Source organism: Lepidochelys kempii, chromosome 1 (assembly GCF_965140265.1).
Source record: "Lepidochelys kempii isolate rLepKem1 chromosome 1, rLepKem1.hap2, whole genome shotgun sequence".
NCBI lineage: Eukaryota > Metazoa > Chordata > Testudines > Cheloniidae > Lepidochelys > Lepidochelys kempii.
In genome coordinates, this window is record NC_133256.1 from 119,870,747 (window position 1) to 120,159,104 (window position 288,358).

General features: G+C 42.4%; 1 protein-coding gene across 3 annotated transcripts; it reads right to left on the reverse strand.

The window, feature by feature from the left end:
• Nucleotides 1-10,617: 10,617 nt before the first annotated feature.
• Nucleotides 10,618-171,243, reverse strand: ATP10A (ATPase phospholipid transporting 10A (putative)). Of its 3 annotated transcripts, none has more exons than XM_073353100.1 (21): nucleotides 170,683-171,243; nucleotides 109,068-109,161; nucleotides 81,448-81,533; nucleotides 70,469-70,575; nucleotides 70,239-70,370; nucleotides 67,901-68,031; nucleotides 65,887-66,139; nucleotides 43,118-43,335; nucleotides 41,054-41,248; nucleotides 37,683-38,244; nucleotides 28,367-28,470; nucleotides 28,071-28,197; nucleotides 25,231-25,415; nucleotides 23,160-23,481; nucleotides 22,035-22,111; nucleotides 19,081-19,206; nucleotides 15,540-15,740; nucleotides 13,041-13,121; nucleotides 12,844-12,948; nucleotides 11,936-12,123; nucleotides 10,618-11,461 (listed from the first exon to the last, which is right to left on the reverse strand). In XM_073353100.1, exons 1-21 carry the CDS (start codon nucleotides 171,129-171,131, stop codon nucleotides 10,747-10,749), a joined length of 4,458 nt encoding a protein of 1,485 aa, XP_073209201.1. In that variant the 5' UTR covers nucleotides 171,132-171,243; the 3' UTR covers nucleotides 10,618-10,746. The 3 variants fall into 3 exon arrangements, with proteins under 3 accessions (XP_073209201.1, XP_073209185.1, XP_073209193.1); XM_073353084.1 differs by having other exon boundaries at nucleotides 109,068-109,272; XM_073353092.1 differs by lacking the exon at nucleotides 13,041-13,121 and having other exon boundaries at nucleotides 109,068-109,272.
• Nucleotides 171,244-288,358: the final 117,115 nt, after the last annotated feature.

The window sequence follows — 288,358 nt, forward strand, 5'->3', positions numbered from 1 at the left end:
TACCCCTTTGTCCAGATCATTTATGAATAAGTTGAATAGGATTGGTCCTAGGACTGACCCTTGGGGAACACCACTAGTTACCTTGTCAAAGGCTTTCTGGAAATCTAAGTACACTATGTCCACTGGATCCCAGTGGATATAGTGTACTTAGATTTCCAGAATCTAACAGTCTTCTATTAGCAAAATTACATTGGCCAGCTGCTTTGGAGAGGGTGGAAATGAATTCCTCCTGACATATAAACCGTTAATTGCCCCTCCCTGTATAAATAAGTGTTTCATGAGCAGCTTGGACTTTCTTGGTGAAGTCTTTGCCCTGGCCTCAGTACAGCTAACACAAAAGGAGGGCTCTTCAGATTTTGCATCATTCTAAAGGGCTGATCCTTCCTGGTTCTGAGTCAGCTCACACTAAAATCAACAAGAGTGGAAGATGCTCAGTACCTCACAGGATTGGGCCTGGAAGGTGCATTACAGCAATAATTTTACATGCAGCGCACTCTCATAACCCATTGACAGAAAACATCATTTAGCTTTGTTTTCATAAAGCTGGTGGGGATTAAAATGACACTGAGATGGAAAGATCACAGGACAAACAAACCAGTTCCAACGCTATTTCGAGGAGTGTTGGGCTTTAGCCAATGAGCTACTTGTAATGTGCAAAACCAACGATAAGGTAAAAGTATTAAAAATACCGTACGGTGGATCTCAAGAGAGATCAATTCTCATACACTGAATAAATAATGGGTCTGACTCTCCCCTGCCTTGTACCTTGTGCAGTCATGTAAAGTAGAGCAAAATACTGCTATGCTGATGTCACCCACTATGCAGAAGTGTAAATGACTGCATACAGGCTCAATATCAGCATAGTTCCTGCAGAGTAATAATTGTGCATTAGACACCCACATTCCTAACTGGGTATGAAACCTCTACACTGACTACCTGTGGACTGGTCCTTGCATCTATGCATATACTTGCATGCACAGAGTTTGTGGGGCTTGTTTCGTTACAGTTTACTAGGGTGTATTTTCCCATGTTTTGACTCAGACATAAGATTCTATTTTTTCTTATTGCATTATTACTGCTGGACGTTCAGTCCTAATACCAAATGTCAGGGCACAGATGTCTTCATAAAGGACATTTTGCAGAGGTGGCCTCTGATGTTGGGAGCCCAACTACAGATGGGGAGGTGCTGAGCAACAGGAGTTGTGCACTGGTGAAAATCAAGTTCACGTTATTTAGATAACTGGACACCCATAAAATAAGCCACTCAGAATCAGAGGCTGCATGGGACACTTTTGGCCTGGAAAGGTGTGAATTTGGGAGTGGAAGGAAGGAATTTAGAGTGAGCAGCGGAGTCAGTTCCAGCAGAAAAGTTTAAACTTGCAAAAAGCTGCATCAGGAAGCAGAAATAGAAAACAGAAGAAGACTGAAAGTATCTCTGAGGAAGTTATCTGCAGGTGCCGATGCAGCTGGCCTTATTCTTACTTTTTGTATTGTGTCAGTTATTGACTGGTGGGAGAGTTTTGAACGTTCACACTTTCCAAATAGCGCTTCACGGCACTCAAAAATCTGTTTCACATCACACCTTGCAACATAATTTAACACAGCACATGTTTCCATGCATAAAATGCTATTTCCCCTAAGCACTTAGTAGAAGCACAACAATAAAATAAAACAATAAAAGCACTTTGCTTGGTTCCTGCAAACACTTAGCCATATCCTTAGAGTCAAGTAGTCAAGTGCATGTATAGTACTTTTCATCTCAACAGCTCAGACATTAATCTTCACATTACCCGATCCCCATCCAATAAGGTAGGCAAGTACAAAATAATTTGACAGTCATTAGAGTAAGGGATCTCTGTGGTAAATAAAGGGGCAAATTGTGGAAATATCAAATACCATTGCTGATAACTGTTAGTAAATGTTCACATTTTAACAGCAAATCCTTTAAATTAAAATTTCCATTTAAGCAAAATAAATTTAGAAACCAACTTAATTTGGTGCTGTTGATTTTTTTTTTAACCTTGATTTCCTACTTACTGTAAGCTGTGGAGTTATGGACAGTGGTTGCCATTAAAGAGTCAACATTTATCAAAAGTGAAAGCTGAAAGATCTCCCAGGCTTTTCCTGTTCTAAGTAGAAGAAAATATTATGGCATTGCACTTACCAGTTCAGTAGTAAACGTTGGGAAATGACACTGCAATTGCGACTACTGTATTTCCATGGAAGAAAGCATGCTCTTAGGTATGGGCATAAGAGAGTGGGAAAGCATAAGTTATTCTCACTTGCAAAGTGACAAGCATCTGAAGAACCTTATAGGTGAAACATCTCTATAGTTACTCATGTGATGGCCTACACAAGCCCACTCTAATTTATAAAGCTGCTCATGTCAATACTGGGCATGAGAATTTTCTCTCCCTCCATTTAGCTATATCTATATGGTCTGCATCACCATGGTACCTGGGCCCCTCCCATGAGTTAAAATATAACAATGCTCTCTTTCTCCTTCCTTCCCTGCCACCAAAAAAGCAGTTACAGATTTAGATGCGTTTTGCTTTTAACGGCTTTGTAAGAACGAGGGGGCTATTGTGGAAATCTAGGGTGAAGAACTGGCATTTTTGGATGTAGCTCTGAAACCAGTGAGATTTGTGGGTGTTGTTTCTGCTAGCAGAGGGTTACATACACTTTGTGTGGTTCCTCTGAAGATTATGTCTCCTGTAGTCATGACCCTACCCCTAACCCTATTGGTTGACAGTAGCATTGCTCCCGTGGAACAGCTGCCATGGGAGGCCATTTTGAAGAAAAGCAGAATGCCTGGTGCTTTCATGTAGGTGGCAACACCCAGCATATTCTCGCATTTCACAAATATTTCATAAAACTGGTGGGGTCCAAGCTCTGGTGAGAACAAATGGGAAGATTTATGTGCACAATATACCCCAGCTTTGGCCCCTTCACACCAGGTAAAAGGGCCAGGGCAGCGTCGTGGTGCCCTAAAAGCTGTGCATCCCCTCTAGTGTTTACCTCAACCTGCTAACTTGTGTTAAAATTACCATTGCGTGGTCCATAGTAGCATGCTCTCATGTGCTAGCTAACACCAGTAAGAGCCCACCTTTTTTCCTAGTGCGGATGCACCCTCAGAGGCACAGCACATGCCATGCCTCTCTCACCCCAGGGTCTTTTCTCTAGAAAAAGCATGGAATGAATCAAAGTCTCTGTTATTCTCAGTACATTGATCTTCATAAACTATTCCAGCAACGGGTTTCTGATTGAAAATTCACAATTGTTTTCTTTTTAAAAAGTCGCTGACCTTGCTGCTAGCTCACACCCTTTAGGCACAGGAACATTCAATTTAACAGGGGGAAGGAGAAGGTGTTGGCTGCAGTGTGAGACCCTAAACAGGATAGAATCCTGTAAGCTGAACTTTATAGTGGTCTTGGTAGGTTACCAAGAAATAGAATCATATCCCCACTGAACTCGAGTTCAAATGGGTTAACTTTCATTAGGCTCAGAAATTTAGCGCAAAACCATGGTAACTTTAGGGTATATTCTTCCCTTGATATATGCAGTCAATTTACATTAGCATTAATGATTTTCATAATACACTGAGGGGAGAACCCTTTAGCCTTTAATTAGTGTCTTAATTTAAATTAAGAATCAGTGTAAGTATTTTGTCTTGTTTCCAGTGTTTTTATTTCAGTCATCTTTACATGGATTTGAAGATTAATTCCCTTTCAGCTATTGTAATAACTCTCTAGTTGTAGAACATAAACTAAATAAAAGTTAACCGTATCTACAAAAGCTAATGGTATAAAAAGACAGAAATCTCACAACCCCCCAGTCCATTCAGAAAAACTTGGTTCATGTGGAGATAAAAGTGCTAGCGATAATTAGGGCTGCTAGAAAATTTTCTGTTGAAAAAAACTGGTTTTCTGACTCTTACAGGGCTGTTACCTCCAGAGTGCTCCTTCATGGGCTGGGGAGGCTCTGCAGCAGATCTGCCTCAGTTTCCCCTTCTCAGCCTGCTTGAGCAGCTGCAGTGACTTGCTGTTGTAACTCAGTGCAGTAATTTGACTCTCTGGCCAAGTCATTAAATAAAAGTCCACCCCCTTCTGGAGTATCCAAGCCCAAAAATAAATTCAAAATAAAGGCTGTCTTACCCAGTTCCTCTCAAGCCCAAATGACTCTAGTGAGCATAAGCATGAGAATGACTGTGTAGCCTGTAGGCCCATGTAGTCTTTAGAGGGAAAGACCCAGGATCCAGTCCCCCTGCCAGGTGAGTATGCTACAGGCTACACTGATCAAGTTGGTAAGACCAAATGGGACAAATGCCCACTTTTGCCAAAAAAGTTGGGATAGCAAGCACAGGACTTAAAAAAAGAGACTGTCCAGGCCAAAACAGGATGTATGGTTCCCCTACTTAGAATACGCGCAGGAGAGGTGGCAGAGCCCTGTTGAAATCCCTTCCCCCACCAGGTAGAGGGGGAACTCGAATTGGGGATCCCACACAACCCAGTGCCCTAAGTGCTGGGCTAAAAGTTGTGAGGGAGGTCCTCCCCCCGCTGCGCTGTTTTGTGTGAGCTTGACTGAGGGGGCCTGATCTGATAGCTGGGCTCTGAGCACACCTACCAGATTGGCCCCCTCAAGTGTGTTAGATGGCTGAACATCTAACTTCCCCAGGTTTGTGAATCACTCTGGGGCTGAGATGGGAGCGAAGTGCCCCGTTTCCCACAGGGAGGCAGCAGTGTGCATGCCCAGAGGTACAACTTCTGCCAAGTGAGCTCACAGGAGTTCTGGGCATCTCAATGGGACTTAGGTGCCTAAACAAGGGACTTGGGCACCCCACTCCTTTTTGGACATTCAGGCCTTAGTGCCTTTTGTCTGTACGGCACCAGCTCTTTAATTGTTGTTTTAATTATCGTACACTCTAAAGGATTGTTTTGATTCTGACATTTTATAAACTGTAATAAAGACATGACTGATGTGGGACTGCAGTCTGAAGTCTTTGCTCAGTTCAGGCAAAACTCCTATCAGGCCAAGTTCTTAGGTATTCACTCAGTTTTATTGCAAGCAAACCCAATGTGTCACAGTTACTGGGCTAGCTGCGTAGCTGTCCCTTCTCGGAGTCTCACCGAGCACACCCACAGGTGCACCCCTTCAGGCCTTTGCCTCTTCTGGGTCAACCTAGGCCCACTCTTGACCACGACCTAGGTTACAGCCTCCTGGGTACGGACTATGACTGCTTCAGCGAGTACAAAAGCATCTGCAGCTGCGAGCCATTTGTTCTGCAGGAACCTGTGACAGCAGGTAGTTGCAGTGAGACAGAAACAAACCTCTTTAAAACCAAGCGGGATTTATTCATGTCTCAAAAGTCCCAAGCAGAGAGAGCAAAGGGTAAAACAATAAACGCCTCCTCACATTGGTAAGCTCCCCTCAGCCCGTGGAACTCCACCGCGGGCAGGGAGAAACAGCTTGCAGTGCAGCAGCACGCCCCAGGGCTCTGTCTCAGTCAGACTGTGAGCCTTTTTACTGACATAGCCTGGCCAGCCTCTCTGGGTATGTCTACACTGTGATTAAAAACCCACACCTGGCCCATGCCAGCTGACTCAGGCTTGTGGGACTCGGGCTGCGGGGCTGTTTAACTGGTGTGTAGATGTCCGGGCTCAGGCTGGAGCCCAGGCTTTAGGACACTGCAAGGTGGGAGGGTCCCAGAGCCCAGGCTCCAGCCCACGCTGGAATATCTACACTGCAATGAAACAGTCCCACAGTCTGAGCCCGATGCACTCCAGTCAGCTGGCATGGGCCAGAGGCAGGTGTCTAATTGCAGTGTAGACATGACATACCCTCTCAGCTCACCCAAACAATTTCCCTTTTGTAGGTCCTTGATCTTTTGGATCTCCTTTGATCCCAGGCTTTAGCCTTGGGAAGAGTAATCTAGTCTCACCTGAATGGATCCCTGCCATTTCTCCTCAAGGAGCCTTATCTTTGCTATAGCTCTGTTTCCTGTGGGTTTCTCCCTCAGCAGCGTCTTTTGATGTAACTCCTGGCAGTCTGACAGATTACTCTCAAACAGATAATCTGAGGATACTTGACATTTATACACATCCCAATTTATCACCTTAAAATTTGGCCTCATAAGAATTGTCACAGTGGCAAAATAAACTTCAAGAATTTGCCGCCTTTACCTTCCCTGGTACAATATGCTAAACCTTCTCATGGATGGCGATATGTGGTGGTGCACCTTAAATGTCAAAGGGAAATTACTGGACAGAGCAAACACCCCTAAAACCACTTGGAAGGCACTGTTCATGTTGGAGATAAGGCCAAAAGATCAACATATGCCCCAGAATTTAGTCTCTTAATGGGTTCTGCTTTCAATGTAACTTACGACCCTTGGAACCTGGCCCACATTTTCAAAAGTGGCCACTAATTTTGGGTTGCTCGGTTCTTGTGTTGCCAGTTTCAGACACCTGGGGCTTGATTCTCAGGTGTGCTGAGCAGGGCTGGCTCCAGGCCCCAGCGTTCCAAGCAGGTGCTTGGGGTGGCAGTCAGAAAGGCAGCAATTCGGCGGCAGCTCCTCTGTTCTGCCGGCTGCGGCAGCAATTCGGCAGCAGCTGCTCTCTCTTCTGCCGGCCGCGGCAGCAATTCGGCGGCGACAGGTTTTTTCACTGCTTGGGGCGGCAAAAACGGTAGAGCTGGCCCTGGTGCTGAGGCCTGGAACTCCATCTGAAATCAATTCTGCTCCAACTAAATTTCAACGGGGCCTTAGGTGCTCAGCACACCTGAAAAACAGGCCCCTATGCATCTAAAGCTGGGCATCCAAAATTAGAGGACATTTGAAAAGTTGGCCCTGCATGTACCTCTTATGTTACCAAAAAGGCTATTTTGCTGTAATTCCAATTTTATTTTTTAATTGAAGATACACAGGCTGGAACTGTTAAATGGCTTATTCATTAAGAAATCTTAATTAGTTTCACACATAAGCACTATCAGTTGTTGGAATTCTTTTCACTAATTAAGTATCCAAAATCCCCTCTGCAGCAATTTCTTAGCGTGGCATGTCTAAGGCAGCCAATAGCCAGCACAGCACATTTACAGTAGTGTCTTAAACTGCAGACAGTGCAGCCACCTACATAGATGTTTAGTATAAAGGATTGTTAGTGGAAAGTATGGGAGTAAAATTAGACCCTTCCATGATGTTTGAGGAGCCAGATTGTTTAGTGATTAGTAATGGAAGAGAGGGTATGTCTACACAGCATTTTGGAGCAGATGGAAGTGAACCTCCCAATCCGGTCTGACAGATTTGAACTAGAGCTCAGGCTCTGAAGCTTGGGGGGGTGGATGTGAGTATTTGCTACTATTCCACTACCGTACATATTTATCTGGACTGTCTGGCCTACTACGCCACCAATGTTTCCCAGAACTCCTACATGTGTCAGGATACAAAGTACTCTTCCAAATTTAATTGGAGGCAGAATAATGCCTCAGGGGCTGTACAATTTGAACTGAGAAATAGCTGTGGCAAAAGATGATGTTTTATTTGGTTTGGGTTTTTTAATATGGATTCCAGGACTAGGGCAGAAAATGCAATTCCCAGATGACTAAACCACTAAATGAAGTGACATCCAGGTTTGATGGAATTTATTTTAACCATACTTTAACATATCCACGTATTGCAATATAAACAATATACCAGTAAGTACAAAATATTTTGATATAGCACCTTTCATCAATAAAGATCTCAAAACGTTTCACACAGACTATCTGTCTGTTGATAATGATCACTTAACCCACAACCAAAATTCAGACAGTGAGAGAATGGAGTGAGCTTAGTGAAGCACAACACAGCTGCTTCGGACAGGAAGTGACAAAGTGGCACAACATCATAACCGAGTGAGTGGAGTCTGGGACATCAGTTGTGGAAAGAATGCCATCTTGAGTGGTCATGTAAAACCCAATCCTGTAAGATGTTGAGCCTTCTCACCATCCAACTCATAATGTTATATTAGGTGGATGGGACAGTTGCCCCTTGAAGCCTCGGGAGCTGCGTAACTAGGGAGGCCTGAGGAGCTTTCATTCCCTAGCAGCCATCAGGAATCAGCTATTTTCCTGAACAAAGCCCTTAAATCGATGTGGAATGTAATCCGAATTGGGCCAGGGTTCGCAGATCAACCATATCACCTCTGAACTTGTGAAAAGGACCAGAGGTCCATCAATAGTCACCAGTGGCCAGGGTCTTGGTTTTACATCTGCATCAAAAATAGAGGCATTATGATCTTGGCACATAAATACAAGTTAAATACAGCTGAACCAAGTAAATAATACTGGTGTACAATTTTGCTTCCATTTCAAGATTTTGTATGCCAGGTTTTGCCTCATAGTAAATATTTGCCAGAAATATAACATCTGAAATTGAGGCACTAAGATGTTAGAGTTTTTTGTTAATATTACTGTACTTATATGTAGTTATTTAAAATCAATGTACAGGTTGCCAGTATCTGTTTCTACAGTGCCTAGCACAATAGGGCTCCAGTTTCGGTTGGTGCCTCTAAATGCTATTACAATGCAGTAACAACGATAGGGAGAGAAGCGGAAGGGCCACAGGATCTGCATTTCCATGGATCCTGCCTTGGGGCATCTGGAGCTGTGCTGCAATAGCAGCCACAAGGGCCATACACAGCAGCCTCCTGCCCTGGTCACAGATATTGTTGGGCCAGGGAGTGGATGTGATGGCCCCAGCTTTTCCGAACTCCACCCACTTGGTGTCTGGCTTTATGTGGGTGGAGTGGATTTCACCCTGACATCCTGTTTTACAAGCGAGGAAATGTTTCTACCAGATGGAAATATTTTCACACTGTTATTGCTTTAAAAAGTTGAGCCATTACTTCCTTTGCCATTAAAAAAGAGATTGTAGCTCCACCTAGGAGAGTTCTTTGGGCTGGCACATGCTGCATAGTCTATGTTAAATGTCTGCAAGGTCAAGTGGACAAATGAATCCTCTCAACAGGATTCTATGGGCTGCATTTCGTGATCTGAGCATGTGTAGAAATCTACTGCCTGATTCCTAAGGTAACCATACAGAATGTAGAAGCATTACAACACTTTCAGCCACCAAGAGTCTATTAAAAAGAGAGATTTCCTCTGTTTTAGACCTAACACATTCTTTTTCGAGGTGAGGAAAAAATGATAAAGCCCTGCTTAAGTCATAAGTCCTTCCCCAAGTCAACCTCATGTTTAATGAAAAGCTAGAATATGTGAGACCTGTGGATACATTTAGCACATTCAATATTTACTTCATAATGAAGATAGAAATATTCTCATTCCAAAATGTAGTTTGGCTGTATAATTGTGTGTCACATTTTATCAGGGCAACACAAATGAAGGCTGATAGTAACCCTTTATTTATATTGCTTTTACTTCTTCCCTTTGTTCAAGTTTCACATTCTGATATGACCAATTCTGTCTGTGTTCGTGGGAAGAGGCCAACATGGAAACCCTTTTAAAAATACCCAGAGAGACTTAGAAACCAATGTATGGCAAATATTGGGGCTTAAGATTGAGGGACTCCATGGGAGCCAATATGGCTGGGGATTTCCTGTCAACAGACAGAGAACGAGGTGTGCAAGTTCTGAGCTTACACAACCAATAGTAAACAAAAATGGGATGTTCTGAAAACTCAGGCTGCAAAGACAATAAGTGACAACTATATCCTGTGTTAGTTCGTGTGTGGAGATGGCACACGCTATGTGATTATGTACACAAACCCAAAACAGCCTCCCAAGGTAAAGATGGTCACTAATGACTTGGGCTTCAAGTCACTGAACTAGAAGTGAAAGAGGTTGTAATCTATAACAAAGGGCTCTCCATGTATTCTTTATCAAACTGGACCTACATTCTTCAACAAGTCCTGTGGCATTTCAATGCTGAGTGTGCTCTCAGTTCCCACTGACTTATACCATACTGCACATACAGCATACAGTCACTTTCCCCCATAACACCTCTTTACAAAGCAAAAGCAGTTTTTCTTTTAAAAAGGAATAGACTGACCTGCCAAATGCAAACTATTTTTACTGACTGCAAGTGACGGACTGAACTCTTATTAATGTCAGGCTGGGCAACCACTTTGTATTATGGATGGTCATTTATTTATTGTTTTATCATGAGAAATAAAATGCTACTGAGGCGATACCAAAATATGGTGACATTTATAAGATGTATTTATACAGTAGTGAGATACTGTTAATATTTACAAAGAGGTAGGATATTTTCAGAGACCTGCCCAGCAGTTTTCCCCTTAAAAACTTGATTGTCAGACCTCACAGAGATTTTTTTATTTTAAATCAGATGACAAATTATCCAAACTGCTGGGATATAGTGCTACTATCATGTTTCCCCCCTCCATGATTGCTAACCCAACTATAATCATGTCTATAATTTCTCCTGAAATCCAGACCATTTGGACAAAGTAGGTAGGTCCATTGCTTGCAATACTTGCCAGAATGAAAGAGAAGCAACTGAAAAAGAAACAACCCTGCATTTTCTTATAAAATGAGATGAAAAAAATAAAGAGAGAGAACTGGAAAATTCAAGTGTATTTTCTTCTTTATATTTAAAGCTCTTATTTCAATATATAGCACTTAAACATTTTTTAAATAATTTTTTTGATTTCCTGTTTCATCTCTGGAAACAATTAGAGTAATTTCACTATACATTTGTGCAAATAGAAAATATATAAATGTACTCAAGCCCATGTCATAAGAAGGTGGTTTCAAGAGTTTCACTTTTACAGCAATTAGTTGGGGTCCCTTTAATTTGTTCCTGGAAGTCGTTTGAGTACTTCCCTGTTAAGCCTTTGAAGTCCTGATGCAAAGAAGATATGGAGCCAAGCACAGACACGTTGTCCTGTACTTCATTTCGTAAACGACGTGGTGACTGTTGTAAAACTCTCCCAAACCGACTGAACAGGGGAGTTGATGTGATCCAGTTCAATAAACTGAAGCCTGACTGGTCAATTGTTGTGTTCCATGGGAACATTTCTTCTACAGACATTGACTCCATCTCTGAAGTGTTGTAATTAATTTCATGAAATCCCAGGGATTGTTCTTGACTGTTTGCCACTGAGGAGTGTTTATTTCCCCCACATAATAGAGCTCCAGGAGAAGAAGCAGTAACCCTCAATCCTGCTGTGTGTTCTGCCTTTGTATTTGATGGGAAAGCTGGGTCATTTCCATGCTGAGATGGTTGCGAAGGCGGGGTTTGGTTGCAGGCCTTAAAACAATCACTAGCATTTGACTGAGGATTCTGTGGGGAATGTTCTGCACAGGGTGGTTTCTGGAGAATGGATTCCTTTTTGATATTCAACCTGTTCAGAATCTGGTTGCGAGTCTCTGGAGGTAATCTATTCAACTGGCGTCCAAGCTGAAGTTGAGTTGGGAAGACTGTCCCCTGAAAGGTTCTGTACAGAAATCTGAAGGAGGAAAAATGTACATATGAAAAGAAATCAAAGAAAGAGGAACTGCTTGAGATTTTATCAAGAGAAAAATGTCCACAGAACAGAATATAACAATTACTTTAACAGAATGAGAGTTTACACAGGCAAGTACCACAGTTAAATCATTTTCTTTAGATTTGACATTTAAAATAAAAAGATTACCCAAAGAGCTCTGAGTACCCTGACAATATGTGATCTACAATAACTACTCACCAGAGATAATAGTAATACACAAGTAATTTGACTCTGCTAACCAGCAGACTTAAAGAATCAAATGAAGATAATAATATACTTCAGCTGGCTGACAATAAAAAAGAAAAATTAGAAAAAAATTAGAAAAGCCCCTTACCCCCAAATCATATTCAGGCACATCCCTTCACCTTTTCTCCCATTCCACCACAAAGTATAAAAGCCACTAACATACACACACACAGGGGGAAGATACTATACCTGGGCAGTAATGCAACTACTGGTGATATAATACAAATCAAGTAAAACACAGGCTCGCCCATCAATTTTTCCATAGTCCAGTAGGGATTGGATGGAGGATAACATATTGGGCAAGAAACATTATAAACGAGAGCGACAATGAAAAATAAAAGGATACTGAAGATACAAGATGACCAGTGGAACAAAGTCTAGAAGAAACAGCAACAAAAACTGACTTTTAATTTTCTGGTACAAAATCCATGCACAGAATGTATTTACACCAGTCTCATTTCATAAATCCTTATTCATAGATTCATAGATATTAAGGTCAGAAGGGACCATTATGATCATCTAGTCTGACCTCCTGCACAATGCAGGCCACAGAATCTCACCCACCCACACCTGCGATAAACCTCTCACCTATGTCTGAGCTATTGAAGTCCTCAAATCATGGTTTAAAGACTTCAAGGTGCAGAGAATCCTCCAGCAAGTGACCCGTGCCTCATGCTACAGAGGAAGGCGAAAAACCCTTAGGGCCTCTTCCAATCTGCCCTGGAGGAAAATTCCTTCCCGACCCCAAATATTATGATCAGCTGAACCCTGAGCATATGGGCAAGATTCACCAGCCAGATACCCAGGAAAGAATTTTCTGTAGTAATTCAGATCCCATCCCATCACAGGCCGTTGGGCCTATTTACCATGAATATTTAAAGATCAATTAATTGCCAAAATCATGTTATCCCAGGATTACAAAGCTGCTCACTGCTCGCTGTTGCAAACCATTTTCATGTTTGGTTGAAATGCTTGATAAAAACAGACAGCGCTGAGAGAATAAAACACGCTTTTCTTGATTTTAAAGAGTGACACACTAAGGAAATAGGTAAAATATCCCAGAAGACTCCTCTATAATTTTCCTGTGGACGACTTACCCAAGTTTTGGTTTCAATAGCCAGATGTAATATGATGGTAAAAAGAGCTATTGTGGTGATGGGGGTTCCCCAGGAGAACAGATCCACCTCTGAGTCATAGTAAGTCTGAAAAGAAGGAAAGGGGCTTTACTCTAATCTGTATTTTCTAATCTGCTCCTCACATTGCATGAAATCGGATGTCTGAATGGATAACTTACGAAAAAAGGGATGAAAAAACAAACTAGACTTTGATAGAGTGCATCAATCATGTTCATCCAAAACATGTGTGGTTGGTACTCCTGTGACACAAAAACACATAATAAGAGTCTAATGAAGAAGCCATTTGTTAGTACCAGACAAAAATCTGAATTGAAATGTATTTCTTCCAGTGCTTGTGCAGAGAACCTCATCACTCTTTTCCCTTCCCAGGCCAACAAACCCCACCCTCCTGATGGAGTGATTAGTCGGGATTTCCATGACCTGAATTTCTGCCTCTAAAGCATCTTCTTCGGTGAGTTTTTCCACAAGAGGATATAATTTAGAACTAAGCGCCTGATCCACCACTGACTTGCATACGTGCCTAATTTTATCCATTATAATTAGTCCCATTGACTTCAGTGGAGTTACATACTTGTGTTATTCAAACTTCAACAGATGCTTACATCTTTGCAGGACTGGGGTTTAAGGGCCAGATTTTAAAATGTATTTTGGTGCCTGATTTCAGTGAGGAGTTAGGCACCTAAACACATTTAAAAATCTGGCCCTAAGTGTTCTACATATAAAATGAAAGACTATGTATTCAAGAAAGATTAAATATGAAAGTATACAGCTTACATTGAAAGGAAAATCCACAACAATATTAAATGTATATTTACACAGCAATATAATCACTCCTTAAGAAACAGTACTGAATTTTACTAACACATTAGTATAAACAATTTAACCATTTTTTACATTCACATGAATTATCATACAGACCAACTGGGTATAGAGGAAATCATTTTGTAAATATCAGATCTGCAAAATGCTCATTTATTTTACTAATGTTCTTATAGCGGGTTTACATTTCCTGTGATAATTTTGTTTAATGAATTCATTAAGCTCCTTTTTCCTTCTTTTTCCTCTAGCTCACAGTTTCCTAAGCCTAGAAATGAGACTCCCGTAAAACTCTTGTGTTCTTTGGTCTAATTAAACAACATGTAGACAGATTCAATTAAAATCTTTTCCAAAGAGAAGAGTGAGGATATTACTGGCTACCTACAAGCAGGAATAGTTTAGCAAAATGTTATTTGTAAGTCTTTTTAGACAGGTATTCAATAGCATTCAAAGAACCTCAGAATGGACAATGGACTCAGCTTTGAGAAAGAATTCTACTGTGAACATGAAATATTTCTCTTGTCAATCTGCTGACTGTTTTGCCAAACTAATCCATCTTTTACACTGGTTTGTCAATTAAGAAAACCAAATAAAACCTCAAAATTAGCTTAAACTAAATCATAACCTAACTATTTTTGTCATCTTTTAGTAGGGAAGTAAATAGGGGCATTTATTTTGTGGAACTTTAATTGCAATGTTTTGAGCAGCAGGCCAAAGGATGGAAATATAAAGCCCAGAAACAACAGCCGATAAAAAAAAGAGGATCAAGACAAACACACCGAAAATGAGCAGCTCTGAAATTCTCCACCTCTTCTTTCAAGTATAGCACCTAGCAATATTACTAGAAATGTAATGCACCAAGTACTGGGTGCACTGTTGGTTGAGAGAGTCAATGACTCCCTTCAGAGGCCAAGTTGTCTTTGAGGAACCTGTTGTAAGGCCTCTGATCAAGAAGACATCTCAGGTTTTGCTAACCTGAGAAGCCACCCTTCCCCCCTCATGATAAAACTGCAGTTGCAATCAGCAGAAATGGTCTAGCTTGATGGCCTTCTGCCCCTTTCCTTGCAGTTTACACAGAAATGGGCTGCAGACAACTTGTTTGCCATAAAGGGTTTTTGACTCTGTAACTCACTTCACCACTTGGGCCACCAGATCCCAGATTTGTTAACCCTCTGGGCACACTTCCAGGTTCATCCTTCCCCCCCTTGTGGAAGGGTGGGGACTGAACAAGTTCTTGGTTTTGGTGGGTAAACAGCATGATGTGATGGTAGGAATAGTCCATTTTACTCTATTACACAATATATAAAATGTCTTATTTTGTGTTTATATTTGAAATTTGTAACAGCCGCTAATTCCTCAAAGGGTAGGTGCTCAGTATAAATTGGGGAGAAAAACAAACCCACCAACAAACATAAATCCATATATTTTAAGATACTGTTTACAAAAAGGCTTTTTTCTGGCATATTTCGTTTCTGGCATTTAGATATTTTGGTTAGGATTATTATATGGTATGTCTATGCTGCAATGAGAACACTGAGTCTCAGAGCCCAGGTCAGCTGACTGGGGCTTCTGGGGCTCTGGCTGAAGGCTATAAAATTGCAGTGTAGATGTTTGGGCTTGGACTGGACACCAGGCTTTGAGGCCCTCCCTCCTCGTGGCCAGCTGTGGGTCTTTTATCCCAGTGTAGACATACACCTAGAAATGCTAACAAGAAAGAAAAACAGTTTCTCAGACTCCTATTCTTTAGCTTTATTTGGTGCATGTGTCCTTTGCCGCCAAGCTTGGTTTTCATTAAAATTCATGACCATCAGAAAAAATCTTCTGAAAGGCAAAGCTTTTACCTCCATTTTCTGGCCACTTTTGTAGAGGTGAGGTACACCAATTAGCACTTCAGCTGGTATATCCTTATCCAGCACCCCAGTGATCAGTTGTGGAAGAGAAGAGAATAATAAATTAAAGAAGATCAGGTACCACTGATCAATCATTGAAGAGCCAGAGAACCCACAATAGAACTGGTACCAGAAGAGAAGGGCCACAAACATCTGCAATCAAAACAGCAGGACATAAAGCATAATCAGTCTGGAATTTAAAACAAGTAGGGAAAAAACAGTGTAAATCATAGACTATCAGGGTTGGAAGGGACCTCAGGAGGTCATCTAGTCCAACCCCCTGCTCAAAGCAGGACCAATCCCCAATTTTTGCCCTAGATCCCTAAATGGCCCCCTCAAGGATTGAACTCACAACCCTGGGTTTATCAGGCCAATGCTCAAACCACTGAGCTATCCCTCCCCCTGCCAAAAAAAGAAGCCCTTGAGGAATTCCACCATGATTTCAACAATTCATAGAAGGTTAGGGTTGGAAGGGACCTCAGAAGGTCAACTAGTCCAACCCCCTGCTTGAAGCAGGACCAATCCCCAATTTTTGCCCCAGATCCCTAAATGGCCCCCTCAAGGATTGAACTCACAACCCTGGGTTTATCAGGCCAATGCTCAAACCACTGAGCTATTCCTCCCCCCAGTACATCTCAGTACATCATCTCTCCATGGCTCTGTGAAATCATGTTGACTTTGATTTTGCAAACACTTGCACAAGGGCTTAACCTAAAGTAATGAGTAGACCCCACTGAGGACACCTGACCTTCTATTATTTATTATTCCCATTCCCACTACTCATGCTTAAAGTTAAGCATGTGTATAAGTCTTAACAGGCTTGTGGTCTTAGATATGATTGGGGCTTTGCCTCATATGAAATTAATTTTCAATCCAATTATAACTCTCAAATACAAAATGCGGCTAAACATAAATGAGTAATGACACCATTTTTGTGTGGAGTTCCACGTATATTTCATGAATGTAGATCTCATTGTGTTGTTTATTACTGTTGTAAAAAGGATCATGTTTCTATTTCAATATCTTGTGTTGGTTTGAGAATTTTCTGGAGACTTAGCTAGCTCACAAAGGCTCTTTTCAAGACTGTAATGAGAAAACAAACCCACTAACAAACATAAGGAACAAACATAAATCCATATGAAATAAAGCTCCAAGCCTCGGTCCTGCTTACGGTCCTGTTCTCCAGATTTGTTGATTATCCACCAAACAATCACAAAAATTAAAAGCAAATCATCTGAAACTACTTGGCTGTAATTCCTCAAAGGCTTTCCCTGCTTTAACTAGCTAGGAGGGGAGAGGATGTGCCCTCTCCCTTAGCTCCCGTTTGACCCAGCTTTCTCTTCCTTTTATATGCTGCCCCAAGCAGCCATATGACCAGCTAGGACCTACCCTGCTGCACCTTTTTAAATCCTGCAGCGTGGTTTCTGCAGCAATCTGGGGCTTAAACTATGAGCTAGATAGGTTCTACTGCTGAATGGAAATTGGCACAATACAAGCAAATGTAAAAACCTGAGGAGATAGAGATCTAGCAGAATGTATGCAGCACAGTTATCTTGATTCCCTGTGGACAATTCATCAAGAGTGGTCTCCCTGTGAATGAATGCGGTACTTGCATCTTAGAGGAAGTTAGAATTCTCCTCCCCTGAGGGAAGCCAGTATATGTCTGACACATTCAGGTCTAGAAATTGGATTTCCCACTGTGGTTTCAGGGTCGGTAGCAACTAGGATTGCTCTTACAGGCTCTGAAGGCAGCAGAAGCAGAGCAACCACAAACACAGATTCTCAAGTTTCATTCAAGCCTGGGGGCAACAGCTTCAGAAAATGTCTGCAGTTGGATGTCTTACTGAATACAGCATGAAAAATAACACTTGTAATTGGGGTGGGAGGTGTAGAGGAATGTAAGATTTTACAAGGATTGAACAAAAATGCAAATGTATAAATTGAATCCTTGCATGCTGATCATTGGAATGTACTTACATATATTTCTTGAGAGTGTTTTGATTTAAAAATAAAATCGCTCTGAGTACATGTCTCTGAAAGTATAATATTCCACTTCATTGATGAGGTTAAGTATTACCATGGTGATGGGCACAATAGAAATACATAGATAGGAAGGTGCAGAGGCTCAACACATCTCAGGATTAAGCCTAGAAGAGCCTGTGTACACTAGCATTTTGTCACCTTACCAAAAAATGCTGGTAAGTTTCCTGCCATTGCATTACCACAGGTGCCACTCCACCAATGGTAGCAATGGTGGGAGCACTAGCGTAGGCCAACTATTCAAATTTAGCTTGCTTTTTAAGGCTTGGTGAGATCTTTGGAACTTCAGAATTTGGAAGTGTTTACTTTGATTAGTTTTTGAAAGCATGTAAGTATAACCTTCCTGATCAGAACATGCTTCGCAGATTTTATCGTGTCCATGTTAACTCAAAGATCCAGTTCAACCAATGATTATTTTTATTATTTACCTAGCATGCATGGTGTTCCTATTCTCGTCAGCAAGTTGAGCAAAAATACAGTCTTGTCCCAAAACAATTAAAAGTTACCCTTGGACTGACACCTGGCATGGAATCTTTAGACCAAAAGAAAATTACGAGCAGGGATTATACAGAAGTTGGAAATCAACCTTAATTAGACCAGGTGCTACTTGTTCTCTCAATTACACACATGAAGCTATATTCTCCCTTCCATTATGTCCTGGAGCATCAGGAGTGCTGTGTCTGGCCTGGCCGTACCCCATCCCACTCTTTCATGATCCCTACTCTCAACAGAGTGAGCAGGCGATGCACATCCACAATACCTTCATGCCCGTCAATGATTCTTCCGTGCTGAAGGAAGCCTCAGCTGCCTCTTCGAGTATTGTGTGAGTGATGCAAAGGGTCTCAGGCAGGGCTGAGGAGCTGGGTTTCTAATAGCCCAGTACCTAGTAATGGAGTTATTCATTATTGGCACTAGTGTAACTGGGAGGAGATTCAGGCCCATACTTCGATATGTATTGCAATGTGCTCCTTTCATGGTGTATTTATTTGGCTGAAGGACATAGGGGAAAACCAAAACACTTCCGATATGCTTGGCTGATAGACGGCCCAAATTAGCTTAGATCACTGGGGTCAATTTACAATTTGCACAAACAATTATAAAACAGGATTAGGAAGAGAAAACACACCTACTACTTCAGACCAGCACAGGGTGGACTTGGCATTAAAGGCTCCTATATCTAGCCAGCAAAATTTTTGCAAAAGGTACTGCTTGATAAAGAAACTTTTGTTAAGCAGCACGTCTTATTCATGTTACCTAATTTTCACATTCTGCAGCACACTGTCGCTGTCACATAGTGGGGCCTGCTATTCCTGTGAATGGCAGCCAGCTGTCTTTCAACTCTACAAGCTTGTTTGAAGCTTATTTATAAACCATTTGAAGGCTGACCTCATGCTCACACAAAATAAACCCTGGAAACATGAGGAGCCACAAAACTGTCAAGTCAAACACTTACTGCATTTTTGTAGAAGAAATACAGCACCATATTGGCGATCCGGGAATAACACCAGTGCCCGTGAACAAGCAAGAGCTTTTCCAAATGCCGAAACCTTGGGACTGCAAAGTCACTCGCCATCACTGCCTTCAATGAAAGAAGAGTTGAAATCACTATTGTAGAGTGTCACCTAAGACACACAGACGGTGCGCTGGAGTATCCTGCCAACATCCACAAACAGCCAGAGTAACTCCATTAAAGTCCAATGGAGTTGGATTAGTTCCACCCTGGTCTAAGTGAAAGAAGAGACTGGCCCATTGTGTCCTCAATGCTTTCACAAATAGTTATAATTTTACAGTGTCCAAAAGCAAACCAGGTGCTTCAGAGAACACACAAAAGGACAATGTGCTTGCTCCTAGAAGATTACTATCTCCACTACTACAGAGGGTGACATGAGTGACAAACCGTAGGAAGGAAGTGGGGTGAGGAAGGACCAAGGGTTATAGTCGTGTGATTGTACAGATGCTCATAGATGATGGCTGTGAGCATTTCTCTTTTTAAGAACTACAAAGAAGACAGCATTATTTTGTGCAGAAGAAGGGAGTTTTCAGGAGGGATTTAAATGAGTGAGATAATAATATGCTACATTACAATTAGTGGAGTTAAAAAAGCAAAACACCCAAATAATTTGTTTTAATTAATTATCATGATCTGGAATTGCAAATGTTTGCCCACCCACATTCCCCTGAGATCTCAGTATTCAGAGGAAATTTGTTTTAACTATATGCAAGTTCCCAAAATTGTGAGAGATCATTACAGAAGAGGTTCCCCTGAAGTTTTAGAACCTGCCAAATCACATCTATGGTATGAATACCACCATTTCTCTCTATAGCATAGCTACTTTTGACTGGCTAAATTTCAAGTTAAAGTACGATCAGGATTTAAGATCTCATCATGAACGGAGCAGTATATCAGTTGCGTTAGATCCTGCCAGGCCGTTGAGTTGGCCACAGATTCCACCAACAGTTGTATTGCTTTTTAAATTTACATTTTGTTTATTGTCTTATTCATCTGTTTCCTTCTCCCCTACCCATTTTCTAATTCCATTATGGAATCATGAGGTTAAATTGTTTACTTTTCTTTATTTTATGTTTCCACCAAATTATTCCAAACCACATTTTAAAAGTTTTTAAAGGTCTATTTTTGGTATGCAGGGAGGAATGGAAAGATAATTTTATCCAATTACACTTACATGTTTATTTTATCCCAAAATATCAGCTCGGATTTGATGTTTTCGTTCTCCTCCATCCGCCCCCCTCCCCCCAGGTTTTGCATAGGAAAGCATGGTTCGTGCTCCATGCTGCTCCTTCCATAGGATGTGAAAGAAAAATAAATCAGTCAGTTTGCTGTATGAGAGATCCCGATGCTTGACTCCTTTGAAGCACCTGCATGTATACAATTTTGACAGCTGCTTATTGTACAAAGCCATGCATGATTTCCTATGGAAGCCTGGGATCAAAGGCAGGGGATCCATAAGCCTTCCCACTACGTGTGAACATTCAATACAAAATAAACATAAAAAGAGAAATAATCTAGGTGGTTTAATGGAATAACAAACAAAATGACAAACTTTCAGAGCAGAATGCACTGAAATGGCTAGGGACACTGAAAGACCAGCTGTCTCAGAATTACTAGATCAACTGAAAAGAGGAATTGGAAGGAGGAAAAAGGAGAGACAGAGAGAGCGAGAGATGTGGAGTATTATATCTGTGAACTAAAATGATGTTCATGAGAAATCAGGGGTTTGAGTTCACACAGAGATGCTAGGAGCCGATTCAAAGTACAATGAAGTCAATGGAAAGACTCCCACTGACTTCAGTAGGCCTTGGAATGGGCCCTCCTACAACAGCCTGCTCAGGATTCCATGCTGCTTAGGCTCTATTCAACCCAAATGTCCTCCCATGCTTGTAAAGCCTGCAGAGGCTGTGTGAGGCGCCCAGGCTCAGCATCTTCTGAGTTTACTCCTTACTCTGATCCGGCTTACAGAAGAAAGCCCTGTTAAAAAAAAACCTATTTCAGTCTTAGCCCAAGCTTTCATCTTTTACTGCCCTGCCATATATAGCAATCAGGCTGTCGGGAATGATGGACAGAGACACGAGCATACTGAGTGAATTCCCAAACAATCTCAGCAGGGGCAGCTTCTTCCCAGTTGATTGACAGACCAACATGGAAAAGGTTTTACATGGACTGCATGACAATCAGGGGTGGGTCAGGCGCCCCTCCCCTCCCAAACGAGCAGTCCCTTAATTGTCACTGCAGCTACTCACATTCCAAGGGCTGTAGAGTAAAACTCATATCCCACCTGCATGTCCCAGCAGGGAGAGGAGAGCAGGCCTTGTGCACTACTCAGGTGTATTGTCTGAATAGGTTGGCTTGGAGCACAAGTGGCATATGCAGCCTTCTGAGGCTTATACACTTCAGTGACACCTATCTTAGCTGCATTAGGTAAATAGATTTGTCCAACCACACCACAGGATAATTTTACAGGACCAGTGCAGGACATATGAAGAATAAAAGACAGAGGAAGAAAATGCAAGGAGGGGAAGTCAATTTAATCTTTATTTATTATAGAAATAGGACATAGCTGAGGGTTTTTTAAAATTAATACCTGATTTCGTTAAAAAGTAAATGTGCCAAAAGACCTCTTGTAATTTGAGTTTTATGAGGTGAATGTAAAATGTGTAAGCTCACCACAGATTGGATAAGAAACATATGCTCGAACTCAAGCATAAGTGATTTTTACAAATCCCAACTGGTACACCTCAGGGCAGCTTGCAACTTGCTCATTTACTTTTGCTGCCTGTCAAGAGGTAACTTGCTCTCGTTGACTGGGAGGCAAGATGCAAGCAGACATACGGAAAACATTCAGTCCAACTTTTTCCTGGGGAAACTTTTCAATAAACAACCCGCATTACCTGCATGCCCTCAGGACCAGAGATCCCCACACCTACGTCTGCCACCTGGATCATACTGACATCGTTAGCTCCATCACCTAGTAACAATAGGATGCAACATGGTTTAATATTAATAAAACAGAGATGATTAATGTCAGAAAAACAAAGGAAAAAATAGGTGACTGTAGAGCATCAGTGAGCAAGGATGGCATAGGGATCTGGTTTGAAACACCTGTACTTCATGGAACTACAGTTTCAAAGCCTTAGAAGGGACCACCAAGCCCTTGACGTCTGTCTATCTAGGTTTTTGCTATACCATGCCAAGGAAACATAAACTGAGTACTTCTGTATGAGTGGGTCTCTTTAATGGGACCTGGAACACAGAGGTCATGTCTTTGTTGCATGGGTACTCAGAAGTCCATGTGCAGCAGGGAAACAAACTCCTGAAAACATTCCTGCTGCAAACTAACTGACTGGAAGTATTAAGGGACCATAAAATTGGGCATGAGGCTAGACATAATGAGATAAACTCTGTGACATTAGACTCAGAGTGGGGAAAGGAGGGTTGTGTGAGGAATAAGCAGAGCTTTCTCAATTTAAAGTGCGGGAACCTTGTGGGTGCTGCAGGATTCTGAACTGGATGACTTGACAAAGAGTCCCCACTATCAACCGTACAATGGAAAATGGTTGTGACGAACTATGTTAGCGTATATGACGTTAATCCCAACTTTGCAACCACTGTAGTGCTGGACAACTGGTGTTCAGCACTGTCACCTACTCATGATCAAAAATTGAGGGCCTTGGGTTTTAATCATGATTAGCTGAAATGACACTGAACACAGATTTGTCCTGATCTATACTGCAAAGTGATGGTCAGTGGTGTCAGCTCACTCAATTTACAAAACGTTGCTCTATTCAAGCACCATTGTGGAGTAGACCATCTCCATTTGACCAATTTCTGCAGGAAGTAATCCCAGATGCCACCTTAGAAACTCTATTTTTGTTTGGAATAAATGCTCTTAAGATCTCAGAAGCATTTTCAAACTAAAATTGAAGCTTTTAGGCTTCTAAAGTGTCCAGAAGAAAAGTGAAATTCCAAAGGGGTGTATGCATTAAATATAGGCTCATTTAAATGGAGACACTTGCCTATTGCCAAGGTCATTGCTTTGAGTTTATCTCTGACTAGTTTTACTACCATGCTTTTTTGCAGTGGGGTAGAGCGACAACACAGAACTGAGCGACATCTCCTGGCTAGTGAAAGAAATTTGTCTCCTAGTGTTTTATCCAGTGCATAAGCCAGAGTCTTTCCATCAATCACTAGGCCCAAGCTGGAATGCACTGAAGATGAAGGTGGAGAGAGAGGGCCAAACCCAACTGTCATTTTTCCAGCAGTCTCATCTATTGTGTTGTTTGAAAACTTAGACTCTATATACTGCAGACAGTGGTCCAGCAAAGCAGCACTTGTCTCCTGAAATACAATACAAAAATAAATATGCGTTAGTGAAAGTTGCTGCTGTGGGATCATGTAATCAACTTACTGTGCTTGTTATAAATTTAGAAATGGAGAACAATAGAGTCTTCAATATTGATTCCACTTTGACAATTTTTATTTCTATTATTCTTTCCTCCTTGTTTACTCCATCTAAAAACACTTAATTCTTGTTGCAAAAGATACTGCTAGCAATTGATAAAGGGCTTAAAAGCAATTCTGTTTACTTTTCAACCTGCAGTGCTGTCTTACACTAATTTCTTTTAGCTTGTCCTCAGAATAGCAGAATTGACATGTGATATGAGAATCCGTGCTGAGCTAACTATGGTGATGAGCATCACAGAATGCTTATTAATCAAATCATTAATCAGGTATTTGTAAATGCCAATTAAGGGTTATTTAACTTATTTTAAAATCTATATCCTAACCAAACTTAATTAATAGAATGTATTACTAACATCTGAACATTTAAGATAAAATGCTACCAGTCTTGTAGCAAAATATTTTTCAAGTGATCAGAAATAAAGAAGTGAGATCACAGGAAATCAATTTACCAGCTAACTCGCTACACTCAAGTTATCTTTTCTTTCCTTTAGAAAAGAATTGTAGTTGGATAGTGTTGGTCTACCTCCAATTCTGGATTTGAAAGCTGATTTGATCACCACATTAAATTACTTTGGTGCTATCAACCTGGTTCCTTTTATGTTTGACCATATCAGCAAACCCCTTGCTATTGTGTATTTAAGACAAACTGAGCAATGCCTGACCGTAGCTCGGGTTATCAGTCCATCATGACTATGAGCACTGAAATTCAAACATTTTCCTTATCATCAAATAAAAAGTCTATGTAGCAGAGTATGAATTACCTAGTATTACAGTCCATTGGCTTGAAAATAATTATTCTCAACAGGCAGTTCATTGTTTTCTCCTTCAAAAACATATAATAGATTGCTTTTGTATTTGCAGTGGGTGCCAATAAGAAACAAGTGAATACTATATCCTGGCATGTACCTTACGATGGTATGTCCTAGTGGCTCTCAACCAGGGGTCCAGGGCCCCTTGGGGGGCCGCGAGGAGTTTCAGGGGATCCGCCAAGCTGGGTCAGCATTAGACTTGCTGGGGCGCAGGGCAGAAAGCTGAATCCCCACCACATGGGGCTGAATCCTGGGGCCCCAAGCCCTGCCACCCGGGGCTGAAGCCAAAGCCTTAGCAACTTAGCTTTGTGGGCCCCCGGTGGCATGGGGCCCCACGGAACTTCCCTGCTTGCTACCCCCTAGTGCTGGCACCGGCTTTTATATGCAGCAAAACAATTGTTGTGGCACAGGTGGACTGTGGAGCTTTTATAGCCTGTTGGGGGAGGCGGTGCGGGAAGAGTACCTCAGAAAGAAAAAGGTTGAGAACCCCTGGTATGTCCTACATTAAAATGTATACCAAAGAAAGGCATTCATTCATATTATGTTGTGATATACATTGATGTGCAGTGGTGTATATAGTTTCAAGTTGTATCATGATATAAGGCACTAAAATCTGGGAGTATAAATAATTAATAAATATCCACCTACAAATCCTATCCCCTAAATATAGATTGAACAGGAAGAAGAAAGATAAAAGAAGAAGAAGAAGAAGAAAGCAATCAACCTTTTAACTGCAGCTGCCAAAATCAAAGCAAAACTAGTTCACCTTTGGACTTCAACCTAACATTTAACCATCTGACAAGGATCTGTTTACCAGTGAGTCAGCATTCAAGGTGATGATTTCCTCATCATGATCTAGTAGCTTGCATGCATAAGCTATATTAATGGCAGTTTCTTGCTTGTCTCCAGTGAGAACCCAAATCTGCAGCCCAGCTTTGCGTAAGTTTGCAATGGTTTCTGGGACACCATCTTGTAAACGGTCTTCAATACCAGTTGCACCTGAACACATGAATGAAGCAAATAAATCAATGTCAAATAAATACTTGGCTACTCAATCTGATACATCATGAGTTCGTCTTAAAATCTGATTTTGGAAACACCACCAGTCCCCTTCATTGGCAGATAACTCCTCTAACCTAACACATGTAAATGAAATTCTGACCACCATGATCAATAATGACTTCAGCTTTTTTTCAGGCAGCAGAGGGACTGTGAGGAGAGGGGAAGGATGAGGTTGGGGTAAACAACCAACCAGTCAACAGACATCATCATCCAGAGTTCAAATCCTAAAATTTTATACCAATATGATTCTGTTGAGTTCATCAGAGTTTAACTGATTTACACCAGTGTAAGCTCGAGGAAAATCAGGTTGATTGTGCCTCAGTTAGGCACAATGTCTCTGGGAGATGAGGGGGAGTTTTACTTCTGCAGCACCTGTTCATAGGGTACAGCACATCTGCTGGTTTGCTGGCTGGTGCTGAGGTCCTGCTGCCTCTCTGAGTACTCTGGAGAGACTAGTTCCAACAGAGGTGCTGGCCTGGAGCCATCCATGCAGTTACAAGGAATGCTATTGCCTATGCACAGCCACAAGGGGAGAGATGTATTTCGCCCCGCCTCACTTGTGCAATCCTGCAGTGCTTGCCATAGTGCACCGATATGTAATTAGACTCAAAGTCTCATCTTCCGACGTTTGAGGTTGTCAGAGGATAACTGGAAGAATAGATTGTTTATTTCTGGCTGGAGTCTGTTTGTATTTCTCCAGCTGTGGTTAACTATGTTTTAATTTAGTATTAAGATGTGTATGTACACCCAGCATCAATAGAAACAGCCGAGTCACATTTGCTTGAAATGATTAAAAACATTAGCACTATTCCAGTTATCTTTGCCAGAGAAAGAAACTAATTGCCTGAAGAAATAATGGATATTTATAATTTGTTGAGCTTTTGACATTTTAGTTAAGTAAATAAATAAAAATACTTAGCCCTTGTACAGTCCTTTACATTTACAAATTTTAACGACATCACAAAATCCCTAGGAAGTGAGTGTTATTATCCCTTTCTTCAGTGCATGCAGGCCCTAATCGTCCAAACATGCAAGTGCTTAACTTTATGAGGATGGTGTCAGGAATCAGGGCCTGCAGCAAAGCTAATCTCCAGGCAGCCTCATCAGTTTAGCTGGCTTGCAGCAGGCTGCCTGATTGGTCACACCACCTGATTGACTGGAGGGGCCAGTGGGCTGCTCTTAAGTCAGCAGCAACAGCAGCTAGCTGGATGCTCAATCTCATGCCCACCACTGTGCCTGTTCCAGTGTTAACTTGTTCCTGCTGCTCCTGTCCTGTCCCCAAGCATTGCCTCTGTCCTGCTCCTGCCCGATCCCCTCTTTGCCTGCTACCCTGCTTGCTCTAGTTCCAGACCACTGGCTTGACCTATGCTCTAGTTTCTGACTAATGGTTCAGGCTCTGACCCTAGACTTGGTTTCTGATGCTCAAGGCTTAAATTCAGCCAGAGCTGTCCAGAGCAGAGCTCTGGTAAATATTTTCAAACCCATGGGGCAGAAGCCCCAAGCTCCTGGCGGCCCTGCAAGGTGGAAGCTCTGAGTCCGAGGGCTCTGGGAAATACTCTTTGAGAATTTAAGCCCTGCTCTAATCACCGTTGCCTGATGCCCACTCTGATCACTAGGCTAGACAATCCTCGCCCCAGTTGCCTGACACATGGGCCATCTCAATGAAACCACTTGTGTAAAGCATATGCATAAATCTTTGCAGGTTGAGCACCACAGAGAGGTTACAACTTAGACCTTTCAAAGTACTCCGTACAGGACCCTGACTCTGCTCTCATTGAAATCAAGGGAAATTTTACTACAGACTTCAATGGGAACAGTTAGGCTGACACATAGTACTTTTTGATAATCCTACCCTAAGTGACTTGCCTGAGGCAACACAACAAGTCAACCAGAGAGCCCAGGATTAAATGAGTGCCTACTTCCCGGAGTTGTGCTCACCTCAGTCCACTAAACCATAAATACAGTGTTTATGCACATCATTTTGTCGAAGTGTTTGGTGCCCCAGAGGGATGAAAAATCTCAAGTATTTCAAGATGCACCATCACTGTAACAAAAATCTGCAGACAGATTGGGCCAAATCCTGCTTTTCTTACTCAGGTCAGCCAAGTTCATTGAAGATAATGGGTCAGGTTCATTCCCGGTTTTACACCACTGGTTTAATTCAAGGGTTCCCAAACTTGGTTCACGGCTTGTTCAGGGTAAGCCCCGCAGCTTCCAATGGCAGGGAACAGTGAACTGCAGCCACTGGGAGCTGCGAGCGGCCGTACCTGCGGACTCTCAGGTAAAAAAAGCGTCTTGCAGCCCGCCAGGGGCTTACCCTGAACAAGCCACGAACCAAATTTGGGAACCCCTGGTTTAATTGGTATTACATCTGGGATAAAATTGTTACCTAAGCAAGGCAAACAGGATGGGTCTTGTGTTAATTATTATCCCATTCTTTTGCAATGATGCAAGAGACACTCGTGAGAAAATCCAGTAATAACCAATTTCTGTATGCATAGAAATCATTGAAAAGATAGAGCAGAGTTTTAAAATCGAACTTTGAAAATGTTTAACACATTTTAATTTCATGTCCAGCTCTCATGTAGTTACCAAGTAGATGCAGATTTGTCTCTATACGAAGTGCAGATTGAAACAGCAGCTCTTCGCGGTTTTCAATAGACGATTCCGCCGCTAAATGACTTTTTAGCCAGTTAGCATATTCTTCTTTGCTTAGAACCTATTTAAAAGGAGAAGGTAAGCGTACATCCAAAAAGATGCAAAAGCATTCATGCATTACTGAGTAAAATGAAAAAATAAACCCTAATAAATGTTCTTGCTAATGGACTGCAACAAAAAGATTTGTCATTACGCTCCTTAAAAGCAAACTAAGAGCTTCATATACTTACTCTCTTGGCAATACACAAGGTCCGCAGCCCGTCTACAGCATACAGATTAAGGTAATTCTGAGTTTTGCTTTGGATTTTTTTTTGATGTTTGCCTCTAGGGTCATCTAGTTAAAAATAAAGGAGAAATTTATGAAAAATAATAGCAATTAAATGGCCTTAGAGAATATAATTGTTTATTCAGCACTTACTGTACAAAAGCTTAAGAGGCGATACTTTTAAAGAGCTCCTGACGTCTCAGGGGAAACTTTGAAAAGCTTTCTATTTAGAAACAATTCTCTTCACATACTATCTATTTTTTAAATTCCCTCTTTAAAAGTCACCAAGAACAACTGTATAACAATAAGATCTTTCCTTATTAAGCATTCATCTGCTCCTCAAGTATTTTGTGACATCATGATAATCTCCACAGCAACCAAGTAAGTCATGAACAGAGGTATGAATTCAAATTGGCAATAAACAGAAGCAGATGTGCTATATATCAAAAATCTTATGATTAACTAAATGTTTCCAAATAAATGTGGGTAGAAAAGATATTTAATTATATTTAGAAATAATACTATGTTCTCAAAATGCGGTTGTCAAGAGTTGGAAAGGGATGATATTTTCATCCTCCAGGATCAAGACAGACTCAAGTACAATGTACAATCACAGCAATAACCAATAATAAAAATTAATTGTAATAACAGTGATAATGCAAGGATCGGCAACCTTTGGCACGTGGCACGCCAGGGCTGGGCCGCTTTGTTTACCTGCTGTGTCCCCAGGTTCGGCCGACCGCAGCTCCTACTGGCTGCAGTTCGCTGCTCCAGGCCAATGGGGGCTGTGGGAAGCGGCGCGGGCCGAGGGATGTGCTGGCTGCCACTGCCTGCAGTCCCCATTGGCCTGGAACAGGAAACCGCGGCCAGTGGAAGCTGCGATTGGCCGAACCTGCAGACGCAGCAGGTAAACATACTGGCCCGGCCTGCCAGAGGGCTTACCCTGGCGGGCCACGTGCCAAAGGTTGCCGATCCCTGGTGATAAAGTGAACAGAGAAGCAGACAAGAGAAAGCATTTTAGGTTGAAACAATAGAGTGAGAATACTTGAGAAACCTTGATATCTTGAGGCAGCAATTTTTCTATAAACCAAAATAATTTCTGAAAGTCTACAAGTTTTCTAGGTTTATAAGACATAGGACTTCAGAGGGATAGGCCTATGCGGTGTTCCTCAAGCAATATTGGTGTTATTGGTACTTCTTGCTTTACATGGTTCACAGTTGTGATTGAAACTGGAGATAAGGGGTTAGGAAGGCACGATAGAGTGTAAGCACTTCTTGGTAAGTTTGCTCTCACCCAGCAAGGATATTAGCAGTGGGCCTGGAGAATAGGTAACTTTCTAATATCAGATCAAATGAGGATAGTGATGATTGTCATATTTATCCAGGGTATGTTATGTCTGTCTTACCTATCTTGGACTTTTATACTGGCACTCAACACCATAGTATCTGAGCACCTTCCAGAAAAAATCAACAGCAAAGTCCCTAGTGAACTTTATGGAGTTTCTGGCTCTTTTTCCTTTTCATAGTACAGTGGAGTCACATCTTACATGGGGGTTAGGTTCTAAAGTCAGCACGTAAGGCGAAAATCGCGTATTGTCAAAATTACCCTTGAAAATCCCTTACATCACCCATAAAGTACAGTATACTGCACATGATTTTGTGTATACAACCCTGTACAGTAATATGTATAAATGTATAATGTATAACCCTGTACATTAATGTACAGTATATAATAAAGAGTACATATGCAAAATATAATTTTACAGTACTGTATTTTTAATTACAGGGGGTAATTACAGGAGGGGATAATTACAGGGGGTCATCAGGGCTTGATGTCGACCCAGGAGATGGAGGAGATGGAGAGCCTGGGTGATGGAGAGTGAGTCTTAGATGAAGTGGTTGGCTCTGGTTCAGCTCGAGAAGTTGATTGCATAGGCTCATCTGCTGCTGGTTGTTTTTCCTTGAAAAACATGGTGATTGGCAACTGTCGCTGTTGTTTCTTGAGCTGCTCAAACATTTCTTGATACGGTCTCAAATTGTCCATAATACTAAATGTGATTTTGAGGCTTCGTTCCATAGAGGGATTGTATTCAGAAATTAAATCATTCAAGTGTTTCACTGCTTGGAACACTTCAGCAAATTTATGAAGATTCCAACTTGCTGGTTCTTCCTGTTCGTCGTCATCATCTTTGTCTTCTGTAGATGATTTTATCAGTTCCTCTAAATCTTCGTTAGTCAATGTTTCTCTATGGCTCTCAATTAATTCTTCAATTTCTTCCTCAAGGATGTCGACAAAGCCATCACCACCCACTGGCCTGGCCACCTGAATAATGCGTCTCACTTCTTTGTCAATGGTCGGGAAACCCTTAAAATCATTCACACATTCTTTCCATAGGTTTTGCCAACATGCATTGACTGTTTCAGGCTTGATTGCATCCATTGCCTGTTTAATATAAGTGATGCAATCGGCAATGTTGAAGGACTTCCAACACTCCATCACATTAAGATTGGGATCAGCATCCATAGCGCTACGTATCCGTGAGAACGTAAGCCTCATGTATGTGGCCTCGAAACAGCGAATCATGCCTTGGTTGAGAGGTTGGAGGATGAAGATGGTATTGGGGGGGAGAAAGACGACTTCAACGTTGTTATGTGCAAACTGGAGTGCCGCAGGGTGGCCAGGAGCATTGTCTACCATCAGCAGCACTTTAAAGTCAAGTCCTTTCTCTTCGAGGTACCGCTTGACCTCCGGAATGAAACACTTGTGGAACCAATCCAGAAATAATGCTGCCATCACCCAAGCCTTTTCCTTTGATTGCCAGAACACAGGCAGGAGATTTTTGTTCTTGCCTGTTAGGGCATGGGGATTTGCAGCCCTGGAGAGCAAGCCCGGCTTTATTAAATGCCTAGCCACATTGCCACAAAACAACAGTCACACGGTCTTTAGCTGCTTTGAAGCCAGGGGCTTGTCTTTCTGATTTCGAAGTGTAAGTGCGGTTGGGCATTTCTTTCCAGAAGAGCCCAGTTTCATCAGCATTAAAAACTTGTTCCACAAGATAGCCCTTTTCTTTTATGATTTTCTTTAATTGTTTGGGGTACGCTTTTGCTGCCTCTTCATTGGCAGATGCAGCTTCACCAGTAGTCTGCACGTTTTTGAGGTTGAAGTGGTTCCTAAAACTGTTAAGCCAACCTTGGCTGTCTTTGAATTCCTTCTCATCAGAAGGCTTTCCCTCTTCAGTGGGAGGTTTGAACAGCGCATAGGGGCTAAGAGCCTTTTCTCGCACTATGTTGCCATCGATAGGCACACGTTTACGGTTCATGTCTTCCAGCCATAAGTTTAATGCCTTTTCAGTCTTCAGTAAAGTCTTATCATGCACCTGGCTCGTCACCTTAGCAGTCATTGGAATACCTGATGCCACGGCTTGATGAATTTCTCTCTCTTGAATCTTGATGGCATGGATGCTAGATTTGTTGCGGTCATATTTACGCGCCATGTTGGAGACCGACATACCGTTTCTCAATAAGTCCAACACAGCCAGTTTTTCCTCCAGTGTTGGAACAGATCGATGTTTCTTCGGTTGAGCACCAGAGGAAGAAGTTGGCTTGCATTTAGGGGCCATGTTGTATGAAAAATACGTACATTATCTTTAAACACTAGAATCACAGTCAGTGCGGCTAGATGCTCACACTATGCGAGGCACGCGGGAACTGAGACCGACTGAGGGAACAGCAGATTCACATCTCCCATCTCACGCTCACTCTGGGGCACATGCTTATTGAACGGAATGGTGGGCGGAATCACCAGCACTATTTACAGGTATCTTGTTATTTTTCTTTTTTTTTTTGCCGAGCGCGTATAGTTGAATTTGCGTAATTTAAATGTGCGTATGATGCGACTCACCTATAAATAACTCTGCTTTTCTTTTTTATCTTTTTAATTTCCTTTTTTATTTTTAGGCAGTTGATTTTTTGGGGGTAGACAAAAGCATTATTTTCTTTCAGCATTTCTTTGTTTCAGGGCAGCAGGTCCCTGTCCTAAGCTTCCTGAGCAGTGGCAGTGCACATTATTAACAATGGCTTAGCAGACTTATAGTAGAAATGTTTTTTGTGATTCTTTGCCCAACCTTGCTTAAATCTGGTTTGGCTTCACAACTTCAAGTTTCATGTTTCTTTTAGGAAACAGTTTTGAGGGAATACATATGCATACCAACAACGGAGAAAGTAACTTATCAAAAGATATGTGCTGATACTCAAGTAACTTAAGACAGGTTTCTTTGCCAGTATTCTTGGATTTGGTGTGTATGCAACTCTTTTACAACAATTGGAAAGATAATTCTTTCAAGGATGTCCAGCCTTTAAATCTGGGGTCACTCTTCTGGTAGTGTTCCAGTTCTCTTATCTGAAAAATCTGTTATAATAATCTTCAACAATTATATAATCTAAGTTGTTGCACACAAACAGATGGTCTTGTTGGCATTTAAGTAGCATTCTTGTTTGGTTTTTTTCTTAATATGACTCATACACTGAACCTTTCAAGTTTTGCTGACATCATTAATGATACTGTTCAATTTGCTGACACATACACAGCCAAAAAAGAACATCTTGGGCTTTGTTTACATTTTCCTATGTCCATGAACCCACACAATATAATTGTATATTACCACAATGTATGTTCATGTTAGCTGTTATATATAAAACTATTTTCTCACCTTTAAAGATTGTGCCATCCAAAAGCACAACTCTGTAGTTCCATTAATCTATAATGTTTGGAGTACAACTTTTCCAATGTCTGGCCATTCATTCAGTATTACTGGATTCAAAACCTTTATTTGTTCATTTTCAGTACCATCTTCACTTTCTGTCATTTTCTGGAGTACCATATGTAGCTGCATGCCCATTCATCCACTAGTGTTATGTGGATATTTTCTTGACAGAGTACCTGCAATAGATTTTATCTTTTCCTGGAAGATGAGCAATATCAATATTGTATTTATGCAATTGGAAAGCCATTCCTGGGTGGTTTTGCCAGAGATAGAGATTGCTTCAGGAATTATTCAAAAAGTTCACAAGCTGATTCAGCTGTAACTCAGGGCTGGAGCACACATTTACTGAACTTGCAGCCAAATACAATTACATGTAGTTTCTTTTATACACATACATACTTATTCTCTGTGGTATGAGACTTGCAAAGACATGGCCTTCTGGGAGCAGTCCTGAAACAAGTCCATTTTTAGATGCATCTAGTTTTAGAGAGTCAGCATTTTTTAAAGGAACAAAACATGGAAGCACTGAACCTATTTCATTGTGATAAGGTCTTTTGTATTGTAGAAAGCAATGTTGTTTGCTTGCTTATTCCAGATGAAGTATCTCACTGTAGAAGCCATCACAGTGATGCAGTGATTTTGGATAAGTTTGGTGCAATCTTGGACAGGTGGTTAAAACACACCAAGAACTGTTTCTGTCACTATAAGCTTATGTGACATTAACTGGATCTGGTTTGATACCACCAGCATTAAGAACAGGTTCAAAATATCTTACTCTTTGGAACATAGAAAATGATTTTCTATGGATGAAGATACATACCTTTTTTATGTGATCTCTCATGTACAGAATGAAGGATTGCATCACATTCCTTATTTTATTGAACAAATAATAGGGAATCAACTATGATAGCTGCAATTCCTTTTAATCCTTCATATGCCTCTCATCAGTCTTGCACTGAAATTCACCTTCTGGTCAGATATAAGTAAGTAAATAAGTAAATAAAAAGGCAGAGAAAAGGAATCTGCTAAAGTTATCAAAAGATATGTGCTGATAAGCAAGTACCCTAAAACAGGTTTCTTTTGCCAGCATTCTTGGATTTGGTCTGTATGCAACTGTTTTACAACAATTGGCAATTATAATTCTTTCAAGGATGTCCAGCACATGTGGCCAAAGGAATCAGCCAAAATCTATGTTGAAAGTTGATAGCTATGATGTCTGTGCAGTTGTCCAATACCTTGACCTTGCATCCACCCACTCAAACAGTACAGACTCGTAAATTTATATGTGATGTCTTCAACAATTGGCAAAGGATGACATGTTTGTTTAATTACTCAGAACCAAAGAGAGAGTCAGGTTTATTGTTTGAACTTTTTCCATGACCACATATGAGTTAATCAAACCTGTCATTGCTTTAGTAATGAGAGCTATATGTAATCTAATTCCTGCTCAAGTTGATTACTCAGGTTAAATCAGGGGTTTCAAACTCAATTTACCTTAGGGCCAGTGCCAGTCCTCAAATCATCCCAGCGGGCCAATAATGTCACTGAAGAGGGTGATCAGAAAAGAAAATGTTTATATTGTATTTTTTATTTTGAATTTCTTCAAAATAATAAAACTGGCGTACAACTTTATACAATGCTTTGCCTGCCAGAGAGTTTTTAGTGTTTGCCAGACACCTGGCAACACTTCAGTTCTGTCAGTTTGTTGATGTTTGGCCTCAGTGACTGAGCAGTTGAAACCTTCAGGATTGCATCAGATAGTTGTGTTCAGCATCTTGACTTGTTTATATTCATTGTGAAAAAAAGTGATGATGACTCTATGGCGGACTCTGCCCGGTGACTAGTGATGGTATCTCTGTCCCTCTCCCCCAGCCAATGGGAGCTGCACCAGACATTGCTGGCAGCATGTCTGCCTGCGTCTCTCCTCCGCGGGCTGCAGTGAGGGGGGTTCTTGGGTTGCGGATGGCCCACGGGGAGTCTCAGGCTCAGGCTCAGGCACACGGGGAGTCTCAGGCTTGGAGGGAGGCCACGCTGTCTTGCTGCATCAGGCACCAAAGAACAGTCAAGTCGCCATTAATGGCTCTGGCCCTCTGGGCGGGACAGAGCAATAAGCAGTCTCTAGTCCCAGCTTCCTGGCTAGGGCAGACAACAATCACAGTCTAAGGCTCTCACTCTCTGTAAGGGCCAGAGCAATGAGCATCGTCACAGACCTTTGGGCCTAAGGGAGTATTGAAGATAAGGTCCGTGCAGGATGGATCCCTGAGTAAAATTCCATGAATGAAGCTGAACAACCAAGTTAGCATTTGTACCCATGGGCAGTTTAATTGATACTTAAGGTCACTCAGAGCAGTTTACTAAAGACAACCTACTTATGGCAGTTGATCAGAGTGCTGGGAAGGAAGGTAGAGGCAATTACTACACTTTGCTATATTTATGAATCCAAAAGTTACAAAACCTCATGACTCAATTCTGGATATGAGTCTTTATAAAAAAAATATCAAAAATTCTAAAAACAGGGTCAGTTCTGACATCTCCAAGTGCTGTGGTTCAGAGTTGTTCTATTTCTGTGTGCCAATCGGTAGATTTCATCCCTTCCAAACAGCAATTCTCAAAGCTCTCCCTTTATCCTTTTCTGACCAATACCAGAATATTTGTTTTACATTAATAGCAGATTTTTTTTGCAACTGCCTATGTGTGAAAGCAGACTCTTCTTCTCCTAACTTTAATGTCATAGTGAGTTCTATTAAACTTTCCCAGCACTACAAATTCTTTAGTAACATTTTTGGAGGGAAACAAGTAACCTCAGATGCGTTATGTGTATTCCTTGATATCAGTAACTTCAGACACTATTCAAGAATACTTTATAATGAGCTAAGGACAAGTTCTTGAATTTCTGGCTCTGCTGTGACCTATATAGCTGTAAAGCGACAACGGATTGTGACAGATTGAAATCCTGTAATATCCTGGACAAACTTTATTGAATTAAGTTAAACCTTATTGAATTAGGGGTAATACCTCTGTGGTCCATTGTATTAAAAATGCAGTTGTGTATTGTTATTGTGGAATTGTATGTAATTCCCCTCAGAGAACGGGGATGCTGATGTAATTCCTCTGGTTATCAGCCCTTTGAAGTCACTCCCCTGGAGAGGTTCACATATATCAGTTCAAACTGGATTTTTGAGGGTCCAACAAAGAAAGGATTTTTGGATAAATAGCCTAGTTTTAAACAGGCTCAGGGCCTTCTTCCTGCTCCTGTAAATAGACAGGATCCTGGGTCCATGGAGGGCCCAATCCTTACAGAAGGGTTGGAAGGACTTGGCCTATTGAGGCCCGATAAAACTGGTTGCTTGTTAGAAGCTGATGCTGTGATGAACTTGAAACCAAAACAAAACCCCTTAGGAGGAGTGTGGAAGGATTGCTCCTGCCAGAGTCCATGTAAGGGGTGGGGTGATCTCTGGTAAGCTTATTAGCAGGTAGGTAAGTTCCTTTTTGGCTTTTAATATGTTTTCTCTCCAATGCTTTTTACCTTAAGAACAAAGTAGGCTTTCTTAGAAAGCACTGTGTAGTAACTTATAACTGTGGGCAGTCACACTGCTAACTCTCTCTGAAGAGGATGCAAGCACATGTGTTTGGCCAATCTGTCCAAGCACGTGACAGTTACTCTGAACTGTGACACTAAATTAACATTTCCTGTAGCTCTTTAATGCAAATTACACGGTATGATCCTTTCACTGGTATTTACTTCAGCAGCCGTCTGTAATGTGAAAGTAACCATAAAGTCAACACACTAGTGACGTACAGGAAATCTCTGTGATATGTTAGATTTCTGTCCATTCACACTGGGTTAACATTTGAATGTTGTACATAATTAAACGTTGAACACAGTAAATCAGACATCACACATATTGAAAAATCTAGGTCTCAAATAAGTGTATAAGAGACCACCAGATTGTCTTTAAATCCAATTGATTATAATAAAGAGGCATTAAAATTGCATCTGGTTCAAGCATGTTCACATATCTGAGACTCTGTAACTGAAAAAACACCTTCCAAAAGATAAGCTTCCTGTTCACAGTTAGAAGTCTATTCATCACTAATCATCTGCATCTTTAAAACTAAGACCACTATTAGTAATTACCCAAACAACATTTATCTTAATACAAAAACATCTGAGTAAGCAAGCAATGTTGGGAAAATGTACTCAATGAAAGGTAAATTGATTTGGCAAGGTCTTGAAAAACATACACTTAAAATAAGGTTTGCCATTGGGAAAAGCTCATACTGAAATCAATATTACTCACATTTCTTTAGGCAAAGTACCAACAATCCATTATAAAAAGTTACTGGTTATTGAGTTTATAAAAGAAGCAGAGAGGTCCTGCTATAATACATTTCCACATACCCGTAAATGATACAGATCTAGCTCTGTGCTAGAGAACTGCAATTGGACATGACGAGATTGAAGTTCTCTAGCAGGGTCTAAGAGTTAATTGGAGAAAAAGTAAGCAAGAACTATACCTGAAGAACAGGGCAGAAGAAGATCCATAATAACTGAATCCGCTCCTTTAGTGTAAACATTTATTTCATCTGTAAGGGGATGCCTAACCACCACTGACATTCTTTTTCTGATGGAATCGAAGCCCAGTGTGTGCAAGAGTTCAAAGGTTAACCTTCCCAGATGAGGTAGCTCTACTGATACCTGGTCAGACAGCCTTCCAACCAGAGCACAGTTATATGCCCGAGCTGCGTAGACAAGTGCAGCTTCATCTGGACTCTCTGCCTCATAACGGAGTTCTCCTTCTTCAGGTCCACTCCTGATAGCCCTTCTGCCCTGCTGTGAGCTATATCCATTGTTATTCATCTGCGGAGAGTGTGCCAACTGCTCTTCCAGTTTTAATAAAGTGCTCTCAGTGGATGTAGATGAAAGGATACTAGAACTGAGTCTGGGCATGGATTTACTCATAGTCAGGCTTGATGAACTGCTGCTGTTAGATCCAGAGGTCAGACGGCTGGGAGTGAATCTTCGAATGAAGTCTTCTATGGTCTTTACGGGTGACTTCAGTTCAAATCTAACTCTAACCTTGAGAAGTAAAAACCAACAGCCAAAAAAAGGATATATAAGAAATCTGACATTGTCATTTGATAACTCAAAGTAAGAAGCAAATCTCAGTCAATGGCAAAAAGCTACGACAATCAGAGATGAACAAGCAAGTGAACAAGAATCCCTAGGCTGACACTACCAGAAATATTACTGGAACCAGTTTGTATACGCTTCAGAATTTACACTATTGTTGACCCTTCCTTGTGGATCAATGTTAGAATCGCACCCTAAAAATAATGTTAATATAACTAAAACCTTTGCATTCTATGGGTATGTCTAAGTGTGTAAATTCAGCTTCAGGAGACATACCCCTGCTAGCTCTGATCAAGCTAGTGCATTCAAAATAGAAGTTACTCTTAGGGGAATTCTGTGCCGCTGCGTGTGTGCATATTTTAAATTTTTTGCTCAGAAAAAAGCTTCTGCTGGAAAGTTGCTGCAGTTCTGCCTTTTGCCCATCAGAGGGAACTGTGGCGATAGAATAAAGCAGCAGCTCCTGGCCAGCTATGAAGAGAAAGAGGCTGCAGTGCCTTCTCCACAGCACCTGTCAGATCAGGTCAGGAGATGGGGACTATGGGGGGAGATGGGCAGCGTGCGGCTGCTGGGGCATCAGACAGGGGCTCATAAGGGCTAGTGGGGAAGGACAAACTGAGGTAGGGGCTGAATGGGACTGGAGGCACAGTGTCATGGGGGGGAGGAAGGTGCAAAGCCACATAGGGATGGGGAGAGGATGCAGAGCTACAGGAGGGAGGAGGATTGCTGAGTGGGGGCACAGACACATGTGGACAGCGGGAGGGGTGCAACGCCACGTAGGGATGGGGGATGGCTGAGTGGGGGCACAGAGACACATGAGGGCAGCGGGAGGGGTGCAGGGCCACATGGGGATGGTGGGAGTAGGTGTCTGAGTGGGGATGGGGGGACGCTTGGGGACAGGGGAAGATGTACCTGAGTGAATGGGAGAGGCTAGCGGTCAGCCAGGGTTTTCATGGGGGAAACTCCCTAACAATCCACCCCACACCCCAAAAGCTGTTCCATACTTTCCCACCCATATCCAACAATGTTCCAAGTTCACACCCGGGCTCCTTCCCAGCAATTACTTCCCTCTCTGTCAGTTCCTCCATTACTCCTGACTGCCCCCAAGCCTTTGCATTGCTCCTGAGGGGTGCGGGAAATATGGTTCTGTATTGTAGTTTAAATGAATTAATATGTCTAGTAAGAAATCATTTGTCAAAAAATACATCCTGAATCTTTTGTTGTCTGTATTGTTACAGACATACTTACTGACAGGTATTTTGAAATAAATGACCAAAAATAATTGAAACTAGTGTGTTTTTGACAAATAAATATATGCAAAATTTGAAAATATTGTGTGCAGTATTTTAAATATTTTGTTGCAGAATTTCTAATTTTTTGGCGCAGAATTCCCCCAGGAGTAAGAACTGTGGCCATGTTGGTGTGAGCAGCAGAAGGGGCTACCCACACCGAGTATGAGCCCATCTGAGACTATAGGTATGCAGTTGGGGCAGCTAGCTCCTCCTGCCACTTGTGATGCTGTGGCTACATCACTATTTTTAGTGCACTAGCTTGATCAGAGCTAACCAGGCATGTCTCTTCCTACTGGGATTTACAAATTCCAGCTCTAGCGTAGACGTACCACTTGTGAGTATTCAGTAAAGTTGGTCAAAAAATGTTTCTGGAACACTTCTGTGGGAAAATGCAGCTTTGATGAAGCCTAAATGTTTCATGGGAATGTGTCCATTTCAACATAATTTTTGACCAGGCAAAGTTGAAAGAAATCATTTCAACTTTCTCTTTCATTCTGATAATGTTGAAACATTTTGTTTTGATAAGGTAAAATGTTATATTCCTATATCATTTTAATTCATTTTCTTCAGACTTGTATATTATACTAGAATATTAATTTACAATTATATTATATTCATTATATTTAATGTTATAATGTTTTAACATCAAAACAAAATGTTTCAATGGTTCCTAATTAAAATTCTTTGGAATTTTCATTTTGTGGGAAATTTTGACATTTCTGCTAAGAGAGAAAACAGATTTAGAAATGTTAGTATTTCCTGAAGAATGGAAACTCCAGCTTCTGACAAGCTCTAATATTAAGTCTAATTATATTTGTGTGATATGCATTAGATGGTGAGTATTTTGTTCCACTTCTCATTAATAAATGATACAATTTTGTAAGTGCATACGTCTGCCAAATCATCAGCTGTCATAATCTTGCCCAATTTATATTAATTTTCTTTTACATAATTTGCAACATTTAAGAGGAGATTTTGTCAGCACACCCTCTTTATAATATTTAAAAAAAAATAATATAGCCTTCTACAAATGTAGTTGATATAAGCAAATTATTTATAAAGAACTGCCTATGTGCCCCTTATTCCAGGGGACTCTGACAAATTAATCCAAACCATGCCCACAGATGCAAATTATGTTTATTTAAGAAGTTTCAGTATGTGAACTCAGGAAGGAAAACAGTTTTAGAATGGCTTCAAAATTTGCAGTACATACAAATAATCTGTTGGGGTTAAGAGAAACAGTTGAAATAGACCTTTTAACTAATGCTTGACGTCACCACTAATTTTAAACTTGTATATGTTGTTTTCCTCACTGATTTATGAACTGGTGCCAAGAATTGTATCATAAACATCTCAGTTTCCTTCTAGGAAAGAACTGTTTTATGTCTCTTATTTACACATCTCTGAGATAATCCAATACAACATAATGGAGACTCACGCTCCATTTTGCTGTCTCTCTAACCTACCTTTTGCCGTGGCTGATCTGGAGAGGTAACAACAACTGTATTGCAAATAGTCAATGCTATGAAAAAGTCAAAGATGTCAGAAAGTTCAGGGGTAAGCTGGGATAATGGTTGTTCGTGGCTTCTCATAACTTCAAGACTTCTTGCACATTCATTTACTTTTTCTAACAAATTAGGATCCGGAGTGATGTCTTTTTCCTAGAAATACAACAGGAACAGTATTACTATTTTGCAGCTTTGTATATTTTAAAGTCTCAGACTGAACTGGTTTTGCCTGATGCATCAGCACCTCTCTGGTGGCCCCATATATTTCTGGAGAATTTCAATTTTTCATTAAATGACACTTCCCCTGTTCTCTTTCCTGCAACCAGACATGCAGAAATTTGTATACTTTTAGGCCTTATGATTGCAACATTAATTTTATGAATGTAAATAGATACAGGGGTGTCTTCCTCTCTCTGGTAGACCACCTAAAATTGCTCTAAAAATGATGTGGACTGCCTCCATTAATTTCAATTGATAGTTAATACTGAAGCCTAATAATGACAATTACATTGTAAATAAACTATTGTTAATCCTTTAATTGCTGATCATTGTAACAGAAACATTCAGCTATTTTGGGATTGTGGATGGAAATCGAGTAATGTCTTGACATTCCTTCCTCTTTTCAATCTAACCTGAGAGAATTATTGTAGGCTGCCACTATATATAGACCTATATTACGAAAAACAAGACAACAACAAAACTAAGAGCTAGTTCTGACATCAAAACAGTAAGCTTACCCATTTTGCACCGCTAAGAAATTGTTTAGCTCCACTATATTTTAACCACTTTGAACTTGAGAGAAGCTCATATGCCACTGAAATCACAATATGGCATGTTTTCCACTGTGATTAAACGGCTATTATATTCCTTTCAGGACAAAGATATGAATTTCCTAGGAAGGCATAATGCTGATTACAGAAAAGCTACAAAGTGTGCTTCATAAAGATATGAGCCCTACAGTGTTGTCTTTATTGGGAATTTACTCGCTTCATCAGTTGTTGCACAACTAGTGAGGTAGCTGCACCACTACAAACCCCACGTGTAGACACTGCAAGCTGCAGGCTGTGCGAATGGAGGTTACCACTGCCTAAACCTGGGGTTAGCTCCTTCAGTGCAAATTGCAGCTTTCCTTTTCTACACTTGGGGGTTTGCACTAACGCAGCTTCATTGTTGACTGGACATCAACAGCTGGAACCAGGGCAGACTCTCAAATTATACAGGACCTAATTCTTCACTCCATTAAAGCAATTTAACTTTGTCAAAATTCCATTGTCTTCCATGTAAAAACACTGTAACAGAGTAAAGCAGTATGTTCATGCAATATTAATGAGATAGCAATTTGCAGGAGGAAAAACATGCACATGACTCGTAAAAACACATGTAGAGATTAGTTATGGAAAAATTATGAGAACATGGTTCCACTTAAATTTTCTGCATATGCAGGAAGCTTTTGTTTGTTTGCTTTTTAATGTACCTTGCTCCATTTAATGATAATCTTGAACCACTTATACTTGAAACTATGGAATGACTTACATTTGCAATTACAGGGTGAATTTGAATATATGAATATCACAGTTTCCAATCCAGTGCTTACTATTCATGCATTTATAAATCACTGTTTCCCAAAAACTTAAGATAAAAAGAAGTGTACCTAGACCAATTAGAACTCTTGATTTAAATCCTTAATCTAACATCAATTACTGTAAACAAAGGGATGAAACACATTTTTGTTCTTGAAAATCAAGGAATACCCAAAACAAAGGTTTGAATTTATCTTTCTGAACTTGGAGCCTAGACGGATGACTCTTTATATAAGATCTCTGCATACTTTGTTGTTTTTTTAGCAAAAAAAAAAAAAAAAAAAGAAAAGAAAAATATGATGAAAAGGAAAAAGCTAAGATGATGAAAGCCAAGAAAGATGAAAAATACACAATGTGGTACAGATTTCTTCATTTTTTCCCTTTAAAGCAATTGTGACTCTGAAAGATACAAAGCAAAGCACATTTGCTGCTCACAACGAACCATGGGGCTACTGAATGCAGTGTGCTTGGAGAGAATGCTTGCTCTTTTTGCTTCAGCCCTGCTGCCGGTGCGTCGGTGGGATTTCATACTCAGGCTTCTGTGGACAGCCTTAATGCTCTGATGACTACTGACACTGTTCCGCTGGGATAATGTTCCTCCTTTAGCTGCTGTTTCTTCCTCCTCAGAATCAGCTTCCTGGTACATGGCTAAACGTCTGGCTATTGACAAAAATACACAAAGTGTAAGATTACATGTTTTGTAGGGAAGAAGAGAGAAAGAGAAGTGGTGGCTAAAACTTTCTCTGTATGGTCTAGTTTTAGTATTATATTGCATTTTACTGTAAGAATGAATGATGCTATTATTACAATATAACAAACTAGTCTTAATTGAACAACAATATCTTTTGAGTAATGCAGATAAAATAATTAGCAGTTTAATTCAGTACACTGCCTGCCTCATCTTCAGCTCAGTGTGACAAGGCTATTAGGTTCTTCAGTTGCTCACAAATCAATTGATGCCCATTATAAAATCTCCCTCCATAACATTTTTCTTGCCAAAACTATCCAAAAAAATTGCTTTTCAGTTATGGTCTCTGAAGGAAAAAACCTAAACTTTACTGTCCTCCAGCAAAGATTGGGAAATTTTGTCCCATGTATTTCTGCCCACAAAATTTCATAATGAATCAATCTATCTATCTATCTATCTATGGTACTTATAAGGCTCTTAATATCTGAGCACTTCACAATCTTTCCATTTTACAAAGGGGAACTGAGGCACAACAAGTCTAAGTAACTTGCTCGAGTTCACATAGAAAGTCTGTGGCAGAGCAGGGCCAGGAAGCTAGGTTCCCAAGTTCTAGGCTAATCATTGGACCATCCTCTCTGAATGAAATCCTAAGCAAAACAAGCATGACAGTGCTAGGTAAAAGTACAGTAAATAATCAGCTGCAACAGGCCATCAACAATGATTTTTAAAATCTCACTCTATGTGGAGAGTCATAATGTAGCTTATGAATGCTGTAGGATTGAAAACTGCTATGAATCGGGTTATTGCAATGGCTTGATTCTATTAGTTATGTACTGCAGAGCACAAATATTAAGTGTACACAGAATTAAGTTTGCTTCAGAGTTTTCCCAGCAAGTTTTCCCATTTTTAAAATCAAATCTTTAATCAACTGTGTAACTACAAAAGTTAATGATGACGATCTACAGGGGCAATTTAATCAGCATAAGGAAGATATCACTGAACAAAAAAACGTGCAAAGCACTCTTGATGTAGCACACATCTATTTCTAGCAGATTTCATTATTTCTAGGGCTATCAAGAGATGAAAAATTAATTGTGATAAATCCTGAGATAAAAACAATAATCACAATTAAGCACAGTTATAATCACACTGTTAAACAATAACAGAATACCATTTATATAAATGTTTTCTACATTTTCAAATATATTGATTTCAATTACAATAGAATACAAAGTGTACAGTGCTCACTTTATATTATTTTGATTAAAAATATTTGCACTGTAATAAAGATAAACAAAACAAACAGTATTTTTTTCAATTCACCTCATACAAGTACTGTAGTGTAATCTCTTTATTATGAAAGTGCAACTTACAAATGTAGTGGTTTTTTTTATATAACTGCATTCAAAAATAAAACAATGTAAAACTTTAGAGGCTACATGTCCATTCAGTCCTACTTCTTGTTCAGCCAATCGCTCAGACAAACAAGTTTGTTTACATTTATGGGAGATAATGCTGCCCGCTTGTTATTTAGTGTCACCTGAAAGTGAGAACAGGCATTTGCATGACATTGTTGGAGTCAGCGTCACAAGATATTTATGTGCCAGATGTGCTAAAGATTCATATGTCCCTTCATGCTTCAACCACCATTCCAGAGGACATGCGGCCATGCTGATGATGGGTTCTGCTTGATAACAATTAAAGGCAGCGCAGACTGATGCATGTTCATTTTCATCATCTGAGACAGATGCCACCAACAGAAGGTTGATTTTATTTTTTGGTGGTTCAGGTTCTGTAGTTTTTGCGTCAGAGTGTTGCTCTTTTAAGACTTCTGACAGCATGCGCCACACCTCATCCTTCTCAGATTTTGGAAGGCACTTCAGATTCTTAAACCTTGGGTCAAGTGCTATAGATATCTTTAGAAATCTCATATTGGTACCTTCCTTGTGTTTTGTCAAATCTGCAGTGAAACTGTTCGTAAATTGAGCAACATGTGCTGGGTCATAAAATAAGACGGCATAACATGAAATATATGGCAGAATGTGGGTAAAACCCCAGAGCAGGAGACATGCAATTTTCCCCTAAGGAGTTCAGTCACAAATTAAATTAACGCATTATTTTTTTAACAAGTGTCATCAGCATGGAAGCATGTCCTCTGGAATCGTGGCCGAAACAGGAAGGGGCATACAAATGTTTAGCATATCTGGCACGTAAATACCTTGCAGTGCCGGCTACAACAGTGCCATGCAAATGCCTGTTCTCACTTTCAGGTGACACTAAATAATAAGCGGGCAGCATTATCGCCCGTATATGTAAACAAACTTGTTTGTCTGAGCGATTGGGTGAACAAGAAGTAGGACAGAGTGGACTTGTAACCTCTAAAGTTTTACATTGTTTTATTTTTGAATGCAATTATGTAAAAAAATAATAATCTACATTTGTAAGTTACACTTTTATGATAAAGAGATTGCACTACAGTACTTGAGTGAGGTGAATTTAAAAGTATTATTTCTTTTGTTTATCTTAGTGCAAATATTTATAATAAAAATAATAATACAAAGTGAGCACTGTATACTTTGTATTCTGTGTTGTAATTGAAATCAATATATTTTAAAAAGGTAGAAAAACATTCAAAAATTTATAATAAATTTAAATTGGTATTCTATTATTAACAGTAATATGAAAACTGCGATTAATTGCAATTAATTTTTTTAATGAAGTTAATTTTTTTAGTTAACCGCTTGAGTTAAGTGCCATTTATTGACAGCCCTATTTATAACTGATGCAGATCACATTTATACAGTCAACAAGAATCATGGCCATTTAGTAGTTGGGCTTTTCTTTCAGTAGATAGGCATTTAGCACTAACATTTATCCATTTTTCAGGTATTCACTGAAAAGACTTCCATTATACTCAGAAACCAAAATATAATAATGCACAGTATACTGGATGCAGATGCACAGTATCAGTTATGTACCAAAGTCTTCACTTTCTATCAATTCTCTGTTGTAACCAATCAACCTTTCCCAATGTCATGTACTAAATCACTAATGTACAAGTTCATTATTTTGTGACTTGACATGCAAACAATGTAACATTAAATATTTCCATTAAAACATTAATTGGAAACAAAACCCTTGCATTACAGTTAACTGATTTCATTGTGGGATTTCTTTTAATACCGCTAAGATTTAAAACAAAACAAAACAATCTATAACCCAATGTAATCTTCATAACAATCTTAATCTCTCAGAAAGTAGCCACAGGAGTTAAAATCAGATAGCGCACAATATCTAGATACTACTACTAGCTCTATTGGTTGTATGTCAGTAAAGTTGGACAAGATTTTTCAAAAGAGTAGTTTATTTGACCAAATATGCAGTTTCAGGAGACCTAAAACTACTCGCAGAGTTGACAAGAATAGTTTGAGTCATTCACAAAATGGCCAGAAGAGACTTTCTCGATTAATCATAAATTCTAAAACATTTCAGATTCAGTTCAACACAAACTGAATTTTTTTAAAAAATTTTTCAGAACTGTCATTAAACCAACCCTCCCCCAGATCAGTTATTTGCCCAACTCTATAGGTGGTACAGTCCTCTGAAAACCTAAATATACAAAAAGAGCCAGATCCTGAGTTACAGCTAAATAGCACTCAGGAGGGTAGAATGCAAGAGTGCCCTTTGTATTTCCCCAGTTCAGTACCAGTCAATATCCCTGGTACAGATTAGAGTATCCTGAAGACTGTGCTAAGGTGCATGGGCAGCCAATGGACCTCAGGGGTCATTCTGCCAGTAATGGACCACTGGAACATAAGGATGCCCAGGTCACATTGCCTGCACCAGCAGACTCAAGTGGCTTGCTAAAATGGCTTTAGCGCAGTACCGTTTCAGTGCACATTATAATGCTAGATGAAAATGTGTTGCTCTTCACCAACATTTTATTAAAAGTATGAGTATTTTTCAGGGCAAATGCTTACGAGGGGAGCACCAGTTTCAGCTCCAGCGCTCCTCCCAAAGGTAATGCCCCAGTGTGCTCCCCCAAAGCTGAAACCGGGAATGGAGCTGTGGGGAGCCCAAGCCCCGGTGCTCCCTGCGGTACAGAAGCCAGGAATGGAGCCGCGGGGCTGAAGGTCTGAGCCGCAGTGCCCCCTCCTAGATCTAAAGCCCTGAGCCCTGGTGCTCCGGAGGGTCAGAAGCACTGACCCCGCCCCCCTGCTTGGAGCCCTGACATCCCTCCCTCCCATGGCTGCAGCTTCAATCCCCCTCAGTGGCTGAAGTCTGTAACATCTTGTTCAGAGTTAAGGACATTTCAGAGTTATGGACAATCTCCATTCCTGAGGTGTCCGAAACTCTGAGGTTCTGCTGTACACACCAACGTACTCTGGGAAACATGCTCATTTTGATTAGCATGTTTTCATCTCAAAGCAGTATTACCAATTCACTTTGCTAACCATCAAACATACACTTTTACGGCAAGCTTTGGAGCAGCACCCTCAACTCCCAACAGAGTCAATGGGAGTTGTGGGCACTCATTGTCTCACAGGAACAGGCCCCAGTGGCCTAAGATCTCAGACTCAAATTTGCCACAAGCAATAATCTTTCTTACAGTTGATAATGTGCACTTGAATGGCATGCCCAGGGAATGTCATACTGCTCTGTATTATGCACCTTTGCCCGGGAAAAGGACCAGACAAAATGACTACTTTTATCATTATAAAAAGTTCCACACAGCTGGTCAAGCTCTTCTCCAACTATACTGGTTAATAACAGGTCACGGCAGTTTTGGTTGAATGCCTGACTTGCAGAGTCTTTCCAAATAAATATGAGATCTTATAATCACATTCAGGAAAAGTTTCTGTTTTGAAAACATCTTACAAAATTCAGGACTCCATGCACAAACCCTGAGCTAATTATTATTTTATTCCAGACACACAAATCAGAAGCTAAGTGAAAATGCATTACATGGAAAATGTACCAAAGTTGCCTTTTTATTCCTTATCTGTATAATTATTCATTGCTTCTATTTAAAAAAAATCTTTTGTTTATTGAAGAAGCATACAATAAGTGTTTTCCTCAAATGACGTTCAACAAGCTTATCAATATTGTATGTATACTTTAGTCATCTCTAGTCTGCACATAAGCAAATGAAAATATTCTATTCCCAAGAGAGATTTTCTTTAGAACAGGTTTCAGAGTAACAGCCGTGTCAGTCTGTATTCACAAAAAGAAAAGGAGTACTTGTGGCACCTTAGAGACTAACCAATTTATTTGAGCATAAGCTTTCGTGAGCTACAGCTCACTTCATCGGATGCATACTGTGGAAATTGCAGAAGTCTTCTGCAATTTCCACAGTATGCATCCGATGAAGTGAGCTGTAGCTCACGAAAGCTTATGCTCAAATAAATTGGTTAGTCTCTAAGGTGCCACAAGTACTCCTTTCCTTTAGAACGCAATCCTTTAGTCATTCTTGCAATTTTAAACCTAAGCTTCACCCCTAATCTGAAGTAGATATAAGATCACAGTCTGAAGCACAGACACCCGATTCTCATCTCATGAGAATTTGTGTTCAGCATCATTTCAGCTAATCTCTGTTGGTCCTCCAGATTTACACCAGTGTACATGAGATGAGGCTCAGGTCCACAGAGTGGAATAGGATTTTGGCTGTTTTGTAAACAGTCTTATATCTTGTATGGTAAGTATTAAGAGGTGTTACAAACTAGGATATGTGGTTTAATCTATGCACTATGTTTCATAACTCTCCAATTGTGCAAAACATGTTTCTTTAGAAACACTATGTTCTCTCCCCCCATCCATCCCTCTACCCTCAAGTTCAGAACCTTTTCTATGAACTTTACATCATGAAAGACATTATTGTGGGATGGTTTCCAGTGTCAACAGCTTTTACTCACTGAACACTGATGTCCTGGGACTTTCCGCATGTAGAGGGTTCTTTATTTGGAGTAAATATGTACAGACCTTTCAGAACCACAATAATGTGATTGGGAATATCAAATTACACAATCACATAGTTCATGTTATATAATCTTTCATATTAAGCAGAGTAACTAACACCAAAAAATCAATGCTTTTTCCATAAAGTAAGAATCTCACTTCCGTTATGTTTGTCCTATTCAAATGCAACAATAAAGTGTTTAATATAACTACAGTACACTAATAATCAACTAGGGTATTTGGTGAGATTTTTTTTAAAGATTTATTTTTACTTAGCCCTTTGCTTGACTTACTAATATGAAATGACCCTGCATATCATCTTGCGACCTCTACTGGAGTAACACTGTAGCTTCCCTATTAGGATAAAGGAGTCACCCTGGTACACTGGTAGCTAGACACTGGCAAGAGGTATTCATGAAACACTGCAGGAAGCTCTAGGAGTGATATCTTCCAGGTGAACTGCAATCAGTATTCCCCCTCCTATAAAAGAGATTTTTCAGTGGCTCTGTTTTGTGTCAGGAATACAGCATTAAGAACACTGTCCTGTCACCACTAGCTGAAACAAGGGAAAGATCAAAATTAAACTTATTTAAATTAGTTAAAATGGAGTGGTGACAGTGAATCCTAATGTTAACATGCATATAAATGTGTAACTGTTTATAGTTTTAAGGACATAATAATCAATAAAGACAGTTTCAAGCAGTTATAGCTAGGGATAACAAGATGGTGGTTTTGGAATAATTTGGCCTATAGGAAACAGGCAGGCTAAGATGAAATAAAGATCACTCCAAAACCCAAAGGGAGAGTTCAGCCGAGAATGGCACAGGTTTTCAATCAGGCCCGGCTTTGATTGAGAGATGAGTTCAGTGACTGTGATTGGTTCATAAGAACAGACCAAGCAGGGAAGGTGTAAAAATGATTGGTGGATGGTATGCTAATGATAAGGACTGAGGAAATAACCAATCAAAGTAGGCCAAAACCTATATATAAGGCAGAGAGCTGACAGACTTGAGTCAGTTCAGAGAAGAGCAGGTGGAGAAGCAGGAAAGGAAGAAGGAAGATCAGAAGAGAGTTGAAATCACAGAAGAAGGGAGGAGGCATGGCAGCAATAGCTAAGAAGTAGCCGTGACAGAACCAAAGAACCTTTTGACAGAGCAGAGGGGAAGAAGATGGCAGAGAAATAAGCATGAGGACCATAGTATAAGGATCAATAGGACATATGAGTGTGTCTGCTTGAGATAATAAAGTTGGATGTCCGTGTATGTGTGTATTTATTACTAAGTACGCAGTTTTAATGTTTAAGTAATAACTTGTTGTCAGCATTCTAATTGTGACTGATCACCACATGTAGAATGTAATCACTTTAAAGCTATTTCCAACTGCACAGTATTGCAGTATTGGGTACTTTGATATGCATACCTGTGCTAATGGGATTAGTGTTTTGTTTCTTAATATATGCTTTTAAGGTTTACTGTGTCAGGGAATATTTGCATATTGAATAAAGATTATTTTGTTCTTCGAAGAATTACTGCCTGAGGGCCAATCCTTCGATTGGAAGCCTGTATCCCTGTCCTCCTAAGGGTCAACAGAGTTAGTCTATCCTGGGGAAGTTTTCCAAGGGTCAGAGGGAAACCCTTAGTAAAACCCTGACAATTCCTCTCAGGTGGGCCACCCCCTTTTACCTGCCGAAACAGACAAATTGACTAGTGGGTTACTGATATAGGCAGACCATTGTGAGGGTGCCTGGAGTCTGATTTTGGGGGTAGCATCTGAGACTCCCTACTCCCCACACAGATCAGTGCACGACACTCAGAATAGCCCCCTCCCACCTTGTTGCCACTTCTGAGGTAGGAAAGTGCCAAGGTTCCCCCCTTCCTTCCCCTCCAGTTCCTTAAGGCAGACTCACCAAACCTTTTCTTCCCTTAGTGCCTGAGAACTATTTTAATTCTTAAGAGAATTTCCCAGGGCATAAGCTAAGAGAAAACTTCCTCTGTGTATTGAAGGCCTCACATTACATCCATGCTGAATGCCATTGTGCTTGTGTATTAGACGGGTTAAAAACACACAGTAAAAATACACCATTAAAACACACAGCTCTAGCTTTGCTGACCCCACTCCCTTCCTCAGGGACAAATTAAACTATTATTTTTTTCACAAAGCAAAAGAAAATGAAACGGGAAAAAACAAATCAGCTACATCAGTGTGTTCAAAACACCCCACCCTGTTAGCAGGTGTTGATCCTGTAGGAAAAGGGTTAAGTGGGCCCTGACACTGATGACTTGTTACCCTGTGTAAACATAAGGGAGGTGAGCAGTCATGAGGGAGCAACAACCAACCCTGAGGAAAAGAACTGAGTTGATCTTTATCATCTTTTTAAAATTTTTCTATTAATAAAGTCAAATCCCCAGGATGGATGCAAGGTGAGTTTGGACTGGGCAAATTATGTCTGTAGGTCAGGTGGGGAAAGACATCTGTGTTGGGATATGTAAGGATTAAGTAAAGACCTGGGTAACCGCTAGCATGGTATCAGGGAGGAAGGCACGGGCAGGCACTGTCTCTTTTCTTGATAGATAAAGTGGTATCCCTCTCCTTTCCCTCCTGCTTGTGAGTGCACATATACTGAATATAATTGATAAGCATTGTAGCTGCATAAGGAATGTGGGTGTCTAAAGAATTCCCTTTGTGTAAAGAAGTGTCATCTCCCCCTCCCTTCCTTTCCCAGCTACATAAACGAGCTGGGGTCACGCCCCTTCCTCCCTTCCCTGTGAACTGCTGATTAAGGGAACCTGTGGCTGCAATTACTGCAAAGAAATGTATCTTCAAGGTAAAGATGTCTGTAAAATATGCTTAATGCTGTAAACAGTTAATAGGGGCAGGGATAATTATATTCAGTATATGTGCACTCATATTACTAAATAAGGATTTGTTGTAGTAAATGTGGGTATTTCCATACTAATTTAGATAAAAGAGCATGATGTAACTAATTCATGCTAACTACTTGCTTACTTGACAATTGGGTCGAGGGGAACAAATACTGCAATAAAGAAGCCCATTTACTCAATCTGCCTCTGGGTCAGTCTGCTTTTCTTTTCATTCTCTAACACTCTCCTTACAAGAAAAGAACAGTTATGCTGCAAAACTGACATAAAACTGAGACAGTGATCTTGCTGCATGATGTACACCACCCCAGCTGAATCTTCACCAAGAACAGACAGACAACATGCCAAGAGGGATCTCATTTTCCCAAGACAGTGACTAAGAAATCTGGCAAATCCAAATGGAAAATGCTAGGGATTTCACCATTCCCTTCCCTCTGAGCTTCCCTTTCACTCTTCCACTCTCTGGATTCCCTCAAACCCTCCAAGAAATTGGAGGGAGGGAAAAATGCAAAGAATGAAAAATTATGGGTTTTCTGCTTTGTGTGACTGAGCTCTTGGGAATTAAACTTGGGTTTGGACAGTCAATCATTCCATACACAGTGAAAAACTAAAATTAAAAGGATTGGTGACCACATCCCTGGACAAGTCTGCTATAAAATTAAACTTTGGAAAAACATCTGTGGCAGATGACAGGCTGATCATCATTTGGCTGTAGCTAAATCATAACATGTGCGTCACAGACCTAATCAGGTCACTAACTGCTGCAGGGATCTGCAGGTAACCTTTGCACAAGGGCCAGTTTTGAGATGTTAGGTGCCAACTATTTGTGTCATTAATTCATGGATGTTGGAAGAAGAGCATTCTGGAATCATGGTTTTTATTATAAGATGGGAATTATCTTTTCTTTGGTTGTCTATACAGCTACTTTTAGGCCGCTAGTGTGAACCCCACTAGCCTGAGTCTGTCGACCTGGGCTGGAAGGTTCACTCCAAAATGCCGTGTAGAGATACCCACTGAGACTCTGGCTGGATGACACTGTGAGCCCTAGGCTGGCCTCTCTCATGCGCTTGCCCCCCCCCCCCCCACTCAGCCCATCACAGACCCAGGCAGCACAAGATGGAAAGTGGCACTACATTTATCTATTCTTCACACCTCAAATCCAAAAGAGGTGCCTCAGATAACACATCTTCATTCAAATTCATTCATTTGACAATAGAGACCAGAGCCAAAGCTCACTGACACCTTGTGCAGACCATCACCTCATTAAGGAGCTCTCCCAGCTCCCAGGCACCAAGAAAGACCTCTAATCCTGATTCAACCACAAAGATCCATGGACTCCACCTAATTCCCAAGCAAGTTAAAGGACAGAGGCACTCCCCTCTACATCACTGAAAATATCACACGTTTGGGATGGCTTTCAGACAGCCTGGATCTGTTCCCCCTTTGGTGATTTAACCAACAAAGAAGTTGAAGTTGCCTGCATTCCCAGAGATCAGTATATTTACTCCTCAAGAAGTACTGGAAACCCGGAAGGAGTCTGGACCCAAGGCCCGTGAATCCAACCAATGCCCTCACAGTTCAGGCAACTGCATCTGCGTGGTCAGCCCTCAATGGTTCAGCCAGGGTACCCATTCTCAAGCTTCCAGCTTCCTAGCTATTGCCTTTCTTGGGTGTCTTCCTCCCTCCTGACCAGGGTATTTCCAGGCTGCATAGTTCCCTGCCTTCACTATGTTATTCCCAGCAGACACAGGATGCGTAAGCTCACCTGTGTGCTTTCTCTTCAGGGAGGGTTAACAGTGTGAATGCCCACAGTCATAAGTTGCCACACAGCTCCTGCTATGCAAGCCTAATTTATTCCTAAGGTAAAAAAGCATTACTAAAAAAACATATTAAAAACAATAAAAGAACCTACCCTAACATGGGCTCTGGCAGGAAAAGTCAGTCCTTCAGTACTCCCAGCCAAAGGGTTTCCTTGTGGTTTCAAGTTCATCACAATTTCAGTTCAGAACAAGATCCTGGCCTTATAGGGCCTCACCTTTCCCTAAGGATTGGGGCCCTCCAGTGACCAAGGGTCCTGTCCATTTGCTGGATCAGGAAGAAGGGCCTGACCCGTTTAAAACTAGGTGCTTTAACCAAAAATCCTTTCTTTGTCCGGAGAATTCCATTAGAATTAGTATATGCATACCTCCCCAGAGGATGGCTTCAGATAATTGGAGAAATTTTACATTAGCATCCCCCTCGTCCAAGAGGAGTTATGTACTATTCCACAATAACAAATACACAATTGCCTATTTAATAAAATGGATTCCAAATGGTATCAAACCTAACTCAGTAAGGTTTAACTTAATTCAATAAAGGTTTCAGAGTAACAGCCGTGTTAGTCTGTATTCGCAAAAAGAAAAGGAGTACTTGTGGCACCTTAGAGACTAACCAATTTATTTGAGCATGAGCTTTCGTGAACTACAGCTCACTTCATTGGATGCATACCGTGGAAACTGGAGCAGACTTTATATACACACAGAGATCATAAAACAATACCTCCTCCCACCCCACTGTCCTGCTGGTAATAGCTTATCTAAAGTGATCATCAAGTTGGGCCATTTCCAGCACAAATCCAGGTTTTCTCACCCTCCACCCCCCCCACACAAACTCACTCTCCTGCTGGTAATAGCCCATCCAAAGTGACAACTCTCTACACAATGTGCATGATAATCAAGGTGGGCCATTTCCTGCACAAATCCAGGTTCTCTCACCCCCTCACCCCCCTCCAAAAGTTCATCTTAATTCCACAAGGTTGGACCAGAATGTTGCAGGATATTGTCAGTCTGTCACACCTTTCATGGCTCATGAAAGGGCATCATGAGCAACTGGTGCCACTCCTGACTGAAACAGCCAATGCCTTATTCAGGGAAGAAATCTTTCCCTCCTCCTTTAAACACACAATAGCTTGACCAACACTAAAGAAACCCACTTCGGATATCAGTACTAGCTAACTACTGGCCAGAATCCAATCTCCTGTTCCTGACCAAGTACATAGAGAAGCTAGCTAAAGGCCAACTATATAAACTCTTCTAATTGAAGCTCGTATCCTAAATCCAGCACAATCTGGATTCAGCCCAGGATGTGGGATGGAAACAGCTTTAGTGACACTGATGCATTATCTCCTGCTGTCAATGGATAGAGAGTAGATTTCCATTCTCATCCTCCTGAACCTCTCTCGAGCTTCTGATATTGTCAACTATTAGATACTGCTGTCCTGCCTCAGGGTATGTCTACACTACGGAATAAGGTCGAATTTATAGAAGTCGGTTTTTTAGAAATCGGTTTTATATATTCGAGTGTGTGTGTCCCCACAGAAAATGCTCTAAGTGCATTAAGTGCATTAACTCGGCGGAGCGCTTCCACAGTACCGAGGCTAGAGTCGACTTCCGGAGCGTTGCACTGTGGGTAGCTATCCCACAGTTCCCGCAGTCTCCGCTGCCCATTGGAATTCTGGGTTGAGATCCCAATGCCTGATGGGGCTAAAACATTGTCGCGGGTGGTTCTGGGTACATATTGTCAGGCCCCCGTTCCCTCCCTCCCTCTGTGAAAGCAAGGGCAGACAATCATTTCCCGCCTTTTTTCCTGAGTTACCTGTGCAGACGCCATACCACTGCAAGCATGGAGCCCGCTCAGGTAACCGTCACCCTATGTCTCCTGGGTGCTGGCAGACGCGGTACGGCATTGCTACACAGTAGCAGCAACCCCTTGCCTTGTGGCAGCAGACGGTACAGTACGACTGGTAGCCGTCATCGTCATGTCCGAGGTGCTCCTGGTTGCCTCTGTGAGGTCGATCAGGAGCGCCTGGGCAGACATGGGCGCAGGGACTAAATTTGGAGTGACTTGACCAGGTCATTCTCTTTAGTCCTGCAGTCAGTCCTATTGAACCGTCTTATGGTGAGCGAGCAGGCGATACGGACTGCTAGCAGTCGTACTGTACCATCTTCTGCCGAGCAGCCATGAGATGTGGATGGCATGCAGTCCTTCTGCACCGTCTGCTGCCAGCCAAAGATGTAACAGATAGATGGAGAAACAAGAAATAGACCAGATTTGTTTTGTACTCATTTGCTTCTCCCCCTCCCCTGTCTAGGGGACTCATTCTTCTAGATCACACTGCAGTCACTTACAGAGAAGGTGCAGCGAGGTAAATCTAGCCATGTATCAATCAGAGGCCAGGCTAACCTTCTTGTTCCAATAAGGACAATAACTTAGGTGCACCATTTCTTATTGGAACCCTCCGTGAAGTCCTGCCTGAAATACTCCTTGATGTAAAGCCACCCCCTTTGTTGATTTTAGCTCCCTGAAGCCAACCCTGTAAGCGCCCCTCCCGGCATCAGAGCAATGGCAAACAATCGGGCATCTGAGAGTGCTGTCCAGAGCAGTCACAATGGAGCACTCTGATGGGGCTAAAACATTGTCGCGGGTGGTTCTGGGTACGTATCGTCAGGCCCCCGTTCCCTCCCTCCCTCCATGAAAGCAAGGGCAGACAATCATTTCGCGCCTTTTTTCCTGAGTTACCTGTGCAGACGCCATGCCACGGCAAGCATGGAGCCCGCTCAGGTAACCGTCACCCTATGTCTCCTGGGTGCTGGCAGATGCAGTACGGCTTTGCTGCACAGTAGCAGCAACCCATTGCCTTCTGGCAGCAGACGGTGCAATACGACTGGTAGTCGTCCTCGTCGTGTCCGAGGTGCTCCTGGCCACGTCGGCTGGGAGCGCCTGGACAGACATGGGCGCAGGGACTAAATTTGGAGTGACTTGACCAGGTCATTCTCTTTAGTCCTGCAGTCAGTCCTATTGAACCGTCTTATGGTGAGCGGGCAGGCGATACGGACTGCTAGCAGTCGTACTGTACCATCTTCTGCCAGGCAGGCAAGAGATAAGGATTGCTAGTAGTCATATTGTACCATCTTCTGCCAGGCAGGCAAGAGATGAGGATGGCTAACAGTCGTACTGTACCATCTTCTGCCGAGCAGCCATGAGATGTGGATGGCATGCAGTCCTTCTGCACCGTCTGCTGCCAGCCAAAGATGTAAAAGACAGATGGAGTGGGTCAAAACAAGAAATAGACCAGATTTGTTTTGTACTCATTTGCCTCCTCCCCTGTCTAGGGGACTCATTCCTCTACGTCACACTGCAGTCACTCACAGAGAAGGTGCAGCGAGGTAAATCTAGCCATGTATCAATCAGAGGCCAGGCTAACCTCCTTGTTCCAATAAGAACGATAACTTAGGTGCACCATTTCTTATTGGAACCCTCCGTGAAGTCCTGCCTGAAATACTCCTTGATGTAAAGACACCCACTTTGTTGATTTTAGCTCCCTGAAGCCAACCCTGAAAGCCGTGTCGTCAGTCGCCCCTCTCTCTGTCAGAGCAATGGCAGACAATCGTTCCGCGCCTTTTTTCTGTGCGGACGCCATACCAAGGCAAGCATGGAGGCCGCTCAGCTCACTTTGGCAATTAGGAGCACATTAAACACCACACGCATTATCCAGCAGTATATGCAGCACCAGAACCTGGCAAAGCGATACCGGGCGAGGAGGCGACGTCAGCGCGGTCATGTGAGTGATCAGGACATGGACACAGAGTTCTCTGAAAGCATGGGCCCTGCCAATGCATGCATCATGGTGCTAATGGGGCAGGTTCATGCTGTGGAACGCCGATTCTGGGCTCGGGAAACAAGCACAGACTGGTGGGACCGCATAGTGTTGCAGGTCTGGGACGATTCCCAGTGGCTGCGAAACTTTCGCATGCGTAAGGGCACTTTCATGGAACTTTGTGCCTTGCTTTCCCCTGCCCTGAGGCGCATGAATACCAAGATGAGAGCAGCCCTCACAGTTGAGAAGCGAGTGGCGATAGCCCTGTGGAAGCTTGCAACGCCAGACAGCTACCGGTCAGTTGGGAATCAATTTGGAGTGGGCAAATCTACTGTGGGGGCTGCTGTGATGCAAGTAGCTCACGCAATCAAAGATCTGCTGATATCAAGGGTAGTGACCCTGGGAAATGTGCAGGTCATAGTGGATGGCTTTGCTGCAATGGGATTCCCTAACTGTGGTGAGGCCATAGACGGAACCCATATCCCTATCTTGGCACCGGAGCACCAAGCCGCCGAGTACATAAACCGCAAGGGGTACTTTTCGATAGTGCTGCAAGCTCTGGTGGATCACAAGGGACGTTTCACCAACATCAACGTGGGATGGCCGGGAAAGGTGCATGATGCTCGCATCTTCAGGAACTCTGGTCTGTTTCAAAAGCTGCAGGAAGGGACTTTATTCCCAGACCAGAAAATAACTGTTGGGGATGTTGAAATGCCTATATGTATCCTTGGGGACCCAGCCTACCCCTTAATGCCATGGCTCATGAAGCCGTACACAGGCAGCCTGGACAGTTGTCAGGAGCTGTTCAACTACAGGCTGAGCAAGTGCAGAATGGTGGTAGAATGTGCATTTGGACGTTTAAAGGCGCGCTGGCGCAGTTTACTGACTCGCTTAGACCTCAGCGAAACCAATATTCCCACTGTTATTACTGCTTGCTGTGTGCTCCACAATATCTGTGAGAGTAAGGGGGAGACGTTTATGGCGGGGTGGGAGGTTGAGGCAAATCGCCTGGCTGCTGGTTACGCGCAGCCAGACACCAGGGCGGTTAGAAGAGCACAGGAGGGCGCGGTACGCATCAGAGAAGCTTTGAAAACCAGTTTCATGACTGGCCAGGCTACGGTGTGAAAGTTCTGTTTGTTTCTCCTTGATGAAACCCCCCGCCCCTTGGTTCACTCTACTTCCCTGTAAGCTAACCACCCGCCCCTCCTCCCTTCAATCACCGCTTGCAGAGGCAATAAAGTCATTGTTGCTTCACATTCATGCATTCTTTATTCATTCATCACACAAATAGGGGGATGACTACCAAGGTAGCCCAGGAGGGGTGGTGGAGGAGGGAAGGAAAATGCCACACAGCACTTTAAGCACAGCACTTTAAAAGTTTACAACTTTAAAATTTATTGAATGACAGCCTTCTTTTTTTTGGGCAATCCTCTGCGGTGGAGTGCTTGGTTGGCCGGAGGCCCCCCCACCGCGTTCTTGGGCATCTGGGTGTGGAGGCTATGGAACTTGGGGAGGAGGGCGGTTGGTTACAGAGGGGCAGCAGTGGCAGTCTGTGCTCCAGCTGCCTTTGCTGCAGCTCAACCATACACTGGAGCATACTGGTTTGGTCCTGCAGCAGCCTCAGCATTGAATCCTGCCTCCTCTCATCACGCTGCCGCCACATTTGAGCTTCAGCCCTGTCTTCAGCCCACCACTTACTCTCTTCAGCCCGCCACTTACTCTCTTCAGCCCGCCACCTCTCCTCCTGGTCATTTTGTGCTTTCCTGCACTCTGACATTATTTGCCTCCACACATTTGTCTGTGCTCTGTCAGTGTGGGAGGACAGCATGAGCTCGGAGAACATTTCATCACGAGTGTGTTTTTTTTTTCTTTCTAAGCTTCACTAGCCTCTGGGAAGGAGAAGATCCTGTGATCATTGAAACACATGCAGCTGGTGGAGAAAAAAAAGGGACAGTGGTATTTAAAAAGACACATTTTATAAAACAGTGGCTACACTCTTTCAGGGTAAACCTTGCTGTTAACATTACATACATAGCACATGTGCTTTCGTTACAAGGTCGCATTTTGCCTCCTCCCACTGCGTGACTACCCCCTCAACCTTCCCCCCTCCCTGTGGCTAACAGCGGGGAACATTTCTGTTTAGCCATAGGCAAACAGCCCAGCAGGAATGGGCTCCTCTGAGTGTCCCCTGAAGAAAAGCACTCTATTTCAACCAGGTGACCATGAATTATATCTCACTCTCCTGAGGATAACACAGAGAGATAAAGAACGGATGTTGTTTGAATGCCAGCAAACATACACTGCAATGCTTTGTTCTACAATGATTCCCGAGTACGTGTTACTGGCCTGGAGTGGTAAAGTGTCCTACCATGAAGGACGCAATAAGGCTGCCCTCCCCAGAAACGTTTTGCAAAGGCTTTAGGACTACATCTAGGAGAACCGCAAATGCCAGGGCAAAGTAATCCTTTCACATGCTTGCTTTTAAACCATGTATAGTATTTTAAAAGGTGCACTCACCAGAGGTCCCTTCTCCACCTGCTGGGTCCAGGAGGCAGTCTTGGGTGGGTTCGGGGGGTACTGGCTCCAGGTCTAGGGTGAGAAACAGTTCCTGGCTGTCGGGAAAACCGGTTTCTCCGCTTGCTTGCTGTGAGCTATCTACAACCTCCTCCTCCTCATCATCTTCTTCGTCCCCAAAACCTGCTTCCGTATTGCCTCCATCTCCATTGAAGGAGTCAAACAACACGGCTGGGGTAGTGGTGGCTGAACCCCCTAAAATGGCATGCAGCTCATCATAGAAGCGACATGTTTGGGGCTCTGACCCAGAGCGGCTGTTCGCCTCTCTGGTTTTCTGGTAGGCTTGCCTCAGCTCCTTCAGTTTCACGCGGCACTGCTTCGGGTCCCTGTTATGGCCTCTGTCCTTCATGCCCTGGGAGATTTTCACAAAGGTTTTGGCATTTCGAAAACTGGAACGGAGTTCTGATAGCACGGATTCCTCTCCCCAAACAGCGATCAGATCCCGTACCTCCCGTTCGGTCCATGCTGGAGCTCTTTTGCGATTCTGGGACTCCATCATGGTCACCTGTGCTGATGAGCTCTGCATGGTCACCTGCAGCTTGCCACGCTGGCCAAACAGGAAATGAGATTCAAAAGTTCGCGGTTCTTTTCCTGTCTACCTGGCCAGTGCATCTGAGTTGAGAGTGCTGTCCAGAGCGGTCATAATGGAGCACTCTGGAATAGCTCCCGGAGGCCAATACCATCGAATTGTGTCCACAGTACCCCAAATTCGAGCCGGCAACGTCGATTTAAGCGCTAATCCACTTGTCAGGGGTGGAGTAAGGAAATCGATTTTAAGAACCCTTTAAGTCGAAATAAAGGGCTTCATTGTGTGGACGGGTGCAGGTTTACATCGATTTAACGCTGCTAAATTCGACCTAACGTCCTAGTGTAGACCAGGGCTTAGAGAAGTCGAAGGGGACCAGGGAAATGTGGTATAATGGTTTAAGTCCTTCCTCGTAGAAAGTTCCCAAAGAGCAGTGATGGAAAATTACACCTCACCACTAGACCTCTCATTTGTGGAGTCCCACAAGAATCAATTCTCTCTCCTGTCCTATTCAACATGCAGCACTAGTGAACTGATCAAATGACAGGGACTTAAGTACTAGCAACATGCAGGTGACACACAATTCTGCCTGTCCTTTGCCATCTACAACCACATCATGACCATCAAGATACTTGGACAAAATCAGCTCATGGATGAAGCACAACTGGTTGAAGCTGAATCCAAGCAAGCCAGAGTCTGTAGTTTAGAAGTGTTCCTGGATTTCCCACTAACCCTAAGCTCTCACATAGCAGCATCCCTGAATAATGCTTTCTACCAGCTGATGATGACCTGGGCTTGGTTATACACAACTTTGTCACCTCCCATCTGGACTACAGCAATGAAATATATCTGGACACATCAGCCCTTAGGACACTCCAACTCAGACAGAATGCTGGAGCAGTTCTCAGCAACACAGGGTACCTGAGAACATCACACCTATCCTCTGCTCCCTATACTGACTTGATATTCTGTGGGAAGTCAAGTTCAAGATTTTAGTCCTTATCTTCAAGGTTCTCCACAGTCTATTCCCAGGATATCTAAAAAGATCTCCTAAAGCTTTGGGATGAAGATTGTCATTGACAGTTCTGCTTCTCAGGCACAATAGAACTTTCTACCATAAGGGTTAAACTCGTCTGTTCTGGAGACAGGATTTTCTCAGGGGCTGGTCGAAACTGTGGAATGAACTCCACCCGGGAAATAAGGATCATCACAAACCTCATCATCTTCCAATTCAAATACAAGGTACATTTCAACCTTGCCTTTCCTAACATAAACACAGGGTAGTGTATACATTAAACCAAAAAACAAAATCCTACCAAAACAAAATTCTGCACTGTACATGCCATTTTCACAGTGGGAAGAGGATGAGTGAAAATACACCAAGCACATGTGACAATTGTTACTTATGCTGCTTAATGCACTGCTGGAAGGTGCTCAGATACTGTGGTGATGAGGGCAATATAAGAACCTAGACAGAACAGAAAAAAAACCCAGAACCTTTGGATGAATTTTCAGGGTGTGAACAAAGTTTGTAACAGATCACAGGTCATGGAACAAAGCTGGGAATACCATGCCCAATCTGCTAGATGACCATATTACATTCCTATATAACAAGCTCAAACCAAAACGCTCAGAATAGAACTTCTACTCCAAGTACATTCGCTCCCACAAGGCACCACAACAGAACATGAATTGTGGATTTCAGCATCCAAATCATGACATTGATGTAACAGTTTTAAATCAGATCTTGCAATGAGTCTTACATTTATTTCATCACCTCATGGCCTATTCACAGTTTGGTTTCTAGTGTCAAATTACTATGACTGAAAGAAGTACTATGATTAACAGAAAAGGGCATGGATCTTTAAAAATAATAGATAAGATTATGCAAGGAGGCTAATGGGTTTTGTTTGGTTTTCTGGGTCCTTAGTACTCAATCAGATTTAAACTTGCATATGTGGCAAGACTGGATCTTTTTATAAGTGGCAGATTTGAGAGCTCTCTAAACCTCATTTTAAACCACAACTAGAACTGACAGCTGGACAGCATCAGTTATTAAATACATCCCAAACACAATCTGGTAGGATTTCTGACTTCTGGTATGTATAATGGAAGGGCTTCCTCAAATCCTTTGTATTTAAACCCAGGAGCATAAAGTGTTATAGACATTCTTAATGACAGGAAAAAAATTGAAGGCAGGATCTTATGTGATCTAAATTAGTGGGTAGTCAGCAGGTGGGAAGACAAGCTATCAGTGGAGTCATTTCACAGAAAGAATGGGGCTGGGAATCAGCCTGGAGAATAGGCACTAAAAAGCTTGAGTGAGAACACTTATTTATTGTGTCATTGATCCTGAAAGTGGGGAATAAAAACAATGACAATTATGACCCTTTACACACAGAAAGGCAAAGAATTAGTGCAAGATCACTCTATATAGAGAAGAGAAAATGAAAGATTCAAATATTATGATTAAAGGAATTGTAAGCTTAAAAATCACATTTCAATCTGGAAATTTTGCACCAACTAGAATTACAAGTGAGCATATAGATGCCTATAAATGAGAGAGGGTAAAGAAAGAAACACTACTGTATTTTGTTTGCTTTGTGTTTTGATAATTTTGCATATTGTCAGGTTCACTGTTTTGTTTTTATTATTTTCTAACATTTATATTGTAATCCCAAATCACTTACAAAAAGTATGGGTAGACTTGAAAATGATAATTCATTGTAAGATAAAACATTTGACACTTAATTTCTTCTTTACTTACCCACCAAGACCCAAGTGTAGGCTTTTGTATTTGCGCTGCATCACCTGATGCAATCTAACCCATAAAATGCTGCTCTTCCTGCACTGTTTTAGTTAACTGTAATGTCATTAACTCTTGGAAGGAACACAATATGCCCTGAAATCAGAGGGTGGCAGATAAACAAGAAGAATGAATAGAAGCAGTACGGTCTAATATTTAGTGCACAGAACTGGGAGTCAGGAAATGTGCTGTAGATTCTAATTCTACCTCTGTCTCTGACTCACTGTGAACGCTTAGGGAAGTTTCAACTGCTCTTTTTCTCTTTTTCTGTAACATAGGGTTAATAATCATATCCTACTATCTCTGTTAGGTGCACTGATTTCTTCCTAGGAAAAGTGGTTCAAGTGCAATATATGATTACTATTTTAAAATATTTTATTTTAAAAGTAAATTCACTCTGTAATTTAAGCCTCCACAATATTCTGTTACTAACTTGGGATCTCATACAATTTTCAAAGTCTTTTTTAAGTTTACAGTTAACTTTTAATAAGTCTCTCTTATTCCATTTCTGATGTGTTAGCTGAACTCTCCAAATAAACTTAAGGAAAGAATAATGTACTGCAGGTTAAAAAACTTAATTACTGCATTTAGAAAGCCAGTACAATATCAATCAAGTATGCAAAGAAATCTGAGAATGTAACATCTTTCAAGTCCCAAAGGATACCGCTTAAATGTTAGGGGGAAAATAGCTTAATACAAATTACACTACATCGGAAGTCACTTAATAATTTTAAGAGGTTGACAAGATGACACATGGGTGACAACTAAACGTAACCTCATTCCCTTGTGGTAATGAATTACATTTTAATACTTCAAAAGTCAGCTACTTCAGAATGTTCTGTTCAGTTACAATATTTGTTTGGCAGCAAAAGAATGTTAACTCAGAGATACCCATCACACTGGGGCACTGAAGTGAACAAGATAAAGCTAAAACAGATGAAATATTATTACAACAGACTGTGCTATTTTGTTAACATGAAAGCCACACTAGAAACCTTGTTCACCTTTCGTTCTTGACACTAATTGAGTATCTTGGAGTGAAGTTAAACATTAAGGGACAAATCCACCAGTGTAGTCCCATTGATATCAATGGTACTATTCAGGTGTTTAAAGTTAAGCATGTTCCTAAATGCTTTGCAGGATCAGAGCGTAAACCTACTGTGACAAAGCTCTGACCTTGTCTCAGTGGGTCCCACGCTTTCTGGTGGATTTCGCTAGCCTCAGAGGCTCACTGTGACCCTCCACATAGCCCTTCTCTCTCTAGAGGCAAAGGTCACATCCTACTGAGCCATTTTCATCATAAACCAGCAAGGGAGGTGAGGAGAAGCAACCCTCCCTCACACAGTCTCTGTTGTCTTCCAGTCTCAGTGATTAATCAGGGAGTGAGAGGGGGAGCCCAGGCCCGCCCTCTACTCCAGGCTCCAGCCCAGGGACCCTAATAGTAGCAGCTATGGTAGCTGACTTTTTGGAAATAGGACGTGTACAATTCCCTGGGTCACTTCCCCACAGCAGCCCCCGCTTCCTCAATATCTACTTCACAGTTACCTCAGGGCCTCCTTCTTTGTGCCTGAAATGGTTTGTACTGCTCAGCTCCTCCAACAGCGTGGCTTCCTCCTACAGCTCCTAACACGTGCGCCCAACTGACTAACTGGGAGGCTTTTAACTAGTTTCAGTTAAAAACTAGTTAAATTTAAATTTAAACTAGTTAAACAGCCCCTAATTGGCTTCAGGTGTCCCAATCAACCTAGCTATCTTCCCTGCCTTCTGGAAAGATCTTAATTGGCCCCAGGTGTCTTAATTGACCTGAAGCAGCTGCCATTTACTTACCCTGGTAACAGGGATTTGTTTAGCCTGGGGCTAATATATCTATCTCCCACTACTTTTCTATAGCCATCTGGCCTTGCCCTGTCACACTGCAGAGAATAGCAACCTTGACAACACACTCAAGATCCCAGAGAATCCCTGATAAGATTACAATTCCAAAATGAACAGACAACAAGTTATAGTTATTTTACAACCATCATTGTGGTGTCTGATGCACATATCATAAATCCTACACAATTTGTTGTTTGTTTTAAGATCATAGTAACTTTTTTGTGTGATTGAAATCAAACTGAAGTAAACCACTGGACAGCAAACAAGGCTCACCATTAGCATCGTGGGAATACTCTATTCCAGAAACAGTGCATCTTCGGAAAACCATCTTATTTTCAGTAAGAGTACCAGTCTTGTCTGAGAATATATACTGCATCTGCCCTAAGTCTTCTGTGATGTTTAAAGCTCGACACTGTAGCTGAGTGTCGGTCTCTTCATCATATAAATCCTTGTCTTGATGAATGAAGAATACTTGGCATACTTTAACTATTTCAATGGATACATACAAAGAAATCGGAATCAGAACCTAAAATACATAAAAACACACTAATTAGGAGAAAATAGGGGCATAAATATTATATTGAATTGATATAATCTAATCAACTTTACGGCAGACTAAAATCACAAAGAGTGTATGTACTATACTGTACCTTAAAGAGTTTAATAGGCTTAGATTCAATATTGTAAAGTAATTAAAATGTTTGCAAAGAGTTTACTTGGACAGATTAGAAAAGCCTCTGGTGCAACTGTAGAGCTGAAATCCATAATTATGTCTGGAAATGTGATTATCAAGGCTTGGAGAGAAGCAAACTTTTCAGGGTAATAAGATGAGCTTGAAAGAAGCTAGGAAAGGAAAAGAAGGGAGGGAGGAGAGGAACATACAATACAATCAGAATCCTGCAAATACAAAAGAATATCTTGCATCAAAAAATGGATGAATAGCTCCCAAATTTTATCTGTGTAAATAACAGGCTCTCACTAAATTAGCTTTCCAGGAACAGCAGAGGTAAAATGAATGATTGGTGGAAGGTTCTGCAGAGAAAGCAACGTTGTCAGTTGCAGTTTTTGAGCAGCAGTTCAGCTGAATGAAGAACATACTTTGTAATTGCTGAACAAAGTGTTAAGCTAAGAGAGTTTTCCTGAAAATTTTTTTTAGCAGTTTCTTGGGGATTTTCAAAAATCCACAAAAGACATAATTTCTAGTTGAATGTGCCTTGCAGATGTTTTTCAGTGCTGAAATTTCTGGTTATATACAAAATTAGGCTTGGTCAATTAGACTAGTGGAGTGAATCGCAAGTAAGTACCAGGTGTGGTTATTTAATATGTAAGTACCAGGTTATTTAATATGTAAGTACCAGGTGTGGTTATTTAAACAAAACCTATAGTAAAGGCTGCATACTTAAGTAAATCTGTTCTGAGTTTTCTTTAATAGAAAAAAACCTCTTAATACATTAAAATCATAATGGCAAAGGCCATTATTTAATCCATGCCTCTTCAGTGCAAGATCATTCCCTTCACTAGTATGCTATTTTCTAGTGCTCTGTCAGTTCTAGTTTTACATGTCCCAAAGACATAGACATCCACACTTCTCTTGACACACCACAGTATTCAACAATATAGCAGATCTCATCATCAGAAGACCTGCATCCTCCCAATATTCACCTCCTGTGCATAGGAACTGAATGATGACAACTCTAGTCATTTACCTCCTGTATAAATTCTAAATAGTTTGGGGCCATTAAAGGGTTAAATTCCAGCATTAACCTTGTCCTGGTAAGGTACCTGCATTCCAACACCACCAAGGTTCTAAGTAGTCCTCCAAGGTAGGCAGGTAACTGAGCTTTTGCAGCATGGCATCCCACAGAGTGTGAAGTTTGCTGCTCCCTGACAGGCACCCTCCTCATCTTAACCCATCTTGCTTGTTAAAAAAACAACACACCTGGAATGTTTGGGACGGAACCTCAGCAGGTGTGAATTGTCACAGCTCCAGTAAAGGCAATGGAGGGAAGACAATTTGGAGCATCAGTCCACTGATTTTTTTCAGAGCTCTTTTCATTTTGGTCACCATTAGCACATTAATGAGGCTCCTTTATTTTTCTGGCTACATAATATTTTATTCTTCATTTTTCATGCTTTAATTGTATGGTATCTAATTGTATTGTATTTTAAACACTTAATTAGCTCCTCAAGTTCCTTGGTGGGAGAAGTTGTGCTCTCTTTTCTCGATATATAATTATTAAAATCAGTAAACTGTGAACACAGGAACCAGTGTGGACTACATTGTTACCTGAAAAACTATTATCATTGTCAAAAATAAATACACTGCAGCTAGAACTGGGGATAAATAGTTGCCATCAAGCCCGGGAACATCGAAAACTGGTTTCTTCTCACCATATTGCCACACCCATAGGCCATGACCTGCAGAAAAGTTTAAATAGACAAAAACTTAAATGAACATCAAGAAATTAAAAAACCCACAGCATTGGTTTATTTTGTATGCATTTGTCCTTAAAAGTGATCTGCAAAAGAAAAAAAGGGGAGGGGGGCTTTTGCCTTTTCCTACTTTGTTATGATTTATGAAAAAGACCTGAAATGTTTTTTTTAATATGCATTTTCTACATTGGAAACTTAAGTCCTGTCTGCCCTGGAAGACACCATGACGACTGGAGAATTAGTGAAAAGGTGGCCATCACAAAAGTCAAAGGAATAGAAGCTGAGCAACTAAGAGGGGAAGAGATTTTAGTCAGACTATTTCAATCTCTTTGTTTATTGTCTTTCTTTGTTAGTTCCTATTTAATGCAAGGAAAGTATTAAAATTTTGGAGCAGTGATGTCTTTACCAAAGATATGGCAGTCCCACCCTTTTAATTAGGGTGTGAGAAAAATTAAACATATCCTCTGAGACATATATCAGGTCCTGCCATCCCAGCCAGGAAAGACCTGAGTTGATATTTCTGATATTCATTTTAAAAATAAGCTGAAAAAACCCAAAACCTTAATACCTACCTCCTCCCCAAAACCTAACAATCTTTCAGGCCCTATTCTTTATATGTCATAAAGCAACAAAAAAGAAGTAAAGCCCATTAAAAAAAATCCTTTGTAAGGCACCTCTATCAAGTTTCTAAACTGCCCCTTGTTCCACACTGAAATAACGATACATAAAAATGACATTGTCTCACTAAATATTTTGCAGCAGTGCAAAGCTTTATATTATTTATGCTCTGATATGTCTATAGCTATTTTTAATAATCTAGAGTAAAAATACTAAAAATTCTGCACTTGCAATGGACTATATCAAGTTTCTTTTTACTAAATGTTCTGATTTTCAAAAGACCTAGTGATTTTAGATATCACTAATTCCCAACTTATCGAGATATCTTAAAAGGGCTTGGTTTTCAGAGGGTGGGTACTCAGCACTCTGAAAAACCCCAGCCCTTCTCAAGGTGATTCAAGCTGGGTAGCCCAAAATTGAGGACTCCCAGATCTCTAGTCACTTTTTCAAATCTTGGCCTCTCATTTTAGTTAATATTTTATAGACAATATTGATAAGAAAGTTATGGGGATACACAACTCATTTTAACAATTGGCAAAAAAGAAACAACAAGAAAAAAACCCCACTTCTGTTACTAGGATTCTACTCTAAAACAAATTGGAAATCCTTAGGATGAAATGCTGGTTTTGGATATGCGAGGTGCCCATTGAACTCAGTGGGAACAAAGAGCATAATAATAGTTTGGCCCTCAACTTTCATCTTTAAAGAGGGTATCAACAGCTGGAAAAAGACACAATTAAGGGTATTAAAATAACACAGAAGTTTTGGTAAAATACATTTAAGGTTGCCAAGAAAAATTCCAGAACTTATGTATTACACACAACCAAAACAAAACCCAGACATTACAAAATATGGAATTCAAAAGCAACAGCTAAAGAAATGTTTTGCATACAAACCTTTACACCAAATTCTCAGTCAGAGACCAATACACACATACACACACACTCTAACCAGAACCCAAACAAACTTACCCCTGCCCCTCTATTTTTGTTAAAATTTTTGATGCCAGTAACAATTCCATTGAAATCAATGGTAGTCTTTTCTTTGACTTGCCCTTTGAATTCGGACTTTATACAATTTTTAATATTATAAGTTTGGATACTTAAGTATGGTGGGTTAATATTGTATATTATGAGTCCCTGTTTTCATCTAATAGAGCTAGGTGAATGGTATTGTACTAGTTATGTTTACTCCGTGTTCATATATTACCTTGGCAACTAAGTATGTGCCAAATTCTGCCACCCTTAGTCATGATGAGTTGATTTCAAAGATACTACTTTTGAAGTAGGGCACGACTCATTGCTACTGAAGGCGGCAGAGCCTGACACAATAGTTGTCTGATTTGGTCTTGTAATGGTATATAGTTGATTGTTATTAAAAGATTACTATTTGGATGTGCTTATGTACTAAGCTGATGTTTCCTACCAGAAAAAACAACAACACACTTTACATAGAAAAGAAGTAGCTACACGAATCAAGAGACAGAAGATATACATTTTCGAATTTTTAAAGCAAAGCATGTGACTCTTAGGATAGAGTTTGGTCCTTAACTTTTGTTTTTAAAGAGGACTTACCGATGGCTGAAAATAGACACATGACTATAAGTATGAGGACACACCAAAGGACATCAATATTCATCTGTCTTTCAAGCTTACTGCGCTTGTAACGTGGTCCACTATTATTTAACAAAGCTTTGGTCTCGTGCCCTGCAATAGCAATTACATTAAATAATATAGATATTTGTTGACAGTCTAAGGAAACTATCAAGTGAACATGTAAAGTCAAAGGAAAAGCTGTCTTTTACCTGCATAGATTACTATCCCTGTAACCTCTTCTGTGTTCCTAACAGTACATCCACGCAACAAAAGGTTTTCTTTATATAGTGCATCCTTTTTCCCACTTGTATGTACACTGCAAAAGATTTAATAACAGAACTCGACACAGATTATCCCCAAAGCTTAAACAGTCAGATCCCCATTCTCTGGCCTGAGGACAAAGGACTCTGGGATTCACAAGCAGTCTTGACACCACAGGTATTCCATGGAGGATATATTTGGGTCCAATGAAAGGGAAGCGAAGGGGAAGGATGTACGTGCACAAGTGAGAGCAAGATGATTGCACTACATATTTCTTACTGACTGCTCTATAAAGAAGAAATGGCATGTACTTTATAATTATATAGGTTCTAATTGTGGCTGTACTCCTGAGTTGAGTTTTGCACTTAGAGTAGTATAAAGATTATTTTTGAAGAATTCTACAAAATATTTGTATAAGTATCCTGTATCTCTCTGTTTTTTTTTCTATTTTCTAACCAGTGAATTTTTCTTTTCCCCTTTCCAATTCTCAATCTCTTGAATTCCCTGGGTCCTTTTGGCCCAATTCTGTCTCTGGGAACTCTGTGATCCCTTTTTCCTTGCTCTTCTCCATTCCCTCCACAGCCTACTTGCCCTTACTCTCTTTGGCCCCCTCACTCTGATCTCCTTACTGCCTGCTAAACAGGATCAAATTAAGAATTCTTGGGGTTCTAGGCACAGAATATCCTGAAGCTCCACCTTGTTATAAAATACTTAAACTTTCCTGAGATGATTAAAAACATGTCATTTAAAGAATTAACAGCATACGGGAACAACACAAGCATCTTCGCCAGACATTAACAATTATATGTTTAGCTAAAAATTAAAAATTCACAGCTAACAGGTTCCCAGAAAACACGGCTGGCTTGATATTGTACGTGAATTTAGACGTTAAATGCCCTAGCTATTCCATGCAAGCACTGACAGAGAAAAAAGATAATGAATTCACTACAGGGGAGCAGAGGTGGGTGAGGTAATTGGTTATTGGAGCAACTTCTGCTGGTGAAAGAGACAACTTAGAGCTCTTCTTCAGTTGAACAGCCGAGAATCAATAATCTCTGGCTTGTGTCAGCATTTGTGGAAAATAGTTTTCGATCAATATGTGCATCTGTGCAATTGTTAACACTGCTGACTCCAATTACATTTAGGGAATGTGCAGCGCATGGCACATAGTCCTTTGGTGGGTTCTCTGTGACAGATGGGCCTACGGACTATTGTAACAATCAGTTGCATCACTAGCATTATCATACAATTGCCCACAGCTGTTAAGACACATCCAAACCTAGGTTATTTATTATAGCCAGCACAGCTTTAGCCAGGTTTGCTCCTGTGTGGTTCTCAAGTGGCTGAAACCCAATTATTTGGCCCTCTGAATGAGAAATCAGAAAATGAATGTGAGCTGGTCTACAAGCGCTTCATCAGGTGGTGAATCAACAATTACAGAGAAATACTTGGCTTGCTGCAATTCTCTTACTATGGTGGTTTTAATTTTCTGTCTCATCAATTCAATGAATTTGTCACCTACAGTTGAGGGCAGGTAGGATGGCTTTCCTCTTCTCTCGAAATTTAGCAAGGTGGTCAGCCAGACATGGATCAAATGGTAATATTAGCTCAAAAATCCCCAAATCTCTTCCATAGCTTTTGGAGCCTAATACTTCATCCTGACCCCGGAAGCCAAGCCCACAAGTACGTAAACTTTGTAACTGCCACCACACACTGAAGAATGTCTAGTGGCATTCTAGTTCTAATGTCTAGTGGCAACTAGTACTGCTGTTCTGAACTGAATTGGCATGCCATAGCAGAGTCAACCCTACCATATTATGTTTTTTTAAAGTTTTAACCAAGCTAGCACACAGGTTCAGTGTTCTGTACCCCTCTCATGTTTGAAAGTTGCTTCGGATGTTTCCCATCCCCAAATCCTTTTGTAAAAGCATACAATGCACTCGAGAAAAAGCTTAATTGAAAGCAGTAAACATTTCCAGGAGATGGAGAGTAAACAATCCAATATCATGCAACAACTTCACCACCGAAGAGACAAAATGAAAAAAGTTCTTCAGTGAACACTCTTTTCTTCTCTGCAATGACCTGCACAGAAATCAGGAAGTTTTCTACATCTGCATTTCTGTGCACAGCTGTACCTCTAGCAATCCCAAACAGTCTCATTGGGTTTCATCGAGTTTTCTCCACAGCGTGGGATATGTGGAAATCTGGATGTTCTTTGTATCCAGGTAAATATAATAAGTCTAAGATATTTCAAATTAACCACTAAGTGGTAATAATAGCAGCCTCTAAAAACAACTGCCTGACCACTGAAGCCAAACAGACAAAAAAGTGGGGCATCAGGATATATGAGAAACTCTTAGTAAACAAAATAACGTCTATCCTAGCTGAGTACTACTGTTTGTTATTTATGTATTGACAAAACCTGCAATTACATCAGAGAAACAGGGGGAAAATGCTTGGGAGAATGGATTGCCACAAGGGAAATACTAAGAATAAAAAAATAACTTCTTACATCAGTAGCACTGTAACATTGCTAAGGGGATGGAGGGGGGGAAGAAAAGTCAAATAACTTTTATAGACCTGCTGAGTATGAATGAAATTCCACATAACAGACTCCAGTATCTTAATGCTGCAGAGCAGTTGGTGAAGGAAAATTGGAAATATTTTAACTACTGTGCATTCATATAAATAGCACTGAAAGTAGAATTCTTAATTTTTCAAAACAAATTGGAATGCAGAGCTAATAAAGAGAAATGTTGAGAAACTGAATGCACTAGAATAAAACTAAGATATCCAACTACTGTTGCTGCAGCCTCAAACTTTATTTTTATGTTTATTTTTCTATATGTTATTTTATGTAGTAGATTTTGCTACCCTTAAGTATGGTACAGTTTAACACCATGTATTGCCAATCCTGAGCATTTAAAAAAAACAAACCATGAACGAGGGCCCCCCAAATCATGAAATTGGCTAAAACATCGTGATTTTTTTCATTTAAATTCTTTTTATTTGTCTTTGGTTTATGAGCCTTTAAGATGCACTTGGGTCATGTGTTCATGCTTTTCTTCACAACCTTGTGTGCTAGAAACTTACGCTTTTTAAAAACAAATGCTGACATTCTAACCTTATCACATGCCTTTAGGAGCTGTGGCTTTAAGAACCACACCAAATATCATGAGACTAGCAGTAAAATCACCAGAATTGGCAACACTTAATCTGTGGAAACACTGAGATGACTCTCAGAGTAAGGGGCTACTCAGAGCATTACACAGAATAAAAAGAAAACACACTCCCTCCCTCAAAGAGTTTGCGATCTGATTTAGATGACCAGGTGAGAGAAAGAACCATGGTATTGCCAAGTGTTTAGCAGTGGGAAGGTCTGGATTTTAGATATGTTATAGATACAGCAGTAACAATATCTGGCAAGAGACCAGAACTGAGGAAAGAAGGAAAAGAAACTGGTAAGATTACCTTGAGTTTGAAACTTTGAAGCACAAATGGTTTCTGACACTCTAGTAGAGAATTCCCCTCAGCAGTTCTAAGATAGCAGAACATGTTTTCATTTTATTGATTTCTGAGTTACAAAAATTCTGCTTTTGTCCTCTCTCATCACTGTCCCATCCCTTGATCATGGACTTCCTAAGTTTGTGCTCAGCACAATAAGCAGCAATCATTCACTGCCAGCTTAGAAGTCTGAGTATTTGGGATGTATAAAAGATTTATACACTCAAGGGAGAATAATTTGTTAAATTATCCACAATGGACTGCAGTAATCCTACTATTCTGAGTACTATGCCTTCTCTGCTTTTTAAGACCAAATCCTCCCGCAGCTTGACTCTGAATTACCAGGATATTAGCTTAAGTTTCCAGTAAAGTGTTCAAATTGTAGTTAACTTCCCTGTTAATACGTGGACTTGTTTTTCACAAATCTACTGGAGAAGTAATAGCTCTGGTTTGTGATTTTATATCCCACACAAGTTCTTTATAGATGTTAATGACAGCGGACTGCAATATATATACACTGTTCACTACAAACTTGTGTATACGGTTATAACTAGGGCCCTACCAAATTGGTGGTCCATTTTGGTCAACTTCATGGTCATAGGATTTTAAAAATTGTAAATTTCATGATTTCAGCTATTTAAATTTGAAATTTCAGGTGTTGTAATTGTAGGAGTTGGCTGGGAGGGGTAATCGCAAGGTAATGGTGGGGGGGTGGGGTTGCGGTACTGCTACTCTTACTTCTGTGCTGCTGCTGGCAGGGCGCTGCCTTCAGAGCTGGGCCCCTGGCCAACAGTCACCGCTCTCCGGCCGCCCAGCTCTGAAGTCAGCACAGAAGTAAGGGTGGCAATACCGCAACTCTGCTAAAATAATCTTGTGATCGCCCTGCAACTCCCTTTTGGGTCAGGACCCCCAATTTGAGAAATGCTGGTTTCCCCTATGAAATCTGTATAGAATAGGGCAGTGGTGGGCATCATGGTAATCCGCGGACCGCAAGACCATTTGTTTACATTGACCATCCGCAGGCACAGCCGCCCACAGCACCCAGTGGCCGCAGTTCGCTGTTCCCATTGGCTGGGAACAGTGAACCGCAGCCATTGGGAGCTACAGGCAGCCGTACCTGAGGATGGTCAATGTAAACAAACGGTCTCATGGCCTGTCCGTGGATTACCCTGATGGGCCGCATGTGGCCTGTGAGCTGCAGATTGCCCACCACTGGTATAGGGTAAAAGCACACAAAAGACCAGATTTCATGGAGGGAAACCAGATTTCATGGTCTGTGATACATTTTCGGACACCTAACAGAAATTCCAGATCATAGGCCCTGGTTCTCATACGGCAATTCAATCACCTTGACATCTGCTGGGAGAGCAATACAGCAGTGTACAGACAATCCAGAAAGTTTTTGAAGAGTGTTAGGGACAACTTTAGGGTGCAAGTGCTGGAGGAACCAACTAGGGGCAGAGCTCTTCTTGACATGCTGCTCACAAACTGGGAAGAATTAGTAGGGGAAGCAAAAGTGGATGGGAACCTGGGAGGCAATGACCATGAGATGGTTGAGTTCAGGATCCTGACACAGGGAAGAAAGGAGAGCAGCAGAATACGGACCCTGGACTTCAGAAAAGCAGACTTTGACTCCCTCAGGGAACTGATGGGCAGGATCTTCTGGGAGAATAACATGAGGGGGAAAGGAGTCCAGGAGAGCTGGCTGTATTTTAAAGAAGTCTTACTGAGGGCACAGGAACAAACCATCCCAATGTGCAGAAGGAATAGCAAATATGGCAGGCGACCAGCTTGGCTTAACAGAGAAATCTTCAGTGAGCTTAAACACAAAAAGGAAGCTTACAAGAAGTGGAAACTTGGACAAATGATGAGGGTGGAGTAAAAAAATATTGCTTGAGTGTGCAGGGGTGTAATCAGGAATGCCAAAGCACAATTGGAATTGCAGCTAGCAAGGGATGTGAAGGGTAACAAGAAGGGTTTCTATAGATATGTTAGCAACAAGTAGAAGATCAGGGAAAGTGTGGGACCCATACCGAATGGGGGAGGCAACCTAGTGACAGATGATGTGGAAAAAGCTGAAATACTCAATGCTGTTTTTGCCCCTGTCTTCATAGACATGGTCAGCTCCCAGACTGCTGCACTGGGCAGCACAGTATGGGGAGAAAGGGAGCAGCCCTCAGTGGTGAAAGAACAGGTTAAGGACTATTTAGAAAAGCTGGACATGCACAAGTCCATAGGTCCGGACCTGATGCATCCGATAGTGCTGAGAGAGTTGGCTGATGTGATTGCAGAACCATTGGCCATTATCTTTGAAAACTCGTGGTGATTGGGGGAGGTCCTGGATGATTGGAAAAAGGCAAATATAGTGCCCATCTTTAAAAAAGGGAAGAAGGAGAATCCAGGGAACTACAGACCGGTCAGTCTCACCTCAGTCCCTGGAAAAATCATGGAGCAGGTCCTCAAGGGATCCATTTTGAAGCACTTGGAGAAGAGGAAGGTGATCAGGAACAGTCATCGTGGATTCACCAAGGGTAAGGCATGCCTGACCAACCTGACTGCCTTCTATGATGAGATAACTGGCTCTGTGTATATGGGGAAAGTGGTGGACGAGATATACCTTGACTTTAGCAAAGTTTTGATATGGTCTCCCACAGTATTCTTGCCAGCAAGTTAAAGAAGTGTGGATTGCATGAATGGACTACAAGGTGGATAGAAATCTGGCTAGATCATCGGACTCAACGGGTAGTGATCAACGGCTCAATGTTTAGTTGGCAGCCAGTATCAAGCGGAGTGCCCCGGGGGTCGGTCCTGGAGCCGGTTTTGTTCAACATCTTCATTCTGGATGATGAGATGGATTGCACCCTCAGCAAGTTTGCGGATGATACTAAACTGGGGGGAGAGGTAGACAAGCTGGAGGGTAGGGAGAGGGTTCAGAGTGACCTAGACAAATTGGAGGATTGGGCCAAAAGAAATCTGATGAGGTTCAACAAGGACAAGTGCAGAGTCCTGTACTTAGGACAGAAGGATCCCATGCACTGCTACAGACTGGACACCCATTGGCTAAGCAGCAGTTTTGCAGAAAAGGACCTGGGGATTACAGTGGATGAGAAGCTGGATACGAGTCAACAGTGTGCCCTTGTTGCCAAGAAGGCTAATGGCATATTGGGCTGCATTAGTAGGAGCATTGCCAGCAGATCAAAGGAAGTGATTATTCCCCTCTATTCAGCACTGGTGAGGCCACATCTGGAGTATTGAATTGTATGGCAACTTTTCCCCATCTTACTCATCGCTAAACAAATAGCATTTGCTACTAATTTGCATTTGTACATAACAAAGTAAATCACAGTCATCCACTGGTGTTCTACATACTCTTAGAAAATGACATGGAGGAAACTAAGCCATGGGAGAGAGGAGCTGGGGAAAATACAACACATTTATTTTCCTGCACTTTTCCCCGCCCCATCCTACAAATGATCCACTAACTAGGTACATAGAAAAATGATAAGCTATTTAGACACGGAAATTTGGGGAAAGAAAATTACAAACTAGGGGATGTGCATGGAAAAAATTCAAAACCAGCGCTCTGTAAATTAGATAGGTCTGAGAACTAGCCTTCCCAGGTGAAACACAAATGCTGTGGGTCCACTGGGGAGACGGCTGAGCTCCCATTTCTATCTCTGCAGGGTTGAACCTTTAACCTGGCACTGGTTCAGCACTGAATTTTCCCCTTCCTGGGACTCATTCCAATATGATTTTCGAGGGAAAGAAGGAAACCTTTCTCTGGGAGTATTTTTTTTTAAATGGTGACTTTTTGAAGCGGCTCAGAAATTTGGAATGTTAGAACTAGACTGTAGGAGAATGGATTAGAGAGCAGAGTGTAGGTGAGATGGTCAGAAGTGCTTGATAAATACAGTATGTTTCATGGCTCTGCAATTTCTCACATGGACATCATCCCAAAATATGTGGCATATAAACACCTAGAGAACATGCACATACCTAGTATGAGAAATGGCTACACTAGCTGCATTTAATTATTGTTTCAGTACATAATTGAGAAGGTATTTGCATGGAAACAGTCGTGTTTAACAGAGCCTGTCTCCAACTAACTTCTGCCTTTTCCTGTTTGTTTGCCTTGTATCCCATTTGCTAGAGTGGGATCAATAGGGTGATGTATCAATACTATATCAACACACACACAAAAAGATAGAAAATGCCTCCTCTCACCTCCAACCCCATGTTTTTCAGATATCCTGAAAAATAAGTTGTGGGGTTGTCATTGTTTTCTCAATAGTTGAAGGGCTATAAACAAATATCCAGCAATCCTGTAAAATGTCGGCATGCCTGTGATTCCTGCTGCTACTGCCAGATGAAGATTTCAGTGTGAAATTAAAATCTCTCTGAATTTGTCTGTTTTTAAAATATGAAGATCTTCCACAACCGTGCAGTGTTTATTGTTGTTTTTGTTTTTTACAAAACTGTTCGTATTGATAAAGATTTCTAAACTGGGCAGGGAAGGGTTTGCATTATCTGGGTCTGAATACTTTGAGCAGCTTTTAATAGTGTATTTCTAATTTTGAACTTGAATTGACTACATGGTAGAAGTCAAACGGACGAAGCCACTTGGTATATTTTCCGGATCTTTGACTGGCTGAGCCTAACCCTTGTGGTCAGGAGGATTAGCACAAGTCAGTTTGACTTATTTACCAGCGAGAGTGTCCGGATAGCGTGTGCGCCTTCTAATTCAGCCAAAAGAAAAAAATATCGGAAAATCATGGCATCTCTTACTTTTCTATTGGCTTGAACCTTGAGCTTTCCCTAGCAACTACTCACCAGGGCATATGGGGGTCTGCTTGCCTCAAAGGCCTTTTAAGCAGATTCCCAGATGTCATATGCGGGGAGCACTATCACCAGAGACCATGCTGACTTTGGGAGGGGAGGCAGTGGCCTTCTTTTTGAAAACAACAGAGAGGAGAGGGGGCCTCTGGAGGGGAGTAGCAGACCACCAGTTTATTCCACGCAAGGTGATAACAGATAAAGGGGATGGGGATTTGCTCGGAGGAAGATGTGTGGCAGGTTCTGCTGGGGAAGGTTGATTGCAGCAGGCCACAGAGAAAGAGGCATCAAAACTTTATTCTGAAATGCACTTCTAACTTTTGGATGTCCCCCATCACTAGCTTTACATTTATTTATTTTTTATGATGGCAAAGCTGATTTGCACCATGGCTTTAGATACATTTGTATGTTGCGAGTTTACAACACTCTCTTATATATACATGAGATTACCAACTCTCACCAGGTGCTTGGGGCGGCATTCAGAATAGGGCTCTTCCCGCTGCAGCGGCTTTTGGGCGGCAGCTCCACTGCTCTTCCGGGTGCGGCAGCAATTCGGCAGCTTGGGGCAGCAAAATTGGTAGAGCTGCCCCTGACTCTCACTATAGTTGGTGTTTCTTAAAGCCCCAGGCTTCTGGAGTCATGTGATTATGTGAGGTTTTCAGCTTTTATTTAAAATTTAAAAATAATTCTAGCCCCTATAGCTCCAGAGCAAAGCTGTAAAACCAGAAAGCACATACTGCCCCCATGTATTTTTAAAACAAAATCTCAGTATTTTTAGGCAAATTTCATGATTTCTGCGGCCCGAGTCATGATTTTTGGGATCCACAGATGAGCAGAAATTGTGGCCGTGATTAAATCAAGTTGTTGAGTGGAGTCGACTGGGTATGTTCAGTGCAGTTTATGACTGCGAGTAAAAAGGTCAGCTTCAGTAATGCTTCACATCTGCAACACTGAGAAAGTTGGGGGGCAGGCCAGCCGCCATGTATTTTATTGTACTTTTTAATGGCTCATTGTGCCAACTAGTATGCTGATCTGCATACAGTGTACTGACCACCAGTATTGGTAATAAATTGGCATTCTGCTAGGGAACAGGCCAGCTTACTTGTTGCTGAATGTGCTGCTGCATGCAGAATTGTTAGTGTTTCAAAATATGAGCGAAGACTTTCTGGCATGCAGCTTACTAGATGTCTTTCGTCACTGAAGTCTTGGTATCGAGAAGCCTCAGCAGTGCCTATACTGGGATGTGAGGTCTCCTTGCTCCTTGGTCTTGGTGGTGATTTTTCACTTCTCTTGGACGGTCTCTCAGGGCATGGGGTCTTTAAGTTAAGTCTGAGTGCCCGAAGTTGCTCCATGGTCCTGGCTTACCAAAGCTGGAGATGAGGGAGTCACTGGAGTGCTCTGAGTGGCTGAGCCGGAGGTACAGGGGCTGAATCGGACCCCATGGGTCCCAGTGAGCACTCCATGAGGAGCAGTTTCAGTCTGTCTTTTTTCAGCTTCCTAGATCTGCTCTTGAAGCTGGAGCAAACCTTATATTGCCGTAAGATGTGGGGTTCTCCAAGGCAGTGGAGGCAGCTGGAATGCCTGTCACTGAGGGGGAAAGACCTGTGGCCGGTCTGGCAGGGCTTTAATCCTGGGGTTTTTGGCATAACCTGCTAGGAAAGGCTGCAAGGAAACAGGGGCCCAAAGGCAAGGAAACTCACCTCAAAGGAAAACTCGAGGGGAACACACACCCCAAAACTGTACTATAAAAAATACTCAAACTAAAAAAACAAAGAAGTAGGTAAGTAAGTAATACCAGCTCTCATCTTAACATGAGCTGTATGTCTTGTGGTACTAGTACAGGGCCGCAGTCTCAGCTGGTCTAAACCGATGTAGCTGCAAAGGAGCTATGCTGATTTGCACAAGCTGAAAATCTGTTCCATGGCATTTATAATGTTCAGATAATGTACGAAGGAGTGTCCATCCTGAACTCATACTCTTTGAAGCTGGGGTGGATAAACAGATTATGAAATCGGGCGAGGGGGGTGGGGAGTCTTATCTATTACTTCCCTGCTTCAGGCATGTATAGCCATGGTGTTAGCTGACCGATACATTCATCTTCAGGAATGGAAGTGAGAGACTTCTAACTCCATCTGAATGGAGAGGCAGGAGTTTTGAATGACTGCCCCAAGACACGGAGCATTCCACAAATAGATGCACCTTACAAAAGAGAACAATTTTAGCAGTTATTCTTGATAAGCAAGAGAAAGCATTCCAAAGTTAAGAAATGCCAGAATTAAAGTTGCCTGTGCAACCCTCATTCATCTCTCTTGTGTGTACGCATTGTGATACAGTCTTGGATTACATGATCACATACTATTTTTTCTGTAGAACTGATACCTCTGTAAGTGTACAAGGTGCTCCTGCTCTGGGGATGAATCAGGGTTGTGTAGTGAAGGAGGCTGTTGTCTGTAGGATTCCTGACTCATTTGGTTCAGAAGTTGGAAGCTGTGCAGGGAATGAGGTAGGGGACTAGAAGAAGAGAGCCTGGAAGTCAAATGTCTTATAGAGAAGGGACTGAAGACTGAAGGTAATTATATGAAATACTCACATGTAACCTCGAAACCTACTTAAGTCATTGTTTGGCTTCTCACATTCAATGACACTGGTGAACTTCAGGGGGTCAAATTCAGAGTCCTGGAATCATAAAAGTGTTAAATATTTAATCTTTTCATTAAGACTTTAATTTAGAAGCATACTTTATTTTATTTTATTTATTTATTTTTTTGCACAACATCCATAATATATTTTGGGTGGGCTTTTTAAAAGCACCTCAGTAAAAATGACTTAGCAGCCCAAGTCTCACTGAAAGTCAATGAGACTTGTGCTTCAAAATTCCTTGGGTGCTTTAGAAAGTCTCCTGTTAAAAGGATGATTTCCTACCCCCCCAAAGTAAAAGAACACACGTCTCAAAGGCATGAAATAAACAAAAAGTTAGACGGAGGAGCACATGTATTTTGGGTTGGAGAGGAAAGATCAAATTGGTCTGAGCAGGCTGAAAATATTCAAAGTATCATTACTAGGTTTCAAATACTTCAAATTTAAACAAAGCAACTATAAGTCTGGAACACTATAAGACGATATATTGTGAACTAGGAAAAAGTTAATACGAACTTTCTGAAATGTAAGCAATATTTCTTAATTGCTTTATACCAGCTGAGACGTATTAATCCAATAGAGTAATTAGACACCTACAGTAGGATCCTTTTTTCTCCTAGTTAGCACTCAAAACTCTACTTGATACTCTGGCTAATGAGGCTGAAGTTGGCATGTGGTCATTGGACATTTACCAACAGCTACCCGACTATGGTGTTGGAGACAGAATGTTCTATCATAGAGCAATTATTTCATTTAATTAATGAAATGAGATGTTTCCTGTCGATGAGGTATTAAACACATGGTGGATTGAGTTAAATCAAAGTGATTTAAATACCCTATCTCAATAATTTAAATCAGCAAGCAGCTTGATTTAAATAATTGATTTTAATCTTGTTTTGCATTTGTAGTTTTTATTTATTTTCCTAAAGAAAAATTCATTCTCATTGGTTGCCAACCATTATAACATGTTGATTTACAACCAAATACAGCTTTTACATGGGCTTGGAAAGATAATATTTTTATTGGTATATATCAGTAAATGTCAATTTCACTGTACCAATGAAAATCTATTTCTACCGATAACAATCGCAATTTACAGATAGGCAAAATAAGAAAAATGCTGCTTGAGAACTTCTTAGAATTTGATTTTGGGATATTTACTTTGTGATATATTCACATATGATAGTGACAATTTGTGTTTTAATGGTTATAAAGCTTTAACTTTTTAACATCTGTCATTAAATTATTGTCCAACTCCCCTACTCATAATTTATTAGTTAAGTAAAACTACCTTACATGTGTCAGATACAAGGGAAAAAATGTTTAGCAAAACATGTTTTGCATTTAAAACTAACTGATTTCTTAAATAAAGGAAATTATTTATTAGGGCTATAGTTGACTATAAATAGTGAATGAATGGACTGTTTCTGGTCAACAAGGGCTAGATTTTTCAAAAATATGTAGGTGTCTAAAGATGCAGATTAAGTGCCTCATGAGATTTTCAAAAGTGCCAAAGTATGACATCTTGTGAAGACTGTTACATTTGTGAGAAGCAAGAGAAGAAGCAGGGCTGAGAAGATGGGGTCGAGGACTACAGTGGCATCTCAGGCCACAGAATCAGGTGACAGAGTCACATTTGTATACAGAATTCAACTTGCAATCAAGAAAAACAAATAAGTAACATGAACAATGTGTAACTGTGAGCTGCCAGGAAGCTGCTGGTTCACATATTCCTATAAAGCGAGCATCAAAGAACCTAAGACACAATAGGTGATTTGGGCACATATTGGGAGCCAGGTAGCCAAAATATACAGGCTGAGGAGAATTGTTAGTATTATCTCAAACAGATTGGGCTTTTGAATTTTTTAAGTGTAGTTCATTACGAAAAGTGACTGTAAAATAGCATTACTGGGTTCCGTAGTTATTGTGAATCAATGACTTGTACATCAAATAGGTCAGTTTATGAGTAAAAGTGCCAGACTCTTACATTCACCTGGAATCTAACAGTTAAATCTGGGTTTCTGCCTTCTCTGTCGTATCAGTAGAATAATTGTAATATTTGTCCAGAAGAAAGTAATGCTGTGTGATATTGTGGAAAAATGTCTTAACCCCATGTTGTAAAATACCCCCTGAATGTTGCGAAATCACAATCGAAGAGTTTGTCCCCTTGGACAAATGTAGGTTTCAATCCAGCTATGTATTAGAGCATCTACTTAATTTTACATCACTTCAGTGGAGCTACTCAGGTGCTTAATTACTTATAATCACTATGTAATACATTTAAATATTTTTTTAAACATTGTTTTCTGAAGTCAATGGAAGTATTCAGGTCTCAAGACTCCAGGCCAAGATAAGATGAGAATACTGCATAAATTACTCATTCAACCCTTTGGCCATGTGTTCCTCTACTAGTCCCTTTAACCACCTTCAGAGTGGTGTACACAACTTTTCAGACAGAACTGAGGGTTCACCAGTGAGAATACTCTTAAAAGTCTTCAAACCTTGAAGTCTGAGGTCTGCTTCCAAACACCTCAGTTGTCCCCTATCTCAGGGTGATCTCATTCCTACTTCCAGTGTTCAAGGGTTCACACGATAAACACTACCTTGGCAACTAGCACTATCTGGGAACTCCCCATTATATGCCTTAGCCGCCAATCAGCAGAGAGCATGAGTGGGGACCGGGTGACGTCCCTCCAAGTCAGACTAAGACACATTGGGGAGCAGGCTGGAAATCTTGCACTGCCCATATAATACCTGGTCTGTGGATAAATAGAAAAACCAGTCCACCAGACTGTCAATCCAACATCATTCACCATACAAAAAAACGTATACCAGAAAACTGAGTTAATCTCTGTCACACACACCAACCTAGCAACATATGAAAATCACTGAAGATATTTCAGTAAAACACATTATTGTCCTAGCTGCAAATTATATAAAGGGTTAGTGCCAGACCATTTTAAAGTCTAGGGGGTACATCTATACAGCAATAAAAGACCCATGGCACAGCTACAACTGGTCTGAGTCAGCTGACTTGGGCTTGTGGGGCTTGGGTAGTGAGGCTATAAAATTGCAGTGTAGATGTTCAGATTCGGGGGGGTGGGTCTCAGAGCCTGGGCTCCAGCCTGAGCCCAAACATCTACACTGCAATTTTATACCCCCACAATCCAAGCCCTGTGCCCGAATCAGCTGACCTGGGCTCTGGGATTAAGCGCCACAGGTTCGTTATCATAGTGTAGACAGACCTTCTGTGTAAACGGAAGGACAAACAATATTTAAGCTGGGTAGGGACTTCACCAACTCATAGGGGTTTCATTATAGCGCACAATAATGTCACTTTTGAGCAGGCTTTAGTTTATTGAGCATACATTTTCATTCAGTGCTCTTAAAAAAAAGTCTTAATTCCTTTGATAAATGTCTCTCAGGAAATCCTAGAGACACTTAACACCAAAGGCCAAGCTAATCAAATGAAAGCTCTCTGTGGCTGCTGAACTCAGCAAACAGAGTACGGCTCCAAAGCTGTGTAGCTACATTAACTTTTACAGAAATTGCAAGTTTATGGACTGTGTTTCCTTCCTCCCAGGAACACCTGCCAACAAAGCCAACAGCTTTAAAAAAATCCATTTTACATCAAGAACAAAGATCCTGTCAAGATCTGAAAGAAGTAATACGAGCAGACTTCCACATCAGTACCACAAAGCATATTTGTTTTGTCCTGTCTGGTGTATAATTTTACTATACGACTCCTTTTTGGAGCTAAAATTATACCTTTCACTGCTGCTTGTATATTTGAGTTCTCTTACAATTCCTTAAAAATATGCCACTATAACCTTTAACCAGCTAGTATCCGGGATAGGGGAAAATTCAATTACAGTAATAGTCTGAGGTAAGCAATTTTGATTTACTGCTAAAGCTCTTTAGCTCATAAATAAATCAAATGGCTTCTTTCTTTCCTTGTGAAATGAAAGTGTAGATACACTGTATTGTATTACAGATGCTGACAGTTTTGACATGAAATTGCCTCTTTGTAAATGAATGAGCAAATACATTAAATACTGCCTGCATGAGGTTGCTTTGGATGCATATAAAGAAGCTACTAAGTTAACACAAGGTTTCATGCTGATCAAAGTTTTGCTCCTTTTTATGTTGGTCCTAATACATCAGCAAGTGAGAGGCAACTGTGTCTATGTTCTTGTATAAGAACAGCAATCTGAAGGTGTTGCTAGGAAAATGAGGCCAAATGAAGACTACGATCCTCTATCAAAGAGTGTAATTCTTACGCTGTACAAATAAGTATTTTGACTATATGAGGTTAAATTTATATATTTACATGCAAAAAATCCCCACCAGCAACCCCCTAGTGTTTTTCCTCTCCCAATGGATTTTATTTTCCACCCTTAAAAAACTATTTCATCACAAAAAGGGAGAAGTTGTTTAGCAAGGAATTCTATGTATTCAGATTCATTTAAGCCTGAATACATCGCAAGTCTAGGGTCCCTACAGCAGCGTATATCAGTCTTCATGGTAGTACTCAGCAGTGGTGTTATGTTAGCACCTACATGCCCTCAACTGAGACCAGAGTCCCATTGTGTTCGGTGCTGTAATCCACTCCTGCTCTGAAGAGCTTACAACCTAAAAAGACTTGGGAGAAAGGAAATATTATTATCCCCATTTTACAGATGGAGAACTAAGACACAGAAGGATCAAATGACTTAGCTAGGATCCTGCAGAATGCCTGAGGCAAAGCCAGAAACTGAACTCAGTTCTCCTAAGACCCAGTTCAGTGTCTTAACCACAGGACAATCCTACAGTCCAGTGTCAACCCTCCAGAGGCTATGTCTGTACTTTGACAGAGGCATGTGATTCTAAGCTTGTTTACACATACTTGGGGTAGCTCAGGAATATAGAATCATAGAATCATAGAATAACAGAGTTGGAAGGGACCTCTGGAGGCCATCTAGTCCAACCCCCTGCCCAGAGCAGGACCAATCCCAACTAAATCATCCCAGCCAGGGCTTTGTCAAGCCTGACCTTAAAAACTTCTAAGGAAGGGGATTCCACCACCTCCGTAGGTAACGCATTCCAGTGTTTCACCACCTTCCTAGTGAAAAAGTTTTTCCTAATATCCAACCTAAATCTCCCCCACTGCAACTTGAGACCATTACTCCTTGTCCTGTCATCTGCTATCACTGAGAATAGTCTAGATCCATCCTATTTGGATCCACCTTTCAGGTAGTTAAAAGCAGCTATCAAATCCCCCCTCATTCTTCTCTTCCGTAGACTAAACAATCCCAGTTCCCTCAGCCTCTCCTCATAAGTCCTGTGTTCCAGTCCCCTAATCATTTTTGTTGCCCTTCGCTGGACTCTCTCCAATTTCTCCACATCCTTCTTGTAGTGTGGGGCCCAAAACTGGACACAGTACTCCAAATCAGGCCTCACCAGTGTCAAATAGAGGGGAACGATCACGTCCCTCGATCTGCTGGCAATGCCCCTACTTATAAACCCCAAAATGCCATTGGCCTTCTTGGCAACAAGGGCACACTGTTGACTCATATCCAGCTTCTCGTCCACTGTCACCCCTTGGTCCCTTTCTGCAGAACTGCTGCCTAGCCATTCGGTCGCTAGTCTGTAGCGGTGCATTGGATTCTTCCGTCCTAAGTGCAGGACTCTGTACTTGTCCTTGTTGAACCTCATCAGATTTCTTTTGGCCCAATCCTCCAATTTGTCTAGGTCCCTCTGTATCATATCCCTGCCCTCCAGCATATCTACCACTCCTCCCAGTTTAGTGTCATCCGCAAACTTGCTGAGGGTGCAATCCACACCATCCTCCAGATCATTAATGAAGATATTGAACAAAACCGGCCCCAAGACCGACCCTTGGGGCACTCCGCTAGATACCGGCTGCCAACTAGACATGGAGCCATTGATCACTACCCGTTGAGCCCGACAATCTAGCCAACTTTTTACCCACCTTGTAGTGCGTCCATCCAGCCCATACTTCTTTAACTTGCTGACAAGAATACTGTGGGAGACTGTGTCAAAAGTTTTGCTAAAGTCAAGGAACAACACATCCACTGCTTTCCCTTCATCCACAGAACCAGTTATCTCATCATAGAAGGCAATTATATTAGTCAGGCATGACTTTCCCTTAGTGAATCCATGCTGACTGTTCCTGGTCACTTTCCTCTCGTCTAAGTGCTTCAGAATTGATTTCTTGAGGACATGCTCCACGATTTTTCCGGGGACTGAGGTGAGGCTGACTGGCCTGTAGTTCCCAGGATCCTCCTTCTTCCCTTTTTTAAAGATTGGCACTACATTAGCCTTTTTCCAGTCTTCCGGGACTTCCCCCGATCACCATGAGTTTTCAAAGATAATGGCCAATGGCTCTGCAATCACATCCGCCAATTCCTTTAGCACTCTCGGATGCAACGCATCTGGCCCGATGGACTTGTGGACGTCCAGTTTTTCTAAATAGTCCCGAACCACTTCTTCCTTCACAGAGGGCTGGCCACCTCCTCACCATGCTGTGCTGCCCAGTGCAGTAGTCTGGGAGCTGACCTTGTTCGTGAAGACAGAGGCAAAAAAAGCATTGAGTACATTAACTTTTTCCACATCCTCTGTCACTAGGTTGCCTCCCTCATTCAGTAAGGGGCCCACACTTTCCTTGGCTTTCTTCTTATTGCCAACATACCTGAAGAAACCCTTCTTGTTACTCTTAACATCCCTCGCTAGCTACAACTCCAGGTGTGATTTAGCCTTCCTGATTTCACTCCTGCAAGCCCAAGCAATATTTATATACTCATCCCTGTTCATTTGTCCAATCTTCCACTTCTTGTAAGCTTCTTTTTTGTGTTTAAAATCAGCAAGGATTTCACTGTTAAGCCAAGCTGGTCACCTGCCATATTTACAATTCTTTCTACACATCGGGATGCTTTGTTCCTATAACCTCAATAAGGATTCTTTAAAATACAGCCAGCTCTCCTGGACTCCTTTCCCCCTCACGTTATTCACCCAGGGGATCTTGCCCATCAGTTCCCTGAGGGAGTCAAAGTCTGCTTTTCTGAAGTCCAGGGTCCATATTCTGCTGCTTTCCTTTCTTCCTTTTGTCAGGATCCTGAACTCGACCATCTCATGGTCACTGCCTTCCAGGTTCCCATCCACTTTTGCTTCCCCTACTAATTCTTCCCGGTTTGTGAGCAGCAGGTCAAGAAGAGCTCCGCCCCTAGTTGGTTCCTCCAGCACTTGCACCAGGATATTGTCCCCTACACTTTCCAAAAACTTCCTGGATTGTCTGTGCACCGCTGTATTGCTCTCCCAGCAGATATCAGGATGATTGAAGTCGCCCATGAGAACCAGGGTGTGCGATCTAGTAGCTTTTGCGAGTTGCCGGAAGAAAGCCTCGTCCACCTCATCCCCCTGGTCCAGTGGTCTATAGCAGACTCCCACCACGACATCATCCTTGTTGCTCACATTTCTAAACTTAATCCAGAGACTCTCAGGTTTTTCTGCAGTTTCATACTTGAGCTCTGAGCAGTCATACTGCTCCCTTACATACAGTTCAACTCCCCCACCTTTTCTGGCCTCCCTGTCCTTCCTGAACAGTTTATACCCATCCATGACAGTACTCTAGTCATGCGAGTTATCCCACCAAGTCTCTGTTATTCCAATCACATGATAATTCCCTGACTTTGCCAGGACCTCCAGTTCTCCCTGCTTGTTTCCCAGGCTTTGTGCATTTGTATATAGGCACTTGAGATAACCCGCTGATCACCCCTTGTTCTCAGTATGAGGCAGGAGCCCTCCCCTCTCACACGCTCCTGCTTGTGCTTCCTCCCGGTATCCCGCTTCCCCACTTACCTCAGGGCTCTGGTCTCCTTCCCCCGGTGAACCTAGTTTAAAGCCCTCCTCACTAGGTTAGCCAGCCTGCTCGCGAAGATGCTCTTTCCTCTCTTCGTTAAGTGGAGCCCGTCTCTGCCTAGCACTCCTCCTTCTTGGAACACCATCCCATGGTCGAAGAATCCTAAGCCTTCTCTCCGACACACCTGCGTAGCCATTCATTGACTTCCACGATTTGACGTTCCCTACCCCAGCCTTTTCTTTCCAAGGGGAGGATGGACGAGAACACCACTTGCGCCTAATAAACAGCAGCATAGCCGTGGCAGCATGGGCATCAGCAACATTGACCGAGAGCAAGTATGTGTATACAAGCTGGGAATCACACCCCTCACTCAAAGTGTAGACATAGCATGATTCTGCCGGCAAACCTCTAAATTGTCATAGCTTAGGAAGCAAAGCCCATTGCCTGGCCAAGTGAGACAGTTTTATATGTTAAATAATGATGTATATTTGTTATAAAAATGTTCTTGTTCAGTGGTCTGCTCTACTTTACCACATAAGAAATTTGAGTTTCATTTCTGGTTTTGGTCTAGACCCTCCCCAGAATGGCATGAGCTGGCAGGATACTGGAGGAATGTACTCAACCCCTTGTACGTGGAGATGGGGGAAAAGAACCTCACATTACACAACTGTGACTTTTCTGGCCACTAGCCAGAGCATCTGGTGTTAATTGGTTAAAAAGGGCATCCCATTCAGTCCTCTCCTTGAAGGATAATAGCTGTGATGGAGGCTTTAAGATTTTTTGGGGGTGGGAAGGGAGGGAAGATATGCAAGTAGTCAAAACTTTAATTCAAAAAGTTTACAGAAATAACAAAAACATACTCAGTGTTGATATATTTGCCCATATTATTGCCTTATACAGTAAGCTACTTCATTTACTGTATAAAATTAATCTAGCATCTTATTAATGTGCAGTCTGAATTACGTAACAATGTTAGAGACTAACCAATTTATTTGAGCATAAGCTTTCGTGAGCTACAGCTCACTTCATCGGATGCATGATGCATCCGATGAAGTGAGCGGTAGCTCACGAAAGCTTATGCTCAAATAAATTGGTTAGTCTCTAAGGTGTCACAAGTACTCCTTTTCTTTTTGTGAATACAGACTAACACGGCAGCTACTCTGAAACATAACAATGTTATTTATACAAAATATGAAGAATGCACTCTTAGCAGTTGTTTATACATTAAAGTAGTGATCATTTTAAAATGTCTAAACAGCATTAGCATCCACAACAGAATTTATCTATGCTGCTACTTCACAAGGGGGAAAAAAAAGCCATTTGATCTATGGTATTTAGGGTGGGGAAAAAGACCAAACAGTAAATCAGAATTTAACAGCTTTGTTTTCCTCATTGACTACTACTATAACTAGTTTTTTTTCCCTCCGGGCAATGTTTAAAGAGAACAAGGATGTATAGTTGCACAAGCCAAATACACTTGGGGACAGATCCTGTTCTTACTGAAGTGATCTAATGGAAAATATGAGTGATCTGTGCAATATTCAATATTCAGGAAAACAACTTTGATGTTCCTGAGAAGTACTCCACCATTCTTAAGTAGCAATTTGGTCAAAAAATTTTAGCCAGTCATGGGACAATCCACTAACCAAGGAAGTTGACACACGTAGAACTTTTATGAGCATTTTTTTTCATATACCCCTATGAGTTGGTGAAGTCTTGAGCAGAACATTAAATATTACACAGCTTCCAGAGAGATGTGAACAAGACAGATGGCTGAGTACAAACTTATTGTTTGTATGGCAAGTGAGAGGATTAGCAATGTTCAAATAACCAAGTCCAGAGCAGTGAGCTAGTGAAGAGCTTCTGAAGTGGTTTGATGTAGTGAGTACTCTATTTATTTAGCATGTGCATAGTTGTCAGGCCAAGTGATGGCATCTTCAGTGGCGTCATGCAGTTCTTCGAGGCCACCACTGAACCCAGTCAGCAGGCATTCATCGACAACGTGCGTCATCATCTGTGTTGTGCCACAACTGCACAAAAGGCTGTCATGAAGGCCCCAGCGATACAGGCTGAATGCAGAGTGGAGTAGGACACAGGGTGCCAGAGATGATCCGCATGGAGGCATGTAACTGCATATCCACCAGTTTGGTGTGTGACGATCGGCTTCATACTGGTGTGCAGTACTCCGCCATCAAATACGAGGTAGCAAGAGCTGATGTCTGCAGAGTTGGAGCACGAGCATGACCATGACAAACCTGCCAGTTTGTTAAGAAGATTGTTGCGTGTCTTAACTTTAGCTGCTGTCATCTTCAGGTGGGCATGGTAACTCAGTGTGCGGTCTAAGGTCACACCTAGATAGACCGGTTCTACTTCATGCTTCACCTTCTGACCATTCAGATAAACTTTCAGTTCTTGGGTTGTGCTGGCGTGATGAAGATGGAACAAACTGGAGACTGTTTTTATGACACTTGGCTGGAGGCGCCAACTCTACAGTAGTCAGCTAACTTTGTCATGTCCAAGTTTAAGGCAGCATGAAACTCATGGAACATCCGGGCCTGGTACTGCAACAGATGTAGTCTGTGTAAATGAACTTTCATGACTCCGTTGTTGGCAGGTCATTGATGTAAAGGTTGAACAGTATTGGTGAAAGCACAGAGCCCTGGGTAACCCATTGCTCTGTTGTCTCCAAGCACTCATCTTCTCCCCCACATGGACTCTGAATGGCCTATTGCAGAGGAACAGTTCAACGATGCCTGTGACCCAAGGTAGCAGGACCTGTGATACCTTCACGAGCAGCTCAGTGCGCCATACCGTATCGAAGAAAACAGTGCCTGTTTTCAAGTTTCTTTGGAAGCCATTTTCAACAAGTGTGGTCAGCATGAGTACTTGTTGCATGTGCTATCACCTCAGCGAAAGCCGTCTTGGTTAGGGCTCAAAATTCTCTCCATGTCGGGTAGTATGCGCTGTAGGACCAAGCGCTCCAGTGCCTTGAAGCACACTGACAATAATGATATGGGATGATAGTTTGACCCCTGACTTGGATCTTTTCCAGGCTTTAGGAGGCCAATGACTTTTGTGGTGCACCGTATCTTTGGTAGCCTCCTTTCACTGATGACTCTGGTGAAGAATTCCACAAGCCAAAGCTAAGCATGGGGGCCAAGGTTTTTCAGGAATTCTGGAGATATGTTGTCATAGCCCGCAGCTGTTCCACACTTGATGCTACCCAGTGTCCATTCCAGCTCTGTTACAGTGAATGGTTCTGGGCAGCTTCTGATCTGGTGTACACGTTTAAACTTATACCATTCGTTCCTCACTTGTCTTTGCACCTGAAGGAGACTAACACTATAAGGAGGTAGTTGCGAGGAAAAAGAGCATTTCATGGTTGAAGTAGCTTCCCAAATATGGATCCAGAATTTGACTGAAGGTTAAGAATGTGGAGATCCATAGTTACCAAAGGCCAGACAGTGGAATGGATTAACTTACCAAGAACCAACCCAAACATTAGCCCAACCTTTGAATAAAAACAGAGACCAAAGCTTTAGTGTTTGAAAAAGTTCTGTGTGCAACATAGGCTGTTACCTTATGAACTCTGACTAATTTCATCCTCACAACCCCTCCAAGAGGATACAGTGATATTCTTCCACACCTTGTCCATGTCCTCTTAACTCCCCAGTAGTCCATGCTTTCCTCACCTTTGCTTGATACTGTTGCTCAACACCACTACCAGCCTTTCTGCTGGCTGTCAAATTGCTAAATTAAAATCTCACACGCCGTGTGTTATGCAGTATAGAGTGCACAGAATTTTAATTTGACAGCACTAAGGCCCAAGAAAGCTTCCAAAAATAAAGGGGCCTCTTGCTGTTACCACCACAGCCTCCTAGGGTGTGTCTACACCTCCGGTGGCGGCAAGCCTCCCAGCCTGGGTCGAGAGGCTTGGGCTTGTGGGGCTCACACTAGTGGCTCTAAACGTAACTGAAGACTGCACTTGGAATTTGCAGCTTGGGCTAGAGCTCAGGCTCTGAAGCCTCGGGAGATGGGTGGGCTTCAGGACTCAAGCTCTACCCCGAGCCATAGCTTCAAAGCAATGTCTACACAGCTGTTTTTAGAGTGCTAACCTGAGTATTCTGACTGGGGCAGGAAAGCTCCTGCGAGCTGTGTAGACATATCCCTAATAGTCAGGGGTGAGGGCTGCTCAGACGACTCATGAGTAGAACTGTTGCTGGGAAAAGGAAATAAAAGCAGGAAGCAAGGAAAGTGAGTTGTTTAGCCGCCTCCTCACCTCTTAAAAGAAGCTGCTGACAAGAGGGGAGTCCTTGGGCATATGCTCTCCTCCCACAGAGATCTGCCAAAAGGAAAGGGAAGGAGAGAAGAAAGAGAGGAAGAAGGGTCGCTGCCCTCCCATGAAGAGGAGGTGTCAGAGGGTAGGGGTGCAACTAACTCTTCCATGTATTTATGTTTCTCTGATCTTACAGTTCTCCTCTTGGAGCTGTGTGCCAGCACCAATGGAAGAGACTTTCTCTCTCTTTCCTGCAAAATTTTAAAATGGAACTCTAGAGCCCCAACACCACAAAGCAGTGACTGGTGATGGAAATGTCCTTTATAAATAGTAAATACTAAGATTAATGGGATACCAGATGTGAATGGTGGAGCCTGATGTACCTATTTCATTTCCATTTCAGAAATGCAATTTAGATAAAAGAGTTTATCTCACGACATTACACAGAAGTGTTTATATAGGCTGATTCTAATCTTATTTTGCAAATGGGTGAAATCTGTAACCTGCAGGGAACCTCTGCTTCTGTGAGATTCTAGTCCTTGCTGTTGGAGAAAACAGAACAGTCCTAATATGGATAATGAAAATGGAGCATTAGATTGGACTATTACAGGGTACCATTAGTGATGACACCACTGTTACATTTCTGTCAGTCTTTCCATTATAGTCTCTAATTTCTAAGTGATATAACTAAGTGGTAACATGCTCTCCAAACTGGAAACTGGCATAAAGTCTTAGCCTGGAATTGTATTTTTTTATCATCATCCTTTATCAGAGACTTGCTGCACTGGTGCTCCTGATGATATCATAGGATTAAGAAAACGTCATCCTCACATAATACCAGAGCCAACTACCTCTATGATAGCTCTTCTGAGGGAGGAGCAGGGGAGATGGGAGGATAACAATAAATCTAAGATTTATAACACTGTGACATACACCATATAGGAGAGAGTTGGGGAACTTGAGAACCGCTCTGGGTAAATTAACATTTCTGTGATGCTGTTGTCTGGACCTAGCTAAGTGTCTGTTTTACTAATTAACATGGGCTCCTTGTTGCGTAAATGTTGAAGAGCCCACGAGCCATGCTTTAGAAACATAACCTCTCTGCTGCCGCCCCTGCCTTTTTGGAGGAGAAATGGAGCCCGTGAAGCCCTGTTGTGGGTCCATGAAATAGAGGTGGTCCCATGCTGCTGACCTTACCTCTGTGGAATGGGAGGAGCCCCTGCCATTGCCTCTCCATGTGAGGGTGTGCCTATGGAATGGGGGTGGGGCACTAGGGGCAATGCCATGGGGAGCTGTGAGTCATGCTACTCCTAGGGCTCCAGAGTGCCTTAGACCATGTTTACACTAGTTAACTTACAGCGGCACAGCCATACCGATGCAGCTGTGCCACTGTAAGATTGCTCACGTAGGACTTTAAGGCGACGGGAGAGAGCGCTGTTGTCAACATAATTAAACCACCTCCAACGAGCAGCAGTAGATATCTCGGTGGGAGACAGTGTCCCGCCAACGTAGTGCTGGGCACACCAATGCTTCTGTCAGTGTAACTTATGACACTTAGGAGGGTGTTCTTTGCATACCCCTGAGCGACATAAATTATACCAATAAAAGTGCTAGTGTAGACATAGCCTTACTTTGGCCCTGAATTCAAAAATGCTCAGTGTTTGATATGAAAATATCATATTTGGTAACAGATATTATAAAATGATTTCCCCTTCCCAACAGCACAGCAGTTAGTATCTAGGACTAAGGAATAACCAACCACGACACTCGGTTTTGTTAAAGAAAGCCATATTTAAATGATGCAACAACCAGGAAAATTTAAAGGAAAGGCCGAAAAACCTGCTCTTAACTTGCTTTAAATTTAAAAAAATTACCCGTTTTGTAGCAGAAAATTAGTTTAACGTTTTTCGTCTCCAGCTTCAAAATGCTTAATTTTTCCATATGAAAAATTGTAGTGTAGAGGTGCCAAACTGACCTCCTGGAGAATGAAGTCTCCTGTTTCTCCACAGAGCAGATACATACATGCACAGTAGCATTACACATCCCCCCCTGCCCAGCTTTACCCCTGCACCTTGACCCTGGGCTGAAAGGACCACCTCTAGGAACACGAGGGTATTTCAGTCTCCATGAGTAGGATTTTCAACCCTGGATACTTTAAGTTAGGCCCCATAACCCACATTTAGGCACAAAAATAAAGGTGGCCTATGTCAACTGAAGCTGCCAAGTGCTCAGTACCTTTGAAAAAAAAATCACACCATTTATTTAGGTGCCTCAGGTTAGATGCCCAGGTTTGAAAATTTTGACCTATGCCTACTCAAATCCTTAGCTTCTATAATGAGACTGCCAATAAATCTTGACAGTAGGAAAAGCGATGTGGACACCTACACACTAGAAACTAGAATAAGATAATCAACTCATTTCACATCGACCACACAGGAACTGAACTATTCTTCAATCATTTGCATAACTTCCCCCTGCCACTATAAAAGTAATCACAAGACAACACCACAAAGGTAGTGAAGGAGTGAAAAAGTGATAAACTGTTATATTCACTAAAAATTCTAAAAGTAAACAGATTTATAATCCTTCCACTTGCTAAGGACGCATTTTAAATTTTATACTCAATAAGTTGCTGTTTTACTTTGTCTTGCTAGTTGCTATATCATCTTTTTAGAAATATATTTTTATAATTAGACACATCCACAATTTTCTCAGAAGTGGTCTCTGAAAGCATTACCTGAAAGGATATGGTACAGCAATAACAAATGGTGTGCTTTTCACCCTGTTTCAACTTTTAAAAAATATATTTGTGTTGCCTTGGAAGGTTTTACTTCTACTGACATGGTGAAAATTAAAAGCCTGCTTTTGAACTGTGATTTTGAATGGGCTTGACATGTTAGCATTTTGCATTGCATAACAAAAAGCCTATATAATAAAGTGTGACATGTCAAGTTTGGGAATTCTGAAAAAGACTTGTTTCACTGAAAGCTTCAGCTAAGAAAAGTCAGTTTTTAGTTTAACTACATTGCAGTACAGAAGATACAAGGAAGTTGATTTCTCTTTTTTGCATGTTGTGGTTTTTTTTTTAAAAAACTTTTCCCTATGGTGAATCTAATTTTGGCAATGTGCGTGGGATAGAGCATTAATCTGCTATTTTAACATTCACATATCTGGAATTTTAAAGTAACTTTACTTAGCTCTATGAATTTTTTCAAAAAAAAAAAAAAAAAAAGGAGTGCACGGGGAATTACACCAGAAAGTTGCTAGAAATGTTTTTACCATTTGTGCAGCCTGCTCATGTCAATCCAAAGTATTTACATCTCTAAATAAGACCAGGCATTATGATTAGTCACTCTCCATCTAATTATTCATTATAATTTAGTATTTTTGCTAGTCCTTTCAGATAGGTACACACAGAGCTAGATTGAGGCTGGCCCTCTATGGATGGATGGAGCAGGTAGGAAAAGGAAAGAGAAGCAAGGATCCTTCTTTTACCCACTTTGTCCCTTCATGGGGTTCAGTCACAATCTCTCAGGGCTAGTCTATATTATAAAGGCTATCCTTCTTGTGCAAACAGAGCTTATACCAGCAAAAGTTCTTTTGCCAGAACAGTTAAACTCTCTCCCCAAATAACAAGCTATACTGGCAAAAGCACTCCTTGTGCTGGTGTAAGCTGTGGCTACATCGGGAGTGTAGTTGGCATAGTTATGTTGTTTAGGGTTGTGTTTTTTCCCCCCACATCCTGACACAGCTACTCTGGCAAAACTTTGTAGTTTAGACCTGGCCTCAAACATACAGCTAGTGGCACCAGCAATGCTAGGGTCAGTCTATGTGAGCAGTTGCACTGGTTTAACTTTAAGAGTTACTTTAAACTGGTTTAGTTAAACCAAAGCAGACGGCTGTGTGTGGATGCTCTTATTTAGGTTTAAGCCACGTTTATTTCCAGTTTAGCTTAAATTGATTAGGACTTGTAAATTGATTTTTTTACTGACTTAAGTTAAATTGAAACAGGAAAGTTTGAATCCGAAGTGTCCAAAATAAACCAAAATAAATGTGCGTCCACACAGAAATTTTCACTGGTTTAGCAGAACCACTTCATCTAAATCTATTTAATCAAACCAGTACACAACTGTGTGTAGACAAGGTCCAGGTCTTCAGAAAGAAAGAGCAGGGGTTAAGATATGATCCTCTACTGTCCAGGTATGAAGAGGAACGCAAGCCAGCTCTTCAAAGGGTGGTGCTGCTGTTGCTCCAATATGCACTCCCCCCAGAGCCTTGTCCTGCGGCTCCTGCTGAATTGAAGCTCTCCAAGTACGTCCCACAACATGGCCAGTGGTTTTATGAATCATAATCTGGTGCACAACTTCTAAAAGAGCCTTTGTGGATTTTGTTAGGAACACACTAAATAAAAATATTTAGGTTGTTTCATACTGCAGTGCATTAAGAATGTAAATGTTTTTCCATGAGTCTAGATTAATACTAGCAAAATATTCTAAATCATCCTTATGAAACCTGAAAGGAAGGCTTGATCCCTATAATGAAGGCTGCATCTGCTTAGCCACTCTCAGAAGAGTGGCTGGACAAAATATTTTAAACATACGTACAGCATTGCATAAGCAATTGTAGAGGGTGTGGTGGTAAAACAGCCTGCACAGTAATACAGAAAACACATGGATTTTTCTTGCAAAATGTGTCTCCTATTAGGTACGGCACACTCAAATGTTTGCTGTGACATAAAGAACAAATAGGGTGGGTTAGAGCTTAGAAGGAACTTGGAAAAACTTTTCGTGTATCTTGGTGATATACCAAAAAGAGTGCTGGTTGTTTGCTGCTAGAACATTAGGTCACTCAAAACTTGGGTATAGCAAAGTATTCTCATCTTAACTTTTCAATGTGTCTCAATACACACACATTAATCTGATCCATGCCCCCGTATGAAAGAAATCCCCTATTTTTTTTTGAGCGAAAGGCAAATTATATGAAAGGAAATTTCTGATTTTAAGGTTTTTGAATATACTGATCTCCAGAGTATCCAGGTCCTGAGACTACAGTACCTAAATATTAAGGGGGAGAATTTCAAAGGCACAAATGCCTTTGAAAAATCTCTCCCTATATTTTACTTCCCAGAAGAAAAATTAAAAAACGCAATCCGGCACTGAGTATCATGACAAGTTAAAAGAAAAATAAAAAAATTCTGAAATATTTCATTTCATGAGCTGCTTTATTCATTTTAACTAGAATTGTTCTCCAAAGATTTATTTACATAAGATCAGATGTACAGGGACACTGAAATAAAAACTACTGGTTAAGTGCAAATCAGTAAATTTTTTTAAAAAAAAAAAGAAATTGCCTCATAAATTTATGGCAAAATGGGGAAAAAAGATCAGTAAACTCAATTACTGTGTAGTAGCACTTTAAATATTGACTGGTTTCAGGAGAATCATATCTTTAAACTGCAATTGCACAAATGAATTTCTCACCTACTTGCTGGAGAGATTGTTTATTTGCTAGCCTACCTGATATAAATGTATATACCAAAGAGTCGCACATTCAAATTTGATTCTTCAAAAGCCAGAGAAATGGCTATACAGCCCATGAAATTAAAACTGTGTACAGCATCAAGGATTGCTTTCACAGTTTGAGTATCAATGGGACGTATGATCATATACAGAAAATATAGGTTTTTAATCACATTTGTTAACATACAATACTAACAATAATGTTCCCAACATACTAGATATCATTCAGATAAATCAAGGCAGAACTGGAATAATTTATATTTCTAGTTACTCCATCATAAAAAATAGATTCTTGGGATTCACCAGCTGAGAAGACCAATAGATGACCACAAATGCAGCAGAAACAATTCTAGGATCTTCATGAGTCTTCTGCACACGTGTATAGAGTGATAAGGCCTGCAAAGTGCTGCATCCTCAGTCTCAGGACTGCCGCTCTAATTGCTTGCTGTGATTTGAAGTACTGCTGACAAGGGACCCAATCAATCTCTACTCTAAGTTGTTCCGGTAAGAGAATGGTGTTTTTCCCGAGCACAGGACTGGCAGCCAGGAATTCTGACCATCTCTAGTTCTGGGAAAGTCACTTACTCTCTGGGCTCTGTATACTCCATATGGAATGTGTACAGGCCATAAAGGGGGTATAGACTGCCCCGGAAGATCACACCTCTTTGCAGGGGAGTTCTCAGACCAATATAGAGCTGGCATAACAGCTCTGCACAGGCTTCTCAGTCTGACCCTGAGAAATGAGAGTGTGTTCGGGTCTAGAAGAGGCACAAGTGTAAAGCACTGCAGTCTGGCTAGTCTGTATCGGTGCCATGACTCTTTATGGCACACAACTTAGAGTAGACCTGGCATGCTGTAAATTGCATGGGTCGGGACAAGGTAGGGACTCTTAACTGGGACAGAATTAGGGAGTCAGAAAAGTGGCTTTCCCTGCCCATGCCACCTCCTCTCTCCCTCATGCCCAGCACAGGAAAGGGTACTAAAGAATTTGGCCTTCTCTCTCAGCTTCCCTTTCTGTCAAATGGAAGTCATAGTACTTCTTGACCTACTTCACCCATTATACAAAATGATATTTTTCTTAAAACATAAATGCTAAGTATTGATATTAAATTTTTCTCAATGCTTGCTACGGGAATGTTAGATCAAATCATGTGATGTGCTGCTGATATTTTAACAATGGGTTCCCACATCTTGCCCTTGGCTTGTGACGTGTGTGTGCTATAAAGAGGAGGGAGAAAGGACTGCACAATCTATTCATTTGTTTCCCATTTAAACAAGAGTGCTGTGGAATGAGCCAGGGCCACATGGCAACAGACATATTAGACTAATTTTACTTTACATACGGATAACGTAGCAGCATTCAGCTCCAATGAATTAATGGTGTGGGGTGGAGTTCTTATAGGGAATTTGGGGACAGGCTCCCATGGGATTTTTTTAAAAAAAATGATACTTAACATTTGGTGGAAAAAAATGTGCTCTTCAGAAACTTATTTCTGAGCCCCAAGAATAAACCACCTCTGGCAGGGATGATTCAGCCGGGTCCAGAGAAGGGGTGAACTTCATTTTAGGAACAGAGAACTGTCAAGGTTCCTCCCCCACTCTGAACTCTAGGGTACAGATGTGGGGACCTGCATGAAAAACCTCCTAAGCTTATCTTTACCAGCTTAGGTCAAAACTTCCCCAAGGTACAAAATATTCCACCCGTTGTCCTTGGACTGGCTGCTACCACCACCAAACTAATACTGGTTACTGGGGAAGAGCTGTTTGGACGCGTCTTTCCCCCCAAAATACTTCTCAAAACCCTGCACCCCACTTCCTGGACAAGGTTTGGTAAAAAGCCTCACCAATTTGCATAGGTGACCACAGACCCAAACCCTTGGATCTGAGAACAATGAAAAAGCATTCAGTTTTTTACAAGAAGACTTTTAATAAAAAATAGAAGTAAATAGAAATAAAGAAATCCCCCCTGTAAAATCAGGATGGTAGATATCTTACAGGGTAATTAGATTCAAAAACATAGAGAACCCCTCTAGGCAAAACCTTAAGTTACAAAAAAGATACACAGACAGAAATAGTTATTCTATTCAGCACAGTTCTTTTCTCAGCCATTTAAAGAAATCATAATCTAACACATACCTAGCTAGATTACTTACTAAAAGTTTTAAGACTCCATTCCTGGTCTATCCCCTGCAGAAACCAGCATATAGACAGACTATAGACAGACACACGGACCCTTTGTTTCTCTCCCTCCTCCCAGCTTTTGAAAGTATCTTGTCTCCTCATTGGTCATTTTGGTCAGGTGCCAGCGAGGTTACCTTTAGCTTCTTAACCCTTTACTGACTCTTTAGGTGAGAGGAGCTTTCCCCTGGCCAGGAGGGATTTCAAAGGGGTTTACCCTTCCCTTTATATTTATGACACGCCCCCCAAATCTCAGCTAGGGTGAAACACTGGCTGGGATTTCTTCCTGGAGCTCTAGGAAAAAACAGAGTTAATAAGACACATGCATCTCTAAATATACTACCAAGTACATAAAGACTAACAATATTTTCCACATCTCAAGGACGATTTTAACCAGTTGATTCTGGGAAACTTTCATGGGAGAGTGCATCAGCCACTTTGTTAGAAGCTCCTGAGATGTGTTGGATGTCAAAATCAAAATCTTGGAGAGCTAAACTCCACCGAAGAAGTTTTTAGTTAGTTTCTTTGACGGTGTGAAGCCACTTCAGTGCAGCATGGTCGGTTTGCAGGTGGAAACGCCGTCCCCAAACATATGGGCGTAGCTTTTCCAGAGTGTAGACAATGGCATAACATTCTTTTTCAGTGACTGACCAGTTGCTTTCCCTCTCAGACAGTTTTTTGCTGAGAAACACTACAGGGTGGAATTCTTGATCAGGTCCTTTCTGCATTAAAACTGCTCCCACACCACACTCGGACGCATCTGTGGTTACTAGGAATGGTTTGTCAAAGTCTGGGGCCCTTAGTACAGGGTCAGACATGAGTGTCGCTTTAAATTTGTTAAAGGCCTTCTGACACTTTTCGGTCCACTGAACAGCATTTGGCTGTTTCTTTTTGGTTAGGTCTGTCAGTGGGGCAGCGATTTGGCTGTAGTGCGGTACAAATCGTCTCTAATAACCGGCCAAGCCTAAGAAGGATTTGAACCTGTTTCTTTGACTTTGGGACAGGCCACTTTTGGATAGCATCCACTTTGGCCTGTAGGGGGCTGATAGTTCCTTGACCCACCTGGTGTCCAACGTAAGTCACTCTGTTTAGGCCTATTTGACACTTCTTAGCCTTAACAGTTAGTCCTGCCTCCCTTATGCGCTCAAGGACTTTTTGTAGATGTTCCAGGTGGTCTGCCCAGGAATCCGAAAATATGGCCACATCGTCAAGGTAGGCGACTGCATATTCTCCTAATCCCGCTAGGAGACCATCTACAAGTCTTTGGAAAGTGGCGGGTGCATTTCGCAGCCCAAAAGGGAGTACATTAAATTCATACAGCCCGAGATGTGTGATGAAGGCTGACCTTTCCTTGGCAGATTCATCTAGCGGTACCTGCCAGTACCCCTTGGTTAAGTCCAAGGTAGAGATGAACTGGGCCCGTCCCAGTTTCTCTAATAGTTCATCTGTGCGTGGCATTGGATAGTTGCTGGGCGAGTTACAGCATTTAGCTTATGGTAGTCCACGCAAAAACGTATTTCCCCATCTGGTTTGGGAACTAGAACCACTGGAGATGCCCATGCACTTTCAGAGGGGCGGATTACACCCATCTGTAACATATCCTGGATCTCCCGTTCTATAGCAGTTTTAGCTTGAGGAGACACCCGGTAAGGTTGGACCCTAATTGGGTGAGCATTACCTGTGTCAATGGAGTGGTATGCCCGTTCAGTCAGTCCTGGGGTGGCTGAGAACGTTGGCGCGTAGCTAGTGCACAGCTCCTGGATCTGCTGTCGCTGCATACGCCCAAGGGTCATGGAGAGGTTCACCTCTTCCACACCACCAGCACATTTCCCTTCGTAGTAGACACCTTCGGGCCACTCAGCGTCATCTCCTCCCTGAGCTGTAAACTGACAAACCTTTAATTCTCTGGAATAAAAGGGCTTTAGAGAATTAATATGGTACACCTTAGGCTTTTCGTTGGAGGTGGGGAATGCTATGAGATAATTAACAGCTCCCAGGCGCTCCTGGACCGTGAATGGCCCTTCCCACGATGCTTCCATTTTATGGGCCTGGAGCGCCCTTAAGACCATGACCTGGTCTCCTACTTTGAAGGAACGCTCTCTGGCATGTTTATCATACCAGGCTTTTTGCTCTTTTTGAGCATCCTGTAAGTTTTCTCTAGCAAGGGCTAAAGAGGTTCGGAGGGTGTTTTGTAGGTTGGTTACAAAGTCCAGAATGTTAGTTCCTGGAGAAGGTGTAAATCCCTCCCATTGCTGCTTCACCAACTGCAATGGCCCCGTAACCTCACGGCCATATACAAGTTCAAATGGGGAAAACCCTAAACTGGGATGTGGTACAGCTCTGTAGGCAAAGAGCAACTGCTGCAACACTAGGTCCCAATCATTGGAGTGCTCATTTACGAATTTACGTATCATGGCCCCCAAAGTTCCATTAAACTTCTCCACCATGCCATTTGTTTGATGGTGGTAAGGAGTGGCAACCAAGTGATTTACCCCATGAGCTTCCCAAAGGTTTTCCATAGTTCCTGCCAGGAAATTAGTCCCTGCATCTGTGAGGATGTCGGAGGGCCAACCTACCCTGGCAAAAATGTCTGCTAGTGCCTGGCACACACTTTTAGCCCTGGTGTTGCTTAGAGCTACTGCTTCCGGCCATCGGGTGGCAAAATCCATGAAAGTCAGTATGTACTGCTTTCCTCTGGCTGTCTTTTTCGGAAAAGGACCCAGAATATCCACAGCTACTTGCTGAAATGGAACTTCAATGATGGGGAGTGGCTGGAGAGGGGCTTTGACCTGGTCTTGGGGTTTTCCCACTCTTTGGCACACCTCACAAGACTGGACATAGGTAGAAACATCCTTGCCCATTCCCTCCCAGTGGAATGACCCCCCCAAACGGTCTTTGGTCCTGTTCACCCCAGCATGGCCACTAGGGTGATCGTGGGCTAAGCTCAAGAGCTTGGCCCGGTATTTAGTTGGAACTACCAACTGTCTCTGAGGATGCCAGTCTTCCTGGTGTCCACCAGAAAGAGTTTCCTTGTATAAAAGTCCTCTTTCTACAACAAACCTGGATCGATTAGAAGAGCTGAGAGGCGTTGGGTTGCTCCGTGCCGCCGTCCAAGCTCTCTGGAGGCTTTCATCTGCTTCCTGTTCGGTCTGGAACTGTTCCCTTGATGCTGGAGACATCAGTTCCTCATTGGATTGTGGACCTAGGCTTGGTCCCTCTGGAAGCGATATAGGGGATGGAGCTGTTTCTGTTGACTGTGAACCGCTCTCCGCTGGTGCACTATGTTGGGATTCAGGCTCTGGCTGAGCCTCTTGGGTCGGGTTATCGGCTGCTGCCAGTTCAGGGTCGGTGGGGCCCTCTGGTGTTGAGGTTGCAAGTACTGGATTCAGTGCTGACACGGGGTCTGGTGTTGGTTGTTCGGCTGGTTCCGGTTCTGGGACTGGTTCCGTCTGGGTCTCTGGGACTGGATCCACTACTGCTGTTGCAGAGATTGGCCTGGGGTCCATCACCTCTGACCGGGTCCTGATAGAAGTTTCTGGAACAGAGCTTGGCCTCACGGCTTGTTTAGCCTGGCTGCGGGTGACTGTTCCCACCCTCTTGGCCTGCTTCACATGATTGGCCAAGTCTTCCCCCAACAGCATGGGGATGGGATAATCATCATAGACTGCAAAAGTCCATGTTCCTGACCAGCCTTGTACTGGACAGGCAACTTGGCTGTAGGCAATTTGAAAGAGTTGGACTTGAAGGGTTGAATCGTCACTTGGATCTCTGGGTTGATTAAATTGGGGTCCACTAAGGAAGCATGGATAGCTGACACTTGTGCTCCGGTGTCCCTCCACGTGGTGACCTTCTTCCCGCCCACACTCACAGTTTCCCTCCGCTCCAAGGGTATCTGGGAGGTATCTGGGCCTGTGGACCTCTGGTGTGATTCCGGTGCAATGAACTGTAATCTGTTGGGGTTCTTGGGGCAGTTGGCCTTTACATGCTCCAGCTCGTTACATTTAAAACATCGTCCAGCTGACGGGTCACTGGGGCGAGGAAGGTTGCTGGAGAACGGGGTGGTGGGACGATAAGGGGTCTGGAGGGTTCTTTGGGAGGTAGGTGGGGCTTTGGGCGGTCCCCGGTAATAGGGTGTGGTCTGGGGTGGTCCCTTCTGGTCTCTGCTCCAACTGCGACCAGTTTTCTTCTTCTCTGCCACCTCCACCCATCTGGCTCCAATCTCTCCTGCCTCGATTACAGTTTTGGGCTTCCCGTCTAGGATGTATCTTTCTATTTCCTCAGGAACACCCTCTAAGAATTGTTCCATTTGCATTAGGAAGGGCAAATTTACTGGAGATTCAACACTTGCTCCTGATATCCAGGCATCCCAATGTGGTAGGCATATCGGGTAAATGACATGTCTGGTTTCCACCTTAGGGCTCTGAACCTCCGACGAGACTGCTCGGGTGTTATCCCCATTCTGACTCTCGCCTTGGATTTAAACAGTTCATACTTGTTCATGTGTTCTTTAGGCATTTCAGCTGCCACCTCAGCTAAGGGTCCACTGAGCTGCGGCCTCAGCTCTACCATGTATTGGTCAGTAGAGATGTTGTACCCAAGGCAGGCCCTTTCGAAGTTTTCTAAGAAGGCCTCAGTATCATCACCTGCCTTGTAGGTGGGGAACTTTCTGGGATGGGAAGTGGTACCTGGAGAAGGATTGCTAGGGTTTGTTGGTATATTCTGCTGGGCCTTTATCCTCTCCACCTCCTCCACATGCTTCCTCTCTTTTTCCTTCTCCTCCTCCACATGCTTCCTTGCCTCCATTTCCCTCTTGTGGGCAGCCTCCTGTACCTCCTTCTCCAGCCACATGAGTTCTATCTGTCTTTCATGTTCCCTTTGTTTTTCCTCAACCTGAAATTTGGCTAATTCCAGCTGTAGTCGAGCTGAGGATTTGGTCATTCTAACCTCTCTGTTTTTAACTAACTTTACACCCGAGGTTTAGAAATAAAAAAACAAAACTTGGCTGTAAAATTTTGCTGTGCTGGAATAGAATACCTATTCTCTGATAGTGACTGTCAGCCTACAGAAAAAGACAATTCCCTTTTCTCTGCTCTGGGCCCAAATTAAAGCAAAAAACCTCCAACTACTTGGAAACCTGCTTACCCAGCCCAAAGAAAAAGCAAATGGGTAGAACACACACCCCCTATTTACTTTTAGGAAGAAAAGAAAAAAAACCTCTGGGTTGGAAAACTGAATTTCCCTGCAGGAGTTAAGTACCCTGTCTCCAGGCAAAGAAAACCTGCAATTCACAAGATAATCCCCTTTTGTCTCTGCTTGGCCACAAAGCAGAGAAAAACAAGCTGCTTTCAGTTTCGGCTGCTTTCTGGACTTCCTTTCCACAGGAAAAAAAAATTCCTTTTTAAAATCTGTATTTCTAGTTCAAAAAAATCTCAACTGGATCTCAAAATGATTTCAGGTTAATCCCACCACTATGCCACCATGTCAAGGTTCCTCCCCCACTCTGAACTCTAGGGTACAGATGTGGGGACCTGCACGAAAAACCTCCTAAGCTTATCTTTACCAGCTTAGGTCAAAACTTCCCCAAGGTACAAAATATTCCACCCGTTGTCCTTGGACTGGCCGCTACCACCACCAAACTAATACTGGTTCCTGGGGAAGAGCTGTTTGGACGTGTCTTTCCCCACAAAATACTTCTCAAAACCCTGCACCCCACTTCCTGGACAAGGTTTGGTAAAAAGCCTCACCAATTTGCCTAGGTGACTACAGACCCAGACCCTTGGATCTTAAGAACAATGAACAATCCTCCCAACACTTGCACCCCCCCTTTCCTGGGAAATGTTGGATAAAAAGCCTCACCAATTTGCATAGGTGACCACAGACCCAAACCCTTGGATCTGAGAACAATGAAAAAGCATTCAGTTTTTTACAAGACGACTTAATAAAACATAGAAGTAAATAGAAATAAAGAAATCCCCCCTGTAAAATCAGGATGGTAGATATCTTACAGGGTAATTAGATTCAAAAACATAGAGAACCCCTCTAGGCAAAACCTTAAGTTACAAAAAAGATATACAGACAGAAATAGTTATTCTATTCAGCACAGTTCTTTTCTCAGCCATTTAAAGAAATCATAATCTAACACATACCTAGCTATATTACTTACTAAAAGTTTTAAGACTCCATTCCTGGTCTATCCCCTGCAGAAACCAGCATATAGACAGACTATAGACAGACACACGGACCCTTTGTTTCTCTCCCTCCTCCCAGCTTTTGAAAGTATCTTGTCTCCTCATTGGTCATTTTGGTCAGGTGCCAGTGAGGTTACCTTTAGCTTCTTAACCCCTTACAGGTCAGAGGAGCTTTCCCCTGGCCAGGAGGGATTTTAAAGGGGTTTACCCTTCCCTTTATATTTATGACAAGAACCCACTAGGATGACCAGACAGCAAATGTGAAAAATAGGGACAGGGGGTGGGGAGGGGTAATAGGAGCCTATATCAGAAAATGACCCAAATATCAGGACTGTCCCTATAAAATTGAGACATCTTGTCACCCTAGAACCCACCCCAATCTTCCCTGTCGTTTGGTTGTCTAAAAAGTGACTCAGAGGAACTGCCTGACATATCACTGTTCGACACTCACCAGGGCAAGTTTTTCAAAGGTTTTAAAGACTTTTCTCATATTAGTGAGACACATATAGTGATGTCACATGCCAGTGGGTTTGGCCAGTACTTTAATAAGGACTGCTAGCATATTGCTGAGGGAATTACAGGATGCTGCAGTTGCCCTAGACTTTGAAATTTCAGGTATGCACGCTGCTGACAACTTAATTGACACGGAAACCAGGACTTGCATATTTAGCGCTTTCTGAGTTATTCTAGGAGGAGGTGATCATGTGCTGTTTTCTTTGGAGCGCTCTTTCAATATTTGACTTTTGCGGGGGGCTTTCATTGAAATAAATGGCAGTTTTGTCATTGACTTCAATCTATATTTGGCACTTACATGGGCCCCATTACTGCAGTATTGGAGCATCTCACAATCACAGCACCCCCGTGAGAAATAGAAGTGCTATTATCACTGTGTTACATATGATTAATACAGTTGCTAGATTACGGTTGCTAGATTAAGTAAAACTCAAGCTAGTTTTCCAGACATTTCATACAAAGCATCTCCTATTTCTGACCTCCTGGGTTTGTTTATTTGCATGCACAATGTTGTCGTGGAGAGATGAATGACAACAAGGGAGCAGTGAGGCAACTTTTGTAGCTCATGCTCTTGCTGGCTGAAAATACACCATTAAAAACACATGCATGCTGTACCTTTAAAGCTTGAGGGACATACTGGGACATGGATTTTTAGGTAGAATTTCCAACTGAAAGTGATTTGGCCCACAGACATGAAAAACAGCTGTTCTTTTCTATGTTGAAAACTATCTACAGAAAGAACAGTTAAAAATGTGATAAAAACCAAAATACAATAGAAGTCATAAAAAAAAGTAACATTTGCCTGCCCCACACAATTACCAAACATCTCCTTTTTCAAATACAGAGAAAGAATGTGCCAATAACTGCATAACGGTATCTGAGGTAACCGTTGGCATATACTAGCAGTTTAATTGTAATTGCAGTGGAGCACCAGTCCTGCTAGAAGAAGAAAGGTTGATTGGTGTGGTTCTGGATTGGTGAAACACTTACTGAGTTTAAACAAACCATTATCTTAAATAAAAATGAAAGATGTTGACTTACCAACTCTAAGAATCTCCTCACTACCTGTCTTTGTTTTAAATTGGTCTCCCCATCCAGGTTAGCAGTTTCTATATGACACAGCCCATCGGGGTCACTTGAAGAGAGCAGCAATATGTCAGCAGGTATGATTTCATTACAACGAAGCTGAACAAAGTCGCCAACTTCTACTTCTTTCCAATATCTGTTCATATATTTCTTTTCATTCCTGACAAAGAGACATGTACAGGAAACACATCAAAACACTGACCAGGTAGGGATGTCTCAGTCTAGTCTGTATGGATTTTAGGCTGGACCACAGAGTATTCATGAGAAATCACCAAGGTGTTCTCAAATTCTCCCTCTTTAGAAAAATTAGATGGCCACAAAAATGGTGATGAATAGGTCATGTGACTGGATAACAATTATTAAGAACTAGATCACAGGCTAGGCTGTGTGGTTTGGTGGTGGCAGAAAAGAGAACAAGTCACCTTCCTTTCAGTTTCTAAATGGCCTACCTACCTCCTGGGCATGAGTACATTGGGGTAAATGGGTTCTGTACACCCATTACTCCTACCCTTGACAGATGGGTTGGCCGTGGCTCCTCCTCCATCACAGTGCACGAATCAGTTCAGCTTAACCAGTGCAGGGGTGGGGGTTAGTTACCTGCTATTGATGAAGGCCAGTAATAGATTTGTACCCCACCTCCGGGGTGAGGGTAGGACAGGAAAGGAATTGGACAGGCCTCTCTGAGGCACAATCCCTTCCTTGCACTGTTCCTGAGGCACCACAGCTATGGGCCTCCCTGTATCAGCCCAGTCTAGCCTTCAAAAGAAGTAATGAGAATATTTGCACACATTGTAATGCAAACCTATAAAAAGTCACTCACATCTTTGGGAAATACTGTTAAAGAAATCCAGCATACCAGTGTTTTTCCTCTCCCCACTGACTACTAACAACGGCTATGACTTATAAGGATGAACTTGTGCGGTGCTGCATGTGAAACACAGACCCAAGAGCCAAAAATTCACAGCCCAAACCCACTAAGCTAGAGTCACCACGGTATCTCTGCTGAAAAACGCAGCCACAAATATAGTGTGGGCAGAGGACATTCTTGTTTCCTTAAAGTGCCCTTTTATAGTGGCACATTAACTATAGTGGCATCTGTTGTACAGTTAATAGTCTCTCTGCCCAGCCATTGTAAACCTTCTATTTTGCAGCCAAATTTCTTTGTCACTTCAAAGATTTATCTAGTTGAAACATTAACATATATGTTATTAATCTAGATCTGCTCATTCAAGCTCTCTATTTTTTTTTAAAATGAGTTAATTGGTAACTTTTTTTTTGTTAAGAGCAGGGGGGAAAAGGAACAAGTGCCTGCTTAACTAGCTCTAGTTAAAATAAAATGCTTTGAAATTTTTAAAAACAGCCAAAATATTAACTTTGCAAAACACCTCTGCAAATGGGAAATAGCTACTTTTGACACTTTCCTAAACTACCAGAACATAACAATTAATGAAATAACACTGCACCCTATCCTAGATGTTTGCCATTGTTGTTACATTGCAATTGACACTGCCATTATTCTTCCTTGACACCATCTATGCCAACAGAACAGGATTATGAAAGGGAAAAAAACGTTGCCATTTTATGTACTTTAAATGTATTCCTTAAAATATGTTTTGCATATGAAGATCCTGAATAGACTTAACTAGATCAAAACACAGAAGACCTGCTAACTTTCAGAATTACTGTTAAGGATTATGACCCAGATTTTTTAAAGGTATCGCTGCACTCAGGATTGCAACATCTAACTGGTCCAGGAGCCTAAAATTCATTTTCAAAAGGGATTTAAGCATTAGGTGCCATCCCTTTTTAAAATGAAATTTAGGCTCCTCAATCCCAAGCACAGTGACACCTAAATACTTTTAAAAATCTGGACCTACGTACCTAGTTCGTCCTTGTTTTGACTCCATTGGTGTCAGAGTTATACAGCATCTATGTACTTATTTAGCATATACATCGAACAATAAAATGTCAGGTAATGGGGCAGGGATGTATCTTTCTTAGCTGTCCCTTCCCTATGACCAGTTTATAAAAGGAATAATGAAAATTATGGTTTTACCCCCTTTTTAACTAAAGATCGCTACAGAAGAGTAAGAGCTCTAAGTGTAAAACATGATAGCTTAACAAGGGCAGATAATTTTCACATTGGCTGTAGACATATTCAGCATTCCCTCCACAATCAGTCTGAAACTAGCATTTAACTTTTCCTACTAATGAGTATGAATTGCTTTGAAACCAAGAGTGCAGGGATGTAGTACAAATCACTGGATCACAGATCTGAAAGGTTTGTTAGCTATGCAAGCAGTAACTCAAAACACTTTCACATGTGACTGCTACTCTTAATCTTTTTTAATTTAACTGTAGAAGTGAATGAAGTTCAAATGCATTTGTAATGAGTGGTGCTATATAAGTGTTACCAGACTAAAAATCAGACAACAGTCCCGCAGGCTATAGTGCCTAACAACTTTTAATTAATTTTTATTGTTTAAAAAGCATTGCACTTCGAGCATTTCTTAATCTCCCACACACTTGGCAACTATCACACCTGTATACTATCTGCCACAGGAAGGGTGGAGATCTTGGACTAGAATGCCAAATGTCTCATTAAGGTTGGATGTACTGTAAGTGTTTGCAACAGAGTAGCTCCCCCTTAATTAGGAACAGAGGAACTGCTATATCAGGTCCATGACATCTAGTTCCTACCTCTGACACCTTGTATTTAGCTGTGATACTCTGAGTACCTTTCCCAGACCTGAAGAGCTCGGTGTAGCTCAAAAACTTGTCTTTTTCACCAACAGAAGTTGGTTCAATAACAGATATCACCTCACCCACCTTGTCTCTCTAACATATATGGTCTACTCATAGCTCCAGTCATTCTGAGAGCCCCAGTTCAATCCCTCTTTTATATGAAAATCTTCCCATGCCTCTGAGAACACAGTATTCCAGGTGAGGGTGTACCATAGATTTATACAAAGTGGCATTATAATATGTTGGCATTGTCTTCCATTCATTTTTATACATTCCACCTTTAAAATAAAAAAAAATTACTGCTTCACGTTGAACGTCTATTTTGACTGAATTGTTCACAATGATGCCCAAACCTTTTTCCTGAGCAGTTACCGTTAATTTAGAACACAGTTAGGTGGAAGTATAGTTATTATTCCTTCTTATGTGTATTTGCCAACCATGATTTTTTTGCCATTGTACTGCCCATTTGTGAAATGGATAGGAGCCTCTGAAGTGCCCCCACATCTTCTCTAGTGAATAGTCCAAATTGTGCATCATCTGCAAATTTTGCCACCTCGTTTTTCACTATTTCCCAGCTCACTGAATACATTAAATTAACTGTGCTAAAATAGATCTTTGGCCACCCTTCTGTGACCTCCCATGTAACCTTCTGCCACATTGAAATCTGTTTGCACATTCCTGATGTGTTCTTATCTCATAGCCAGTTTCTAATCCATGACAATACTTATGCCTGTCACCCCTGACTTTAACAGCCTCTTGTGAGGAACTTTGTTTAAGCTTTCACAAAGCCTTTGACAAATGTCAGATGGCTCTTGTTTAGCCACTATTTTTGACATGCTCCAATAATTCTAGGGAAGTATAATTTTCCTTTAGCCTATAAACCTGGAGGTGTAGATAAATGCCTCAGAATCTAGGCATTATGATGTACTACTGCCAGGCTATGGTACAGAACAAATGCTGTTACTTGATAGTTAAACGGATGCATTATGGGTGAACTAGTTTCCAATATTTGTACCCAAATATTTTAAAGTGTAGTGGAGAGTCTTCCCCCTCATCAAATGCATAGATAAAAAGCCATTCTCCCTCCCCCTCCCCCCCCAATTCTAATTTCCACTGACAAATTTACTCTGAGCAAACTGAATCTGCTGGCTAGGGATACAAACAGCAGTGACGGAAATCTTTTCACTCCAGCTTTCTTCTGAAGCATAAACTGATACAAAGCAAGCCAGCAATTCCACATTTTTGAGCAGGCCTTTAACTGCAAACATTGGTTTAAGCCTTGTGACATAGGGCTAAAGTCTGCTAGCCCAATTCTATTGGTTTCAACAGGGTTACACCAGCAGCAAATTTAGCCCTGAAAGCTATGGGCATAACTTAAAAGAATAATATTTATCTGCAACAATTAAGTGCAATTATTCCAAAGTATCTCCTGAAAGCATTTAAACAGCCATGGGAGGCCTGCAACATACTTTCAAACTTGTGTACAACAGAAGTTATCGTAACTGATATCTAAATACTTGTATTACACTGATTGCTCCGGGGTTTGTGCCAGATCTTGGGAATGGTTATAACAAAAAGTCTTAGGCAAAAGGTAAAAGGTACAGATGACTGTTAAAGTTTTTGTCCCTAGATTTAAACTTAGGTAAAATCACAATATTTGATTGGTTTTTGTAAAGGTGTGTTTTAGTTTTTCAAACTATACCATTCCACTGTTAAAGGTTTAAGAACAGAAGTACCAATGTCTTTCTAGCCCTTACCAAAAATAATTTTGTTTCTCCCTTTTGAAGGATCTCAGATGTTTAGGCAAGACAAGGTAGTTCTTTAGAAGACAGACACTATAATTGCAGACCTATTCAAAATTTAGGAAGAATTCTCCATGTTTTTTCACATCCTTAGGAACCGTTACAAGCAATGTTAGGTAGGAATTTTTAAGTTAAAAATTTGCCTCAACAACTGTAATTCTCCCAGGCTAAAATCCATTCCATTTGCACAAACCTGAATATTCCAGCTCTAAGGTAGTGGAATGAAGTCTTTGCCAGGGCCAAGGCATGGGACTTTTGTAGAGTCCCTTCCCATTTGCGTTCCCCATTGGCAACTATTCCAGACAATGAGCTGGACCAGTGGACACAAAGCCACCTCATCAGTTGTTGTGAGGGGTCCTGAGCAATGTTCACTCGCATTTTTTTCTGTCCATATGCAGAATGGTTTTTCTTATGTGCAACACTGTCGAGGTAATGTGAGGATGTGTCCCACCGGTAGAAACCAAGGTGGATAGAAAAAAATCAATGACTAGAATAGAGCTGGACAAGGAGAAGAAGTCTGGAGATAAATGTGAGAAGCGAGGGACATATGCTTGTTTTGTTAAAATATTATATGTTTGCTGTTAAAGGGAAAAAAATCCAGAATACATAACGTTGTAGTTTTAGTTAAAAATTTTTAACTATCTGTCTGGTGATGTTCTCCTCCTAATACAGCATAGCAAGAAAATCCTCCAAATATTAATGATTAACCTGTTGAATTGGAGATATTTATGAAGTCATTGGGAGGTGAACTATCTGCTTCAGTTACCTTTGGTAAATCAAATCAAACAATCATTCATTTTCTGATATAGCTGTAAAACTAATCTGAAAAGTTTTCAAAATAAATCACTGTTTAAAACTTCTAAAAATGAAACCTACATCTATCTCTGAGTTGTGAAGAATATATATTAAGGTTATAACCACCAAGAAGAATGCACTTTTATGCAGAAATCCATGATTAAATCAAGTCTTCCTGACTAGTGATTTAAATCATAATTTAAATCAATTTGATTTAAATCAAATCCACCCTGGTAGAAACAAAAAACCTAGATATAAATCACCCTTACATATTATATAGTGTAGTTTAACCCACCTGTTTTTTTTCATTAATGGTAAGGCAGCATTTTAAACAAGGGCCAAAGTCTGTGCTCCTCACTTGAGCAGAAAGGCCAGCGGGAGTTTTGCTTAACTAACAATGGCAGAATTTGGACCTAGAGGTGAATAAATCAAAAAATCTACAATAAGCAGCATATTTAAACCTGGATTGTCGCTTTCAAGTTCAAAAAATAAAATTCAGTCCACCTGCTGTCGGGCAACATCAACTGTTAAATCTGTCATTTGGAAAACAAATCTGGAGTATAATTGTGCAGTGAAGTATTTGTATACAGTATTCTATTAACGTGAAGTCTGCAAACAAAATCCAAATCTTTATGTACAAGTTTCATAGCATGCTTTTCTAACAGGTCTCAGCTATCTGAAAATTAGAATCCCTATTAGTCTTCTTTAAAGTGAGTTACACACACACATTATTGAAAGGACATTACTCCAGTACTAACAGCAGTACATACTCCGTTAAAATGTTCTCCTCATATTAAAAAATACATAGTCCATTTATATTCAAAAGGAGAAAGTTACCTGATTCTAAGACCAGTGGATTGTGAAACTACATGGAGCTTATAGAACGGCAGTATTGACTGTTACATTATTTCAGTCAGTTGCTATTTCTACATATTGAACTGATGGTCAATATTTGCCAACTTATTCAGTACATCAAAGTTCATGGGAGTTTTTGCAACAGGAGCAGAAGTTAGCATATAATGAAGGACCCAAATAGATTAATACCAAACCCCTTTATTTAGGAAGTGTTTTGAGCAAAGTTTACAGAGTCAAAATCAAACAACATAAATACCCACAAAGATCAGGCTTTCCCTGCAAAAACTTGTAAGAAACCACTTTCTTTGGATGTGCAAGTTGTTTATCTAGATTCTTGAAGATTGTCTACAGGTAGCCCTTAATTAGTTTCCAAGTGGAAATGTGTAACTACACAGCAAAGGGCATCTTCAGTTTCTTTTAATTCATCTTTTTTTTATTTAAAAAAACCTAATTACATGAGTTTTAAAAAGCACAGACTTGTGCCACTAAAACCTACACAGAAAATAACTGCTGTTTTTTTGGAGAAGCAACAGTTGATTAATCATTTCTTTTTTAGACTATATTGCAGCCGAATTCCTGATAGAGTGAATTGATTGATTTAGAGCAAGGGTCAGCAACTTTTCAGAAGCAGTGTGCCTCCTCTTCATTTATTCACTCTAATTTAAGGTTTTGCATGCCAGTAATACATTTTAATGTTTTTAGAAGGTCTCTTTCTATAAGTCTTTAATATATAACTAAACTATTGTTGTATGTAAAGTAAATAAGGTTTTTAAAATGTTTAAGAAGATTCATTTAAAAATTAAATTAAAATGCAGAGCTCCCTGGACCGGTGGCCAGGACCCAGGCAGTGTGAGTGCCACTGAAAATCAGCTCACATGCTGCCTTTAGCACACGTACCATAGGTTGCCTACCCCTGATTTATAGCAACATTTTTAAAAAAGTACTTGATAACAACTAGGATGTCTCTCCAAGGAATTGTATGAGCGAGCAAGAAAGAAAGAAAAGAGGGAAAAATGCAATGTCCAGAGATGAAGTGCAATTAAAATCAGAATCAAACATGCCTTTGTGTCCAGAGAAGTCGCCCACTCTCTCCCCAGCCACAATACCCCTGAGTCCAGGTTTCCCAATTCAGGTTCCCTCATGTATCATCTGCCTGGTGTATTGAAGCAGACCCAGAAGTTGCTGGTGCTATTCACTTGGGGTTGCAGCTGTGCTAATCACGGCCTGGGCAGCTCAGCCGCTTGTCTCCTGGTCCCTTTGTTACCGCCCTGAACTCCTGGCCACTTTGCAGCCATGCACAAGCCTCTGCTCTCCTGGTTCCTGGGGGAGCAGGAGCGAAGATCATCCCCGTCCTGGCAACACAGCACCATGGCCTGAGGGAGGAGGATGGGGAGGGTGTTATGCAAAAAAAAAATCGGAGGGCAGGGTGCTGTGCAGTGGCCCAGAAAGTCCTGGGGTGGGGAGGAGATGGGGGCCAACCTGGCGTTGAGCCTTCCTGCTGTAGAAAGAGGTGCCCCACTGTTGCCCCCTCCCCAGGAGTCAGTGTAGCTGGCCCTCCCCACTGCCTGGTTCCCCTCCAGTTGCCTGGCCCTGGTTGCCCCCCCCCGCCACTCCACAGCCCCTCCCTCCCTGCTCCGGGCACTGCCCTCCAGCAGTCACTGAGGATGTTAGCACCTGCGTGGCACTTGATGGAGCCCTCAGCCTTAACCCACTTCCAATGCGGAGTCCATGTTGACCTGGGTAGGCCTGTGAAAAGGTATCTTCAACAAAGTGCAGGCACCTCTGTGTCTCCAGAGAGGAAGCCCTCGGCATGGCCACACAGGGTGTGGTTCATTGCAAGAAAAAAGGGTTAACTCGGGTTAGCTAATGTGAGTTAGCTAGCTCAGGTTAGAATGGCAGTAAAGAGAAGGCAACTCAAGTTCTAATCTGGGGTGGCAACTCTAGTTCAACTCCAGGCTCCCCTATAGGCTTGAACTGCCAACCTGGGTTTCCATGTCTTCTCTGTTATTTTAAAATGAGTTAGCTAACCTGAATTGAGAACACTTTCCCCCCCCCAGTGAAGCTACTCTCAGTCAAACGCTGTAACAGGGTGCCACCCACTTCTTGCAAGTGCCCCCTGGTCAGTTAGTCTGTGGTGATCCCTGTAGGTGGTTTCTCAGGTGGGTTTTCAACAACTCAGCCCTCTGGCCGAGACGCACACAGTCTGTATGTGAAACAAAACAGGTACCCCCGTGGACTGTTTATGCTGGAAGGGGTCTATGTCAATACCCTTCCATTGGTATCTATGAAGCTCTCCCTGGGCTTACTCAAAATAGTCCTGGCCCTGGTATGGGGCGATAGGGCTTCCTCCCTGGAGACACTGTCTTCCTGAAGCTCTCCCCAACCCCCCGGGCTATCTCCTTATTCAGTCCCACAGCCCCTTCTGGGTTAGCCTTCAAATAGTCCCTCACCCTGATATGGGGCCGTGCTCCCAGGGCTTCCTCCCTGGAGACTCTTCACCCTTACTGAGCTTTTCTGGCCCCAGCTAGACCATTAAACAGTTCAGTTCCTCTTCCAGGTGTGTGTCCCAGTTCAATAGTCTGGCAACTTCACTAGAGGCTGGTGGGAGGGACCCAGGACCACCCACTACTCCAAGTCCCAGACCAGGAACCCTACAAATAGTAGCTGCCCACTGCATCCCTTTAACTAAACTGCACTTTTATCCATTTGGCCACTTCCCCATGGCCCCAGCACCTTCTCAAATGCTTTATCCTTACTGTAGGACTGAAGTCTTGTACTCAGTCCCAGCAGTCAGTCAGTCAGGAGCTCTCTCTTGCTCCCCTGGGCCCCACCAGCAACTGATCTGTCCATGGTCCTGCTGCTGCTCCTTCCACCAGCTAGGAACACAGTCCTCACCCTCCAGCTCCAGACAGCAACTGACTGACTCTAGCACTGCAGCTTCTTTTATATGGCCCAGCTGGGCCCTGATTGGCTGCTCCCTGCAGCCTCTCTGATTGGCTACTTCCTCCTACAGCCACTCTAGGCAGCTGGGATGACTTCTCTACTGCTCCTTTCTGGGATAGGGTACAGTAGGACCCTGAGGCCTCCAGCTGGACCCTGAGGCCTCCAGCTGGGGCCTCTGGGCCTAGCCCACCCCGTCACAGACACAAGCACGAAGCATCCCCCTATGCAGCCTTTATGTGGTCTGCAAAGTCTTGTGCAGATCCTTAACACTCAAATTAATTCCACACCACCCCATTCCAAGATCACCTGCTGGCTAGTTTCTGAAAGCAACAATTGCCTTCACTTTAAAGGAGGTCAGATGTTTTAGGAGGTAGAAAACCAGTCCCTAAAGGACAGGATAAAGGGGGGAAACAAAACAAACAAACAAACAAAAACCCACCAAGACACCACTTGGATCAGTTCTGGATACTAACCAATTCCTTCACCCATTCCCTCTCAGGATGACATCAAATGATGTGGGTCAGGACTAAAAATATTTGGTCCAACTCTGCCATAAAAATCCTTAAAATCCATTTAAATTAATTTGGGTACAAATGCAAAACTGGTGACAACATTCAAGATATTCTTTTTATTTTTTTAAAAAATTGTTGCGGTAGAAGCTATATTGTTACCTAACAAGTAAAAGAGAAGGTGCCAGATATATAAGGTAAGACAATACCGCAGAAGACAAGCAATATCAGTCATCATTAGAAAATGGTGGGAATACGACAGGTTTAAAACAGTTAAAGAAGTCAAAGCTATCCCTTACCCTAATGTGTTTATTACTTAAGAACAAGCTAAATAGGTACAGACACATGCTGAAAACCATTTAGGTAAGATTACGGTGCTCTGGCAGAATTAAGGAAAAACATGTAGTAGAAACTAGAACCAAAGCTGGTTACAGGATGTCCAGAATATGTCTCTGTTCCATAACATCTGTTTCTAGGGTAAGATTCACAAACAGAATCTGAATCTGATACTAATTAGATAAAACAGATGAAGAAAATATACTTCTCTTGAGAAAATTAAGGGCATAAAAAGGGCAGAACCCTTCCATGACAGAAGTTTCTAAATGGATTCCTTATCTTTAATATTATACAGAGAGTCCTTAACATTTTTTCCCTTGTTCATCATCCTCCAAGAATTTACTATCAAGTAGCAATTGGGTAGGTACATAAAAGATGTTAAACTTCTCAAAAGGACAAGGAGTGTGTAAGAATAATAAGGCATAAATGTGCCTTGTAATGAATTTCAAAGCTTCTATCTTTCTTGTTACAAATCAATCTGAGTTCACTTGCTCTGAAAAACCCTAAGCCCCCTGGCATGTCAGCAGCTCAGGTTTTAGAATCTGAGGCAAATGCTGACTTTTTTTTTTTTTTTTTTGGCAGAGTGCTATCTTCTGTGCTGAAAGCAATCTTACAATTGTTCACTGTAATGAAACATTTGAAATCCGGAATAAATGATTTTTCAGCCAAGAAACTTAGTGTTGAGATAACAAGATTAAATGTAAAAGCAGAACACTTAATGAGATCTGACATAAACAGAATAAAAAAACCCCACTAGCTTCCAACTACTGATTTTCCACTCAGAGTATTTTTTTAAGTTACAGGAAACATTATAGTTGGATAATAAAATCACCTCAACGTATGTTTAGGGTTTATTGTTTTAAGCAATAGAATGTTTTACACTTCTCAATTTATTGCTGCAAATAGAAATGAACATCCTTCTCCCAACAATAAGACAGATTGTGAAGAAAAAATATCTACTGTATGCTTTCATTGTGGCTAGGTGTCACATTGGTGCTCAAAGGCATGCCCAATAGATACCATATAGTAAGGTGGGGCAAATGTAAAAATTGATTGAGGAAATTCGACTGGCTAGGATTTAGTGTCATGCCCTGTTGGGTGTTGGCCCTGGTGGGTGTTGGCCATGCATTAGTAAACTTCAGGATCATCTACTGCAATGTACAGTATCCCGGTGCTGAAAGTGAATGCCACAAAAAGTTTCAGATGGCATGATACACTGTAGCCCCTCTCCTAAGTAAGGCAGGGCAATGAAAACATTTCATACCATTGCTCTACACATGTAGTTCAGGCTCTCTGTCCCCTACCTTTTCTGGTGAAAGGCCATGAACCTCTTCTTCAGGACTCTGAATAGTCTTTGTCCAGAATGTCTTTGGTCTTGTCTACATGGAGTAGCAATGCATACCAGAGGGGTGTGGTTTGTAAAGCACACCACTGTGTTGTGCACTAACTGGTCTGTGTAGATCCTGCTGGCATGAACTAAAAATTCCATAGTGAACTTTAAGGTAGTTCTGTTTCAAACGATGCTAGATTAACATGCACTACGGGACTTTTAGTTGTGCCAGCAGGATCTACACAGGCCATTTAGCATGCAACCCACTGGTGCACTTTAGAAAGTCAGGAGAATTGCCTAACATTTTCTATTTAGATCCAGTAACATCAGCGGAGGGCAACAAAAATGATTAGGGGGCTAGAGCACATGATTTATGAGGAGAGGCTGAGGGAACTGGGATTATTTAGTCTGCAGAAGAGAAGAATGAGGGGGATTTGATAGCTGCTTTCAACTACCTGAAGGGGGGTTCCAAAGAGGATGGATCTAGACTGTTCTCAGTGGTAGCAGATGACAGAATGAGGAGTAATGGTTTCAAGTTGCAGTGGGGGAGGTCTAGGTTGGATATTAAGAAAAACTTTTTCACTAGGAGGGTGGTGAAGCACTGGAATGGGTTACCTTAGAGGTTTTTAAGGTCAGACTTGACAAAGCCCTGGCTGGGATGATTTAGTTGGGGATTAGTCCTGCTTTGAGCAGGGGGTTGGACTAGATGACCTCCTGAGGTCCCTTCCAACCCTTATATTCTATGATTCTATGAACATTTCTATGAGAAGACTGTAAGTTTAAATCCCTGGGGAGACTCTGATTTGAAACATGCACTTCTATTTCTAGCATTTTCACAGCCACAAGACTAGAAGGAGCAGGAAATAGCAGGGCTTTGGAGCTGTGCTCCGGCTTCGCTCCAGCTCCAGGCAAAAACCTGCAGCTCCACTGCTCCGGAGCTGCTCCACGCTCCAGCTCCGGGCTCCGCTCCAAAGCCCTGGTAAATAGCACTGGAACTTGCAAAAATCCTGTTCTTCATTGTAGTTGGCAGCAGACTAGGCCTTAACTTGAACTCCAGTGTGATGGAAATCTTTTAAGTTCATTTGAAGACTTGCATTTGTTCAAAGAGGTTGTATATTCTTAAAAATAGAGCTGGCCAAATAACAGTCATGATTGATGTCTTTTTTCAATATTTTCCCTCCCATGAATTGAATAATATTTGTGAATACTTTCCCCCCATTATTCAGCCAGGTCTATGCACGGTCTGGTCAAATAATTAGTTAGGTAAATTATTTACACATTTTCCTCTCACAAATCTCAAAAACATTCATGAATTAGTTCTGGTTTTTATTCAGTAAGCTCCATTAATAGATCTGAAAACCAAGTGATTCAGCAAGATGATTAAGTATGCACCCAACTTCAAGCCAGTGAATAGTCACACTGGATAGGCAAATGAACTTAAAAGATTATAGAGGATGTTGTAGAATGACCTATGCGATCCAGATTCAGGAAGTCATAAGAATAAGATTCTTGTATATATGGCAACCAGGATGCTTTTGCAAAGGTGCAGGTCATGACTGTCTGACTGATAAGAAAGATTATGGATTATTATTAGATATGGAAGGCTATCTTTTGGTCTAAAACAACATATTGTCTAGTTAACTGATAGTAAAAGAGTACAAATATGTATATTGACCCCTTACAACCCATATAAATGCTGCTGCTGAAATCATTTTCATTTCTCTTCAATGTTGAATGTCATCCCCACCCCCTGCAGTTGAAGCCAGTGGTTCCCTTTCTGCTACACCAAATTAGTTCTTAAACTGCATTTAAGAAAAAGCAAGGCTGTTATTGTGTTGTGACCACTGCCTATCACTTATCCAATTGTTATCTTGTGTTCTGTTTGTGTGTTGTTGTATCTACCAGTTGTCTCTCATCATACTCTTAGACTGTAAGACCTTTGGGCAAGGGCCATCTTTTTTCCTCTGTATTAGTACAGCACCTACCATAACTGGGTCCTGATCCTTGACTGGAGTTCTGGTAGAAAAGCTGACACCTGACAACCCTAAATACAATTAAATAAATGAAAAAATAAATACTTTACTAATGTTACTTTTCCATGTGAACATTTGCTGTAGTCTCCTTGAGGACTTTATTCCATCAGTAGCAGAGGAGGTGGACTTTGTAAATAAAAAGCATAGGGGAGAAGAGAAGCACTTCACTAGACTGTCTAATAAGATGCAATCTACACCATGAAAACCTTTGAGAATCTCCGACCTCCTGTGCTAATCCAGCTACTATGCATGAGCCCCGGGTCAGCATGCTAAAATTCCATATACATACTGCATGACTTCAAACAAAATATTTCAATATTTTTCTAAACAATTAAAAAATTAATAACACAAAGAAATGTGCTAGCCCACATTTTGGATTTGGATCTGAATTTTTTTTTTTTGTATAAAAGACAAGACTGTTTGTGTTTTACAGAAAGCCGTCTTAAATCATTTTTTGTTTTAAGATTGTAAAAAAAGCTGCTACTTGTCCAAGACCTTGTTTGAGAACTTTCTGTCCAAAGCCATTTTTAATTTTGAACAGCAGAGTAAGGAGAAAGTTAACAGTGGAAACAATGACAAAACGTTAGTCACAGAGGTGGGACTGGTGCTGCCATGGACATCTCAAAATACATTGCGTGACCACAAAACACTTACCATTTTTGTTAATTGACAACTCCTCCAAAATAAACAGAAAACTGCTTTCTGGATCCTCCACATAAGCAAGCTAATCATCCACGCTCATTTCTAATTATAATACAATTGGACTTGGCTGTGGCTTTGCCACAATTCCTAGGGACGCAGTCCCTAGCCTCAGTTGCTGTGCTCCCTCAAGAGCAGACTGGGAACCAGACTGTGAGTGTTGCAGTTTGGTCACTGTTTCCCTCTAGCTTCAGGGCTGAATGAAAGTGCAGAGGCAGTAATCTGTGTCAGCCATATACATGGTGCAGATGACATCCCCTGGCGTGCTTGGTCAGTGCAGCTGATCCAAGTCTCCACCCACAATGCATGGGAGGGGATATAGTGCCCATACAAAGGATGCTCTTCTCCCTCTGGTTCACAGTTGATCCCACTGTGTTATTAAAATGAAAGACCCAGTTTCTTAAATGCAGCATTTATATATACAACACTTGCCTATTGTGACGGTTCAGGAGTGAGCTACATCTGAGCTCTCTCCTACAATTACGCAGTAGGGCTCAAAAACAGAGCTGCAAAACAGAGACCACGGAACGAAATTCCTTAATGTTGTATTGACGCTTAGAAGTCCCCAGAAACCCCGGCATAGGCTGAGCTACAGCAGCAGTGACCCTTTGCAGCTAACTGGCTTGCCTATTCTAAATCCCTGCTCACATCAGAGGCTGAATTTCTCCGAATCAGAACTTTTGGTCTCCTGTTGAAGTTAATGGATGACTTCATAGAATCCTAGAAGATTAGGGTTGGAAGAGACCTCAGGAGGTCATCTAGTCCAACCCCCTACTCAAAGCAGGACCAGCACCAACTAAATCATCCCAGCCCAGGGCTTTGTCAAGCCAGGCCTTAAAAACCTCTAAGGATGGAGATTCCACCACCTCCCTAGGTAATCCATTCCAGTGCTTCACCACCCTCCTAGTGAAATAGTGTTTCCTAATATCCAACCTAGACCTCCCACACTGCAACTTGAGAACACTGCTCCTTGTTCTGTCATCTGCCACCACTGAGAACAACCAAGCTCCATTCTCTTTGGAACCCCCTTCAGGTAGGTGAAGGCTGCTATCAAATCCCTCCTCAATCTTCTCTTCTGCAGACTAAACAAGCCCAGTTCCTTCAGCCTCTCCCCATAAGTCATGTGCCCCAGTCCCCTCATCATTTTCATTGCCCTCTGCTGAACTCTCTCCAATTTGTCCACATCCTTTCTGTGGTGCAATACTCCAGATGTGGCCTCACCAGTGCCAAATAGAGGGGAATAATCACTTCCCTCGATCTGCTGGCAATGCTCCTACTAATGCAGCCCAATATGCCGTTAGCCTTCTTGGCAACAAGGGCACATTGTTGATGCATATCCAGCTTCTCATCCACTTTAATCCCCAGGTCCTTTTCTGCAGAACTGCTGCTTAGCCAGTCAGTCCCCAGCCTGTAGCAGTACGTGGGATTCTTCCGTCCTAAGTGCAGGACTCTGCACTTGTCCTTGTTGAACCTCCTCAGATTTCTTTTGGTCCAATCCTCCAATTTGTCTAGGTCACGCTGGACCCTATCCCTACCTGCATGTTTATCTACCTCTCCCCCCAGGTTAGTGTCATCTACAGTCTTGCTGAGGGTGCAATCCATCTCATCATCCAGAATGAAGATGTTGAACAAAACCGGCCACAGGACTGACCCCTGGGGCACTCCACTTGATACCAGCTGCCAACTAGACATTGAGCCATTGATCACTACCCATTGAGACCGATGATCTAGCCAGATTTCTATCCACCTTATAGTCCATTCATGCAATCCATACTTCTTTAACTTGTTGGCAAGAATACTGTGAGAGCCTGTATTAAAAGCTTTGCTCAAGTCAAGGTATATCACATCCACCACTTTCCGCGTATCCACAGAGCCAGTTATCTCATCATAGAAGGCAATCAGGTTGGTCAGGCATGACTTGCCCTTGGTGAATCCATGTTGACTGTTCCTGATCACCTTCCTCTCCTCCAAATGCTTCAGATTCTTTGAGGACCTGCTCCATGATTTTTCCACGGACTGAGGTGAGGCTGAGCAATCTGTAGTTCCCTGGATTCTCCTTCTTTCCTTTTTTAAAGAGGGGCACTATCTTTGCCTTTGACTTCCTTGACACTTGTTGCTCTCTGTGGACTCTTGGCCATTAATCAACTCTGTGTTCTTACTACTCTTGTCCGTACTCATACTCCTCCTCCTTTCCTCTTCCTTGTACTTGTACCCCGTGTAACTCTCCTCAGTGCTCTGTCCCTCCTAACTCGTTTGCCCCACAATGGAGCTATGGGATGCTTTAAACAGTTTTATTATTCTTTTTGTGCATCCTTTGCTTAGATATTTCTAACTATATGAATGTTATCTTGTGACCTGCAAGAGGAATATATGGTTGTAAGAGAAGGAATAAACAAAGGCTTTTTAATGTCTCCTTTCATTCCAGACTTTTCCTCCCTCACATTTCATCTAGATTTGTATTTAACATTTTGAATAAGCCTGTATTAAACTAAAACACTAACAAAGCTTGAAATAAGAGGTAACATGCCAAAAGCTCTCAGAATATATTTAGTATCAAAACAAATGTTTCAATTAATCTCCTAACAAGCGACACAGAACTCTACATAGGATGCTACAATGAGTTTTTTTTGTGTCCATTCAGGCAGCATCTCCTTTCTATAGAGTCATGGTCCCAGCAAAGTGGGAGCATTAACCTGAGAGTCTCTAAAATCAACATCTCCAAACATGTTTTGGAAATGTTTATTTCTAGCTTTGAGCAAACTAAATGGTTTCCTCAGAACAATTAATTAATCCCTTAGCAATAGGCAAAGGAATAAATTAACTTCCTAATTCATAAAATGAAAAAAGTAAACAACCAATATTTTAGCCATCCACGGAACAGAAAAACTCTAAGGCCAAATCACATTTTATGACCTTTCTGTTAATTTTTAAAGTGATCAAACAAAGGTTTTTTTGGTAATAAAGTAGATTTTTGCGTAGTTGAATAAGTTCATATACAGATGAAAAGATCTTTATGCTGACAAAATTTAGAAATTTTCGTGTACAGAACTATAGTAAATCTAGAAGTGTTGTAAAAAGCAAAAGTGTGGCAATTGCAAAGTTATATTAGAAGTCATTATTAGTAAAAACTAGTACTCTTGTTGTGTTGCTGGTGTTCTGATGTATCTAGGACAATGCTTAAAAAAGCTGGACTATTCTAACCATTTGGAGTTAGAATATTGATTTTGTAATGAACCTGGAAGTTGTTTAAAATTAGAATCAAATTGGGGATAATTTCTTCCTGCATTTGGAAGGAGGATTGAATAAAATTCTCCTCAAATTAAAGTTAAAAGTAAGAAAAAAGCTTCCATAATTACCAAGTTACAAGAATATGAGAAATTTGTATTCTGTTACTCAGTGGTCCAAGAACTGAAAAGAGAAAGTGAGCCAAAAGACACTTCAAACAATTCTGTCAGTGCATATTTTAATTAATTATGCTAAAGAAGAAAAAATGGATACCTACCTTTTATAATTGTTGTTCTTCGAAATGTGTTGCTCATGTCCATTCCATTCTAGGTGTGCACGTGCCCTGTGTGTGACAGTTGGAGATTTTTGCCTTAGCAGTATATGTAGGGTCGGCTGTGGTGCCCTTTTGAGTGCTGTGCTCACGCGTCGGTATAGTAGGCACCTCCAGCTCTACGCCCTCTCAGTTCCTTTTTGCCGGCAACTCTGACAGAGGGTCAGGAGGGTGGGTAATAGGATGGACATGAGCAACACATCTGGAAGAACAAGTTACAAAAGGTAGGTAACCCATTTTTCTTCTTTGAGTGCTTGCTCATGTTGATTCCATTCTAGGTGACTCACAAGCAGTATCCCCGGAGGTGAGCTCGGAGTTCATGGTCATGCGGTTGGCAACACTGCTATCCTGAAGCCAGCATTGTCTTGGGCTTGCATGATGAGTTGTAAACATGTGGACAGATGACCAGGTAGTGGCCCTGCAGATATCCTGAATCAGCACCTGGGCCAGGCAGGCCACCCCCGAAGCCTGCGCCCTAGTCGAGTGGGCAGTCATGGTCGTCAGTGGAGGCACTTTTACCAGCTCATAGCAGTAACGGATGCAGGCCGTGATCCAGGATGAAATCCTCTGAGCTGACACTGGGCGACCTTTCATCCTGTCTGCCACTGCAACGAACAACTGCGTTGACTTGCAAAACAGCTTAGTTCTGTCGATGCAGAAGGCAAGTGCCCTCCTGATGTCCAGAGCGTGCAACTTGTGCTCCTTTTCCATTTTATGAGGTTTTGGAAAGAAGACAGGTAAGTATATGTCCTGGCCATTATGAAACTGTGAAACTACCTTGGGCAGGAATGCTAGATGCAGCCACAGCTGGACTTTGTCCTTATAGAACACTGTATAGGGCAGCTCCGAAGTAAGTGGCCAGATCTCAGAGACCCTGAAAGCAGCTTTTATTGCAACCAGGAATGAAACATTCCAGGAGAGACGAAGGAGAGAGCAGGAAACCAGAGGCTTGAAGCGGGGACACATGAGCTGTGACAGCATGAGATTCAGGTCGCAGGGAGGGACGGGATCCTGGACGTGCAGGTAGAGATGCTCCAGACCTTTCAAAAACTGGACTGTCATGTTGTGAGCAAAGACCAACCTGCCCTGGATCAGAGGGTGGAAGGCCAAAAGAGCAGCCAAGTGGACTTTGACTGAAGACAGGGACAACCCCTAGAGCTTGAGGTGCAGAAGGTAGTCCAGGATCTCCTGCAATGAGGCCAGTTCAGCCCAGTACCTCCATCTGAGGTCCAGCACATGAACCTTTTCCACTTGGCCAGGTAGGTCACTCTGATGGAAGGATTTCTGCTCCCAACAAGACCTGTTGGACACGGGCCAAGCATTCCTATTCCTCTGCATTTAACCATGCAGAAGCCATGCAGTCAGGTGAGGCGCCAGCAGGCTCAGGTGCAGAAGACTGCCATTGTTCTGGGACAGCAGATCCTGCCAGAGAGACAGCTGCAGTGGGGAAGCCACTGAAAGGTCCAGCAGCGTGCTGAATCAGTGCTGTCGAGGCCATGCAGGGGCTATTAGGATCACCTTCACCCTGTCCTGTTTGATCTTCATGAGGACTCTGTGGATCAACAGCACTGGTGGGAAGGCATAAATCAGAGCTCCTAACTATGGGAGCAAAAAGGCATCCGAGAGGGAGCCCCTGTCCATTCCCTGGATCAAGCAGAACGTGTGGCATTTCCTGTTCTGACGGGATACAAACAAGTCCACCTGGGGAGTCCCCCATCTCTGGAAGATCACCTTGACTGCCTCCAGATGGAACAACCACTCATGGCGAGAAGAGAAGATCCTGCTGAGGTGATCTGCTAACACATTCCTGCCCCAGGCAGATGCGCAGCTACCAGATGGATGGCATGCTGCAACAGAAGTCCCAAAGGTGGAGAGCTTCTTGGCAAAGGCCAATGACCTGGCTCTGCCCAGCCTGTTGATGTAATACATCTCAGCAGTATTGTCCATCAGCACCTGCACCACCATGCCCTTCAGGTGGGATAGGAATGAGGTGAGTTTCCTGACATTTATGTGGAGGGATAGATTGTTCCATGACCAGCGACCTTCATGCTGAGTTTGCCCAGGTGGGCTCTCCAGCCCAGGTCTGAGGCATCGGAAACCAGGGTCAGAGATGGAGATAGGGCTGCGAAGGGAACTCCCTCCAACACCAGCTCAGGGCTCAACTACCAATCCAGGGAAGACAGGATGTGGACCAGCACCCTGACTACCCGGTCTAGATCATGCCTGTTGGGGATGTAAACTAACGCCAGCCACGCTTGCAGTGGTTGGAAATGGAGGCAGGCATGCCAGACCATGTACGTACAGCCAGCCATGTGGCCTAACAATCACAGGCAGATGCAAGAAGTGGTGAGCGGGTAATTTTTCCCATAGAATATCAGGCCTGACATGGCCTGAAAAAGCACCCCCGGAAGGAAGGCTCTGGCTCATGTGGAGTTAAGAACTGCTCCAATGAACTCTATTTGTTGCACCGGTCTTAAGGTCAATTTTTTTTTGTTTACCAACAGGCCCAGGCCGCAGCAGGTGGGAGTAGCAAATTGAGGCTGCACTGTACCTGTTCCCGAGCTCTGCCTTTGATGAGCCAATTGTCAAGATACAGGTAGACCTGAACCCCTCAACACCTCAGTGGTCACTGGCACCATACATTTTGTGAACACACTCGGGGCAAATGAGAGATCAAAGGATAGCACCATGAACTGGAAAAGGTGTCTGCCAGTATAAAACGGAGGAATTATCTGTGATCTTGGAAGATGGAGATATGGAAATAAGCGTCCTTTAGATTGAGGGCAGTGTACTAGTCTCCCAGATCTAGGGAGGGAATGATGGAAGCCAAGGAGGCCATGTGAAACAAAATTCTTAAGAGATTTGTTGAGGTGCCGCAGGTCCAGAATGAGTCTTAGGCCCCCTTTTGCTTTCGGGATCAGAAAATAATGGGAGTAGAACCCTTTTCCCCTCATGTCCCAAGGGATCTCCTCCACTGCCCCCTGCTGCAAGAGGTTTATGACCTTTTGAATAAGGAGTTGCTTGTGAGAAGAGTCCCTGAAAGGGATGAGGAAGGGAAGCAGGGCAGCCAAGAATTGCAGGGTGTAGCCCCGAGATACAATCACTAGCACCCAATTGTCTGAGGTGACCCATGACCAGGCTGAATGGTAGGGATGAAGATGGTTGAGGAAAGGATGAGGCAGATCCAGGAAGTTGACTGGGGCGTCACTCTTGAGCACACCCTCAAAATGAGCGCTTCTGGTCCCCATGATGCTTTGCTGGGCCAGGATGCGCAGGCGAGCAGGAGGAAGAAGGATGGTGATGACTAAAACTCATGTATCTATCCCTTCTTCTTGCAGCCCTTGATGATACACTGACCTATGCCTCCCTCTAGGCGACCTACATCAAGAGGGCAGAGACCGTGATCGCAGTGCCGGTGACCTAAGATGTTCCAGAGAAGACGGAGACCTGGGTTGTGGAGACAAAGAACGTTGTCTCATCTCCTGAGGCGGGCATTGTTCGCCTGCCCTCTGGGAGGCCTTTATAGCTGGCTTGCCCTCACAGGGAGCCCTTGCCGTATCCTGCGACACACGTGGTGCCAGCAGCACTGGTAGAGATCTTTGCTCTCTGGGCATCGGGAGAGCCTGGGAAGACATTTTACGGTCCTTACCCATAAGGTGACTACACCTAAACTGATTTTGGCCTCCAGGACTGCTCAGCCACTTGCACAGGCCAACTGCAGCCACATCTTCATGTCTGGCACCTCTAAAAGGTAGCTACCCTGGACTTTACTTACTGCTGCCCAAGCCACTTTCCAGATCTGTGTCTTGAACAGCACCAAGCCTCTCTTTGGAGCAAGCACATTCCAATTAGCTGCAAATCAAGCAGAAATAGAAAACAAAAAGGGCTAACAGAAAGAAAATGAAGCAAAACTCATCTCTATCTGGCACACAGACCTCATGGAAGGTTCTAAGTTCCACGCAAAGGATGCTGGAATGGTATGACAATACAATGATCAGTGTGCATGCTGCGATAGATAGACCCTTTGCTACCTTCTAGGTTTAAGGAGACTGTGGTTTTTTTTTAATACATTCAGTAGGTCAGTTATCAAAGATAATTATTTTGGGGACTTAGGCTAGAATCTGTAGAAAATAAAATCATGCATCAAACAGACATTTGGTGATTGGATTATCAGAGTGTCATCTGACTTAGGGCTTGTCTTCACTACTGGGGAGATCGATGCTGCTGCAATTGATGCAGCAGGTGAAAACCTGCTAAATTGATGGCAGAGTGCTCTCCGGTCGACTCCGGTACTCCAGCTCCCTGAGAAGAGTAAGGTAAGTCAACCAGAGAGTATCTCCCATTGACGCAGCACAGTGAAGACACCGGGGTAAGTCGACCTAAGCTAAGTCGACTCCAGCTACGTGTAACTTAGGTTGACTTACCCCAGTAGTGAAGACAAGCACTTAGAGAAGTAGATCCCACAGATAGTGAGGGTGAGGGTTAAAAAGGATCCATATTTTGCTCTGTTAATAGAATTGTACCCATTTAACAGAGAGCAGAATCTGACACAGGTTATGTACAAAACACATACTGGATTTCAATGAAGAAGTTACTGTGTGAAAATGATCAGAAACAAAATATTAAACCTATATTTCTAATGTGACATAACAGAGACAGAGGAATGTAAACAGTGAGAGAGTTACTTGACCTTAATCATCATGGCAGCAGGGTTTCCCTGTTCCTCAGTTCCTCCCCAACAACCCAACCAACAGTGAGGTAAGTTTTTCCATTGAAGACTTTTTTCCAGTAGGTAGGACCATAAGCTTCTGTCCTCTACCTGGCCAATATTAGACATGCCACAACATGTCATCATATTTTTTTAGGAAATAGTATCATCAGAAAAACACCTGAATAAAATACTGCAATCCGGCATGCAGAAAAAGCACGGAATAAGATTTAGGTGCAGAAGATTAGGACTTAATATTTGACCTGAATATAAATCAACCCTTCAAAATGTTTCTTTTTAATATATGGTTAAATATTAACATTTTAGATTCTCCAGGAGAAACTGAGGATTAAAGTCATATTAGAATCAAGGGAATTTTATTATTGATTTCACCGGGGCCAGGATTTCACCCCTGGAATGTAGGCCTTATGATTAGCTGCTGTTATTTTTTTTTTTTATTTAGGAACAGCCATTTGATTTAAAACATTGCCACTTTTGCATATCCCATGACACTCAGAGTAATAATAAACAAATAATAAATAATAATGATATGTAGCACTCATATAGTGCTTTCCATCTGTAGATCTGAAAACACTTTAAAAAAGGAGATAATTATCAATAACCCCATTTTATAAATGGTGAAGCTGAGTCAGAGAGAGATGAAGTGACTTGTGTGAGGTCACCATCTGGCCAGTGACAGAGCCAGAAACAAAACCCAGATCTCCTGAGTTTGTAGTTCAGTGTCCTACCCACTAGGCCACACTATAAACAAAATACTTGCAATTTGAGAGTCTCTTGATCCTGTTCTCTGCCAAATTATTTTGGCTTTAGTGCAACAGGTATATTTATTCCTCAGCATTAACTCCCTCTTGTCTGTTGACTTTTATCTCCATTGTGTATTTCTTTGAAAATGGTGTATGATCAGCTTCAGCCAAAATGGGTGACAAGGCATAGAGATTACAACATGCCTACTCACTAGTCATGTGCTACCATGAATTCCTGATTTCAGTCATAGTATATGGAATACGATTAAATATATACCCGCTGATAAACACAAAGCCTTCTGGGTGAATGTGGCTATCTGTGTTGCTGCCTCCAGCACTTTAAGTGAGATGCAGCTTTTAAAGCACTGAAACAGTATTTAGTTTGATTACTTTAATGGAAGAGAAGAGGCTGTGATCAATTGAGGAATGCATTTATTTTAGCCCTCGATCCCTTATTCATAAATAGGCAGCTTTCCAGACTTCAATTTTTCACTATGTCAGTCTGGAACAAAGTAGTTTTACCAGAGCATGAAAAATGCATGCACTCAGGGTGAGAAGTTTTTCCCAGTCAAGTGAGCTGAGTGGGGCTAGGTTGTTGCTGTCTCCATCTTTTACAGGACACCGGAAGGAAAGGAAGAGATTAGCCCAAGTGCTGCTGCTCTTGTAACAGGACGAGATAAGGAAGGCAGGGAACTGAGCTGCCCTGTAATTCTTATTTCTTTTTGAGGATGGGAAAAGGGAGGGAGGGAACAAAGTGACTTGAACCTCTGTATTTCATAGGCAGGGAAAGATTATTGTAATATGAATTTACGTATTTAGAGCCAAATTTACACCCACACACACCCATTCCCAAATACTCCCTGCACTGCAACATATAGAACTCAGCTAACCCCAGGAGTTGTTTTCAATGTTAAAGATAATGGGCTAATTTTAGCAATGATGCACAGGGACCCAACTCTACTGACTTTGCTGCTGTGTTATACTAGGGAGGAATTTGACCCAAGAATTGTAACACTGACATTTTGTATACACGGTTTGAGCAGTAATGCAATATAAGTGTATAAAATTCTACTATACACGTGCTTATCCTTTACATTTAAAAATAAAAAGTTTTAAAATGTTCCTTTCCCTCCCTCACACCCGTTTACTAAAAGTCACTTTTAAAGAGTCACTCTTAAAAGGCACAGCACAGAAAACAGCCGAGGAGGATGGTGGGCCCACAAGGGTTCCTTTATGCCTCCTTTGTATCACTTAGATTCTGGGCTTCTGCAGGGGCTGAAACAGCTGTTGGCATAAGCATCTCTAGAGGCTGCTACGACTGCCTCCTACCCAAGGCTGCCCATGAGCTGCATAGTCTCTGCAGAGCTGAGTAATACAAGCTACTCATGGTAACTCCCAGCCCTGCCCCTTTCACTGAAGTTTGCAAAGGAAGGCCGTGTAGATCCATTTTCTCCCCCAGTCTCTTGCTCCTTAATTATGATCCCTTAAACACTATTGGACCTAGGGATACATTTGGCCTCTTTAACTGCACTCCATTTATATTATTCTAATAACATTCATTTAAAAAAAAGAGATTGGACTTTATGAGCCACTAGGTGTGAGGCTTCCTGGATGTTCCCAGGATTGTGTGGCGTCTTGCTACCACCTGCCCCGAGCACAAGGAAGAGTCGTGTGCGTGTGTGTCTGCTGGTGGTCAGCTCCCCAACTCTACCAGCTGCAGGCAGCACCAGCAGAGAGTGCAGGCACAGCTGTGTCTCTATTGGTTAGCAATAGGAACACTCCAACACCGCCCCCCCCAACCATCTCTGGACTGTCAGCCCCTGTTCCATTGGGCACTCACAGCATTTAGATTCACTGATGTGCTGCCCTAGAAATATGAGTCCCAGTATATTACAGCAATTTAGGTGAATGTAACATTCAGACTACAAGTTTATATATTCAAAAGAAGTGAGAATGTTACAAGACAGGCCACACACAAGAATATTAACGTGGCTATATTGCACATCCTGTATGTTTTATTGCATGTATTCAATAACAAATGTAATGCTATAGTCAGCTATGATTTTAAAAGGAAAGGCATGGAAGGAAGTTGTCACAACCTGGCCTAGTATCCTTCTGTATTGACATCAGTCTGTTGAGAGGGGACTCAGCAATTGGGTCTCTCAGCCCCCTGAGGTCTGGGCTGAGTCTAGGGTTGCCAATTTTCTAATCCCTGAACACCCTGCCCCACCCCTTCCCCTGAGGCCCTGCCCCGCCCCGCCTCCTCCTCTGAGGCCCTGGCCCCTACCCCACCTGTCCCCCCTTCATCGCTTGCTCTCCACCCCCCCCCCATCTCTCGCTCCCCATCCCCCGGGACTCACCTGCCGCCTGCAGAGTCGGGCTGGGAGGAGCCAATGCGGAGTTTACCCACCTGGTGAAGCAGGGCATGGCAGGGGTCAGCCCCCAGAGTGAGGGGCTGAGGTGGGGAAATCGGGGCACAGAGGGGTGGGAAGCTGGTCCCTGGAGTGATGGGCTGGGGAGGAGAAATCAGGGCACAGCAGGGTGGGGGGGTTGGTCCCTGGAGTGAGAAGGAGCCAGGGTGGTGAAATTGGGGAAACAGCATGGTGTGTGTGGGGGGTCTGTTCCTGGAGTGAGGGGTTAGGGAGAGGAAATTGGGGCACAGTGTGGGGGTCGGTCTCTGGAGCGAGGAGCTGGGCTGTGAAAATCAGGGCACAGCAGGGTGTGTGCGTGTGTGGCGGGGTCTGTTCCTGGAGCTAGGGGCTGGGGAAATCAGGGCATTGTGTGGCATGGCATCGCAGAGGTCAGTCCCCGGAGTGAGGGGCTGGGGTGGGGAAATGGGAGCACAGTGGGGTGGGGAAATCAGGACACAGAGGGGTGGGTCCCTGGAGCGAGGGGCCAGGGTGTGGAAATCAGGGCACAGTGGGGTGTTGGGGGGGGTTCATCCCTGGAGCAAGGAGCCAGGGAGGAGAAATCTGGGCACAGTGGGATGAGGGGGTCGGTCTCTGGAGCAAGGGGCCAGGCTGGGGAAATCAGGGCACAGTGGGTTGGGGTGCGGGGACAGACAGGTTACCCCACCGGATTGTGCCGGTACCTACTTTGGAGCCCGGTCCAGGAGCCAGTCAGTTCTCTGCATCAGGCTGGAGGGGTGGGAAGAGCAGTAGCTGCTAAGCAGAGCCGCTCCTCCAGGCTCCAGCAGCAGCTGCTGCTCTTTTCACCCCCACATGGTGGAGGCCAGCTACTGAAGGTAACCGGACTTTTTGCGCTGGTCAGCACTGCTGCCAGTTTCCCTTTTTGACTGGACATTCTGGTTGAAAACCGGACATTTGGCAATCCTAGCTGAGTCTGGTAATTGTTTCTAGCTCAGGGTGTCTAGGAAACACTTTCAGGCTTAGACCTCTTACCTGAGCCTTTCCATGAGACATGGGACTCCAGCCATCCTAGACTCCAAAACAAATGTCTCAGAACTTCTGGGCCGCCTGCCACTTTTACACAGAGCTCTACCTAGACTGCGAGCTCCCTCTCTGAGCTTCAAGTTTAGCTGCTTGAGGGACAACACTGCTTGGAAGCAAGGAACATAGGAATTTCTTGACCACAGTCACTGTACTCTTAAAAAGCTCGAGAGAGATGCAGATCTGTGCAAAATAACAAAACTTCTGAGACACACTCTCTCCTTGTCTGATCTCTTTCTGCCTGTGAGTCCGACATTTCTGGCTAGGCAGAATTTGTCCTGTCTCTCCAGCCAGGCCTTTTTACATGAGGTGATGGTCTGCCCTTCCTAGCACAGTCACACAAAGTCTGTGACAAAGCTGGAAATGGAACCTAGATCACCAGACTCCTACTCCCATGTTTTAACCCCATGCTGACTCCAAATCTGATACTGTGAATGCCAGAGTAGCATATATACAGTATTTTTTTAATTTGAAAATTATATAACAGTTTTAAAGTAGGACAAATTCTGGGCATCTTTTAGTTCTCGATCCTGCAAGCTGCTGAGTATGTTGGCCTGATGTAGCAAAGCTCTTAAAGCATGTGAATTGAACTGATTGAACTCAATAGGGCAACCAGTGCTTAAAGTTAAGTATGTGCTTATATGTGATATTGGATAGGGCCAGAGTGCTCAGTACGTGTCCGATCAAAGCCCTTAGGAAAACTGTAACATTTTATCCTGTTAATAAGCCCTGTTTCTATTTATACTTTTACCATCAAGGTTGATTAACAAGATGTATGTGTAAATAAAAAAACGCTCTCCTTTCTTAGACATATTTGGGAGCCTCCTTATTAGTTCTCTTCTACCAATCTCCACTCTGCCCTGTTGCAGGTGGGAACAACTGAAGAACACTATTTGGATTAATTTATAGGTAAAGGGTTAGAATGAAAAAAAAATAGAGAGTCCTTTAGTTTTTGCCTTAAAAACTGACCAGTATTCAAGGCAAGCTTTGTTCAGTATGGTGTCAATACCATTATCACTCAAAATACAGTAGAAATCATCTGTGGAAGAGAATTCTTCATTGTCTAAAAGATCAACACTAGAAACTAGCATCCAAGGATGCATTTGCCAGATCATAAAACATAGAAATACAAGGTTTCAGACAGCCGTGTTAGTCTGTATTCGCAAAAAGAAAAGGAGTACTTATGGCACCTTAGAGACTAACCAATTTATTTGAGCATGAGCTTTCGTGAGCTACAGCTCACTTCATCAGATGCAGCCACTAACCAATTTATTTGAGCATAAGCTTTCGTGAGCTACAGCTCACTTCATCGGATGCAGCCACTAACCAATTTATTTGAGCATAAGCTTTCGTGAGCTACAGCTCACTTCATCGGATGCAGCCGATGAAGTGAGCTGTAGCTCACGAAAGCTTATGCTCAAATAAATTGGTTAGTCTCTAAGGTGCCACAAGTCCTCCTTTTTTTTCCATAGAAATACAAGTTATCTTTTTTTTTAAAAAAACTAATCCTTAATTTTTCCAAGTAAAGAAGGGTAAAATGCACCAATGTGAGCAAAATAAGATTTATAAGTTGGGATAAATACCTAAAGAAAACTGGATGGAACAAGGGGCAAATCCACACCAGTTATTAAAAAATATTTTGTTTGGGACTGACCCCAATACTAGGAAACATCCTCCACAGTTATGTGAATGATCCTCTCTGTACATACAGTACTAGCTCCAGCAGCCTGAAGGGCTTGCATTATTAATATTGTTTAACTTATAGAGTGTGATATATGACTGAAGAACAATTTTGAGTCAGGTTTCTTCTGATGTCAGTGATCTTGAACAAGAGCACATGAACTTCTAAATCTCATTACAGTAGGCATCAGATAAATTAAGCTGAAAATCCCTCTCCCAGGGTGCAATGTACTTAAATCTTTGCCAGGTCCTGACAGTAACAATTAATTTTTAAGTTTTAAACATAAATCTTTTCAGGGACTGGTAATAAAAATAGCCTCAAACTCTTTGGGTGCTGTGATGATCTGTTGTATGTCTAGATTTGATGGAACAGTAACACTTATGATGTAGGTATTGGGATAGAGAATATGCTTCCTCCATGATCTTTTGAATACTCCTGAAGGATTTGAATTTTCCTGTTTCAAAAAATGGAGACATTTTAATAACATGACTGTCATTGGTTTTCTACATAAATTGGGCACACAGATTTACAGAGAGAAGAACTTATTGATTGAATCGAAATTTAATGATATTTCAATACTTCCTCACATTGACAGCAATCCCCACATTGGGATGGAATTTGAAAGCAATTGTTCCTGATCCAGTTATATTAGTAAGAATCTATTTTATATATTTCAGAAATTAAAAAAAAGCGTTGCTACATAGTTAACCAGTGCATTTGTGTTGGCTTATGAAACTAGCAGTGTTCCAGCAATAATGCCTACAGTTTGGGAAGGCTACTTGTCTTCTCTCCTTAGAACGATGCTATTCAGACCTCAGTGGTTCAGGAGCCAAATTAGCAATCAACATTACCCAAAAGAGCCCCAGTAGTGTGAATTCATTGTTTCATTTACTGTGGCACTATATATTCATATTTGAACCATATCATGGGGAAATATTTAGTTTTTATTATATATATATAAATATAATTCTCACATCAAAATGACTGACCAAGTATTATTTTATCAACTACAATTGGTTAATAATGTAGTAAAAACATCCTGATTGATTAATAACATATATTGGTTAATAATTAAATCACACAGTGTTTAAATATCAAGTACTGCAGGAAACACATTAAAGAGCCACTTGTGGCTCATAAGCCGCAGTCTGAGTATCACTGCCTTAGAATCTAACTCGATGGCTCTTTTTTTTATATGCAGCCATTCATTTCCTTCCCCAGTCCAAAATCATCCACATGCTTTTTCAATATTTAATAAGAACTGGCTTGGTGGCAAACTGGGAATTAATTAGAAGCCTGGGGAGCATGACTATTTTAAATATGTTAATGTCCTTCATTCAACTTTATGCATAAAGTACACTATTTAACAAGATCACTGCATATTTGTTTTAGTATGGAGACACAGTGGCCTTTAAAAAAAACTGCTGGTTTTATTTTTATTGGGAATGTTTTGTCATCAGTTTTAAGGCAAAATACCCTTGTTGAAGTTAATGGAGAAGACTGCCTAACAATTTATGGAAAAGTGAGCCCCAATATTATGATTTATTATTTGCACTGCGGTAGTGACCAAGGGCTCTAGTCAGGACTGGGGCACAGTATAAACACAAACTCAAGGTCTTAATGATTATCCAGCAAATATAAAGAGAATGGAACATATTTTTATTTTTGACCAACAGGGTATATAAATCATATCATCAGCATGTAATGAGACAACATGAGTTTCATTATCTATCACAATTCCTTGAATTTTAGGATAATGGCATAATATGTGAGCCAAGAGTTTAAGTGCCAAGATGAATAACAACGCTGAAAAGAGGCAGACTTTTCTGGTGCCCCATTTTAAATTAAAACGGTCAGAGTTCCCATTGATCAAAATTGAGGATTTTTGTCTCACATGCCTGGCAGTAATACAGTGATAAAAATTGCCTCGCAGGTCTATTTTTGACAAGACTTTAAACTTGATTACATTTTTTGAAAAGCTAGTAGATGAAAGAAACAGAGGATATAATATTTTTGGACTTCAGTAAAGCTATCGATACAGGGCTTCATGAAAGTTTACTTGAAATGTTAATTTAAATTGACTTGGGTATAAAGAGCACTTTTACATGAATTATAAAACTAGTTGGAGGACTGTCAACATAGCTTAATAATCAATGTCAATCTATCAAGTTGGGGGAGGTGCAGAGTGGAGTGCTGTATTAAATACAGTCTTATTCAACATCCTGGCTAATGATCTGGAACACAGGGGTATGTAGCATGCTGATTAAAAACTGGATGAATAAAATTGGGTGGCATTGTAAACACGGCTAAGGAAGAATTGTGTAATTGAGAAGTGTCCTCTGGAATTGTTACTATAAGTTGAAGTCCAACTGCAGTGTCTCCTGCTCCAGCTATCGTCTCTAAGAACTGTGATCTCTTGGCAATTGAGCTTTCTCCCTAATATGTTACAATACCTTCTGAATGATCTGTGAGGAGGGTAAGTGAGTTTAACGAGTAATTCCATTTTGGGAGACTACAGCAGCCAGTGTGTTCCGGGGTGTGTGGTTCATTTCTGAAGCTACAATGTTCTCTAGAAAAAGGAGCAAATTCTTCCATACAGGGTAGGTACAGAAAGATAGTTTTCAAATAAGCTAGTTCAATCTTTAAATAATTCATCACTTCCTCATACCCAAGATAAATAAATACTGCTCCCAGACAAGTTTATATTTGTATATCTCACAACAATTTTGATTTCTTCTTTAATTAAGATTCCTGGAGTGATCCTTGACATACCCTAACTCCACAGGGTGGGGATATGGAAATAGTTTTTAATTCTCACTGAGTGCACATGCCTAGGATTCATTTTCCCAGCTGAATACTTGGGCTTTTGCAACACACAGCACACATTTTAAGTATACTCAAAGCACACATGCATGCGCACACATACACTTTCAAAATGGGAGCCTAAAGTTAGGTTCCATGGCTAAAATTTTCAAAAGTGACTAGTGATTTAGCGATACTTTAAAAAGGCCTGATTTTTCAAAAAAGTGGTGAGCAGCCCACCCTCTGAAGTCAGTCACCTTTACTATGTAACAAGTTGGGCACCCAAAATCATCAGTCACTTTTGAAAATGGAGACCCTGATCCTGGAATTAACCCCACACTGTTGATGGGCTCCGCAGGAGTTCAAGAATCAGAGAGTTTGTTGATGGATTGGAGCCTAATCCTCATTTAGATGCCAACATAAATAGCCTGATTTTCTCACTTCTGAAAATCATGCCACTTATTCAGACACCTAATAAAAATTTAGGAGCTTAACTTTAGGCACTTATTTCTGAAACTCTCGGCCATTATATGTACACATGAAGGGTTAAGGACAACCGACATATGGAAAGTTAAGGCTGCCACTTCACATTAAATGTTCACAGCTCTCACATTGGTTTTGGAGAAGGGAAAGAGCAAAAGGCCTGGTACTGATCAACCTTAAAACCAACAAAAAACAGGAAACAGAAACTTAGGTTAGGTTAACAACATTTAAAAGAAGAGTTTTGTATTTAGTATAATTTACTCTGGACTAAGTACAAAGCTATATTTGTGTATTCTTTCTGCTGTAGTGTATACGCTGAACTGATTCTGAACAATCAGCTTGAGGAAACATGACTACAAAAATAAATGCTTTATTTTTTAATTCTAAAGGGGGAAAAAACAAACAAGGAATTTAAGGATACACCCAAAAGCTTTTTCCAAGAACATTTGTTATTAGATCAGTAACTATGCTTCGCTGACCACATCAAAGCACCTTCATTTATCTATGAACAATCTGTAATAATACTGTCAGAAAATATCACTTTTTTCCCTTTAACTTAAAAGAGCAAACAGGAAAAAATTATCCAGACTTCAAGCTAGTGCCCTATATCAAGTTACAAATCTTTCTAATCTTGATTAGTCCCATAAGAGTGGATTTTAAAAACAATGAAGTACATTTTCTGATTCAAAACCACTTGTAATTACAAGTGTTTGCACTTTCCCTTCTGGAATGATCTAGTGCTTCATCCAAAGCCCATTGAAATCAATGGCAGGTTTTGCATTGACTTCTGTGAGATTTTGGAACAGGCTCCTAGTAAAACTGAGATTTCTGGCACACAAAAGGTCTTAAATAACCTCCAGATTTATATATAAAATGCGAGTGAGGAAGGAGAGAAGGACTGATTCTCACATAATGCTTTGTACCATCAACCACACCATGAACTCCCCCTGAAGTTAACTGGAGTTTTGCAGAAAAATCAATGGCAAAATCTGGCCCTTTGTCAGTACTGACAAACCAGCCTAGAAAAATAATTTGTTTATGCAGTGAAGTTAAACAAAGAGTAGAATTCATCTGGATCTAAAATAAGCTGAACATATGAACTCTAGCCGATACCCGGCCTAGTCTAAATCACTCACTTCTGATTTTATTTTTTGTACAGTGTGAAACTATGGGACTGATCTTGTGCCCATTAAATTTAATGCCATTGATTTCAAATGGGAGCAAGCCCTGTATTTGTTATAATATTTATAACTCAGGTTGTCAAAAACAAATTAATATTTAAATAAATATCTTTGCCTATTCAGCTAACAGATGATATAAAAATGCATAGGAGGGAAATCTAAGCAGAGATTAAACTGGCAATACCAATGTATAACAAGACGAGAAACTTCAGAACTGGAATTAATTTGCAAACTGAACACCATCAAATTAGACCTGAATAAAGACTGGGAGTGGATGGGTCACTACAAAAACTAATTTCTCCCTGCTGATACTCACACCTTCTTGTTAACTGGTTGAAATGGACCACCTTGATTACACTGGCCTGATCAGCACTACAAAAGTGATTTCCACCCCTTCTTGTCAACTGTTGAGAATAGCCCACTTCCACCTTAATTGAACTGGCTCGTTAGCACTGACCCCCCACTTGGTAAGGCAACTCCCATCTTTCCGTATGCTGTATATTTCTACCTGTCTACTGTATTTTTCACTCCATGCACCTGATGAAGTGGGTTTTAGCCCACGAAAGCTTATACCCAAATAAATTTGTTAGTCTCTAAGGTGCCACAAGTACTCCTTGTTGTTTTTAAGGATAATACTAGGTTTCTATGTCTTGTGCCAATCTATTTAGTTTAAGAAAAAAAAAGTTGATAGGTGACTTTATCACAGTCTAAAAGTACGTACGCTGGGGAGAAGATACTTGACAGTAGTGTGCTCTTTAATCTAACAGACAAAGGCATAACTATAACAAGATCCAGTGGCTAGAAGCTGAAGCTTGACAAATTCAGACTAGAAGGCACAAAATGTTAATAGTGAGGGTAATTAGCCATTGGAACAACTTATCAGTGGGCGCAGGGGATTCTCCATCCCTTCAATCTTTAAATCAAGACTGCATATCTTTCTAAATGAGATGCTCTAGCTGAACCAGAAGCAATAGACTTGATGGAGGAACCACTTCATGAAGTTCTATGATCTGTGTTATGCAGAACTTCAGACTAGATTTTCTTAATGGTCCCTTCTCGCTTAAAAATCCATGTATTCATTCTAGTTTTAGTAATGCGGTTATTCTAAAATTGTAAGTCCTACTTTTATAGTGTCACAGAGTTTAAGGCCAGAAGGGACCACCAGGTAATCTAGTTTGATCTCCTGTTTATCACAGACTACCACCACCTGCACACTAAACACAACAACCAAAATTAGATCAAAGTATTGCAGCTCACAGGAGACTAGATTATTATGTGCCACATGCAGAAAATAGGAGGGGACCAAGGTGCACCAGTGCTCAATGTCCCCTTAATGACAGGGAAATGATTAAGTGAGATATACCTAGATAATCCTGGCAAGTGACCGACACCCATATGCTGCACAGGAAGGTGAAAACCCCCCAAGGTCACTGCAAATCTGACCTGGAAGAATTTCATAGTTTCAACAGAATTTCCTGTCCAATCCCACGTATAGTATCAGTTAGACCCTGACCATTTTTAAAGTTCACTAACCAGCAACACATTCCCTAGAGTAGACCACAGTAATTGTAATTATTTAAACACTGTTAATAGTACGCTAAAAGTACGAACCACAGGGTGCAAGCTTATCTCCTCCAGTATAGCCCACCAGGATATAATTTAATACTATAAGACTGCTCGCTTTTTCCTTTTGTAATTTTAACTTTGCTTTTATTACATTATAAAAAAATTTGTAAAAAATATAAAAATCTTTCCATTTATCGCCATGGAAATTTAGGTGTGAAACAGAATACAGGGCAATTAAAATAACATTCCCTGGGGTCCATACCAGACATGGTCCTCTTCAGCCACCATAACATAACATACATAACATTTCCTTATTTACCCACACCAGCCATGATTTTATAGACCTCTATCATATCCCCCCTTAGCCGTCTCTTTTCCAAGCTGAAAAACCCAGTCTTTTTAATCTCTCCTCACATGGAAGCTGTTCCATACCCCTACTCATTTCATTGCCCTTTTCTGTACCTTTTTCAATTAAAAATATTTCTTCTTTGAGATGGGGCGACCAGATCTGCATACAGTATTCAAGATGTGGGCATATCATGGATTTACAATGGTATTATATTTCTGTCTTATTATTTATCCCTTCTCTAATGGTTCCTAACATTCTGTTTGCTTTTTTGACTGCTGTCACACATTGAGTGGGTGTTTTCAGAGAACTATCCACAATGACTCCAAGATCTATTTCTTGAGTGACAACAGCTAATTCAGATGCCATCATTTTGTATGTATAGTTGGGATTATGTTTTCCAGTGTGCATTACTTTGCATTAATCAACACTGAATTTCCTCTGCAATTTTTTTGCTAGCTACCCATTTTTGTGAGGTCCCTTTGTAACTCTTCCCAGTTTACTTTAGACTTAACTATCTTGAGTAATTTTGTATCATCTGCAAATTTTGCAACCTCTCTGTTTACTTCTTTTTCCAGATCATTTATGAATATGTTGAACAGTACTGGTCCCAGTACAGACCCCTGGCGGACACCACTATTTACCTCTCTCCATTCTGAAAACTGACCATTTATTCTGACCTTTTTGTTTCCTGTCTTTTAACCAGTTACTGATCCATGAGAGGACCCTCAGTCAGCAGCCATCACTCTCCGGCTCTCCAGCTCTGAAGGCAGCAATGCAGATGTAAGGGTGGCATGGTATGATATTGCCATCCTTACTTCTGTGCTACTGCTGGTGGAGCACTGCTTTCAGAGCTGGGCACCTGACCAACAGCCACCGCTCTCTAGCCACCCAGCTCTGAAGGCAGTGCAGAAGTAAGGGTGGCAATACTGCAACCCCCCTGCAACTCCCTTTTGGGTCAGGATCCCCAATTTGAGAAACGCTGGTGTCCCCCGTGAAATCTGTACAGCACAGGGTAAAAGTGCACAAAAGGCCAGATTTCACAGGGGGAGACCAGATTTCATGATCCATGATGCTTTTTTCATGGCTGCGAATTTGGTAGGGCCCTACTCATTTTGCATAAATTACACATCTTCTTAGGGGATCTGGCAATGCTGCCTTAAAATCCTTTCAATCTAAGTATTCTCACTCAATCAGAAGAGAAGAAGAGAGAATCTAATCATTCCCACGGACAGTAGGCGCAGTATTGGGAGTAACCCTATTAATGTCACCCTTCTTACAGAAGGCAGATATTTTTTTTAAACCAGTGGAACTGTGGTTTTCCTATAATTTATCTTTATACACTGTTTAAATTCATTTTGCAATTAGATCACTAATGTTTTTATGAATTAAGTTTATGTTTGCAACGTGCTACTCCAGAATATAATGGGCTGTTTTCCCTAAAATATGCTGTCTGTTTTCTTGGATCTCCTGGACTGAAAGAACACAGGGTATAGGTTATCAGGGGGAATCTATTCAAAATCTAGAAATGTCCATTTTGATTGGCTGATTAGCTAACGAATGAGATTCCTGCTGCTTTTGGATAAATATTTAAAGAGATTCCTCCCCAACAAAGAGCTCAGTTCATTTCTACACTCGTCAACTCTCCTCACCAGAGGTCTCCGAATGATTCATCCTGTAATTGTTTCTAAAACTTGCATTACTGTACCAGTTTTGGGCCATGTTGAAAGGAATGGAAAAGTCTGAATTTAACTACAATCTGGTCCAGTGTAAGAGCTATATAAGACATCCAGCTGTATATTTGCTTCTAATTGTGAGTTTAATTAGTCACTGTCACTATGACAACAGATCTACATAAAACAGAAAATACTTGACTTTGGAGGATGGTATGAACTGTTGTATGCATGGCCTGGGAGTTTATTAGTACTTGCTGTAAGTGGAGTATATATTGCAATACAATTAAAAGACTTAGCAGGTTTTATTTGACTGAACCCAGGATTTTGAGACACAAAACTACCAGGTGCCTTATTATTTCATCTGTTGATGTACATTCTCCTTGAAGTCAGTGGGAATTGTGTGTGAGCAACTGGCTGGATACCAGAGCCGCCGAGTTCTAACTCCTGACCTGCCATTCATTCACCGAGGGGCCTTGGGAAAGTCACTTAGCCTCACTCAGTTTTAGTTTCTCCATCTATAAGAGGGGGGATAAATATTTACCTATTCCACAGAGATGTTACAAGTAACATTTGAAAATTTAAACTCCTTACGATTCACTGTATTAGCAAATTCCATATGAAGATCTCAAAGTTTGACTCAAATTTTCCAGAAATGATTAATGATTTTAGTTGCCTCTATTTCTGATTGCCCAGCAATTGAGATACATTAAAACAGCTTAGTTTTAAAGCGGCAATTAGAACCCAGCCTCTGAAAATCAAACCCATGTAAATAATTAAGGCTGGAGTTTTCAAAGGAGCCTAAGGAATTTAGGAACCCAACTGCCCCTGAGTTTCAATGTGAATTAGGCACCTAACTCCTTTAAGGTCCTTTTAAAATTCCAGGTCAAGCTTCAAACACCATTGTGAGACAGCGTTAGCCCCATTTTACAGATCATGACACTGAAGCACAGAAAGGTTAAGCGACTTGTAAAAGATCACATAGTAAGCCAGTGCTACAGACATGCTGGCTCCCCATCATGTGTTTAAACTACAAAGCCAGAGTTCCTCTCAAGGGGTCTGAAGCCTCTTAGGGTACGTCTACAGTATGAAATTATTTAAAAATTATTCTATTCTAATTTTTGGAAGCTATTTTATACATTCGGTCTTCTGTGTCCCCACTAAAGTGCATGAATTTGGCATATTGAGTCCACAGTACCAAGCCTAGCATCCAATGTCGGAGCGGTGCCCTGTGGGTAGCTATCCCACAGTTCCCGCAGTCCCCGCCGCCCATTGGAATTCTGGGTTAAGCTCCCAGTGCATGATGGGGCAAAAGCATTCTCGCAGGTGTTTCTGGGTGTGTGTTGTCAAAAAGCTAGGGCAGACAATCATTTCGCACCTTTTTGGTGTGCAGACGCCATACTGCTTTCAGCAGACGGTGCAGTACGGTGCACCGCTGCTCTCCTGCTACTATGAATCCACCTGTCCAACTCAACTGTGCTCGGCCATCTTGAACTGAGCAGCACAGCTTCCGCCGCCAACTCTGCTCTCCCACTATTGCCACGCTTCCGAGCTTCTCCATGTTGTCTCCATGTTGTCTGTCCTGGGCTCCCACCTCTGCGAAAGCCACAGAAGACAACCATTTTCAGCCGTTGTTCGGCTACCGTGAACCAAACAGCACAGCTTCCGCTGCCACTCTGCTCTCCTACATTTCGTGCCCTTTTTCCAGGATTACCTGTGCAGGCGCCACAGCCATGGAGCCCGCTCAGATCTCCGCTGCAGTTTTGACCATTGTAAATACCTCGCGCATTATCCAGCAGTATGTGCAGTACCTGCAAAACCGGGCGAGGAAGCGACAACAGCGCGATTACTATACTGATGAGGACACGGACACAGACGTTCCTAGAAACACGGCATGTGGCGATTGGGAGATCATAGTGCTGTTGGGCCAGATTCATGCTGTGGAACGCCAATTCTGGGCCCAGGAAACTGGTGGGACCGCATAGTGTTGCGGGTATGGGATGATTCCCAGTGGCTGAGAAACTTTCGTATGCGTAGGGCACAGACAACATGGAACTTTGTGACTTGCTGTCCCCTGCCCTGAAGCGCAAAGACACCAAAATGAGAGCAGCCCTCACAGTTGAGAAGCGAGTGGCCATAGCCCTGTGGAAGCTTGCAATGCCCGACAGCTACCGGTCAGTCGGGAATCAGTTTGGAGTGGGGAAATCTACTGTGGGGGATGCTGTGCTGCAAGTAGCCAACGCAATCATTGACCAGCTGCTATCAAGGGTAGTGACTTTGGGAAATGTGCAGACCATTGTGGATGGCTTTAATACGCTGGGGTTCCCTAACTGCAGCGGGGTGATAGACGGAACGCATTTCCCTTTCTTGGCCCCAGAACACCGGAGCGGCCAGTACATAAACCATAAGGGGTACTTTTCTATGGTGCTGCAAGCACTGGTGGATCACAAGGGATGTTTCACCGACATCAACGTGGGATGGCCGGGAAAGGTGCATGACGCTCGGATCTTCAGGAACTCTGGTCTGTTTGAACAGCTGCAGGAAGGAACTTACTTCCCAGACCAGAAAATTACTGTTGGGGATGTTGAAATGCCTATAGTTATCCTCGGGGACCCAGCCTACCTCTTAATGCCATGGCTCATGAAGCCGTACACAGGCACCCTGGACAGTAGTAACGAGCAGTTCAACTATAGGCTGGGCAAGTGCAGAATGGTGGTAGACTGTGTGTTTGGATGTTTGAAAGCACGCTGGTGCAGTTTACTGATTCGGTTAGATCTCAGCACAACCAATATTCCAATTGTAATTGCTGCTTGTTGTGTGCTCCACAATATCTGTGAGAGTAAGGGGGAGACGTTTATGGTGGGGTGGGAGGTTGAGGCAACTCGCCTGGTGGCCAGTTTCGCACAGCCAGACAACAGGGTGATTAGAAGAGTGCAGCAGGGTGTGCTGCACATCAGAGAAGCTTTGAAAGCCAGTTTCATAACTGACCAGGGTACGGTGTGAGAGTTGTGTTTGTTTCTCTTAAAGTTACCCGCCCCCTATATATATATTAAAGGAAATAAAATCACAATTGTTTAAAAACCATTCTTTATTATTTGTTGCACAAAACATTGAGAGAAATCAGAAGCTAGACAGGGGAGGGGGGTATTGGGTTAGGGGGATGGAGAAGAAGGGAAGGACAAGTCCAGAAATCAAATCAAAATTTTTGATATGCCAGCTTTCTGCTGCTTGTGCAATCCTCTGGGGTTGACTGTGTGGGTCCCCGTAGCCTCCCCCGCCGTGTTCTTGGGCGTCTGGGTGAGGCGGATATGGAACTTGGAGAGGAGGGAGGGCGGTTATACGGGGGCTGCAGTGGCAGTCCGGGGTCTTGCTGCCTTTCCTGCATTAGATCCACCACACAGCGGAGCATGTCAGTTTGCTCCCCCATGAACTTGACCATAGCATCCTATCTGCTCTCATCACATGCGTCCCTCCTCTCTTCATATTCATGTAACACTTTACACGACTCCGTAATTGTTTGCCTCCATGCATTCAGCTGGGCCCTATCAGTGCGGGAGGACTACACGAACTAGGCAAACATGTCGTTCTTGGCTAGGGGGGAAAACAGATTCCCCACTTGCCGCCTGTGCACTCTCCTCCTCCCCCTCCTCCTCATCCTCCTCACTCCTTGCTACTCCCCCCTTGCAGGTGTCCACAGACAGTGGTGGGGTAGTGGTGTCATTACCCCTCATAATTGCATGCAGCTCAGGGTAGAAGCAGCATGTATGGGGCTGTGACCCAGAGCACCCATTCGCCTCCCTGGCTTTTTGGTATGCTTGCCTGAGCTCCTTGATTTTTGTACAACACTGTTCTGTGTCCCTGGAGTAGCCTCTTTCCGTCATGGCCCTAGAGACTTTAGCATACGTATTTGCATTCCTTTTTTTGGAACGTAGTTCTGCCATAACAGATTCATCTCCCCAACATGCAGTGAGATCCAGTACCTCCTGTTCGGACCATGCTGGAGCTCGTCTGCGAATCCGGGACTGCGTGGTCTCTTGAGATGGTGGACTCTGCATGGTTGCCTGTGGTGGTAGACTGTGCTGATGGTCACCTGTGCTGATGGTGACCAAACAGGAAATTCAAAAGTTCACGGGGCTTTTACTGACTACTGGCTAGTGCATCGGAGTTCAGAGTGTTGTCCAAAGTGGTCACAAGGGATAGCTGGGGTAGCTCCCGGAGGTCAATATAATCAAATTGCGTCCACAGTACCTGTAACCCGGAACTGCAATCTTGATTTTAGCGCTACCCCATTTGCCGAGGTGGAGTACAGGAATTGGAGTAAAGAGCCCTTTAAATCGAAAAAACTGGTTTGGTCATGTGGACGGAACCAGTTTTATTTTGAGGTAACTCGGCTAATTCCAAAATAACCACGTACTGTAGACCAGGCCTTAGTAACTTAACAAAATGCTAGCTTAAAAAAAAAATTAAAATAAAAAAAATCACAGAATTGGCAACTAACAGCTTCAGATGGCCTGGTAGGATATTACGATTCTCCTTTTTCTTCCATTGGCACATGGGTCCATAAGAAATCTTCTTCTAGTATCATCTTCAAGAGTCACCTTGGTATAGAGATGAAGAGTTTGAGAAAGAGATCAAGTCAGACTGACTACAAGTCAGACTGACTGAGGTAGAGAGTTTTTCCAAATCCCTGTGTTATGGCTATGGATGTGGATTCCTGGCCTAGCATCCCAGAAGTCTTGAACTCTTCCTAATGATTAACACTATGGAGAATTCAAGATCCTTCTGTTTTGAAAAAAAAGTTGATTTTTCTCTTTGCCAGGCATTTTGCATTTACAGCACAGGTAGGATTAACTGATTCAAATGAGATTGGCTGTTTTCATGGTGATAGTTTCAGGTCCAAAGGGAACAAATACATTATGTATGTTTCAGCTGGTTTCACTGACTGGGGTTCTAGAGGAACCTGCATATGAAATCAGTGTTCCTCATGCTTAGTAAAATCAAATGGGGGGAATACCGGGTCAATTACTGGTCAAAGTAATTCCTCCCTTCAGAAAGGCAGGGTACCAGCCTTCTGTCCATGCTCAAAACATCTCTTGGCATTAATGATTCATACCATTTAAACTGTCTTTAATTTTCTCTTTAGGGAAAATATTACTGAGACGGTTGTGGCAAAGCAACTTTGGTGTCATCTGGAAAACTCGGATTTCTTTGGTCCCTTTCAGTCCTGTTTTCAGCTAGATGTGATAAGCAGATGACACTATTCTGTCTGTCTTATTAATAACCTTGATGGGCAAGAGGCCTAGAATGGATAAATGCGCTTCACTTCACATGGGACTACCCCTTGAAAGCCACATGAAAGCTTCAGAAAGTGCAGAATATGGCTGAAGATTGACAATGAAACTGTCAGGGTTCCCCCTCCCCACTCTGAACTCTGGGGTACAGATGTGGGGATCCACATGAAAGACCCTCTAAGTTATATTCTACTTAGGTTAAAACTTCCCCAAGGCACAAATTTCTTTCCTTGTCCTTGGATGGTATTGCTGCATAAAGTCCCTCCTTGGCAGCTGTACTTGATTGCCTTACTTGTAAAGGGTTAAACAGTTCAGATAACTTAGTTGGTGCCTGACCAGAAGTACCAATGAGGAAAGAAGATACTTTCAAATCTGGGTGGGAAGGATTTTGGTGGGTTGTTTTCTTTTTGTTCTGTGTGGTGTTCCCTCTCCGGATGGAGGGAGAAGCCAAGCAGGTACAATATCTCCTGAAAATATATAAAATTCAGGGAAGGGTCACTTGCAATCCCTATCCCCCCAAAATATCCCCTCAAACCTCTTCACCCCCTTTCCTGGGGAGGCTTGAGAATAATATACCAGCCAATTGCCTTAGCAATGTGAGCACAGACCAGACCCTTTGTCTTCAGGACACTGAAATCAATCAGGTTCTTAAAAGAAGAACTTTATTTATAAAGAAAAAAGTCAAAGAATCACACCTGAAAAATCAGGATGGAAGGGTAATAAAAAGATTTAAAACACAGATGATTCCCCTCTGGGCTCAGCTTCAGTTACAAAAACAGGAATAAAACTACCTCTGTAGCATAGGAAAATTCATAAGCCAAAACAAAAGATAACCTAACGCATTTCCTTGCCCTACTCACAGTTTCTGTGGTTTTAGATGGTTTATTGCAGGTATATTTTCAGGGGATATTGCACCTGCTTGGCTTCTCCCTGCATCCAGAGAGGGAACAACACACAGAACAAAAAAAAAAAAAAAAAAAACCACCAAAATCCTTCCCACCCAGATTTGAAAGTATCTTCTTTCCTCATTGGTCCTTCTGGTCAGGTGCCAAGTAGGATATTTGAACTGTTTAACCCTTTACAAGTAAGGCAATCCAGTACAGCTGCCAAGGAGGGACTTTATTCTACTGCATACATAAAGGTTGCTACCATTCCCCCTATATCCATGACAGACACAAGCCACATCTTATTATCAGAAAATGACTTCTTTTCCATGTGAGCATAGGCTACTTTAAAAAGGAACAGTAGGAGTTTCTGCCCTGAAATGCTTTCTACCTTAAAATGGTCCTTTGAGAAGTCCTTCAAGTTATCAATTTTTTTAACTCCCTCTCCCATTACTTACACATAAAGTAATAACAAAAAAGCCATCAAGCTTGAAACAACAATATCTTGTCCTCACTAGCTGCTAAGAACCACCATTCTTGAAAATGTGCTGGGGAAAAAATAATGCTTGTGGAAATATAAATTTGTTTTGCCAAGAGAAGGTACTTATAAGTCTATGTGTATGTGCGCATTTGTAAGGTGTTGGCAACGTAGCTTATTTTAACTCCATCCAAATTGCTGCAGAAAAAACCCCTAAAAAACAATTATACAAATGCTTACCAAATGTAAAGGACAACATTGCTAGGAGAAAAATATTGACTTGCAGGCGTCTAAGATTATTACAGACAATGGAAAGCATTTAAGAAAACCCTATTTAAAATTACTCAAGTGTTCCTTTAATATCCATAAATGAAAGAAAACAGAGTCAAGTCTATAAATCCATAAAGGTTGCTACTGTTCTTTTTGCAGTTTAAACTAAGTTAGTGTTACCTCAGATTGCAACCTTATTGCTTCATCACCTTGGCTTTGTGCCTGTAGAGAGAGTGCACACAGCCCTAAAAATATTAAGTATTTGAATTACCCTAAAACACATAGTTATGCCAGAGGTTGAGATGGACACAGACTACATGAAATTAGTACCAAAGGATAGGTTCAGCTTTCTGTGATACACAGCATATGCCCTGAGAGGTCGGTGTTCAGTCTGGAGCAACACTGTGATTGTACTATGCATCATTTTTTTCATGATCTCTCTGAGTTCTGTGAAGAAAGTACCTACCCCTGCATTTGTACTGATTCATTCTCCATACCTGGTACAAAGTTGTCTACTGGGATGCTTTTTGGTATACAGACCCTTTAGTGCATGCCAAACATCTTGAACATTTACAGCTTGAGTAAATTCCCCTCACCCCGTCTACAACCACCACGCTCAGTGTACAATGTGCCTCCTGCTTCACCATAGCTAGCCTTCAATTCACCTGCCTTTGACAAAACAGATACACCACCACCTTGCCACCAGGGAGAAGAAAATGGTCTGATGGCTAAACCCTGGATTCTGTTCCTGACTTTTTCCCACAGATTTCCTGAGTAACTTTAGCCCCTTGATCCTTCTGTGCCTTAATTTCCTCATCCACATATTTTTCTAAACACAGTAGTGTGTTTCAAGACTAAATTAGTGATGTTTGCAAAAAGTGTAATGTGCTCTTTGGATAGAAGGCAGAAATCCATAATGGTATTATTAAGTTTCATATGCCTTTTAAAGCCCTAACCAGCTCCCATTTCACCCTCCTCCAAACTTTCCTCACTCCAGATGTTGAAAATATTACTTTTTACTGCTGACAATGTTTGGAAGCCTACAATGGCAGACAACTTAAAAATTCTATTCCTTTGTGGTTAGGAATATACTTTGCTGTGTAAATCACTATGGGCAGGGTTTAAGATAACAGCAGATATAGATGAAATGTCAAAATGAGTGGGGATTGAGATGAGGATGAGGTCTGAGATTAGCTTTCTGTGGGCACCTCATAGAATAAAATAAGGTTCACAATCATTTGGGTTTCTGGGGACTAACCTGTTGAGTAATTTTCATACTTGATAAACATGTACCTACCTTTCATGAAGGGTAAAGAGGGCAATAATGATTGGATTAATGTTGTTTGGGGGCACTTTATATTGCATTTTCATCATACTTACTATAATTTTGAACATTCTGCCTTTCAGCTATTTATGGTTCTTGAAATCATATTGTTCTAGTAAGAGTTTTTCCCCTTTGAACTTACAATTGTAACTACATTCCCCCCAACCCCCGGGGAACACTTATCCAACATTCATATTTACAAATGTTACATAGTTGGCTATAAGTAGGACATAAACATTTGTTTTAATTAATATATTGGATAATGAATGTACCATAGTGTACAGCTATAGGTATCATGTCTAAAGAAGTGTTTTACTAGCAAAGAGTATATTATTTTAAAAATCCAGAAATTAAATCTCGCCTGATTGAAGTCAATGGGAGTTTTGCCATGGACTTCCATGGGACCAGGATTTCACTCCAGAACTTTATACTGTACACATCAAGCTGCTAAGCTATCAAGCTTTGTACCTAATGATTACTCTTCTGTATGATTCTGAAAGCTGGTGTGAGCAGCTTCATTGCTATACAGTAGTTTAGTAGGTGCTTTCTCTTCAGTTTATTTAAATTCTTCATAGAAGTGGATTTAGAGGACAGACATGCATAACAATTTATGCAACATTCACCTTCACTTGTTTACACTGGCATCTTTTGAACTTTTAAAACTTAAAATAGCACTTTTTGCTGCTTTATGACAAATGTGAATAAAGTGGTACTTTTACGAGTACTGATATGGTAAGTTGCATCAGTTTCTTATAAATGTCACATTTTAAATAAATAAACATTTGCACAAATGTTCTATTTATTCTGATTATTTTTTTGTCATCCAAAATTGCTAAGAAAACATTGTGCCAGCACAGTTGACCACATTTTAACATTAGTTTCATCAGGGTAAAACTGGAATAACCCCTAAGAAGTCAGTCAGATTTAGCTCTATTATTCCTATCGACATTAGGGGGTTTCTATGACTACCTCTTTACAAATTGAAGATGTTCTAGAGCCATTACTGAAGTTCTAAAAATTGATACTCAATTCATTGGGAAGTTGCAATTTTAAAATATGTATTTCTTTAAGATTTTCCCTATCATTTGACCAACTTTGGGGCTACATAGTATGAATAAGAGTATAATATTTATATAGGCCTTTTGGGACTTGGACCATATCGGCCTTTGTGTTGCATAGCACAGAGCTCTCACTAAATAAATAAAATATGGTAGAAATATACAATATAATGTATACTATAGGGAAGGTATATTATAAGGAAATGTTTTTTTATCCTATCCCATATGCATTTAAACTGAATTAAAAGTTTATGTTGTATATTATTCTGTGGAACTAATTGCTGCAGGATATTATTGGAGTAAATTGCTTAACTAAGATTAGACCACAAAGGAATTAGATATTTATATGAGAAGACATTGTCTACAGATGTTAAACAACATCTATGTTTAAGGCAGGTAAATGGGAATTACAGGAAGTACAATGTCCTCATATAACAGGCATAGAGGGTTCAGCAGTAGGATCAGAAAAAGTTTTGACACAATTAAGCTTTTTCCCCTATGGTAAAAGGCTAACAAGACAGCACAATTTTCCTCAGTCAGAACTCTTTTTGTAAGGGTGTGGCACTATCTTCAAAGGCATTTTTTTAAGTTGAATTTGGAGAGCAGTAAAGATGTCCTAGAAGCTGACAGACAAGACAGCCCAAGGAGCAGTTGTTATAACTAAAAGACTGGGCTTGCTACAAGAAACAGTAACAGCCAGTGATAAAACACAAAGTTCAAACAACTTGAGCCCAAGACTGCCAGATAGAGAAGGGAAAGTTTCCAAGTTAGGAGAAATGGAGCAGAGAAATAGTTTAGTTATCTCAGAACTGAGTAAGGATATAAAAATCCTTAAAGACAAACTAAACACTACTGAAAATAAACTTACGGACAAAAACATTAGAAATTGGGCTTTGAGTTCTAAACATTCTTTCAAGATTAAGAATACTTTGAAAATCTCTGGCAAGCACTGGAACACAAAGGTTGAGGGTCCCTGTGTTCCTTTGTACTGAGAGACAAATACTGCAGTCCCTGTTTTGCCAGAACTCCCATTGACTTCAAGAGCATTTTTATCTGAGGAAGTTCGGACTGGTCCCCTTATAAGAACTGAAATGATCAAAACGATTATTGCATTTTTGAAGTCTTCCTTTTTGATTTATGAATGCAGCAAGGGCTTGAAGCTTAATCACCCTCCCCTCCAAAAGACCCACAACAAACAACCATAACCACCACCCCTGAACATACACACACAGTTATATATATAAACCCTACCTACATTGGTGGTTTTCTTTCTAGTACAGGTATTCGGTGGCATTAAATATGGTGTACGGTGGATAGGGCAGGGAATTATGTTTTGGTATTTCTTATTAGGTTGCAGGATGCTTGAGGTGGACAAATGTACATCTTCCCTACTCCAACTGGCTCCACCCCCCAAAAGCCAAGCCACTTCGCTGATATATCATTATAATGGCTTATGATTATATTTTATGTAATACATGGGTAATTCAACTTTAAAGATGAAATCTACTCTTCAGTAACTGCAGTATTATTCCAATTGCTTGTACTGTATGCATTGTTCATTCCATGTTAATAGCTGTTATGGACCATCAGCTGGGCCACTAGTCCCAGTGCTTAGGAGAACATTGAGAAGTCATCCCTGCTGTATCCCCGGGAGTGATAGCTAGCTCAGCTCTTGCACAGACTTTGCATTAAAACTGCAGTGTGAAAAACACACCTGAGATCAGACAGAAATAAATTCTCCCACTTACAATGATTATTTATCATAGAAGCAACATAGAAAGTAAGAATGGGAAAATGAGTGGAGGAAGAGATATCCAAGGCAAAAAAAAAATCAGAATTTAAGAAGGGAAAGAAGGAAGAACAAAAGGTAAAGGGAGACAGAGACAGTAAATAAAATCTGAAATATCACGAGGGGCTGAATGTCAACAGTGCACTACCATTAATATAAATTTAGAAAGTTTCATATGAAAGATATACATTGCCATAAATGGACATGGTGTTATAGACTAGCTACATAAGAACGGCCATACTGGGTCAGACCAATGGGCCATCTAGCCCAGTATCCTGTCTTCTGACAGTGGCCAATGCCAGATGCTTCAGAGGGAATGAACAGAAGAGGTAATCAATCAAGTGATCATCTTCTGTTGCCCATTCTCAGCATCTGGCAAATAGAGGCTAGGGACACTTCAGAGCATGGTTTTGCATCCCTGCCCATTCTGGTTAATAGCCATTGATGGACTAACCTCAGTGAAGCTCTCTAATTTTTTTTGAACCCTGTTATAGTATTGGCCTTTACAACATTCTCTGGCAAAGAGTTCCAAAGGTTCACTGTGTGTTGTGTGAAGAAATACTTCCTTTTGCTTGTTTTAAACCTGAGGCCTATTAATTTCATTTGGTGACCCCCTAGTTCTTGTGTTATGAAAAAGAGTACATAACATTTCCTTATTTACTTTCTCCACACCAGTCATGATTTTATAGACCTCTACCATATCCCCCCTTAGGCATCTCTTTTCCAAGCTGAAAAGTCCCAGTCTTTTTAATCTCTCCTGGTCTGGAAGCTGTTCTGTACACCTAATAATTTTTGTTGCCCTTTTCTGTACCTTTTCCAATTCCAATATTTCTTTTCTGAGATGGGGCGACCAGATCTGCATATGGTATTCAAGGTGTGGGCATACCATGGATTTATATAGAGGCAATATCATATTTTCTGTCTTATTATCTATCCCTTTCCTTATGGTTCCCATCATTTTGTTTGCTTTTTTGACTGCTGCTGTACATTGAGGGGATGTTTTCAGAGAACTACGCACAATGACTCCAAGATCTCTTTCTTGAGTGGTAACAGTTAATTTAGACCCATCATATTATTACTTTGCATTTATCAACATTCAATTTCATCTGCCATTTTGTTGCCCAGTCACCAAGCTTTGTGAGAAACCTTTGCAACTCTTCCCAGTGTGCTTTGGACTTAACTATCTTGGTTAGTTTTGTATCATTTGCAAATTTTGCCACCTCACTGTTTAACCCATTTTTCCAGATCATTTATGTATATGTTGAATTGGTCCCAGTACAGACCCCTGGGGAACACCACTATTTAACTCTCTCCATTCTGAATATTGATCATTTATTCCTACCCTTTGTTTCCTATCTTTTAACCAGTTACTGATTCAGGAGAGGACCTTGCCTCTTATACCATGACAACTTACTTTGCTTAAGAGCCTTTGGTGAGGTATCTTGTCAAAGGCCTTCTGAAAATTTAAGTACACTATAGTCACAGGATCATGCTTGTTGACCCTGTGAAAAAAGAAATCTAGTAGATTGGTGAGTCATGATTTCCCTTTACAAAAACCATGTTGACTCTTCCTCAAGAAATCATGCTCATCTAGCTGTCTGATAATTCTGTTCTTTACTATAGTTTCAACAAATTTGCCCAGTACTAAAGTTAGGCTTACTGGCCTGTAATTTCTGGGATCACCTCTGGAGCATTTTTTAAAAATTGGAGACACATCCTCCAGTCATCTGCAACAGACGCTGATTTAAATGATAGGGAATACCATCTGGTCCTGGTGACTTATTACTGTTTAGTTTATCAATTTGTCCCAAAACCTCCTCTAATGACACCACAGTCTGGGACAGTTCGTCAGATTTGTCCCCTAAAAAGAATGGCTCAGGTTTGGGAATCTCCCTCACCTCCTCAGCAAAGAATTCATTTAGTTTCTCCTCAATGGCCTTATCGTCCTTGAGTGCTCCGTTAGCATCTTGATCATCCAATGGCCCCACTGTTTGTTTCGCAGTCTTCCTGCTTCTGATGCACCTTAAAATTTTTTTCCTTTTCCTTTTTAAGTCTTTGGCTAGCTGTTCTTAAAATTCTTTTTTGGCCTTCCTAATTATATTTTTACACTTCACTTGCCAGAGTTTATGCTCCTTTCTATTTTCCTCAGTAGGATTTAACTTCAACTTTGTAAAGGATGCCTTTTTTGCCCATAACTACTTCTTTTACTTTAGAAGCCATAGTGGCACTTTTTTGGATCCTCTTACCATGTATGTTTTTTAATTTGGGTTATACATTTAAATTGGGTGTCTTTTGTGGTGTCTTTAAAAAATGTCCACACAGGTTGCAGGGATTTCACTTCTGTGTACTTTTTAATTTCCGTTTAACTAACTTCCTCATTTTTCTGTAGTCCCCCTTTCTGAAATTAAACGCTACTGTGGTGGGCTGCTTTGGTGTCCGCCCTCTTCCCTTCACACACACATAGAGATGTATAGTTTTATTATGTTATGGTCACTCTTACAAAGTGGTTCAGCTATATTCACCCCTTGGACCAGATCCTGTGCTCAATTTAGGACTAAATCAAGAATTGTCTCTTTTCTTGTGGGTTCCAGGACTAGCTGCTCCATGAAGCAGTCATTTAAGGTGTCAAGAAACTTTATCTCTGCATCCCGTCCTGAGGTGACATGTACCCGGTCAATATGGGGATAGTTGAAATCCCCCATTATTATTGAGTTTTTTATTTTTAAAGCCTCTCTAATCTCCCTAAGCATTTCACAGTGACTATCCCCATGCTGGTCAGGTGGTTGGTAGTATATCCCCACTGCTATATTCGTATTAGTCAAACATGGAATTACTATCCATAGAGATTCTATGGTACAGTTTGATTCATTTAAGATTTTTACTTCATTTGACTCTAAGCTCTCTTTTAATGCCACTCCCCCACCAGCATGACTTATTCTGTCTTTCCAATATATTCTGTGCCTTGGTATTACTATGTCCCATTGATTTTCCTCATTCTAACAAGTTTATGTGATGCCTACAATATCAATATCCTCATTTAATACGACTCAAGTTCACCCATCTTATTATTTACTTATTATTTGTATATAAGCACTTAAAAATTGTCAATTTTAAGCTGTCTGCCACAATGTGATGTAACTGAATGAGACTCTTTCATTTGACTGTTTCTCATCAGATCCTACCTGTATTTTATTATCTTCCATCCACTCCTCTTTACTAGGATATAGAGATTCTCCATTAACAGATCCTCCCCTAAGGGATGTCTCTGTCCAGACCACGTGTTCCTCCATACCTGTCAGCTTTCCCCCAGCCCTTAGTTTAAAAACTATTCTACAACCTTTTTACCTTTACATGCCAGCAATCCGGTTCCATTCTGGTGTAGGTGTAGCCCATCCTTCCTACATAATACATAATGCAAAGAGAAGACAGCAATTCAAACACAGAAGTTAAGAGATTTAGGGTGAAATCCTGATTCCATTGAAGTCAATGGGAGTTTGACCACTGATTTCAGCAGGGCCAGGATTTTATCCTGCATCATGTAATCCAAACCCTTTTCATGTAGCATCATTATTTGCTGTATATAACATCTATACCTAGAGAGTGAGACAACTTTACATGTCTGTATGTGAAACTTTAAAGCTACTTTGAAATATAAGCTTATTTTCTGTTTTGTAAAACAGCAGTAAGCATGCTGAACACACACAGACTTCTGTATTTTTTAGTAAATTACATATATTAAACCCTTTTAGTTGACCTAGTACCTAACCACATAAAGACGAAGTGATTAACACAGAATCAAACACACGCTACGGTAACTCATGTTTTAAAAACAAAAAAACAAACAAAAAATAAAACAAGCAAACCTACAGCTATGACCTGAAGGTAAAAACAAACAGCAAAAGGAGAAAGAATGCTCACTTTATAGACTGACAATTCCACAAAAAGGTTATCAATTATTCAAGGAAAAAATTATTTATTAACAACAACTAGTCTCTTACACTGTTTCTTAGCTTTGATATAAATTATGTAAATGGAATGTGCAAGTGTGAATAATATGTTAATGGATAACACTGAAAGCAGAATGCAATTTGAGATAAGGCATTTGAGACTAAATTAACCACTTCATCTAACAGAACACATTTAATCTACGCTTTTTAAAATCCAGTTGTTAAACAGCCATTTAGAAAAACAGCAGGACAGACAATGCACCCAGTATCCAGAAGTCTTATCGGATATTGATTGAAATGATGCATCTATTGGAATTATTAAAATCCAGTTCCTGTCTGTCTCAGAGAGAGAAAGAAACCAAACTAATTACTTCAGGCAACTGTCTGTCAGGTCAATGAAAACCTAATGAGAATTTAAGAGGATTTCCATCCTCCATCTACACATTAATGGATCAACCTTTGTGTATGTGGAAGACACGTAACTATATATGCGAAAGAGACCAAACAACCCGTTGACTCAGGGAAGAGTTATTTTATACAATATTGAATAAAACGTGAACATAGAGTAGGTATTGGGGTTCAGAGAAGAGAGGCCACAATGCTCTCAGGTGTGCAAATATAATTCAGATGCTAAAAATAAAGGATCAAAGGATCCCTTCTCTCCTGGTATGATGTATACGCTCAAGCTTTTATTTCACAGATTTGCAGGACTATAACAAAGAAGAAGGCAGAAGGAAAAAGCTGACAAAGTGAGCAGCCACGACACTGAAATCGTGAAAGGGAGAGGCGAGATCCTGATGAAACACAGCAAACATCTGAGCCCTAACGATAAGGAGTAAATTTGTGACAGTGAGGGTAATTAACCATTGGTAGAGCCCTGCGCAGATACAAAATTTGTATCCACATCCAATTCGCAATCCACAAACATGGTCCATGGATATAAAGTGGATACCCACAGATTTACAGGGCTCAAGATATAAAATTTGGATCCGCATCCATCCACGATCCACAAACATGCTCCGCGGATATATCCACGGATATAAAGCAGATATCTGCAGATTTGCAGGTCTCTAACCTTTGGAACAATTTACCAAGGCTAATGGTGAATTCTCCATCACAGACAATTTTTAAATCAAGATTGGGTATTTTGCTAAAAGATCTGCTGTAGGAACTATTTGGGGGAAGTTCTCTGGCCTGTGTTAATCATGAAGTCAGACTAGATGATCGCAATGGTGTCTAGCTCAGTGGTTTTCAAACTTTTTTCCTGGGGACAGAGTTGAAGAAAATTGTTAATGCCCATGACCCAACGGAGCTCGGTATGAGGGGTTTGGGGTATGTGTGTGGGGGGTCAGGGCTGGGGCAGAGAATTGGGGTGTGAGGTGGGGCCGAGAATTAGGGGTTCAGAGTGTAGGAGGGGATTCTGGGCTGGGATTTGGGGTGCGGTGCGGGAGGGGGGTCAGGGCTCTGGGCTGGGGGTGAGGGCTGTGGGGTGGGGCTGAGAATTAGGGGTTCAGGGTGTAGGAGGGGGTTCTGGGCTGGGGGTTGCGGGTTGGGGTGCGGGAGGGGGTCAGGGCTCTGGGGTGGGGCTGGAGATGAGGGGTTTGGGGTGCAGGAAGGGATTCCAGGTTTGGGGGGGCTCAGGGCTGGGGTAGGGGATTGGGGCACAGGGTTGGGACATGGATTTACCTCCGGTGGCTCCGGGTCAGCGGCGCAGCCAGGGTGCAGAGGCAGGCTTCCCACCTGTCCTGAGACCGCAGACCGCACTGCACCTCAGAAGTGGCCAGGAACAGGTCCAGCTTCTAGGCAGAGGCACGCGCAAGTGGCTTCACACAACTCTCACATGTAGGCCCCTCCACCCCCCCAGCTCCCTTTGGCCAGTTTCCAGCCAATGGGAGTGCAGAGATCCATGGCCCCCCTGCCTAGAAGCCGGACCCGCTGCTGGCTGCTTCCAGGGCACAGTGTGGTGTCCGAAAAGGTAGGCACTAGCTTGCCTTAGCTGGGCAGCACCACCGAGAGGACTTTTAACATCCCGGTCGGTGGTACTGACCAGAGCATGGCGACCCAGTGCCTGACATGCCGTGACCCAGTACAGGGTCTCGACCCATGGTTTTAAAAACACTGGTCTAGATGATCACAATAGAATCTATGAAAACATGTAAGTGAAGACCTTGCACTGTACTATACGTGCAAGATTATCTGTTAGCTGACTTGATTTCATATAATTTACTTTTGATCTAAATTGATTTCTCTTACTTTTTCTAATCATCTTCTGGTTAAACTCCTTTTGCATTAAGGAGATTGCAGCTAAGCACCAACCTCTATCTTTAGGAGCCTAAATAGGTGGCCTGATTTTCAGTGATGCTGAGCACACTTAAATCCCATTGACTTCAATTTAGGAACCTAACTTTAATCATCCTACTTAGAAAATGTTGGCTTCAGTGTTTTGGGGAAATTCAAGACAGCCCATCCTGAGGAGAGGCAACCAAACACACACAGCGAATATGGTCATGCCTAAGCTGCTCAGGTTCTCAGCCAGAGAACAGAAAAGGGGGGCCAGCAGCACAGATATGGTTATCCTACAGAATGACTAAAGCCTAAGACATCAGACAAAAGACAAGCTCAAGGGACCAAGGTGGCAGTTTTACAATAGTTAGAAAAAAGGGGTGGGGGATAAAATCACCAATTATTTTGCAATGTTGTTCACATGCTCAGTGTTAAAATAGCAGCATGGACACGTTACAGCCAAAAAGCACAACTGTCTAGACTTCAAGCATTTAAACTCTTCCTGAAAGGGGGCCATTACTTCTAGGCAACCAGAACATAAAACAAAACAAATGACCTCTGTACTTAGAGCAACTCTCCAACAGAGTCTGAGTTTATGCAATGACTCTTCATGATGCAAAAGCTGGCTGTTGTTCCTGAGAGACCTGCCCATTTGTAGCACCACATTACAGGAAGAAAAATGACAAGGCAGTCATAGAATTTTAATAAAATACTCAAGAGCAACATAACTCTTTCCCATCTCTGGATACTACTATGTAATCCCCTGCCATGCAGGATTTTCTTTATGATTATTCTTAAGGTGGGGGGTGCACTAGGTAAAGATCTGCATCTGCTTTCCTTTAGGTACAGAGGGGGAAAAACAACCACCAGTGAGAGCAGAGGGCATATGGTAGTCTGGCAAGGTCAAGTGGATTAAACAGACATCTAGCAATGATCCACAAGACAGGGTTTATTTTTAGTTGGGTGGCTGGTTGGTTTCTGTGGGCACCATGATGTATTTCTGTGATCCCTGAAACAGTACGATGAACGTTTTTGCGAAGTTATGTCTTCTGTGCATTTTAGAGATCTTGGTTTGAAAAACAGAATCATGTTATTTATTGAAAGACACAGCTGGAAGAATTCTGTCCCCGCCCCCAACTCTGGCCCCTGTGAGAACACTGCCATCCCTCCCCCACAAACCCAGGTAGGAGAATGGTGGGGGCATAATTTATAGTAAACAGGGTGATTCTGAGCTGCTTCACACCGGTCGGTAGCCCTGAGGAGACTGCTGTAAATTGAAGGAGTCTAATTTATGCTGGAGACTGATCCCCAGAGCAGCCCAGATTCAGGAGAGCGCAAAGGTGGCTGACAGACACCTGGTTCCTATCTCCACTCCCCAGGGGTTGTGCCTCTTGGAAATGCAAAAGGAACTCTGCCGATGTGTTTTAAAATGTCCATGTCACCTTCCTCAAATTGGATTTTGGGTTTGTTTTATTCCATTTCCTTTCTGGCACATATGCAAAGATTTCATTAAAAAATGCTTCTACATTATACTTTTTCTAATTCCCTATTATGAACATTGATTACATCTATCCATGCTCCACATTCAAAAACAGCCCTAACTATAAAAGGACTTGAGATAATAGTACTCTTAGGAATGGGATTCATAACTCTAGTGCCAATTTCAGTGTGAAAAATTGGCTTCATAAGCAATTAAGACAGGTTTTTGGAATTTTTTTTGGTGGGTGATTTAAGCCACCTTAACTTGTCTGTGTGAAAGCCGGAAAAGTTTCCCAATCCTCAAGGATGATAGGTAATGAAAAGAAAGATCCTTTGAAGGACAATAAAGATATCACAGTCAACTTCTATTGCTGGAGATAGGTGGTAAATGAGGGAGGCTTTCTTCACTATTTGGTGTGTGTTTGTGCTCACAAAAAAACTGAGATTACAGTCTTAACTATGCCAGTAATGATGTATCAATGAGAAGATTCCTGAACAGTGGTCTACAGAGCTCTTTCTGGTAGTCTGCAAAGAGCATGGTCACACGGCGTTGTGTCTCCTTGCTAGACCACAAGGAGGGGGTCTTTCCAAGTATTACTTTTCCAAATAAACAACTGCTGTGGAATGTTATTTGATCAACATTGGGAGGGAATGTGGTATATACAATTATGGATGGGCACACAACAATCTCTCTGAATCTGTGCTATACTATGAATCTGAGACCCCCCCCCCCCGTCCCCCATCTTAGTGCTGGAGTATGGTGCAAACCTGGACAATAGTTCTGAGACATTTTAGTTCTCATAGTTCTGCCTTCCAGGGGAGGACTGATACATGGCTCCTGTTTGTTGGGATGTTAGAGCTATCCATGTGCCAGAGGGTGATCTGTGAAGCAAAACCAGGTTTTTGGAGACAGTAAGTCCACCAGTGCATAGTGCCCAAGGAGTGGGACAACAGGGTTAACGATGCAGTCTTCATGAAGGGAGTTGCCAGCAGAAGCCTTTGAAATCAGGGCTAAGTGTACAGTTCCCTTTGAAAACTCAAGAACTCTTAAGCATGGTTGCCAGAAAGGAAATAAGTGTCCTACTGCAATTTTTATAAAAGAACCCAGGCAGACATGCCAGCTTGGATTTCTTATCTTACATTTCAGGCATGGTCTAGCCTACTTTCCTGAGTCTCTGTGCGTTAATGATGATGTGCTGTCCACAGATCAACACAGGAACAGTAGTTTGTTGCCAGGCCTATTCTGCCTCTGAGTGTTTATTGTACTCACCACTTTTTAACTACACCACTACTTTAAAAACCTTGGATAGGTCAATTAAAAGTAGACTTCACCTGGAGCTTGTTTTTAAAAACGAATGTTTGATGGCCCAACTCTCGCTTCCACATCCTGGCTGGGGAGACAGGCTGAAGGCATTACTCCAACATCATCAGCAGACCTTGTCGACACTGGGGATTTGCCCCAGTTACGATCATTAGTGGCTTGCCACCAGCATAGCTGTGCCATTGCAAAATTTCGGAGTGGAAAGGCAAAATAGTTATAAGCCATGATGTGCACTGCAGAAGGTAACTCCTCCAGCCTGCAGCAATGGTGAATTACAGGACTGCACAGCGTGGCTTATAGCAGCTTTGCCTGTTTACAATAGGAGTTACAATGAGGAGCAATATGAGATAGCTGAAATCCACTGTTTGGCCAGGCCTCTGCCTATCAGTTCCCTTGGGTTTCTGAATCCCTACCTATGGACCAGAAATATGACCTGATACCTTATGAAGTATGCCTAGATCATTCTATAGGCTCTCATATGCATCATAAGGGGCTAGATATTCATTTTTTTAAATGGGGAAACTGAGGTAGTTGAGGAAATTTACCCAAAATGACACAGCAAGTCAGTGGCAGATCTGGGAACAGAACCCAGCTCTCCTGATTCTTGGCTTGGTTTCAACCAGACCACATGATTGCCACAAAACACATGTGTGGCAGTGGACATAACAAGTAACTGACGCCATCATGCTTCCCAATTAGTTATTCACAGTCAGCCTGGACAGAACATAGAAAACAGACAAAAAGAGAGTAACATTAAGAGGAATGTTCCCCAGCTGAAAAAGGATATTGACCCCAGGCACACAATCCTACTCCCTTATTCTCTGCAGTCAATTTCTAGTGTAAAGAGCTCCTTGCAGAGGAAACAGACTAATCCTATGCAGTTTCCTTTTGAATCAGATGCCGGAATGCTTTATTTCTGGAAAGGCTTCAGAGAAGCGATTCCAGCCACCACATGGATGTCTTAGGATCCCAAAAGACGTAACTTGCTTTGCCCCTGTTCCTCAGTTTGTGTGTGGAGGTTACCCTGTGTTTCTTCTGTAGGGCTGAAAACATGTTAATTAAGCAAACATATTTTGGAAATTCCATGAAGCAAGTTCCTCATGCTCTCTTTTCTCTTTCTCTTGGGTTTTACTGAAGGAGGATAATCTTGATTTTTCTAAGGCAATAAGCACCTGCAGCTCCCATTACAATCAGTAGGAGCTGAACAGCAGGAGCTCAGCACCACTGGAAAAAACAAACAATCAGGTCAGAAGTTTTGATTTGATAAATCTAAGTTTCCATGTCCACAAAAGAACCAGTATGGCCTTCTGATCTGTAACCGGAGAAGCTTACACACTGCAGCAATACTTTTTCTGGACCTGAAAGACATTCGAGTAGGCACTGAAACTGAAGCCTTTCATTTTGAACGTAATACACCCTGAAAAATGTTAACGGACACTGTTTCAGCCACGTTGCATGAAGTCACTTCCAAAATATAATTCCACACAGGATGAGTGCCAATGTTATTCATATTAATTTTTTATTTGTACAGCATGTGAATGCATATTGTGCTTTGCAAGAATATACTGCAAACAAGACCTCTGCCTAGAAGAGCTTTTAAGACATGCGCTCCCAGCCCACACTTGGTGTTGCCAAATATTTAAAACCAGCAGCAATATGTGTATCTTGGAATCATTCTGAGAAAACGTTTCCATGTGCAATCTGCATTTTTTTTCTATTTCTACAGGGTATTGCCAAGCGTGATTTGACTGGTGTCTGAATTCACACTGCAATAATGACTTTATAAGAAGGGATCATCGGAGTTCCCATTGTTGGGGGTAAGTAGGAGGAGAAAGGCATAGCCCCTACCACAACTGTCTCGCATCCTGCTTGTTGGCGTATTATCAGCCCTTCCTATCCTACTCTGTGATGTGCAGATACAGGAAAGGTCTATTTGTATATTTATTACTGAAAGCCTCTTACTGAGGTTACTACTTCTGTCAATATTCTGTTGGGGCCTTATCCTGATTAGCTGGCACTGACAGCAGCAGGCTCTGCCTATCATTAAATTTAAGTTTTGCAATTTATGATCAAATAAGGAATTGATACTGTAGCCATGAGTAGAGCCATGAATGACATAGACGAACGAGCCTAGGTAATGTAAGAACTGACTTCCATCTTCATCTGAAAAGAAATGTTAAACAATTAGAAAGCAAGGGCCAGTCTGCTCTGCATGGAAGTTAAGGGGTCTATGGTACTTACCAAAAAAAGAAATGGTTTTCCCTACAACTCCTGGGAAAAAATCCCTGTCTCTGGCTCTTGAATATTTTGGGAGCTAGTTGTCTGCTGCTGTCTCCCTCAGAGATGGCTCCATTTCGACAGTATGTTACATAGATGCAGTAATCTGTGAAGCCCTTTAGGATCTTTTTGGGAGGACAGATATTACCATACATTTAAACTACTTAGGCCCAATGCCTATGCTAAAATAGGGAGGGTGCAGAGAGCAGTATTAAATTCCACACAACTATCCACCCAGTTAGGAGTAGATCATGCAGCTGAAAACTGCCCCTTCCCAGCACGGCCACTTTCCTTCTCCAGAAGTGTGAAGTCCTAGACTTCTAGGGAAAGAGCCCACTTGGGCTTTGCTCCTGGGTGCAATTCTAACTAAGCAGCATTCAACTTCCATCCCGATTCAGAAATTTTTATTTGAGTAGCTGGACCTACAGTTCTATGCTTTCAAGTTTACTACACCACTGGGAATAGATTGATTCAAAATCAGAAGGGTACCCAAGCTATTCCCCTCTAAACCAATAAAACTGTAACTCTAAATAATATAGTCCACAAAATACTAGGACTCTAACTTTGAGTTTAAACACAACATAAATGCTAAGCATAAACTAGAACAAAGTACAACACATTAAATGCTTAGCTACGAATCTCAACGAGCTTCAATATCAATTTGAAAGTGACAGTGAAAGTACACATTTTCTAATGGTCACTTTTAACCATTTGGTTGCAGTTCAAAAAGAAAAGTTCTGGTGGGGAAAGCCAGCCCAGAATTACTATTAAGGCTTTTGAATGGCTTCTACAACATGTAGTTTTTAAATTTTTAACTTTGGGGTCTAGACTATCTGTTTCTACACTTCCTATTTACTAACTAGAGGATAGATTTTGCAACCCTCACTCACACTGAGTCTTCCCTTCCTCCAGAAGTGGCCTTACTGAAGAAAGTGGAACTGCTCAGAATAAGGTACAGGAAAGTAACTGAAATACTTTCCTTATGGATTGTATTTTCTAAATGGACAACCTACCTAATTCTCAATTAGTGAGGGACAATCTCCACTCATTCTTGTATTTTGCTTTCCACAACCAAATCTCTGTACAACTTTTCATGAGTGATGTACCCGAGTATTCGGATTCTAATATCTAAACTGTATTGTTAAATCTATTCACCTAAATTTGTGTTATTGCTGATTATGTACTCTATGTGTCATATGACTTTAAAAACAAACTTTGTATTTGTGGATAATCTAAGCACTATACCCAGATGTACAGACACGCTTTTCCCAACCTATGTGTTATATAATTTTTTAACATTAGCTTTAATAAAAATTTTAAATCTGTTCCACATGAGTTGGGGTGTCAGAATTTGGTCCTAAATAAGTGTTACTTGTTTGCATGGGCTCTGCATAGGTTTAGTTAGTACAGTTTTAGCCAACTGAAATAAAACCCTTTTACTATCTTTCCCACAGAAACATAACTATAGGAGGGGAAAAAAACAGGTTGAGATTTCTTGATGTGATATGAGACTGGGAAATGAAAGAGAGAATTTGATGAAGACTAAAAATAAAGCCTACTGCAAGTATTTCTGACTTGCTTTGTTCTGACTTGTAATGAGAGAGTTGCTGCTGTCTGCTGGAATGCCTATCTCAGTCAGGACCCTTCACCCCCAGGAAGAGACAACAAACTTCTTAACATGTGTTTCACATTCCTGCCTGACTTTACTGCCTGTACTGTAATAGCAGCAGAAGGATCAGCAAAATCAGCTCTCTTGGAAACTAGTGCATAAGACCACCCTCCCGCCCCCCCCCCCGGCCCCCGGCTTCCCAAAAAATCTCAGCCTCAGCTACGATTGTGTAAATAACCAATGATGCCTTTAAAAAGGAACTGCTATAGATCTCTAAGGGCTAGATCCTCAGTTGGTGTAAATCAGTGTAGCTCTGATCATATGTAAAAATTCATTTCAAAGAGAGAAGAAACAAATGGACGAAAACTCCTCTTTCAGCACCAGGAGGTAGAAAATTCACAGTGCACGATGACGCTGGAGAAAATAAATGACTGGCTTTTGAAAAGCAAATATTGAATGATGCCCCCACCTCACATTCTTTAGAAAAGCAAACACAGCAGAACCCCACTATTTCACACTTCACTAACCCATACCCCCCATAATTCAAACAGAGAGACCTGAGGCCTCTACCCTCTGCTCAGCAAAAATTGAATAGCACATTACTTGAGTGTGGTTTCATGTGACTAAAACTAAATCCCTGTTAGCAAGTATACTGCTGTAGAATTGGCCGCTTACACAATGAAGTATTCTCACAAATGCTTATAAATCAAATAATACTCATCTAGTAAGTGAATGAAGTTCATTTTGTGATGCTGCACAAGCCTTTTTTTTTTTTTTTAAACTTTGCTTACTCACTGACTTTCACAAGTCTGTAATTCACAGTGGGATTACAGTTTATCTCAAATGCTTTGGGAACCTCAAAACTTCTGGCTAAGAGGACAGCAAACTGGGGTTCATGGGATAAATGCCTAAAATGTGGATAACAGAGTGCTTTCATTAAGCTGAGTTTAGTGATGTAAATGGAAACACTTCAGAGCAGGTCACCTGCTCACTCCCTAACTCTCATTATATTATCATAGCACCTAGGAGCCCTAATTATGGGCTGGGAGGGACGCCATTGTGCTAGGCTCTGTACAAATACAGTCAAAATTACAGTCCCTCTAGACCCTCTCCCACATTTCATAGTAGCAAGCAAATGGGGTCAGAGACAAACCCGTTTGGTTATATCAACCCCTCAACATGCCCCCGCCCTTCTTATGCACCCCCATCCCAGATTTCCATTGACACCAGCTGCCATTATGGTCCCCCCCATGTCTCTGCCAGTCTTCCACCCTCCTCCCCATGCACACAGCATGCTCCCTCACCTGCAGTAGACCAGACACTCCATGTGGTTAATCTCATTGTCAGAGCGGTAGCGGCTGTAATCCTCCCACAGATCCTTGATGGCAGTGACAGCCAGGATGAAGAGCACAGGGGCCAAGGCCAGCTCGGGCTGGAAAGCGTTCACCGACGGCACGAAGTTGAGCAGTGCTATGAAGACAAAGTAGACATTGGCCAGGCGGTGAAACTGCTCAAAGAGGTTCTTGGGCAGGAAGGACAGAGCTGTGTACTTGGTGGTCTTGAGGCGATTGTTGGCCAGGGGGATCCTTTGGGGCTTCTCTGTCTCAGGCCCAGGTAGCAGCAGGTTAGAGCGCACAGTCCGTGTCTTGCTCTCCTTCTTCTTCCTCTTTCTTCGCCTCCTCTTCTTCCTCTCCTTCTCCTCTTTCTTCGGCACCTGGGACGCATCCCTGATGTCTTCAGCGTCCTGTGCCATCTCTCCTGTTCTCCTTCCCAAACACACCAAACACACAGGACAGACCTGAGCACTTCTGCAATGGGGGCACTTGGCAGAGCCTGGGAGAGAAAGGACTGGCTGCCCCTCCCTGCTCTGCACTAAGTTATCATCCTCAGAGCCTACTCACTCTTCACTTTCCTTTTCCCAAAAGGGGAGGAGGTTTCCTTCAACTCTCTCACTGTTTTGTTTGGCCTCTGGCTCTCTTCCTCCTCCTCCTTCTTCTGTGTTTGGGAGGAGAGAGCTCTTTTCTTCTCCAATCCTCTCACCCTCCCTGGCTCAGTCTCCTCTCCTCCTTGCTTAGGCTAAGCTCACTTGTGCTCCAGGGGCAAGGGAGGGTGGATTGAATGACTGTCCCGTTGTCTGTCTCTCCAGGAGAGGAGACATACAAAGTAACCCTTGTCCTGTACATCATTTTAACCACACCACTCGTTTCTGCTACAAAAGGGGGGCTCGCAGAGACGGCAGCAGTTAGTAGTGGAAACATGAGAGAATCACATACACACACAAGACCGGGGTTGCGGGAAGAGACTGAAGGATTTTTTAAGAGCGAGAGAAGCGGGAGGGAGGGAGACAGAAAATCAGCCACACTGGGAACTTTAAAAAGAGGGGAACTTTTGACTCCACAAAGTTAGTAAGTTAAGTGTGAGTCAGTGCCTGGAGTGTGTTAAACGCCTGGTCTTTGGCATTGCTGGAAGCTGCTTTTTCATTCCATCCTCTCAGTCTTTATTTACACAATCAACCAAAGGCAGGCACCTCTCTCCCCACCCCCCCACCCCCCCCACACACACTGGATGGAAACCACAGGTTACACTTTATGTTCTGCCTTTGACTTTCCATTACATATAAGGAGTGGGAGGGTTTGGTTTGGTTTGGTTCTCTCCCTCTCCCCCCCACCCCATTTGATATTTGCAGTTCTGTACTGCTTTCCATCCAAGGGGATCTCAAGAGTGCTATAAAAATCTGCACTTAACCTTGTCAACTTAGACTTTATAAATTGATTCATTTGAAAATACTCCTGTTCGGTAGAGCACTCTTTAAATAGTATGCCATTATTTATTTTTACACACACATTTACATTTAACACAGGCAAAACATATTTTCCCCTAACTTTGTTCTCAAAAACAGCTGAATCATTTTTGCTCCAAAAATAATTGAGCCTAAGGCAGAGACACCTGACACGGAAAAATTCAGTTTCAATAGTTAAAGTTCAGCAACTGAAAATAGGGTCTTGTAGTGGACCGGGTTGGCAACCTCAACTAGAATGACTACCAGCAGCACCTAGAATACATTATTTAATTTCACAAGGATTTTTCAATTCCTCCCCTGGGAAGGGAGAGTTGGTAGGGCACTCTACACTGATCTGGTCTCCACTTTTTAAACCGGGAAATGTTAAAAACTCAAACTTCAGGGAAAGACAACCAGAGTGATACAGGAACTTGAAACTGAAGAAAAACTTAATTTAAGCGCATGTATTTAGCTCAAAGACATGAGACTCAAGGGCAACATTAACTATGAAAATATCTAAAGAGAAATAATATTTGAGGAGTAAAGACTATTCACATCAAAAGCGCAATAAACACATGACTTTGCAACTGTCAAGTATAGCACCCCACATCTAAAGATCTCAAAAGCACAAAGCTGCTCAGGCTTCTCTTCCTACTCTTTGCACATATGACTGATTGCCTGTCTTTTCACTTTCAGACTGAACTGAAAGAAGTCAGAAATGTACAGATGGGGAAACTGAGGTGTAAAGAAGCTAAAAGGTGTCCCCAAGATTGCACAAAAAGATCACTGCAGACCCAGGAATAAAGTCCACTTTAGATCGATTCCCATACCTATGCCTTAAATTACAATAATATCCTTCCTCTCATCCCCTCTGTATCTTCATTTTCTCCATTTGGGAAGTGGTAATAATCACACAAATGTCTTGGATGGCTGTTTTTTGGATGATGCGTATGAAACATGTCCAAGATATAAAGCACTATACAAGTGCTAATTAATGCAGGTCTCTTCAGAACAAAGCTCAATAGTGGCATAGCATACCTTACAAAATTACAGTATGAACTCTGCTTTGTGTGAGTGTGGAGATGGGCGCATCTGTGCTAACCCAAGTAAAAGCAGACGTTCAGATTCATAACTTGCTGTAAATCTAAATTTCTAAGAATGGGTTTTGCACAACATTTTGATGGGAATACTTTCTTTAAAAATGAGGTTACGAAATATACCAGCTAAACAGTGCCTTTCCTGTGTTGCCAACTCTTGTTGTTTTACCATGAGTTTAGCAGTATTTGGTGTTTTCCAGAAAGCCCCAGATCCTGGAATCCTGTGATGTGGGGGGGGGGGAAACCTCAGCTTTCATTTTTGTGTTAACATTACATTTCTAGCCTCTGCATGGTTGCAGAGAAAAGCTTGAAAATGTGACCCCCTACAAGTTCAAAACCAAGAAGACATATAGAAAAACTCCAGAAGTTATTATTTTTAAAGATCTCATGATTTTTAAGCCAGTCTCATAATTTTTGGACACTTGGGATTAGCAATATACTTGTATTTGGCATGAATTTGAGAGTCTCAGTATTGGATATGAAAAAAATCGTGTGCTTCTTTTGAGTGCAACACAGGTGCTGAACTGGGGGAGGAAGGGGGAACAGTGGTACTTTTCCAAACTCCAGCCACATGAGATATCAAAATGAGAATCAGCTTCCAAGAGGTTGGGCAGATGTTCATAGTACTTCCTGGACTTGGCTCACCACCCATAGGGTTCAAAGAGCTGATGGGCTCTGCTTGGCTCATCAAGCCTGTCTCCCCCTTGTTGAGGCTCAGATACCATCCTGGTTTTCAGCTCTCCCTGGGCAGGACTTGGGTGCTCCTTTCGCTTGTTGAGTCCAAGGGTCAGATTAAGGGGGAAAGCATAAGTGGCTGCAGTTACTGAAGCATCATTCATTTGTGGTGCCGAAGCACGATGTCAAAGTAGACTGTGCAGATCCTCCTGATATGACCACGCTTCTCCTTTCTTCTATGCTTTGATCAGTGAAATAGTTAACCATGTTGACATGAAATCATCATCCTTACGCTTCTGAGTTAACACTTCACTGAGAAGAATGAGCTTTTGTTTCAGACTCTGCGGACATCACCACTTCATTGATACTATTTATACATTTTTCTTCACAACCATAAAGGCCAGAGAGTTAGGACCAGATTTTCAAAAGGACTGAGCCCTCACAACTGGGGCCAGATTTTCAAAAGAGCTCAGCACATTAGCTACAGAGTTCCTCAGAAAAATCTAGTCAGTGTCACAATGGGAGCTGCTGGGTGCAAAGCATTTCTGAAAAACCTGGGATGAATGAAATCCTGGACCCATAGAAGTCAATAGCAAAACTCATATTAACTTCAAAAGGGTCAGGATTTCACTCCGGTGCCTAAATGAGAGTGGAGCTTTTCTGAAAATCTGGATCCAATTGTGGGTGCTGAGAATTGACAAATCTACCCTTGAGCTCTTTAGAAAAATTGGGCCTCACCTTTTTATTTTTGTTTAATGTGAGCTGACATCCTGAAGCACATAGAAACCGCAAAAATAAGATGTACTGACTTGCTGAGCTGCTGCTAGCCAGGTCAGTCTGAGCCTTGGTGCCATACATCAATCTTTCCTCCAGGCTTTGTATTGTGTGTGTTTGGTGAAGAGTGACAAAAAGTAAGTTCTGTACTAGGTATGGAATGGAACCAAGAACTGCCTTTCCATCACAAAGTTGAACACAAGCCGAGAAAAATCAAAGGCTGACACCATCCGTAACCCACGCCTCTAGGGAAAACTAGAGTATGGCAGTTAAGGATGGAGAGCCTGATTGTGAGAGGACTTGAGAACCTTCATCACCCAAAGACATTGGATACACTTTTCAGGAGCAGCATTGCTAACCTCAAGCATTCAAAAATTATGAGCCATGCCCCGCAAATCATGAGACTGCCTAAAACATCATGAGGGTTTTTTTTAAAAATTGGCGTCTTTTTATTGGCTTTCTGGTTTCGAGCCTTTAGGGTTCTTGTTATGAGCTTTTCTCCACAAACACGAGGGTTAGAAACTTACTTCTATTTAAAAGAAATATAGAAATCAAAAAGAAAAAAGAAAGCTGAAAGTCTCATGTAATCACATGACTCCAAGAGCTGGAGTTTGATAAAAAAAAACACACACCAAAATCATGAGACTCAATCTGAGCACTGTAAAATGGTTACAGATTTTGAATGACTTAATTTAAGACTGTTTTAGTGTCTTTTGTCAAGCACCCACAAAATCAGTGGCCAGTTTTGAACAGCTCATCCTTAAATAAATGAAGAGGGTGATCAGCATCCCACAGGATTGGATTTTTAAATCTCTCATTGAGAGCTCACTGATTTTACCCCTCTGTATTGCTGCTGTGTTGCCACTCTTACTCCTGCTCTCACACAGATGAGAGTTTAACTTGGCTGTTTCCTTTGAAGATTTTTCAACTGTTAACAATACATCCTCTCACTCAGTCATATGAGATATCCCCAAGTGTCAAAAATCATGGATATTTATTTAAATAACCATGCTGATATAAACAAGAGTTCAGTCTTATTTTAAGGTGTCATTGTTGGTGACACAACAGCTAAGCTTGCATTGCAATATTGCCAGCCACAAGAGTTAAAAAACCATGAATCAGTCCCCTCCCCCAAACCATGTAATTGGCCTAAAAATCATGCAAAGTTTTAAAAAGAATAAATACTGGGGCCATGTGCCTATGCTATGGGCACTACAGGGAGTCAGCTACAACGCTGCAGGTGTAGCACGAAGTGCAAACCTTTGCTACTGCAAAAGAAAGGGGTTTTCCTGTCACTGTTAGTAATCCACTCTCAGAGCAGCAGTAGCTAAGTTGATGGAAGAATTCTTCCATTGGCCTAGCTGCGTCTATACCAGTGGGGTTGTGTTGGCATAGCTTTCACATGCTTGGGTGCCATAGCTATGTTGACTTAACTTTTAAGTGTAGACAAGGGGTTTTGTTCTGTCATCTGTTTTTTTAACCACCTGCCCACCTTGTGCATGTGTGTGGTATGACAACTACAGGTTGAAAATATATATAAAGTACGCACACAAAAATGCAGGCCCCCGGCTCCCCTGTGTACTGCTCCCTTACTCCCCTCCCTGCTATTGTCCAGAGGGCTTTGCATTTCCCTCTGCTCCTTTTCCCTGACTGCCCTGACTCTCCTCTCTCACACTGTCCAGAGTCCTCCTTGAACTCCTCCCCCCCCCACTGCCCGGACCCTCCCTTGTTGTGGGAGCAGGTTTATATTCTGATTTCTCAAGAGCTAGCACACCACATGGCTGAACAAAGAAGGGGTTTATAAACATAAGTTACCCACACATGCAGAGTGAATGAATGACTTAGATGGTCAGTTTCATGGAGTCATCACATCACAAGGTGGTTCTTAAGGAGGGACATGCCATTGTTTAATTTTGTCATTGATCTTAAATAAAATTTCAGCTGAAGCAATTTCTAGGTCAACATACTAGTTTTTTGGAAGTGGGACACAAGATCTTTCTCAGTGCTGCCAGCTGGTTAGGGACGTGGGAACCCAGATTCAAGTCCCTACTCCAAACCAGAGAACCCAGGTCTCCCACACCCCAGCTGCCTGTCCTACCCAAAGAGCAAATGAGTATTCAGGGCTGGGTCGCCCTCTGTTTCTGAGCATTTCAAAGGTCTTGTTTTTGTTTTGATGTGGAATGTAAACAAATGTCAAAACCTCAATATTTTTTCACAAAATGGAATTATGGTTTTCTAGCCAGCTCGACGGGGGAAAGGGCCAACACAGCCTCATTCCCTCTCCACTCTGCAGAACTAATGTTCTGAGATGAAGGGCTGAGGGAAGGGGGAAGAAAGAAATGAAAGCTGTGTTCTCTGTTCATCTTTCGCCTCCTCCAGAGCAGTGGGAATTTTTTCCATTCCTTAGTTTCAAACTCTCACTGAAGGGAAATTCTGACCTGGCCCCCGAGCTGGATGCCATGTTTAAAGAGAAAAAGAGAGGCCACTTAAGTTCTCTATTAAATAAGAGAGAGAAATGTCTTGTTGGATGGATGGGTTATATTAGAACAGGGGGTCGTGAGGTTATTATGTGGGGGCCGTGAGCTGTCAGCCTCCACCCCAAACCCCGCTTCGCCTCCAGCATTTATAATAGTGTTTAATATAAAAAATTGTGTTTTTAACTTATAAGGGGGTTACACGGTCGCAGGCAACTTTGCAACGAAAGATAAGTACTATACTTATTTGACAAATGTACCAAAATTAACTGAGTTTCCTAAAGACACATAGTGAGCTGGTGACTGAGTCAGGAATAGAGGCCTTCTAACATCTAGTCCTCTGCTCTAATCATTAGATAATGATGACTCAGAACTATGGCATGCTTTCAAAGCATCTCAGAGAGCTTTACCAGGGAACTAACTTACCCATTACTTTAGTCCAGCAGCTGTTTAACAGCTCACAGGGACACTACAGAACAATTTAGAACAAGAAACGAAGGCTAAGGTCACATGTAATTAAACTGCAAGAAGAGTCTAAGGAGGCAGAATCTAGATATTCAAATTGGAATTAGGTAGGACACAGGGATTAACATCCCTATTTCAACATTGCCACCTATCACGATTTTATGATGAGTCTCATAATACTTAGTGTTTTTCTTAAAGCCTCTGCTTCTGGAGTCATATGATTACTTGAAAAAATGATGAGGAGAATTTCGCCCTCATGGTTGCAAAGAAAAGCTTCAAAACTCAAACACTAAAGGCTCAGAGAGCAGAAAGCAAATAAAAAGATGCAAAAGCTATTTTTTTTTAAAAAAATTGTGATTTTTAAGCCAATTGTGTGATTTTGGGAGGTCTGACTCAATTTTCAAACAGGTTGGGCTGGAAATACTGCTACTCTTACAAAGCATGCATCAGTGCCTCAGAAATCGGAGCGACCGCTCTCAAGATCCCTTTTTGCTGTACATGTCTCATTCCCAACAAAGAACTGACTTTTGCTGATTAAAATGTCCTTTGCAAATAATTTATCTGAGGAGTGTAGCCCTTTCTTTGTCTGAGAGTTAGGGAAGAACTGTTTGTTTCTTTTAACTGTTTGCTCATTATCCAAAAATTGTGTGACAAAAAATTTGTGCAAACAAATTTTAGTCTGTGCATTGTTTGCTAACTAGTCACTGTGATCTAGATTCTGACTTGGGTTGCGTGACCACATAGGAGCACAGAAGGAAGTAAGACCAACACCCCTTGTATCGCAGTGGAGGCTACTGAGTTCTTGGGTCTGGTTAGGCAATAGTAAGCAGCTGCTGTATGTTTAATGCTTCTTACCCTCCTGGAGCAGCTAGTGCAACACAACTTGCACAGGGCGTGTGTCAAGGTTCCTCCCCCACTCTGAACTCTAGGGTACAGATGTGGGGACCTGCATGAAAAACCTCCTAAGCTTATCTTTACCAGCTTAGGTCAAAACTTCCCCAAGGTACAAAATATTCCACCCGTTGTCCTTGGACTGGCCGCTACCACCACCAAACTAATACTGGTTACTGGGGAAGAGCTGTTTGGACGCGTCCTTCCCCCCAAAATACTTCCCAAAACCTTGCACCCCACTTCCTGGACAAGGTTTGGTAAAAAGCCTCACCAATTTGCCTAGGTGACTACAGACCCAGACCCTTGGATCTTAAGAACAATGAACAATCCTCCCAACACTTGCACCCCCCCTTTCCTGGGAAATGTTGGATAAAAAGCCTCACCAATTTGCATAGGTGACCACAGACCCAAACCCTTGGATGTGAGAACAATGAAAAAGCATTCAGTTTTCTTACAAGAAGACTTTTAATAAAAATAGAAGTAAATAGAAATAAAGAAATCCCCCCTGTAAAATCAGGATGGTAGATACTTTACAGGGTAATTAGATTCAAAAACATAGAGAACCCCTCTAGGCAAAACCTTAAGTTACAAAAAAGATACACAGACAGAAATAGTTATTCTATTCAGCACAGTTCTTTTTTCAGCCATTTAAAGAAATCATAATCTAACACGTACCTAACTAGATTACTTACTAAAAGTTCTAAGACTCCATTCCTGGTCTATCCCCAGCAAAGACAGAATATAGACAGACATACAGACCCTTTGTTTCTCTCCCTCCTCCCAGCTTTTGAAAGTATCTTGTCTCCTCATTGGTCATTTTGGTCAGGTGCCAGCGAGGTTACCTTTAGCTTCTTAACCCTTTACAGGCGAGAGGAGCTTTCCCCTGGCCAGGAGGGATTTCAAAGGGGTTTACCCTTCCCTTTATATTTATGACAGGGTGTCTCAAGTTGTAGCTGGTATAGGCCAGCAGCAACGAGTTCACACAAATGCGGAGTAGTAAATTGAGAGTAACAGAAGAAAAAAGTTATCTTGGATACTAGAAAAAAAATTAAAATAATACAGGAAAAAATGTAATAGCAAGAACAGTCAGGAGGGGCCTCCTGACTGCGGAGAAGTGGGCTGTAATGGTTGTACCCTGATCATCTAAAACATCAGTGGATTCACCTATGGATCCAATTCAATTGCCGGTCAGTTGCTAGTCCTTTTTAAAACAGCTGAGTATAGCTAGTCACAAGACCACATACACAGAATATAGTGTTGCTATATTGTAAGAGCACTTATTATCTGTCTTTACCTTATATGCCATTGACTTTTGATCAGTTCGGCACTGAATGAAATTCACAAAATGGAGAGAGTGAATCAAGCAAGGTTTTCCTAATGTGCCAAAATGGGGCTTGATTCAGCTCCCGTTGAAGTCAATGGTAAAATTCTCATGAATGTAAGTGGGAGCAGAATGAGGCCTATAATTATTTAATGTTTTAAAGGCCCCTGTAAAGATACAAAATGCTATTATTATTATTATTATTCCTGGCTGAGTAGCAAGCAATAGAAGGTGAAGTGTATATGGCAAGTGAAGGAACATTTCCTAGAATGTACAACATGTCATGGAACCAAAGATTACTTAGGTTGAAAGTCCTAGAAGATGAGCACTCAGACAGTATGCTTACCAACATGATAGATAATAGAAACCATTTACTCATGCTGAATATGGAGCTTTCTAATGTTTAGTTAATTAGCTTTTGTTGGCTTTGAAAGAATAGAAAATAAAATATCAACATTCTTCTATTCCACACAGGCTTTTCTACCACACTCATTACCGTAGTATCTGAGTGCCTTCTAGTAATCCACTATGTTAATTGCATTAATAGTGGTAACTTTGAAAACAATACCACACTCAGAAATTCAAACCCCGTTATTCTGTATTTGAATAGGCAAGCACAACATTGGGTCTGAGAGGCCTGTACCTTCAATTAAAATTGATTAATATGTGGGAAACTGTGGAGAATGCCAGTGGAAGGGTGATGTTTTGAATGCAGTCAGAAGAAACCTGAAGAGCAGCCAGTGTAATCAGTGTAAAGGGTGGAGAAGAACTGTGATAGTAACACTGTGTTTGCATAAAATAGAAAACTTTCATATAGTTAGCAAAGCAAAAGCCCTAGACCTGTAGGCCCTGAGTATTCCACAAGCAGAAGATGCTGCAATTATGAGAATTATTACAATATAGAATAATTCTATGTGTAATTCTCACATAATAAACATGTGCTATTCTCCAGTCGTACCTGACTTTATGAACCACTACAGAAGAAAAAAAATGTAACCAAGTGGAGAGGCCTGCAACATAATAAGGAGGAAAGAGTGAGCTCATACTTTTTTAAAAAGTGTGTGGTTTGAGTATAAGTCCAGTCATAAGCACTGGGGACTTCTGTTTATTTTTAGCACTCTTATTTTCTTTGGAATAGACAGCCATATCACTGTAAACTGTGATTTTATTAGATTTTAAGCAGAGACTGCCTGCATTAACATATCAACCTCCCACTCCCTGCTAATCTGGCACTCTCTGCTGCTTGACTCTGATGCCTTCTCCCACTGATCTTCCCCTGATTTTGTCTTCACTGTGGAGTTCAATGTGAATGTAATGTTTCCCACCCTAACCCTCAACTACCCAGGCCCTACCCATCTTTCCTCTCTATGCTTGATTCCAACTGCCTTACCTCATCTGTCTTTCCCATGCCTTTCAATCCCCCTTTTTATCTTTCCTATTCTATTCCAGATTAGGATAGCTCAGTGGTTTGAGCATTGGCCTGCTAAACCCAAGGTTGTGAGTTCAGTCCTTGAGGGGGCCATTTAGGGATCTGGGGCAAAAAAAGTTGGGGAGTGGTCCTGCTTTGAGCAGGGGGTTGGACTAAATGATCTCCTGCGGTTCCTTCCAACCCTGATATTCTATGATTCTCCTTGGTTATATTTGGACACATTTGCCAAAGCCTCATGATGTCCCACCAAAAATTGCTTTCTGATTGCAGCACCATGATAATACATCCTAATGCAGTGTTACCAACAGCAAGCATTTAAAAATAATGAATCAGCCCCCCAAATCATGAGATTTTACAAATAATAAACTTTAGGATCATTTTCTGTGCCTTCTGGTTCTGGAAACTTTAGGGTTCACATGTTCTAGCTTTTCTCTGGCACCATCAGGGCTAGAAACTTACTTTTTATCCTAGAAGAAAAGCTGGGATTCTCAGGTAATAACAACAAGATTCCAATAGCTGGAGCTTTAAGAAAAAACACAAAAATATCATGACACTGACAATAAAGAAAAAAATCATATGTTGGCAACACTTTGATTTGCTCTCTTAATCCCGCTTTTGCTGAACCATGCTCTCCCCTCTTCTGTTAATACCTTCAATGCTGCCTTGTCCTCTGTCTTTAACCAAAAAGAAAAGGAGTACTTGTGGCACCTTAGAGACTAACCAATTTATTTGAGCATAAGCTTTCGTGAGCTACAGCTGACTTCATCGGATGCATACTGTGGAAAGTTTAGAAGATCTTATTATATACACACAAAGCATGAAAAAATACCTCCTCCCACCCCACTCTCCTGCTGGTAATAGCTTATCTAAAGTGATCACAATGTGTATGAACCTTACAATGTGTATGATAATCAAGTTGGGCCATTTCCAGCACAAATCCAGGTTTTCTCACCCCCCCCCCCCACACACACAAACTCACTCTCCTGCTGGTAATAGCTTATCTAAAGTGACCACTCTCCTTACAATGTGTATGATAATCAAGGTGGCCATTTCCAGCACAAATCCAGGGTTAACAAGAACGTCTGGGGGGTGGGGGGGGGAGGTAGGAAAAAACAAGGGGAAATAGGCTACCTTGCATAATGACTAAGCCACTCCCAGTCTCTATTCAAGCCTAAGTTAATTGTATCCAATTTGCAAATGAATTCCAATTCAGCAGTTTCTCGCTGGAGTCTGGATTTGAAGTTTTTTTGTTGTAAAATAGCGACTTTCATGTCTGTAATCACGTGACCAGAGAGATTGAAGTGTTCTCCGACTGGTTTATGAATGTTATAATTCTGGACATCTGATTTGTGTCCATTTACTCTTTTACGTAGAGACTGTCCAGTTTGACCAATGTACATGGCAGAGGGGCATTGCTGGCACATGATGGCATATATCACATTGGTGGATGTGCAGGTGAACGAGCCTCTGATAGTGTGGCTGATGTTATTAGGCCCTGTGATGGTGTCCCCTGAATAGATATGTGGGCACAGTTGGCAACGGGCTTTGTTGCAAGGATAGGTTCCTGGGTTAGTGGTTCTGTTGTGTGGTATGTGGTTGCTGGTGAGTATTTGCTTCAGGTTGGGGGGCTGTCTGTAGGCAAGGACTGGCCTGTCTCCCAAGATTTGTGAGAGTGATGGGTCGTCTTTCAGGATAGGTTGTAGATCCTCGATAATGCGTTGGAGGGGTTTTAGTTGGGGGCTGAAGGTGACGGCTAGTGGTGTTCTGTTATTTTCTTTGTTGGGCCTGTCCTGTAGTAGGTGACTTCTGGGAACTCTTCTGGCTCGGTCAATCTGTTTCTTCACTTCAGCAGGTGGGTATTGTAATTGTAAGAATGCTTGATAGAGATCTTGTAGGTGTTTGTCTCTGTCTGAGGGGTTGGAGCAAATGTGGTTGTATCGTAGAGCTTGGCTGTAGACAATGGACCCTGTGGTGTGGTCTGGGTGAAAGCTGGAGGCATGTAGGTAGGAATAGTGGTCAGTAGCTTTCCGGTATAGGGTGGTGTTTATCTGACCATTGCTTATTAGCACTGTAGTGTCCAGGAAGTGGATCTCTTGTGTGGACTGGTCCAGGCTGAGGTTGATGGTGGGATGGAAATTGTTGAAATCATGGTGGAATTCCTCAAGGGCTTCTTTTCCATGGGTCCAGATGATGCAGATGTCATCAATATAGCGCAAGTAGAGTAGGGGGATTAGGGGACGAGTGCTGAGGAAGCGTTGTTCTAAGTCAGCCATAAAAATGTTGGCATATTGTGGGGCCATGCGGGTACCCATAGCAGTGCCGCTGATCTGAAGGTATACATTGTCCCCAAATGTAAAATAGTTATGGGTAAGGACAAAGTCACAAAGTTCAGCCACCAGGTTAGCCGTGACATTATCGGGGATAGTGTTCTTGACAGCTTGTAGTCCATCTTTGTGTGGAATGTTGGTGTAGAGGGCTTCTACATCCATAGTGGCCAGGATGGTGTTATCAGGAAGATCACTGATGGATTGTAGTTTCCTCAGGAAGTCAGTGGTGTCTCGAAGGTAGCTGGGAGTGCTGGTAGGGTAGGGCCTGAGGAGGGAGTCTACATAGCCAGACAATCCTGCTGTCAGGGTGCCAATGCCTGAGATGATGGGGCGCCCAGGATTTCCAGGTTTATGGATCTTGGGTAGTAGATAGAATATCCCAGGTCGGGGTTCCAGGGGTGTGTCTGTGCGGATTTGATCTTGTACTTTTTCAGGGAGTTTCTTGAGCAAATGCTGTAGTTGCTTTTGGTAACTCTCAGTGCAAACAGATGGACATCGTACCAAAAGGACTGAAGGTAAAAAATCCATTACAATCTACATACCACACAGAATATGCTGACAGCTTGTGCCACACGCTCTCAAAGGAATTGCGGAATCACCTGATCAACATCCTCTACAGCAAACAGGGAAAGATTAAGAATGAGCTCTCAAAAATGGATACTGTCATAAAAAGCCAACCTTCCACACAAACTTCCTCTTGGCTGGACTTTACTAAAACTAGACAAGCCATTTACAACACACACTTTGTTTCTCTACAAAAGAAAAAGGACACTAAGCTTTCTAAACTACTACATGCCACAAGGGGCTACAGCAATGGTTCCCTCAACCCACCCAGCAATATTGTTAACCTATCCAACTATACTCTCAGCCCAGCAGAAGCAGCTGTCCTATCTCAGGGCCTCTCCTTCTGCCCCTCCACCCCCACGAACATGATACAGTTCTGTGGTGACCTGGAATCCTATTTTCGACATCTCCGACTCAAGGAATATTTCCAACATACCTCTGAACAACATACTAATCCACAGAGACCTCCCTACCAACACTACAAAAGGAAGGATTCTAGGTGGACTCCTCCTGAAGGACGAAACAACAGACTGGACTTCTATATAGAGTGCTTCCACCGACGTGCACGGGCTGAAATTGTGGAAAAGCAGCATCACTTGCCCCATAACCTCAGCCGTGCGGAACACAATGCCATCCACAGCCTCAGAAACAACTCTGACATCATAATCAAAAAGGCTGACAAAGGAGGTGCTGTTGTCATCATGAATAGGTCGGAATATGAACAAGAGGCTGCTCTGCAGCTCTCCAACACCACTTTCTACAAGCCATTACCCTCTGAGCCCACTGAGAGTTACCAAAAGCAACTACAGCATTTGCTCAAGAAACTCCCTGAAAAAGTACAAGATCAAATCCGCACAGACACACCCCTGGAACTCCGACCTGGGATATTCTCACTATGGATGTAGAAGCCCTCTACACCAACATTCCACACAAAGATGGACTACAAGCTGTCAAGAACACTATCCCCGATAATGTCACGGCTAACCTGGTGGCTGAACTTTGTGACTTTGTCCTTACCCATAACTATTTTACATTTGGGGACAATGTATACCTTCAGATCAGCGGCACTGCTATGGGTACCCGCATGGCCCCACAGTATGCCAACATTTTTATGGCTGACTTAGAACAACGCTTCCTCAGCTCTCGTCCCCTAACGCCCCTACTCTACTTGCGCTATATTGATGACATCTTCATCATCTGGACCCATGGAAAAGAAGCCCTTGAGGAATTCCACCATGATTTCAACAATTTCCATCCCACCATCAACCTCAGCCTGGTTCAGTCCACACAAGAGATCCACTTCCTGGACACTACAGTGCTAATAAACGATGGTCACATAAACACCATCCTATTCCGGAAAGCTACTGACCGCTATTCCTACCTACATGCCTCCAGCTTTCACCCTGACCACACCACATGATCCATCGTCTACAGCCAAGCTCTGCGATACAACCGCATTTGCTCCATCCCCTCAGACAGAGACAGACACCTACAAGATCTCTATCAAGCATTCTTACAACTACAATACCCACCTGCGGAAGTGAAGAAACAGATTGATAGAGCCAGAAGAGTTCCCAGAAGTCACCTACTACAGGACAGGCCTAACAAAGAAAATAACAGAACACCACTAGCCGTCACCTTCAGCCCCCAACTAAAACCCCTCCAACGCATTATTAAGGATCTACAACCTATCCTGAAGGATGACCCAACACTCTCACAAATCTTGGGAGACAGGCCAGTCCTTGCCTACAGACAGCCCCGCAACCTGAAGCAAATACTCACCAGCAACCACATACCACACAACAGAACCACTAACCCAGGAACCTATCCTTGCAACAAAGCCCGTTGCCAACTGTGCCCACATATCTATTCAGGGGACACCATCACAGGGCCTAATAACATCAGCCACACTATCAGAGGCTCGTTCACCTGCACATCCACCAATGTGATATATGCCATCATGTGCCAGCAATGCCCCTCTGCCATGTACATTGGTCAAACTGGACAGTCTCTACGTAAAAGAGTAAATGGACACAAATTAGATGTCCAGAATTATAACATTCATAAACCAGTCGGAGAACACTTCAATCTCTCTGGTCACGCGATTACAGACATGAAAGTCGCTATTTTACAACAAAACAACTTCAAATCCAGACTCCAGCGAGAAACTGCTGAATTGGAATTCATTTGCAAATTGGATACAATTAACTTAGGCTTGAATAGAGACTGGGAGTGGCTTAGTCATTATGCAAGGTAGCCTATTTCCCCTTGTTTTTTCCTACCTCCCCCCCCCACCCCCCAGACGTTCTTGTTAAACCCTGGATTTGTGCTGGAAATGGCCACCTTGATTATCATACACATTGTAAGGAGAGTGGTCACTTTAGATAAGCTATTACCAGCAGGAGAGTGAGTTTGTGTGTGTGTGTGTGGGGGGGGGGGTGAGAAAACCTGGATTTGTGCTGGAAATGGCCCAACTTGATTATCATACACATTGTAAGGTTCATACACATTGTGATCACTTTAGATAAGCTATTACCAGCAGGAGAGTGGGGTGGGAGGAGGTATTTTTTCATGCTTTGTGTGTATATAATAAGATCTTCTAAACTTTCCACAGTATGCATCCGATGAAGTCAGCTGTAGCTCACAAAAGCTTATGCTCAAATAAATTGGTTAGTCTCTAAGGTGCCACAAGTACTCCTTTTCTTTTTGCGAATACAGACTAACACGGCTGTTACTCTGAAACCTGTCTTTAACCAGTTAGTCCCATTTAGCACTCACTGTTTCTCAAGGTTCAGATTACGGAGGCTGGGGAGTGAAGGAAGTACACAAACTCCACCCACTGATATAGTTAATCATGTTGGCATTGTAAATAGTCTTCTTTAAGCTTCAGTGTTCACTCCATTAAAATCAATGGAGAGAATTCACAAATCTCTTGAGGAAAGGCTCCTTCAGGCTCTAGAGGGGATATAGAAAGCCCGAAATGCAGCAAAACCACTGTGGTTTTGCTATGCACACAGACTGGGCAGTGAAGAGTCTGGACAGGAGTTTGCATTCTCCTGTGCATTGTAGCACCAACCACTATGCTGCTCACTCTCCATGAAAATGTTGAGGGCATAAGGATTAGGCCAAGAAATATTTGAGGCCTATCCCAGTGCGTCTGAGAACTGTACAGTTCCAGCAGCCACAGACTGAGATTCACATTTTCAGACTCACAGGAAATCAAACCGTGGCCTGGAGCACTGGTTACAGACCTGAAGCCAGGTTGTGGGTGTTTCTCTGACAACCAAAAGAGCTAAAATATATATTTAAATAACAAAAGGTTAAATTTGACTAACAAAACTGAAGGGGTCACCACAGAAATGGAATCTAACTCAGTCAAGCCCCTGCTGTTATCCACTCCTCTGGTTTTCTTTTGTATAAATGCCCTCAAGGCTCTGAGGCTAGCACCTTGATCTTGAGTCTAGTTTCCAAAGATGCTGGTAATCCTTGCCTTCGACTCCATAGCTTTATATTATCTTCTCAACCTCACTAGCTTACTCTTCCCCCAACATGAAGCAAGGAATTTGTTTCCTCTTTCTTTCAACCTAAGATCACCTCATTTCAGAACAGCAAAAGAACAGATCAAAACATGGTAGTGCACTAAGCAGCAGACAGACAGACATAAATCAAAGGATTAAGGAAATACACCTTTTTGTGTTTTATAAGACCCCGCAGTTACTGGATCCCTTCACAGATGGAATTTTTCCTGTACCTCATTTATCACCACAAGAAAAAGCTGCTGTTTTGCTTCATTTCCAAATCATCAACAAACTGATGGCACACCAGGGAATTGTCATAATCCAGCTATTCCAGATGCTCCCCTCCTCTTTCCACCATATCGCCTCCATTACTGGTCTTATACATTTTCTGTAATGAGTACATTGGGCAATGTTTGAGAAATTCCTCCCCCCGAATTAAACATTAAGGAGGAGTAAAAATGCTTCTGGTTGGGATTTTAAATGGATGATTATCACAAAAGAGCTGCCAGAACAGACAATTTAACAGCGACAGTTGGTATCTAACAAGGAATGCAAAAGTTGGTCCGATGCACCTCCTTCACTCCCACTCAGTTTCACGCTGGGGAGTTGCCTGGATTTGGTTAGCAGGAAAAGGAGGTGCGAGGGAGGGAGTTCTGCACTGACTGTTGCATGAAAAATGTGGAGGAAAGTAGTCTCTTCAACTCTTAGGATATGTCTATACTACCCGCTGGATCAGTGGGCAGCGATCAATCCAGTGCGGGGGTGTGTGTGCCGATTTATCGCGTGTAGTCTAGATGCAATAAAATCGACCCCCTAGGGCTCTCCCGTCGACTCCTGTACTCAACCGCTGTGAGAGGCGCAGGCAGAGTCGACGGGGGAGTGGCAGCAGTTGATTCACCTCAGCGAAGACACCGCGGTGAGTAGGTCTCAGTACGTCGACTTCAGCTACGTTATTCGCGTAGCTGAAGTTGCGTAATTTAGATCGATCCCCCCCGCTCTAGTGTAGGCCAGGCCTTAGTCAACAAAAAACAGCTCCATGTTTAAATAGAATTTTTAAGCACACACTGTAAACGCCCGAACTCATTCTTTTTCTGATTTGAACAGCGAGCAGCATCAAAAGCATTTATAAAGACACATTGTTTTGGTGTTCCTCAAGGGCTATTTTTGGGGTTGTAAGCACAGCATGGCTCTCATGTGAGGGCCCAGTAGACTGGCTGTTCTTGTTCAGAGCAATATGCAGAGTCAGAGAGTGAGAGGGAAAAACAACTGAAGGAAGAGATTAGAAGGACAAAAGTCAGATCAGGGAAGGGTGTGGGGGCATAGATTAAAGAAAGATTTTGAGAGAATTACACACATGCAAAGGATGCAGTGTTAATCTGAGGGGAACATAGACCTGACAAAGGGTGAGAGAATGATGCATTATAGTAGAGACAAAAATGTAGGAAGAAAAATAATGTGAGATTGTAGTAAATGACTGTTTTTTTTCAGTTGTATCGAAAGTTTACTTTATTCAGTGTTTTGAATTCCAGATTTAATGGTGCCTGGGTTACTTCCAGTGCCCAAACAATTAAAAACCTCTGCAAATTTCCCCATTTTTTGCCTGCAGGGGGTGTAATGGCCTGGGCTGGTGGACTGTATGCTCTATGCTGTATGTATTGTAGTGAGTCTGAGAGGCGGTGCGTATAGAGAGAGCTACAGCCAGGAGAAGCAGCCCCTTCCAGAGAAGAGGAAAGCGCAGGGCAGGGAACAAGGAGAGTGCAGTCCAGCTAGGAGGCAGCAGTGTTGCTACATGGTGAGGTCAGGGGAAGAGCCATTGATGTGATCATGGTTGGAGGAAAGGCCTGAGGAATTGCCTGGCTCCATGGGCCAGCAGGGGCCAAAGGAGTTTGTGAGAGGAGTTTCACACAGAGATTTGGGGGAGTTGTGTAGTCTGTTGTTCACAGTAGCCGAAGCTGGATGGAGCTGGGCAGAAAATGGACTCCCCCCCCCCCCAAATGAACAAATGATTTGTTATTTTTTTCTTTCTAGAATAAAAAGCACTGTCTCCCCCCGCACCCACACTCTGTTGAAAACATGGCCACTAGATTCACATTTAACAGCCACATCCTTATCCTAATCCCAACCCCACATCTCTCTTAGCAACAGCCATTCTACCTCATTACCCACCAATGACAAGCAACAGGGAAAACGCGGTGTAGGTGGCAGGGTAAGTAACCTACTAACTGTACTAGAGATACTGCTTGGTCCCGACACACTGACTAAACCAGAAGATAGAAACAGCCTGTAATAACCAATCCCGCCATCTAGTGGTGAAATGGGAGCTTAACATGACACTCGCTTATCAAACACTGGACCACTCCAGTCATTTAAAAAAAAAATCTCATTGACATATAATGTACAGAATAAATACTGTTTATAATCCTCCTCCACTGAACTGCTGTATTGCACTGAAGTCTTTTACAAGGGAGATCTATCCACCTAGTAATAACCAGGTGTCCCTGAAGCAGTAACAGAGACATCCTGTGCATTCCGTTTTCTGAAAGCCTTTACTTCCCTGTACATTTATTCTAAGGGAAGCCAAGTCCATTGCAATTAACATGTGTGTTTTACTATATTTCCAAATACTTAATTTGGTGGCCCATTTTGGACCCTTCCCATAACTCTTGGTGGAAACCCTGAGTATCTGAAGAAATAGGGTTCTGCCTCGTCAGCCCTGGGCTAAAACATCAGAGTGTGAAGGGGCTGCAGTCACAAGGGGAGAGGCTGTGTAAAGCTGTCTTTTCCTCCCTCCTCATTCTCCTAGAGTCTTAAGAAACTGAGCTGGAGGCCTACACACAGGTCCCTAACACCAAGCTTTAAATTCTAAACTGCTCAGCTGCTTTTTCTTCTCAACACCTGGGCTTGGAGAGGGAAGTGGGGGCTCCTGTTACAGGGCCTGCTATTCATGCCCTCATTCTTTAGAAACATGCCAATTTCTGCCTTCTTCCCAAACTCAGCCTCTGTAGATGCACCCTTGTAAGTCCCAATCCCAGCAGCAAGAATTTCTTTCTCATGAACCCCTAGTCTTGCATCTCTCCAACCAGCGGCAGGGAACTCAGTTCATCTCTCCCTCCACTCCTCCCTATGGTGCAGGATAACCCTGAAGCCCTCAAACTTCTCCCAACCTCCCAACCACAAATATCCCTCCCCTCTCTCTCTCTATTGCCCCCTTCCTTTTACTTGCCCCCACCCTAAAAGCAGTTTCTCTCTCCATCCAAATTAGTTAAGCCAATTAATGAGGCCCCGCACAACCTTCCTAAAATCAACTGCAGAGAGGGCACCCTATGGCTAAAATCAGTGGCTGCCATCTCTTTACCTCTTTTTGCTGCTGCTGCTGCTGCTCCTCTTCCTAGTGCTCTCCCTTCTGAGTGCCCCGCCTCACCCTGAACAAGCTGCTTTGCTCCCCCTGTGAAGAGGACAAGCTCCAGCCCTCTGCTCTTTCTCTGTCACCTGTCCCCTGCTGTTAAAGCAACAGCTGCAGCAGCTCCTCAGAGGCTACTTTGCTCCTCCCTTCCTGAAGAGAAAGCTATCAGGAACTCATTTTCAATCTGTAAACAAACATTACAAACATTTTCTTCTTAACATAATTGCCTCAATTAACACCCCTTTTCTAATAGGTGTGGGGCCAAAAGGGGTAAGTAGTTGCAAATACCTGCAAAGTCATTAGAATTATAGCAGTCAAAATAGGCCTGTGTAATTTACTTTCTGCTCTGAGCAATTGGATGTATGTACTGGATGCACACACAATGGTTGTATAGATTGTGACAGGATCAAAATGTGTCTAAATGTGTTTTTTCAAAGGCTATGTAATTAAAATGCTTACATTTGTATCATGCCCAGCATGCATATATGGATGGACAGCTGTAGCTCATGAAAGCTCATGCTCAAATAAATTGGTTAGTCTCTAAGGTGCCACAAGTCCTCCTTTTCTTTTTGCGAATACAGACTAACACGGCTGTTACTCTGAAACATATCTACCACAGATTCTTTACTGTCACCTTGCAGACACTGTAGCATTGTTTATTTTAGCACACGAGAGACTGGCCACGCACCTGTGTTAAATTACATTCACATTCTCTGGAGTCACTTGCAAGAAATAAATCACCGTAAATTAATTTTTCTGATTTTTCATACCCACAGATCTAAGGAGCAGTAATTAACCACAAATATTTTAAGTTCTGCTCTAGTTTGCGGTCTAAGGAATATAATTGAGTACTTACAGTGTTTGGGGCTGATTTAGAAACTTATGTTAAGCAGAGGAGTGACAGAACAGCTTCCATCTACTCCTTTACTATCTTATTTGGGAGATCCTCATCTCAGGATGAGATACCAGTTTTCTGAGGTTTCCTTTCCAGATGAATTGTCAAGTCGCATGTGCAAAGAGACAGAATTTGGCATTCTCTTCTTTTACTGTAGAGTCTTTCCTTTCCTGCAAGTCCCTTCATTTGACAGATAATTTAAAAAAAATGTATTTAAGTTAGTGCTCATGTAGAATTATAAATTCACAGTCTAGGTCCAGAATAGTTGGGATCCAATAGTTTTGGTTTGCTGGTTGCAGCTTTGGTTTCCTACAAAGGGTAATCACAGGGCACACTACACAGCAAGAACTTAGTTGCATTGCCATCAAAAGAGTGGTGCCAATACAAGCAATGTCCATTGTGTGACCAAGATGAAACTTCCAACCATTTTCGAGGGAAGAAATAGAAAAGTGACTGACATCAATGAAAACAGGGAAAGTCGGCAGTTCTGACAATGTATCACCAAAACTAGTACAATATCTTAGGAAGAAAAGCCATCACTGGTTGTCCATCTCATGTCTCGTGTTGAACAGGAGAACATGATACCCAAAATATGGTGAAAATATAAGGTGATCATTTTTACCAAAGCCAGGTAAAGACCACTCTTCTGCAGCAAGCTATTGCCCAATATCATTCCTCATTTGTAGCCACAAGTTCCTGGAGTGGATAGTCCTTGGGATAATTATGCCCACGGCAGAACAGCTTTTGAGTGATGACCAGCCAGGTTTCTGACCAAATCAAAGCATCTGTGGCCAAGTACTCATCATGTACAAAAATGGATTTTTGACCTTGCAACAGTTTCTGATACCATTTGGCACAATGGTTTGTTCTACAAGATATCTAGAGTTCTTCCTAGATGGGTGGTCATGGTAACTGAGCTTATGCTCCAAGATAAAGGTTTTAAGGTGGTTCTGGGCTACAAAACCAGCGCCTGGAGATTCCAGAAGAATGGATTCCAACAAGGCCCAGTACTGGCACTAACTTTATTTAATGTATTCATCAGTGACCTACCTACTAAACACCATCTCCAGGCAGATCATTTAAGATGACAATATCTGCTTGGCCTCAAGGAATCATGACTTCCAAAAAATTGAAGAGAACCTGAATAGCAATATGGCTAACATAAAAACATAAGAGCTGCCATATGGGGTAAGATGATGGCCCATTTTTCCCAGCAGTCTGTTTCCAAAAGTGTCCCAAATCAGAGTTTTAGGGGGACTGTACAGTACAAGGCAGTTATGGAAAGATCCATCCTTGTCTTCCACTCCCGGCTTCTGATAGTCAGAGATTTATGCTCATACCGAGCATGGGGTTGTATCCCTGACCATCTTGGCTAACAGCCCTTGATAGACCTGTCCTCCATGAACTTATCCAGTTCTTTTTTGAGCCAAGTTATAATTTTGGCCTTCACAACATCCCATGTCAATGAGTTCCCCTGGTTTTGCATTGTGTGAAAAAGTACTTCCTATTGTTTGTATTAAATCTTCTGTCTATTAATTTAATCAGGTAACTCCTGGTTTTTGTATTGTGTGAAAGGCTAAATAACACTTCCCTATTCTCTTTTCCCACACCATTCATGTTTTTATAGACTTCTATCATATCCTGCCCCCCTTAGTCATCTCTTTTCTAATATGAACAGCCCTAATCCTTCTAGTCTCTTTTCATACAGCATCCATTCTATATCCTTGATCATCTTTGATGCCTTTCTCTGACCCTTTTCCAGTTCTACTAGATCCTTTTTGAGATGGGACAACCAGAATTGAACACAGTATTCCAGGTACGCACACACCATTAATTTATATAGTGGCATTATTAAATGTTCTGCCTTTTTTTAATCTCAATCCTAATAGTTCCTTTGACCACTGCTGTGCATTGAGCAGAAGTTTTCAGAGAACTATCCATGTTGACTCCAAGATCTCTTTCTTAAGTGTCAACAGCTAATTTAGAATGAATTGTATACATATAGTTGGGATTATTTTTTCCAACTTGCATTACTTTGCCCTTATCAACAGTGAATTTCATGACTGTTGCCCATATCGTTGCCCAGTCACCCACTTTTGTGAGCTTCTTCTGTAACTCTTAACAGTCTGCTTTGAACTTAACTAACTTGAATAGTTTTGTATCATCTGCAAACTTTGCCACTTTAGCGTTTGCGCCCTATTCCAGATCATTTATGAATATATTAAACAGGTCCAGTACAGATCCTTGGGGGACCCTGCTGTTCACATCTCTTCATAGTGAAAACTGATAATTGTTCCTGCTCTCTGTTTCCTGTCTTTTAACCAATTACTGATCCATGAGAGAACCTTCCCCCTTAACCCATGGCTACTTAGTGGCCCCACTGCCTGTTTGGCAGATTTCCTGTTTCTGATGTAACTTTAAAAAAAATTATTGTTAGTTAAAGCATCTTTAGCAAGTTGTTTCTCCAATTCTTTTTTGGCCTGCCTTATATTTACTCCTTCCTATTTTCCTCATTAGGATTTAACTTCCAAATTTTAAAGGATTCCTTTTGTGCCTCTAATGGTCTCCATTACTCTGCTGTTTAACCATGATGGCATTCTTTTGGTCTTCCTACTCTCTTTTTTATTTGGGTATACATTTAGTCTGAGTTTATATTATGGTGTTTTTAAATAGTCTTCATGTTGTTTGCAGACCCTTTACCCTTGTGACTGCTCTTTTTCATTTGTGTCTAACTAGTGTCTTCATTCTTGTGTAGTTCCCCTTCTTAAAGTAAATGTTACTGTGGTGGTTTTTTGTTTTTGTTTGTATTTTCCCCCAGAACAAGAATACTAAATGTAATTACATTATAGTCACTATTACCAAGTGGTTCAGATGTAGTGACCTCTTGGACCAGATGTTGTGCTCCACCTAGGACTAAATCAAGAATTGCCTCACCCCTTGTGGGTTCTAGGACTAGCTGTTCCAAGAAAAAGTCTTCTAAAAATTTTATCTCCAAATCATGCCCTGAGGTGATATTAAACCAGTCAACATGGGGATCGTTGAAATCACCCATTACTATTGAGTTTTCTGGTTTTGTAGCTTCTTTAACCTCCCTTAGCATTTCACAGTCACTGTCACCATTCTTGTCAGGTGGCCAGTTGTATATTATACAGGTGACTATTGCAAGGAATGGACACTGAAGCCAAGTACATCAAAGATCATGTCAAAATGTTTCCAATTACACCATCCTCAGAGCCAGGTTGAGCTTTTTGAATGGTCAGTGGCTGGCATACAATACAAAGCCAGTGTATTTAGGGGTTACCCTAGATCACACACTCACATACAAATGCCATCTCACTAAAGTAGCTGAAAAGATCAAGAGCAGAAACACTTCTGAACAAATTGGTAGGGAGCCAATGCGCAAACACTGCACAGTTCAGGGCTTGTGCTCTGCTACTCAGTTGGAGAATACTGTGCCCCACTTTCGTTAAACTCCGCACCACTAGGCTAGTAGACACACAGCCTAATCATACCATGAGAATTATCTCAGGCACACCAAAGCCAACAAAACTTGCCTGGTCACCAGTCCTGCCCAATAGTCCTCTATCTAACATCTGGCATCAGAATGCAGCCAACAAACTGATCAGCCAGGTACAGCAAATGCTACACAATGTTCAGCAATCCTATCTGGACAGTGCTGTACACCCTATAACTAATAACATCATCAGCTCACTGTGGTGGGCAGACTGGGAGAGAGCCTCTGCCACTTCCAGGAACTCCCACACTATCACCAGGCCAGATGAACGGTGACCTAGCTCTGGGCTCAGCTTAATAGGTTCAAAGGCAGCATGGTTCACTGTGGCAAGACCGACCTTACCTGGGGCAGCCAGGGCAGCCCACTATGCATCTGCGGTGCTGTGGAGGATGCGGCACATATACTGGATGGTTTCTCGTCTCATGTTAGGCTCCCATGAGGTCTTCCCAAGCTGAACACTTGACTCAGAGGCCACTGACTGACTCAAGACTATTTAGCTGTTTTGTTTTGTGTTTTTAAACCTTGCCCACACACAATCACTATGTACTGCAAGCTTCCCTGCCCTTGTGTTTACCTGTGACCTGGAAGGATCAGTTCTAAGGGTGAGGAATATAAAGAGGTAACAAAATACAATGGTTTCCTTGCAATAAAAAGCATTATGGCCATGAATTTTTTGCTAACTTATTTGATAAAACACTAAACATTGCTTAACAACAAAAAGAGATGATTTGCTTTTTTTATGTAGACATTTCTCTATTAACTATTGAGGAAAAATGTTATTTAATTTAAGTACTATAATTCCAAATCTTGCATACATTTATGGAAAACCTGTTCTTGCTATAACTGCAGTATATCCATCTAGAATACAAAATCCCAATTAACAACATTTATAAGTTCTGTTTGTTTCATGCTGGAGATAAGATTTTTCTGAGGCTGTGTAGCATAGATAGCTTCATTCTGGACAGATTCTCATTTCAGATTCAGTTTGAAAACTTACTATAAAAATATACTGTTGACCTCAAATAATATTAGATGGTTTCCAGGAGCACAAAATAATACGTGCTGTTCTTAAAGACACTACCCCATTGTCTCCTGATTTCAAAAGCCATTTAAACTAAGGCAGACTAAATGTATCCCTGCAATAGTCTGGATAATTATGAGGAGAACTACATACATTCTGTGCAGCTTTCCCCCCCATATATCTGAAATAAATATTATTTCTATGAAGTTCAGGGGTCTGATTCTGATCTCACAGCAATTTGAACCTTTGTAACTCCATTAGCGTCACATAGGTTTTGCAAAATCCTGAACCATTTCATTCCAGATGATGGTGTAGGGAGGAGAGGTTTAGATTTATTAGGAACTGGGGAAACATTTTGGAAAGGGGGAGCCTATACAGGAAGGAAAATTGAACCAGATTGCTGGCACTTAACATTAAAAAGGTCATAGAGCAGTTTTTAAACTAAGGGCTGGGGGAAAGCCGACAGGTGCGGAGGAGCACATGGTTCGGACATCCCTTAGGGGAGGATCTATTAATAGAGAATCTCTACGTCCTAGTGAGGACGAGAGGATGGAAAATGATAAAATACAGGCAGGGTCTGATCTGAAACAGTCAAATAAAAGAGTCTCATTCAATTACATCGTGTAATGCCAGACAGCTAAAAGGAGACAAGTTTTTAAAGTGCTTATATACCAATGCTAGAAGTCTTAATAATAAAATGGGTGAACTAGAGTGCCTCATATTAAATGAGGATATTGATATAATAGGCATCACAGCAGCTTGGTTGAATGAGGATAATCAATGGGATACTGTAATACCAGGATACAAAATATATCGGAAGGACAGAACAGGTCGTGCTGGTGCGGGAGTGGCATTATATGTGAAAGAAAGTATAGAATCAAATGAAGTAAAAATCATAAATAGAATCTCTATGGATAGAAATTCCATGCTCTAATAATGAGAATATAGCGGTAGGGATATATTACCGAGCACCTGACCAGGATGGTGATAGTGACTGTGAAATGCTCAGGGAGATTAGAGAGGCTATTAAAATAAAAAACTCAATAATAATAATGGGGGATTTCAATTATTCCCATATTGACTGGGTACACATCACCTCAGGACGGAATGCAGAGATAAAGTTTATTGACACCTTAAATGACTGCTTCTTGGAGCAGCTGGTCTTGGAACCCACCAGAGAAGAGGAAATATTTGATTTAGTCCTAAGTGGAGCACAGGATCTGGTCCAAGAGGTGAATATAGCTGGACCGCTTGGTAATAGTGACCATAATATAATTAAATTTAATATCCCTGTGACAGGAAAAACACCACAGTGGTCCAAACATTGTGGCATTTAATTTCAGAAAGGAGAACTACATAAAAATGAGGAGGTTAGTTAAACAGAAATTAAAGGGTACAGTGCCAAAAGTGAAATCTCTGCAAGCTGCGTGGAAAATTTTTAAAGACACCATAATAGAGGCTCAACTTAAATGTATACCCCAAATTAAAAAAACATAGTAAGAGAACGAAAAAAAAGCCACTGTGGCTAAAGAACAAAGTAAAAGAAGCAGTGAAAGGCAAAAAGGCATCCTTTAAAAAGTGGAAGTTAAATCCTAGTGAGGAAAACAGAAAGGAGCATAAACACTGGCAAATGAAATCTAAAATTACAATTAGGAAGGCCAAAAAAGAATTTGAGGAACAGTTAGCCAAAGACCCAAAAAGTAATAGAATTTTTTTTTAAATACATCAGAAGCAGGAAGCCTGCTAAACAACCAGCAGGGCCACTGGACGATCGAGGTGCTAAAGGAGCAGTCAAGGATGATAAGGCCATTGTGGAGAAACTAAATGAATTCTTTGCGTCAGTCTTCACGGCTGAGGATGTGAGGGAGATTCCAAAACCTGAGCCATTCTCTTTAGATGACAGATCTGAGGAACTGTCCCAAATTGAGGTATCATTAGAGGAGGTTTTGGAACAAATTTATAAATTAAGAGCAATAAATCACCAGGACCAGATGGTATTCACCCAAGAGTTCTGAAGAAACTCAAATGTGAAATTGCAGAACTACTAACTATAGTCTCTAACCTATCATTTAAATCAGCTTCTGTACCAAATGACTGGAGGATAGCTAATGTGAAGCCAAATTTTAAAAAGGGCTCCAGAGGTGAACCCAGCAATTACAGGCCTGTAAGCCTGACTTCAGTACTGGGCAAACTGGTTGAAACTATAAGCAAGAAAAATTATTGTCAGACATATAAATGAACATAATTTGTTGAGAAAGAGTAAACATGGTTTCAGTAAAGGGAAATCATGCCTCACTAATCTACTAGAATTCTTTGAGGGGGTCAACAAGCATGTGGACCAAGGGGCTCCAGTGGATATAGTGTACTTAGATTTTCAGAAAGCCTTTGATAAGGTCCCTCACCAAAAGGCTCTTACGCAAAATAAGCTGCCATGGGATAAGAGGGAAGGTGCTCTCAGGGATTGGTAACTGGTTAAAAGATAGGAAACAAAGGGTAGGTATAAATGGTCAGTTTTCAGAATGGAGAGAGGTAAATAGTGGTGTCCCCCAGGGATCTGCCTGGGGCCAGTCCTATTCAATATATTCATAAATGATCTGGAAATAGGAGTAAACAGTGAGGTGGCAAAATTTGCAGATGATACAACATTACTAAAGATAGTTAAGACCCAGGCAGATTGCAAAGAGCTACAATAGGATCTCTCAAAACTGGGTGACTGGGCAACAAAATGGCAGATGAAATTTAATGTTGATAAATGCAAAGTAATGTATATCGGAAAGCATAATCCAACTATACATATAAAATGATGGGGTCTAAATTAGCTGTTACCACTCAGGAAAGATCTTGGAGTCATTGTGGATAGTTCTCTGAAAACATCCAAGCAATGTGCAACGGCAGTCAAAAAAGCAAACAGAATGCTGGGCATAATTAAGACAAGAATAGATAATAAGACAGAAAATATCATGTTGCCTTTATATAAATCCATGGTATGCCAACATCTTGAATACTGTGTGCAGATGTGGTTGCCCCATCTCAAAAAAGATATATTGGAATTGGAAAAGGTTCAGAAAAGGGCAACAAAAATTATTAGGGGTATGGACCGGCTTCCGTATGAGGAGAGACTAATAAGACTGGGACTTTTCAGCTGGACAAGAGACGGCTAAGGGGAGATATGATTGAGGTCTATAAAATCATGACTGGTGTCGAGAAAGTAGATAAGAAAGTGTTGTTTACTACTTCTCATAACACAAGAACTAGGGGTCACCAAATGAAATTAATAGGCAGCAGGTTTAAAACAAATAAAAGGAAGTATTTCTTCTCACAATGCACAGTCAACCTATGGGACTCCTTGCCAGAGGATGTTGTGAAGGCCAAGACCATAACAGGGTTCAAAAAAGAACCAGATATATTCATGGAGGATAGGTCCATCAATGGCTATTAGTTAGGATGGGCAGGAATGGTGTCCCTAGCCTCTGTTTGCCAGAAGCTGGGAATGAGCGACAGAGGATGGATCACTTGATGATTACCTGTTCTCTTCATTCCCTCTGGGGCACCTGGCACTGGCCACTGTTGGAAGACAGGATACTGGACTAGATGAACCTTTGGTCTGATCCAGTAGAGCCATTCTTATGTTCCAACCAGTAGGATTGCAGTTTGTGCACAAACTGAGGAGAAGGAGGACAAGCAGGGAAAGGGAGAAGAAAGTCACAATTAAAGATGGTCAACGACCAAGCTTTTTTGTTTTATAAAATTCAAGCCAGGTTTGGTTGAGACTCAGGACCAGTTTGACTAGAAACCATAAAGCTCAAGGAGATGCAGTAGGGTATGGATAAATGATTCACTTTTAGTTCATTCCTTGTTAAAATCCTACTACACAGATGTACTATTCACTGGGTAGTGGCAGCAGATAAACAGGGATAAAAGAACAGAGAAAAAGAAGGGTTGAGGTCACCTTTGTTATTAATTCCCTCAAAAGCAGAATAGTTCAGTGGTTCAGGCACTGGATGGGGAGTCAGGAGACCTGCTTTCTATTCCTGGCTCTGTCACAGACCTGCTGTGAAACTTCAGGTAAGACACTTCCCCTCTCAGTGACTATTTCCCCATTTGTAAAATGTAGACACCAGACCCACCTTGAAAAAGAACTTTCTGATCTATGGAATAGAAGCACTGGGTAAAAGCTAAGTATTATTTAAAAGTGTGGATTGATTTGAGTTCTAGAAACTGATGGGGGAAGGAGTGTCATGGCTCTCCTCTCTTCCCCCGAATTGGAGGGGGGTGGGAAATCAAGTTTTGTAGCAACAAGTTTCTAATATAAATATTTGCACTTAAAAAGCCCTAGTTCTGGTATTCATGTGGGACATTTAGTTCATGGGGATTATTATCTCTTTTGTCCCAATGTTTTCAACACATGGGAGGTGCAATAGCTTCACCAAAACACACTCTTGTTTTTGTCAGACGTCTCTACCAAAGTCAATGGATGCCAACACAAACTAGTTCGGTATTTAAAATCCATACAGCTTTGCCAGCTTGGCAATGGGCTGTGATTTAGCATGTTAAGTAGGCTGGAGCTCACTGATATTTAACAGCCTCAGCACAGTAGCTATTTCCCTTTAATTACAGAATCACCATAGCTACATTAAACACCAGATGCTTCTTGTTATGTTTCAGTTCCAGTTCACTTTAGTTAACGCTCTGACTAGCGCATTTGGACTGTAACTCTTTTTTCCTTGTAACTTTTTTTCAGCACAGTACCAAGGCCCAGATCTTCAAAGGTATTTAGGCTCTTAACTTCCACTGGACCAATGGACATTAGCACCCTATGTACTTTTGAGGATCTGGGCCCAACTCCTTATCCAGCTAAATGGAAAGCAAAAAGCCCAACCACACAGGGAAGTCTATCTGACTACCACTGACTTTAATAGAAACACCAGAATGTTCTAAGTACAACTCTGTGCCACCCTTTGCATTGCTTCTGGGCTAGGCAGCGTGGCTGGGAAGAAAAGGAGTATGGTCAGAGTGTTTCTAGGCTCTGACTATTCCTGATGACTGCAATGGGCCCTGGGATCCATAGACAGCCTGGCATAAATTAGAGCTTTCTTAAGGCTGCTGTAAGTTACACAAGGAAACAAACTCACTTCTGCCTAGCCTCAAGATTTGGTAGCCAGTAAAGTTGCCTTTAAAACTACCTTTGTCCACTTCTTCCCAGGTCCTGTGTTGTCTGGCTGGATCTGAATTGGGGGATGCCATTTGTTTTAATTGTGATTTATTTACAAGTCATTCATCTCAAAAAGATGCATCGATTGTTGTGGAGCTTACATAAAATATTTCATACCTATTAATAAAATGTCTTTCAGGGCAAGTTTGTGAGATGTAGTTTCTCTGGAACTATTTAATTTCTGTTAATATACACTGTGAGCTTGCATCTAATTCAATTTATAAAAACATCAAGTGCTGTTTAAGAGGAACTCATGGATTGTTAGATGGATGCGTAACCCAGATGCCTGTATGATTCCCTTCATTGTCATTAATTGGACTGACTGAATTATTATTTACAGACTGTAGCTCTAACATGAGGCTTCTGAATAATCTTCCAAGATGGCAGTATAATGAGTACTTGTAGGGTTTTTGTTGTTGTTTTCGGTGCAATAGCATATAGGAATCTCTTCATACATGGTCTTCAGCCCTGGATCTTCATTAATTTTAAATATCACAGTATTTAAAAGAGAGAAAGAGGGGAATGATGACTTTTTTACTCCCTTAGGTATCAATACAGTTCAATGAGTGTCAGAGTGAACAATGCTGAAACCAGGATAATTTAGCTTCCACTACATCACAAGTGTAACATCAAACAGCAGCAGCAGTATTGGAGTTTGGCTCACTCACAGTCTGTTTTTAATTAAATCTGTGTAACCTACCCCCTCAGTAATCATCCCAGTTGCATGAAAAAAATAAGTGAACCAAAACCAGCCAAACAACAAGCCCTTAGTGCACGGTTTGATTTATAGGTCAAGGTAAAATTTTTATATTCCCCTACAGTAGACCTGCAAATATTTTTATTGGGGTATGCTAATCTCAGTTCTGAAATCTTTTCTATGCTTCTGTTTTTCATTCCTCCAGGGGCAAAGCCACTTCTGCACTCCTAGCTTGAATGGATCAAATTCAATTGGGCTAATGTCAGGTCTATCTGTTATTAATGAACCCGAACTGGGAAAGTTATTTAGCTGAAAAATGGGCTCAAGTTTCAATAAAGTCAGTCCCCTGGACAATAAACGAGTCTGATAAATGGAAACAAAAATGTATAGGCTGCATTTATGTTAGCTCTAAAATATTTATTTATTAATAAAGGCACACCAATACTCTTCACACATTAGATTATGGAATAGGTTCTCTTTTCATTTACAGTGCTTGAACTCAGGTCCCCAGATATTGTAGTGAGGAGCATAATATAAAAATCAAGATTATTATTGGTATTACAGTAGCATGTATAGGGCCCCATGAGCTAGATGCTGATTACAGACTTAATAAAAGACAGTCCGGCCTCAAAGAATTTACAGTTGTATGCCGTGATCCTGCCCTGAGCTCCCTACAGGCACAGTTGTCCGCCAGCTGTCTCCAGGCCCACCGACAGGGAGAGACAAAGGGGTCAACTGCCCACGGGCCTGGGCGATTTAAAAGGGCCTGAGGACCCCTGGCCGCCACTGCAGCCCGCCGCGCAGCGGAGCTAAGGCAGGTTTCCTGCCCACCCTCGCTCTGCGCCGCTCCTGGAAGTGGCTGGAACGGCCCTAAGGCCCCCGGGGGGGGGGATAGGGAGACGGGGAGAAAGAGGTGGTCTCCACATGCTGCCATTGCCTGCAGGGCTGACTCTGCAGTTCCCCTTGGCCAGGAACTGTGGCCAATGGGAGCTGCAGGGGTGGTACCTGTGGGCAGCGGCATGTGGAGACCCCTGGACCACCTGCTTAGGAGCTGCTGCCAGAGGGGTGTATTGGTCAATTCTGGGAGCCACCCGAGGTAAGCACCGACCCCCGACCCCCTCCTGCACCCCAACCCCCTGCCCCAACCTAGAGCCTGCACCCAAACTCCATCCCAGAGCCCCCTCCTGCACCCAAAGTCCCTCCCAGAGCCTGCACCCTACACCCACTCCTGCACCACAACCCCCTGCCCCACCCTGGTGAAAGTGAATGAGGGTGGGGGAGAGGAGTGACAGGGGGAAGGGGGATGGAGTGAGTAGGGGGCAGGGCCTTGGAGAAGGGGCGGGGCAGGATGTGGCCTCAGGGAAGGGACGGTGCAGGGATGGGGCAAGGGTCTTTGGGTTTGCGCATGTGGAAGCCCTGGCCGTGCCAGAAGAGTGCGTCCAGCAGCGCAGCCAGCAGCTCGCTGGGCACCAGCCACTGCAGCTGGCAGTACCGCCCAAATGTCAGGAGGACCATGTCCGTGTGGGCGCAGCTTGTGTGTGCGTGGGGGCCCATTGACTGTTCTGCCCTCAGACACATGAGAGGTGTTTTCTGGTTAGCTCTTGGCCCGTCTACCTCTGATTCCTGGCTCTGACCATGACTCTACTCAGTGATTCTGTTCTTGGGCCTGAGCATGCCTCTGGTTTTGCCTTCTGCTCTGATTGCTGCCTACACCTTGATGTGTGATAGTCAACCCATGGAGGATGTATCAGACTGTTTACCTCATGGTAAAATTAAAGTACCTATGCTTCGGTTTGGGAAGGTGGATAAAGGAGCAATTAATATTATACTTAAGTAGAAGGGGATTACTGAACCATACTAACTGGTATGTGGGAAAAGGGCTGGAATCATTAAAATCCTGATCTGCAGGTTTTAGTTAAATACCATTCAAGTTCTATTCATTGTCTCTTTTTAAAAAAGACAGTCTCTCTAAGTTAATGTGTCATTAGTTTCTTTTGTTTGGGCTAGATTTGGGATGGAAAGATTGTGGCTGGGTAGATAAAAAAAGTAGTTTCTGTAGTTCTTCCAGACAAAGATAAATGTCTCTAATTAGTTTCGTTTTCAACAGTCTGGAAAAATGTCCACATGCTGAGCAGGTATGTGTACATGAATTTGCCATAAATTTACATACTTTGTGCTGGTATTTCTCCTTTACATTCTGATTTTAAAATCAAAGAACATAGTTACTTTTAAACTATGAACACCACTCAAGTTTCCAGTCTCGCTGTTACCAACCGCAGCTATTAAGTCTTGACTTGTGAAAGTTAGCATCACCTGATCTCTGTATAATTCACTTCTATAGCTAAGCCCATTTGGAGCTCACTTTTTGTATGGCATCCGTGTTTTTAGATTAGGTTTACATAAGGCACTGTCATGTTAAACCCTTTTTGTAGGGGTTGATACATTATTACAGAGGCTTTAAATTACATTGGGGTGAAATATAACAAACAAGTTTGGATGCAATATATTTTTCAACACAATTATTTGACTATGCTATCATCTGTTATAGTTACAAAGCAGCAACACAACTTGCTTTAAGTCTGGCTGGTGAAATTTCCAGTGCATTTTTTTGTTATAGAGAGAATTTTTCAAAGAAGACTTGGGGATTTAGTGACAACCGCATTGAAATGAATGAGCATTTTGTGGCCAAACACCTTTGTCTGCTTTGAAAATCTTAACCAGAGATTGCTGGATATCTGTATGGTCTGGAGATGGCTCTGAGAACAGACCAAAGCCAGTGTAAGGCAACTCCTCTCAAGTCCGTAAGTAAGACAGCAGCACCTCTTGATCAATGATAGCAATGGCAGCTGTGGTAGCTGAGATTCATACACAGCCAGGAGCAGGTCATAATTCAGTGCCATCTGTAACTCGGAGACAAGACCAGCTCTGAAGCCAGCACGACAAGTTTATTTTAGACATGTAGATGCTCTCAGTTGTCTCAGCATAATCTTAACCAATCATGAAAAAGGGCCATAAAGACTGTAATTGACCAGATTGCTCAGGCAACCATCACTTGATATTGGCAAAGGTTGTATACACACTTTAAGGTATCTTAAATAGCCTGCCCCACAAAGGACCCATTATTCTCCACTGGCCTTCACCAGCCAGGAAGGCTATGGATCCAAAACACAAGTTATGAAATTAAGTTCTCCCAGCACGTCCAAAACCTCAGTGAGCACTGCCAGCCTGAATTCAACATTTTCTGTTCTGCTATCACAGATGTGTACTGCTTGGTCCAAAACTGAGCGTGCGTGCTCTCTCTCTCCCTCCAAATCAATAAGAAATTCCCTTTTAAGATGGTTTACGTGAATAAGGTCTCCCGCCCTAAAGCTATAGTGTGTTCCTTTGGTATGGCAGTCCTGGGATAAATGACACTGGGCTGCTGTACAGCGTGTACTGCAAACTCCTTGTATTCTTCTTTTTTCAGAGTTCTGCCCATTGTGTGTGGAAATACCAGTAAACAGGGTGCAGTATTGCCCTGCTACAACAATGACAAGCACTAGTTATATCTGCTTTGAAGTACATTCCGCTTTGAATAGTAACTGATGGCTACTGAATGAATTTATAATACATTAACACAGCCACATAAAGTGGGGACCTAGCTGAATGACTGATATACAATGTGTTGCTTAGTATAAAGGATCTTTGCTAGGCTATCCCAAAATTCACACAGCCTCTCAGGACTTTTCTCCACTGCAAAATTAACTTTGATTCTTATTCGGGTGTTGTCCCTAACCTGGCTACCATCCACACACAAAACACCTCTCCTCCAGGTGGGGTGATGCTTTTCACCAGGGCTAGCCAGCCCATCCTGGGGTATAAGCTAAAGCCCAAGTGCTGCTTATGCTCAGGCTGGTAGCCTGTCTGTTTTACAGTGGGTGTGAAGGGTAAACTACTTGAGAGGTGATAATCCTCCAATGTCTTACCACACTTCCCCACTGTGTCCAGAAGATCAGACAAGTTCTCCCACAGTTCTCTGGGAAAGAATCCTAAAATGATTCAGCTTACTGACGCCCTAAAAACCATAGGCTGTGGTCCGAGCAGCCCCAGTGCCCCGCACAGATCAGTGCAGCACCCATATAGATGCCATAACTTGAGTGCGGCTTTGCAATGTGGATGCTCACAACCGAGTAGGCCAATCTAGTTGCTCAGGTTCTGGTGTCACTCATCCAAGTTAACTATGCGGTGAAGATGTGGTCTCACTTCAGAATGAACTGAAGATAAAGTTCTCCACTGAATCCCAGTGTTCTAAAGTGTACTGACTTTTTATAACAATCAAAAATCTATAATCAGATCTCTTGAAATCTTTATGAACTGCAGACATATACATAAAGACTTCGGGTGCAGAAAAGTTTTTTAAAGGAATATGATGTCAGGCATATTGAGTGAGAAATGTGCAGTATAGTGAGCATGCAAAGTTCTCAGTCAGAGAGTAGAAAATTGCAGTACTAAAACCTGGTCTACACTACACAATTAGGTCAATACAAGGCAGCTTACATTGACCTAGATGTGAATGTGTCAACACTCAAATTGGTCTCCTACCACTTTAAGTGGTCCATTATGCTGACATAGTAACACCACTTCCCTGAGCGGCGTAGAACCACAGTCGATGTACTTAGGTCATAAGAATGTCCATACTGAGTCTGACCAATGGTCCATCAAGCCCAGTATCCTTTCTTCTGACAATGGCCAATGCCAGGTGTGTCAGAGGGAATGAACAGAACAGGGCAATTATTGAGTGATCCATCCTCTGTCATCCATGTCCAACCTCTGACAGTCAGAGGCTAGGGACATCTAGTGCATGGGGTTGCATCCCTGACTCTCTTAGTTAATAGCCATTGATGGACCTGTCCTCCAGGAACTTATCTAATTCTTTTTTGAACCCCGTTATAGTTTTGGCCTTCACAATATCCCCTGGCAATGAGTTCCACAGGTTGAATGTGTGTTGTGTGAAGAAGTACTTCCTTTTGTTTGTTTTAAATCTGCTGCCTAGTAATTTCACTGGGTGACCGCTGGTTCTTGTGTTATGTGAAGGAGTAAATAACACTTTCTTATTTACTTTCTCCACACTATTCATGATTTTATAGACTTCTATTATATCCCTTTTCAGTCATCTCTTTTCCAAGCTGTAAAGTCCTAGTGTTTTTAATCTCTCCTTGTATGAAAGCTGTTCCATATTCTTAATAATTTTGTTGCCCTTTTCTGTACCTTTTCCAATTCCAAAATTTCTTTTTTGAGATGGGGCGATCAGAACTGCTCACAATATTCAAGGTGTGGGCATATCATGGATTTGTATAGTGGCATTATGATACATTCTGTCTTATTAGCTATCCCTTTTCTAATGGTTCCTAACCTTCTGTTAGCTTTTTTGACTGCTGCTGCACACTGAGAGGATGTTTTCAGAGAACTATCCACAATGACTCTCAGATCTCTTAGATTTACACCATTTTTGTCTTGTTTGTCTTCCAACAGTTTTAGTTATTGTAAGGTAGAAGAGTTGTCTTTAATTGTGACCTTCCTACTAGCTTTGTGGTTCTAGTTGTTGGTGTACTGTTTGTTTGTTCTTCGTAATAATATATGTTACTATAATGAAGTAGTTTTCTTTTTTAACTGCCAAGTTCTTGCTATTATTGTTATTTATTCCCCTTTCAATCATGTTTATAGTACATAAAAATGATGACCTAAAGGTTGGATACTGGAGCACTCTGGTGCCCCCAAGAAAGTTTTTCATATCTTTATACCATATTCCATATGTAAAATGATGTTATGGATACAGCCTCCAGACTAAACTTTCACCCGGAGATGTTGTGGAAAGAGAGGGAGAAAAGAGAACTTAAAATGGGCATCACAATATAAAAGATAAAATACAAGAAGAAAACCTTTCCCTTCATGACTACAGGTGTCATCAGTTGCAGAATGTGTGCGGCTAGAAGCACACTGCAATGCATGATAAAATAAAGGAGGAGATAAACACATGCTTATCTGTTTGTGATGTTTTTTCCTAAAACGGTGGGCTCTGATCCTGCACACACTTGTGCATGTGAGTGACTTAAGCATTTGCATCTACCCATTGAAACTGCTTGCTGATGTAAAGTTCTCTCATGTGTAAGTAGAGGCAGGATCAGGGCCTTATTTATATATGCCTGCCTGTCTCTTCCATATATGTAATAGATTGAGAAATCTTTAGGCATTGCAGCTTCCCTATTCTCCCCACTAATGCTGCAAGACAGAAGATCCAGTCTCCCTCTGCTGGCTATTTGGCAGCTCTCCCAAGAAACCCCACTCCCCACAATGGAGGTTCTCTTCCTCCATCTCTTTTCTCTTCCAGTGTACTACGGTGGGGCAGTGAGAGGGGCCATGGGTTAAAATTCCATGCTGACAAATTCCAGCTCATAAGGAATTAATTTGCAGGAGCTTATCTGGCACAGACACAACTGCTCTATGGCAGGAGAGGAAATAATGAAAAGAGAGTTCCCCCCTTCCCTGAAATATGTCCTTTTCCTGATGTTAATCTCCATGTAATGCCCCCTGAATCAAACCTCTCTCTGTCTCCCCCCACCCTAGTTCCTGCTGGAGTCAGCTGGCTTCTGTTGCTGCAGCTGTTTATTTAGATTGTAAGCTCCTTGCGGCAGGGACAGCCTGCTCCTCTGTGTTTTGTACAGCACCTACCACAATAAGGCCCTGTTCTTGGCTGGCCCTTAGGCACTACCGTAAAACATGAATATTATTAATAATAGCTGATCCTGTAGGTGGGGGAGGTGGTTGGGGGAGAACAGATGCTACCGTTCATCCTCTTCCTGGTGGGTCATGGAGAGAGTGTGCAAGCAAGAGCACAAGAAACCCAGAGCATGGGGGCAAGAGGAAAGAGACAGCAGCTGGGGGTGGATATAATTCAATTCAATGAGACTTTATCGGCATGACAAATTACACAAGCATTGCCAATGTGTGAAAAAGAGACTGACCTTTTGGCTGTCTGTCAGAGGAAGGTCTGATGTGCCCAGAAGTGGAATGCATCCTGTGTTTGGGCTTTGTTCCCCTCTGGTCTTTTGCCATTACTGTCAACTCCTGATCTGGTGGCAGGTAGCTACATAGCATGATGCTTTCTCTGCCATCTCTTCTTTCGCCCCGGGCTGGGTGCAGCTGTTTCCTGTTCATTTGAAGTCTTTCACACTCCTTTGTATTTCTGATGTTGAAGTGGAAAGTGACTCTTTCTCACCTCTAGTTTGTGATGGCTGATGCTGTATTTGGGTGAGAGTCTGCCTTAGTTTTGCCCATTTCCTTACTGTGAGGTAGCCTGTTGGTACAATAGTTCTGTGCAAGGATCTAGAGTAGTCAGAATAGTTTGTTGCTGGTTTTGATTTGCTCTTCCCAGTGACTCAGATCATAGTGTTTTAGGTGCTGATCTAGCATTCTGAGATTTTGGGGTTATTTGCTCCACTGGTTGGGAGACTGGAGTTGCTGAGAGTGGTGGGGCAGGAACGATGATATAGAGAAAGGAATCACGTTTTCGTGTAGATTTTTTTGTCCCCTTAAATTCTGCATCATGAAAGGAGCTGCTTTGATTGAGATAGCACTGAAGTCTATTGTTCTTTCCTGTAGATTAGCAGAGGAAGATTGGCCCAGTTCTACTCTGCAGCCATTTTTGCTGGAGTTCCCATGCAAGTAGAATATTTGTTTACAGAACTGCAGATAAAGGGTTTCTATTGGGGTTTTATCCTAATCAGCTTAGTTGTTAAAGTTGAGCCCTAGACATAGCTCCACTATTGTAGAATGGATTGAATTATACTGTCAAATAGTTTTATTGGGGTGTTGTAGCTATCTAATGGTTTCCTTATGGTACAGAAGGTCTGCAGAGATTTACCTTGTAATATTTTTATAGCCAGTATGTGGCTCCATTATGCATTTATTATGAGGCCCTGGTATGTAAATAGGGTTCATTCAATTTCCATGTCTCCGTAGTGGAATTTTCCTCTGCTCTGGTTGGTCTGAAGAACAGCTCTGTGTATCTTGAAAGCTTGTCTCTCTCACCAACAGAAGCTGGTCCACTAAAAGATATCACCTCACTTACCTTGTCTCGCTAATATCCTGGGACTGACTTGGGTACGACAACACTGCATACATGACAGGTTTGGGACTTTTTCTGAACTACCGTGACTTTAGGGTTTTCTTCCAGATTGACCTGTAGTGTCTATGTACTGCAGAAAGCTTCTCAAAGGCATACGTTTCTTTGGAGACCATTCTGTGTAGGTGATAATATGACACTGAGCATTTGGTGAGGGACAGGCAGGCACAGAATCCTGGGGTAGGGTGGACACAGAGCACTATACATATATACACAGAGGTATGGTCATGCACATGTAAAGACATTCATACTTCTATGCTATAAATGGAGAACACTGTGCTACTGGGGTACTGTTGAAGGAGGAGCTTCTTGTCCTCCTCTTTCCCCTTTCTTTCCCCTTCCCCCAACTTCTTTGTTGAGTGATTGCTCTTATGCTAGCTGGTTGTTTTGATGATCAGTCAGTAATAGTCTATGCACTGTAAACGTGTATTGTTTCAAAAGTCTCAATGTATCCAGACATTTAAAAGGGAATTATTTTTTTAAGCTATACACTAGCCAAAAAGGTCTGTAAACTTTGACATTAGTTACTAAGGTATAATTTGGGCTTAGTGGAGCCCAGATCAGCCATCCATCTCTGACGAGATTACCTAAAACACGTAGGGCTCCTAGGGAAAAGCGAAACCTCCAAACCAAGTGAATTCTTTTGATAACCCTATAAAAAAATCTCTTAAATCTGGGTGCTCGAATACCCATAGTAAAGCATTCATCTGCACTTCCATAGGTTGGTTTGTGGGTCAGTCGTTTGTCCATTTAGTTCAATCATTTTCAACTTGTTTGCTCCACTCCTGCTTCTCGGTTGCTACTCCTCCCTAATTACATACAATTCAGTAAATCTGATTCCCTTTTGAAACCATTTGCTTCACAGCATAGCTGTAGGAACCTATTTACTTAAAGGGCTATAGGATTCTACCAATAGGTGGGGTTATTTCTTACAAACTGGTACCATACTCACTACATGTAAGCCTCACTAGACGTTTCGTGGCTCCTCAGACTGTAAGCCATTAAATATTGACATTTGCACCTCATTATTTGATAATATTTCATCCCAAGCTGATTCCTTTGAACAGCACTTTCCCTAAACCAAAATGTCATCAGTTCGATCTACATATTGGAGAGGTTTCAGAGTAGCAGCCGTGTTAGTCTGTATCCACAAAAAGAACAGGAGGACTTGTGGCACCTTAGAGACTAACACATTTATTAGAGCATAAGCTTTCGTGGGCTACAGCCCACTTCATCGGATGCATAGATGAAGTGGGCTGTAGCCCACGAAAGCTTATGCTCTAATAAATGCGTTAGTCTCTAAGGTGTCACAAGTCCTCCTGTTCTTTTTATATTGGAGATGTATGCTGTATGTGGAGAAGGGGATGGAGGGAGAGCTCTTACAGTGAAACTCATAGTCTCTGCTATTCCACGTTTACTTACCTGCCCATTGAGAAATGTTGTCAAAGAACTGAAATAATTTGAGAAGCACAGTCTTTTATAAAGATGAGCCATAAGCAGCCATATTAAATGATCCCATGGTTTTATAATGTTATCTGTTCTCCATATTTTCAATATTATTCATAAAAAAAACCCTGACCCCTGTCCAGAGATCCATTTATTTTTGTGCCTTATTGGAATGTGACGGTTGAATATTTAAATACCATTATCTGGCAAATGGAAAAAACAAAGCTAATTTGGGGTGAGAAAGCTAATTTTTAAAATCTATTTGATGTGCACTTTCCTACTTTGTAGAATAAAGCCACTTAAGTCACCTTCCCTATTCTGTCCTTGTTCAAACAAAGACTTCAAGGGGACTTCAAGGGGAGTCTTGATGGAGGAAGGGCTTCTGAGTTTTAACTGATAATTAAAAAGCTATTCCTTGTATCAGATCGAAAAGCATGCAGTTATGCATGCAGCAATTAAATATCTATTTCATTGTGTGAAAAACACTCCAACATTTTAGATCTAGTTTTCTCTTTATCCCTCTCCTATTATAGTAATTTAACCTTATCACCACCTTAGGATCTGTGATGTACTCTCTACAAATGAAAGGAATATGCATGTGCTCATTGAATATGTCTTTTATAGTACTCTGTCATAGAATAAGAGTGGAATGCCTTTATCCAACGTGTGGTCCTTGCTTTGCCAGCAAAGGCAGTGTATGTACAGTGACAGGGTCGGGCCAGATGGCTGCAGGAGAGAGATAGAAGGCAGATATATTAGCCCCAGGTTAAGTAGGTCCCTTTTCCCTGGATAAGGTAACAGAGAAGGTTCCAGAACAATCAGGAACCTCTGGAAACAATAAGGTTGGCTAATCAGGGCACCTGGGTTTAAAAAGTAGCTCACTTCAGTTAGTGGTGTGCGTGTGAGGAGCTGGGAGCAAGAGGCACTAGGAGCTGAGAGTGAGAACACGGACTGTTGGAGGACTGAGGAGTACAAGCATTATCAGGCACCAGGAGAAAGGTCCTATGGTGAGGATAAAGAAAGTGTTAGGAGGAGGCCATGGGGAAGTAGCCCAGGGAGTTGTAGCTGTCGCACAGCTGTTCCAGGAGGCACTCTAGACAGCTGCATTCCACAGGGCCCTGGGCTGGAACCCGGAGTAGAGGGCGGGCCCGGGTTCCCCCCAAACTTCCGAACTCCTGGTCAGACACAGGAGAAGTTTACCTGGACTGTGGGTTCATGAAAACGGCCAAACTGAGGGCTGCCGTGAATCTCCGAGGCAAGCAAATCCGCCAATAAGCGCAAGACCCACCAAGGTAGAGGAGGAACTTTGTCACAGTATGTGTATCTATGAAATCTGATTTTACAGCTGTCAGAGTACATTCAAATTTTTTGTGCTATTCTGCTTACTTTTCTTGAATAGAATGGTTACATAGCCTGGGGAAGCATTCTTGAGGTACAGAAAGAGAACCGATATTTGCATTCATGTCATCATTACACCGAAATTGCATGTCATATAAAAGAGCAAAGATACAATATATAAAGGAGGAGGGCTAAACAGTGAGCCAACCAAGTACAGAGTCCAAATATTATTAGTTTAGACTCCTACATTGTGTCTGCCAACAGCTATCTAGACTGATTCAAAATTAAAAAATCTCAAAAGAAATATATAATTCAATTAGGAAACAATGTCACATGACTTAAACAGCATGATTGTCTTTAAAACTTGCCTTCCATTTTAAAAGTATTATTGGTTCCACTGGCATTCTCCCTTTTGGGCTACGACTTGGGGGTTGCCCTTAACCCCCTTCTGTCCATGTACAAAAACCTCTCACTTGAATTTCGTGGTACTTCAGTCAGAGCTAACTGGCCTGGCTGGGGGTATAGGTTAGAGCCTGGGTTCTACTTTCACTTGGGCTGATCACTACCAAGAGGGAAGGTTAAGACACAGGCTAAACCACTCGAGTGCTGATAGTCCTCCAGTCCAGTGCCTTCCCACAATACACCCCTGTGTGTACCAGAAGGACAGAAGTTCTTCCACAATTCACATGGAAACAAGCACAGAGCACCTCAGCTTACTGTAGCACAAGAACCATGGGATATATCCACAGAATGCTAATGATACTCCCTGCCGGTGAATGCTGCACCAGTAAGCACATCATAACTCAAGTGTGATTTTGTAATGTGGCTCCTCACACTTAAACTAATCCAGGTGCTGATCTCTTGAGTTAACTCTGTAGTGAAAAAAATGCCCTAAGAGAAACAGACACTAACATCTTCCCTCCTGTCCCCCCAACACCTCCCTACTAGCTTTCATCAGCAAGGAGGCAATGTATCTGACTGACAGATTGTACAACATCCATTACTCAGCAAGTGTCATAGCCTAAGGCAGCAGCAGAAAAGACTTTGGTTTTGTTCCAACAAGAAACTCTGCTACCACAAAGACAGAGATTTCCATGTAGATCAAATCAGTCTCACCTGAAAAATAATCTGGAAAACTGTCAAAATGAGAAATGCTTGCAGAGTTGGCTAGCTTTTACTAATCTGATTTTTCAATTTTTGTAGTTCAAGGATGGCATCAAGCTATGGAAAGTTCCTTTGACTTCTCACACAGGTGATTTGCTTCACTGGTAGCACATTCCACACTCCAGATATAGTAACCAATTGAAGAGTGTGCATCTGGTATCTTCTAACCAAGTCCTTCATATTTGCCAATATGTGATTAGACTATATCCTTTAATCTAAGTATTGTTTTCACTGTCTTGATTTAGTGAAAAATAAAAAACAAAAAGAAAGCGGAGCTCAAGTGTTCTTTCAAGACATTTAGTTTTTTGCATTTTCCTATTACAGAGCATGTTACCATCTACTGTGTAGCATTGTTCTGCATTGTTAGACAGTCGCTATGTTTCACCCCAGCAGCAGCTGGATGTGAGGTGGTCCATACAGAGAGAGCCTAATCCTCTAACACTTATTCAGTTGTGAATTCAATGGGATTACTCACAGGAGTATGAGTTGTAGGGTTGGATCCATAGTTTATTATTATTTATAGGCTTGAATGTCTGACTAATGGCATGAAAGTCTACATTATTGTTAATTACCATTAATGGATGGAGGATTTTCCCCAGTCAGATCCCTTCTAGCATTTATTATCTCTAACATTAAATACTCAGTCTATTTATTGGTTTGAAGTCTATGGATGTAATAGTTTATCATTAATATCACTTAACACATAGACTATGCCTTCCTATGTGTTTTATATAGCACCTAACTCAATGGGGCACAAACCTGATTAGGGCCTATGGGTACTAGTATACTACAAATAATAATAGATGGGAAAACTAGTTTGGCATGATTTCTCTCCATATTCTCTTCCCATGTTCCTTGCCAGCTGATTTCGCTACACTTTTTAAAAAATTATCTCATAAATGTACAGCAACTTCATCTCAGCTCCCTTGCCCGTACTAGGCTACATAATGTTTTGAGAGAAGGTCTTTGGAGTTATGTAAGGGATGTTTCATTTGTTCTACACTATCCAACACTCTACTGACTGGGGTATAAAGGTTTAGAACTTCCTTATAAGTGTGGAAGTTGCAAATATTGTAATAAAAGAAGAAAGAGCTTCTAGGATAAATGATGATCAATGTATAGTACTTTCTCAATTAACATTGTACTCCATCCTCCCCAAATGATGAACGAATCCTTCTCTTCCCACTCCTGAAAATGCAAAGATCTTAAAAAACACAGTTTCCTCATCTCAGAGTCAAAGGAGAAAGCAGAGATTCACAGATTATAAGGCCAGAAGGGTCCACAGTGATCATCTAAACCAGTGGTTCTCAAACTAGGGCCACTGCTTGTTCAGGGGAAAGCCCCTGGTGGGCCGGGCCAGTTTGTTTGCCTGCTGCGTCCGCAGGTTCGGCCGATTGCGGCTCCCACTGGCCACGGTTCAGCGCTCCAGGCCAATGGGGGCTGCAGGAAGAGCAGCCAGCACGTCCCTCGGCCCGCACCGCTTCCCACAGCCCCAGTTGGCCTGGAGTGGCGAACCACGGCCAGTAGGAGCCGCGATCGGCTGAACCTGCAGATGCGGCAGGTAAACAAACCAGCCCGGCCCACCAGGGGCTTTCCCTGAACTAGCGGCGGCCCTAGTTTGAGAACCACTGATCTAGATTGACCTCCTCCATAACACAGGCCATAGGACATCCCTGAATTAATTCCTGCTTGGACTAGAGCATAGATTTTAGAAAAACATCCAATCTTGATTTTAAAATTGCTAGTGGCGGAGATATTGTAAGGCATTGTTCTGTGAGTCTACTGGAGGTGTAAGCAAATTGGAGTTTTATTTTTCCTTTGTTGTGGCATGTTCCACTTCTTGAGGTTTGCTATCTCTACAAACTCTCTCTGAGAAAAGATTGTGGCTGTTTTCTGTCATGCGTAGGGGGACTGTCTCTGTGAACTGTAAATCTAAGCCTTAATTTAGCCTTAATTTTCAATATAATCGATTTTTGGGGAGGCCTTTTATTTGAATCCATTGTTGTTCCACGCTTTGCTGTGTCTATTCTATGACCAGTTGCCCAGTAATAGAACTTAGAAGTGCCAATCTCTCATGTTGACAGGCTCCCATTAATACCTCCTTTTCGAGATAAACCTGACTTGTTTTGCTAGAATTTTGTTAGGACTAGAGGCCAGGACTGCTTGGAATAAATAACTGGGAGAGGCACTGGCCTTTCTACCTGTTCAATATACTATTAATTTGCTCTGAAAATTGCTGGAGATTTACTCTATAATATCTCTGAGACTATAGGGATACCTTGATATTGATCATGCCTAAAAGTGTAACTGAATTCAACATGTGGTTTTAATTATTCCCTCTCATCTGTAGGCTAAAGCTTCAGACTTCCTATGAGACTATAGGTATAACACCCAGTTAAATTCTGAGATCCTTAGCATAAGAAAAGTATAGACACATTGAAGAGGGATCAGAGAAGAGTAACAAACATGTTTAGTAAGTATCTGTATCCTGGAAGGACTTTGATGCCAGTTCTCAGCACTAGCACCATGGTGCTACTGTGCTTGCCTGGTTCTGACAGAGCAAGCTATCAGAAAGGAGATGAGTTATAGCAGTAGTTTCCAAGGCCATTACAGACCATCAGATCATCTAGTCCGATCACGCATATAACACAGGCCCTACATTCCACCCAGTTACCCCTGTACCAAACCCGTATCATAGCATCATAGTCATCTTGGGAGTTTTATCCTCACGGCCAAAAACTTGGAGGGGCCTAAAGGAAGAGGAGATGAGTGTGAATTTCCCTTGTGACAGACAGAGCTGGGTTTTGGGTACGAAGGTGTTGTTGTTGATGGAACATGGGAAAGAGCTGGTTGGGAGTTTCCCCCACAACCACAGCCAAGTTTGGAACTGGGGTATGTGTTCTGAAGTATGTGGCTTCTTTCCACACCTGTGAACACAGCTTGTTTGAGTTTGAGGGCAGAGGATCCTGCTCCTCATGTGTAGAGTTGGAAATGGAAGTGGAGGACGTGAGTATCTTTCTCTGTGTGCCAAAGAAGTGGCTGTATCTCTCCTCCTCAGTAGCTCTCTGTCTTAAGCAAGCAGAGCATTAATATAACATTATGAAGAAAGGGTATTTGAATACACATCCACCAACCCTCTATTTTCTGATCTCAGAGGCCACTCATTATATTAAGGAGTCTTGTGGTGAGTGCACAGTTAAGGTTGTGACTCACAACTGCTGAAAATATTCTAGTTTTGACACTCTTTGTAGCTTCCTCAAAGATCTTCCTTTTCACCTCAAAATGTCTCATGTCTGCTTTCCTGCCAGATAACTATTTTTGCTAAATTTGAGTTAAGTTACCCAAGGCTTTTTTTGCTTTTTTTCAAAAGATATGAGAAAATTTGAAAAAGAAAGTTGGCCTTAAAAAAATATCTTACAACTTTAATTTGTCTGTCTCAATCGAACTAGTGCCTTTGATGCCTGGGTGGTTAATTTGGCCATTATTTGTAACAAATATTTGTATCTTTGAGAACTTTACCTGATGGTCTACTGGAACGTAGATAATCTGCTGGTACATGGGTGCGCTGCTAGAGTTTCTGAAGCTCTATCAGACAAACTGCTCAGGTTCAAAGAGGTTACACACTACTGGCAAAGCTGGCAGAGTCTGACAGTGTCACAGGCCATTGTCATCCATCTTGGATTCAAGGAGGTTTATAGACTTTGGCTTGATAGATCTGTCCTATAGAATTTAATGGGGATGAAAGCAGCATAGAAAGTACTCCAAAACTTACTGAATGTGATAGGGAAGTATATCCTTTCTACAGAATTTAAGCCAATCTATAGAATTTAATAGAGAATTATATCCAACTATAGAATCCCACAGGTTGACTTAAAAATGTTATAGAAAGTCATCCATCTCTCTCTTGAATTCTATAGGCCTTTTCCATGAGGGTTTTGAGGGCACTGCCAAAGCCTGTAGACTTTGTAAGCACTTCAGATGAATCATTCAGGTTTAAGGAGGTTAAGACTCCTCCCGTGCAGTGATATGATAAATATAATGATAAATATTATATATGATAAATATAATCTCTCAACAGAACCATTCAAATGCAAGAAGGATGCAAATTCTGCTGCTGAAGTGTTTGCCTGGGCCATTATTCTCTTCTGTTTCACTGAACTCCACTTAGTGTATTAATATGGCAAAATATAATCTATGAGAAGAAAATGATGTACAGCTAGAGCTCACATATCTGTGGCAAGAGTGTTCTCCCCCCTAACTCCCACACCATTTCTTCTCGAAGGGGGAATAATCCACACACAAATCTCCTGAGATACAGAAAGACGAGTGGGGAGTCACCTGCACAGCTCTGTCACAGGACCCACAGACAGCCCTCCAGTGGGCCAGAGATCTGAACACAGGGCAGGGACTAGGGATAGTGGAGGAGGGAAGAGCTGGAGATGTAGTTGGATGGAATGGTTCTGATAAAACACCCACAATACAAAAAATGATATTGGTGCTTATCAAATAAACACTGGAATAGTTACTTGTATCTAAGGGCTTGTCTACACAGAGCAGTAATGTGGACTACACGGGTGTGATTTCCAAAGCATTCTTTGGTCTATGTAGAACAGGAATTGGCAACCTTTAGCATGTGGCCCATCAGGGAAAGCTGCTGGCAGGCCGGGACAGTTTGTTTACCTGCAGCATCTGCAGGTTCGGCCGATCGCAGCTCCCACTGGCCGTGGTTCGCCATTCCAGGCTAATGGGGGCTGCAGGAAGCAGCACGGGCTGAGGGATGTGCTGGCCGCCACTTCCCACAGCCCCCATTGTCCTGGAATTGGGAACCGCGGCCAGTGGGAGCTGCGATTACCTGCAGCATCCGCAGGTTTGCCAAACAAACCATCCTGGCCTGCTAGCGGATTTCCCTGATGGGCGGTCTGCCAAAGGTTGCTGATCCCTGATGTAGAACTTGCTGGTGAGCTCTAAATGTTCCCTAGTACACTTTAATGTGCTGATGTTTGAATGAGTACTCATTAAAGAGCAGTATGAAACATTACAAAGAGATTGCTCATTATGGTATGTAGCTAATGTATATTATATACAGTACTCATAACAATTTATACAAAGAGAGAGCCTCGAAAATCCCAGATTTTTGGACGTTGACATAAAACTCAATAATTGCTAAAAATAACCCCCACAAAATGAAATTAATAAATCCCAAAAGACAGAAGCCCTATCTATAAATCCATTTCTCTCCCCACATATATGGGGGCATCCACACTAACTCCAAACCTGTCACTGAAAAAGAAATGCCAACATCTTTACTCCTGTCCTTCCATAGACAGTCCAGAAACCATACTGCCATATTTCTAACATCCTGATGTAACTGAGATACTGCATCATGAAACAGGTGGATAGAGGTGGGATACAGGATTAAGAATTCAGATTTAAGAGTTTAATTGGATATGTCCAAGACCTTAACCGAAAGATAATCCCTTTCTCTACCCATGGTGGCTCCCTTTTCCCCATATTATATATACCATTCAGCTGCACGTTAGTATCCAACTCATATCGAATACATACAGATGAACAACAATCTTGGGACATTGTCATTTTGTGTAAAAATATCAGCTTTGTGAATCATATAAAATACATGCGGCTGGTGTTAATCACATTGCTTTACGCACTACTTGAAGGCATTAAGATACTATGGTGTGCAGGGCAGTATAAGAACAGAATACACCAGTTGTAACGGACAAAGTAGTATTATTCTTCTGGGAGATTGCTTGGTTTTTCTTCTATAGCATTGATCACATCACCATTGCTTCTTCCTTTATACGGAAATATACAGTAGAACCTCAGACTTATGAACACCAGCATTAGAAATTGATTGGTCAATCACACACCTCATTTGGAACCAGAAGTATGCAATCAGGCAGCAGAGACAAAAAAAAGAAAGAAGAAGAAGAAAATACAGAACTAAAGGAAAGTTTAAAAAAAGATTTGACATGGTAAGGAAACTGTTTCTGTGCTTGTTTCATTTAAATTAAGATGGTTAAAAGCAGCGTTTTTCTTCTGCACAGTAAAGTTTTGAAGCTGTATTAAGTCAACGTTCAGTTGTAAACTTTTGAAAGAACAACCATAATGTTTTGTTCAGAGTTACGAACATTCCAGACTTACAAACAACCTCCATTCCCAAGGTGTTCATAACTGTACATTCTACCCCTTTTACGCTACAGACTATGGAGGATAGATGCTTATATTTTATTCCTGTTCCCGTCCTATCCCTATTCCTATGCTTTTACTTTCCTCCATTTTCCTCTCATCCTTCAAGCAGTCAAGCCCGTGTACAGCATTAGCCACAGAGAGTACTTTTTTGATTTATGTAGAGCCACTCACAAGTTTCAAAGTCCTTTCCAGAATGTTGCACACATGAAGGGAGCACTTCATTTACAAGTAAAATACAGGGGTTGGAACATGGCAGCCATGTAATGATTCTAGTAACACTACTTGACAGCTTTAGGAGAGGGACTGAAGAAGAATACCTTATATATTTGAAGCAACAGGGATTTTAAACTACTGTAGGCAATTACCTTCTTCACCCCAACACCAGGGTTAACATCCTGACTCTTAAAAAAAGCACTCTACATAACTATGGTTAATTATACTTACCCCAGGTAACATGGCTTACACCAGCTTTAACGATCACACTATTAACCCTTTAGTATTTATCCATCTATTGTATTGCTTTCCTACTTTACAATATACAACGAAATAATTCACTGAACTTTCAAATAATAAAGCTGTATTCCAGATACCATTGTTATTAACAGCATGCTGGCGGCGTTGTGCTCAGATGCCTATATAGAATCATAGAATCATAGAATCATAGAATATCAGGGTTGGAAGGGACCCCAGAAGGTCATCTAGTCCAACCCCCTGCTCAAAGCAGGACCAATTCCCAGTTAAATCATCCCAGCCAGGGCTTTGTCAAGCCTGACCTTAAAAACCTCCAAGGAAGGAGATTCTACCACCTCCCTAGGTAACGCATTCCAGTGTTTCACCACCCTCTTAGTGAAAAAGTTTTTCCTAATATCCAATCTAAACCTCCCCCACTGCAACTTGAGACCATTACTCCTCGTTCTGTCATCTGCTACCATTGAGAACAGTCTAGAGCCATCCTCTTTGGAACCCCCTTTCAGGTAGTTGAAAGCAGCTATCAAATCCCCCCTCATTCTTCTCTTCTGCAGGCTAAACAATCCCAGCTCCCTCAGCCTCTCCTCATAACTCATGTGTTCCAGTCCCCTAATCATTTTTGTTGCCCTTCGCTGGACTCTCTCCAATTTATCCACATCCTTCTTGAAGTGTGGGGCCCAAAACTGGACACAGTACTCCAGATGAGGCCTCACCAATGTCGAATAGATACATCTATGTATCCTGCGACACACTCATATGTACGGGTGTAACGTTTCATGACATTTTAATAGGTAGGTGCTTTCATCCCAGCAGTGCCCATATCCTCTCCACAATCTCTGTGAGGTAGGAAAGTGCTATTATCCCCATTTTACAAATGAGGAACTGAGGCACAGAGGACGAGGACAAACAGAAATCCATGCCAGAGCAGGGAAACTTGGGTCTCCCACATCCCAGGCTTGTGCCCTCTAAGCCATCTGTCCTCTTTGCTTATACAGCAGAAAAAAAATAAAGTATTTGATTCCAGTTTCAGATTATTTTTGGTTGTTGTTAAATCCTAGACAACATCTGTCCCACACTCTGATTGAAAAACCAAATTTAAAAAAATTCTAAGCAGTTAGGCAGGTATTGTCATGAGGAATTATCCCTAAACTGTTGGATAGATGTAGAGAAGGGAAGTAGGAAGAAATCCTCCCACCACTGGGATGCAGAGTGACTGAAATATCCTTTCACTCTCTTTATATGCCCCTATTCTCCAGAGTGCCATTGTGGAGAAAAGCAACCCACTACACATTCATTCAAAATGTGTCCATTCCTTCATGCTCCTTCCCGGCTACATGGAGCACAATGGGTCTGCGAGGGGAAAAAGCTGAAGTCAATCAAGGATTTGCCCCTTATTCCTTAAAATTGGACAGGTATTTTGGTATTTTGGGAATATTTAAAACCTACAGGATAAAATTCATTCTTGGTGTACTTCCATTAACTGCAACAGTGTTAAACAAGGGACAAATTTGACCTAAAGAATTAAAGTCTCAAAAGAGCTACTGAATGCAAGTAATAGCTGCTTTTTGTAAGTTGTGCTATGTCCCAATTAATTCTGATTTGACTTTGTACTTCTCTGTGACTCTATTTTCCCATCTGTAAAATGGAGATACTGATACTCATCTATTTTGTGTAATTAGAGCTACTTGGAGGTTGGAAATTCTGTTTCACAAAGATTTGGGGATTTTGAAATTTGGCTTCATTTTGAATAGGAATGAAAATTGAATTTCAAAATTCTCTATGAAGGAAAATTAAGAGAGAAAACAATAGTTTATGGTCTATTGAAACATTTCATTTTGACAAAATTGCACATTTGTTCCACTTCTGACTTTTTAAATTTTGTGTTGTAATATATTACAATTTTTTTAAAAAAGAAAAGCCAATTCAAAACAAATAATTGAAAAGTTTAGCTCCAAAAATGTGATATTTCCCCGTTTTCTTCTGGAAAGAAATCCTGGTGAAAATGACCTGATTTTGTGAATTATTTCTGTTTTATTGGAACTACACAATCTGACAGAATATGGTTCACTAAAGTTTCTCCAACTAGCTCTGCTGCTATTGGTACATGAGCCAAAAAACCCCCAAAACCCTCAGTCCAAAACACACAACTAGACTTTCAGAACTCCAGGCTGAGTTTGCAGGGCTGGCAGGCAATAAATGTAATTTGTGAACTTAGCACATTTGACTTGGAAGATACTGAGACACAACAAACATGAAATCCCTTACAGAACTGATCTTACAGAATCAATTTCCAGAGTATAACCATACTTCAACTCTATCAAAGATGGCAGAACACTGAGAAACACTACACAGTAATGATGGAGTATTATCACTAGGAGTTTACTCTTTGTGTGCCTGGGTAGAGTGTACACTCACTGACTACAGTGATTACTGCGGTGCCTACTGCATAATGACAAACTTCTGTGGAATGCAACAACATGAAATGTGCATTTTATAGACCATGTAGCTGACATCTTGAAATCTACATAGCACATCACATCTCAAAAAGGATTAAGTTTATAGTGGTGTGAAAGTATTTCTCTACCCATTTGGACTATCACATAGTTAAAATACTCTTGGAAGGAGTGTGATGATTTGGTGTTATGATCCATGAGCACCATGCCAAGTTACCACATGGACTACCTGAAAGAACTCTGGTGGCTAACTCACAATGCCCTTGCTCTTTGGAGCTTGTCTCATCTCTTATATATTAGTCATTGCATTCTGCTTTTCAATTAGATTTGTCTGGTATTAGGAATTTATGCTGAAAATGTCTGTGCAAACATATAACACAGAGTAGAATCATGGCACAATGAAGTCTCTAAAACATGGATTGTGGATATAATAGGTACAAAACCATACTGCATATAAGGTTAATGCTAAGAGGTTAATTTATATTATTCTGGGTAGATTTTGCTATATTTAAAGTAGTATACAGTATCAGAAACAGTTCACTCTGTATTAAGACAAACCCCATAAACTCACTGCAGAAAGGAAAAAGAAGAAAAAAATTAGCATACACAAGTATATGTGCATAATACTTAGGGATGGGGGTGGATATCAACTATTCCTCTTAATTAACAATTGACTAGTTAATGATAAAAAAAATCATACATGCTAAGGCTAATTCTGGATACTTCAGTGTAACATCAAGTGCAGAAATAAGGCCAGGAGAACACCAGATTCATTAGTGCCTCTAAAATTCAACATCTGTGGTAGACCTCCTTAGCTCTATATGAATCATTAACCTGAACCTTCCACTGATAAAAAATTAAAATGTATAGCACAATCCCATTTTTTAAAAGCAGTTTACAACACAAGCCTCTCTTGTCTTCAGGGTTTTATTCATTTTTATCAAGTGTTGGAAGGCACATGCACACCCAATCAGATTACACAGCAAGGAGGTAACATTCCAGCACCTTTTTTCTAAATGAGATAGTGCCTCAAGCTAAGGAGTCCCCGTAAGTGAATTAGCATAATACTGTAGTGCAGAACCCCCACACGTTGGATTTCTTTCAAAACATAAAATTGCTGTGCTTGGAAGTTTTTGCAGGCTGGATATTCACATGGAAAAAAATCAGAACTCAAAGAAACAGCAATTAAAAATCAGATCTTCCACATCAAGATTTCTCAAAAAGAAAAGGAGTACTTGTGGCACCTTAGAGACTAACCAATTTATTTGAGCATAAGCTCAATTTTTGTGAATACAGACTAACACGGCGGCTACTCTGAAACCTATCAAGATTTCTGTTTCTCAAACAATACAATCACACTTACGTACCAACTGTTGCTTTCAAACAGTGGGGCCAGATTTTGCAACCCTCACCCTAAATTGGAATCTGAGACCAATCCTACTGAAATCAACGAGTCTTCCCCAAAAGTAGGATACTGCTCAGTGTGAGTAAGGGTAGCAGAATCTGTATAATCAGTATAATTAACATTTCCCTTGAGACTGCTTTTAAATTTTGGGAACATCATAATTTAATAAAATCTGTGCAAAATAAGTTAAAGCACAAATTAATAAAACAGCCATTTGAACCTCTTAGGTAGGCAAGAGGTGATTCTGATATGGGGAATGTGATCCAAAACAACATAAAAAGCCAAGGCCCGGTTTATGAACTCATTATTAACACTGGTGAGCAGTAATTTACCTGAATAATTCCGTTGATTTCAGTAGGACTCTTTGTTTAAATAACTGTTCACTGATGGGACCAGGTAGTTCACAGTCTGGCCCCAAGTTAGAAGGAGAATAGATTTTGTCTACATACAGAAGTTGTACTATTTTAACTATATCAATAGTCCCTTATTGTGGACACAGTTATACTGGTATAGCTATTTCTCTATAGGGAAGAATAAGCTATACTGTCATGAGCACTTATATACTAGTATAGGAATTACTAGTATTGCTAGTATTAATAGGACTATAACAGCATCCACCCTAGAAGTTGCACTGTTATAACTATATTGATGAAAAAAACCACACCCCTAAATGAACTACCTATATTAGTACAAATTCTGTGTTGACTAGGCTATATGAAGATATCCATCGAACTGCGAAAGTTGAAGAAGATACAGGCTAACTTGACCTCCATCCTGAGCCTACATATTAGGAGCTTGTTACTGGGATGAGGAGAATCTTCAGACATAAAGCACTTATAGAGTCTTCAAACTCTGGTAAACTAGTATATCCTACAGCACTTCTACTTCTGATACCAGCTGTAAAAATGGAAGCATTCCCTCATCCAACATAGAATCATAGAATATCAGGGTTGGAAGGGACCCCAGAAGGTCATCTAGTCCAACCCCCTGCTCGAAGCAGGACCAATTCCCAGTTAAATCATCCCAGCCAGGGCTTTGTCAAGCCTGACCTTAAAAACCTCTAAGGAAGGAGATTCTACCACCTCCCTAGGTAACGCATTCCAGTGTTTCACCACCCTCTTAGTGAAAAAGTTTTTCCTAATATCCAATCTAAACCTCCCCCACTGCAACTTGAGACCATTACTCCTCGTTCTGTCATCTGCTACCATTGAGAACAGTCTAGAGCCATCCTCTTTGGAACCCCCTTTCAGGTAGTTGAAAGCAGCTATCAAATCCCCCCTCATTCTTCTCTTCTGCAGGCTAAACAATCCCAGCTCCCTCAGCCTCTCCTCATAAGTTATGTGTTCCAGACCCCTATGATTCAGGAGAAAAGATTTTATAGCGCCCCTATGATCTCAAAGCAAGAGCTGCCATTTGCTTTATCCCTGGCCATCAAGCTGCAAAATAAATTATGAATGTCTGCTCCCATCACATTCAACAGTACTTTTCCTGTCAGGGAAGTTTAGCTTGAAGTTCATTTCTGGTGTAGAGGTTATCTGGTCATATATTAAGGTGTTAGCTGGTTTATTTTAAAGTACCTATCTCCCCAATATTATGCTCTCTCATATTTCTTAAAGACACGGTCTTGACTGCCGAACAGGTTTCAGAGTGGTAGCTGTGTTAGTCTGTATCAGCAAAAACAACAAGGAATCCTTATGGCACCTTAGATCCTAGCAAATGTATTTGGGCATAAGTTTCGTGGGCTAAAACCCACTTCATGGAGTGAAAAATACAGTAAGCAGAATACATATTATAGCACATGAAAATATGGGAGTTGCAACTCCCATATTTTCATGTGCTGTAATATATATTCTGGTTACTGTATTGTTCACTCCATGCATCTACTGAAGTGGGTTTTAGCCCACAAAAGCTTATTCCCAAATAAATGTGTTAGTCTCTAAGGTGCCACAAGGACTCCTCGTTGTTTTCACTGCCAAAGAAAGTCTGTTTTTACATGGTGAGAACTCTCTCTCTGTAAAAATCCTAGTAGAGACCAGGCACTGTAGTGTTTACCTTGATGTAGCTAGTTGAGGTCTACCCTGTGGAGCTGGGCTGTATAGCATTGACCTTGAGAAGCTACATCTAGGTAAAAGCCACCTGTACCTTGTCTCCATCAGGATTTTACAGAGAAATAGCCAATTCAGGTTAGGTATCTTACTGTAGAAATGCACCTTTTTGGGCAGTGAAGACATAGCCATAGTTCCAGGTCTTTAATCCCCTGAGCACACAATAGCCACAGTTGTTGTTAGGCACTCATCTATAAAGTCTCTGGGTGTTTATTTCTATCTACTTTTTCCTTTGTGGAAGAATGATCCACCTACCCTTCCTACTGTTTGTCACCACCCACTTACCGAGTCACATCTGAATGTAGATTTTAAGCCCTTTGGGGCCTGGGTCTTCTCCATGCTTTCTGTGAATCACTCAGCACACTTTTGGGTAGTAAACAAATATTTTCAGCTATTATTAATTCATAAATTCATTCTACTCCATTGTAACATACTGGTGGGCAAGTATTGTTATAGAAGAGATGTTAATGGCCATTTGAGGTCCTGGAAGCAAAGGTCACTGAGCTTATTAAAGTAAATGGACTTCATTAAACATGCAGCTGAAGCTACTTTATGTATTAAAAAATAGTTGCAAAGGAGAGGGCTGGCACCTGGTGCTACCTGGCAAGATCATGTGTCCCGGGGGGAGTGTGGTGCTAATGAGGTTTTCTACATTTCACACTGAGGGGCAAGGGACTGGGAAAACTATTGTGGGCAGTCAGCCGGAAAGTCCACATTTTGCCTTGGGTTAGTGTGGGTCCCTGGAGAGAAATAAGGCAGAAGATTATATTTTGGGATAGGGCAGAGGTGGCTGGGCTGAGGCTTTTGCAGAAAGAGAGCTGCCTGCATGCAGTTTTGTTCCCACCGCTGGTGTCATAAATATAAAGGGAAGGGTAAACCCCTTTAAAATCTCTCCTGGCCAGAGGAAAAATCCTCTCACCTGTAAAGGGTTAAGAAGCTAGGATAACCTCGCTGACACCTGACCACAATGACCAATGAGGAGACAAGATACTTTCAAAAGCTGGGGGGAGGGAAAAAACAAAGAGTCTGTCTGTGTGATGCTTTTGCTGGGAACAGAACAGGAATGGAGTCTTAGAACTTAGTAAGTAATCTAGCTAGATATGCGTTAGATTCTGTTTTCTTTAAATGGCTGAGAAATTAAGCTGTGCTGAATAGAATGAATATTCCTGGCTGTGTGTCTTTCTGTAACTTAAGGTTTTGCCTAGAGGGATTCTCTATGTTTTGAATCTAATTACCCTGCAAGGTAGTTAACATCCTGATTTTACAGAGGTGATTCTTTTTTACTTCTATTAAAATCCTTCTTTTCAAGAACTGAATGCTTTTTTTTTTAATTGCTCTTAAGATCCAAGAGTTTGGGTCTGTGGCCACCTATGCAAATTGGTGAGGATTTTTATCAAACTTTCCCCAGGAAGTGGGGTGCAAGGGTTGGGAGGATTTTGGGGGGAAAAACGTTTCCAAACAACGCTTTCCTAATAAAATAAACCCAGATAAACGTTTGGTGGTGGCAGTGGAAGTCCAAGGGTAAAATAGTTTGTACCTTGGGGAAGTTTTAACCTAAGCTGGTAAAAGTAAGCTTAGGAGGTTTTCATGCAGGTCCCCACGTCTGTACCCTAGAGTTCAGAGTGGGGAAGGAACCTTGACAGCTGGTCAGGGAAACAGGATGTGTGAAAACAAATCAATTAGATAAAGAAAATCACCTGACTGTCACAGATTTCTCATCTGAACAGAAGTCACACTGCAAGGCTCTGAATTTCAGCTATTGCTCAGCCAAAGGAGCAACGGTATAAATATAATACCTAGGTCTTATAACACTTTTCCTCAATATATCTCAAAGAACTTCACCATCATTTATCCTCATAACACCTTTGGTAGGCAAGTGCTGTTATCGCCATTTTACAGATCGGGAACGGAGACACAGAGGCTAAATGACCTGCCCAAGATCATACAGGAAATCTGTGGCAGAGCAGGGAATTGAATTCATGTCTCCCAAGTTCTAATTCAGTATCCTAACCAGTGGATAATGCTCTCACATAGGATTTTTATAGTTAGACTAAAGCATGCCAATTAATTCAGGCTATATTTTACATCATGGTATGCAAACTTTGCTACAATAATGCCACCCTACAATTCTTTGGATAGGAAACTCTGTGGCGACTAATTAGCATGGATTCTGCTTTCTTGGGACCAGTTAAAGTTTGCAAGTGCAATAACTTCACCATCCCCAAACTGGCAAGTACATGTAAAGTTAGGTCAAGAATTTCTTCCAGGTTTATTGGAGGATTGTTTAATGAAGGAAGTGCACCTATAAGGATTAGTTGGTTCAGACACAAGATTTTATATTTGGCTAATTAGTCTGGATTTCAAATATCCACATCCAACTCTTTCTCACAGAACTAGCAGGATACTTTACCTGCTTGTGCTGTAAGGATGCCTACAGCTCCTGTTTCACAGAGTCATAGATTTGAAGGCCAGAAGGGACAATTATTATCTACTCTGAACTTCTGCATAACACTGGCTGCAGAACCTTACCCTGTGATTTTTGCATCAAGCCCATAACTTCTGGTTGAGCTCTAACATCTTTTAAAAAGATTTTCAATTTTGATTTAAAGATTTCAACTGCTGGAGAATCCACCACAACCCTTGGTAAGGTATTCCAATAATTAATTAATCTCACTGTGTAAAATGTGCCTTATTTCCCATCTGAATTAGCTTAGCTTCAGATTTAACCATTGTGTCTTTTCCTGTTAGATTAAAGAGCTGTCTGCTATAAGAAATCTTTCCCATGTAGGTACTTGTATACTGTGGTCAAGTCACCTCTTAACCTTCTCTGTAGATTGAGCTGCTTAAGTCTCTTACTATAAGGTGTGTTTTCCAGACCTTGGATCACTTTTGAGCCCATTTCAGTATTCATGATCATCTTTCCAGTGTGGACATCAGTACTGGGTACAGTATTTCCATGATGGTCTGACTAATGCCATATACACAGGTAAAACAGCCTCTGTACTCTTATTTGATATTTTCTTGCTTATGCATCCAAAGATCATGTTCACCTTCTATATTAGCTACAGCAGCGCACTGGAAGGAAATGTTCAGTTGGTTATCCACCATCACCAAGTAAGGCCAGGTCTGCACTATTGCATAAGTCAATGTAAGTTACATCACTCAGGGGTGTAAAAATAATCACCTTCCTGAGTTTGTCTTGTGGTGCTTGTGTGGGGTTTGGTTTTGCTGTGGGTGGTGTTTTGGTGTGGTTTGTGTTTCCCAGATTAACAGGATTTAGGTGGGAAGGCTATGACAGATTCAGAGGTGGCAGTGGGAGTGACCCATGTAGCAGATGACACAATGAAGATGACTGGATGTGGAAGCTGTGGTATGTACATGATCCTGGAGGGGGCACCTGGTAAGAGTTTTGTCTGCATGAAATGCCGTCTGATAGAGCTGATGGAGGAAAAGATCCGAGGTTTGGAGATGCAGGTGGAAAGTCTGGTAGAGTTTAGGAAGGGGTTTGAGCAGATTATGGAGCAAAGACATGAGGTATCTGAAGGGAAAAGCTCAGACTTGCAGATGGAAGCAGGACTAGGGAATTCTGAGGGGAGACTGGGTGAGGAAAGTGGTCAGTGGAAGCATGTGACTAAAAGAACTAGGCAGAGGAAAAGACGGGCTAGTGAAGGAGAAATAGAGCTTCAGAATAGGTTTGCAGAGTTGGAAAATGAAGAAGGGGCTCAGCAGGTAGTCACTGAAGGTGACAGGGCAAGGAAGAAGAGAAGAGCGGTTAGTCCTATAGGAAAAGGGGAAGAGTTAATGGAGATTACACCAAATATGAGCCCCAGGAGGATAGAGGATGGGTTAAAAAGGATTACAAGGGAGAATGGGAATGGAAAGAACTTGCAGCCAGAGGGAACAGGGGATAGACTGGAGAATAGCACCGTCACTAGGAAAAGGCAGGTCTATGTGATTGGGGACTCTTTACTGAGAAGAATAGATAGGCCAGTAACCAGAGCTGATCCAGAAAATAGGAGGGTGTGCTGTCTTCCAGGTGCTAAGATACGGGATGTAGACCTGAGGTTGAAAAGGATTCTAAAGGGAGCGGGAAAGAATCCCCTAATTATCCTTCATGTGGGAACAAATGATACGGCTAGATTCTCGCTGGAAAGTATTAAGGGAGACTATGCTAGGCTGGGGAGCATGCTTAAGGAAATTGAGGCTCAGGTGATCTTTAGTGGGATTCTGCCTGTTCCTAGAGAAGGGCAACAAAGGTGTGACAAGATTATGACTATCAATAGATGGCTTAGGCAGTGGTGCTATAAGGAGGGCTTTGGGATGTATGGCCATTGGGAGGCATTCATGGATAGAGGACAGTTCTCTCGGGATGGACTTCATCTGAGTAGGGAAGGAAATAGACTTTTAGGATGGAGGCTGGCACAACTGATTAAGAGAGCTTTAAACTAGGAATTTGGGGGAGATGGTTGGGAGATGTCCAGGTAATCTCCACGCCAGAATTTAGCATAGAGTGGAAAGAAAATGAAGTAAGAGTGGATACAGCTGTAGGTAGGAGGAAGGGCAGTGTAGATACAAGTCTAATAGGTTATACTGGTAGTAAAATAACCGTGCCTAATAGGGTACAGAATGTGAGTGAGGCCAAACAGCAAAAATTAAGATGTTTGTACACTAATGCAAGAAGCCTAGGTAACAAAATGGAGGAACTAGAGTTACTGGTGCAGGAAGTGAAACCAGATATTATAGGTATAACAGAGACCTGGTGGAATAGTAGTCATGACTGGGCTACAGGTATTGAAGGGTATGTGCTGTTTAGGAAAGACCGAAATAAAGGTAAAGGTGGTGGAGTAGCACTGTATATCAATGATGAGATAGAATGTAAAGAAATAAGAAGCGATGAAATGGATATGACTGAGTCTGTCTGGGCAACAATTAAATTGGGGAAGAAAACTATTAGAGCCTCCCCTGGGATAGTGCTTGGGGTGTGCTATAGACCGCCGGGATCTAATTTGGATATGGATAGAGCCCTTTTTAATGTTTTTAATAAAGTAAATACTAATGGAAACTGTGTGATCATGGGAGACTTTAACTTCCCAGATATAGACTGGAAGACGAGTGCTAGTAATAATAATAGGGCTCAGATTTTCCTAGATGCGATAGCTGATGGATTCCTTCAGCAAGTAGTTGCTGAACCGACTAGAGGGGATGCCATTTTAGATTTGGTCTTGGTGAGTAATGAGGACCTCATAGAGGAAATGGTTGTAGGGGATAATCTTGGCTCAAGTGATCATGAGCTAATTCAGTTCAAACTGAATGGAAGGATTAACAAAAATAAATCTGCAACTAGGGTTTTTGATTTCAAAAGGGCTGACTTTCAAAAATTAAGGAAATTAGTTAGGGAAGTGGATTGGATTGAAGAATTTATGGGTTTAAAGGTAGAGGAGGCCTGGGATTATTTTAAATTAAAGCTGCAGAAGCTATCGGAAGCCTGCATCCCAAGAAAGGGGAAAAAATTCATAGGCAGGAGTTGTAGACCAAGCTGGATGAGCAAGCATCTTAGAGAGGTAATTAGGAAAAAGCAGAAAGCATATAGGGAGTGGAAGAAGGGAGGGATCAGTAAGGAAAGCTACCTTATTGAGGTCAGAATATGTAGGGATAAAGTGAGACAGGCTAAAAGTCAAGTAGAGTTGGACCTTGCAAAGGGAATTAAAACCAATAGTAAAAGGTTCTATAGTCATATAAATAGGAAGAAAACAAAGAAAGAAGAAGTGGGACTGCTAAAAACTGAGGATGGAGTGGAGGTCAAGGATAATCTAGGCATGGCCCAATATCTAAACAAATACTTTGCCTCAGTCTTTAATAAGACTAAAGAGGATCTTAGAGATAATGGTAGCATGATAAATGGGAATGAGGATATGGAGGTAGACATCACCATATCTGAGGTAGAAGCGAAACTCAAACAGCTTAATGGGACTAAATCGGGGGGCCCAGATAATCTTCATCCAAGAATATTAAAAGAATTGGCACAAGAAATTGCAAGCCCATTAGCAAGAATTTTTAATGAATCTGTAAACTCAGGGGTTGTACCGTATGATTGGAGAATTGCTAACATAGTTCCTATTTTTAAGAAAGGGAAAAAAAGTGATCCAAGTAATTATAGGCCTGTTAGTTTGACATCTGTAGTATGCAAGGTCTTGGAAAAAATTTTGAAGGAGAAGGTAGTTAAGGACATTGAAGTCAATGGTAAATGGGACAAAATACAACATGGTTTTACAAAAGGTAGATCGTGCCAAACCAACCTGATCTCCTTTGAGAGAGTAACAGATTTTTTAGATAAAGGAAACGCAGTGGATCTAATTTACTTAGATTTTAGTAAGGCGTTTGATACTGTGCCACATGGGGAATTATTAGTTAAATTGGATGAGATGGGCATCAATAGGAAAATTGAAAGGTGGATAGGGAATTGGTTAAAGGGGAGACTACAACGGGTCCTACTGAAAGGTGAACTGTCAAGTTGGAGGGAGGTTACCAGTGGAGTTCCTCAAGGATCAGTTTTGGGACCAATCTTATTTAATCTTTTTATTACTGACCTGGGCACAAAAAGTGGGAGTGTGCTAATAAAGTTTGCAGATGATACAAAGCTGGGAGGTATTGCTAATTTAGAGAAGGACAGGGATACCCTACAGGAGGATCTGGATGACCTTGTAAACTGGAGTAATAGGAATAGGATGAAATTTAATAGTGAGAAGTGTAAGGTCATGCATTTAGGGATTAATAACAAGAATTTTAGTTATAAGCTAGGGACGCATCAACTAGAAGTAACGGAGGAGGAAAAGGACCTTGGAGTATTGGTTGATCATAGGATGACTATGAGCTGCCAATGTGATATGGCTGTGAAAAAAGCTAATGTCGTCTTGGGATGCATCAGGAGAGGTATTTCCAGTAGGGATAAGGAGGTTTTAGTACCGTTATATAAGGCACTGGTGAGACCTCACCTGGAATACTGTGTGCAGTTCTGGTCTCCCATGTTTAAGAAGGATGAATTCAAACTGGAACAGGTACAGAGAAGGGCTACTAGGATGATCCGAGGAATGGAAAACTTGTCTTATGAAAGGAGACTCAGGGAGCTTGGCTTGTTTAGCCTAACTAAAAGTAGGTTGAGGGGAGATATGATTGCTCTCTATAAATATATCAGAGGGATAAATACCAGAGAGGGAGAGGAATTATTTAAACTCAGTACCAATGTGGACACAAGAACAAATGGATATAAACTGGCCACTAGGAAATTTAGATTAGAAATTAGACGAAGGTTTCTAACCATCAGAGGAGTGAAGTTTTGGAATAGCCTTCCGAGGGAAGTAGTGGGGGCAAAAGATCTATCTTGCTTTAAGATTAAACTCGATAAGTTTATGGAGGAGATGGTATGATGGGATAACATGGTTTTGGTAATTAAATATTCATGGTAAATAGGCCCAATGGCCTGTGATGGGTTTTTAGATGGGGTAAGATCCAAGTTACCCGGGAAAGAATTTTCTGTAGTATCTGGCTGATGAATCTTGCCCATATGCTCAGGGTTTAGCTGATCGCCATATTTGGGGTCGGGAAGGAATTTTCCTCCAGGGCAGATTGGAAGGCCCTGGAGGTTTTTCGCCTTCCTCTGTAGCATGGGGCACGGGTCACTTGCTGGAGGATTCTCTGCTCCTTGAGGTCTTCAAACTACAATTTGAGGACTTCAATAGCACAGATATAGGTGTGAGGTCTTTTTTAGGAGTGGTGGGTGAAATTCTGTGGCCTGCATTGTGCAGGAGGTCAGACTAGATGATCATAATGGTCCCTTCTGGCCTAAATATCTATGAATCTATGATGTAACTTACTTCAACTTAGTGGTGTCTACACTGCACTATGACAGTTGGAGATGCTCTCGTTGAGGTGGATTAATTACGTCAAAGGGAGAGTGCGCTCCTATTGATGTAGTGTGTCTTCACCAGATGAGGTAAATTGACGCCGCTGCATCAATTGCAGTGGTGTGATTCAGCGGGGTAGTGAAGACAAGCCCTAAGTCATCTTCAGCCTTCTCGCATCCCTGGACACTGTCTCCCATCTTATAAGTGTGGCCCACATTCTTTGTTCCTAAGTGTATGACTTTGCATTTGCCTGTATTAAAATGCATGTTGTTTAAAGTATTGGTCTGTATAACTGACGTGTCTCCATAATTATTTACCACTCCACCAATTTTGTCATCTGTACATTTTGCTAGCAATGCTTTTTATTTTTCCCAGATCATTAATAAAGATATGAATAGCATTAGGCCAAGAACAGGTCACGGAGGGACCTCACTAGATATACCCTCATATGATGATGAATCCCTTTTTATAATTATTGAGTTCCCTTAGTATACCAGTTTTAATGCATTTATTAACATTTACATTAATTTTGTGTGTGCTAATTTTTAATCAGAATGTTCTGCAAATGCCTTATAAAACAGAGTATATTAGGTCACTATATTAATCTAACAAAATTGTAATCTCATAAAACAAAAACCAGCTTTGTTTGACAAGATGTACTATTTTGCATATCACCATGTTGACTGGCTTTAATTATGCTCCCGTCCTTCAATTTCGTACTGATTGTTTCCCATCTCAGCCTTTCCATGATTTTCCCTGGAATCAGTGGCCTATGGCAAATTAAATGACCCAGGTAACTCTATTAACACACTAGGTATTTTTCAGTCCCTTGGGCCTTCCCCAGTATTCTGAGCTTATTTAAAAATAAATGTTAATGGTTTTGATAACTTGCACTCAAGAGTATTAAAAAAATTGCCTGGGGAGTTCTGATCCTGCCTAATTCAAAATGTTTCACTGTAATAGTTGCTGTTTGCCTTCCTCTTGGAATAGAAACTATTTTCTTATCACTGTAAGAGATGAATACATCACCTTGGTAATTTCCAAATATCAAACATAAATATTGATTGAATACTTCTGTCTTTACTACATCATGACTGACAGTTTTACTATCCTTATAGTATCATATATACCCTATCGAAATACCCTATATTGTATTGTTGTTGTTTTTTCCTGATATACTTAAATAATTCCTTCTCATTGCCCTTAACCATATTGGCCATAGGTTCCCCCCCCCACTGATACTTGTAGCTTCACTTATCAATTGTATGCATTTCTTAACTAGCTATTTGTACTCATTGCTATCAACATCCCCATTTTCACATATGTTATACATTGGATTTTTTTTTTTAAATTCTCACTCCATCCTCACCAGAATAATTTTTTTTTTTAACTGAAGAAGTCGTCTTACATGGTTTCAGTATTGTTTGGGTACATTTAATACATCTTAGGTCCCAATTATCATTTTTTCCCTGGGAGAGCTTATAATTATTAATATATAGCTACAAGCAATACAGGCTCTGGAACAGCTCAGGGTTTAAATTTCTGGCACACTTTTTAAAATCTTTTCTAAGGCCTGATCTACACACACAAATTATGTCAGTGTAACTGTGTCACTCAGAGGTGTGAAAAATCCATTGACCTAGGTACCACCTCTCGGGGAGGTGGATTACCTACCCTGATGGGAGAACTCCACTTAGCGCTGATGCTGTTTAAACTGAAGCGCTACAGCGGTGCAGCTGCAGCATTTCAAGCGTAGACAGGCTCTAAACATCTCTCTGGAGTGAACCTTCGCTGCTCTCTGTAATTGCCTGGACTTAACATAGGCAGCATGAAGCACCTCTGGTCTAAATCTGTTGTTCGGCTATGGAGACTGGCCATTTCCTTGTTCAATAATTCCTTTGGGATAAGGGGAACATATATGAATTATGCAGTGGTTAGAAAAGTCATAGAAGGAAGTATTCTCTGAGCTTGAACCCCAAGAGTACCTAAGACTACAACCCAAGTTGCTCTTGTTGCTTCTATAATTTAAGAGTATGCTAGTTGTCACTTTAATCAGTGCGATCACTGAACGCATGGTCACTGGCCCCAATTGTCAGTTGGGGTAGGGCTCTCCTTATTGTTGAGTGTATTATAACCTACTAATTGTGCTGTTGTTCTACAAAAGAAATTCACTTTATGGACATTGATGTTGGTCCAAAATTGTTTGCTGTTTTCCTCTTTCCATCTGTCTTGAGTAGCGCACTTAAGAAATCCAAGTTATGTTGCCAATTGTTTTTTTTTTTTTTTTTTTTTTTACTTCATCCATTTCTAACAATGACACTTGATTTTTCTTTTAAAAAGTCACGTTCGGAGAGAGTTGAAAGAATCTAGAGGTGAACTGGGGGAAAACCTCTGCTTTATTAAAGAAATTTAATTGAACTACACGAACAGAAGAGTGGGAATGTTTTCTAATGTGGAAATAACTGGCTCAGTATTTACAGAATTCCACCAACTCAGCTTGATACTGTAACACCAAATATAATAAATGCAACACAGAAGAATTACATTATCAAAACAATCTCATGAGTTGGTCAGTGACTTGGCCACTTACTCTCTACTGTACCAATTTCCACAAGTTGATTAACTTGTCATGTACACCCCTATATCAATGAAATTGCTCTGATCCCTTATAAAAAGGAGGGGAGAACCCCTGAATAAAGAACGAGGAAATGAAGTTGTTAGTGATGTTTTTTTGTTGCGCTATATAAATATGGGAACCGGCTGCTTATTCTCAGCTTTTCAACTCAATTTTGCTTACATTCTAAATAATTGATTGGGGAACAGCTTGCATTTGAGAAGCAGAAGGAAAAGTTGATAGTTGGAAAAAGCCAGGTTCATGGAATGTGGAGTGGAGAAGGTTTAAAAAAAAAAGTCTACATTCAGCATAACTTCTTGTTCTGAAGTAACACGACACCCCTGGGATGGGTTGTTGGCAGTGGGGACTGGATCTTGGCCTCTGGATCTAAAAGCAGGAACTTCTGTTGACTCTGCTAAAGAACTAGTCTCCATCAAAATCTGCAGTTTACTCAGATGTGTATATGTAGACTGTCCACAGAGGGACACAATACCTCCCTGTGTAAGCATGTCTCCCTGGCTGCAGGAGCTCAACCTGCGTTTCAGAGGATCACCTAGCTCAAATGCCAGTATGGGCCACCATTTTAATATGGTGTTTTTAGCAAGGCTCTTGGCTGCAGGATTTGAACCCAGGAGCTCTGGATCTAGGAAAGGTACTCAGAACATCCCAGCTAAATACAAAATGGAACATATTGTGTAGTATAAGTAGTTAACATGAGCCTCTACTGCCTGAGTTAAAGCCTGGAATTCACCACTGGGAGGGCAGAATTAAACCCTATTAGGAACTGCCACAGAAGCCAACTGGCAAAAGCAGCAGAAGAAATGTGCTGAATCCACCCAGTGCCACCATTTTGGGGGAAGCTTTCCCCAGGGCCAAGAGCCTCTCCTGAATGTCTATTGCTGGCAATGAGTGTACCCCGCAGGAGTAAATTGAGCTCCCAGAATGTGAACTAAAAGCCCTGCCTGAGGGCAGATATAATTTCTGCCATCGTAAACAGGCTGTGTTTGGCTCTGCCATCACTGAAGAGTTACCATCTCCATCTGAAGGAAGACTTCCTCCTGGTATGTGCAAGATTTTACATGTAGGCTGTATTTTCAGCATTCATTGAACAGGAAGTGCTTATATTTAAGCCTCACAGGGTGGTTTACCAGATTAAGCCGGTGCACATTTCACATGCACAGTATTGTCTTGTTTTCTAGCTGGGGGGTTAGGTCAAAGAAGCATTGCTTTGTGTGACTATTGATGGCTGTCAAATTTGTTTCCATCAGCAGTTAGTTAAGAGACTTAGCAATAGGCATACATGTTTCTATTAATACTAGACTGTGGAATGAGTCAGGAACACTGGGATCAAGATTATAATGCAGCACCTCAGTCCAACTCTAGTGTTGAATAAATTAGTCCAGTCTTAAATCCTATTTCATTCCAAGAGCAAAATATACATGACTGTGTGAGTGAGTCTCTTACCCTCACATTTAACATTATGCTAGTCTGACACACAGTTGAGCTGGATCTCACTAAAATACAAACCATATATACTTCTTTGCCTACTGTTTTTTCACGAGTCTGGTCAAGAAGGAAACTAACAGTATATAGAAATTGGTTCACAGACACCAGAATTCACTTCCTTTGAACAGACAAGGTGTGTGTGGGATAATATCTTTTATTGGACCAGCTTCTGCTAGTGAGAGCTAGCCCAAGCTTTTGAGCTACACAGAGCTCTTCCTCAGGTCTGGGAAAGGTACTCAGAGCATCACAGCTAAATACAAGGTAGAACAGATAGTTTAGCATAAGTAGTTAGCACATATTCTAAAACCATTCAAGGTGAAGTGGCCCCTTAACTCATTTCCAGTCATAGGACAAAAAAGGTTGGGGGGGAGGTTAGTGGTTACAGATCATTGTAATAAGCCATAAATCCAGTGTCTATATTAAGACCATGATTTTTAGTGTCTAGCAAAGTTATGAATTTAAGCTCCCAGACTCATCATGTGAAGGTGTTGTGCAGGCTTCCTTGGAGGATGAGGACTGATAGGTCAGAAGTAGAGAGATCATTTCTGTAAAAAGTGTTTGACCAGGGGTGTTACGGTGTGTTTGTCTTTTATGACTTTTCTGTGTGAGTTCATTTGAGATATTAGCGATTGTCCCGTTTCACCCACCTAGATGTTAAGTGATGGGGGTAGGGATTCCATTGCTCGTTCTGTAGAGCAGTGCCACATGCATGCCTGCGGCTGTGCTAAATGCCACATAAGCAGAGCTGTGAAGCCTGGTACGTGGATTGCTATCTGCAGCCCTCTGCACATGCGCTCTTCCTATGGCTAGCTACGTTAGACTGCCAATGGAATGAACAGGGAGGAAAGCAGGAGACGGTTCAAGAAATCACCTGCAACTGTCCGGGGCATGCCTGCAATGGTGGGTGGGAATAGAACTGGTGTCATAAGGCCACATTTTAAAAGATTTCTAGATGCCTAAAGATGCAGTGAGGCACCTAGTGAGATTTTCAATAGGAATCAGTGGGAGTTAGATACCCATATGGATCTTTAGGTGTCTAAATACCTTTTAAAAAACTGGCCTATACAGCTTTTATTTAACCCAGAGCTGTGCCCTTGGCCACCCTGCCCTTATCAATATCTCCCTAATGAAAGTGGAACCCACACACCTTCTGGCACCAAGAACACTTAGAGAGAGAGATCAATGAGTCTGCTCTACAGCCTTAGCTAACAGCCAGTTCACCCCGTAGAGGCTCATGCACTAAGCGCCAGAGGTTCCCCTTTCGATCCATCCTGCCGACGACTGGGGTCTGTTAGCATTACAAAAGCCTACCCATCAGTTAGTGGAAACCAGTTAGGACTCACTGTGCATATCTATTAACACACCCTACTGCAACTAAGCCTCCAGCCAGGGATGCATGCCTCCCCTAGCTGAGCCACTGGCAGTCTTGCTAATACTATTCTCAGGAAAAGATGATGCTGGCAAACTTTCCACTTTTTTTTTTTTGTCCCTTTCAGGGAGATGTAAGAGGAAATTATGTTGTCACATTGAAAGATTAACCATCAATTGTGCTGTCCACTGAACAATTAAGAAATGGAGCCAAGAATTCTGAAGGTACTTTCTTTTACCCTCACACTGTCAGGAATACAGCCACTGGTTGCTGAAACTCTGCACTGCCCATTAATTGTCTTCCCTGTTAAAAACAAATTGAGCAGGAGTGGCTTGTATTTTTAAGGGGTGGAGTTAACTTGACAATTAAACAGCACCATCTCCTGGCTAACTAACTCACTTAAGAGTTTCCCGTCTCCATCAGCTGAGTTATGAAACAAAGGCATCCTGCAACAACTGCCATGGCCACTGCAGTCCCTTTGTCTCATAGAAACCCAAAGAGTAGGTTTGTGTGACTCTCCTCTCCTCAGGTAGTGCAGGTAGGCATAGCCCCTACAGCAGGAATTAAGCTCCTCCTTTAGTCTGTGACCATGGTTTCTCTCTGGGACCCATTTCTTCCCTTGCCAGAAATAACTTCTCTCCTTCACTTCTGGTGTGCTCCGGACTGGTCATTCCTGCAGTCTTAACAATTAAGACTTTCCCTCTAAATCAGAAACATTTTACTTTAAAACCTTCTTCTGCTAGCACATTAAAACATTTGCTAAATCCTTAATTACTCTTAAATCACCAGCACTGGTTGTGAACACTTTCTGCTGAGACTTCTTATTTTACTAATATCTCTACTGTCTTACATGGATCCTGCTAAAAAGAGCCCTGACTGATATATATATATATATATATAGTTTTTAATGCTTATGGTCTGCTTCTCTCTCTCACCAAACAGTTTCCTGAACTTCACCTGGGGAACTTCATCCCCAAACCAATCATGCCGTCATATCATTTAGGCAGATGGAGGGCAAGTTTAACACACTGCCCAGCTGCAATGTAACCACTTAGTTAGAATAAACAATACACACTTAAATACTCCAGAAACAGCTTTAATGGATGCAACTTTGTAAAGAAAAAAGAGGAACTACTAATGTGAGGGGGGGTCAAAAGATAAGGCAGCTTCTTTGCTCAGCTCTGCCACTGACTACTGTGTGACCTTGGGCAAATCACCTCTAATTTCCCTTCCATCTGTCTTGTCTATTTAGATTGTAAGTCCTTCAGGGCAAGAACTGACTCCTGCTATGTATGTGGACAGTGCTTAATACAGGCCCCCATCGCATTTGTAGACTCTTCTGTATTACAGATACTGTGATTAATAATAATAATGGTGATTTCACCATTAAAACTTGCAGGCAGACTCTTTCAGATTCTTTCATAGTTTTTAAACTAAGAGATGGGGGAAAGCCGATTGCTGCAGAGGCACACATGGATTGGATAGAGACTCCTCTTAGAGGAGAATCTATTGACAGAGATTCTCTGGGTTTTATTCAGGAGGAGGGGATGGAAGAGGATAAAGTATGGGCCAGATCAGACGAGAAACATGCACATAAAGAATCTGACACATCAGAAAAGGGCAGACAAATAAACAGTGACAAGTTTTTAAAGTGCTTCTACACAAATGCTAGAAGTCTAAATCAGAAAATGAGTGAACTAGAGTGCCTCATGTTAAAGTAGGATATTGATATTATAGGCATCACAGAAACCTGGTGGAGAGAGGACAATCAATGGGACACAATCGTTCTGGGGTACAAAATATATCGGAAGGACAGAACAGGTCGTGGGGCGGGGGGGGAGGAGGTGGTGCTATATGTGAAAGAAAATGTAGAATCAAATGAAATAAAAATCTTAAATGAATCCCCATGTTCTATAGAATTTCTATGAATAGTAATTCCATGCTCTAATAAGAATATAACAGCAGTGATCTATTATCGACCACCTGACCAGGACAGTGATAGTGAGGAAGAAATGCTAAGGGAGATTAGAGAGGCTATCAAAATAAAAAACTCAATAATAGTGGGGGATTTCAATTATCCCTATATTGACTGGGTACATGTCACCTCAGGATGAAATGCAGTGATTAAAGTATCGAGAAATTTTAATGACTGCTTCTTGGAGCAGCTGGTACAGGAACCCACAAGGGGAGAAGCAACTTTTGATCTAGTCCTGAGTGGAGCGCAGGATCTGGTCCAAGAAGTAACTATAACAGGACTGCTTGGAAATAGTGACCATAACAACATGTAACAGTCCTGTGGTGGGAAGAACCTCAACAGCCCAACACTGTGGCATTTAATTTCAGAAAGGGGAACTAAGCAAAAATGAGGAGGTTAGTTAATAGAAATTAAAAGGTACAGTGACTAGAGTGAAATCCCTGCAAGCTGCATGGACGCTTTTCAAAGACACCATAATAGAGGCTCAATTTAAATGTATACCCCAAATTAAAAAACACAGTAAAAGAACTAAAAAAAGCCACTGTAGCTTAACAACCATGTAAAAGAAGCAGTGAGAGATAAAGGCATCTTTTAAAAAGTGGAAGTCAAATCCTAGTGAGGTAAATAGAAAGGAGCAAAAACACTGCCAAATTAAATGTAAAAATGTAATAAGAAAAGCCAAAAAGGAGTCTGAAGAACAGCTAGCCAAAAACTCAAAAGATAATAACAAAATGTTTAAGTACATCAGAAGCAGGAAGCCTGCTAAAAAAACAGTGGGGCCCCTGGGCACTCAAGATACAAAAGGAGCACTTAAAGACAATAAAGTCATCGTGGAGAAACTAAATGAATTCCTTTCTTCAGTCTTCATGGCTGAGGATGTTAGGGAGATTCCTAAACTTGAGCCGTCTTTTGTAGATGACAAATCTGAGGAATTGTCACATACTGAAGTGTCACTAGAGGAGGTTTTGGAATTGAGAAACTTAACAGTAACAAGTCACCGGGACCAGATGGCATTCACCCAAGAGTTCTGAAGGAACTCAAAAGTGAAATTGTGTAACTATTAACTATAGTTTGTAACCTGTCCTTTAAATCAGATACTGTACCCAATGACTGGAAGATAGCTAATGTAATGCCAATATTTAAGAAGGGCTCTAGAGGTGATTCTGGCAATTACAGACTGGTAAGTCTAATGTCAGTACCAGGCAAATTAGTTGAAACAATAGTAAAGAATAGAATTGTCAGACACAGAAGAACATGAATTGTTGCTAAAAAGTCAACATGGTTTCTGTAAAGGGAGATCATGTCTTACTAATCTATTAGAGTTCCTTGAGGGGGTCAACAAACATGTGGACAAGGGGGATCCAGTGGACATAGTGTACTTAGATTTCCAGAAAGCCTTTGACAAGGTCCCTCACCAAAGGCTCTTATGTAAATTAAGTTGTCATGGTATAAGAAGGAAGATCCTTTCATGGATTGAGAACTGGGTAAAAGACAGGGAACAAAGGGTAGGAATAAATGGTAAATTTTCAGAATGGAGAGGGGTAACTAGTGGTGTTCCCCAAGGGTAGTCCTAGGACCAATCCTATTCAACCTATTCATCAATGATCTGGAGAAAGGGGTAAACAGTGAGATGGCAAGTTTGCAGATGATACTAAACTGCTCAAGATAGTTAAGACCAAAGCAGACTGTGAAGAACTTCAAAAAGATCTCACAAAACTAAGTGATTCGGCAACAAAATGGCAAATGAAATTTAATGTGGATAAATGTAAAGTAATGCACATTGGAAAAAATAACCCCAAGTATCCATACAATATGATGGGGGCTAATTTAGCTACAACTAATCAGGAGAAAGATCTTGGGAGTCATTGTGGATAGTTCTCTGAAGTCCATGCAGTGTGCAGCGGCAGTCAAAAAAGCAAACGGGATGTTAGGAATCATTTAAAAAGGGATAGAGAATAAGATGGAGAATATCTTATTGCCCTTATATAAATCCATGGTATGCCCACATCTTGACTACTGCATACAGATGTGGTCCCCTCATCTCAAAAAAGATATACTGGCATTAGAAAAGCTTCAGAAAAGGGCAACTAAAATGATTAGGGGTTTGGAACGGTCCCATATGAGAAGAGATTAAAGAGGCTAGGACTTTTCAGCTTGGAAAAGAGGAGACTAAGGGGGGATATGATAGAGGTATATAAAATCATGAGTGGTGTGGAGAAGGTGAATATGGAAAAATTATTTACTTATTCCCATAATATGAGAACTAGGGGCCACCAAATGAAATTAATGGGCAGCAGGTTTAAAACAAACAAAAGGAAGTTCTTCTTCACTCAGCACACAGTCAACCTGTGGAACTCCTTGCCTGAGAAGGTTGTGAAGGCTAGGACTATAACAGGGTTTAAAAGAGAACTGGATAAATTCATGGAGGTTAAGTCCATTAATGGCTATTAGCCAGGATGGGTAAGGAATGGTGTCCCTAGCCTCTGTTTGTCAGAGGGTGGAGATAGATGGCAGGAGAGAGATCACTAGATCATTACCTGTTAAGTTCCCACCCTCTGGGGCACCTGGCATTGGCCACTGTCAGTAGACAGGATACTGGGCTGGATGGACCTTTGGTCTGACCCAGTATGGCCGTTCTTATGTTCTTAAATGGCAGGAAAGCCTGCTTAAGGTGAAAGCTGTCTGACGTATACAGCTTAGTAATACTAACAATATACAGGTTTCAGAGTAGCAGCCGTGTTAGTCTATATTCGCAAAAAGAAAAGGAGTACTTGTGGCACCTTAGAGACTAACAAATTTGTTTGAGCATACATTTTCGTGAGCTACAACTCACTTCATCTGATGCATCACGAAAATGTATGCTCAAATAAATTTGTTAGTCTCTAAGGTGCCACAAGTACTCCTTTTCTTTTAACAATATATAGTATCTCAGAAAAGCTTACCCATCTCTCAAAACCTTCATGTGCAGCAGAATGTGGCTAACTCAAGTGTAAACATCTTGCCAAAAGCATCATCGACCTTCATAGCTCTCGTTTGCTTCCCAGTCTAAGGCTAGAGAATAAGGCTGGTCTAGTGCTTAGGGGGTTTGCCTAGGAGTAGAAGACTCTGATCAAATTCCTGGCTCTGCTACAGACTTTCTGTATAACTCTGGACTAATCACTTAGCCTCCCCATGCCACAGCACCCCATCTGTGAAATGGAGGAATAGCACTCTGAGGTATCATGATGATAACAACCTAACTGATTGCAAGGTCCTCAGATACTATGGTAATACGGGGCAATGTAAATGCCTAAAATAGATAGACAGGCTTCTCCTAACACTTTCATCCAAAATTCATGGAAACGATCTAGATTTCTTCAGCTGTGTTTCAGTCTGAAGGGAGTGGCTCGCCTCTTTAAACCTTTGTTCAGTTTTTTAATATACATCCTGTCATGACTTATTCATTATTAGTGGTGCTATCATAGTCACACCTGTAGGTCCCTGTGCACTGGTCATATATATAGTAACAGATAGTCTGGACTCTTCACAGATGGGGCTAAATCTAGCCTAAAAAGACAAGGCAGACAAAAGGGGAAGAAATGAAGTATAGAATGATAGGAGATTAGGGTTGGCAGAGACCTCAGGAGGTCATCTAGTCCAACCCCCTGCTCATAGCAGGACCAACCCCAACTAAATCATCCCAGCCAGGGCTTTGTCAAGCTGAGCCTTAAAAACCTCTAAGGATGGAGATTCCACCACCTCCCCAGATAACCCATTCCAGTGCTTCACCACCCTCCTAGCGAAATAGTGTTTCCTACTATCCAACCTAGACCTCCCCCACTGCAAGTTGAGACCGTTGCTTCTTGTTCTGTCATTATCATTATCTCCATTTTATAAATGGGGAGCAAAGACATGGAAAAATTAAAAGACTGCCCCAAACTCACACAGGAAGCCTGCACAAAGTTTGGAACTGAATTAGGATTATTCTTGTCTATAGTACAAATTTCCCAGACCAGCCCCTGCTTTTTATCTCCAATATAAACAAAATCAAAATGAAGGCTTCCCATCAAATGCTGAGTAATGGGCTGCATTTGAATACTGACAGTCCAGTTCCAGCATTGGCCAACATGTCGTGAGATGACTGTGACAAATGGTAGTTGTCGAACCAAAGATCAGCTTAAATGTCACTGGAGAACAATCACACCACGAGTTGTTACTCATTCTTATTTGGGTTTTGGAATGGGTCCCATATGAGAAGAGATTAAAGAGGAAAACTACTTTATAGCTTGAAAAATGGCTCTATTTGTAAAAAGAAAAGGAATACGTGTGGCACCTTAGAGACTAACAAATTTATTTGAGCATTATGATGTCTGTCTGTATCTGCATGAGTTTTTTCATGAAGTTGATCGATTTCTACTCCACATGGCTAAATGCACAAGTACTCCTTTTCTTTTTGCGAATACGGACTAACACGGCTGCTACTCTGAAACCAGACTCTATTTGTGTGTGTGTGTATATATATATATATATATATATATATATATATATACACGGAATGTTTATCAGATTCCTAAAAATCAGTTGCACTCCAACCAGGAGTATTTCCATTGAAAATACAAGAAAGCTGTGACAGTAGCCTTTGCACCAATATAGTTTGTACATCTGTCACTACACCTCAACTTGTATGAACGCTGGTAATGAGCAGGAGTGAAAATGAAGGGTCAGTAAGGGTTTTTGTTTGGTTTGGTTTTTTAGCTACCAATATTTTCCTATTGCAAGTAATTCCAACAAAGACACCATGGTTATGGAAACATTCCCACCAGCTCTAATGAGGAAGGCTTGCTTTATATCTTTTACTTAACAGCTATCATCTAGCCACCAGCTTTACTCATAACGAGATATGTTCACCCCTGCGTAGGCCCTAGCAATAGGGCAGGGGCAGAAGAGACGTGGTTGTGCCTCTCCATTTCCATTGCTGCTGAGAGTCTAAGTGAAGGCTAGGGCAGCCCTCATGATTGCCCTAGCTTGAGCATCTTGCTGCTATTGGCTCTGTGGAGCTTGCAGCAGTGGGGAATTGGAAAGAGACAGCTCTATCCCAACCATGCTTCCTCCCACCAGAAATAAATCCACTTGCTGTCTCTGCCCCTCCCCAAGAATCCTCCCGACATCGGTGGCTGCTATGCAGGTGGTGCAGACTTGGCAGAGACAGTTCTGCACTTGGCAAGTGACCTTGCTGTTTTAGGATTTTATACTGTAGCTGTAGTGTCTGAATGCCTACTCCTCCAGAGCTATTCACCAGGTAGGAGTACAGCCCCTTTATCTGACTGTAGCTCACCCAAAGTGGCCACAGCATAGTGTTGAATTCTCCCCAGTATCCTTGCTCTTACCTAGTTGAGTTGGAAACTTCCAACACACATCTAGGGGCAACGTAATTCAGTGGACATAGTACTGTACTGGGTATCAAGAGACATGGGTGCTATCCCTGCTTCTACCACACTTTGTGCTCTCAGGTAAATCACTCAGTATTCCCATCTGCACACTGGAGATAAATTACCAAGTGCTTTGCAAATTATGGATAAAGTGTGCTATATGTGCTGCATAGTGTTTGAGTTCTACAGTCGAGTCTTTCAGACTGTAATAGACTCTTTCCTTTCACTCTTAAAAAAATACTTGCTATAAAAAGGTCTCACTCTGAGAACAATTGTATTTGGTGAATTTGATTAACATTCTAATGCGAGTCAGCAGAGTATGCTTTTTAAAAAATTCAAACAGCGTTAGGCTGTCTTCCTTTCCAGTCAGTATTCTTCACAACATGTCTTAAATAGCTAGGAATTGGAAGGGAAGTTTCATTTTCATCCTGGATAAAGTGTATTTTGTCTTTTGCAGCCCCTTTAAATGTTTCTGCAGATGAATACTGCCCATTTTGAAGTACGAAACCCCATCAGCAGAGTGTCTGTGTTAGAAGTGGAAATAGCACCAAGTTACAGGAATGTTAAATCAAGATTAGAGGATTTTCTAATATGCTGTTGCAGAAATTGTTGTTGCAGAAAGAATGTAAAGAAAGCAAATTTGCATCAGCCCTGGCATGCGAGATGATTATAAGACATGAAATAAAGCAGAGATCTTCTAAAATGGACACACATTTATGCTGAGTAGTAAGAAGTCAGAACGATGAAATTCATGCACCTCCTAAATGTATAGTACCTCTGATAATGCTCAATAAAAAATATTTTCCTTTTTGTAGTTTATGGGCTGTGATGGTGCTTATAGACATTGCCAAATATAATGTTACAGGAGTGTAGAATTACATGTTCTATGACTTAAAAGGCCAAGAAGGCTGAAAATATTAGCATTTATTTCCTGCAGCACCTGAAGTAGGACAAGCCACTGCATTCATGTGGCTGGAACAGGAAGTGGGAATTTTACCAACCTCTAAGCCAAGTATAGGCTTTGGAAAAAACAAAGAAGACAAACCATTCCAGTGCTCTTCCTGGTTTGCTGCCTTTCAATATTTTCTTACGCACTGTATGCCATCTTGAGCTGTGAAAGGCCAGCAGGAGTAAATGAATTGTACTTCAAAAGATATATGGCAGAGTTAGGTACCGGTACAGGCATCTGCACAACACTGAGTGGGAATAAAAGAAATCATTCCTGCTCTTCACCATGTTTATCTGGTTTCAGAGTAACAGCCGTGTTAGTCTGTATTCGCAAAAAGAAAAGGAGGACTTGTGGCACCTTAGAGACTAACCAATTTATTAGAGCATAAGCTTTCGTGAGCTACAGCTCACTTCCTCAGATGCATATCGTGGAAACTGCAGCAGGCTTTATATATACACAGAGAATATGAAACAATACCTATTCCCACCCCACTGTCCTGCTGGTAATAGCTTATCTAAAGTGATTTCCAGCACAAATCCAGGTTTTCTCACCCTCCACCCCCCCACACAAATTCACTCTCCTGCTGGTGATAGCCCATCCAAAGTGACAACTCTTTACACAAATATCTGGTATATTTGGATGTTGTTAGAACCTCACTTTGTCTCTTTTCTTCCAGAGGAGAGAGAGCTGAATTGCTATGGGGATTTAGTGCAAGGAGAATCTAAGATAGACATAGATGTTAGTCATATGGCTTAATGCACTACTGGAAGGGACTCAGATACTATGAGATACTATGATACTATGGTGTCAGATGATGTGGGTGGTGTCAGAAGCTATAGGTGAGAAAACAGATGTTAGTAGAAGGAGACAGAGAGGGCAAATCACAGCAGCAAATATTCAGAGAATTACAAAAGGGATATTGGTAATGTGAAAGATGAATAATTAGAGAGCGACTGTTTTCCCTAATATAGCACCTGACAGATTCAAAGAGATGAAAAAGGAGGGTAGTTGCCAAGCTAAGTTACCCGACCTTAATGTACAAAGACAGTACAATGCATGTTCATATTGCAGGCTGAAGACAAAAAGTAAGTTCAGCACATTATATCCAAGCCAGGAGCCCTGTTGAAGGGGATATCATATGAAGTTGAGTGCCTGCTGAGAACTCTTATACAAAGCTGGCATTCAGCAATACTCCTCTGTGGTGCAAATTTTCAAAGGGGCTACAAGAAGACCCTTTGTTCATGTGCAGCTTTGTGTATGCAGTTCACTTGCACTCATAATTTTTGTATGCTGTCAGTTTTCCCTGTGTGCACAAATAAAAGAATTTACAACAGCGAGGATGTTTATGCTGTGTGCAAATGGGTTTTGCGTGACTAGTGTCATTTGTATGTGCAGACAAAAGTGCACAAAAATGCATGTGCGCACACACACAATTGTACATGCAAAATTCTATAACCACATAAAAGCCCAGATTTTAAAACATTGCTTGAAATAGTATTGAAGCATATGAAAAAAGCACACGCTCACTGCACAGATACAGCATTGCTGGAGATGGCAGTAGAAAGTGACCAAAAGGTGGCAAAGCAGGGTCTGGGATTTTGGATTACTCCAGTGAAGAGAGGCCTTGTTGGCAATCTCAGTAAAGAGGCCAAAGACCAAAATAGGATGATGGATGAACTACCTTCTAACCCCTAGACGTATCCTCCCAGGTCAGGGTTGTGGCACACAGTTAGGACGATGCTGGGAGCTTGAATTGCTGCTGTCTGTTTTATGGATAGAAGATTTCAGTAGAGCTGCTGAAAATTTGCATTTTACAAGCATTACATTCTCTTCTACATACACGGGTTTAAGAAGTGGAAGGCTGCTGTCCATAAAGCAGAATTAAAGAGGTCTTATGGAAAGAGCAGAGCAGAAACCCAAATCACAGATGTTCATACCAGACAAAACATCTAAGCCAGAGCTCCTCTTTCCACAAGTTCCCCAAAGTAAAGTGCCATCTGTACTGTTGTTGTTATTGCCTTAGTGGGCCAGATTACAAGACATGCCCTTATTCAGTAAATGTGATATGAACTTGGAGTGTAGACAGTCTAACCATGTTACAACCCATTTTCCAAACTGTGCTACAGTCCTGATAAAGTCGAAAGCAGCAACATGAATTGAGAACATAGTTAGAACATTGGTCCTATTGACCTAATACAACTGAGCTGTGTTTCACTGTGATGGGGGCCTACCATATTTAACCATGCCCCTCAAATCAATAGTTATAGTGCAGACCTCTACCTGAAGCTGACGTGAAATTCTGCACACAACCACATCGGGGCAGAGAATGAATATTTTCTACAAAACAGAATTACCATTCTCTACTCTGGGCTCCTGGGAGCCCTAGCTCTTAGAGAGTGCACCTTAAAGAGAGCCAGGAACCCTAGAATACCAGGCTGCTGGGGAACCCTAAGCCTGGGAACTTGGGTCCTGGAACTCCTAGGGCTTCCGAACTCCTTGCTCCCTTTCAGCTCATTAGGCAGTGTGACAAAGTTCCTGCTCTACCTTGGTGGGTCTTGCGCTTATTGGTGGATTTGTTCGCCTTGGAGCTTCACAGCAGCCCTCAGCTTGGCCGTTTTTCTGAACCCACAGTCCAGGTCAACTCCTCTTGTGTCCGACCAGGAGTTGGGAGGATTTGGGGGGAACCCGGGCCCGCCCTCTACTCCGGGTTCCAGCCCAGGGCCCTGTGGAATGCAGCTGTCTAGAGTGCCGCCTGGAACAGCTGTGCGACAGCCACAACTCCCTGGGCTACTTCCCCATGGTCTCCCCCCAACACCTTCTTTATTCTCAACATAGGACCTTCCTCCTGGTGTCTGATAATGTTTGTACACCTCAGTCCTCCAACAGTCCGCATTCTCACTCTCAGCTCCTAATGCCTCTTGCTCCTAGCTCCTCACATGCACACCACAAACTGAAGTGAGCTCCTTTTTAAAACCCAGGTGCCCTGATTAGCCTGCCTTAATTGATTCTAGCAGCTTCTCGATTGGCTTCCGGTGTTCTAATCAGCCTGTTTAATGGTCTCCAGAAGGTTCCTGATTGTTCTGGAGCCTTCCCTGTTGGGAAACGGAACGTCCTTTGCTTGCTCCTCAGCTATCTGCTTTCTATTCTTTTCTAAAGCCCCCTGGCCTGGATTTTTCTTACGTTTTGAACCTGCCTTAGTCCTCCCCGACTGGGCCAGACGCTTTTTTTTGCTTTGTTTTGATTCTTTGTTTTTTTTTCTTCTTGCCGTCTACGTGCTGGTCAGCCCTCAGCTTGCCGCCAGCACCCGCCCCCCCCCCCCCGCCTGCTTTCGGGCGCAGCTATTTGCCTCAGCTGAGCCCCCCGGAGGAGGGGGGGGAAGACTGCCAATTTTGCTCTCCGGAGGGGGGAGTGGAAACCCCCAGACCCAGCCGTTTTGCTGGCAGCTCGGATTACAACATTCTCAGCATGCCGGAAGCCTTGGAACACAGCCAACACAGCTGGAGAAGAAGATTTCAGAAGACAGGAGAAACAATCCAAGGAAGCTATAAATCATTGTGAAGGGGGCTGTAAGACTGAGTAATTTTCTGAATTATACTCTCGTGGGGGGGAGTTTGACTGTGGTTACTTGCATTTGTGGCAGCACAGGGGGTGTGGCGCGGAGCCCCCCCCCCGATCCATCGGTGCCCCTAACCCCCCCACCATTACTACAACTGTCACGGTCCCCCACCCCCCGCCGTCCGTCCCTGCTGGCAACCTGCCATCTCCCTTCGGATCCAGCTGTTCGCTTTGAACTCTGCCTTTCGGACCGGATATAACAGCCGACCAAACGAGACTCTTTGGACAAACGTGCGTGGGTCTGCACCTCCCCCTCCCCCATGATTGCTTATCCCACAGCTTGCCCCTATTACCGGACCCCGATTTTGTTCCCCTCCCCTCCCAGTCCAACCCCTTTGGCATTCCCCCCCCCCCCGTCTGCAGCCCAGCGGGGAGGAGCAGTTACTTTGCTTCCCCCTCCCCTTCCTCCTTCCGGTGTCTCCCCGTCTCTCCCTGCTCACAATGGCGGGGAATGAGAGGGGCGAGGCCCCTCCAACAAAATCAGTTGTCCCTCCCCCATCACCCCCCCGCCCGACCCCCAAGGTTCCCCCCCACCACTGTTGTTAAGATATTTGCCACCCCCCCTGCTGGAGCACCGGCAGCAGGAGGCACCGGGGTGATTGCTGCTGCTGCGCCCACCCCCCCACCCAGATTCTAGGAAACCCCCCCCAGCTGGCTGGAAGGGCCAGGGCGGGACAAAAGGAAAGGACCCCGCTAAAACCACTAAGCCCTCCATGGCAGGGGCTGCCCCCACCGCTGTGGCCTCGTCATGAACGGTGGCGCCCCTCCCTGCATTTCTCTCCACCAGCTCTGTGATTGTCCCTCCCCCGGCCCCCAGGACGTATGCCCGGGCAGTGACGGGCTCCCCCCTGCCTGCTGCCTCGTCATCTCGCCCCCCCCCCCGCCGCCATCACCAGCGGCCAGGGCCCTTTCCCCGCCTTGACCAGGAGGAACGGTGTCCGTTGCCTCCTGGTGCCCACCTCGCCCCACGTGGAGACATACGTGCAGGCGTTGGCGAAGGTGGTAGGACCCACGGCTATTGTGGTGGCCTCCAAGATGTATGGGAAGGTCGTTTTTTTCTTAGCTGTGGAGGCTGCCGCCCAGGAGGCGGTGGAGAGGGGCCTGGCGGTGGGGGTGGTGTTTGTCCCCCTGGAGCCGCTAGAAGACCTGAGCATTCGCCTCGTCCTCACCTCCATTCCTCCCTTCTTACCCAATGTTGCCCTGTTACCCGCGCTCTCCACTCTGGGGAAACTTGTCTCTGTCATCAGCCCTCTCCCGTTGGGCTACAAGGACCCCACCCTCCGTCACATCCTTTCGTTCCACTGGCAAGTGCAGCTTCTACCGCCGGCAGGGGTGCGTGACAGAGAGGTGCTCAAGGGGTCTTTTCTAGTCCCCTACCAGGGAGCCCGCTATCGGGTCTTTTACTCCACCGGAGAGGCCCGGTGCTACCTCTGCCGCTCAGCGGGGCATGTCCGCAGAGACTGCCCTTTGGCCCGGGAGGGAGGGGCACCCAAAACCCCTGAGACCCGGCAGGACATCGGCCCCATCGCTGCCGACGCCCCTGGCTGCCCGGCACCTGAAACCAACCCTCCTCCTACTCGACCCATTGCTGCTCCCGTCCGGGCCCAAGAGATACCTTCCCTATAACGCCCGGGCGAGCAAGGGAGTTTCACCCTTGCTATTACCAATCCAGCAGAGCCTATGGAGGAGGGTGTGGCAAGGATATTACCGGGTATAGGAGAGGGCCCGCCCCAAGGAGAAACCTCCGCCCCTCATGCTGCCTCACTGCTACCCCCCCGAACCATCGCCTCCGCCCCCCCAACACGACCCCTGCTAACTAACCCCCAGATGACGCTATGGAGGGCTGGACCCTAGTCCAGGGGAAGCGAGGCAAGAGGAAGGCTCGAGCTCCGCTGCATCCATCCGACGCGGAAGCCCCCCGGAAGACCAGGAAAGGAGGCACTGATATTGAGCCTCCCGCCACGGCCACGAGTGAGATCCATCCGCTGGTGTCGGGAGGGGAAGACGGACTGGCATTGGAGGGAAGAATCCCCCCTCCACGGGAGACCCTCCCCTCCAAGACTCCTGAGGACGCCCCTTCTGCCTGGATACCACCCGAACCCCCCGCGGACCCCAACGCGACCGTTGAGGCAGGCCCTAGAGGAGAGGCCCCCGGGGTAGCAGGAGCTGGCCTCTCCCACGTGTATGCGGAGATTGAGGCCCTAGATTTGACCCCGGTCACCCAGGGAGAGGATGATCTACTGCCGGTTGGCCTCGAGCTGGGCAACCTTACCCCAGCCCCCCTTTCCCCATGCTCCCTCCCCCTAATTGCCTTCCCGGCTGAGCACCCTGCAGAAGGTGGTCCACCACCTGATGCCATGGCCACTAAGACCACCATGGAGCCAGTGCCTAGCATTATTGGGAGCCCCCTCCCTTACCCCTTAACCCTTGACTCTGCTCAGGAGGCACTTTCCTTTAGCTGCTTGCCTCCTGAACCCCAGAACCTTACCCCTGCCCCTGCCCCCACCCCTGTCCCTGCCCCTGCCACTGCCCAAGTCCCCTCCTCCTGCAATGCTAATGCCACCCCTGGGGTTATTTCCTTCCCGCCTTTCGCAGATTCCCCCCAGGGAGCAGTCTTTGCACTTTCTAGTCGCGACCCATTAGGCGTTGCAATTTTTTCCCTGCCATCCACCTCCACCCCAAGGCGTGAAATGAATTTAATAACCCCAGCCTGTCAGACGCCCCGTCGGTGGTCCGCACCCTGTTTAATCGCCTTAGCAGACCACGAGGCTGTATTAAGAGTCCCACCAGGGAACACCCCGGAAATTGTAACCCCACCCCCCCATGAGCTGCGGCATGCACTACAGAAGTTCCTAGAACACACCCGTGGCGCCTGCAATAGAGTACAGCTGGCTCTTCAGCTATGGGGGGACTTTGACCAAATCCTCCAGGCCACAAGGGCCCTTATACAGGAGGGCAGGGGGCAAGGAAGGCGCGGTGCTGCGGCCTACGAGCGAGCCCGCGGCTTCCGACACGATCTACTCATCCACGGGATGGGTCACAGGTTGCTGCGCAACCCGCCGGGGGTCCTGAATACCCCCGCCAACAAGAACCCCCCACCCCCCCAGCCCTCTGCATGACGCCTCTTATTATTGCGACCCTGAATACCAGGGGCTGTAGGATGGCTCTCCGCAGGTCCCAGGTGCTCTCTTACCTTCGGGAAGGGGGGTACTCTGTAGTTTTCCTGCAGGAGACCCATACGGACCCAGCCGCTGAGGACAGGTGGCAGCTGAAGTGGGGGGACGGGGTATACTTTAGCCACTTCGTGACTTGGCAAGCTGGAGTGGCGACCCTGTTCTCCCCCAACCTACAGCCCGAGGTGCTAGGGGTCACTGAGGCCGTGCCGAGCCACATGCTGCACCTTCGAGTCTGTATGGAGGGGCTTGTGGTCAATCTTGTTAACATCTATGCCCCGCAAATGAGCTCCAGGCGGCCACAATTCTGTCAACGGGTGTCCGACTTTCTCGGCACCCTGGATTCGCACGAGTGCCTGGTCCTGGGAGGGGACTTTAACACCACCCTCGAGGAACGGGACCGCTCAGGGGCCGAACCGAGCCCGGCCGCTGCGAATATTCTCCGAGGGATAGTTGAACATCACTCCCTAGTGGATGTCTGGCGTGACCATCACCCAGATGACACTTCCACGTTCACCTTTGTCCGGGTGGAGGCCCATCGGTCACACCACTCTCGGTTGGACCGTATTTACTTATCCCGTTTCCATCTTTCACAGGCCCACTCCTCCGCCATTCGGCCGGCCCCATTCTCCGATCATCATTTAGTCACCATAACGGTCTCCCTCCGTGCAGAGAGACTGGGGCCGGCCTATTGGCACTTTAACAACAGCCTGTTGGAGGACGAGAGCTTCGTAACGTCCTTCCGGGAGTTTTGGCTGGCCTGGCGAGAGCAGTGGCATGCCTTTCCCTCGGTGCGGCGATGGTGGGATCTCGGGAAGGTGCGCGCCAAGCTCTTCTGCCGTGACTACACTCGGGGCACCAGCCGACGGCGAAATGCGGCGCTAGAGCAGTTGGAACGGGAGGTCTTAGAGATGGAGAGACGCCTGGCTGCCAACCCCGAGGACCTGTCCCCCTGCGGAGCATGCTGGGAGAAGCGGGAGGAGATCCGGGCCCTCGAGGACCACCGGACCCGAGGTGCCTTCATTCGGTCCCGCATCCGCCTCCTTCGGGAGATGGACCGTGGCTCCCGCTTCTTCTATGCCCTGGAGAAAACAAGGGGGGGCCAAGAGACACATCACCTGCCTTCTTGCGGAAGACGGCACCCCACTCACGGATCTGGAGGAGATGTGTGGGAGGGCCCGTGACTTCTACACAAGCCTTTTCTCCCCAGATCCGACCGATCCTGGCGCTTGAGGGGTGCTCTGGGAGGAACTCCCTACGGTCAGCGTGGGCGACCGACACCGACTAGAGCTGCCTCTCACCCTGGCCGAGTTCTCGGAAGCCCTCCGTCACTCTGCGCGCCCAGTGTCACTGAGAGTTCCCTCCCCACCCCCTTAACCCTTGAGCCTGATCGGGAGGTGCCACCATCCAGCTGCTTGCCTCCTGAAACCCAGAACCTCGCCTCTGCCCCTGCCCTTACCCCTATCCAATTTACCTCCTGCAATGTCATTGCCACCCCCAGGGCTGTCTCCTTCCCTTTCCCAACTGATGACCCCCAGGGAGTGGCCTTTGTGTTCTCCTGCCCCAAACCATTAGGAGCTGCTATTTTCCCTCCACCGCCCCCTATCGCCCCAGAGCTTGAGGCAGACCTAGAAGCTCCAGCCCATCAGGCACCCCGTCGGGGGTCTGCACCCTGCTTGTCCATTTTAGTGGACCACGGGGCTGCACCAAGGGCCCCACCGGGGAACAACCAGGAAACCATAACCCCACCAACCCATGAGCTGTGAGGAGAGCTGTGGAAGTTTTTAGAGGACGTCTGTGGCTCCCACAACAAGGTACAACTTGCTCTCCAGCGAGGGGGGGACTTTTCTCAAATCCTCCGGGCCACAAGAGCCCTCATGGGGGAAGGTAAAGAGACGGGGAAGCAGGATGTCGTGGCCTACTGGCGGGTCCGCGTCTTCCGTGAACAGTTACTCACCTACGGGATGGGTCACGGACTGCTGTGCGGCCCACTGGGGGATGCGAGCGTCCCTGCCAGTGAGGACCCCCCCCGACCCTCCCCATGACACCTCTCACCATCGCAACGTTGAACACCCGGGGTTGTAGGATGGCTCTCTGCAGGTCCCAGGTGCTCTCCTTCCTTCGGGAGGGAGGGTACTCTGTAGTTTTCCTGCAGGAGACCCATACGGACCCGACCACCGAAGACAGTTGATGGCTGGAGTGGGGGGACAGGGTCTACTTTAGCCATTCCACGATTCGACAGGCTGGAGTGGCGACCCTGTTCTCCCCCGACCTACGGCCCGAGGTGCTAGGGGTCACCAAGGCTGTGCCGGGTCACCTGCTGCATCTCTGGGTCCGTATGGAGGGGCTCGTGGTTAACCTCTTTAACATCTATGCCCCGACATCGGGCCTGGAGCGGCTGCAATTCTACCAGTGGGCGTCCGCCTTCCTCGGCGCCTTAGATTCTCACGAGTGCCTGGTCCTGGGTGGGGACTTTAATACCACCCTTGAGGAACAGGACCGCTTGGGGACCGAGCAGAGCCCGGCCGCCGCGGACATCCTCCAGGGGATAGTCAAACATCACTCCCTAGTGGACATCTGGCGCGACCACCACCCGGATGACACTTCCACGTTCACCTTTGTCTGGGTGGAAGCCTATCGGTCGAGCCACTCCCGGTTGGACCACATTTATTTATCACGCTTCCATCTCTCACGAGCCCACTCCTCCAGCATTCGGCTGGCCCCATTTTCTGACCATCATCTAGCCACCGTGACAGCCTCCCTCTGTGGGGAGAGGCCGGGGCCGGCCTACTGGCATTTTAACAACAGCCTGTTGGAGGATGAGGGCTTTGTGACGTCCTTCCGGGAATTCTGGCTGGCTTGGCGAGGGCAGCGGCGTGCCTTTCCCTCAGCGCGGCGATAGTGGGACCTGGGGAAGGTGCGTGCCAGGCTTTTCTGCCACGACTACACCCGGCGCACCAGCCAATGGAGAAATGCGGTGATAGAGCAGTTGGAACGGGAGGTCTTAGAGCTGGAGAGGCGTCTGGCCGCCAGCCCCAAGGACCCGCTCTTCTGTGGAGTGTGCCGGGAGAAGTGGGAGGAGCTCCGGGCCATCGAGGACCATCAGGCCTGGGGCACCTTTGTTCGATCCCGCATCCGCCTCCTTCGGGAGATGGATCACGGCTCCCGCTTCTTCTATGCCCTAGAGAAAATGAGGGGGGCCAAGAAACACGTCACCTACCTCCTGGCAGAAGACGACACCCCCCTCACGGAACCGGTGGAGATGTGCGGGAGGGCCCGAGCCTTCTACGCAAGTCTTTTCTCCCCAGATCCGACCAACCCTGGCGCTTGCACAGTACTCTGGGAGGAGCTCCCTACGGTCAGCACAAGCGACTGAGACCGGCTAGAGTTGCCTCTCACTCTAACCGAGTTCTCGGAAGCCCTCCGTCGTATGCCCACTAATAAGTCTCCAGGCATGGACGGGCTGACCATGGAGTTCTACCATGTGTTTTGGGACATCCTTGGCCCAGACCTAGTCACCGTCTGGGCCGAGTCTCTGCAGAGCGGGGTCCTCCCTCTTTCGTGCAGGTGATCTGTGCTCACCTCACTGCCAAAGAAGGGGGACCTCCATGATTTATGAAATTGGCGTCCCATCTCGCTCCTCAGCACGGACTACAAAATCGTAGCAAAAGCAATCTCGCTGCGGCTAGGGTCTGTGCTGGTGGATGTAATCCACCCAGACCAGACCTACACCATCCCGGACCGCAGTATCTTTGATAACCTATTTCTGGTTTGGGACCTTTTGAAACTCAGGCATAGAGACGGTCTGTTGTTCGCCCTCCTGTCCCTAGATCAGGAGAAGACGTTCGATAGGGTGGACCACGGGTACCTCCTGAACACTCTGCGAGCGTTTGGCTTCAGACCCCAGTTTGTGGGTTTTCTCCAGGTGCTGTACGCCTCCGCAGAGTGTCTGGTTAAGCTCAACTGGAACCTGACCGGACCGGTCAGCTTCGGGCAAGGAGTACGGCAGGGGTGTCCCCTCTCGGGCCAGCTGTACGCTCTGGCGATCAAGACCTTCCTCTGCCTCCTCTGCAGGAGGTTGACAGGGTTGGTGCTGCGGGAGCCGGAGCTGCAGCTGGTCCTGTTGGCGTATGCTGATGACATGCTCCTCGTGGTCCAGGACTCGGGTGACTTGGCACGAGTGGAGGCATGCCAGGCCATCTATTTGGCAGCCTCCTCTGCCCGGGTCAACTGGGTCAAGAGCTCTGGCTTGGCAGTAGGAGACTGGTGGCAGGCGAGCTCCCTCCCACCCATGATTCAGACCATCTGGTGGAGCACAGGTCTGCTGCTCTACCTCTGCGTTTACCTTTCTGCCACGCATCCTTCTCCGCCGGAGAACTGGGAAAATTTAGAGGGCGGGGTGATAGATCGGCTCCGGAAATGGACGGGACTACTCCGATGTCTCTCCCTTCATGGGAGAGCGCTGGTGCTTAATCAACTAGTCCTGTCCAAGCTCTGGTACTGGCTCAACACCCTGGTCCCGGCCCTGGGTTTCCTGACCAACCTCTGGACATCGATTCTGGGGTTCATTTGGTCAGGAATGCACTGGGCCCCTGTAGGGGTTCTTCATCTACCCCTGAAGGAAGGAGGACAGGGCCTGAAGTGTCTACAACATGAATATTTTTTTTCTTTTTTTTGCATTAAAATTAAATTAGTTTGAGAATTCAAATAAATTACTAGAGGAAAGAAAAATGTATAAGATGTCAACCTAAAGAATCAATTTCTGGGCACATGGCGGAGACAGACACATTAATAGCTGGGCCCTATACAACTTTTATGGAGGTGCCATTTCAAACAACGAAATACAACATTGTAAAACATTGTCGTGGGAATGGCCCTAAACTAACCAAAGATCCTCTAGATTTCAAAGAGACACAAAGAAGACCTAATACACTAGAAGATTGTGCTCTAAAATAGGCCAAACAAAAGAAAGATACCCGTTGTAGACTGATTGCTAGCTTTTGTCTCAGGTAGCCCCTATGACATGCCAGGTGCTGTACAAACACATCAAAACATAGAGTGGCTAACAAAGAGTTTATAATCTTACAACAGGATAAAAAGCCACTGTAAACAGAGGGTCAAATCAGGTTTCTAATAAATTCTACTTTAGTGATTAAAATGTTAGCTTTGTATCTCACTGTACATAAAGCATCTAGTGAGTTGGATTATGGGTTCATCCATTACCGGTGACCAAATGATTTGTTGTTTTTAATTAAATCCTCTAACAGCTATTACCACTTTGTTTTAATCTGGTAGATTATAGTACTTCAAGAATGATGAATCTGACTTCATAAGGCAACATGAATTTTCTTTTTTTTTTGCATTAAAATTAAATTAGTTTGAGAATTCAAATAAATTACTAGAGGAAAGAAAAATGTATAAGGATGTCAACCTAAAGAATCAATTCCTGGGCACATGGCAGAGACAGACACATTAATAGCTGGGCCCTATACAACTTTTATGGAGGTGCCATTTCAAACAACGAAATACAACATTGTAAAACATTGTCGTGGGAAATGGAACTGAATATATTTTCCATTATTCAAATCTCTCTGCTATGAATGGCTAATGAACCAATCAGCACACAGGGATCTGCGTATAGCACAGCAATTGAGGAACAACCATTAAATATCTATTCAAATCTGACACCTCTAGTCAGCCAGCATGTACGGAATTGCAGAAGCGAGACATAAGCGCACAGCCCTGGCGAACAGGCAGGCATGTTGGGCGGGCAGAGGGAACGCTCTGTCCGCTCTCTCCCTAATAGTGTGGGAGGCAAGAAAAAGTCACAGCTACTTTTTTCACACTCCCACACCCATGCCGATTCTAGTGATACAGGTAGCCCACACGGGAGGGTAAAGAGGCTCCCTGTCCATGCAGCAGGGATTATGAGTGCATCTCAGTCATTGGTCTTTTTTCCTAGTTGTTCTGGCCAAGCAAGGAGAGGCCCTGTGCTCAGCTTGATGGCTTTGTCTGTTGCAATGTGATAATTTAGGAGGCCAATTCCAAAAAGTTCTGGGAATGTTCCAGGCATCAATGGGCAAAGTCCTTGTCATAAACATACAGCTAAGGGTAGCATAAAATCCCTTCTTTTCTTGTAAGGGGTTAAGAAACTCAAATAACCTGGTTGGCACCTGACCAAAAGGACCAATAAGGAAAGAAGAAATCCTTTCAAATCTGTGGGGGGAGGTTTTTGTTTGTGCTCTCTTTGTGTTCTCTCCAGGACAGAATGGGACCAGGGCAGGAAAAAAAAACATCTCCTAAAACCCTACCTGAAATAAGCATCTAAGTTTACAAAAATTGTATGTAAAGCAAGGAAATGTGTTAGATTATCTTTTGTTTTAGCTTGTGAATTTTCCCTGTGTTAAGAGGGAGGTTTATTCCTGTTTTTTGTAAACTTTGAAGTTTTGCCTAGAGGGGAATCCTCTGTGTTTTAAATCTCATCACCCTGTAAAATTATCTTCCATACTGATTTTCAGAAGTGCTTCTTTTACTTTTTTCTTTATAATAAAGTTCTGCTTTTAAGAACCTGATTGGTTTTTAGTGTCCTAAAAACCCAAGGGTCTGGTCTGTGCTCACCTTGTTTACCTATGTGGTTGGTATATTATTCTGAAGCCTCCCCAGTAAAGGGGGTGAAGAGGCCTGGGGGGAATATTATGGGGAAACAGGAACTCCAAAGTGGTCCTTTTCCTGAATCTTTGTCTAACTCACTTGGTGGTGGCAGCAATACCCTCCAAGAAGAAGGAAGGATTTGTGCTTTGGGGAAGTTTTTAACCTAAGCTGGTAGAAATAGGCAGGTCCCCACATGCAGGTCCCCACATCTGTACCCCAGAGTTCAGAGTGGGGAGGGAACCCTGACAGTCCTATTGATTTGGAGGGAAAACTGGAAAGGAGAAAGGGGGGGACATACAGAGCCCCTTGCATCTGCTTACCACAAACACCGGCTCTAACCATCTCTGGTAATTGTCTATAGATCAAAGAACAGGTTGATGGCAGCCATTAACACCTCTCCAGCATAACAACATCATCTCAGCTCTTCCCTTTGTCTCAGGAGAGTTTAACAGGCTGACCCCCTGCATGACTCCTCCTCCCAGACAAAAAGAAAAGAGATACTAGCTGGGAGAGCCATAGGGAGAGAAGAAAGCTTCAGTTTAACTTGCTGCATGGGGAAGATTGTGTAGCCAGGAGTCTAACAACAGACATAAGAGGGCCTTAGAGGTAGGGTTTTTAGAGGGGGTAAGAGTGAAGGTGAGAGAAGCAGCAGTGACTGGACAGATGGGGCAGGGGTGGAGGGAGCAGGCACCCTAAGTGTGGGAGGGCATAGGCGCCAACACTGTGAGTGCTCCGTGGCTGGAGTACCCATGAAAAAAAATAAATAGTGGGTGCTCAGCACCCACGACTCACAGCTGCCCAGGGGCCGCCGCCAATGAGCTGATTGGTGGCTTGGGAAGGGGTTTGGGGGAGGGCATAGAGCAGCAAGTGTCAGGCAAGCAGGGACCTCGGGGAAATTGTGGAAGGGTGGTGGGAAGAGGTGGAGTGAGGGTGGGGTCTTGGGGGGAGGGACGGAGTGGGGAGGAGTCTCTGGGTGAAGCACCCTGGGAATACTAAAAGTCGGTGCCTGTGCGGGGTGGCGGTGGTGGTGGTGGGGAGAGAGTGTGGATGGGGAGCAGGGACTGTTTATAATGAACCCTGGAAGGGGAAAGGTGAGTGTGGGTGTCAGGAAGAACAATTCCCAGACAGGAGCTGGGGGCTAGTTTCTGATGAGGGAGGGGTGTGAACTTCTGGGGCCCAGTGGGAAGGGGATGGGGCAGGTTAGTGAGGAACTGAAGGGTAAAAGACAAAGCATATAGCTGCAAGTAGAAGAATCTCTGGTGACAACCCCTGCTGCTTCCTGCACATACTATAGGCAGTGGCTTACTAGGCTGCTCTCTCTTATTGGTCCTACAGCTCAGCCTGCAGCAGCAACACAGTGTGTGACCTTCTAGTTTATTGAATTCAACATCTGAGTTGTCCTCTGTGGCTATATTTGTTCATCACATTTATTTTTCACTATAATCCTGCAAAGTTGAAAAGATAACAAAAATGCTTTTACCCCACAATGTAGGATTTTTGGTCCATCCGTGTGATAAAATGCACTAGCAGCTCTTTTAAGAAGGAAAGAAACCATGTATGAAAGCGGTGGATGTGATACATCTTGACTTTAGCAAAGCTTTTGACACTGTCTCCCACAGTATTCTTGCCAGCAAGTTAAAATTGTATGGATTGGATGAATGGACTATAAGGTGGACAGAAAGCTGACTAGATTGTTGGGTAGTGATCAATGGCTCCATGTCTAGTTGGCAGCCGGTATCAAGCAGAGTACCCCAGGGGTCAGTCCTGGGGCTGGTTTTGTTCCACATCTTTATTAATGATTTGGATGATGGGATGGATTGCACCCTCAGCAAGTTTGTGGATGACACTAAGCTGTGGGGGAGAGGTAGATATGCTGGAGTGTAGGGATAGGGTCCAGAGTGACCTAGACAAATTGGAGGACAAAAGAAATCTGATGAGGTTCAACGAGGACAAGTGCAGGAGTCCTGCACTTAGGACGGAAGAATCCCATGCACTGCTACAGGATGGGGACTGATTGGCTAAGCAGCAGTTCTGCTGAAAAGAACCTGGGGAATTACAGTGGATGAGAAGCTGGATATGAATCAGCAATGTGCCCTTGTTGCCAAGAAGGCTAACGGCATATTGGGCTGCATTAGTAGGAGCACTGCCAGAAGATCAAGGGAAGTGATTATTCCCCTCTATTTGGCACTGGTGAGGCCACATCTGGAGTATTGTGTTCAGTTTTAGGCCCCCCACTACAGAACGGATGTGGACAAATTGGAGCAAGTCCAGTGGAGGGCAACAAAAATGATAAGGCGATTGGGGCACATGACTTATGGGGAGAGGCTGAAGGAACTGGGCTTGTTTAGTCTGCAGAAGAGAAGATTGAGGAGGGATTTGATAGCAGCCTTCACCTACCTGAAGGGGGTTCCAAAGAGAATGGAGCTTGGTTGTTCTCAGTGGTGGCAGATGACAGAACAAGGAGCAGTGTTCTCAAGTTGCAGTGTGGGACGTCTAGGTTGGATATTAGGAAACACTATTTCACTAGGAGGGTGGTGAAGCACTGGAATGGGTTGCCTAAGGAGGTGGTGGAATCTCCATCCTTAGAGGTTTTTAAGGCCCAGATTGACAAAGCCCTGGCTGGGATGATTTAGTTGGTGTTGGTCCTGCTTTGAGCAGGGGTTGGACTAGATGACCTCCTGAGGTCTCTTCCAACCCTAGTCTTCTATGAATGCCTCTGGCTGTTACTATGGGTATTGCAGCATTGCTTTGCCCTGTTAATACTCTATATTCCATCTGCAGATGGGTGAAAAAACTCTGTCTATGGGTGTCACCTATTTAACGGGTGAGCTGCAATGCCTAGTTAATGTTTATTAATCACACTGAGATCCACTGAAGAAAGGTGAAATGTGTATGCAGAAAGGTGCACTGATGACTAATATGAAACTCCTAATAAGCTTTTCTTCTCTTTTGTCCCAAGGGCACAATTTCAACCCAGGTCTACGAAGATGAAAAGCAGATTTCCCAGTTTCAAATTGGCTTTATCTCACAGAACTGCTAATTGCAACAGCATTTTTAAAAACTAGTGATAACAGAAAACACTGTGAGTTGCTGAGCATGATCTCTTTCTCAAGACAGTGCAGTCCCTAAGCCTCAGTCCCCATGCTAAATGCAAAAGATTGTTAGACATACTCAAACCTTTTAAAAGATTAGTATTTTGCTATACACATATCCCTAATGTTCACTTTCTGAAAAGGTTAATGGGATCTCTGCAAGATCAAATGTTTATATGACAGTGGATTAACCTTTACAGTTAAATCAGTTTCTTGCAAATGTAAGCAAAGATACCTTATTATCCAATATGGTCAGCAGTTCACATCTTCATTAACTAAGTGCTAAATTACGGTAATAATCATATAATTTTATGCCATACAGGAGCTCTTTTACTGCTTACCACAGCAAGCAATCATTTTAATGACATATTAAAGTTTTAAAAAGCAACTTAGAAACAATAAACAGTATATAAACCCACTATACAAAGTTTTGTCTTGATATCATCTTACTCTGCTTTTGAAAGAAGTACAAGACCCTAGCTAGACAGAGCTTGTGAGTTTCTTTAAAGACTTTGGTTGTGGAGTCTCTTGATCCAAAGTTGGACTAGCTTTAAAGTAACATTATGATATCAGTTGACACCGTGCTGCCCACTAAATATTATCAAGAGCACTGTAGAAAAGTATGAGACCTGGTTCTTGTGTGCAGTTGCTTTATACTGCACTTAGGGTTGCTGGGCATCCTTTTTCTGACCGGAGCGCCCAGTTGAAAAGGGACCCTGGCGGCTCTGGTCAGCACCACTGACCGGTCCATTAAAAAAAACGGCTGGCGGTGCAGCAGGGCTAAGGCAGGCTTCCTGCCTGCCCCAGCTCTGTGTGGCTCCCAGAAGCAGCCAGGGAGGCTCCATGCATGGCCCCTTCCCCAAGGGCTAGCTCCGCAGCTCCCACTGGCCGGGAACCATGGCCAATGGGGACTACGGGGATGGCACCTGCGGGTGCGGGCAGCATGCACCACACAGAGCCACCTGGCTGCACCTCCACCTAGGGGCCAGACATGCCAGCTACTTTTGGGAGCAGCATGGCGTCAGGGCAGGCAGGAAGCCTGCCTTAGCCCCACTGCACCACTGACTGGAAACTGCCTGAGGTAAGCACCGCCTGGCCGGAGCCTGCCCCCACAACCGCACCCAAACTCAACTCCCTACTGCAGGTCAGAACCCACTCCCGCACACAAATTTCCTCCCAGAACCCAAACCCCAACTCCCTGCAACAGCCCTGAGCCCCCTCTTGCACCCCAAACTGCTCTTCCCCAGCCCCACCCCAGAGCCCACCCTCCAAGATGGAGTCCTCGCCCCCTCCTGCACCCCAACCCCCAGTCCCAGCGCAGAGCCCCTCCCACATCCTGAATGCCTCATTTCTGGTCCCATCCCAGAGCCTGCACCCCCTGCTGGAGCCATCACCCCCTCCCATACCCCAACCCCTTGCCCCAGCCCCATGAAGGTGAGTGAGAGCAAGCATGGAGGGATTGGTGCTGGAGTGAGTGAGGGAGGGGCTCAGATAAGGAGTGTGTCAGGGGTAGGGCAGGATCTTTCAGTTTTGTGCAAGTAGAAAGTTGGCAACCCTAGCTGCACTGCTGCCAAAATATGGCCCTAAATCTTGTTCAGCCAACCACAGGACCATCACCCAATAGAGGTGGGTGGTGGCAAAAAGACAGCAGATCTGCTCTTCCATTGCCTTCTGCTGCTGACATATCAGACAGCCAGAACAGATAGTGTGGACAGCCCTCCCCTAGACCTCACTGAACTCCAGTTGATATATTGGCCCCTTGTAGCTGTTGACGTTCAACAACCTGCAGAGCCTGCTGTGTGCTGAACAAGGCTGAAGGCTGCTCTTAATTGTGCCAGGATCATGGACTGCAAAGATCACCCTCTCGGGGGCTGTTCCTTGTGCACTTCAACTGTAAGAGTCTATCTAGCCCGCTGTATATAATTAGAGCCTTTAGCCAACTCCATTCTTCTTAAGCATCAAAAGTCCCTGTATCATTTTTCACTGAGGGCAGAGTTGTTTTTGACTGAGTTAACCCAATTATTTTTCCTCTATATTATAAAAATGACATTTCTCTATGTGCCAGTGGGGAAGAGGAATACCAGGCAGTTCAGATAAGTATGAATAAAGGGACAGGATGTCGAAGGTCTTCATTGTACTTGACAACTTTACTGCTGACAGTTGTGTTGAGAAGCCTATCTCAATTGCTAGCTGTGATAGAGACAATTGTATTATTTCTGGAGAACAGATATTGCAGAAGATGTGGATGGAACCAGAAACAAGGAATTTGTTTCTCCGGCTTAATTTTGATTATGCTAAATTAAAATTCACTACTAATGAAACGGATTCCACCCAACTTAGAAGCTAAAGGCCAAATAATATCCTTCAGAGTAAAATCAAAACAACTCCCATCCCCAAAACAAGATAGACAAAACTAGCCACTATCTGTTGAAAGATATGCCAAAAATTAGCATTGTTAGCCAAGACATCTCACACCATGATATACACCAGAAAGTCATTTGGTTTTTCAGACTTCAATAAATTTCTTTCCCAGTTCAATGGATGGATGAAGTTTTTCTGATGGTGCCCAAATTGTTTTACCTAACTAAATTTGCTCATTCCTAAATGTTAGGCCATATCCTCAGTGGATGCAAATTGGCACAGCTCCTTTGACTTCAGTGGGGTGTCAGAGAATTTCACCCCCAGTTAATCTAGTATCTTGTGAGAGCGGGACTAAATACCCCACCGAAGAACACTAAAAGCTGTTTAGGTTATGCATTTTGGGCACCCAGTAGACAATTGGGAACAAGGAAAACGATTGTTAAAGTGCTGATTACCTATACAGATTTGTGGCAGTACAATGTGTATCTGCTTTTCTCTTTTTGCTTTTGAAATAAGATGTATCAGTGTGACAGAGGCCCGCTCGTGGTTCACCGCTCTGTGGCAGCTGCTTTTGTCAGGCCTGACGTACTACACCTAACACAGTTGCCATAATCGGTATCTAAAAAGGTGTGATGTAAAGTATCATATACAAACTGGTCACACACACTGGTCCCGAATATCACTGCTGGGTGGATATGCAGCGAGGGTTGCCAACCCTCCTGGTTTCGCTGGGAGTCTCCCAGAATGAGGCTCTATCTCCCAGAGGCTACAGAAGCCAAACCGGGAGATTTCAGGCCGCTAAAACTCCAGCAGTGCAAAGGGGCTAAGGCAAGCTCCCTGCCTGCCCTGGTCCTGCACCACTCCTGGAAGCGGCTGGTACCACATCCCTGCAGCCCCTGGTGGGGGGGGTGGGGGGAGGGGAGGAGAGGAGGTCTTCGTGTGCATTGCCCTCGCCCTGAGCGCAGACTCTGCAGCTCCCATTGACTGGGAACTGCGGCCAATGGGAGCCATGGGGACAGTGTCTGCAGGCGGGGGCAGCGCACGGAGACCCCCTGTCCTCCAGGGGCTGCAGGGACATGCCAACTGCTTCTGGGAGAGGTGTGGGGCCAGGGAAGGCAGGGAGACTGCCTTAACCCCACTGCACTGTCAACCTGGAGGTAAGTGCCACCTGACTGGAGTCAACACCCCACACTCCCTCCCACATGCCAACCCCCTGCTTCAACCCTCCACCTGCAGCCAGCACCCCAAACCCGCTCCAGCACCCCAACCTCCTGCCCCAGCCTAGAGCTCCTCCTGCACCCAAATGCCCACACCCTTCCCACATCCCAATCCCCAGCCCTGAGCCCCCTCCCAGATCTTGTACCCTGCACTCTCTCCTCAACCCCAACCCTCGGCCCCAGTCCAGAACTCGCACCCCAACCCCCTGCCCCATCTTGGTGAAAGTGATTGAGGGTGGGGGAGAGGGAGTGACAGAGGGACAGGGGATGGAGTGAGCAGGGTGGGGCCAAGACGTTTGAGTTTGTATGATTAAACAGTTGGCAACCCTACATGCAGAGCGTGTACAAAGAGTTATAAATATGTGCTAGAATTATGTTCTTAAAATGTGTTTGGCAAGCAGTACCTAAGTCTGCTCTAGACAAAAGAACGTGTGTTTGCTTGTCTGGCCATCAGGGAGAGACAATGGAAATAAATTTACATACAAGGTAAACAACGCTATCAAGCATGGAAGAAGACAGCACAGTACCCCAGGAAAAAAAAAAAAGAGAGAGAGAGAAACTTACTTTTCTAGGAATACTTTTCTGGGCTTATTTTTCAAATAATATATTTCAAAGGTGTAATGGACAATAAACAGAAGGGGAGGAAACCCCATACTTATCCTTCACCTGAGAAGTCAAAGCAGCCCAGTGCTTTTAGCTCTGTGTCTTGGATAAAGAGCCCAATACACAGAGGACCCTATTGACCCATGCTGGAAGAAATACTATGGTGAGAATACTTCTTTGAAAAAAAGACATTAGTTTATTGAGTTTTAGTCTTAGAAGTGTATTTTTACTTTTGTTTGTTTGTAACCATTCCTGTCCTTATTCCTTATACTTGGTAACACTTAAACTTGTTTTACTTTTACCATAAAACCAACTCAGTGCTTTGATTGAAGTAGAGTTTGTCAACCCCAGCTAATTTAATAAGCTGCTTTCTACTGTCTCTTTAAGGGAGCAGTAAAGTTTATAAGGTTTTGTGGGTGCTACAGTAACAGACAGCGCATTGCAGAGAAAGAGATCTCTGACAAACTCAGGAATTGGGGTTCACTGATTGTTACCAGCTAGGCACGGTTTGGAAAGGCAGAATCCTGAAAAGTTTGCTGGCAAGGAAGACAAGCTGGTGTGCCGGGGAGCTGATGCACATCTTAGCAGCAGCAAAATTCTCCGTTGCTGTTGCCGAGAGGGGTAATGAAGTGGCTCAGAGTTCTGGGAACCCCAGCAGAATGTCACAGTCAGCTCTCTCAGAGTAATTTATTTCCTACAGATCTCAGAGTCACTCTCTATATATGAAGATTTTATATACATGAAGGGAGTTTGTCTTAATAGTCAACAACTTTCCATTTCTTTTAATCTTCCCTCAGTCTGATCCAGCAGTTCACCCCTTTTCAAACAACATCAGCATAAAGACAACCAAGAGTATACAATAGCAGGAGGGCAAGAAGGAAAAAGCAGCATATGTATTTAAAGTAGTAAGTCATCTTCAGTTCTGCATCTTAAATAGCTACTTGAAGCTTCACCTTGGCATCATACTAATTGACCATATATATCTGGGACGCCTCATGGAGGAAGGTACTTCTCAATAGGGGTGAGGGTGGCAGAATCAGGTCCTAAGTGAACTAGAGTTTGTTTTACCATTGTGTTTGGTTAGATTTATTCAGGATTCCCTGTTTACAACAGTACTGTGGCTTATAATCGCCGTAGGCTGCAAGCATTAGCTACCAGTAATATTATTGCACACTTCAGTAGGCATGACATTCAACTACAGATGGCAGTGGTATGCTGTAAGCAGTCCATTTCAAGGTCAAAGTTCATATCCCACACTCTTTCCTGACAACATAGGGCCTGGCCATGACTTCTAATTATCACCCAAGAAGGGCAGTGCCCAATCCCTCCAGGAGACCTGGGTTCAAACACTATGAACCCCTCAAGATTCACTTGGATTTTAGAGGATATGTCAGAAACACAGACCCTCTGTATTAGCTCCTGCCCACCTGCAGCCCTGTCCCATCTCTCAGACAAGGAATTTTCAGCCCGCCATTGAGCCAGGACCATCACCAGACTTTTAATGGGGACTTGCCCAGAGCACAAGAAGCTCCATAAGACAGCTTCTTGAGCATCTTTCATGGACTTGGTGAGAGGATGATTCATATTTGCCCTAGGCCCTGACCCCTACCCTGCATCTCCCACCCTCTGTCCTTTGTGTTACCTGTTTTTCCTGCTCACGCTAGTGGAATCCAGAGCAAGACTGGGGGAAGATTGCCAGACAGCATCTGATCTTCTCAACTGTCCAGAAGGGGTGAGATCTGATTGCCTCCCTCCTATTTGAGTCTTTTCGTGGAAAAGATGCCACTATCCTGCTAGAAGTAAGGGAGGATTCATATTTAAACAGACTACCAGTGAGACGTCCTTCAGGTTGTTTTCTACTTTTTTCATTGCTGAGATCATAATCTTAGCTTTTGGAGGGATTTAACTAAAAAAAACAAAAAACAAAAACAAAACACAACTCTCTAATATTGACTTTGAAAGGGCTCCTCTTTCAGGATTATATTAAAAGTTCAGGATTTCCACAATGTTAACTCTAACCAGTTAGCTTGTCAGTGGTCTCTTATTCACTTGGGAAAAGCACCTTTTATTTTTAGGATCTATGTTGGGTTTTGGAGTTAGGGTTTTTAACATCTGCTTTGAGATCACTTTCTGAAACTTTTGAATACTTTATTGCTTACTCTTAAATGATGTTTTCTCCTTTTTAATGGAGTCAGGGCTGTTATTAAGATTTCACCTCCTTCTTGGATTGGTATTTGCTTTTACTACTACTTTAAAGAAGGTTCCTTGGGAGAAGAGAAAATTAAAAATTACCCTCCGTTGTGCTGGATAATAGATTTTAAAATGGTTTTAAAGGAAATATCAGTTCATGTCCTGGTCTGCATTACTTCCTACTCCTGCTCCCCCCAGAGAAATGTCTCCTAAGAGAGATGTGCTAAAAAACAAAAACGGGCAGATAAATATTTATGTATGTTCATCGTAAGGAATTACAAGACAAGATTCTTTCATTTTCCCTGCCCTTTGCTGTGTCCTGTTGAAACTGCACCATTGGATAGTGTTTAAACACCTTCCTATCCAACTTCCTTAAAAACTTCTTCTAAAGATACATAAGAAACTGTTTTCACTGCTATACCGGGCCTGCAGTCAAAAGGTCGGATTCTGTTGCACCTAAATTAAATTAATACTTTATTTGTCACATTCTCATTATTGGAAAAAAAATAAAGCCTGTCAATGAGTGTACATAGAAAAAAATAAAGTGTACAATTTTTTTAATTACAGTGACAGAAAGATAATTCAAATACTTCAGTAGTCAGGTATAAGTTAGACCCAGTAGGCTAAATTCTGGGGCTCAGCCAACTGTTACTGTCAGACTCCCTTAAAGCTACTTACAGCCACAGTACTGAGACCCAAAGGTGGGATTTTAAAAATTCAGAGGGAATTAGGCACCCAGACCCATTAATGGGGTTTGAGTACCTAACTCCCTGAGGCTGCTTTGACAATCTCAGTCTAAATTTGTACAGTTTCCATATTGAGGTGTTAGAAAAAGGCTTATGCTAAGGAAAGATGGGAGCTACAGAAACAAAGTGAACAAGATTTTTGATTCATATAAGCAGATGTACTTCGCTGGCTACTAATGCATCAGTACTTTTTCCTGCTGAATAATGTATAACTAACTATTGAAATAAAAATATACACATCTTTTTGGAATAGACTGATGCCATAACTTTAACTCAACAGCTTAAAAAATAAAAGGGTAACATGACTGATGACAAAGTCATAGCTGATTAATTGCTTTCTGGATAGGAACAGCTCTCTCTCCTGTTGGCTGCATTTGTACTTGTTTATATAGTTGATATTATGTGCTAAGATAGCAACATTTTTGACACTATTATTAATACATCATTCTAAGTGTCTATTATTATTAAATAATCCAAGTCTGGATGGATGCTAGGTGATTGAGTTGGGGATCTTATGTATGTAGAACAAACAGTACAAGAGACCTGGCTAGGGGAGCAAAGAGGCACAGTGTTATTTGGCTGTAGCTAAGCATGATAAGGAATGACAGCAGACAGGTCAGTTTCGACAGAGCTGGGATGTCCTTTGTCATGATGGACAACATGTTGACATCATTATATTACCAAGGAGAACTGCCACCGCCCTGGTTATAGATAACAAGTAGCTGGTCTCCCAGTTGATTTGGCGTATGTCAATACTGCAATCATAGGGTGCGACTGCAGCTTGAGTAGAAGTACCTGAGCTAGCTTTAATCTAGCTAGCTTGATTCCAGGAACAGTAAAACCATGGCAATGTGCACTTCCGTGGAGGCTGCAGAAGCCTGGCTGGAACTCTGGGTAATTATTTGTGGTGCCGGGGCTTAACTACTCCAGGACCCGAGCTAGCTGCATCTACTAGACCTGCTAGCTCACTCCCTGATTGCAGTATAGACATACTCTTGGATAAAGGAGAACCTGTCATTCTTACATGCATGGTGCATAAAGGGTAAATCAGTACCAACGACTTCAGTGGGATTCAGAGTAACAGCCGTGTTAGTCTGTATTCACAAAAAGAAAAGGAGTACTTGTGGCACCTTAGAGACTAACCAATTTATTTGAGCATAAGCTTTTGTGAGCTACAGCATCCGATGAAGTGAGCTGTGGCTCACGAAAGCTTATGCTCAAATAAATTGGTTAGTCTCTAAGGTGCCACAAGTACTCCTTTTCTTTCAGTGGGATTATATCTACAGGATCAGGTCTAGAGCATGTCTCTGGGTTTAAGAGGACTTTTGATTTACAAATTCATTCTAATTTCTCTTCTTTAAATATTCATTTGTTGATGTAATATCTAGATATTCATATTGCTCATAAAATATTAATAAAATTAGTTATAAACAGGCTCATCTCAAAACATTTATTTTCTCTCATTACAGTTTCTTTTGCAAGCTCTCAGGAAACATGTTTTTCTCCCATTATATGTAAGAGATGCTAGTGATGAACAGCCCTCATTATTACTGGTGTATGTTGATAGCACAGCACTTTGAAGATGAAAGATCTTGGCTTTTTATCAAAATAATTAACTGTAATCTGTCTACTTCAAAGTCCTTTATAAAAAGACCATTTTTAGTAATAAAGGAATTAAACTGTCTGCAAACAATACTGGATCATATCTTCATTGCTGCGCACAGCAATGCATAAATTTTCAATTTTTTTTGCTTTTCAGGCTGTTTTTCTGAATTTTTACCAAGATCTCTACATATTTCACTTTTATTAATAGTTAATTCACCTCACTTATTGCATCTTCGCAAACTCCCAGCCAGTGTTCCCAGTGCTTAATATTCTGGGTCATCTTTTGTAAAACCCTTTGACTTTGATGATTTCTTGATTTATTACAGTACAATCTGCTGACTGAGCAAGAGTCCAGTGTAGGTAGAAGTGAATTTATGCAGGAAATCTTTTTTGCATTGGTAAAGAAAGTGATGGCTCCTGGGGTTTTTTGCCAGAAAACTGCCTTTAGTTGGAGATATTTTTAGTTTCCTAGAATGAGGTTCAGAATGAGTTTCATTTTGGTTTGAGTCTGGAAAGGACCCATTTCTACCACCACCACCCCACCATTAGTGAAGGAAGAAAAAGTTGAACTTTAAGAGAAAGCATTAATAATGAGAAAGTTGACCTTCAACCATTCTCTTTGCATGCAACAGTGAATATTGGCAGCCCAACACAGAGGCCAACTAGAAATGGATATCTAAATAATCCACCTGCAGTTTTTGACTGTTGCTTTTTCTGCCTTTCTCCCATGCTACCACCATCTGTACTCTGTTCCCCATCTGGTCCCTGTTGCTGAGCAATACTGTGGTGCTTGACCAGGCCCTGAAGCATATGCATTTCTCATAGCCCCAGCTGGAGGTAATCTTTGGGCTGATGAGTCCACAGAGCAAAATAGGAGAAAGATTGGGGGAAGAAGGGAAAGACCTTAGAAAGGTATTTAAAAGCCGGGGGGGGGGGGGGGGGGGAGAGGAGGAGAGGGAAGGGGAGGAGAAGACAGACCTGAAAGCAGAGAGAACTGCCAGGAAAAGAAAAAAGATGCATTTGGGCATGACCATGGAAGGAGTGATGGGATTTTTTTTTATTCGTGATAAGGTTTGTAAAAGTAGTGCTGTAGTCAACTTGACTGCTCTGATGGCCATTGAATACATTTTAGGTGAAGAGTGCACAGAATTGCAGTATTAGTTAATAATCTGAATTTGCATAGAAATCTAAGGTTCGGGGGACTTTCCCTTTCTAAACAGATAGTGTAAAGTGCATTTCAGATAATCACAAAGCTATGCAACCAGGGCTGTAATAAGTTGTACGGTGACCAGATCTCCCGATTTTATAGGGGCAGTCCCAATATTTGGGTTTCCATGGCAGGCTGGAATCCTGTTTCCATTAATGTAATCACAATGCCCAATTACTTCCTCAGTTACAGGATAAAGGGATGTCTTTTTGCCTCTTATTTTCCCTGAAGTTCATGGTCTACCCCAGAGACAGGACTACGCCCTGTGATTCATTCTCCAATGTGCTCCTTTCCTGTTGTCTCAGTATGTAAATGGGGTTCCCATTCTGTTGGCTTACAATGCTTAATTTACATTTTGACAGACACACCCCTTACCTCCTGCCTGGAAGAAACCTGTTTTTCCTCTTTGGTTGGTGACAGACTTCAAAATACATTTTGAGTGCATATACACAGCTCCTAAAATATCATCCCTCCATACATCTTGCAGTGATTAGGAGGATCTGTCGGGCATAAGCTTTTGTTAGAGAACTCACAATATAATTTATGGCTAAAATACCATGAAAGTGATGTGCTGGGTGTAGTGAGTTTGTCAGGCTTGTTAGCAGTTATTGGTACACAGCAGTGAAACTTTTGATGGTTGGCATTGAGGAGTTCTTAAGATCACACCTGGGGCCAGAGCTGGTCACTTCTTCAGTACTTGGCATGTGTCTGGGGGTGATGTCCAGGGCATATCTTGGGCCCTTGCTTGGCTCTATCATGGATAATGGTACTGGCTCTCTCACCTGCTCAGTTGCTTAAGGGTTTTGTCCTTGGAGGCATGATATTTAGCATCCTCCCTCTGTGACGTCCCTTCAATCCTATAGCTCTGTTTTAAACTTGGTCCAGTTACACAAGTCAGTATCCCCCTTTATGTATGGGCATAGGTGCTGGCTTTACTGCATGGGGTGCCAGCTTCAAGGCAGCTGGTGCAGGCTGGTTGTGGGGCTGTTGGTGCCAAGGGCTTCACCAATATTAAGGGGTCAACCGGGCCAATTCTGCCACTGTCCTCTTCACCTTCTTTCCACTGCCTGATCTGTTCAAGGGAGTACTGGCTGAAGCTGGTTTATCCGGCCTCCCTCTTGTCGTAACCTCTGAGCCTGAAGTATGGACTATATTAGCAGATGTAGCTTGAGCCATGAATCCTGGACTTGTGTGTCCTAGAGGAAAAGGACTTGAACACAGACCAGCTGTCTGGGATGTGGCCCTCCTGTAGGCAGACAAGACATCAGTTGTGTCCATCCTTGATGGCGATCAGTTCATTGCAGGATGACACAATTTGAACCTTGAGGGTTTGGATTTCACCATGAGGCATAGTGGTTGACCGATTTGTTTTTCCTTTACCTTTTTTAAAATTTAAAGTATATCCTCAGATGAGAGTGGGAAGATGAGATTTCTTCACCAAGTTGGTTGGAAAAGAGCCAGTTTAGGGTCTCTGAAGAGACTAGCATATCAAACTCTCGCTGGGTTCTGTCTCACTTACATGGGCAGTATGAAGTAACTAAGGGAGGGTTGCTGCTGTTCCACCCTTTATGCCCTCACATGGGAGCATGAGGAGGCATGAGGCACAGAGCACAGGTGTGGCCCAGACAGACATGGATATTTGGAAAAACTCCAGTCTCATACACATGAGGCCCAAGCGCACCTACAGTAGAATCTACACTGATGCCTCCAAAGAACAACCAGAACATAAATGCATAATGGAAGGCATGAGGCAAGTGATCAAACAGTTTCTTGCTCAGGCCTTATTCACGGAGACATAACTATATATGCTAATAATATATCAGCCAGTCCATAAGTCTTAAGTAAATATTGCCTGTGGCAGACAGAATGGCTGACCTTTCATAACTGGGCCTTTCATGATAGGTTGCCATGGTGACTGCTGTACAAGACAACACAAACTGTCTTCCACTATGAACTTGTGAAAAACAAAGGCTTCAAAATTATGATTAGAAGAAGTTTAAAATACTGTACATATAATCAAGGTCCTTAAATTCTATGGTGTTAATAGGTGAAAAAATTAAATCTATATGGACTTTCACAACAGGCATTTCTTCTATTGAAGGATTTTGTGCTCAGACTTAAAAGCACAGACATTAACATTTCATCATGTGCTTCCAAGAAAAATGTCCTCTGCTTAGTAAAATAATTAAAAGCCTGCATGGTCACTGCAGTAAATGGCTGTGGAGCGATGAATGAGAGTGCGGTAGGAGAAAATGTGCTTGATTTAATCAGCATTACATCAACCAGGAGGAATTCTTGCAAGAGAATTGCTAAAATCTACCATTCTCTGGAGCCTCAGAGCTTCCAGATCCATGAGGAAAGCTCAGCCCTGCTTTGCATTTCATACACACTGTGAATGGGTCAGAGCAGAGTAAATCTAAAACATGTCCCTCCCCAGAGTGCCCAGATCATTCTAAATAAATAAAAACATCCTGCAATTACAGTTTAATATATCAAACCCTCTGACAAGGTATTTCTGCCAGCTACAGGGCTATTTTAAGCTCCATCTCATACATGAGGCTCAGCTTGGTTCTGAATTCCAATTATATGAATGCAGCTTATCCCCAATTCATTTGCAAGTTCCAGAAAAAAGGGATGATGTGGGGAATTTGCCCTAGGTCCTTATGAGAAGGCAGAGAAAGCAGCTGGCCATCCTACTGGCCACACTGTCCTGAAAATATACTGTACAACACACACACACACGAAGTTCTGATGCAGAAGATCTGCAAACTCTTTCAAAAGTGGTTGAGATTAAAGGAATTGTAGGAGGAGCCAAGTTTAAAGCACAAGAGATGCTACCTTGGAAACAGTGGTTTTAGAAAACTGATCCAAATTACTACTGCTATGAGAAGCATTAACTTGCTATTAGCAAACATCTGCATCTTTTTTTGCAAAATGTAAGTGTTTAATTGGTTGTCCAAGCATACAAAGGCTACCTGTAAATGGGACTCTACCCTTCAAGGTGCTGAGCAGTCTGGCCCAGATTCAGCAATTCACTTAAGCATGTGCTTAATGGTAAGCCTTTGAGCAGTCCCATTAAAGTCAATGGCAGTAGTACTCATGTCCACAAAGTTAAACACCTATTTAGTACATTCTTGGATTGGGGTCAAAATGCTCAGCACCCTGTAGGATTGAGCCTGTGGTAGGGAGGTGCATGCTTCGTATCGGATTACATGGGGCCTGGAAAAGCTTTTGTTGTATATTTTCATATGTGGTAGCACCTTACCATTGATTCTTTCATGTGCTGAGTGGTGCTAAATGCTGCATCTTCCTCAATACAGTTTACAGATTTTAACTTTCCCAAGGGGATTTTGCTAGCCATACTCACCTGTCCCTGCAAACACTTTTTGTTCAGGTTTCAAGGGCATGATCCGTAATTTACTACAGAAATCAGCTGCCTAAGTTGAGGATCTTAGCTTCTTCTGTACCTTTTTACTACCAAGGGCAGCGTATGACCCTATGTTAATAACTTCTGCCTTCTTTGCCTAAATAAATTATCTTATAACATTAATGACATAGGGCTGTATTGGGCAACTGATTAGTAACCAGAATTCCCTATTAAATTCAACGATGAAATCTGTTTAAGAGAATGCTTAAACTATGGCCTGCAGAAAGTAGCAGCATTCGCTTACAACTACCAAAATTCCAGGCTTAAAAAGATGTTTGAATCAGAATTCTTTGAGGATGTTAACAAGCATGTTGACAAGGCTGACCAGTGGATATAATGTACTTGGACTTCCAGAAAGCCTTTGACAAGGTCCCTCAAAGACTCTTAAGCAAAGTAAGCTGTCAGGAAGAAAGAGGGAACATCCTCCCATGCATCAGTAAAAGATAGGAAACAAAGGCAAGGAATAAATGGTCGGTTTTCACAGAGGAGAGTGTAAATAGCTGAGTGCCCCAAGGATATGTACTGGGACCAGTTCTGTTCAACAAATTCAGAAATGATCTGGAAAAAAGGGGTAAACAGTGAGGTGGTAATGTTTCTAGATGATCCAAAATTACTAAGGATAGTTAAGTCCAAAGCAGACTGAAAAGAGTTACAAAGGGATCTCACTAAACTGGATGACTGAGCAACAAAGTGACAGATGAAATTCAATGTTGATAAATGCAAAGTAATGCATTCTGGAAAACAATCCCAACTCTACATAGAAAATGATGGGGTCTAAATTAGCTGTTATTCAAGAAAGATCTTGGAGTCATTGTAGATAGTTCTCTGAAAATATCTGCTCAGTGTGCAGCAGCAGTCAAAAAAGCTAGAAGAATGGAGGGAATCATTAAGGAAGGGATAGATAATAAGACAGAAAATATCATTATTGCCTCAATATAAATCCATGGTATGCCCACATTTTGAATACTGCATGAAGATCTTGTCACCCCATCTCAAAAAAAAAGAAAAAAAGAAAAGATATTGGAATTGGGAAAGGTTCAGAAAAGGGAAACAAAATGATTAGGGATATGGAACAGCTTCCATATGAGGAGAGATTGAAACAGGGGGACTGCTCAGTATGGAAAAGAACTAACTAAGAGGGCATATGATAGGTTTATAAAATCATGACTGGTGTGGAGAAAGTGAATAAAGAAATATTATTTACTCCTTCACAAACACACAAACCAGGGCCATCCAATGAAATTAAGAGATGGCAGGTTTAAAAAACAAACAAGAGGAAGTACTTCAATACAATGCACAGTCAACCTGTGGAACTCCTTGCAGGGGATGTTTAAAGGACACAAGTATTACTGGGTTTTAAAAGAGTAAGATGATTTCAGGTTCGTGAAGGGCATTTATCCAAGATGGTCAGAGATGCAACCTGATGCTCTGACTGCCATAAGCTGGGAATGGGCAGCAGGGGATGGATCACTTGATTGCCTGTTCTGTTCATTCCCTCTGACTCACCTGACACTGGCCACTGTCGGAAGATGGGCTAGACCATTGGTCTGACTCAGTATGGCCATTCTTATGTTTTTAAACAGTTGGATGAATCTTTTCATTTGAAGTATGTAACTAAAGGAAATTTGCTCAGAAATATTGTTCTAGTTGATGGGTAAGTTATTTATTATTTGCTCTAGGGATTCTTAAATAATGCAGCTATTTTCCCCATTGTAGCAGGTTCTGCTTCCATTATCAGTATAAGATACAACTGTAGAGCAATGACACTGCTGTTACATTTCAAATACATAGAACAAAGAAGAATATATGCAGAGAAGAATTTTAATGAATTCTTGATGGGAGTCTTTCCCTGTACTTTTTCTAAGTAGTGCAACTTTTAATGGCTCCTGCAATTCTTTAAATAACTGAACCTTTAGGGCTTATTTCTAATCTCAGATTTTTTTCCCCTAAAATTTAAAAATTACTAAAGTACACGGGAATTTTCAGATACCCGTCTCAGATACCTTGACTCCGTGTGTTATGGTTACATGGCTAGCTGCACCTCTGTCTCCTTTCTGGTCTCTCTGTGTGCACTCCTCAGGCCTCATGTCTTTACCTATCCCACAGTGGAATTCCACAATTCTCCCACTCATAGACCAGACCCTGGGCTACAGTACCTGTATATCAACTATTCTCACCCAGCAGGTCTGACTGAGTTCTGTCACCTGTGGCTCTTCCCTTTGGAGGTCGGTGACAGTGATAAGATAGCTTTCTTAGAACAAATTATTTTACATTAGGATCAAAAGATTGAGAGAGCAGACTTCTAAAAAAAGCCTATTTTACCCAAAGGCTTACTATTCCATGATGACCACCTTGGCATACCTAACTTCAGACACCCACAGCGAGTGTGTTTCTCAGTCGGTTTCCCCTGAACAACTCTCCTCTCGAGACCCTTTTTAAAGAGTGCCATAGCTCTTCTTCCCCTCCCCCAGTTTCTTTGTGTTCCTGAGCTTTGGCCTTTCTGGACAAAACCAACTTTTCAGATTGGCTGTGGAGGAGGTAAAAATCTTCAAAGCTAACAGGTTGGGCATTGTCCCTTAACAATCCTCAAATGTTTGCTGAGGAGTGGTTTATCCTGAACCGTTTTTTCCTTTTGCTTGTTTCTCTTTACAGCCCTCTCTTAAGCTAAGCCAATATATTTATACAGTAAACATCTCAATAACCAGGCCAACCTACACTACTCAGAAATTGTATAGAGCAGCTCCAATTCCATCACACCATGAGTTCACTGTGCTTGCTCTATGATGCTGGCTAAAGCTCTCAGAGAAATAGAAGACTGTATCCTTCATGTCAGGATCCTGGGTTATACTTCAATCAGCTATATCTAACTAGAAGACATTACTTTGCATCTGCATTACGGAAAAGGTCAAGTTTAAGTAAGGTTTACCTAGCATACGTTACCTAAATCCAATCTAAACTCATCCACTATTCCTAGTCAAGACAAAGCCTAAAAGACCCTAACCAGTTAGAACTGATCAAATACAGCAAAATCAAATGCCAAAAATCAATATTCAAATATTTGTTTGAATTCCCCAGATTCCACTATGTTTAATATTTATTTGCAAAAACATTTGCCGAATGGCTGTCCTTAATCTGAATACCTCCTGTTAACAAGAGTGTTGGTGCATGAACCAATATGTTCAGTATTCATTATTTGTGATTTGGCTGACACTATTGATCACTTATTTTTTGTTCTCCTTTATAAGAAGTTTCAGCTATCCAACTGTGGGAGTGTAAGCAAGCATGGCCATCCCTCAGAGTCTGCCTGTGACAACTTCTCACGGTCTGGTCTGCCAGAGTACTTCTCAAAAAATAAAGAAAGGGGGAATTAGTGGTACTCAATGGGCCCTCCTTGGGCCTTCAAGCAGGGTGGTTGCTGCAAACAGTCAGGGCTCCTCTGGCCTGCAGTCAGGCAGAGCTCTAGCAGTTTATTCACACAGCATGGAAGCAGGGCATGGCAGCAAACAATCAAGGCTCTGGCCTTTAGTCACGCAGAACTGTAGCACCATCCCAGTCTCAGGGCTCATGCAGGTGGTGAGCACCAAGCACAGTCTATGGGGCTGAGGCAGGGTTATCCAAGAAATGCAGGCCTCCTGGCCTAAGGAGGGGCAGTACTGCCACCCCAGGGTGAGGTGGCAGGGGACTCATGGGCCTGCCCAACTCCACCACATCCCAGCCCAGGGTGTGGTCCACCACGGATCAGTGGGGATCCTCCTGCAACACGCTGACCTTGTATCAGGCCAGCTCTCAAACAGACTTATCTGGTTTCCCTGGGCTGCTTCCTACTCCCTCCTTTGGGTGTACCCATGTCCAGGGGTTCTCCTTAGTCTCCATGGGATATACCGCCAAGGGCAGCGGTAGCAGCTCCTCAGTGTTGGGAGTGGCAGGGCTCTCTGGAAGTTTGTGCAGGCCCTTGGGGCAACCATGGTTCTCCTTGGCATCCCACTCCAGCAACAGGGAAAACGCATCTGTCTCCCCCAGCAACTTCCTCCGAACTGATCTGCTGGGCTGGCCTTTTATACTTCCTCTTCCTGTCCCGCCACTCTGCTTCTGGCATGCAGGACATGGTCCTCCTGGCTCCGCCCATGAGGCGCTTGTGGCATTCCTTCCGCGTCTGCTTCTGAGGGAGCCCATACCTTCTCACTTAAGGAAGGAAAACATTTCAGTGTCATTTAAGTCAGTTTTCACTATTTGCAGTGTGTGATAAATGAATAGTTGGAGTGAAGAGTTTGCAAACACACCAGAAGCTGATTTGAATAAATCATTTAATGAATATTGTGAATTATTAATTAATTAGCTCCAAATCAGCATTGATTTGCCATAGATTCATGAATGCAAAAAAGGGCTAAGTTTAGTGGACAATTTATTCACATGTAATTTACCACCAAAATTCTCTGTCTCACATTCTTACTTATAACAGCTTTACATTTTGTAGGGGAAAACTGCTGATATATTAAAGAAACAGACAAGATTTAGATCCATCCTATGTATAATACTTTTCTTATATTTATTACCCTCTCCACACCACTCCCCCAATAAAATTACTTATCACTTTTGTAGTGCTTTTTATCTGCAAAATGCTTTATAATCAAGAATGAATCCTAAAAACTAGAGCTGCCCAGAGAATGACAGTTAATTTCATAAAACTTTCAAGGCTTCTAAATTTGCTTTCATTCACTGGAATGAAAACAAAACCTTTTAAAATGTTTGCAAAATGGAATTGTGTCAAAACATTCATTTTCAGACTGAAAAGTCCATACTGGACTTCAGAAATCATGCTGTTGAAAATTTCAAAATTGATACATTTCTGCAAAATGTTTCAGTTTCAATTTAAAAAACAAACAGTCACCAGAAATGTTTAATTGAAAATGTTCCAACTAGCTCTACTAAACACATCTGTCTGAGAAAGGACAATATGCTCACTTTACAAAATGGGGAAAGTGAGACAGAGAAGTTTACTTATCCAAGGCTAAAGAGTGAATCCATGGTAGGGACAGGATTAAAATTGATGAGTTCCTGGCTCCAGTTATATATTTTAATGTAGTAAACACATAAACAGCATTTTGGTTAATACAATGAATTTCTTCAAAGAAAACATTACAGGCAGCTGAGAGAGTATCTATTTTGCCCTTACCTGTATTTCCATCATCTCATTGTCTATTGTTACTATGCTTAATAATTTACAGAAAAGCCTACTAGCACTTAAAGGAGGAGAACAGTTTGTGGGGAGGAACTACTTGGACCACTGAAACTTATATTATATGAAGAAGTTTGTGGATGATTTTTATTTATCCATAGCTCTAGATTAAAACAGAAGTTTAGCAATTCTGCCCCTTCTTCACTCAGAATAGAGATCATGCTAAATTAAGCCATACTAAAAAAAAAAAGTTACCCCAAAATAAAACTGGTACATGGTGAGAGAAGAATCAGGATCGCTGGGCTTAACATTAAAAGAAAACCAAACTATACACATAAACTCTGTACTGTTTAGTTTATGTAATTCAAACAAATCTATGGATTTTCAAATATTGTGTACGTCATAGTTTCAATTGATCTGCACTAATGGCACTATTACATTAGTACATCGTCATTAATCAAGTGATAAGGAATTGTCAATCTGGATAACTACTGCCCTTCATTATTCATCCTTAGAACATATCATTTCAATGTTGCAATTAATGAAAATCTCGGCTCCAGGCAAGAAGATCATAGTTCTTATGAGTATATGGTTTTAACTTCTGTCATTTTCAATTTTATTTTGCTTCAGACCATTTTTTAAATGTAATTTTGTCCTGAGTGCAATGAAGTAGGTGATTATATGGCTACACTATAACTAACAGAGCAAAAGAGAATCATCATTAAAAAAGAAACACTTTCTCTTTGATCAGCAACCCCAGAGAAACCTGCTGATTTCTTTCAGACATTATAGCACTTTTTAATTAACTTACTACTGGCTTTGCTATTATACAGAATTAAACTACTAGAAGTATGTTAAAGTGATATTAAACATCTCATTTAAACCCACAAAAGACAGAAAAAAAATCACCTGAGGCAAGATCTTTGTCCTTAACTCACCGTATTGTGCCAAAGGTATTGTAACCCAATGAGGAATAAACACTGTTTGCCTGGCTCACGGAAGTAGTCCCATGGGTTGGGATGTGCCTACTTGTGTGAGTAAGGTGAGCAGTATTAGTAATTTGATAAGCTAAGCAATTTATAAAGGTTAAGAACAGAGTTTACACTGATTTTGTATCCCCTTCTTTAGTAAATTCAAGGCACAATGTTAGAATGTAGTTAACAGTTTTTGTAGGTTAATTGCCCAAACTTACATCCAGATCTAAATGCACCAATAGTTTTTAACCTATGAATCTTTAGAAACAGAAAAACCTGGGGCTCGACTGAATCCTCTATGATTAAGGAGGTGGTAATAGCTCTACATACGGTTTTGGGGAGACAGATTTTTGAACAATTCTAGTGTCTATACTTTTTAAGAGGAGGTCGAAAACTTGGAAAGAGTTCAGAAGAGAGCTACCAGAATGATTTGAGGTCTGGAAAACATGGTTTACAGTGAGAGACATAAGAAACTCAATCTAGTTAGTTTTTACAAGAGAAGAATAAGAGTTGACTTGATTGTAGTATATAAGAACCTACATAGGGAAGAGATTTCTGACAGAGGATGATCTAATCAATAAGACAAAGGCATAATGGGCTGGGAGCTAGACGTATTCAGACTGAAAATAAGGTACAATGTGTTAAGAATGTTGGTAATTAACCACTAGGACAGCTTACCTAGGGATGTGGTGGACCTGAAGTCTTTAAATCTAGATTCGATGTATTTCTAAGAGAGATGCTCTAACTCAACCAGAATTTAAGAGTTTAATGCAGGAACTACTAGGTAAAAGTCTATTGCCTTTGTTATGCAGGAGAACAAAATGGTATAAAAAAATCTCTGAAACCCCGTTTGTGACATTACACCCCATATTCTTCATAGTAATGATCATGATTATGGCATAACTATAATGTATTTTATGCAAGATATGTCATGTAAGGTATCATTGACAAGGTTATGGTTCACGGAATATGATTATCCTATTTGTATGCCTGTATCATTTTGGTATCTGAAGTTAGGAATATTGTCTGTGCAGCTATTACAAATGTGTTTATACCTGGGGAATGCCCACTAAGCAGAATGCAATCAGTGTAGATGGCTGACTGAGAAGGGCCATTAAGGAGAAAAATAGGTCTTAGAAGATGTACTCTCCCACCGAGGAGCCTTCCTGAGGATGCTATAAACAGTCTCTGAGTCATGGCTGCAGTGTCCCTACAGGAGCATGTGACCAAGTCACCTGGTACTGGACTCCATCTTGGAATACCAGTGTTTTTCCACTGAAAGGCATGGAAACTAAGCCTGGAGACAAAGGGTTCCTGCCATATGCAAAAGCTATTTAAGGGAGGTGAGTGACATCGAGGTTCTTCACTGACTCCCCGCTCAAGAAGTTTGCTGGAAACTCCGGAGGAACAAGGACTGGACTGGGAGGGAAGTGCTGGACCCAGGATAAAGGGATTTCTAGCCTGTGAAAGGAATGCCAGGGGTTTTAAGCTGCAAACAAGTGCAGCTTGCCCTCAAGAATCTCTGCTAAGTGCCTAAACCAAAACCAGTGTATGGAAATCATAGTTTGGGTCAGAAAGCTGTGTATATTCTTCTCTATACTGAGGGAGTGGGTGAATTTCATGAGCTTATGCTGTACAGTTCTCTGTGCAGCATAAGATAGTATAATTTTGGGTATATACTTCAGAGGGGGATGCGTACCTTTGGAGCTGGGAGGTGCCTTAGCTGAGCCTTCCCATGCAGAGCTGATCTCAGCACCTGTGTGTAGCTGCAACTGGGTGCATCCCTACCTGTATGTGTGCTGGAAGGGACTTGAGGGCCTGCCACAGCAGTACAATGTAAAGGAAGCCCAGGCTGTTGAGTCAGGTGGGCTCAGTGGTAGCCTAGTTCCAGGTGGTACCTCCTAACCACAGTCTGGCACTTGGGCATTTAGGCATATGAAGTTCTGACTACACCTTCTGCAAGTAGGACAGTTCCTTCAATTACTTTTTTGACTATAGTATGACAACATTAAAATTTAAACTCTGCACTCAGCCAAGAAGTGTTATAGCGGCCTGAACTTTTACAAAAAATGCTTTGAGCAATGCTTGTGTGGCTCAGAAAGAAAAAAAAACAAAACCTTCAAACATTTTGAAATTTCCTGTTTAAGGCTCACTGAAAGATTCGAAACTCCCGTAATTTCTGCAAGCCCTCCTTCTGATTATGAGTTATGCTAATCCAATCAGGGAACAGAAACAATGCCATGTGATTTGTGACCAATCTCAACTAACCAAGATAGCAGAATACTCACAGTGAGTTGCTTAGCATCAATCCAAAGAGCTTTAAAAGACATGCAACACAATGTGTCATGTAAATTTGAACAATGAATAAATTACAGCTGCTCCTAGACTTCTGTGAGCAGGAAAAGAGAGAGAAATTAATCCAGTACATTATTCACTGCAAATTATTTTTTCAGCTCTATCACAAACCATTGCACAAAGAAGAACGGTCTACTTTGCAATCTTTCCTTTTAGTTCTGAATGTAAATGGTCTTTAAGGAATGGAAACTGTTGTTCTTTCTTCTTTCCTAGACCCACAGGTAGCCTAGTTATGGAAGTTGAAGGCTTTTCTACACGGTGCGCTAGCAATCTTAATTGATGAAATGTAAGGACGTCACATTAAGTGGCATTAAAATAATTCTTCCTCTATGAAACCTTACTGTAGTTCTTGATCTCTGACTGCTTGCTTAGGCAGCTGTTGAGCTGAGATATCCCAAACATCCAGATCCCTGCCAGAGTGCTCCGAAAACATGCATTTCACATTTGTTCTATTGACATTTGCTGTTGCTTCAGAAAAAGTATAAAAATTATTATAGGTTCTTGTCTGCACAATTTGTTTTCCTGTTCAAAATTTAACAGGAAAATTGCTGTTTTCAAATTAAGATGGAGGACACTGATTATTTCATTCCACTGGTTTTACTCCATTGAAACAATGATGAAACTGTCAAAGCATTGCCTTGGAGTCTCTCTTGCTCGCATACATTCTTTGATATATGATATTCTCCCTTTGGCAGTACAACAGAATTCAGTGCATTAACGAACAAGGCAATGTGATGAACTGCACTTCTTTGCATGTCAATAATCATTTCCAATCATACCCTTAGCAATACAGCTAACAAAACCTGTAGTGTAGACAGGATTATGCTTCTGTCGGCATTGCTAACGTCATTCGGGGATGTGGTGTGCCCACCCCAGGAGAAAAGCTCCTTGTATTGGTATTTGCTGCATCTATGCTAAGGTGTATGCTACACTTCTATAGCTGTGCCAGCATAGCCTGTGTCTACACTGCAGAGCCTCTCTCTGCAACATGTGTCGGCAGCTCCTTAAGGTTGGGAGGAGGGTTATCACAGGGTTGGGAGGTTGCATCCAAGGCCAGTAG

Bases quoted from the DNA above. Each gene is read 5' to 3' on its own strand.
- ATP10A (XM_073353084.1), bottom strand. From the start codon at position 171,131: ATGGCACAGGACGCTGAAGACATCAGGGATGCGTCCCAGGTGCCGAAG. The intron at 109,273-170,682 runs GTGAGGGAGCAT...TCTCTTTGTCAG, and splicing joins GAGTGTCTGGTCTACTGCAG to GAATGAAAAGAAATATATGA. The intron at 81,534-109,067 runs GTAAGTCAACAT...TTATGATTCCAG, and splicing joins TGAGGAGATTCTTAGAGTTG to GACTCTGAATTTGACCCCCT.